Source organism: Pelmatolapia mariae, linkage group LG6, assembly GCF_036321145.2.
Source record: "Pelmatolapia mariae isolate MD_Pm_ZW linkage group LG6, Pm_UMD_F_2, whole genome shotgun sequence".
NCBI classification, from domain to species: domain Eukaryota; kingdom Metazoa; phylum Chordata; class Actinopteri; order Cichliformes; family Cichlidae; genus Pelmatolapia; species Pelmatolapia mariae.
The window spans coordinates 26,102,522-26,390,879 of record NC_086232.1 but is presented as its reverse complement, the minus strand read 5'-3'; the positions used below and the strand labels follow the sequence as shown (position 1 = coordinate 26,390,879).

The 288,358-nt window shown below is 40.3% G+C and overlaps 8 protein-coding genes across 34 annotated transcripts in view; 4 read left to right on the top strand and 4 right to left on the bottom strand.

Annotated features, from left to right (window-relative positions):
• Positions 1 to 4,348, bottom strand: part of fip1l1b (FIP1 like 1b (S. cerevisiae)) — a 19,789-nt gene extending 15,441 nt beyond the window's left edge. For all 6 annotated transcript variants that reach the window (XM_063476402.1, XM_063476406.1, XM_063476401.1 and 3 more), the window contains exons 1-4: positions 4,086 to 4,348; positions 3,655 to 3,709; positions 154 to 220; positions 1 to 45 (exon numbers count right to left, since the gene is read on the bottom strand). The exon at positions 1 to 45 is cut by the window's left edge and continues 68 nt beyond it. In XM_063476402.1, the coding sequence (XP_063332472.1) occupies positions 1 to 45; positions 154 to 220; positions 3,655 to 3,709; positions 4,086 to 4,164 (246 nt within the window). In that variant the 5' untranslated portion in view covers positions 4,165 to 4,348. The remainder of the gene's footprint in view (positions 46 to 153; positions 221 to 3,654; positions 3,710 to 4,085) is intronic.
• A 14,344-nt stretch (positions 4,349 to 18,692) lies between these two features.
• kitb (KIT proto-oncogene, receptor tyrosine kinase b) lies at positions 18,693 to 38,568 on the top strand. Of its 3 annotated transcripts, none has more exons than XM_063476395.1 (21): positions 18,693 to 18,869; positions 21,687 to 21,962; positions 22,050 to 22,334; positions 24,053 to 24,192; positions 25,321 to 25,489; positions 25,684 to 25,873; positions 25,967 to 26,082; positions 26,268 to 26,382; positions 27,227 to 27,414; positions 27,866 to 27,972; positions 28,688 to 28,814; positions 28,913 to 29,017; positions 30,088 to 30,198; positions 30,809 to 30,947; positions 31,042 to 31,106; positions 31,248 to 31,339; positions 33,589 to 33,711; positions 34,100 to 34,211; positions 34,430 to 34,529; positions 35,140 to 35,245; positions 35,403 to 38,568. In XM_063476395.1, exons 1-21 carry the CDS (start codon positions 18,815 to 18,817, stop codon positions 35,544 to 35,546), a joined length of 2,865 nt encoding a protein of 954 aa, XP_063332465.1. In that variant the 5' UTR covers positions 18,693 to 18,814; the 3' UTR covers positions 35,547 to 38,568. The 3 variants fall into 3 exon arrangements, with proteins under 3 accessions (XP_063332465.1, XP_063332464.1, XP_063332466.1); XM_063476394.1 differs by having other exon boundaries at positions 31,039 to 31,106; XM_063476396.1 differs by having other exon boundaries at positions 31,039 to 31,106; positions 35,386 to 35,512.
• Positions 38,569 to 38,692: 124 nt separating this feature from the next.
• On the bottom strand, positions 38,693 to 56,579 carry clockb (clock circadian regulator b). Of its 4 annotated transcripts, none has more exons than XM_063476397.1 (24): positions 56,442 to 56,579; positions 54,559 to 54,650; positions 54,084 to 54,228; positions 53,700 to 53,788; positions 53,087 to 53,146; positions 52,650 to 52,798; positions 51,911 to 52,002; positions 51,628 to 51,717; positions 51,320 to 51,440; positions 50,874 to 50,987; positions 50,487 to 50,605; positions 50,292 to 50,374; positions 48,417 to 48,523; positions 48,165 to 48,312; positions 47,900 to 47,975; positions 47,391 to 47,535; positions 47,122 to 47,225; positions 45,438 to 45,557; positions 45,062 to 45,220; positions 44,210 to 44,410; positions 43,327 to 43,538; positions 43,081 to 43,213; positions 42,358 to 42,492; positions 38,693 to 42,090 (listed from the first exon to the last, which is right to left on the bottom strand). In XM_063476397.1, exons 4-24 carry the CDS (start codon positions 53,714 to 53,716, stop codon positions 41,830 to 41,832), a joined length of 2,646 nt encoding a protein of 881 aa, XP_063332467.1. In that variant the 5' UTR covers positions 53,717 to 53,788; positions 54,084 to 54,228; positions 54,559 to 54,650; positions 56,442 to 56,579; the 3' UTR covers positions 38,693 to 41,829. The 4 variants fall into 4 exon arrangements, with proteins under 4 accessions (XP_063332467.1, XP_063332468.1, XP_063332470.1 ...); XM_063476398.1 differs by having other exon boundaries at positions 54,084 to 54,225; XM_063476400.1 differs by having other exon boundaries at positions 56,482 to 56,569.
• An 8,083-nt stretch (positions 56,580 to 64,662) lies between these two features.
• On the top strand, positions 64,663 to 66,585 carry exoc1l (exocyst complex component 1 like). Its single transcript, XM_063475319.1, has 3 exons — positions 64,663 to 64,806; positions 65,032 to 65,207; positions 66,306 to 66,585. Exons 1-3 carry the CDS (start codon positions 64,686 to 64,688, stop codon positions 66,573 to 66,575), a joined length of 567 nt encoding a protein of 188 aa, XP_063331389.1. The 5' UTR covers positions 64,663 to 64,685; the 3' UTR covers positions 66,576 to 66,585.
• Positions 66,586 to 69,032: 2,447 nt separating this feature from the next.
• Positions 69,033 to 80,660, top strand: smc2 (structural maintenance of chromosomes 2). Its single transcript, XM_063476393.1, has 25 exons — positions 69,033 to 69,288; positions 69,862 to 70,011; positions 70,099 to 70,221; positions 70,313 to 70,351; positions 70,439 to 70,549; positions 70,643 to 70,687; positions 70,807 to 71,040; positions 71,232 to 71,381; positions 71,481 to 71,714; positions 71,907 to 72,066; positions 72,187 to 72,304; positions 73,570 to 73,708; positions 73,808 to 73,927; positions 74,064 to 74,268; positions 74,437 to 74,572; positions 74,830 to 74,954; positions 75,049 to 75,242; positions 75,400 to 75,543; positions 76,063 to 76,137; positions 77,532 to 77,651; positions 77,787 to 77,987; positions 78,083 to 78,199; positions 78,889 to 79,049; positions 79,133 to 79,280; positions 79,418 to 80,660. Exons 1-25 carry the CDS (start codon positions 69,121 to 69,123, stop codon positions 79,592 to 79,594), a joined length of 3,594 nt encoding a protein of 1,197 aa, XP_063332463.1. The 5' UTR covers positions 69,033 to 69,120; the 3' UTR covers positions 79,595 to 80,660.
• Positions 80,661 to 80,686: 26 nt separating this feature from the next.
• ecpas (Ecm29 proteasome adaptor and scaffold) lies at positions 80,687 to 96,741 on the bottom strand. Its single transcript, XM_063476391.1, has 49 exons — positions 96,689 to 96,741; positions 95,830 to 95,960; positions 95,457 to 95,573; positions 95,031 to 95,149; positions 94,754 to 94,903; positions 94,459 to 94,636; positions 93,452 to 93,591; positions 93,147 to 93,225; positions 92,915 to 93,034; positions 92,666 to 92,751; positions 92,494 to 92,569; positions 92,344 to 92,393; positions 92,178 to 92,244; positions 91,907 to 92,029; positions 91,686 to 91,789; positions 91,374 to 91,497; positions 91,200 to 91,280; positions 90,848 to 91,064; positions 90,457 to 90,548; positions 90,146 to 90,280; positions 89,876 to 90,047; positions 89,482 to 89,654; positions 89,192 to 89,293; positions 88,780 to 88,903; positions 88,314 to 88,459; positions 88,008 to 88,062; positions 87,796 to 87,910; positions 87,014 to 87,082; positions 86,731 to 86,848; positions 86,482 to 86,649; positions 86,266 to 86,345; positions 86,007 to 86,112; positions 85,824 to 85,871; positions 85,606 to 85,724; positions 84,969 to 85,119; positions 84,818 to 84,883; positions 84,618 to 84,707; positions 84,402 to 84,468; positions 84,219 to 84,310; positions 84,066 to 84,132; positions 83,743 to 83,940; positions 83,302 to 83,513; positions 83,176 to 83,219; positions 82,899 to 83,091; positions 82,636 to 82,792; positions 82,211 to 82,316; positions 82,024 to 82,112; positions 81,867 to 81,938; positions 80,687 to 81,295 (listed from the first exon to the last, which is right to left on the bottom strand). Exons 1-49 carry the CDS (start codon positions 96,708 to 96,710, stop codon positions 81,156 to 81,158), a joined length of 5,550 nt encoding a protein of 1,849 aa, XP_063332461.1. The 5' UTR covers positions 96,711 to 96,741; the 3' UTR covers positions 80,687 to 81,155.
• A 1,983-nt stretch (positions 96,742 to 98,724) lies between these two features.
• Positions 98,725 to 129,643, top strand: kdm4c (lysine (K)-specific demethylase 4C). 4 transcript variants are annotated; one of them, XM_063476388.1, is made up of 22 exons: positions 98,725 to 98,841; positions 100,442 to 100,608; positions 100,854 to 101,029; positions 101,803 to 101,917; positions 103,096 to 103,289; positions 106,316 to 106,365; positions 108,013 to 108,116; positions 108,391 to 108,528; positions 108,781 to 108,974; positions 109,590 to 109,810; positions 109,991 to 112,017; positions 112,118 to 112,229; positions 113,384 to 113,565; positions 113,977 to 114,220; positions 115,620 to 115,696; positions 116,073 to 116,128; positions 116,261 to 116,369; positions 122,617 to 122,811; positions 125,410 to 125,580; positions 126,424 to 126,543; positions 128,326 to 128,418; positions 128,564 to 129,643. In XM_063476388.1, the coding sequence occupies exons 2-22, from the start codon at positions 100,465 to 100,467 to the stop codon at positions 128,729 to 128,731; spliced, it is 4,890 nt and encodes a 1,629-aa protein (XP_063332458.1). In that variant the 5' UTR covers positions 98,725 to 98,841; positions 100,442 to 100,464; the 3' UTR covers positions 128,732 to 129,643. The 4 variants fall into 4 exon arrangements, with proteins under 4 accessions (XP_063332458.1, XP_063332459.1, XP_063332457.1 ...); XM_063476389.1 differs by having other exon boundaries at positions 109,587 to 109,810; positions 128,326 to 128,403; XM_063476387.1 differs by having other exon boundaries at positions 109,587 to 109,810.
• A 7,060-nt stretch (positions 129,644 to 136,703) lies between these two features.
• ptprdb (protein tyrosine phosphatase receptor type Db) lies at positions 136,704 to 287,378 on the bottom strand. Of its 14 annotated transcripts, XM_063476372.1 has the most exons (45): positions 287,277 to 287,378; positions 287,009 to 287,121; positions 265,251 to 265,276; positions 245,987 to 246,062; positions 244,803 to 244,847; positions 207,595 to 207,741; positions 195,937 to 196,082; positions 192,928 to 193,069; positions 185,689 to 185,877; positions 184,364 to 184,372; positions 181,758 to 181,775; positions 179,938 to 180,048; positions 178,940 to 178,951; positions 178,210 to 178,479; positions 176,227 to 176,336; positions 174,431 to 174,628; positions 172,565 to 172,690; positions 172,262 to 172,409; positions 172,031 to 172,179; positions 170,663 to 170,807; positions 169,546 to 169,848; positions 168,230 to 168,423; positions 166,092 to 166,118; positions 165,288 to 165,405; positions 164,421 to 165,008; positions 163,938 to 164,032; positions 163,055 to 163,311; positions 161,125 to 161,218; positions 160,177 to 160,401; positions 159,915 to 160,075; positions 157,851 to 157,862; positions 157,430 to 157,542; positions 156,694 to 156,791; positions 154,514 to 154,637; positions 152,156 to 152,331; positions 150,351 to 150,374; positions 148,557 to 148,676; positions 147,972 to 148,126; positions 146,140 to 146,425; positions 143,578 to 143,756; positions 143,367 to 143,493; positions 141,104 to 141,229; positions 140,859 to 141,013; positions 139,747 to 139,882; positions 136,704 to 139,652 (listed from the first exon to the last, which is right to left on the bottom strand). In XM_063476372.1, exons 6-45 carry the CDS (start codon positions 207,674 to 207,676, stop codon positions 139,584 to 139,586), a joined length of 5,817 nt encoding a protein of 1,938 aa, XP_063332442.1. In that variant the 5' UTR covers positions 207,677 to 207,741; positions 244,803 to 244,847; positions 245,987 to 246,062; positions 265,251 to 265,276; positions 287,009 to 287,121; positions 287,277 to 287,378; the 3' UTR covers positions 136,704 to 139,583. The 14 variants fall into 14 exon arrangements, with proteins under 14 accessions (XP_063332442.1, XP_063332443.1, XP_063332455.1 ...); XM_063476373.1 differs by lacking the exon at positions 184,364 to 184,372; XM_063476385.1 differs by lacking the exons at positions 150,351 to 150,374; positions 184,364 to 184,372.
• Positions 287,379 to 288,358: the final 980 nt, after the last annotated feature.

Here is a 288,358-nt window from a genome sequence, read left to right as displayed (position 1 = left end):
GTCGCTGTCGCTCTCCACATCCTCGCCTGTAGCCTCACCTGTGGCCTGAAAATCCAGAAATAAAAACAACACAAGAAACATTCAATGAGTTGAAACTAGGTTCATAATAAAAACAAACAAAAATTATTGAAACTGTCCATGTAAGCTACACACCTCAGAGGCAACTCCATTTCCTGTAGCGTGCGCAGCAGCATCATCTGTTGAAGCATCAGCAGGGGCGCTGCAGATATGAAAAAAACATTAGACACAATAGGACAAATATAAAACTTCTTCTCAGTCCAAAATTTCTGGGTCCAAAATCTCCCAAAGTTTTTCACCTGGGTGGAGATCTGGTGACTGTGAAGGCCACAACATCTGATTTACATCATTTTCATACTCTTTAAACTATTCAGTCATCAGAGCACTGATATCCTAAAAGAGGCCATTCTAATAAGGAAGGAAAAATTAATCAAAGGATAAAGGGGATATTTTAGAAACACTATATTTACTTGCAGTGGCCCTTACCTTAAAGAGAACAAGTATTAAAAAAACAAAACATGCCACTAAAATGTCACTTGTGGGGCGATCGTGGCTCAAGGGTTGGCAGTTCGTCTTGTAATCGGAAGGTTGCCGGTTCGAGCCCCGGCTCGGACAGTCTCGGTCGTTGTGTCCTTGGGCAAGACACTTCACCTACCCTACCGCCTACTGATGATGGCCAGAGGGGCCGATGGTGCGATATGGCAGCCTCGCTTCTGTCAGTCTGCCCCAGGGCAGCTGTGGCAACAACTGTGGTTTGCCTCCACCAGTGTGTGAATGTGAGAGTGAATGAATAGTGGAATTGTAAAGCGCTTTGAGGGTCTCGAAAAGCGCTATATAAAATGCAATCCATTGTTGTTATTATTATTATTATTATTACTTAAAACATAAAGCTGCCACAGCATGACCTCACTGTAGAGTTCAAGGTGTTACATTTTTCCTTCTATCTGTATGTAAAAAACTAAGAGAAAATTATGTTTCAAAAGACTATTAGTTTGTTTTTAAGTCTCCTTTAGTAACTTTTAATTAAACTAGATATGTACACGTACTCATGTGACCTGCTGTCTTTTTTTAAATATGTTTAACCACTTTTGTTATTCAAATTTAAGCACATAATGTAACTGTAAGATGTCTGTATGTTAGGTGGAGCCCAAGTGATGATATATCAGTAAGCCAAAATTATTTTTGGCCTGTCACATATATGTTAGATGAATCTGTCTAAGGCTGGGGATAATTTAATAATGGTGTCATTATAAAGCATTCACTATGAGCCAGAGGTACCTTTACTAAACACGATTAGATTATATTACACTAATTTTATTCTTTGTGCTGCTGCTGTAACAGAGTTTCCCCCTGTAGGATCAATTAATCTATGACAGCAGCAATAGTGTCATCAGCATCTGCAGCACATGTAGCTGAGTATAAATGAAGAGATGAGGTGTAGAGTGAAAGACTGACAAACAACATCCTCATAATTTTCTCTTTTCAATAATATTCTAACATACTACATGTAAAGCAATCTAATCAGCCAATCACATAGCGTCTAGTAAATGCATCTAGCATGTGATTTTAGTTTGGGAGCATCACATGGCTGATTTCAGAAATCCACTGGGATTTTCCCATACAACCGTTTCTAGGGTTTACAGAGAATGGACTTGGGAAAATAAAGAAAGAAAAACTAACCAGTGAGCAGCAGTTCTGTCAATGCCAAAGGTCAAAGGTCAGGTTGATTCAAGCTGAGGACGGCAGCAGTAGATCATATAACCAAATAACCAACCAAAGAATTGATTTCTGCTGCAACATTCAGATGGTAGGCACGAATATCATGACAGCTTTGACAAATCCTGCCTTGTAGCTACCGCTTAGAGTTGTTAGTGATGTAATGGAGTGGGAGATATTTTCAGTTTGGCTCCCATAACACCAACTGAGCATTATTTAAACACCATATCCTACCTGAGTATTGGTAGGTTCTCAGGTAAGATACAGCCGACATAGATCTCATCAGATTCTCATGGATGTACAGCGATTCATCAGTAGCAATTTTGTGACGTCATGAAGTCAACATGGACCAAAATCTCAGATGAATGCATCCATCACTTTGCTGAATCTACGTCACAAAGAATTAAAGCAGTTCTGACAGCAAAAGGCGGTCCAACCCAGTTACTTGCAAGGTGCAGCTAATAAAGTGACCTCTGCGTGTGTATTAATAGTGCCTTTTATCCCTCCCCAGGGATACAGCATCAGCTGAAATCCACCTCATTAAATCTAAAAATTATTAGAAATTGAAATACTTCTAGAGTAGGGGTGGGTGCTGATTATCGATTTATCGATTAAAATCGATTCTAGCTTGGATAATGAGATATGGATTCATTAAAGTCCTGAATCAATTTTTTAAGATAAATTTATTTTGCCCGAAAAGCCTCAGGTTAATCCTCACAAAATTTCAACAACCACCAAACAACTAAAACAGTAAATGAGAGCAGGTACACAGATTCTGCACAAAGACGTAAACACAAAGCGCGGACGCGGCAACGCATCAGAATCAGTGAGATGTCGCCTTTCTCACCCGAGGGCACGGACACGGTCGGGGGTGAAAGACGACAGCTCACTGATTCTGATGTTTCGGCGGGTCTGCACTTTGTGTTTACATATTTTTTGCGCTAGATCCTGAGCTGCAGGTTTTATCTCTCTCCAACCAAAATTCACTGAACCAGCAGCAAAAGAAGCAGCAAACTACGCTTCACATTTGATAAACATCGTCATGGATTCCCTCTTACTTTTGCTGTTTTGCTTCCACCACGATAAAAAAAAAAAAAAAGAAAAGAAAAAAAAAATCAAACTTCATGCACAGCTCTCTCTCTCAGTATACTTCAAGAACAGTTTCCCTTCTAAAAATCTGTTTTCTTCATTATTCGCGTGCGCACAAGTCTACCGTTGTTTACAGGGCTGTCGGCCGCTGTTTTTTTCCTTTTACTTACTTCCGAAAAGAAAGCCTCATTTCTGTTGTTCAATAGGCTACTGAACAAATTTAAACTTTTTAAAATTATGCAAAATTGCAAAATGCTTAGCTGTGTCTCTAATAAAACCTCTGTAACTTTGCACTGCTTCACTTCAGCAGCATCAGGTACTGTTCATATGTTGATTAATGGTTTTCTTTCGTTTTTGATCTACTGCAGAATACTTTTATAAAATCCCAGGCCAGGAAAATCACCTTCATGTTTTTCTGTGTTTTGTCCTCAGCTACTTTGACACAAAGGCATCTGCTGTGATGCTTACACCTTTGATAAAGTCTCGCAAGTGTCAGCTTTCTTTTTATAGATATAAAAATATGGAAATGTACTGATGCATGATCTGAATTATAATATTTCTGACTGAGGCAAAATTCAAATCGAATCGAATCGTGGATCGAATCGATTCAGGACCTTGTAAATCAGAATCGAATCGATTCTAGAAATCAGTGACGATACCCAGCCCTATTCTAGAGTTTGTGAGAAGACTTTCTGATAGCTGTACTGAACTATATTACCTTTGCTAGTTACTCTGCCAACGCTCGTTGACCCTGAAATGTGTTACACACAGAGGGGTTTTTTTTTTGTTTGTTTGTTTTTTAAATCCAGGCTAGGACTGAATTATAGTTACCTGACAGCAGCGTTCAGCTTGGCTTCTTCATCCTCGTCTTTGCTCTCTGACTCATCTGGAACAGAAATTAAAAGCGACTGAGTTCATTTATCGTTATCTAATATATATTTAACTAAAGTTTTGTTTTAAAACTAACAAGGTGAGCTGCAGAAAATACATACGCCACTTCATAGTCCAGTTAAACGTTAGAACAAGCCAGAGTAACATTCAAATGATTTGACTCGAGCGGTGCAGACACAACAGGCCGACCAAAGCCGACCAAAAACCCGCTGCTAGCTTAGCTTCCAGGCTAACGCTCATGATTAACGGGATAGCGCACAGTGATATCTGTTGGTTAGCAGTTAATTAGGAACATAGCGAGAGACATCGTGTTCCACGCCTCTGTCGGTTCGAAGGAACCGTTTCTGCGGACGTCAGGTGGTTGTTTTTACCTCCATACAGCCATTCCTCCTCCTCGTCTCCGGCGCTGGCATCAGTGGTGGCTGTTTTGTCCGCTTCCTCCGCAGACATGTTCAACTTACACGGAGAGCTAAACCAGCAGCGGCTTCAACAACTACAAGCTTCAATAAAGCTCACAGGTGCAAAAATAACAGTACAACTTCTCCCTTTATCGGGGAAATGTGGTTATGTACATAAATTATGTCTTCATAGGTTCATTTCCAACCTTTGCGAGTCGGAGTGAACCCGGAAAAGATTGATGGCATCCCGCTAATGTCAAGAGTGATAGGAGAAAACACAGCGCCCCCAGCGGGCAAAATAACGGCTCCTTTTTTTATGTCGCGTTTTTTTAACACGACAGTGAAAAAAAATCTTAATCAAAATCTTTTCGAAGATTCAGTAACAGGAATGATGGCGGTTTAACTTTCAGGAGAATTAAATAAAACATTATTTGGTGCTGTGACAATTAGTTAGATTATTTTTCAAAGTAACCACCCAAATGCATGCCCAAAAGTGCTTCTTCAATCTCTTTTCCAGCTCTGCTTTTCTTTTAGGAGAAAGTGAAACTTTGCTATGATAAACTTTATTACTCAGTAAAACCTGAAGGGCATTTAAAGCTCTTCTGCAGATGTTGGCTGCCTTTTTATTCTGTTCTCTGTGAAGATGATCCCACACTGCTTCAATGATGTTGAGGTTTGGGTTCTGGGGAGGCCAATCCATGACTGATGATGATCCTACTGTGTTTTTGAATCCAGGCATACTGTTACTGCGTTGGCACTGTACTTGGGATCATCGTTATTATGAGAAATGAAGCCGATGCCAGTCAGACAGACAGAGCCTCCATCATGTTTTATAGTTGGCCCTAGAGACCAGAGATGGGCAGTAACGCGTTACAAGTAATGCGTTACTGTAATCCGATTACTTTTTTTGAGCAACGAGTGAAGTAAGGGATTACTATTGCAAAAAAGGTAATTAGATTACTGTTACTTTCTCGTAAGCACGCTGCGTTACTGCGTTACTAAAACCGTGATTTTTTTGCGAGAGTGTCTCATGACAATGACGTAAGCGAGTGCGACGTTCGTGGCAACAGCTGTGTGCAGATCAACAATGGATAATATAACAAGTGCAGGAGAGAGTATGACGTGCAGCGTTTAAAGCGTGGAAGTACTGACCTTACTTTGAGTTTGATTCCGTAAAAAGTGACAAAAACATTAGCATCCGCTGCTCACTGCGTGGGAAGAAAACTTCTTTTTACAGCGAAAAAACCCCTAAACCTCCGAGCAAGCACCGAGTACGCTGCCGCTGGAATGGGAAATTCACAGACAAACTGCCGTATCCTTCCACTGACCACTGCGGCACACCTGCACCAGGGCCAGTGTTGGGTAAGTTACTTTAAATTAGTAACTTAGTTACATTACTAGTTACTTCTATCAAAAGTAACTCAGTTACTTCAAGTTACTCGTTACTTTCAAAGTAACTAGTTACTAGGGAAAGTAACTTTGGTTTTACTCAGAATTCTCTTGTTAATGTGTTGCTTCCGTAACTGGATACCCAGCAAGATTGCCAGTCTTCTAGCCTGCTTACATGTTAGCACTATCCTGCCACAAGTGCACTGTGCCACCTACCAATAGAAAGGAAAAAATTATCTGCATATTTCCACGAGAGAAATCCCACGCCTGGACCATCGTTGACCGCCACCATGACTCTAGCCTACATTACAGCATCACGTGCACTTTTTACATCCAACACGAAAACTGCAGTTGTGGTGCTTTCGACTGTACTCAGAACTCGGAAATTCTGCCGTCCGAGTAGGAAGATGCAGGTAACTCCAGACTGCAGATAAGCTGCATACAGGGCTGGACTGGGACAAAAAATCGGCCCGGGCATTTTGACTATAGACCGGCCCGCCATTATAAGAAAAATCATAAAGCCTTTGAATGAAAACAAATGCTGTTGTGACAGTGATGTACACAGTTTTGATGGTATATGCATCAACCTATCAATCGTTTGTTGTAAGATTCAGATAATTATTTTTTAAAAGCGAGATATTTTAAATGAGAATAAGAAAGAAAAGTACTTCTTTGTGCCCCCCTCTCCCTGTTAATGCCCTACCTGCCCCCCCTGGCAAAACTTTGCTAGACCCGCCCCTGCACAGTAACCAGCTGTCAGCTGTAAAAAAAAAAAAAAACAAGGATCCTGGTGTTATCTGTCTCTCTGAAACAGTTCATAACTTTAACTCATTCATGTCACGTAAAGGTAAACCTGTTCCTCCATCACCTGTTCAGCTCTGATGATTCAGTAAGGACATCTCCTGGTTTCATCTTCATGTTTCCCTCTCACCACATATCCAAACCGATATCATGACCAGCAGCTTTTACAGCTGTGGCTCCAGCAAACCTCAGCTGATACTAGAAGGTAATATTAAATAAATTCTAACAACAGCTGATCAAATTTAACCGTGCTGCTGTTGTTTAACGAGACCTCTGCTGGTTTCTTCTTTCTGGCGCAATGAAAGAAGAAGTCCTATGATTGGTAGAAAGATGACTGGACTAAAGCAATGATGTCAGCAGTGAGTTTTACAGCGTGGGAAAATGGAAGTGATGTAAAGAATAGACTGACAGCCAAACACCTAGGAAAGCAGACAGATGAGTCAATACTAATCTTCCTTATTGAACTTACATACTTACGCTTCATAAATGGGAACAAATTTTGTGGTTTTTGACAGGCTTCAAGTCACCAAAGTGCCAAAGCATACGGCTTATTATGTGATCTTAGCTTCTCTGCTAAGATTTCGTTATGTGTTGACATAACACATTTACCTGAAAAAGGTCAGACACAAAGACTGGACTGAATTTTGGTGAAAAAGCAGCCAATGTCCACAGAAAACCCCCCGGAAAGCGCAGTGTTGAACAAAAGTATTGAACAGCACCACTTTAAAGAACAAGAAGAAAGTCTGGCACCTTGGAAGCAAAAATTTACAAAATTAGGGTTGGCATAAGACTTGTGAAATGTGCTTTACATTTTTCATCTTATTAAAGAAAGTATAAGTGTTGTTATTGATTGAAACCCTGGTAGTAAATTTTCCCATATTCCTATCTCCACAAGCATTGGGAAAAATGAAGCCCCTCAGGGCCTCACCACATGCGAAGCATAGCAGAGCAGGATAAGCACATGTCCAGATGATTAAAAAAAAACACTGTGTACTCCATTTAGCTGAGCGAGTTTCAATCTCCTTGTCCTGCACGGAGGCTCAGTGTCACGTCTTACCATGGTGCTTTCATCGTTCATTAAATTAGCTCCCCCCTGCACTTATGCTGTAAATGATCAAAGTGCCTGATCTGTTTAAGAAAGTTGTGTCTGAGTCTGAAGGCAGCACAGCCAGTGGCCTGGGGCACACACTGTACCTCATGTAAAAGGCCATGTAGACGCTTCAGCCTCCTATTTGTTTGAATTACCGCCTGGTAAATTGACATAAATAAATCTACTTTTGTTTTTAGTATACCATGGGATGCCACAGTTAATATAGTCTAATGTGTTTTCAGCTGAACTATTTAGTCCTTCGAAATGTTTTGATGTTTCTTATAATCTGTTGGCTTCTGTCTATCCACGGAAAAATGTGTACCCAGAGGTGAAGGTGGTCCTGGCTTCCACTGAAATATGTTTAAACCTTTATTATTTTGAAGATTTGAATATATAAGCCAACTAATGTATTACACAGTTTTATAAAGCCAGCAATGAAACAGCTGTGATTAACACCATCTCAGGCTCCAATATCAAAGTTATACACTTCTAAGGATACCTTTTACCTACAAATAGCCAGGGAAGCACCCCTGAATATATTTGACAAAAGTGTGTGGACATGTAGATATTCTTTGTGAAGACGAGCACTCTTCCATTTGTAGAACAGCCTCCACTCTTTTGAAAATGTTTCTGCAAGACTGTAGAATCTCACTGCAGAGGTTTGCTCCCATTCAGACATTCAAGGCAAGGCTGAATGTTCAGCTTATACTACTTTGATATGCTGCAAAAATGAATGAAGATAGCAGCTATATCAAAGTATTTCAAAGTCTATTCTGGACAGTAAGTTGTTCATGCATTTCTCTACCTCTAGCTGGTTTTGATAGAAGTGAAACTTCACTGGACAAGGTAATCATAAAAAACCAAAACACAAAGAAGTTGTGAGGGCAAAATTGCAGGTTTTCCAAGGACAATGCTAGTTTTACAGCTAAGCCATCTCTGGAACAGCAGTAGAAGCAACTAAGTACATTTCCTTATTCAGGCTACTTCAATAAAGCACAATTTTAAGGTTTTTATTTCTTAGTTTTCAACTATTTTATCTGTATTCTTTATTTTTTGGTTTATAGCAAGTAAGTTGTTACTAATGCAAATTATAAGCAATAAATAAATGATGTTAAACGATGTTATGTGTAAGCCAGAGGTTGTAAAAACACAAGAGCTCTTCACCAAAGCCAATATACTATATTGTAATTTTAAGAAAAGTAATCCAGATTCACAACAAAATTTATTGAGGTATTTCTCTGGTCGCTATCCACTTCTCCACCAGGTTTCATGAAGTTCAGCTGGGTGGTTTTTGTGTAATCCTGCCGACAAACAAACAAATGCCACTAGAAGCATACCTCCACATCAGCTCCTGCCTTAGAAAAGGAATAAATACTTAAACTTTGCCTCTCTCAAAGAGCTTTTATAAGTTTATAACCTCAAGAAGCAGCTGCAGACTCATCAGCAGCGAAATGACTTCTCATGATTGCTGTTGTGGTTGTTTGCACAAGAAGTTGCCTGCTAATGCAAAGAAAACTCTTAATGCATTTATGGCCTCTGACCAGTTAAGTGGAGCCACTTTAGCTTTGTCAGTAAAGGACAAGGAAATCTGTGGATTCTCTCACTCTCCCTCAGTTTTTACAGTGGAAATTACACAGAGGCGTGGCCTGAGTTCTGACACTCACTGGTTTATCTGAGGCTGAAATGAAATTAATTTTTATGTAGTGCGTGCTCTCTCTCACAGGGAGAGTGAAAAATGGGATGGTAACACTATAGTTGTGATTATATTGATTTTTTCCCCCCATACCGTATGTGAGAACCACACAGGGGTTCATATCACGGGAATCTACTGTATCACATCATATGTGTGAGCTTTTGTGTGGCTCCCCCAAGTTTACGGTGTATTCACACACACACCACACAAACACACACACACACACACACACACACACACACACACACACACACACACACACACACACACACACACACACAGGGACTAATGGTCTCAAACTTAAACTGATCATGGAAATTGCATTTATTTCATTCACTCTCTCTCCCTCTCACGCGTCTCTCTTCCAGTCTGTTACTCCTCTGTGTTTTCTGATCACATTCTCTCCTTTTGTTTCCTTTATACCCCCACCTGCTTTTCACGCTCTTTTCTCCCTTTTCTCTTTTCCCTTCCATTTACTCAAGAGCTATTTCAAGTCAAATTTACTTAACTGAGATGATCGTAATTAGATAAAGTCTTGCAAAGCATCTTTTGAGACAAAAAGACAACAAAGCAGCTTTTAAACTAGAAAAGCACATCTTTCCCGAGGTTCAGTGCCAGGGTCCTGTTTCTTGAGAGAAATGATACAGATCTAACAGTCTGTTCCTCTGCCATTCCCACCTGTCCATCTGTTCATTAACTTTAGCTTAGTGGTTTTTGTGTAATCTTGCTGATAGACAGTGTTGATCACTTACCACCAACTTAATTCTCACCTTGCCACTCTCAAGGTAAACCCTGCTTCAGCATTTACAGGTGCCATCAGACTTACAAACTTATTCTGGTAACCGGGCATGGATCTCTGTGTTTTTCTGCGTAAGTAGCTGCCCCTGTGACCCGATAAACTTACAAACTGGACTTTATTATGCAGCCAGAGGAGGAGGAGTCAGCACTTAGACACTTTGCATTTCAGCTTCTACCTACAGTCTGTGCATACAACAACCATGCACAGAGATCTGCAGAATATAATGAAAATTAAAGACAAAAAAACAAATTTTGCAAACAGAGCAGGAACGTGATTTAAAATAAAATGTGGTTGAACTCTCGGATGCAATGGCAAAGGTCAAAACCACAGTGGAAGGAGATAAAAGCGGTTTGGAGGGAGTTCAGTTTGCTGTGTTGTTGCCTGTGTTTTTCCTGCGGGCAGTGATCTGCTTTGACACACTGTGCAGCTTCTCTTCGCCTGTTTTTCCCTGACGATTCCTCTGCCTTCTCTCTCCTCTCTCTCTCTGTCTTGTTCCTGTCTGCTTTTCATCCTCTTGCACCTTGTTTATCTTTATTTCCCTTTCTCCCCTTCACCCTATGTGCCACCCTGTCTCTCTCTGAGTTTCCTCCCTCCCTGCATCCATCCCTCTCTCCTTACGGTGGATTAGAGAGGCTTACAGCCTAGTCGATCCTAATCGGGTTTATCCAAGCAGAGGGCGATCGTTGGGCTATCAGTAATTACACACGCTGATATTAGCTTCCCCTGATATGCACCCTGGCACATTTTCAATCCACATCATCTCTTTGGATCAAACAAATGGTTATATCAACAGTATGATGCAATGACAGCTTAACATGGCATTTTCTCCTTCTTTGTTTTGCAATACAAAGATCCATCTGTTCTTTAATTATGGACATTTCATTCAAGCTAAGGCCTTGCAAAATAAAAGATCTGAGATTGTTTTAAACTGTTTTAATGTGAAAATTCAGAATATAAAACTTGTGTTTTCTCTGCTGTTGTTTCAAACAAAAGTTCGACATTTTAGGGTTTTTCATCTATTGGAAAAAGATGAAAAGATCTCTGTCAGTTTCATGTGTGTCTGTTAAATATGAAGCTCCAGACAGCAGGCAGTTAGCTTAACTTAGCACAAACACTAGAAACAAGGAAACAGAAAGCTTGACTCAGTCCAAAGTGCTTGCTGATAGGGGGATGTGTGATCTTTCTATATTGTAGGTTTCAGCTTATTTACAAATCAATTAAAATGCAAATACTAGTATGGTAATATATAAAATAGTTATGAAATGGCACTTCCGAAAAGCTATCATCAGCTTATAAACAAGGACCCAAACACATCAAATACATATATAATTCTCGACATACGTAATCATACCAAAAATATTCTAAAATTAATCAAGCATCCTGACATAGAAATAACACTTATCCAATACATCCAGACTGTGGCACATAAATACAGTAGTATAAACCTTACAGGACCATTTTTACCTTACAACAGAGCTTCCCAAAGTGTGGGGCCCGCCCCCTAGGGGGGGCACAGAGCCATTGCAGGGGGAGCGCGGTATGAAAAGTAGTGATGGGATTTCCGGCTCTTTTTAGAGAACCGGCTCTTTCGGCTCGGCTCACTAAAAAGAGCAGGCTCTTTCGGCTCCCAACTGGCTCTTCAGGTTGTTTTGTTGCTTTAATTAATTAATTATCAACAACAATATAAAATTATGCACAAAAGGAATTAGTAATGTAAAAAAACGTGGTTTTCTTTATGTATGTTTATATATAAATATTTATGGGGCCCCTAGAGACGAAACACGTACAAACTCCAAAGCACTTAGAAATTCCAAAACACATTTCTAGCGTTAACTGAACTTCCAAAACAGAGCTACCTAGATCACTTAAATTATACAATCGAATTCATATGTCTATTGTTTTTGTATTAATACACAAACACTTTAAAAAAAAAAAACTTCATTTACCTGTTACTACCACACACCCAATCCGATTGTTGGTACTTCCTGGCTTGTGTAGCCACTAGGTAACAAAAGCTCAACACGGCCCCTAGCATCCTGGAGCACTTCCGTTGTGTTTTGGAGTTTGTACGTGCTTTGTCTCTAGGGGCCACTGTAAATATACTTTTATTTATTCATTCCACATAAAATGTAATAAATAAATTATAAAATACAAAAACCAACTATTTACATTTCATACATTTCAACTTTTAACTACTTAAATTTTCAGCTTTTTCATTTTAAACAAATTTAAAGTGAAACAACACAAAACACTGCAAACCACAACACAATAAAATATAAATTAAAATATGGGGAAAAAAGGGGGGGGGAAAGAACGCCCAGATCTTTAATTAAGGGAAAGGTTGGCATTTAGAAATATTACGCAAGGCTCTGTTTGCCGTCTCTGCTCAGCGCAAACACAAGGGTGACTTCCAGCGTGAAGCGAAAAAAAGTGAAAGAGAGGGCAGGAGAAAGAAAAAAAAAACCCACCTCAATAAGGAGCCGGCTCGCATCGTTCACTTCAAAGATCCGGCTCTAAGAGCCATTTCGTTCGCGACCGACCCATCACTAATGAAAAGGGAAGAAAAAAAAAAACGCTTGGACACTGCTAGCACACAAATGCAAAGCACGAGATGAAGCATAGCTGAATATGTTTCCAAACCAACTTCATTCTAAGTCAAAGACTAGAAAATATGGTGAAGCATACCTGCCCTTTGGTTTCACCTGCACAAGTGCCAAGGTAGGTCTCCCCTGCATAATTGCTTTTCCCTGCATCGGGAGCACGCGCTGGGCTCTTCAAATCACGGACAAACAGTATCCCACATTCTTGATTTTTAGTTCACAAACACTTGTTGTAATGACTAACTACTCCTGACATTTTGGAGATGTTAGCTCTTTATACAGTAAAGTTACAGCAGGATACAAATAACATCAGGCTGTTCCTGCCACAATTTGTTCCCCCGGTTCAAATCCCGGACAAACAGTATCCCACAGCTGTTTATGTTTTTGAACCCATTTTGCACAAAAAAATGTATTGATAGCAATGTTGAATATTATTACACAGGAAAAAAACAACTACACGTAAAATAATCACACCGTGACGCCTCTGACTTTCTAAATGGAGGGACAGTAACTGCGTGTGTGTATGTAAGGTGTAAAAACTGCAGATAGTCAGATTAACAGTATTTTGTCTCTATCTGCCATTCTGCAATTCATCTCATGTAAACAATAACGTGGCGCACAGCATGACGTGAAAAAAGGCACATACCTTTGACGTTGCTTGACGAACTCTGTATTCCTCGTCCACACGTAAACGCAAAAAAGGAGTTTTAAAAAATCTCCTTTTTCGGTGATTCGAAACGCCGTTTACGTGTGGACGAAACAGCTGCGTTTTCAAAAATACCCGTGTAGGTGTGGATGTAGCGTAAAAGAGTTAGTAGTTTACTTTCTTACTAGAACCACTGCCTTACAATATGAAGTGCCTCAAGGCAACTGTTGAATTTAATTTACATTTTTTTAAAGCTAAAAGTTTACATTATTAGGGCCACGACCAGGCCGGCACTAACACAGGTTACAGAACTGGACCTGTGCACCTAGATTGTGGTGTTTGTGTTTTACAGAAAGTTTTTAATACTTTAATTAAACAAAAAATATGGTTTGTAGTGTGATTAATAAACTAAGAAGTCTATGCTGCAGTTCTAGTGATTGTTCCAGTATTTATTTGGAAGATATTTGGCACTAATTGTTGTTTAAAATGTTGTCATTATCTATCTTTGAGACAGAGTACGGTTGTCCACCACTGCACTGTGCACTGATGGATTGATACAGAACTTTGCTACTCTAACTTAGCAGTCAAAGTGCTTTTTACTACAAGCCACATTCATAAGTGCTTTCTAACAAACAGAGCATAAAGTCGCACTGCAATGGATGCATTGTGGGCACTTTGGGGTTCACTATCTTGTCCAAGGCCAAGGAGGAACCAGGGATCAAACCACCAATTTTCTGATTGGTAGATGCCTACCTCTATCTCCTGAACCACAGCACCACAATGCATACAGCAAGATTGCTTTGATTTTAGTCACTATATAATGAACAAATGCACAGACTAAAAGTTCAAACATTAATTAAAGACACGATGTATGCGCAGAAAACTGGGAGTGACTGACTTCGTACATAGCCCAGACCAATACATAACCTCTCCTATTTTTCCAAGCAGTTTTTCTATAGATTGCAACAAAACACACACACACACACACACATACAGATACACAACAGCGTGTATCTTTGCGCAGAGATGCTCTCTGACAGCTGCACACACCAAGGACAAGTGGTTCTTCACATTACCCTAGCAGCATGTTTTCTGTCTCAGTGAGCACAAAGGGTCCACGAGTGTTTCAGTGCACATTTCTTTATGCAGCCACTTAACTACAAGGGCACCCACTGAGCATGCTTCCTCCAAGCTGTCTCCATGTGAACTAGAAAGCAGTAAAACAAAAACAAGTGAGTATAATCCTGGCCTTGTGCTACTTTCTGCTTGAAGAACTTGTGTGTAATTTTAGTGCAGTGGCTGTGCAGACAAATATATGGTGACCATAAATTTCAGGGTACACAAACATCCTCGTGAACATCCTCTGAAGACAAAACTTATTTAGATGGACAAAGTTTAACAAAGGCTTAATTCACCACCAAAATACTTTTTAAAAAACATGATGCTACTTATTCAAAGTTATAGTGTTCACTCAATGTCATAACCAAGGAAAATCATCATCTAAACTGTAAAATACATCAGTGTATCCAATCACTTATATGAAAATAAATATAAGACAGTGTTCTCTTCTTAAAGGTGTTTTTTAAATACTTATAAATGTGTCTTTTTGATTTTTTTTTTTTACTTAGCTTTTTGTCTGATCTGTTCAGTGGTCATAATTGATATACAAAACACCACAACTGAACCATGGATGGACACTTAACAACCACACAGAGGGGGTAAAAACAAAATGGACACAGATATCAGGTTTATAATGCCCAGTCAGCAGACAGAGAAGAGTGTTGGATTGCATTGGAAAAAAAGATTATACTGAGCTTTTAGTCCATCATCAGAAGGAGAAATGATGAGGTATTCTTTGGGTTTAAATGTCTGTGTGTGTCTGAGTGTGTGTGTGTGTGTGTGTGTGTGTTTGTATGTGTGTTTGTGTGTGTGTGTTTGTGCCAACAGGCAAAGGTGTACATAGACACCTGCCTGAGGGCGTGAAGATAGCTCCATTTGTAGGTGATTGAGTTTGGGCAAATAGATGTGTGTTTGTGTGTCTATCTGTATGTGTGTGTGTGCCATGTTTACATATCTTTGTGGGGACCAAAAATTGGAAGTTTACTATACTTGTGGGGACCAGCAGCCCTTATGGGGACAAAATGCCCATCCCCATGAGTTTGAAGGCATTTTTGAGCCTCAAAATGTGGTTTTAGTGTCAGGGTTACAATTAGGTTACGGTTAAGTCTAAGCACATTCATTTTTGATGGTTAGGGTTAGGATAAGCAGCTGGGGAAATCATTACGTCAGCTAGATGTCCCCACAAGAATATGAAAACACAACTGTGTGTGTGTGTGTGTGTGTGTGTTCCTGTCTAGCTATCTTTGTGAGGACCGAAATCTGCATTCTACTATACTTGTGAGAACCAGCAGTCACTTGTGAGGACACACAACCCGGTCCTCACAAATTTGAAGGCATTTAAAGGCATTTTTGAGGCTCAAAATGTGGTTTTAGTGTCAGGGTTACAATTAGGTTATGGTTAGGTTTAGGGTAAGGGTTAGGGTTAGGCATTCGTTTTTAATGGTTAGGGTAAGGGGCTAGGGAAAGCATTATGTCAAAGAAGGTCCTCACTAAGATAGCTGAACGGGGTTTTGTGTGTGTGTGTGTGTGTGTGTGTGTGTGTGTGTGTGTGTGTGTGTGTGTGTGTGCGCGCGCGCACGCACATCACTAAAAAGAAGAGCGAGAGAGAGGCAGGGGGAAAGGTGAAAGAGAAAGAAGGAGGAGAGAGAAGAATGTATCACGTAATCTAATCTAAGTGGCTATTTTTCTTGTATAAAACCTGGGCTGCCCTCAATGAGACCGCTGTCCTCATCTGTCTAAAAGCAGTGAGTGAGTCATGCTGTAGGGCTATACACACTCACAACACACACACACATACACGCCAAGTCACAGTGAGTCAGCCCAGATCTGCTATAGATGCTCACCTCAGTAATGAATAATGAAATAGGGAAAGGCATATAAACTGCTCAAATAACATGTGAACTCAGTGGATAGTAGACATATGGATGATCCTGATGGACGCACACACAGGCACACAGTGACATCTTCACAGAGCACATGAGCAGCTGGACTATGGGCAGGTGAACAGGTGGATTGTACACCGGCACCTTGAGGTTTGTGTTTGTCCACAGGTGGAGAACATTCAACCAAAGGTCGTCACTGCCAGCTGGATGGAGTCGTCTCGAAAACAAAGGTTTTGTCAGCATTTCAGGGGATTTCAGTTTCCAGTTTCTAGTCAATGAATCAAAAGTTCCAGCCAACAGTTGGATAGCTTAGCTTCTAACAGAGCCTAGAATTAGCAGGACTATAGATATAGATAACCAAATGCATCCATTTCCGACTGCTGCTGTTCTACTGCCCATTCCCATTCTCCCACTCCATCCCCACTCCCCACAGGCTGCAGGTCTCAGACTGATCAGTCATCGTTCCAGATTTGAACTACCCCCTAACCCCATCTGACACAACAAATGTATGACTGCTGCTGGTCTTCTGCTGTCTCCATGTCAGGAAAGGCTGCACAACCAAATGGATTTCCCCTGCAGTGATTTTTCTGCCTTAATGATATTCAACTGATACCACCATCACTAGTCGCATTTTCCAGAAACAAATAACACAAACAGATAAATCATTTCTTTAAAAAGTCTATAAAAAGCAATGTTATGCCTCTGTTCCAGTTTGTTTAGCCTCATCCCGCCATCATGTGCTATAAAAGGCACAAACAGCTGCAGGGAGATGCAGTGAGGTTAGAGATAATCATGTGTATAAGAATTTAACACAAACAATCCCAGTGTCTTCTCAAATATTACTCTTGAGCAACAGGAAACACGCACACGTACAGAAAAAACATAATAGTCAATAATTTCCCTTGTGGGATCAATAAAGTATCTATCTATTGATGTATCTAAAAGAGGCACGTGAAACCAACACATAACCACACACACTTAAACACGCAGAGCTAGCCAAAAGGCATAAAACAAATTAAACACCTATTTATGGGCTCTCAGCCACCAGGAGGCCCTAAAAACAAATTAGAAGGGCAAATTTCTTTTCAACATTCCCTGCTAAATGTTTTGTGATACCATCGAATAAAATGAGCCTCATTTAGCCTTTTAGGCTTTGTTCTCACAAAAAACTCACATTTATTTATGATGAGCTTAGATACACTTAATGTCCGGATGTGAGAGTATAAAAGGAGCAAGATTTCCAGGACTTTCAATGTTTTAGATGATGCTTTTTGGGTTTAGGAGGTTTGTGTTTACACATTGTTTTTTAAAATGAAACCCAAAATGAAGACCACACGATTCCAGGAAAAGCTCAAATTTCATTCCCCCCCGCCCCCCAAAAAAACGCACACAGAACAAACTGTTCAGGTGGAAGCAATAAAACCCAAAAATTGTGCGTGAAAGTGGGAGAAAAGACAAAGATAGGCAGCAAAACTACAAAAGGCACACAGAGAAATTAAGAGAGGAAGCGACTAGAAGCGAGGCTTAACGGGGAGTAAAAACATGAGCAGAAACTGCACCAAAATCCAAAACCACGACCATGACTTGAACATCTGTCAGTAAGACTTCTCTTGCACAAGAAAGGCATATTTGAAGGTGCATCGTGCAAATCTCAGATTATAACATAACGAAGTCAATACACTTGATGATGTCTACAAACTTAAAGAGATTTTTTAAGAATAAGTTCACATTTTATAAATCTGTGTTAGAATAGTCAGGAGACCACACGAGCCTTCAAGCAATTCATGCTTGCTGTAATCCTTCCTGCTGTTCTCGAGCATTAAAAGATCAGTTCCTATTTCTAATGATGTTGGTGGTAAACAGTGTGTATAATTACAGCGCCCATTAAGTCAGACCTGTGTCTGTGTTCGTACTGGCATCTAAAGATCTAATGTGGAAAAGTGACCACGTCAACTTCCACCATATTCTGGTTAAAAACGTTTGCCTGACCTTGCACATGGCCAAATTAAGAGCGTTTATTGGCTCTTTCTGGGCTACAGAGTTGATTAAATCTGGGAAAAGTGAAACCGCCATAATGCTGATTAGAGTTGGGAGATGTGACACTATGAAGTGCATCACAAACTGAAAGAGCTCCTGCGGGGAAACTCCTGCCAAGCGAGAGCTGTCATCATCACAACAGGACACGCTGGCCCTGTCGAAGTGTGAGGACAGGCTGCCGCCATAATAATACTTTATTACAATGTCTGTAATATAAAAAAGAATCATGTTATTTAACAGAACAGTTGATTCTTTGTATCCCTGCGCCACCAGGACTTTTATTGATGGAAAATTTACTTATTCTTCCAAACGACTGAGTGAAGATGATTTTTATGGGGGGTTTTTTTTCCAGTAATAACAGACTCATCACCTTGGCCAGACTCCAACCAATGCGGGACAGAAAGGAGTGGCAATGATCCAGAGCAGGAGGGAGGGAGAGAGGCGCTGCACTGTGTCTTTAAGCTCCAATGAAATCCATCAGGGGGAGCCAGGCTGCTGGATCATTGTGTCCGTGCGCTCATTACGTTGGAGGAACCTGTGCCGCGTTATCACGCTGGACGAGGTCTCGTTGTTTTAGACACAGGATGGTTTTGTCTGCGCTTGAAACGCATGGAGTAGAGTGAAAGACTTGAAAATCACCCGACAATGAGGTTCCGCTGGGCTCTTTGTGCCTCGTATTTTATTTTGCTGCCACTAACCGGTAAGAAAACCACTTGCGATGTTATTTCAGCGCAGCGTGTGGATATGTTTTTTTTTCTCAGTGTTGACTTTATTGCTTTGTTATGTTTTTTTCTCCCAACTCTTTGAGTGGGTAGTTTCAAATATTCTTACGTTTTATTGCTGTTATAGTGGTGGAATTTCTTTGACGGCATCCTTAATGCTTTTCACCTTATGGTAATAATTAAAATTATTTATTTCTGTACTTTTTTCGTGCATTATTTTAGAGTCAGTGCTTCTTCAGCTCTTATTACGTCTCCCACATGTGCGACATGTGCTGCTGTCACCATTAAAGAGTCTTTTTTTGCCTTTAGAGTATAGACGTAAACAGCCGAGGAAAAACAGCGTGTATCTTTGCGCATGTTTAGCGCAACCTCCTGTCCGTTTACTGTTTTTCCGGACTGTTTCAAGTCAGTCATTTAGTGCTAAAGGTAAATGTAAAGCTCTTGCCAACCCGCCAGCTTAAGTCTACAAATCATTTGTATGCATAACTGTTTAGTGGTGCGCTGGAAATACCTTTGGCGGGCAACAAGTGTGTGTGTGTGTGTGTGTGTGTGTGTGTGTGTGTGTGTGTGTGTGTGTGTGTGTGTGTGTGTGTGTGTGTGTGTGTCCCTGTATGTGCCTGAGTGTTTTGTTTGAAGAGAATTAATTATTTATTCTACCCAAACGAAGAGGATAAGGTTGAGCATCCTACCAGAACAGCAAAAGAAACAAAGAAGAAGAAAGAGAAGAAGAAGAAGGGAAAAAAAGATACGCATCTTCTACCACAAAGCACCCGAAGCATCTTGACATCTAACAGCTCTGGATGTTAGGATCAAAGCTTTGTGTTTAGTCACATAACTGCCTCGGGTTTTGTTTTTTGTTTTTTTGTTGTTTTTTTAATACTGAAACCGTTCGCTTGTTCAAATAGTTCAAATCACTGGTTGCCAAACTCATATTCTGAGAGATGCAGCATTAAAAACATGCCCTCACACCCCGCGCAAACACAGATGTGGATATTTTGGAAGGGAGGGGGGATTCACATCCTTCTCCTTTTTGCTTTCTGAGCTCTGCTTGAGCCTGGAGGCACAGCAGTCACATGAAAATCCTGTTTTTGAAATGGCTCTTATCATGTGCAAATCTAAGGGGGGAAAAAAGAGAGAAAGAAAGTGGGGGGAGATGGGGGAAAGGGAGAGTTGACTGGTGGAGCTTAAACTAAAATGTCAGCTGGGTTTACTCATCTTAAGGGAATAGGTTTAGGGACCTTGATGCATGATTACTCAGCGGCTGTATAACTCATAATTATTGATCCTCCAATTGAGCTGTCGTGGTTAGATAGCACTCTCTCTTCAGGGAGTCTCTGTCAATCATGCCATCCTGTTTAACCACCACACTGGGCACTCTGATCTTAAACGATCAATCAACAGAAAAATAACAGCAATTATTTTGATATTTTGAGTCCTAGTCAAGCCAGGATACTGTGCTGCTTTCTTACAGCATTTCAGCTATGAGGAATTGTTTGCTTTTTAGTCTCATGTGGTAGTATTTTTAGATCTCTGGAGTGGCAGTCTGCTAACACAACAAACAGAAAATGCTGTTTTTTGTTACAACATGTACTTCAGGATTTCTGATTCCTGGTGGCTATTTTCACAATTTTCTGACCCTTTAGAAACCAAGCTATTAATGGAATAATCAGAAACAAAATCTACATCAGCTTTAATCTGTACACCTGTTCACCTGCTTGTTAATGCAGATACCTAATTAAATAATCACTTGGCAGCAGCTCACTGCATTTTGGCGTGTAGCAGCGATCGAGACAATCTGCTTAATTTGAAACAGAGTATGAGAATGGGGAAGGACAGCGGTGTAAGTGATTTGGACCTGGCGTGGTTGTTGGTGCCAGACGGTCTGGTCTGAGTGTTTCAGAAACTGCTGATCTACTGGAATTTTCTCTGCGAATGCCTTGTTGATGCCAGAGGTCAGATGAGAATGGCCAGACTGCTTTGAGCTAAGGGAACAGTAAGTCACATAACTGTTTGTTAGAACTCTTGTATGCAGAAGATCATCTCCGATTGCATAAGATATTAAACCTTGAAGCAGAGGGACTACAGCAGAAGACCACGCCGGGTGCCATTGCTGTCAGCTAAGAACAGGAAACTGTGGCTACAATCCACAGGCTAATTAAACTTGACATTAGAAGATTGGTAAAATGTTGTTGGGTCCGATCAGAATAAATTTCTGCAGACTCAGATTTCAGGATCAGAATTTTACATAAAACAGCATGAATGCATACATCCATCCCACCTTGTATCAATAGTTATGACAGCAGTTCACCCGTCTTCTAATTGCTGCTCCTATAAAGCTAAAGCAATCTCAAACCGTTCACTGTACTTAAATGGCCTCCATAGTCACCAGATAGCAATCCAATAGAGCACCTTTGGGATTTGGTGGAACAGCAAATTTATACCATGCATGTGTAGCTGACAAATCTGCAGCAACCGTGTGATGCTATCATTTCAACATGGACCAGAATCTCTGAGGAACGCTTCCAGCACCTTGCTGAATCTGTACCAAAACCAATGAAAGCAGTTTTAAATGGGGCTATATGTTGAAAAATGGTTAGATTAAGAACAACATCTCCGCTATGTCTTCACTGTTTTTTTTTTCAGAGGTTGTATTTAATTATATAATGTATATTAATACACCTGAAAGCAGCAGCATTTCTTTTCCTTCTGGTGTGAATTTTTATCCAAGCTGAACCCATTCAAAATTAGCAACAGGTCCACCATCCATCATCCTTAATGTTCTTCCTCTCTACCAGTGTGGTCAGAGCCACTCATCTCCCCCAGTGGGCCTCACATCGTAGTTCCCAAGAAGGGGAAGCTAGAGCTGCGCTGCTATGACAATGCCACAACGTCTGGCGCCCCGCCCAGGTTAAGGTGGTACAGGGACAAGTCTCGCAAGCTGGATGGAGAGGTGCAGGAGGGCAACGTGGCTTTTGTCAGGCTATCAGCCGCCCAGCTTAACCACATGGGTCGCTATATATGTGTGAATAACATCACACTGGAACAGAGCTCTATCTACGTATACGTGAAAGGTGGGTGTTTAACAAGGGGGGGATGACATTTGGATGTTTGTCTTCACAACATTAATCCAAATCTTTACCTGTGTGTCATCTCCCTAGACCCCTACAATGCTTTCCTGCACATCATGATAAACATCAAACTGGTGCGAGAAGGCGATAGCTGCACAATTCCCTGCCTTGTTACTGACCCTGAGGTCACCCACCTGGGTTTGGAGACCTGTGATGGACGACCTCTGCCCTCTGGTATGAGATATAAGAGTGACCTCCAGGAAGGCATCACCATCAACAACATTCAGAAGGAATACGATGGCTGCTACGTATGTGTGGGACTTCTTCACAGAGTCAAAGTGATGTCAAGTAAATACAATCTGGAAGTACGACTCGGTAAGTAAAAGTCAAAAAGCGATATGTATTATTCGTGTTTCCTGAAATTACCATTCATGTTAATGAGAGATTAGTCACTTTTGTCCAGAGTAATTAATTACTGGTGATATATCCCCTTCAGTGTGCATATATAGAAAATATAAGGTCTTGTTACAGAACAGAGCAGGCATCAGTGACAACAGGCAGGAGCCTAATTAAGTCAGACACAGCTTGAAAAAGAGGACTGAGGAAGGAAGTGGGATTCAAAGCAGCTGGAAGATGTCCAGCAGCTGCCTGATGTATGGAAGAGTATCAGCTGAGCCATCAGCTGATGTGGGCTGGCACTCAGATGTTGTTGTTATCACCTAATCTATCCGGATTGTGATCGGAGCTTGACTTTTGCAGCGTGCCTAAATGAACAGCATGTTTAAGTTGTTTCATGGGTGTTAATGAAGCTAAATGTGGAGGAAGAAAACAATGGGTTTACTGCCACATTAATATTTCTCTTCATGCCTGAAATACAAAAACATCCATCTATGAGCAGCTGCTGAGAGCACAGAAGCATCTTTAGAGGAACTGTTTGAATTAGGAAAAGGGAAAACTGCAAAGTCACTAGCAGACGATGGTGAAGTGGAAAAACGTCCATACTTTACCCGTAATTAGTAATTGGAAGTTAAAACCACAGCATTTGCTTTCACTGATGCCTCTAAAAGCATAATGGCATGTCATTAGTTCTGCAAGAATTTGGTTTGATGCAAACTGAAGGATTTTAATTCATGAAATCATCAGTCAATAGCTGCCTAGACTTTGGCAGACTCAATATCACAAATAAGCGAAATTGTAGCATCGTAAAAAGCCAAAGCATGAGCAGATGCAATAAGCATTCATCCTATGGGAAATCCATCCAGTCTTGGTTAAGACTGGAACATGATAGCGGACCAACACTGGCAAATGCAGAGCAGCTAGCATGGCTAATAATAGACAGTCCAAAAGCCTTCTGTTCACTTTCTTTTTTAGCCACAAAGCGATATTACATTTTTACAAGCTACGTGCATCATAATAAAATAAAATCGACCATAGATACAATTTAAGTTTGTGCTTCTGTCCTCTGCATTACATCAGCACTCTTTATGCGGACAAGCTGAGGGGCAGTACGGCATGGTGTCCTTTTGAATGATGGGAAGAGGGAGAAAGAGAGAAGTACGTTGAGGAAGGGAGGAGCCGAGGGATTTGATTCCCCCAGTGAACAAAGCTCTGTAACAGAGCATGAAGGCTGTGTTTGGGTTAAATAGAATTAGTCCAGCGCAAACACAGCAACCGAAGCGGCGTCTGCAGGCATTTAATGCTGGAAATTAATCGTCCTGCCTACGTGGGGACAAGTGTCTGCATTTGGACATGCTGCTCACGTCAGTATAAAGCTGCACAGTACAAACCGCATTAGGGTATTTTATTATGGCGTTTAAATAAGCAATTTACTTATCTTTATTACATTTTAGCACAAAACCACCACATTTTTTGTTTCAGGTCTGATGAAAAGCCGCTGTTTGGGATTCATGATTTCAGATCATACCAGTCCAGAGTTATTGCAGTGCAGCAGAATGATTTCAGGCTCACATATATCGTGCAGTTAGAAGTGTCTGTGTGACAATGCACATGTTAAAAAATGATATGATGCTGGTTTAGATGAACTCACAAATACAGCAGTTTGATACAGTTGCTTTTTGAATCCCTTGATTCAGTGCCAGAGTTACGCCCAGTGATCACGCTGTCCCAGAAAGACAAAGTCATCTTGAGGACAGGAGAACAGTTCGAGCTTACCTGCAGCTCCTCCAATGTCAACGCAGACGTCATTCTCAAGTGGGACTTCCCGTCAACAGTGGTGAGAATGATTCAGGGATTTATTTGCAGTTCTTTGTCCGGGATGGTTGGCTGCCTACTTGTCAAACAGTTTGCAACGTCCTTTAGAAATGATTTCATTTTGCACAAAGCTAACGTGGAGAAAAGTGAACTCATATCCCAAGCAATGCTTTAGAGACTTTTTGTTCAAGAAACATGTTTCCAAAAGATTTGTGATGCTGTTTAACATGTAAACAAAAAGCAGAACTATATTTTCTGTGAAGAATTATACCCAATATTTTAATATAAGTTTGAATAAAGACAAAAAAAGGAGAGAAATTTGTATAAGTTTTGGAAACAGGTCGTAACTTCGCCTACTTTCAAGGTGCACGGTGAAGAGCAAACACGTGAAGAGGCTGATGGTCCAGCAACATTTGAAGCATGAAGAGCAACTTTCTGGTTCTGCCAGCACATTTCAGCAGCCTGTTCCCGTCATCACTGACAAAGGCTATAGGCTGAAGTAACAAAGTTGTTCTTCATACTGCAAGTGTTGCTGGAGGTTCAACCTTTGACATGCAGAGGAGTGTCCAGAGGGGGGGCTGGGGTGGCAGCTTGTGAATAGCAAATAGTTACATTGTGCTTTTTATTCATATTTGACACAAATTCCACACTTTGGATATGGTTGTTACTTACAATTTGTTAGTTACCAGTATAGACATTTTATATACTAGTACGTGCCACTGCTACAGTATTGTTTGATCTGTGATTTTAACCCATTGTTAGGTGGTTGCTAGGCAACATGATGGCATCATGATGTGCTAAATGCAAAATTGAGCCTTTGTGGATATAAATGAGATGCTACTGTCATTAAATTAAAATGATACTATTATTTGAAGTGTTGCAGGCACATAAATGTTACAAATGGGTCATTTTAGTTCCTTGGTAGGTGATGTCATAACATCTGATCTAGATAAGAAACTTAAGGAGGCTAAGACGTCACTGTGTACTGAGCTTGGTCGCTCAACGTTTGATCATAGGGAGGAGGTGCTGACAGCCAGACTTTGTGTGTTACAGTAAGACTACAGTTGCTGGATTATGTAGAAAACAACAGATCTGTGTCACGTTACACCTGTAAAGCATGCCTCTTTGCCTCCTCTTTGCCACTTTGCAGCATCCTTTTGAAACACAAACTTCACACATCCTGTCCGGGGGTTTGGGTTACGAGCGTTCAACCTCACTCTTGATCCCAGCTGTTAACCAATCAGACTCAGGGACTTACCGCTGCCATGCTCACAACGAAAGAGGCCGCAGTGACGAAGCGATGGAGCTCAAAGTTTACGGTAAGAATTGGGGGCTTTATATTTATACTCAAAAATATATTTTCAATCATTTAAAGTTGCCCCAGTAATGTTACATTTATTTCTGAGACCACACATACCTGGATGTGTGCAGAATAAGAGGTCTACATAGAGGTGTCATGTTATCAACCTTTTTTTCATAAAACATATTAAACTTACACATTTCTGCTCTTCAGATCAGGGGTTCATTAAAATGTTAGTAAGTCAAAGTCCAGTCCAGGAAGAGGTTAAAGAGGGAGAGAGCCTGAGCCTAAAAGTTGAATTCGATGCCTATCCTGCACCAAGCTTCATGTCCTGGTCTTACAATGGGAAGATTCTCCACAACACCACAGAGCACGTCATCACTCTCCACCGAAACAAATACAGGTACAGTTAGTTAAAAGTGAGTACTTCAAGTAACCAGTATGCTAGTATGTCACTGTGGGTTAAAGGATTTTACAAATACACTTGTTCTATCAGATACAGCAGCAAGCTGAGACTAGTGAGGGTTCTTGGCTCCGAGGGCGGGATCTACAACTTCTCAGCCAGTCACAAAGACGCATCTGTCGATCACTCGTTTCATGTGTACGTCAACAGTAAGTAGCTCTCACATTTGTTCCTTTGGGTTGTATATTTAGAACACAGTTAGTAGCTGAAAGCTGAAATAACAATCTGTACAGAAGAGAAGCTACCACAGGTAGCCAGTATACTGGGAGTCAACAGGAGATGCTTTGTACATGTGCTTTATGCTTCATATACGACTTTCTTTTTTCTCCGTAAGGTAAGCCTGTCATTACAGCTCAGGAAGGGCCTGTTGATGGACAAGTGCGGTGCATTGCTGCAGGATACCCCGTCCCTAAGATCAGCTGGTACTTCTGTGAGCTGCCGCGCACAAGGTATCCCGGAAACGCAGCTTATATCAAGATCTTACAGAAGAGGATTAGGCCCACTGAAATTAAAATCAGAATTCTGAAAAAATGATCATGAAACAGGAAATCAGTTTGCCTTTGAAATTTGATTTATTAGTAACATATTATTAACTAAATATCTAACCAAGCCTTCAACTACATTGTGTTTTTTTAGCTCTTAAACTTTATGCCTTTTAATAAAAGTTTTAAAGCTTTTCCTATCCTAACAAACCATATACACAATATATTTCACATATTTCCGTTCTCAGGTTAGCAACTAAGATATAAATAGTGATTTGGCCCCACTGACGAGAAGCAGCTGTATTAAAGGTCCACACGAAGATATGTATACGTAAAAAAACAACAACAATTGGCTACAAATATAAATGGCTAGGTTTTAGGATTATATGAACAGAAAGGGTCATTTTATTCTATTAAAACAGAAGTAATGGAGACGATTGCTAGAAGGAGCTGCAGAAACAGCACCAGGTTTCCACTGGGTGATCTACAGCAGCTACACCACCTCTGATGTGTTTGTTGGCTGGTTCAGCTGTAACTCAGATGCAGAACTGTGCTCTAGTTTCCCAGCTATTAGACTTAAAATTGCTTTAATTTTTCCATCTTTTAAAATTTGTTTTAGACAATTTAGCAATTGATGGAAAAGCTTTTAATGCACTTACAGTAAGGAGCTGTCATCAAGTTTAGTATGTCTTACTTTTCCTACCTCTCCTGCTAGAGTGGATCCAAAGGCACTGAATCAATAAATTGATTTGTAAAGGCTGAAACCTGCTCTTACAGAGAGTGATCTTAAGCAACCTTAATGTCTCAACAGGTGTTCACAACTGCCCAATGCCACCCAGTGGGAGACCTCAGAGGTCACTGTCCTTTCAGAGTCAACCTTTGGTAGGAGTCAAGTGGAAAGCCGACTGAATGTCAGCAAAGAGTTCACTCAGTACCACACCCTGGAGTGTGTCGCTTCTACAGAGGAGGCAGAGGCCTACACCCTGTTCTCCATCAGCGGTAAGACACTGTACGGACCACAAATAGAGCTGCAAGGAGAGTAACACAGGTGAAGCGTCAGTGTCTGCGTGATGGGGATTTATCTTATATAGCGCGCCACAAATACGTTGTGTAAGAATTCAAACGGACACACAAACCCATTGACCCTTTGTCTGCACAGGCCAGGTGTGTGGTTACTGGGCACAGATTGAATGAGATTAGTGTATGCTGACTATGCAAGCTGGGATTATATGGTGTAGACTCACTAATCCTTGTCACACAAACAAACACCACTGCTGCAGCTGTCTGTTTTAACGGTAGAGGATGTCACTCCGTGTGTGTGTGTGTGTGTGTGTGTGTGTGTGTGTGTGTGTGTGTGTGTGTGTGTGTGTGTGTGTGTAACTACCAAAACTTGGCTACTTCAAAGCTCCATGAGATTTCTCACTGTGGGTTTGTTGATGTTCATTCTCAGAGCGTGTGGTCCCCCATAAACTCTTCACGCCTCTTCTAACCGGCATGGTGGCTACTGGGGTCTTACTCAGCCTCGTGTTAGTGGTGCTGCTCTATAAGTACTTGCAGGTAAGGGAAAAGGAAATAAACTGTGCATGCCTTATGATTATTGTGATTTTAAGCCCGGGTTTAAGTAGGGTCACAGATTTGACGTAAATCACAAAACTCTTTGGCCATCAGCCCCTTTCAAACCCATGAATCAGTTTCAAAGAGTATAAACATCAATCTCAAATCAGGATCATCAAGCAGCATTGACATACACTTTGCATCCCAGGAAAGTAAATGGCTTCGGGAGTTTCTGGCAAAGGGCCCATTCTCATTTACTAATGACTCATGCCTCCATCGTGTTTAGAGTACGTTAAAGTTAGAAGCATCTTTCTTTTTGCATTTGGCAGTGATGTTTTGCACGCAAGAGTGACGGTAAGTTCTTTTAATCAACATGAATGTGTCCTAATGAATTTCAGTTGAATCAGTCAACCATTTAAAGTGCAGACATGCTGTAGTTAAAGGATTTTTGACACTGCGATCACGCCTCCAGCCATTAATTTGCCCCCCTGAGCATGCTGCGCTTATTGCTCTCAGATGAGTCAGACTCCTTGAGAAGTAGCTCACGCATCTGCAGTGGGATCGTCAGGGGGAAAGTCTAGACTCGGGCTGACAACTAAAGTGCATCTTTGTAAAAAAGCAACGTGAAAGGGAATATGAGCTATACAGTCGAACACAACAAACAGTCCCGGGAAGCTGATCTGACGTCACTTTTTCTCTCCCCTCCAAACTTTAACAGAAACCAAAGTTCCAGATTCAGTGGAAGGTCATCGAGACTGTCCATGGAAACAACCATATATATATTGACCCCACCCAGCTGCCATATGACTCCAAATGGGAGTTCCCGAGGCAGAAACTGCGGTTTGGTAGGACAGTGTGTGTGAGAGTGCAAATGTGCAGCGACTGTTATCATTTTTAGAGCACGTATGAAATGTTAAAGATTGTTATTTTTGTTTATTTAAAGGTAAGACCCTGGGCTCTGGGGCGTTTGGAAAGGTAGTGAGGGCCACGGCATACGGATTGTGTTCTGCAGACGCTGTGACAACCGTCGCTGTTAAGATGCTGAAACGTAAGTCTATGTTTTCCCCATCACTGTCTCTGTGTTGTAACAATATTATATAAAGTGGTACAAAGTACTCAGTACTGTGCTTAAAGAGTGAAAACACCAAAATTCAAAGAAGTGTTTGACTGCATTCCCATGTTTAAAATTGAATGAAAAATGATGAAAAATAAATCTAACCTGGAAGTGCCAGAGATTGCAGTTCCTTAAGTGGCTCCGAAAGCAAGTCAGTGCACACAGACTCTCTGTTAAAATCCTCTATATTGGTCTCCATGGATATCTTTAATGAATACAGTGGGGCTTTTTGTTTTTTATTTTTAATAACTCATTTTGATACTTGCAAGAAGTAAAGTTAGTTATATGGAAGCTGCCTGCTCGTCCTAACCTTTGCTAATTAAAGTCAGTAAACTAGATCTCTCATTTTTGGTCTTTTGGAGCATTTTAAATGGTAAATGGTAAATGGCCTGTATTTGTATAGCGCTTTACTAGTCCCTAAGGACCCCAAAGCGCTTTACATACCCAGTCATCCACCCATTCACACACACATTCACACACTGGTGATGGCAAGCTACGTTGTAGCCACAGCCGCCCTGGGGCGCACTGACAGAGTGCGCCCCATTTTAAAGGAATTACATGACAAATATTACGGCTTGCTGTTTGGTACAGCTTGTATAAGAAGACTGTGGTTCTGTTTTTACTCCACACTAATTAGGAGGCATGTGTGTCCGAGCTACTCACCCCTACAGTCTATGGGTCCTGCTTACTGACAGAACACTCAAACGACAACAACAACATAAACAAGTTTCAGAGTAGAGACGAATACGAAGTTGTTTTTTCTCTTTTTACAATTCTTTTAATCCCCCACATTTATGTTAGATTGGAAAACACTGGGCTGAAAACCAAATAACTGTTACACCGCCACTAGTGTCACTACTGGTACTGTTTCTTCAGTATTTCTGATTGCCATTAGGCTTTTAAATATGAGAACACGACAGTCACAAAGGAATGCTTTCACTTTACGGCCTTTGATTTTGTGCTTATACGTCTTCCACTTTAATGTTGTGATGATGTCATCTCAGCCAACGCTCACTCCACGGAGAAGGAGGCGCTGATGTCTGAGCTGAAGGTTCTCATTTACCTTGGAAACCACGTTAACATCGTTAACCTGCTGGGAGCCTGCACCGTCGGAGGTGAGAGGAGTCACTACGAGCACATTTAGTTCACTCAGAATCAGATTTGCATGTGTGTTGCATGTGTGTTTTTGGATTGGTATTGTCGTATTGGGCGCATTTGTCGGGGCCACATAAACCTTACACATCTGCACTCTTGTTTTATTGTTGACTGTCATGATTTATGATTATGAATATTGTCTGGGAGACACATTTGCCGTATCCTCATGTGGTGACTCACTGCTGTACCCGGCCATTATCAGTCACTGAACAGCCCGCATCTGCCTTCGATATGAAGACGTGATTCATTTTACCTTGCCACAAATCTGCTGTGTGTGTGTTCAATATTATTTAGCTGTCTAGACCTCAGTATTGATTATAATTTAGTTAGGTTGTTTTTTTTCCACAGATGTATGTAAGCACTTATTGTGAGAGAAACAGGGAATAGTGACATTGTTTCCTCTGTTTAAACACGATCAGCTTTTAAACACCCTTGTTGTCAAGCCTCATCACTGTGTCAGAACTGCCTGTCTTTCTTTCTGGTTTTCATTGTGCTGTCATGGTTTAAAAATCAGTGACTGATGGTTGTTGTCTTTGTATTGTTTTGGTTTTTGTCCCTGTTTTCTGCCAGGACCAATTTTGGTAATCACAGAGTACTGTTGCTATGGGGACCTCCTCAACTTCCTCAGAAGGAAAAGAGAGTCCTTCCTAAACTCCAGAGCTGGGGATGGTTACTACCACAATGTCTCGAACCCAACAGAGTCCACAAGGTGCGTATGTGCAGGAATCCTTCATGGCGATGACAGCTGAAACTGGCTAGTTTCTCTACTTAGGTGTGTGTATCTGTGTGTATTTCTTTAGCAGTGAGGCTACTGGTGCAGGATATATGCCCATGCGTCCCTCTGAGAAAGAAAGGTCCTCTGAGTCAGGTACAACGTCGCTCTCTCTTTACATTTCTAATTACAATACACTGCATAACCAATAGCATACCTCCACAAAGGATGAAAATTCCCTACAAATGAATCAAAACTGGAATTCTCGCATATAACTGAAGTGCATTGTGTGCCTAGATGACATAGATGAGCTGTCCTTGGATGCTGAAGATCTCCTCAGCTTTTCCTACCAGGTGGCCAAAGGAATGGAGTACATTACTTCCAGGAATGTAAGGCTTTTACAGACTGTTAATAAACAGTATATAGACTCGTCATGGGAGAGATTTAAAAGTGCTGTTCCTAGTTCATAAATCATGGCATGGCTCAGGGCCAATATTCGTGCAGAACTTTTGCTTTCAGCTAATGGCATCATTATAGTAGGAAACCAAGGCTTTGCTGCATTTCAAACGTATACTGCACACAAGCAGATTAAACGATTAGGCGTCTCTATTTAATGCTGTCAATTCAGCAATGAAAAAAATGCCAAATGTAATGATGAAGTTACAGAGAATTTGTTCAGTTATCACATAACTGTGCATCTTCCCCCAGGCTGTGTGGAGCATTTTAGCCATTAAGGCACTGCTTTGTTTTATGCCATATTTAGATTCAAAGCACAAAGTCGACTAGGCGTATAAATCAAGTCGAGATAATGTCATATATCTGGATTGCATCTCAGGGCCAGTGTTGTCTTTGCAAACTTCTGTATTTGCTGACACACCCATACAACCATAAAACACTCAAGCTGCAAGCTGCACAATCCAAACATTGATGTTTTGCACACTGCATTAGTGCTTGCTGATTTACAGCATTTCTCACAGCGACATTCAAATAATCAGGTAGAAGCAGAACTCTTACATGCGCTACCTTGTCAATGCTAGTTACCAAAAACAGGGAAGTGCACTTGGTAGTTGTAGGACTACACAAACGTAGACGGAGCAGAAATTAAATCCTACAAGAGTGATCCGATGGACAGGAACATGACTCCAAATGATGACACGATCTGGAATTAAATGAATTAAAGTTTGAAGAAGCTCCACCTTAGTTACACACAAACTGTCAGCCTTAGACCGCTTCAATTGCTCAGACTGTACTTTTATTTATTTCTTTAATTTATGCATAGTTTATTGGCTTATTTCTACTAATTTATCCATTTGGATTGCATTCCCTACCATATTTTTTCATGATTTCAGTAGAAACATGGCTTCTGTGCCCAGGTTACCTGAACAGTTAAAAGAAAATATGACATGAATTACAAAAAAGTCCCAAAAAGTTGGGCACCATTTTGCCCCCAGTATCATCATAGGCTTTTGAATTGAGTGCTAGTGATAAGAAACTGGATGATCCCTCTCCTCTTTAGTCCACAGGACTTGGCGTCCAAGTTTTCCAAAGAGAATTTCAAATTTCGATTCATCTGCCCTCAGATCAGTTTTCCCCTTTGCCTCAGTCCACTTTAAACGAGCTTTGGCCCAGAGAAGACAGCAGGGTCTCTGTATCATGTGCATGATAGAGCTTTAACCTGTATTTGTGGAGTGCACGGTGAACTGTGTTCACAGTGCTCACGAGCCCATGGAGGGATTTCCATGACAGGATCATGCCTGTTTTAAATGTAGTGCTGCCTGAGGGCCCAAAGATCACAGGCATCCAGTTTCATATGATTTTCAGCATTGTCCATTGTGCATACAGATTTCTCCACATTCTTTGGAATTGAAGACCATTACTCTGAAATTGTTCCACAGTTTGCAGATTCATTTTTTTGCCGATTGGTGAACCTCTCCCCATCTTCATTTCATGTTACTGATCTGTTGCCATCAAATTCGAAATGAGCTAGATTTGTCTTAAATGCATTTTCTTTGTTTAAACGTTTAATATTTTTCCTATATTGTGTTGTCATTCAAATATGGACTCAAGTGATTTGCAAATGCATGCATTCTCTTTTTACATAGCAGCCCAGCTTTTTTAAAATTATGATCGTAATAACACAATTCCCCTTTTGTTGTGTAAAGAAACTGTACTCAAACACAGCTTTAACGGTGTCTTTCACCACAGCTGATTCGTTTCTCACAGACACAAACTGGTGGCAGGCCAACAGAGAGCCCAAGCTGGTGACACTTTCTCTTTGTAACATAAAGATGAAAAAAAGTGTTTTACTTCCCTCTACGATGCAATCTTAAAACCATTTTATTAACCAGTTAAACTCTTAAATAAGACAAAAGTAACTGTTTAGAATGATCCTGTAAAACGTGGCACCCGTTTACCCACACATGCTTTCTTGAATTTTGTTTGGTCATATTGAGTCATTGTTTCTCCTTCTTCTACTTCTTCTTCTTTTGTAAACACGTCAGTTCGCCTTTTGTGTTTGCCACAAGCTTTACCGGCCTCGCCTCCTTTGTAAGCGTGCCCTGTCATTCACTGCAGAAACCGGTTGCTGTGTCAATACTCATCGCTGTGTTTGTTTCTGCTGCCGCGTTTGTGTGCGCAGTGCATCCACAGGGATCTTGCAGCTAGAAACATTCTGCTGACTCACGGCAGGGTGGCGAAGATCTGCGACTTTGGCTTGGCACGAGACATTACCACCGATGCCAGCTATGTGCTCCGTGGAAACGTGAGTCTGTCTTTCCGTCTGTCAGTCTTTCGCTCCCTCCTCCTTTGTTCTTTGTTCCCGCTCCGTCTCCGCAAATCAAGACAGGAAAACTCCCACGCTCGCTTCTCTTTACTGAGTCTGAACTGCTCTATGAAACAATACATGTAGAATTTTTGTGAAGAAAGTTGGACAGCAAGCTAAAAAGGAAAAGATGAAAAGTTTGCAGTTACATTGGCCAAACAAGAAGAAAGTTCTGTTCATTTTGTACACGAAGCCATTATTTATTGAATTGTATTTTATAAAACTTTTATATAACTTTTTTCACACTGAAAATTTAGATGCTTTTTGATGGGCTATATTATATTCTTATAAATGAGGACAAGAGTTCATGGCTCTCTCCCTCCTTCAGGCTCGTCTGCCGGTCAAGTGGATGTCACCTGAGAGTATTTTTGACTGCGTCTACACGATTGAGAGTGACGTGTGGTCCTACGGCATCCTGCTCTGGGAAATATTCTCCCTCGGTAACATTTCCATTTTATGCTTTACTTTCCTTTTACTCTTTCAAATCATCATTGTCATCCATTTGACGGGGGGCTTTAGTAGAGGCTTATTAATGCTCACAAGCAGCAACATAGCTTAGGGCAGTGAATCACGCAAAGTGGTATTGATTGAGAAGCCAACAGTACCGTGCAAATCAATATTTTTTTCCTTTAAAAATAATGTAAAGTTGTTGTTGCAGGTAACAGCCCGTACCCTGGGATGCAGGTGGGATCTGCATTTTATAGGATGATTCAGGAAGGCCACAGGATGAGCAGGCCTGAGTATGCCCCCACTGAGATGTAAGTGCATGTTTGTGAGAGTGAGACTGTTTAATATACTGCCATCACAAAGGTTGCAGGAAGTCATGTTTTTTTTTACTATCAGGCGATAAACAGATTATTTTTTTCAATTAATAAAAAATGTATTTTAGGCCTTGGTCAAGCACTTACTTCATCCAAACCTTTTTCCTTGATGAAATAATCAAGGCAGAACCAACAACACCAACACTGTAGAAGCTAAAAGCAGAGAACTGTTTTATTCAAAACAAATTATCAATTCTTTGTTTTTATTTGTAACCTGGACTTCTTTTATTATAATTTTGCATGATCAATAAATAAATTATTTGGATCTAATTTATATGTTGTTTTCCATCAGTGGGTACTTGAACTAAATCAGCAGCAGTTAAGGTGTAAAAGCCAAATATGTTAAGTTTTCTCCTTCTTGGACGGTTTGGGGAGTAAAAAGTCATTTTATACAACGTGACTGATGTAATATGAGCTGTTACAGGCTATGAGCGTGTCAGCCTATAGCTTAGATGTATAATTATTAGCTAGATTGTTTTTTTGTTCTGCTGGCTGTTTCTCTGTATCCCAGACATATAAACTAATGCCAGTGTGACCTGCGGTGTAGGTATGACATGATGCTGTCCTGCTGGAACCACGATCCTCTGAAAAGGCCTTCCTTCAAAAAGCTGGTGGAGAAAACCGAGCTGCTGCTGTCAGAAAATACCAAGAATGTAAGTGCAAGAACGACTCTTAGTCTTACTTTTGTAATCTGTCTTTTTTGTTTTTCACTCATTTCCCTACATTTTGTCTCCAAAGCACAAAAATTATGTTATATGTCTTTTTTTTCTTTCTTTCTTTCGTAAAACACAAGTCTGTGTTACTCCTCAGGTGTACCTGACCCTGAGTAATGCTTCAGGTCCTCCAGAGCAGCAGAGGGCGCCGTCACGGAGACTGAGCTCAGTCTGCAGCACAACAGCCCCCAACCAACCTTTACTGCAGAACACAGCTGACGTCTTCCTGGACTATGTCTGACACACCGATTGGACACATACATAAATCCCCACCTTCCTGACCTTCCTCACCTCATACCACACAAACTACACTCCACTCTACTACAACTAACAGCTGATCATTTTAAACAAACTCTCAAATGCTGGCCTTCCTGCATCTTCCATACACACACACTCACACATACAGAAACACACACACATATAGATATTGTACATATTGAGGGCTGCACTTGGCTCTCAGCCTCTATCTACTCTTGCCCTTGCAATATTGATCTCCATGGTAGGTATTTCAGGTGCACGTCTAAATAAAGCAGACCTCAGCACTAACCGGCCATCAGATACATCACCCATCAGCAGTGGGAAGAGTCTTGGCTCACATTCAGCCTTAGATTACATCTTAAGATGCTTTGGGGAAAACAAAAGGCTGCCAGTACATGTACATACCTGCACAGGGGAGATGATAGTGAACTGATAAATAAATAAACAGAGTTGATGCTGTGACTAGAGGACCTCTTTGTATCAGACTTGTCTGCCATTTCATAGAAATATTTTTGACATTTTGGGACTTTCTTGTTGAGAGATAGATGAGAAGAATTATACCATCCTCGTGTCGCTGCATGCAAATGAGGAAATAAAGCTTAAAGACTGTAGTTTCTAGTTTAGGAGACACAATACACAGGTAATCAGCTTGTCTGGCTTGGTCCAATGGTAACAAAATCTGCACACCAGCATTTCTAAAGCTTGGACACTTGTGCAGTTGCTAAACATTGAGTAAAAGATATGTAAGATAGTAGAATAGCCCCTGAGCTGCATGCCTGTGGTAGTTTTGCCTTTTTAGAGTGTACAGCTTTGAGATGTGCTTACGTAACTGTCACCATGCTGCTGTTGTAGGTGTTGAATGGTGTGGTTCATAGAAATTATCAGTCTGTGCAGTCTTTAACTCGTCTCCGTATGTTCTTTATGGCTGTCTATCAGTATTTACCAGTGAAAGCCGATAAAACCAATCAGTTGAACTACAAGTTTGTCTTAAAGACGTTAAGGCCTATAAGAATTTGGCCCAAGAAACAAGGCATCTAACCAGATACTTGCTTTGGATGGCATCACTTACTTTGGCCTTCAGTATTAATGTGATCTAAGATAGATATTTTAACACAGACATTGAAGAAATGTTTAGGAGTGCCTTCTCTAATCTGCACAAGATTGTCAAAGTTAGGAGACCCTGCCTTAGAGGGATGCTGAAAAACTAGTCCACACATTTGCTAATTCTAGTCTGGACTAATATATAATTGCAATATATGCCTAAAAAAAGCATCCACTTGATCAGAATTCCTGGAGGAAGGAACTTAAAACAAGATCCGTGGAACCAACTCCTACTATGTGTTTGGTTGGCTGACGCCATCTCTGCCATTAAGATTAGACTAAAATGATACAGCTTATATTAAAGGCTACCATTAGAAGTGCCTTCTCATTCTCTGTGACTCCAATGCAATGTGAGCAAAGATGATGGCACTGCAGCACTCATTACAAGTTGCCATGGTAGTTAATGAAGTCTCAGTAATGGATTTTTGCACATTAGAGGTACCAGATTGTACAGAAGCTATTTGGTGGCTTCTAGCTGGTATTCAGTGGTGACTTGGGGCAGATCCTTCTTATGAGACATGGTAGCTGCACTGTGATGGCGCTTGAAGAGCTTAATCTTGTGGAGGAATGTTGGGATTGAAGAAGATTTTTGACAAATTCCTGCTGGACATCGGTGAGGGAAAGATTCTTGTTTTTCTAGAGGTTGATTCTGCTGTTGAACTCACTGGGGAGAGATGAGGTCATTCAGAGCAACACTGCCAACCCAGAGTGGCTCGGTGCCTGAAGAACTCTGACAAAGATCCCTCCAGGAGTTTTTGCTGCTTGTGTGGACACTGGAGCGTGAGCATCATTTGTATCCTTCCTGAAGTTTCTACATACCCTCTGCCTATCCGGAAATACCTCTGCATTACAGAGTAATGTAGGAATCATATGATTTAGAAACCAGGACACTGCCATTGTTTAAGGTATTCCATCAATCACATGCTGCCCCATCCGCTGGCTACACACATGCCGAGCCCGTCTGACCCATTTCCTTTCCTTCTTTCACAAAACCAAGAATAGGTCTCAGGGTTCTTCCATGGTCGCCCGTGGTGGCGCTGGAGGGTTGAAATGGAGAACATGTCATGAAAGGGAGTAAAGGAGAAGCGTGAGGAGCACACAGCCTCGTGTTGCTGCTGTGTTTAGGAGGCATAGCCTTTCAATCCAGACATCTTGCTTAAAAAGTTCTGCTTATGAGGGCAGACTGGATGTTGGAAAGGTTAATTGTTCTTATGTCACTCAGCAAAAATATTTTCCCAAAATGTCAAATCCTAACACCTTAAAACTTGTTTTCAGCAGGCCTTTAAATGAACATGTTTCTCTAAGGTAGTACAAAGTGTCTTTGAAGAGGAAACAAAAAAAAGAAGAGAAGCCATAGCAGAGTGGCATGCAAGCGATAATTCCTAATGAAAAAGATAAAGCCATAAAAGTTACATAAACACGAATTTCCACCTGTGCGTTGTAGCTTTGAAAACTGTGACTTATAAACAACAATTGCTGTATGTTTTTATGGATAACTTTAGTCTCTTTAGCAAAGCCACTGTGGCCAAGGATTTAGGACTGATTGTGTGCTTTTTACTGTATGTCAAACCTGTATGCAATGTAAATATCTTAGAGATGTGCCTTTAGACTTTTTTTTTTAAGTGAATGCATTTGTTTGTGACAGTTATTGGTGAGAGAGCAGAAAAATGTTTCTGCACTCTGGCTTTCGGGTTCTTGCAGTTTTGATACAGTTGGTTGACTTGTAATAATAAAGAATGTACCTGTGATGGTCAAACTAACTGCAATAATTCTTTTATTGTTTTCTGTGAAACAACATGGAGTCGTAAAAGAAACTCATGGTTTGCCTCAATGTTGCCTCAGGTTGCCAACATGGTCCAACCATCAGGTGTCGCACGATGCTTCTTGATGAAAGGTTGGCACCCCTGTTCCATGAAAGACGTGCATGCCTGTATGCATTTTAATGTCAACCGACAATAAGTGTACTTTACTGTGGGTCAAAAGGAATGCCATTGCTGGCTAAAAACAGAGTACAACACACATGTCACATTTAATATTTGCAACTGTTTTTATTTTCAAATTGACCAAGAGGGGAGAAGAGGGGATTATAATAATAATGTTAGCAAACATTTTGCTTCAAAATATTGATTACATCTGACTTTGGGGTAGATAAAGGAGCACAGTTCAAGAGCAGAAGAAGGGATAGAAATACATACAGTACAGGTTAGCATAGCACCGTTTTTACACTGAATACTGGTGTTTTTAACTTTGTGTATGTGTACAGTATTATACTAGATCTAGAACTGTTTAGAACCAAACGGTGTAGTGGAAAGGTGACCTGTGTATCTGTGTGGAAGGGGGAGCTCGCCGTCTTGTCAATGGCGTCCCGTATCAAATATCCTAGACCTCAACTTTGAAGAGATTTTGAACCCTTTTCCCAACCAAGATGTTGTCAGAAACATATTGCTGCAAACCAATAAAGTCTGTAATGGTGAAACATTCAGAGGTTCTTTTACAATAGACTGAATTTCAGATTGTAAGTTCTGGATTCTTGCAGTGAATCGTGAGTTTCGTTCACACCCCTCCATTTCCTTCATCATAAAGCCTGTCAAACAGGCGCACAGTTACAACATCCATTAGTCTCTTTAAAACACCATTACATTCTTTGGGCTGGGTATCAGTGACACAAACTATAAACATTTCATTACCCTTTAGAGATGCCTTAAAACACACACACGCACAAACAAACTAATCTATACAGGACAAACAATTAATGTGAGACGAGTGGAAGACCTGATTCAAATATTAAAGCCCTCACTGTGTAATCTCGCCACTATTCCTTATTTGCAAGGGGGAAAACAAGAAATGAGGTTTTATCCCCGCTAACAGCAATTTAGTCTAAGTTAAGCTTATCTCCAAGGGTTAACATTTGAGACTTGTCAGATAGTACTATAGTCACTGTGAGCAGTCTGTTATTGCAGAACAATAACAGTAACCATCTTCTTTAGCCTGGCAGGTGACCAGTGCTCTGCAATGCCTAATAACCACTTTCCAGTCACACTTCTGTGCATGAAAATATACTGGGTTAAAGCGACAGCTAACATGCACACAGACTCAATCACACAAACATATTCAAGTTGAGCTGTCCCACACACGGGCTCGCACAATACTGCACCCAACGAGAGCAGACGTTCCTTGAAAATTACAATTCCTTTATACTGCAACGCAAGAACTGATTGGCTATCGCCAGGGGAAACAAATACTGACCCCCAAGTGATATAAGAAGTAGGATCAAGGACAGGAGATGTTATATTCACACAAACCCACATGCACACTTTTACTACACTCTGAGACAAAACACATTCTAAATGCTCCTTTGCCAACATTTCACTTCCTCCAAACCAAGGCTTTTCTGTATGATATGGCTTAATCACTGAAGTACACAGGCTGAGCCCAAACCCATTTAAAGTGGAGCGGGACCCTGTCCTGGTTTTTGACTGCTATTTGAGAACCGAGAGTCAAGTGAACTGGACTGCATGAGGTTTTCTGAGGCCTAGGAAGATAAAGAAGGACGAAACACTGATGATACAGGAGACCTTAAGATAGTCAGCTGAAATTCAGATGCTTGGGTAGAGTGAAGTTAGCCTATTCCAATAAGAGTGACAACAGAAGGATTTCTCTGTAATTCTGCTCTACTGCGTCTCAACATCCACCCCCACAAAAACAACAACAAAAAAACCCACCAGCATATTTTTACATCTCTTTGGAGACCCCCCCCATTTCTGCTTTGATAAATAAACAACGAAGGCTCTAAAGAAATCTGGGGCAAATTTGATTCAGTCACCACTTCCTTTATGAATCTTCTTCCTATGGTCTTTGCAGCATCACTGTCTAATCCTTCTGGTCTGGTTCCAGACTGAGGCAGAAGCAAAAACTTTCCACATTCCTGAGAATACAAGTACCATCCAACAACTTCAAACCCTTTACTAAGTCAATTATTGTAAGACACGAGGGGCAACACACACACACACACACACCAGCCACAGACACTCTTGTTCACTCATTCACACAAAGATTGTTTTCTCAGAAACACTCATTAGCTCAAAGAATCACACCACAGATTACAAACAACAGGGTCGACAGTGATTTATCGTACACAACCACGTTAAGTGCTAAAGTTGAGGAGCTTGAGGATATACTGTTTTGTTACATATAGGGCTCTTTTACTTTTAAAAAATAATCCCTACTATATACACACGCATGAATTTTAATAGGGGTAATATCTTGTTGGAAAATATATGCCTTTGAATAGTCTGCTTGAAATTTAAAGTAAAAAAAAATTTCGACTATGTTATTGGCACTTGGAATCACTAAACCCGTCATATGTACAGTAATTATCCTGTAAATAATACAGTTAAACTGCAATCTAGTTTCTTGCCAAACATGATCTGTAATTAGAAAGAGAGCCTTTTTTTGTCTCAGAGACACAGTGTTCAAAAAACAACTTCCACAAAAAACACCCAAGCCCAACCATTTTTTAAAACACTCAGAACTTTAAAACCTTGTTCTGGACTTAATTTTTTTTTTCCTGGGAGGGGTGGTGGTGGTGGTGGTGGTAGGGCGGGGAGGTCTAAGAGGAGCCAGTGCTCCATCTTTGACCACACTTGACCAAAGTAAAAAGTTATGTTGGGTTTTTTTTTGTTTTTTTAAAGCAACTAATAAAAGCTTACACAGTTATTTTTTCCATGCAATCATATAAAATACTACATTTCTGTTTTCTGTTAGGCTATGGTGGATATTTACAAGTTTTTGTTTGTATCATACAGTAAATCTGTACAAGGCCAGTTCGCTTTGACACGCTTCTCAGAAAAAAAACAAAAAAAAAAAAACAAAAAAGTGACCATAAAGTAATTAATTCAGGTTTTCACGGAAACTGAAGCTTCCCTCACAACACCGCTTCTCATGAGAAGAAATGGGGATTTGAATCCATCCTGTTGCCATGGTGACAGTCTTTTGGTGAGTTCCTTGTGGACTCATTTTCCTCTTTCCTATGATTTGTTTCTTTCAGATGGAGGAACGATTTCGAGGGGAAAAAAAAAAACAAACAAAAAAACAAACGTATGCAGCAATCCCTTAAGAGTTTCGATTCCCCACATGTTCTCGCTGTACACACTCCCCTCCTCGCTTCACTGCTGTTGGCTGCTGACAGCATCAGTCCTGTGCGATGACGGGGCTTTCTGCTGTTTCTGGGGCTGTGGTTTAAGCTGCTGCTGGTGCCTCTGGTGGTGAGATTGTTGTTGCTGCTGCTGCGGTTGTTGTTGTTGTTGCTGCAGTTGTTGTTGCTGCTGTGGATGTGTTGCCTGGGTGAAGGTTCCCTGCTGTTGGAGTGGGAAAGCTGCCTGCAGGATCAGCTGCGTAGACTGGTTGTTGTGGAGCAGACGAGGGCCCTGGCAGCAAGACAATGCAATGATATTAGACAATGAAGGAAATTCTTCTCCCTCTGCTCATTCTCTAGTGTCACTGAAAGTCTCAAACATTTACAAGTGTAAATAACACTGCGTACACTTAAGACACATTTCATATAATTTCATAATTATTCGCAATATCATAAAAATGAAAAATCTGTACAGTAAAATTAAACATGAATGCTATCCTATCATACCATGCCTCTACAATATTTTAAATCAATGACATCTTCTGCCCTCTAGTGATACCTGTAGGAATTGCTGTTGTTGCTGCTGCCCCTGCTGGTTGCTTTGTGCCACTACAGCTGTCTGGTTTTGGCCGTCTGGTTGTCCTTGAGGTGCTTGGGCCGGCTGCAGAGTCAGCGTTTGGGTCTGCCCCCCTTGCTGAGGTGGTACAGAGGGTTAACAAAAGGAAAAAGGTTGAGGTAAAGGAATAAAAATGAATTAAAAAGTTCACTCACTCACTGCTTTCAGGGTGAATGAGCAGCTACTCTTAGTTTTATCGTTATTAATAATTAAGATGTGTGTCCCATTTTTTCACTATTTAAGTAATTACCCAACAACCTGCAAGTCTTTGGTTTTTCAAGCGTGCTTTTGGCTTTCAATTAATTATTAAAACGGTTAAGCTATTTTTTTTAAACCCAAAATACTTTTTCTATCATCCTGAATCTCTCCGTTAACTACTTCCAGATCCACACTGTTGTGTTAACTAGTCTTTTTTTCCCCTCCCCTTTTCATTCCAGTTACAAACACCTAGAAAATTATGGCTAATGTGCATTTGCAAGGCTATTGTGCCAGAATCATTACACCAAACAGTAAAATGTGTGTTCTTTAACATGCTCTCCCAGGAGCAGTTTGTCAGCCCTGAGTGGCTCAGATATAATCATTTAAATGGGCTCCACTCCAAATAGTTTTGATCTTAGACAGAGAAAGGCAAACAAAAAAAACAGACTTAATTCAAACTGTGTTTACCTGCTGGCTCCCAAAGGGGTTGTATGCGGTAACCACCTGCCCCATAAACATAGAAGTGGGAACCATGACTGCACCACATGCATGCATTGGAGCTGTCACGAGCTTGGTCACAAGCTGCTGCCCTGCTGGGAAGCTGGAGAAAGAAATAGATATATTTATCCATCATATTAAATATCAGCTTTTCAAATGTACAAACTGTCAGATTGTCATTATAATGGGAATCAGGTTCGATTGTTCTGCACTAACCGGATCTGTCGGTCCTGGGTGAAAGTGGCCACAGCTGTGCCTTGCTGGGTGTTATTCTGCGGCAGGCTGGTGCTGATCTGCAGCACATTTGGCTGTCCTGGCTGGGAAATCATCATTGTGTTGTATAAAGGAGCAGATACAGAGCCCTGGGTCTGGGGCTGGGGTTGAGGTTGGGGCTGAGGCTGAGAAGCTTGCTGAGTCTGACGCTGGGGCTACAGAGGAGCAACAGCAAAGGCCATGACATTATGTCTTTTAAGTTAAAGAAGCATTAACAAGATTATTTGAAGATTTTCTGTGGATTCGTTCTCCAGTTTCACTTTCCCCACTTTTACACTGTCATGTGTGAAATTTACACATAACACAAAATAAATCAGCGTGTAAGTCAAAGTGGTTTTTCGTAAGTTTTCTGTCTTCTAACTTTCAGACCCAAAAATTTAATCAGTGAAATGTCTTGATGCTGTCAGACTCACCATTTTGAGCTGACTTCAAAATTGCATGAGATAATCAATAATTCACAACATGGAAATTTAAACTGTGTCTATTCAGAGGAAAGGCGGGGTTTAATGAGTGACCCCTAAAGTATCACATTATTAAAAATGCAAACAGCATGAGATTTTAACATTTTATCCTCACAGCATAGCACTGTAATATCTGCATAAAAGTGACTAATACTGTCCCAAATTTAGGTAAGATTATTGTTCACAGAGAACACTGAAAGAAGACTACATGCACACACAGGCAACTTCTGAGATTAAAAGGAAATGACAAAATCATGGACATGCAAAGGAAACAGACAAACATTTTCATCTGATCTGAACTTTCAAAACCATTTTCATAGTATTTCCATAGCCTGTCTGCTTGCGTGTGTCTGCAGGTATCGCACCTGCGTAAGGGTGTTGGTCTGCTGTTGTAAGCTCTGTTGAGTGGGAGGAGCCTGCTGCTGGATGGTGAGCTGCTGAGTTCCCGAATGGACGGGGTTAATTGTTGTTTGCTGGACCTGATTGGTCAACGTAGTTGTCTGCTGGACTGATCCTACTTGAGGAAGCTGTACATTCATGGGTCCACCCTGCTGCTGCAGCAACATCTGTTAGAATGGACACATGAAACATCAGGCCACATTCAGCTAGTAAGGAGATTTACAATGTGTGTGTGTTACTTTTACCAGATCTGTGCGTGACAACAGAATAATCAACAGAAATAAATTATCTTTACACAATCAGGAGATGGCAGTTTACTGTTTTCTATGAATAGAAGAAATATATAATGCATGCAGGATTCCAGTCCTGATCTAGGTCAAGCAAAACCAGGTACAGCACAATTCACCTATTGTCTGAACAGACGTCACATTTCTTGTTCGATTAAGTGATTTTTTTTTTCCACATTTGGAAAATATTACATCAATACTACTTCTTGGCTCTATCTGTATCCTGTGAACAGAGTCCACCCTGTTGGTTTATTGTTATAATTAATTTTATTTTGCTGTAAACACTAGGTGCAGTCCTACACACCATTTTCTCAATATACAGATGTTAACTTCGACATGAAGACAGAGAAAGAGTTATGAATAGAGAGAAATAAAGCAAAGTAATAGAGGATGACACAAGGTAAGTTACACTAGAGATATAAATAGACACTGAGTAAAGTGGACTTAAACACACCTACTGTAAGAAAAGGCTTTTATGTCATAAAGCAGTGCTGACCTAAAAGTAATCTTGCATATGCATCTACAGCCTACCTGTATACCCTGCCCCTGGACTCTCTGCAGCTGCTCCTGGATGTGTCTGAGCTCCTCCTGCTGCCGCTGAATGTTAGCCTGGATCATTCTGGTCCTCTGCTCCAGCTGCTCCTTTAAGTGCTGCATGGCATTCACCTGCGCTGAGAACTCCATCACCGGCTGCAGACGGAGAGAAAAAGAACAAGCTGTGCAATGTGTATGCAATTAGGATAGACTGGCTAATCGAACTCCATAGTTGGGTTGCACAGTTAATTAAATGCCACAAGGTCCAAGACCTCAGAGTCCACATTATACAAGCATTTGAAAAAACGTTTGTCACCAATTAACCTGTTGTCAACAAACCATTTGAGCTCTTCTCCACATTATTATGTCTCACCTGCACATTTGTCTGGAGCTGCTGTTGTTGTTGTTGCTGCTGCTGCTGCTGCTGTTGTTGTTGTTGCTGATTGATCATACCAGGAGCTACACTCTGCCCTGTAGTCTGAGAGCTCATAGACTGCAAATATAATGAAAATAAAAACTATGATTACAGGCATGAATTTTCCATTGCATTACACCATTTTATATGCACATGTCCAAGACTTAAAACTGAAATACACTTGCATTTATATAGTGTTTTTCTAATTTTACAGATACATACATCTACACAGGAAAATGTGAAATAACAGTTAACCTAGTATTCATGTTTTTGGACTGTGAGAGGAAGCCAGAGTACCCGGAGGAAACCCACACAGGAACAGAGAAAATATGCACACTCCACACAGAAAGTCCCTAGCTGAGGTTTAAACCAGGAACTTTCTTGCTGTGAGGCAACAGTGCGAAGCACGTCTCTGGGTTTTGACGCCGCTTAACGCCCATTCAAAGCACACCAACTTTAGTAAGTTGAAAAACACAGATTTTGTGGTAATTATGTATTTTTGATTGAAAGATTGTTTTGCATCTTCACTTCAACAATGAACCTCTCACCATCCCAGCTAACACTGCAGCACTGTCTTGATGCTAACCGCTGGCCTACTGAAACCTCATCAGCATATTAACCTTGCCTGTTGCTCTCCATTGAAGTTTGAAATCAAAACTGTAGCTGAGAAATTTGATTACCATGTAGTGAAAATTATGGTGGAAAAATCAAGTCACATTCAACATAATGTGATATAATGGAAATTTAAACTCGAATACAGGTTTTATGTACAGCCCAGACTTTAAGCAGCTGAAAAGATGCTTTATAATTTCCCCAGTGATGCTCTTTCAGGCCTTCACTGTAACTCTGGTTTAGCTCTCTGTCTTTAACAAGTGTTTTTGTGACAGCAATTTTTTGAATTTTTGCCTGAAGAGTCATTTAGTTTTAGTTATAATTTAGGGATCTAAGTTTTAGTCAACTACATATCACAAGATTATGAAAGCCTAAATCTGAAGTTGATTTATTTGCCTAAAATATAAAGTGTAAAAGTTTGTGTTTTTACTCCACAAGGTTTACAAAGCATCTTATTTTCCCAGACTTAAAAAGCGAAATGTGTCCATATGTCTCTAAATTTTGTCGTGTTTTCATGAGAAACAGAGAGGCGCTTCCTCCACACCCTGTTTGTTGAGGGCAGATCAAATTCTGTGCATCCAACCTTGATGTACAAAGAGAATACTTCTGACAGGATCACTTCCAAAACTCGCCCTGCCTCTCAGAACATTTTCATCTCGTTTTTATTCGTTGGTAAAAGTGTCTGTAGATTTCATCACAGTTTTTATCCTCATGCATTCGTTTTTATTTTAGCGATTTTGTTTTCGTCAGGGAGAAACAGGTTGTTGACAAAAACTATGATGAAAATTATTAGTCAGCAAAATTAACACTGTTCTTAAAGTCGGATGCGTTTGTCTGCGCTTAGTGCTCAGATTATGTAAGAAAGCTTCAGGAAATAGTCAAGCACAAAAGTTCCACCAGGAACCAGATATGCCAGTCCATAAAACAAAAAAGAAAACAGTGTTTTCTTGACCGATTTCTGTGTTAGTTATGGCCAGAGGTAGTTTTTGTAAGGATTTTCTATGCATTAGCCAGGTGTGTCTTGTCTCACCTGGCTGCTGATAGATGACCGGCGCTGTGATGTCATCTCCATGGTGGATGCCAACGACTGCCGAGGGGGCGTGGCCGTGTCCATGTGCAACTTGGGAGCCGTCGCTGCAGAGAAAGTAATTGGTGGTCAATGGTTATTTTTAGATGATATCACTTTACTACAGGAGTTAGCCACTGAATTTTAATACAGAGAGGATATGTCACCACCTCCCCTTAACAGTATGTCAGTGTATAATGTCACATTATTTGTGCAACTGTGGGTGTCCTTACAAGTGCAGGTGTTGTCAGACACATGCGATGAGGACTTGCGGGAACTCCGCGAGGAAGTCGAAGGTGTTCTACTGTGGTCAAATCGCTCCAGTGCCTCCTTCAGGCTGGACGTATTGAGCTGTGACTCTGAGCCAGAGTCTTGACTCTGGAAAAATAAGAAAATACCAAAGATTTTAAAAAACAAGAAACCCCACAAAACAACAACAAAGCCTATCCATTGTATCTAATGGAGTGCATACAAGTGGAAATTACAGGCCTAAAAGGTAATTGAGGTACCAGCAGAAAATCTGAAGCATAAATTTCATAATCTAACATTATAACAGCTCCTAATGAAGCTGAATATTGTACTTCAACATGTAATATATTTACGATATTTTTGCTTTCATCTGTTTCAGTTAGTCTTACACAACAACTTCTACCACAACGTTGTTTTTAGACTCAATTTTACTCCTGTGCTTGACATGTTTGCAATTATAAGGACCGTGCTACATGTTTTATTTATTTCTCACCTTATCTGCAGTGACTTCTGGATTTGCCTCCTCGATGCCCAGCTCTCTGCGCTGTTCTGCCCTCACCTCTGCATAGCTGCATTTTAGACCAAAAAAGGGGGTTTGAGAAGATGGTTGACCAATAAAAACATTATAAAAATAGATACATAAAGAGTCTTTTGTTAACACAAACTCAACATCGTTCCTGAAAAAGTCCAGTGATCAGCAATCTTCAGTAACATTTTCATGGAAAAGGGGAATAAAATAAACATACAATTACTTGTACCTGACTACTGTGTGCGTGCAGACAATAAACTCAGGTCGAGAGTTCCATTGATGGTAGGTGATGTAGTAGTGTGTCTGCAGCCAGATCCACTGTTGACCTTTCGTCAGGAAACGGTAGTAGCATGACTTCCCTTTACCATATTGCATTACTGAATAGAAGGGAGGCAGAAACAGCCAAAGATGTTACCAATAACACTCAGAGAAAGGCTTTTACAAAAGATTTTTGCTAGTTTGACTTAAAGTAAATGCTCACAGTGTTCGTGACATTTCGCTAGCGTCTCCAGGTCGTCCACATGGTAATAGTCGTACCCTGATGTCCCCAAAACCTCAAAAGGCAGGTAGCCTATAATTGGTGGCGCTCTGTAAAAGGTAAAATGATTTTCTTACTCTGATGTAACAATGCTGAACGGATACTTTTTCTAGAGAAATGCTTTATTTTCATGTACATTTATTTATTTTATTTATGATTTGTTTATTTATTTTCTATGATTTCTTAACTTCTGGTATCCTGAAAAGTGAAACTAGAAGTGTGGAGGAAGATCTCAATGGAGAAATAAATTGAAGAACAAGAACACAGTTTGTGAAGAACTGAAATGCAACGGGGCTTTATATATATATATATATATATATATATATATATATATATATATATATATATATATATATATATATATATATATATATATATATATATATATATATATTAGGGGTGCAACGATACTCGTATCGATATTGAACCGTTCGATACAGTGCTTTCGGTTCGGTACGCATGTGTATCGAACAATACAAAATTTTTAATTTATTTTATCAACTTTTCTTCTGACGATGCTGTCTGTGTTGAGCGCTCAGTGGATCTGCGTTCGACTACTCCGCCTAGGCTGCACTGTCGAGTGCAGATCCACTGAGCGCAGCGCAAGCTAGCAAGACAAAAGCTAAGCTCATTGCAACAAAGCAAATTGAACCTCCCCCACCCTCATTCAGATCTGGCCTTTGGAACTATTTTGGTCTTCATGTGAAGTATGACCCTGAAGGTAAGCGCGTCATGGACAAAAGTAAAACAGTATGTCGGATGTGCCACGCAATGCTCAATTACATGGGTGGGAACTACTGCGTTAGCGCAGTTTGCTCGTTAACGTGTTGACGCTGTCCAGCCCCATGCACAGGGCGATCCGCGGTAGCTCGTTAACGGAGATTTGCCGTGTTGTGGCGTTAACATCATTTTAACGAGATTAATGCTGACAGCACTAGTGGGAACACAATGAATATGACTGCACATTTACTCCAACGTCATCCTAGTGCAAAGACAAGTGGAAGCAGACAAAAGCAACAAGCACGCATGCAACAGACTTTACCCGAGTCATTTAGACAGCCGTTAGCACATGATTCTCCTTATGGGGACCTGATATGTTTAATATGCTGCTGAGAGTATACCCCAGAAGAAGCGTATAGTATAGCTTTTATTTTGGAAAGAGCCATTTCTCTGTAATAAACTCTCTTTTCCAAAGATGAGGGATTTCTCCATGAGATATTTATTTTTTTTATTACTTTGTCGTTTCAGCAACATTAAATTTAAAAACTGTACTTTTGAGTTAAAATATATATTTATAATTTTAATAAATGACAAATTAAAAAAAGCATGAACATTTTTTGTATCGAAAAAATATCGAACCGTGACACCAAAGTATCGAACCGAACCGTGAATTTTGTGTATCGTTGCACCCCTAATATATATATATATATATATATATATATATATATGAAGCACCACTAAAAATAACACAATTTTCACAATAATATAGTACTAGATGCATACACTAAGCATGATGAACATGTCACTATATCTGAAAATGTAGTAAAACAACATATTTTTGGAAAAAAGTGAAACGTGACCTGGAAAAAGACCGTACTATACTGTAGTTCACATTTAAATTTGTCAATAATGAATGAAGACAGAACTTAAGAGGTTAGATCCATGAATAAATTCTCACATTTGCTAAACTGACCAATCATAAAGTGTGTGAATGTGTGTTTCAGCCATCTATATATGACAGCAGCCATGAGGGTGCAACTCAACCACCCAACAACCCGTTGTGATTGAGTATACAGGAGAAGAACTAGATCTGCCTACCGATGGTCTAAAAAGAGGAATTTCCATTCTAGACTGTGTCTCGACGTGAACTCTTCATTGGGCTCCTCCACCGTACACATTTCCTATGAAAATAAAATTGTGAAAATCTGATGTTTTGAGAGATAATTAATAGCTAATTGACAAATAAATACATGACAATCTAATGAGTAAAGTATGTTCATGTCTGAATAATACCTTGATAAACTGAGGCTTAGCTAGCCGGACCGTGGCTACAAAGCACACCTGGTCATCAAAGGCAGGTTGTAGCGACCGCTGTAACACCCCTGCCAGACCGTTCCTAGTCACATTGGGAACTGCACAACAGAGTTACTTACTCAGCATGTCAAAGAATATAAAATGTGGTTCACAGAGCAGTACACAGAATAATATCTTTCTAGGCTAGTAAATGATTGATATCTTAAAAATATGCTTATTTTCCACTTTTTGACTTTAACATTTAATGGGTTTAACACACAAGTTTAATGCTAGTTTGTATCTATACATGCAAGCTTGTTTGGAAAATAGTATTGAAAAAAAAAAACATCTTCTGAAATTCCTCACATGCAGTGCGTGGGGACATACCGTTATTGAGAGACTTGAAGTTGCCGATGAACTTAACATATTCATAAACAGGGGATTCTTTGGGGTCAATGGCCCCTCGCAGCATATGACAGCAGAACTCCATGTGATTCTTAGCTGGAGACAAAAAAGAAAGAGAGATTATAATAACCTAGGAAAAAAAAATATAACTGCTTGTAAAAACATGCTGTTTATGTGCTCCACAAAGTTCATGTCCAGTCCAGCTGCTTCACTCTGACAAGCCGTGTCTTCACACTATGGTGACCTTTTTGAAATTTGAATCATTTTTAACATTATTTATCTATTTATTTGAGAAATACTTTTACTTGTGAGCATTTTTAATCTGATAATAATAAATAATCCTGTTTAATCATCAGACATACAATAAAATTGTAAACCATATCATTTCAAGCAGATTTTATGGTACAAGATGACGGTGTGTTACTCACACTTTAGGTAATCAGTGCTAAGGTTCTCTAGCTCAGAGGGGTGTGTGGACAGAGCCTTGTACACTTCGGAGTGTTCCCCAACCGGCAGGAAGTTTAACAGGTTCTGGTCCACCAAATCCGCCTGATAAAACACCCACACACAGGCACACACACATTCAAGAAGAACACAAATGAAGACAAGCCCTTTTCAATACACACTGGTCAGCCTGGCATGGTTAATCTGAACCACACAAAAGATCATATGAAAGCTTTTGTTATAATAAAGTGTATGACTAATACAGACACGGTTGCAGGGGGAGGTGATTTACCGGGAGGTGTTCTAGTAGTGAAGTGACACTCTCGGACACGTAGAGGATGTTGCCATCAGTCATTATTGCTATAAAGAACCCATCAAGAGCCTGTTAAAAATAAAAAAAAAAATAAAAAAACAGTGTGAAATCCCATAGGGACAAACTTAAAATTTAACTTCAGATATAACTATACTGTACAAAATGAGGTGAGACTGACCACTGTATTAATACAACTGTGGTTAAAGTCCCTGTGTTTTTACACAACAGGCAGGATTACAGAACGAAACCTAAGATTTCTGACCTCCAGCATGAGCTGGGTGAATTCCTCATTGCTAAGAAATGGAGGCTTCCAGTCTTGTCTGATCTCACTCGACTCAGACTGAGCTGCAATCTCTGATGAAGGAAAGAGAATTCAGTCAGAACTTAAAGAAATACAGGCATAGTGGAAAATGTCAAGGAGGAATTAGAGCACATGAGGTGAGGGCACGTAAAAAGACAACAAAAATAGCATAAAGTTAACAGTAAACAACTGGGTGGAAAAATGTTTTGAGACTGCTATGTCCACAATGAAAACAAGACAGTTAAAAACATACTAGGTAAGAGTGCACGTGAAGCGGAAGCTGGTATTTTATTATCTTGCAAGTCAATGACACTAGATAAAAACAAAAGGATCATTGACCTTTATACAGTGATGAAATAATTTAACATAAACACAATATCAGTATTCATAAAAAGTTAAAACTGCTTAAACCCTTATAATTATTAAAAGACATAAAGGTAGATTTACTTTAAGAATAACTTGTTAGGTCAAAAATACACAACCGGTTCAAATAGTTACCATTTTGTACTGTAAAATTACAGTACCAATGTCTCATAAAAAGGCAATAAAAACATGCTTTCACTTTCTAGTGATGAAGGTAAACAAACCCTGATAAGTGTGGCTAAATCTGAATGATCAAGCTAAATATACAAAAAACATCCACCCTGTGAGGTGTTCAGCAAAAACAGGAAGTGAGAGGAGCATGGCAGAAAGCTCTGACCTTTGTGTTTACACAGGAAGTCGATGCTTTTCTGCAGGATGGTGGACTTGTCCATCTTTCTAGTGTTGCCAGGCAACATTGTGCCGAGTTCCTTGATGAGGACATTGAACTGGTCTCGCCGTCTCTTCTCAGACTTGTTACGGGACACGCTGCAAGCCAAAATAGTTTTGAAATAGAAGGTTTAAGACATTTTATTTGGTTCTGTTTTCATCCAATGTTTTGACTGGGTTTTAAAAAACAACCTTTAAAAAACAGTAATGTAACTTTATCATAAGTGACCCTGGTTATGTGAAAGTCAAGGCAGAATGACTGTTGTGTGAATTGCATTAGGACAAAGTCAGCTCTGACACTGTGTATTCTGCAGAGGAGCCAAAAACGTACTAACTCATGTTTAATCAATATACTATGACTTTTTTTCTCCAGTATGTTTATCTTACCGTTTCGCTTTGTCCTTTTCATCTTCTTCCATCAACCCATCAAAGATGCTACAATCATCCCTAAAGAAGGAAGAAAGGAAACATATTTACAGCCATTCACAGCTTTCAAGACTTACTTGTTTACGTTTTCCTGCATGTGCGGTGGCCTTGAAGGCAGGTATGCATTGTTAATAATAACCAATGATTGATGTTGGCTAATGAGAGAATTCCTATTGTACATGCCAGCAGCAGGTTTATTTTTGGGTCACACAGAAAACGGGTGAGACACAGAGAGACAGAGAGAGAGAGAGAGAGAGCGGTAGAAGGAATGTGTTTTGTTTGCCAAGAAGATTAAGCGCATTTGTGTAATAGGGTGTGTTTCTTGACTACGTTTCAATTAATACGGGTCAAAAAAATAATTTGATGGGGACTCATAGATGCTATCCATAACTTTTTTCTTTAAATGGAAAAATATTCTTTCAAAAGTAAAGAAATATAAAGAGTTACAATAATGAGTTTTAATTTTTGAGCCAAATGTTACATAGATATATTTTGTGATTTTGTACATTTGACTATGAACATATTCTGTATACAGTAGACACAACATTTTGAGGTATTGTGTGCAGCATTATACCCTATGCTTGATGTCATGGTGGCTGCTAATCAGGGCTGTGGCTGCAGTGATTTGTTCTTTAGGCGTGAGGTAGGCATTTGGAAGACCACCTGTTGAGACAAAAAGAGCAGGTAGTTTAATAGTTTAACTCCTAGTTATATTTCATATTGTATATGAAGGCACTAAAAAGGGCTTTGAAGTGAAAGCCTGAAAGGGTAGTCCCTTTTCTAACCATAACATTTGCAGATCATATCTTTTCTCTTAACTAGTTCCTTTCTTTTTAAAAACAGTTACATCTCCATACATGCATGCACACACACACTAAATAATAATAATTTCTCACATTTAATAAACACTTTTCCATGCACCAGATTAAATCTGTGTGTCTGTGCATTAACTTCTCACCTCACTGCAGCCTATGCACGTGCTCAGTTAACGTATTTTCTCGGGGGGTTGTAGAAGGGGTTTGGGGTCAAAAGTGGAGCTGAGGTCATTGGGGTCATGAGAGGGTACCAGGCCACAGGAAGGACATGGTGGTCAAGCAAACCTGCTGGAGAAATCAGAGCAGAAACTAAGGGTCATGAGGAGACCAACCAGAGAGTTTGGAAACATAATAACCATCTGTCTGCCATTTCTTAAACCAAGATTTTTTTTTTTTTTTATTTATTCTTTTTTCCCCTTTAACATCAGTTTCTTCCTTTTAATTTTGGTACAATATACATTATGGACATAAATGTATTTTATGAATTAAGATTATTAAATTACAGTATAACACGCGACAGCATCCTCAAAGTGTGAATAACATAAACCAATCCAGAAAAAATACCCTGAAATGAAATTTACTTCTGCACTTACAATATTTTTACATCATGTAACTTACCTTCTGGAATGTCACTTGTTGGTATAATTAGCTGTTTGAGATCGCAGCCTTTGAGTTGCTGACAAATCTTGTGTGTGCAAACCACACCTCACCTGCAACACAAACATACACCCACTGTTTACCATGCACAGAAATTCTAGAAGTCACCCGAAAAATGCAGATGTTAGTTGCTGCAAAGTACAAAACAGGAAACTTCAGCTGCAAGTAATCAGTTTTTACACATAGATTTGTCATACCACTAAAATGCCAAAAACAAGTCTGCTCTGTCTAAGAAACAGTTAAACGTAAAAGGGGTTTAATACTACTTTCATATAAAAATTAACAACAAATATCCCATTATCTCAGCAACAGTCCAATCATTTTACAGAGATATATGATCACAATTGAGGTGCTGTACCCAATATAACCTTGGCATTTTGCCATGAAAAATGACTGGTGAAGACTTATCAGAGTAGTTGCTGATTGTTTTCCTGTTAATCAACAATTCTGTTGTTTTGATTCTCAAACTGTTATGGCCAATGTAGTCTTCGTATTAATGCTCAGTGTGTGTTTTCTTTTTTATAAAAACAACAGTCTAAAGATTTACTCTTTACATTAACACCAACCAGCACCACAACTGAACAGCAATAACTTGTGAGTGTTTTCACTTTTTTCTACAAGCAAACTCATGCACAAGAGTCGAATAATCAATTTCAGCATTTGTTAAAGTCTTAAAAGATTAGTCTATAGGAGTCGCTCCCAAACTCGTCAAGTAGTCCCACCGTCACAGGGACAACAGACCACCACTTAATCAACGCCTTCTAAGAGGATTTTGCTGTATATAAGTGTGGGCAGAGAGGTCACGAAGACTACACTAACATCTATGGACAGCATACTGGGAGAGATGCTCTCTCATATCTCCCTCATGTGTATAAAACCATCATAAGGAGATCACACTGGTGGTCCCGAGGCTATATTTCGGGATGCTGACCTGCAGTTGGTGTTCTCCTCATGGCCAATAAGTGAAGCCTCGTTAAACTGAGCTTCTTCATTGGACGAAGACGTTGTAAACCATTCCTAATGAATTAACTTTCATATGAGCAACATGGCCGAATGTTTTTCCGTCACCCAAAACAGCAACGAGCCATAAGATAAGGCAAGCTGGCGTTTAACATATACAATTTAATGCCACAGGTGTTAGTTATACAACCAAAAGAGAGCAACCCATATAGCTAGCTAGCAGGCTAACTAAGCTTGCTACCGAAAACTGCCAATTTAACTCAGAGATTTAATGCTCTTACTGCCCCAGTTTCCTCCTGCTCACACTCGGAAAACACTGAATGACACTCACGGGTAAAGCATTTCACGTTTGTCACAAATAAACAAGAGGAAAAATATGTCTCTATCATAGCAAGCTGGCGCCGAGCCCAAAGCTGTCACGCAACAACTGACACTGAAGACGAAATAATCTAAAATATTACCGTCGGGTCCTCGAACGCCGCGCATGAACATCCGCGCGGGGCAAGGTCCTCGCGTAAGCCGACAAAAACATGAATATCCACCGCGGAGACACATCTATAAAACCAACGACGGTGGAAACATTTTCGCGGCAGATGTACGTACACACATACATACACTGTGCCCGGGCACACGCGCGCGGGCTCACACACACACTGGCAAGGATACGCGCACGCGCTCGCCCACTCGTACACATAGACACTGGCTGCTCCAAATGTGGGTCACTGGGCCTTGCTCTCCCTCAAGCGTGCGGAAACAGTCCCGAAGCCTGCTCTGCAGTCCGACCGCTTCCGCACGCCGAAAACACCGTCTACAAACCACGGCTGCCGTGCTGTTTCACGATCGGTAACCGCCACCAGCTTCGCGTATGCATTAAAAACCCTTACCTTGACGAATAATCGAGAGCAGCCTCCGTGTTTTGCTTACTTGTGAGCGTTGCAGCGAGGTGGTGGGGGCCAGGAGGACTTCGGGTTGGGGAGAAAAACAGGAGGCCTACTTCATATTACGACGTACAGTCATGCGCAATAGAGACAGCAGGGCGCACTATTTTGCAAGTACAGTAGCCGAGGGAAAACTGAGGGAATCGCTGAGTGATCTTGGAAAGGGGAAATGACTCCGCGTTTTTTTTGTTTTTTTTTTGTGGCTTTTCCACACAAACTACTCCACTGTCCGAGCGACCGAGGTAGCGATTAAAAATTAAGGCATTTAAAATGTTTAAAAATGGCTGACGCCAGTCTGGATAATAGTGATATATAAATATAGATACACCGTTTACTCGCGTTTTAAAAGCACCTCGATAGCAATATTTAAATAATATATTTAGATAAACTAACAATATCTCTACTGGCTGGAATTTGGGTTGCAGGGTATTAACTGTGAATGTGACATTGGACGGTCGACACAGGGGTGCAGAAGCAGGTTAAAGACAGCCCTCCTGATGACAAGGGGTTTCCCCTTTTATCGACATTCAATCGCAGGCATTCAAGGCCATGACGTTGTCCGTATTTTGTGTCGAGGTTCCCCCTAACTTTTTCTAAAGGTGCTTTTAGGCGTTAGAAATTCTTTTTATGAGGTATAATCTGGAATTCTACATCAATTTCATGTGTTTGCAGTGATAGATATCTACACTATACTGGTTACTGTCTTTATGGACAAGATGCTATCAAGACAGTACAAATCATATAAAAGTGTTACATCATAAATTGAACAATATCACCAAACTGGGAGACATTTTATTTCACTAGTCTACTTCCTTCTCTGTTCCTCTGATGGATGTGAGCTGTAAATATTGCTCATACGTGGGGGAAGGATTTAGGCACAGAATAAATAGAGGATGACTGGCAGGAAGCTATAACCCTGATCAAATCTACCTTCATATGCAAGAGACTCAGTATAATAGTGTTCACAGATTGCATATCACCGCTGTTGTTTTGCACAAGATAACTCCTCTCTCTCTCTCTCTCTCTCTCTCTCTCCTCTGTGCATTAAGTGCTTTTCTGATAGGGGAACATATTTTCACTGGATCTGGGAGTCTAAATTGATTTCCAGGTTCTGGAAAGTTATGTCTAAGGAAATTAGTGGAATGTTTAAAATAAGCTTCTTTATTTTATTTTATTTTTTAAGATCCTGGTGTTTTCCTCTTATTCCTACCCTCTAGGGAGTTGCATCTACTGGTAGCACACTACAGATTTCTGGAGAAGCTTCTTCTAATTGCCAGAAAGTGTATTTCACTCAACTGGATTAAAGGTTCTAGTGTTACCATTGGGAACCGGGAAATCTTTAATGCTCTTCCACACGAAAGACTACATGCGACTATAAAGGGTCATGACAAATTGTTTTTGAGGGTCTGGTCACTCTGTCTACACTATCCACCTTCTGGCTTTAAATACTTGCTTCTGGAGTACTCGGTGATATCCCAGAATCTCTGATTGTTAGCTTGATGGCTGTTGATGACAAGTTAACTTATTTATTTATGTTTGTGAATTTGCTAACTATATAATAGGACTGCAGTGGGATGTTGGGTGGGCTGGTCATTCTTTTGCATGTGTGTCAGACTCTTTGTTACTTGCTAAAACTTAATAAAGTTTTTTTTTTTTAATCCAACAGTACCATAAGCTCATTCACTCATATATAACTTTAATACAGTGCTATGTTCTGTGCATTTATTCTGCTGTTTCTTTGTTTCTTATTCAGCTGCTCCCTTTAGGGTTCACCACAGCAGATCATCTGCCTCCCTATCTATAGCAGTCTTCTCTGTCACACCAGCCCTCTGCATGTCCTCCTTCATTACATCCATGAACTTTCTCTGTGGTCTTCCTCCTTTACTCTCGCCTCGCAGCTCCACATTTTACATCCACTATCCCTCCTCTGCACATGTGGAAACAATCTGAGCCTTTTCTCTAGCTGTGTCTCCAACCCACTCAAACTGAGCTGTCCCTCTGATCAATTCTGCCATGTCTGCTCACCCTCCTGATTTTCTTTCTGTGCCACAGTCTACAAACCATATACCATAGAAGTAAGTAAGTAAGTAAGTAAAATTTATTTATATAGCACATTTCACAGATAAAAATCACAAAGTGCTTCACAATAAGATCAGACACACAAGTTAAAATTAATTAAAAGCCCGTTTGTATAAAAATGTCTTCAGCTGCTTTTTAAAGGAGTCAGTAGAGTCTAGACAGCGTACAGACAACGGCAGGGAGTTCCACAGCCTAGGTGCCAGTGCCTGAAAAGCCCGATCCCCACGTGTTTTAAACCTAGTACGTGGGACCACCAGTAGCCTCTGACCTGAAGACCTAAGTGCTCGGGATGAAGCATGAGGTTTCAACAGGTCAGAGATATACTGGGGAGCTTCACCGTGCAGAGCTCTAAAAGTTACAACTAAAATTTTAAAATGAACCCTAAAATTTACTGGCAACCAATGAAGATAAGCCAAAACTGGAGTAATGTGAGACCTCTTGTTTATACCAGTTAAAAGTCTTGCCGCTGCATTCTGTACAGACTGAAGGCGATCCAGAGCAGATTTGTTGAGACACGTAAAAAGACCGTTACAATAATCCAAACGAGAAGAAATAAAAGCATGAATAATCATCTCAAGTTCTGTCTTTGACACTAGTAGTCTGAGTTTAGAAATGTTTCTTAAATGATAAAAACAGTTCCGGACAAGTTGTTTTGAGTGTTTCTCAAGAGACATTGAACTGTCAAATATAACACCTAAGTTTCTGAGACTCGACTGAAATGAAGGGTCTAAAAAACTGATATGCTGCTGAATTTCTGAGAGCATGTGATCAGGTGCAATAATCAAGGTTTCTGTTTTATCTGCATTTAACTGAAGGAAATTGTCATTTAACCATTGTTTGATTTCTGACAGACAATTATTTAAACAAGACAATTTGTAAAACTCAGAAGCTTTGAAAGAACAGTATAACTGAATATCATCAGCATAGAGATGATAAGAAATATTACTGTAACGTTTGATAATTTGGCCTAGAGGGAGTATATACAGCAAAAAGAGAATAGGACCTAAAACAGATCCTTGAGGTACCCCAGAAGGCAGAACTGACGTTTCAGACAACACATGATTGATACAGACAGTAAAGGATCTCTCAGACAGATACGACATAAACCATTTTAAAACAACACCAGTGATCCCAAACAAGTCCTTCAGCCTATTTATCATGGTGCTGTGATCAACAGTATCAAAAGCAGAGCTGATGACGGATGACGTCATCAGCTCAAATCATCAAATGGATGACGGACACAGAGTGAGCAAACTGTTTTCGAGCCGTGGGGCTCGGGTCCCAGGCGGCGGCGGCGTAACATCCCCAGCAAACGACAGGAGAGGAACTGGTCGCAGGCACCGAGAGTCACCCCACAGCCAAGCAGCTAGCCTCCGGTACCTTCTCCGTTTCACCTGAACGCCGGCCCTCGTTCCCCTTTTTCGCCTCTTGAGGGTTGAAATGTTGCGGGTTGTGCACAGTAGCACGCACTCAGGTGAGGAACACACCAGAGGAGGAGGAGGAAAAGTTTTTCTGTAGCTGTCCCAGCTGTCACAGTAGCTCTCCATTGAGTCTTTGATGTTTAAAAGTGTATCCCGATCATAAATTAAAGCAGCAGAAGCAAAGTCAGAATACAAAAGAGCAAAAATTATATTGTAAACGACAAGTGACGACAGTGAAAAACTATACTGTCGCCTCCAACGAGCTGTAGCAGCGGCAAAGCCAAACACAGGCGCCATTGCTCACGTGATTGGTGAGCATTTTTAGCATTATCATTTTCTCACTATCACCTTGTAAACCTTCCCTTTCACTTGTGCTGCTCTTGGTTTGTTACAAATCACCCATACAATCACAATCTCCATCCTGCCTGCACTTTCTTCTTCACCTCTGTTATACACTGTCCATTGCTTTGAATCGTTTATCCCAGGTATTTAAACCCATCCCCGTTCACTTCCTCTACAAGCACATTATCATCCACGCCGACACAGGGAGAGCTTGCAAACCCCACACAATTTCATGAAAGCCATTATTTAGGTTTCCAACCTGGCTGAGGAGACAGTGCTAACCACTCCATCATTGTGTCACCCATAATATACATACATCCAACATTTTTTTAAAACTAAAAAAGAAAATCAAAAAGAAATTATGAAATAAACCTGTGAAAACCTTTCCATGAGCAACTCTATGACAGGAGTAAAGATTTCAATTCTGAGACATGAAAAAAACAGAGGAACATTTTTTTTTTATCACTTTAATAATTTTACAACCAAAAGTACCTTTAAATTAAACAATTATCATGTTCCCTTCCTGCAAATCTCTGCTAGTCCACCTGCCCTTTTCTTCCGTATGAGCATGTCACCAGTTTGATGGTCTCTTGATCACGCTGACTTCATTCAGCGTAACTGTCTGTGGCCATTACTCATTCCTCACTAATGCCTCCGGGTGAAAACGACATGCTATAATAAGACATAACATGAAAACAATCATCCATTAATGGTTTTCACAGTGCAAACAATCATAAAATCAATCAATCTGAGGCCATGGTCCTGAGCTGGAAAAGGCTGGAGTGCCCACCCCAGGTCAGGGATGAGCTCCTGCCCCTAGTGGAGGAGTTTAAGTATCTCGGGATCTTGTTCACAAGTGACAGAAGAAGGGAGTGGGAGATCGCCAGACGGACTGATGCTGCGGCTGCCGTGATGCAGACACTGTACCGGTCCGTTGTGGTGAAGAGGGAGCTGAGTGTAAAAGCAAAGCTCTCAATTTACCGGTCGATCTACGTCCCTACCCTCGCCTATGGTCACGAGCTGTGGGTACTGACTGAAATAATGAGATCACGGATACAAGCGGCAGAAATGAGCTTCCTCCGAAGGGTGGTTGGCCTCTTCCTTAGAGATAGATCAAGCAATTCAGCCCATCCAGGAGGGGCTCAGAGTAGAGCTGCTGCTCCTCCACATTGAAAGGAGCCAGTTGAGGTAGTTCGGGCATCTGATAAGGATGCCTCCTGGGCGCCTCCTTGGTGAGGTGTTCCGGGCATGTGCCACCGGGAGGACGCCCCGGGGGAGACCCAGGACACGCTGGAAAGATTATATCTCTCCCCCGCAACTCGGCTACGGATAAGCAAAAGATGATGATGGATGGATGGATGGATGGATGGAATTTTACATTTGACAATGATGATATTAAACTGAACTGATGAAAAAGCCAAATGACAAAAAATAATGAGCTAAACTGAGTTACCTTCTATTTATGCAAAATAAATCTTTATTAATCCCAAATTTGAGAATTTTTTTTGTTACAACTGTTGAAATAATAATACTTATTCTCCCCTCGAAGGCAGGGAGTATGTAATTGTATGTTTGCAGCGTAGCATCCACAGTTTTCAAGATATCATTTTCAAATTTTTTGCAGTGGTAGATACCAGTAACAGCTCAAGCTGATATCATTTTGGTGAAAATTCTGTAAAGGTCAGAGCAAAGGAGGAAATAAGTAATAACATTTTTATGGGTCAAACCTCACAACAATATATGAAGCCTTTCGGAGACATGAGTACTTGGGTTGACCTTCATTAGCATTTTAGGTCAAAGTTGACCTTGTAAAACAAATTTGAAGAATCCATATTGAGTAATGTGTCATATGAAAGGGCATGGGGAGAGCTGTGCAACACACCTTTTATTTGATCAATGCGACGCCCTGGGACGTCACAATGAAGCCATAATCGGCCGTTGTCATCGTACTGTAATCAAAACATCATAAAACGAAAGACATCATAAAAGAGTTTTAATATAGCCCTTGCTATTCCGGGGGTGTTGTTTTCTCTGAGTGCTCTTGTTATTATTATAATTATAATTCATAGAATGTGGTATGTATATTGGACTATTTCTTGAGCTCTCTTATATCTCATTAATTCATTCCTCCTGCCTGGGCTCATTTTTCTCAGTCTCTCAGCTTCTTATTCCCGTTGTCAAGCTCCTTCCTCTGAACTCCAGCTGCTCCTCCACTTTCCTCTCTGTCATCACTTTCACTTTCCTCACTGTACGTTGAGATTAGTCCTTATCTGCTTTTTAAAGGATTATCCACGTTTTCCTATCTATTATTTTCTCTCCTTTCTGCTTTTTCCCTCACACAGCACCCCTGCATATTATGCACGATTCAGTCATTCTGTAATTGATCTCTTCTTGTCGCGTTCACATTCTGGGTTTCCTTTACTCAACGTGTTCTGTTCCTTCTTTCTTGCTTGCTTTTGTCTTCCTTCTTGCTTCCTGCTTTCTCCAGCGTTCCACTTTAACACTTTTTCTGCACCCTTCGTGTCACTCACCTTGTGGGTTTCTCAGTAACTTTATTGCATCTCATTCCTTGCTTCTTCAGCTGCTTCCTTCTTCTTTTCATTTTCCCCCCAGCCTTGATTATTTAGGCTTCCAGCATCACTGATTTCCTCATCCTTGCTGCTATATGTTCCATTCTATTCATTATCTCTTTGTCCTGTTCAATTAAGCATACCTGCATTTCCAAACTCCCCCCATGTTACTTTCTAACAGTAATATAGCTGTTTTATCCCAATGATTTCCATTTCTTACGTGCACTTGTGTATTCCAGCACATGCTGCAAAAAAACCCCCAAAACTCTAAACCTTGGATTACCCCAGCAAATGTGCAAATATGAATCTTTTCAATGTATGTGTCATATATACTGGGATAAATCAATGATAAGTAAGTACAATAAAACCTCATGTGTTATTCATAAGGTTCAACACTTGTATGTATTTGCTTTCCTCCCTATACTTCCTGCCTCTCCGCTCATTTTTCCATCTCAGAGGCAAAAAGCCTTTCAAGTGAACACCCACAAAAACCATCAACAACAACAACAACAATAAAGCACTTAGCAGAGGAGCGACCCATTTTTGTTTTCATAAATGTGACAAATCCAATGGAGCCACACTTTTTAGTGCTAACAAATTGAATCAGAGCTCCAGTCTGGTTCATTCTGGGGTGGTTTTGGCCTGTAGAGAAGTCCTCCCACGATGTTTTGACAAATCTGTCAACAGCTGGGATTCGTTCATAGGTGCAAAATGATGTCCTCTACAGCCACCGGCATGTCTAGCAAATTACCTTGTGGAGCCATGATCACTAGAGCAGCTTCCTTTATATGCTTATAAAAATCACAACCCCCACCCCCACCCCTCATCTCCCCATATAAGTGCTTCACTGTACTTGTACATATTGTCAGAGATTGAATTACTACACGGTAATGGAAACCATGCAGAGTGCTGTGGGACATCCGTTTCCCACACAACAACCGTTTAATCACGGACAAACACTGGGCTGTTTGCCACAATATGTATCAGTGTCTATATGTGAGTGAGTGGAGAAGAGGCCAAAAGACCACAAAAAGAAAAAAAAAAAGTGAGACCGTCTTTTACATGTGCGCTGTAATGGAGCCATGCAACCACATGGAACCGCAGTTAATTTAGTTTTAAGTTTAATATTCCATCTGCCAGGGAACATGCACAAAAAAACATTGATCTTATATGAGAAGAGCTGCGTCCCCCCCCCCCATAGTTACTGATCATATATAGTTAATGCTAAATATAAATTTCAAATGCTTATCCAACCATGATATACAAACAGTATCTAAGATATTTTTGTCAGCTACAAATGCAAGAGTGAAATCCATATTTGCAGGAAACCGTCATAACATAATGGATCTTAATTGAAGCAATAAAAACGCAAATGATGAAGAGCTTGGCCTTTTATTGCCCCCTTTCTACTCACTCCCTCCTGGGCAAGTTGGTATGAATGCAGCACTTCAATCAAAGATTAACATACATCATCAAACCATGCCGATCCAGAGTGGACTGTGTGTGTGTGTGTGTGTGTGCGCGCATTTGTCGGTAGAGTAAGAGCTTATTTCACACAGAACCAACCCACAAACCCTGCATGCTTTCAGAAGGTCTGAGCACGGGGAGCATCACCACTTCCCTCCCGCCACTGCTGGATTCTAGGGTTCTCCAGTGTCACAGTATTTTTGGGGGGATATCTCATTCCTTTCTTTTGAGTTTCTCTCGCTCTCTTTGGTCCCCCTTCTTGCCGTTGCTGTTTTTGGGACGCTCTGATTCTTCTCTCCCTCTCTCCAGCGATGTCGTCTCTTCTGAGGGAGGAGATGCAGAGAGTTTTGTTCCGACCTGCAAAACAGAGACTGGTGGAGTTCATTGAAATTGAAGAGCCATCGCACGGAAGACATTTTCTCTGTGCCTCAGGTAAACAGCTTGATTGTTGACTCAGAAATATGCATTTGATTTTTACACAGGAGTAAATATCTTCCTCCTTAAAATGTACATTTTAATGCGTTTAATAACTTACTTCCTTAAAAGCTGTGTATACCTGCACCTCACAGGGTGTGTTAAATCTATAAAGCTGGCTTGCTGATGAAAAGCCCGGTGCTGCAGTGCACCTGTTTGTGATGTTTTTCCATTTTTCCGCAGTTGCAAAAAACAAAGAAGTCCAGCTATGTATAGTGCACTGTCAGATGTCTGTACCCCTAAAGTCTGCATCCAAGAGATCCTTCACCAAACGCTCCTGCATACAAGAGTGCTACCGGAGGACAGAGATCTGGTCCTTGAAAGACCTTACCCTGATTGATGGAAGAAATCCTGACGTGGTAATTAGCCAAATTCTTCAGTAACTTCCATTGTTCTTAACTGGCTAAAATAGAGACAAACTGTCTTTTGGCTAACTGTATGTGGATGGCATTCTTGATGACCACATAGAACGCATAATAATAATTTTGTGGACATTTTTGCTTTATCAGTACCTATTAACTAAGTAATTAAAATGTATTCGTAAAGCGCATTTAAACACAGTTTTCACCAACCAAGTCACAGCACTTTGACCACCACCATAATGTTCTGTTTATGCCACAGCCGCACTAAATTAACAGTATTTGTAATTATCCATGTCATTTTTTATGTTTCTGTAATGTTTAATCTACCAGTAAGTAACAAGCTCCTTAATGAAAATGATATTTTTAATTCTAAAATTGCTGTTGTTATTATTATTTTCATCCGTGATTTATATTAAAGCACACTCATTTTTTATTTTATTTTATTAAGATGGCAAATTACAGTGATTGCATTCCTAAACATAAAAGGTTTAGTGTTTGAATGTTATGCAGAAGTCCAGTGTACTGGCATTTTTCGAATATAAAAATGTGAACACAAATTTTGTGTTTGCTTAATAAATAATAATATAACTTTTAGTTTTAAACACGTTTTTGACAGATTTCTAAAATATTGGTGCTTTCTTGCTTTTATGACAAGTGGTCTAATAAATTTGTTAAGCACTGTATGTATCCCATATACACACACAGGGATGTAAATACATTAAGATAAAATAATAAATGAATTTAAGATAATACCAAAGTTTTATCAGAAGCTACTTAGCTATTAAATCTTAGATGAGTTATGTTATTAAAATCTTTACTCCTGCTCTGGCACCCTCCCGTGACTCATCAGCAATAAATTTGACAGTGTTGTTTATCTATTTTTTCACATTTTAATTAATCGGTTGGAAAATTTCTACTGTTGCTTAAACACATAATGTTTGTGGGCTAACAAGGGACAAGGTAAAGAAGAATGGTCTGTGGTCATTTGGCTTTAGTTGCCCTATATTAATGTAAGCTTTCTACAGAACAAACACAATAAAAAAAATGCAGTGATTCTTAAAGGTGCTCCATAAATATAATTTTCTTTGGTTTCAGGATGACCCTTGTTTCCTGCTGCACTTCGACGAGGTGCGTACAGTGACGGCCATCAGCTGCTCAGCCAAATACGCTATCGTGCGTGCCCTGGTTGCCCTCAGTGACCGGTACTGTCAAAGGTCACTGAACCTGAGGAACTTTGACTGGCCTTACATCAAGCCCACCTCCTTCTACTCAAACAAAGGGGACTGCGCTGTTCTGTCACAGATATGCTTCTATGCAATCAATTTGGTTTGTCTCTCCATGTGTCATGTGCCTCTGGATGGATAATAAAAGTATGCAGTTGTTGTGAGAGTGCCAGTTAAGGTGGGTGTTTATATTACAAAGTTGTAGCAAATGCTGTACGTGTATATTGCTTATATCAGTTAGTGTGAAGCAAATGTAGGCTCGTAGCTTCAGTTAGCTGGGCTTTGAGGAACTCGTATTTACAATGAAATATGTTTTGCATTAATGCTCTGCTAAATGTATCTTCATGGCAAATGCTAGCTATGTGCCATATTTACCATCTAATTTTGTGAACTTTTAATTATATAACCCTGGAAGTATTATATTCCATGTGCTGAATTTCAAAATAAATGTAGCACAAAAGAAATAAAGCAACTGCAAATTCCTTGCGCTTTTTTCTCCCTTTACCTTCTTAAACATAGGGTACGAATCATGTACCCTGTCCTCTTTATGCAGTGCACAGTACTGTTAACAGTACATGTCACAGGGAGCTGCGCTGCAAAAATCTCATTTATTTAATGAACCTTAAAATGTATTTGGTGGATATTTCAGTGTCTGATTCTGATTCCAGTATACTCTATGCCATTTCTAGATAAATAAATGATTAGGTATTTCCTCACTAGATGTATTACTCCAATGATGAGAGGCTTTCAAGCAACATTGGTGTACATGCACTGCTGTGCAAAAGTCTCAAGCCACCTCTCATTTCTTTACATTTTGCTGGGAAAATAGATGCAACAATTTTTTAAAGATCTGCAAACACACACAGAAATACAATAAACAGTGTAAAAAAAACGAGTTTGTACAATTCCAGTGAGCCTGAGTTAAGTTAGTTAATACTAAATACTAAGTTAGTATTCTGTATGACCAGCTTTTTTCTTTAACATAGCCTGAATTCTCTTAGGAAAACTTGTAATTTCTGTAAGCAGTCTTTAGGAATAGTTCTCTGGACTTCTTGAAGGACATCCAAAACTCTTCTTTGTATGTTGGCAGCCTTTTCTTCCATTCTCTGTCAAGATGATTCCACACTGCTTCAATAATGTTGAGGGGCAGACTCTAGGGAGGTCGCTCCATAGCTGATAGTGTTCCACTGTATGTTTTTCTATCCAGATATGCTTTTAATGCATTGGCAGTGTGTTTGAAATGACTGTCATGCTGAAGCCCCTACAAATCAAATACTTTCAAGATGCCTGCGTGGTGGATCAAACTCTTATGGTACTTTTCTGTGTTAATAATTCCATTCATTTTGACATGATCCCAACACCACTGGCTAAATTGCAGTCCCAAACCATGACAGAGTCTCTACGGTGTTTTACAGATGGCTGTACACACTGTTGTACCTTTTTCCTGACTTCTTCTATTAACAATGATTTTAAAAACATTTGGTTTCATCACTTCATAAGACCTCTTACCACTGATTTTCAGTCCAGTTCTTATGTAATTTAGCATACCTCAGCATTTTCTCCCTGTTTTCCTTCCTTAAGAATTGCTTTTTGAAATTCACCCCTCCACTGAGACCATTTCTAATGAGGGCTCAGCCAGATATCTCTCAGGTCTCGGTCAGGCCTTCTTCTTCGAACAGTATACCAGTATTTCTTTAGGACATTATTTTCAGATGTGCTGCACACACACACACACACACACACACACACACACACACACACACACACACACATGCCAAGACTTGCAAAGTTTTCAGTTAATAGGTGAATCAGAAAATATTACTTCATGCCTGTTCAACTGTGTTATCTTTGGCATTTTATTACAATTACAAGAAGTTCTGGCTGCTTGGAAGCAAAAGATAAAGAAATTAGGGGTGGATCAAGACTTTTGCACAATAGGTTACATAGGTTAAATAACTCTGGGTGTAATTAGTATTTGAATTCAAGTTTGAATTCTAGCCAATGCTTTTAGCAAGAGGAGGTACTTTTCGTTATTTAACAGTCATACCACCGATTTCTCTAAATCCCAAGCGGGAGAACGGCCTTATAGCACTTCTAAGTGACAGGTTTTTCAATTTCATTTAATATTTCAGATTTTATATAAAGAAACATTTAATATCTAGCATCATTAAATTATCTTTATTAACTAAAACTATTTTTAATATAATGCAGTATGTTCTCGACCGGCCAGGTTGACTCGGGACGATTTTGCACTTGTATTTCATATTCATATCTACAGATGGCGCCAACACACACGTCTAAGAGTTTTAGTTGCCTTAAAAGTTGCCTGACGAAAATAAATATATGTCGCAATAAATATTTAAGAATAGTCGTTTCTTTGATTTTACATTGACGTTTATTTATTTTAAAATGTCATCATTATAATATACTTGTTGTGTGTCTGCATATTTTTAATGTAGTAAGTTTTCTTTGTTTTGTTTCCGGCACACAACGGACGCACGCACTCGCGGCTCAGGGTCTGCACGCCTGCCGCCAAAATTCAAGTTAGAGGAGAGAAGAAGCAGTTTCCCAGTTGTCGGTTGTAAACACGGGGCTAATATTTGGTGCTTTCCGTTTAAGGTGGTGGATTGTCACCTGGCTGTAACAAATCTTGCCTCCGGAATCAGCGGAGAGAGGAAACCCGAAAGATGTACATCAAGTCTATTATTATCGAAGGATTCAAGTCCTACGCGCAAAGGACGGAGATCAACGGCTTTGACCCACTCTTCAACGCCATCACAGGACTGAACGGCAGCGGCAAGTCCAATATTTTGGACTCGATATGTTTCCTTTTGGGTATTTCAAATCTCACCCATGTAAGTCTGCTGTTGTCCGTAAGCTAGCTTAAAAGCTATCAAATCCAGTGTTACAGTTGTTTATATTTGATTACTTAGAGATTTTGTAGAGTTTGATAATGGCAGTGGTTGTATTCCTGTCAGTAACAAGCGAAAGTCACAAATTGTTATAGTGCTTAAAACTACTCTTTTTTGTGTAACAAATTTAAAATAAAATGAAGTATGAATACAAGAAATACATCTAGTTTTAGTTTCGTAGAAGCTGTCAATAGAGTAAGCATAAGGAGGCATCGACACTTTGAGACTGCGGTCGCTTCATGACTGGAAGTAAATAGCCGTCACGATTTGTTTATAACAATATGGTTCTCTCATAGCAAGTGACAAAAAATAATAAAATAAAATAAACGTATCCTTTATGAAAACTGACTCAGGTCAAACTGAACTGCCACAAAAGTGAGAAACAAAATATGAAGAACAACTGTTGAATAATACAAAAGTGCAGTGACCCTGAACTGAGGTTAACTAAGTAAGAAGCATGTGTAGTTGTTTCTCATTCAAAACTTGCATCCCTTTTTGTTTCATCTCACCTGACAGGTGCGAGCCTCCAACCTCCAGGACTTGGTGTACAAGAACGGACAGGGTGGCATCACAAAGGCCACTGTGTCCATTACCTTTGACAACTCCAACAAAAGCCAGAGTCCTCTGGGGTTTGAAACACATGATGAGATCACTGTTACGAGACAGGTGGGGAAAGAAATAAAGGGGGAAACTCTCTGGCTTTAGGGTTATTATGCAGTCCTTGTATTAACACGCATATACTTTTTTTTTTAGGTGGTAATTGGTGGCAGGAACAAATATCTCATCAATGGAGTCAATGCCAACAACACCCGAGTGCAGGACTTATTCTGCTCTGTTGGTCTTAATGTCAACAACCCACATTTCCTCATCATGCAGGTCAGTCTTGTGTCAGCGGTGTAGTTGTGGTTGTAAATGGATATGATCTGTCACCCCATTCATAGATTTTCCTTTTGTTTTAATACATTAGGGGAGAATCACCAAAGTTCTGAATATGAAACCACCAGAGGTAAGACAAACACTTTGCCCATTAGGAGGACTCTTATTTCCCTCCCTTCTTTAGGACTTATAATATTGAATACTTCTCTTCTTTCAGATCCTTGCCATGATCGAGGAAGCAGCAGGTACCAGGATGTATGAATGTAAAAAGATTAGTGCTCAGAAGACCATTGAGAAGAAAGAGGCCAAGCTGAAGGAGATTCAGACTGTATGTTAATTCACTCTGACTATATCACTATCTATACTTGTTTGTCAGCAAACTGCTGTTGAAGCAAACCATTTATTTTGTTTGCTCTTTCAGATTTTGGATGAGGAAATCACTCCAACCATGCAGAAACTGCAGGAGGTAGTTTGGCATTAAGATTTGAACCGACTAACTCTCTCCACAGGTTCAACCTGTGAAGCCTGTGTTCTTTTTGTTTTTACTGTTGTAATATCCACTTCTGAACCTTCCTCTGTCCGCAGGAACGATCATCATACCTGGAATACCAGAAGCTGATGCGTGAGATCCAGCACTTGTCGCGGCTGTATGTGGCCTGGCTGTTTGTGTGTGCAGAGGAGACCAAACTGAAGTCAGCAGAGAATCTAAAAGTGATGCAGGACAACATTGCCAAGATGCAAGCCAGCATGGCAGAGAACGAGAGCAAAGTCCAGGGGCTCACAGCCCAGATTCAGGAGCTGCAAAAGAAAAAAGACCAGGTACTTTACACTGGGGAAGAAAGGGAGCGATAAGAGTAATTTTAAAACTTTTTTTCACAATTTGATTTTTTATATAATAGTGGGCAGATTTTGCAGTACCTTTGTTGAAGTCTTTAAAATAATTTGTATGCTATAGGTTTGTTTTAATCAAACTGCAGCAAAGTAATCCGTATCAATCTGCTTGTCTGTAGGAAGTAAATGGAGTATTAAAGTCCCTTGAGGAGGCTCTAGCTGATGTTCAGCGTGTGGACGCCAAAGCTCAGAGTGCACTTGACTTAAAAAAATCAAATCTCAAAGATGAAACCAAGAAGAGGAAGGACCTTGTAAAGAACATGGAGGAGGTAACAGACTGATAAATCTTGCTATTCTATGACTTGCAAACAAGGGTAATCTGTACATCTGAATCATTTATTCAAACTGTTGTTTTCCTTCATCTGCAGGACAAGAAAATGCTTGTGGTGAAGGAAAAAGAGGTTTCTGTGTTGACCAAGCAGCTTCAGGCTCTGCAGGAGGAGGGAAAGAATGACAGCGCTGCCCTCGAGGCAGCTGAGCAGCATTTCAAAGCTGTGTCTGCAGGTCTTTCTACCAATGAGGATGGAGAGGAAGCCACACTCGCAGGCCAGATGATGGCCTGCAAGAATGACATGAGCAAAGCAGATACAGAGGCCAAGCAGGTGACGAAAGTAGATGGGTGGATGTCTTTAGATTCAGAGTCTTGCTTTTAGAATAAATATTTATGCAGAAGGCTGATTACACGTATATCCTTCTGTGACTGGAAAACATTTTTTTCACTGACCTTATTCCCTGGGTTCTTATTTTATCATGAATTTCCAACAATCTATTTTTTCTTCCTTATTTATGCTCAGGCCCAAATGACGCTTAAGCATGCCCAGGCTGAGCTGAAAACCAAACAAGCAGAGGTGAAAAAGATGGACAGTGGCTACAAAAAAGACCAGGACACTCTGAAAGCTGTCAAAAACAGCAGGGAGAAACTAGAGGCTGAGCTAGCCAAGCTCAACTACGAAGGTACTAATTCATGATTATTTATGTATTTGTTTAAACAGGAGTCACCTGCACTCACGTATGAGGTGCCTTTTCTGTATAAACCTGTGTACTAACAGGAGTTTTTTTTATGTCCTTCTGCAGATGGGAAGGAAGAAAGTCTGCTGGAAAAAAGAAGGCAGCTGTCCAGAGAGATAACTAAACTTAAAGAGACGCATGAGCGTCTTATGTCACGTTTCCCCAACCTGCGCTTTGATTACAAGTAAGAACTCAGATCTCATCAAATTATACCACATCTAACATTTAATGATTTTCTGATTAGGGAAGTATTAAAAAAGAAAAATTCAAAAGGAGCACTGAGAAACTGTTTCATGTTAAAAATGTAGAGGTGTGTAAATTTATTTATTTATTTATTTTTATAAACTTGTATTCCTTTGCACACTTGGCTGACAGTTCCCTCACCTTTTAGCTTTGTTTGTTGTATTAAACCTGTGAAGGGGAGTCTTAGCCATTTGTTAATATATTGATATGATGGCAGATATCTATGGGTTTTTATGTGGTGCCAGAGGACACAAGCTAATAAAATACTAGGACATTTCTTTTCCCTCCTGGGTCCCCACTCTCTGTGGTCAGTTGTTGTTGGTGTGTGCGTGCACACGTGCGTGTGTGTGCCCACAGTACCGAACAGTCCAATGATAATAGTTCTGAAGTGTGTCAACACAACATGTAGTTACATTTCTGGGTCGTAGGGTTTCAAAGCGGTTTGCAGTTATGATATTGGGATAAATCCCCAATAAAGCCCAAAATTTAATTTATAAGAATAAACGAACAAATGAATCACATCCTCTCTTTTGAAAGGCAGGAAAGAGACACTGTGTGGAAAATTAAAAAAAAAATACATAAGAAATATGTATTTCAATAATCTCTTAGCTACCTCAGAATATCTTCGGTAATTATAATTTTCAATTATTCCAAGTCACCTCTGTTAATTGATAACGTCATCAAATTTCTTCAGTATACTTATCTTAAAGACTTTGATTTTTTCATATTTTGTTTGGCCAATGCTCGAAAACGGGATTAAAAAAAATCATTAGAGATTAAATCATTCCTTGAAAAACAGGGTTTATGTGTTTTTTCAGAGGGAGTGAACGCTACTTAATGAACTCGGGTGTGTTAACCTCCTAAGACCTGAACTCTTCCATGGCATGCATTTTTAATTTCTCATTGATATTTGGGCATATTGGGACCCAATGAATGTAAAAACAAAGAATTACCTGATTTTTTTTTATTTTTATTTATTTATTTATTTTTACCTGATTTTTGTTTCTAAGAAAAATGAGAACCACATATGAGGACATTCGTTTTAAATTTTGATAGAGCAGTGGCAGTATAATGTCCTCGTAAGTGGATATCAGGCCCTTTAGAGCAAAATTTAGTATTTTGGTCTAGACAACCCAAAATGTGATGTCCACATATGTGGACGCCAGGTCCTAGGAGGTTAATGTTGTTTTTAATGTCCCTCTTTAGGGACCCTGAGCGAGGGTGGGACCGCAGCAAAGTGAAGGGGCTTCTAGCTAACCTGATCACAGTCAGCGACATCTCCTATTCAACAGCGCTGGAGGTCGTGGCAGGAGGACGGCTTTATAACATTGTTGTTGACACAGAGGTAGGTGTGTGTGACCAGTCTGTGTGTTGTTTATTTATTTTCATTCACAGATCAGTGGGACGGCATAACTGAAGTTATTGATTTTTGTTTTTTTTGTAGGTGACAGGCAAAAAGTTGCTAGAGAAGGGAGAGCTGCAGCGAAGGTACACCATCATTCCCCTGAACAAGATCTCTGCAAAGACACTTAATGACAGAGTGATCAACGCTGCCAAGAGCCTGGTGAGAGAATCTTCTGAGTGTTTGGGTTTGAAAATGTTTGGAGAAGTTGTAAAAGTGCACTGATTATTTTTTTTCCCTGTTTACTGAAACTTACCATTGACTCTTATTGCATTCTTTCTGTCTTATCTTCATCCAGGTTGGAGTGGACAATGTTCACACAGCTTTGTCCTTAGTTGGTTATGAGTCTGACCTACGTAAAGCCATGGAGTATGTGTTCGGCGCCACACTGGTGTGCGACACTCTGGACAATGCCAAAAAAGTGGCTTTCGATAAGCAGGTGATGACCAAGACAGTCACACTCGGTGGAGACATCTTTGACCCACAGGGAACTCTGAGTGGAGGTGAGAGCAAGGAGGACGCATGTGCTCTGTCATGTGTTACTTGTTGGATTTTGTTGCCACTGTTTTATTTATGTTTTATGATGATTTTGAACATTATACCTGCAGCGATGGTTTTATTTTACTCACTCAAGCACTCAAAAAGTAAACTGGCTTTTTTCCCCCTCTCAGGTGCTCGCTCCCAGTCTGCATCAGTTCTGTCCAGCCTGAAGGAGGTGAAGGAGGTTCAGGACAACTTGAATGAAAAGGAGGCCCAACTTCAGGATACTGAACGGCAACTGGCCAGCCTGAAGGGAACCGCTGAGAAGTATGTACATGCAAACACACAAAATATGCCCATGTTTTAACTGTTTACAGCAAAACTCTTAAAAACCTCGTTTTTAAGACTTAATGCACCACAACGCCATTTAGTATTTAAAAGCAGTGGAAAAAAACACAAAAGAAACACACTGTGATGTAGCTGCCAGCATGTTTTCTCACCTACCCCGGTACATTTCCTTGTTCTTTTCACCACACTCACACTCTCTCTCTCTCTCTCTCTCTCTCTCTCTCTCTCTCTCGCAGGTACCGTCAGCTGAAGCAGCAGTATGAACTGAAGGTGGAGGAAGAACAGATTCTGCAGGCCAAGGTGCAGCAGAGCTCCTTCCACCAGCAGCAAGAGGAGCTGGAGAGGCTGCGCAAAGCAATTGGTCAGAGAAATCAAAATACGTGGGGCAACAAAAACCCGTCCAGTCTGCATTTTGTGTTTTCTAACTTGATCAAATGTGCTGTTTGTTAATCCAGAGGAGAGTGAGGAGACGTTGCGTGTTACTAAGGAGGTGCAAAAGCGGGCTGAAGAGAAATACAAGGTGCTGGAGAACAAGATGAAGAATGCTGAAGCTGAGAGGGAGAAGGAGCTGAAAGCTGCCCAGCAGAAACTCAATACAGCCAAGGCCAAAGCCGATGCCTTCAACAAGAAGCTGAAGCAGAAGCAGCAGGTTAAATGAACTTTTGACTGCTTTGAATAATTGCTATAATATACAATAATGTATTTTTGATTTTAGCCATAATTTTAGTCAGCCGGTGTGTGTCTGTCTGTTTTGTTTTGTGTTTTATTTATTATTTATTTAACTCTTTCTTTGCTCATGGTTGCAGGAGGCTGATGCTGTGGGCCTGGAGCTGGAGGAGCTGCAGAGGGAGCAGGCTGGCTACGAGCAGCAGATTCAGGCTGTAGACGAGGCAATGAAGGCCATCCAGGAGCAGATTGACAGCATGGCTTGCACTGTATCCCAAAACAAGGTATTTGGGCCATTTTGAACGTGCAAAGTAGCTCCCAGAAGTCTTTTGGCAAATAGACTTAGATGAGTTTATTACTGCTCCACTCCAGGGGTGGAACTCGTTCACGTGAACTTAAAAAGTGTTATGATTTATCACAATCAATTTGTCTGTGTGGGTTCTCAGTCATCCATGTCATGACAGTCTTAAGAGCTTGAAAAAAAGAGGGCGACTGGACTCTCCTTCTTTTGTTAAGCTCTTACGAATCCCAGTCGATTATTAACTCAGATCTTTTAAGTAAAAGTCTGGCAACTTTAATTAGGCTGTTATAGGGTTTCCACGTGGTTGTTTTGGTTCTCATTATGAATTATATTGTTTTTCTCTTCTTGTGGATTATTTGGCTGAGCATGTGCCATCTTTCTATGTAAAAAAAACAAACAAAACAAAACTAAAAACGACATCTAATGTGATGTTTATGAATTTAAGTATCCAAATGCTTTCCTAATTTATTTTTTATTTTCTATTTTTTCTGTTGTAATGTAGGAGGCAGTGCGTAAAGCCCAGGAAGAGCTGGCCAAACAGAAGGAAGTGATTGTGGCACAAGACAAAGCGCTCAAGGTAAACACTGCTATATATATATATATATATATATATATATATATTTATTTATTTATTTATTTTAGAGCTGGGCGATATAAGATTTTTTCATATCACGATATGTTTTTTTTTTTTCATTTCAGGCGATAACGATATATATCACGATATAAGCCAAATAACTATATTTGTAAGATTTAAATGTGCCGTTGCTCACAAGTAAAATGTGAAATAATTAGCAGCTTGTTTTAATTTAAATATTTATTTCCCATAATAAGTTTAACAGGGTAGATGTACTTAAGGAACATGAGACTTCAGGTTCAGATAAATAAAGGCAAATATTGCAAACTACACAAAACGCAGCCGCTAAAGCGTTTAAGTTTCAAAATAAAACAAACAAAACAGACTACTAAATTGTCAATTCCACTTAGAAACAAAATTTTAATTCTAAAAATAAATCTTAGTTTGTTTTACAGAAGAACAGACAAAATTGACTAACTTTTGTCAATATCAAATAAACTGAGAACTAAAAGGAAATTCTCAATCTCTCCTTGTTGTATAGCTTAGCTTTTCAAACAGTTTTAACGGTGACTTTAGTCTGACAAAAGCCGAATGACGAATTAGCGCTTTCAGTCAGAGATTGAGCATGCACCGGTTTATTGTATTTCCAGACTTGCTTTCGGCACAATTTACAGTGCGCGCTACTCTGTTTTTTGTCAGACTTGAAATAACCGAAATACCTTCACACTACGGAACTTCTATGGCCCTTCCGTTCGACAATTTCTCCGGAATTGGAACCATCATCGTTTTTTTCTTCGGTAACCTTCGCTCACGCTCTCGGTTGATTTTTCTCTAGTCAGCAAACTCATTTCCTTCATTACCTGGGCAGCCTGGCTGGATGCTTCCCAAACAAATACACGTGCGGCTTGGCACTTGTGCTGCACGTAACAAGTCACGTGACGTGACGCTGCGGCTGTGATTGGTTCGACTCTGCGCTACTTAATTTGGATTGGCTGTTCTTTCTTTCTTTTTCTTTTTTTTAAGAGGACAAGAGAGATGAGGCCTATCACAATAGTTTAATTTTTCTATCGAGAAAAAGTTATTTCGCAATACATATCGTTATCGTTCTATCGCCCAGCTCTTTTAGTTATATATATAGATAGATAGATAGATCTATAGGTGTGTGTGTGTGTGTGTGTGTGTGTGTGTGTGTGTGTGTGTATCTATAGGTGTGTGTGTCTATTAAATAATGTTACAAGCCTTCCACATGAGGATTGTTGTTGTAACTGCAACAGTTTCAGTTTCTGACTCAAACATTTTAAACATTTCACACTCCTCAGCACTGAGAGCTTCACAACTGGTTAGAACTTTCAGATATGACTGATTAACTGAATTGTCTATCCATCTCAACCCTCCAGACAAAGTCCACTGAGGCCAATAAGCTCAGAGAACAAAACAATGAGGTCCAGCTGAAGATCAAGGAGCTGGAACATAACATCAGCAAACACCGCAAAGACAGCCAGGATGCTGCTGACAAGGTACACGCAAACTCTCATTAGCCCACTGTCCTCCCACTGCAGCAACACTTAATGTTGTCTTGATCCAGAAGATTGGAGTGAGTTTCATCTCTTCTCGTATGACTTGAGCATCATAAACACGTTTCCATCTCTCAGGTGACTCGGATGCTGGAGGAGCATGACTGGATCAATTCAGAGCGCCACTTTTTCGGTCAGCCGAACACTTCTTATGATTTCAAGACCAACAACCCGCGTGAAGCAGGCCAGCGGCTCAAGAAGCTGGAGGAGACCACCAGCAAGCTAGAGAGGAACGTTAACAAGAGGGCCATGAACATGCTGAACGAGGCAGAGGAAAGGGTGAGGAGGGAGAGGGAGGGACGAAAAAGTATATTTGTAACTCAAAGGCCTCAGCAACTATCTGTTCCTCCATGTAACGTCATTCCCTTCTGCAGTATAATGATCTGATGAAGAAGAAGAGGATTGTGGAGAATGACAAGGCAAAGATTTTGCAGACCATTGAGGAGCTGGACCAAAAGAAAAACGAGGCTCTTAACTTGGCGTGGCAGAAGGTATACTTCTGAGCACCTGTATTTATTCTTTCTCCTTTACTTTTACTTATTGTCACCTTGCTTTGTTTTAAACTTACCATTGCAGGATTTTCAATAAATCTAATATCTGTGGATGGTATAAATCAGTAATGTCAGTGAACAGGACTTATTTTGTGCAGCAGCCACTTCTGCGTCTTTCTTTAACAGGTTTCAGTCACTATGAACATAAAAAGGCTGTATGAAGAGTATCACCACCCCCGTCTTTAAAATTAGGTCAGACAGTGAAACTGTACATATGTTAGGTAATCCTCCTTTCTTACACTCAGGTCATTTTTGTATATTTAGTCATCCTAACATTTTATTCAGTCTGATCCAAAACGGGTGACTGAGCCAAGAATCACATCAGGAAACGTCTAGGCTTCTATAGGTTTTGCCCCCTGGTGGCCATTAAGAAGAAAGCAGGTTGGCTGCCTTTTTTACAGGAGTCATATGCACTTCTTAGTTTCTTTTTCTGCCTCCATATGACACATAGATCATTACCTCCTTCCTGTCTTGTTGGTGTAGTTTTCTTTGTTTGTTTTAATTATTATTATCCTCAGTATCCTGTAGTTGTGGCATGTCAGATGCTGGCTTTTGGTTGTGTTCCTTTTTTGTTTAACTTTAGAATAATTAATTTAAATTTATTTATTGCCCATTATCTCTCACTGTAGGTAAACAAGGACTTTGGCTCCATCTTCTCCACCCTGTTGCCAGGAGCCACAGCAAAGCTGGCTCCTCCGCAGGGCTGCGGTGTCCTGGAGGGCCTCGAGTTCAAAGTGGCCTTGGGTAACACCTGGAAGGAGAACCTCACAGAGCTCAGTGGTGGGCAAAGGTGAGTAACATCAATCAGTACTTTTAGTGTCACTTCGATTGCACCTAAACAATACTGTAAATAAGTTGTGTGTCTGTTTTCAGATCACTGGTGGCCCTGTCTCTCATCCTGGCCATGCTGCTGTTCAAACCCGCTCCCATCTACATCTTAGATGAGGTGGACGCTGCTCTGGATCTGTCTCACACACAAAATATTGGGCAGATGCTGCGGACGCATTTTAGACACTCTCAGGTAAGTTAAAGCAGGTTTTCACTTTATTGCGCAGAATACACTTCCTGCCGTGAAGTACCGTAAACCATTATTCCTCTTTTAAACCAAGTTAATGGGTAAAGTTTTTCCAAACCTTGTAATTTTTATTGTCTTTGCAGTTTGTGGTCGTGTCACTAAAGGACGGCATGTTCACAAACGCCAACGTCCTATTCAAGACGAAGTTTGTCGACGGCATGTCCACAGTGACGCGGACCGCGCTCAGCCAGAGCGACCCCAAGAAAATCCAAGAAAAGCCATCGCAGAAAGAGAAGAGGAGCAAGCAGCTCATCAGCTAATCATTGCACTGAAATTTCATCACACATTATGTCATCTAAAAACCTTGTAACATAACCTAAGGAGGTATCGGTTAATAAGAGTTTTGTCTTTATGCCATGTGTTCTTCTTTCTTTGTTTACATCTTTGCATTTCAAACAATAACGAGCTTTATTTTGTCTGAACTGTCCTTATTTATCCTGTCTCTTTTGTGGTTCACATTCCCCTGCTTCCTGTCATCTGATTTATGTGCAGTTTATATTTTAGTAAATAAAGGAATAAATGCATTTTTGTCTGGTCTAGTTAGTTCTCCCATTGAAAGGGAGGGAGTACATAATTCAATTTGTTACTCAACCATATTGAGTAATATGTGATATAAAAGGGCACGGAGAAAACTGTACGACACACTTTAATCTTTTTCGATACAAAACCCTACGACAGGGGTCAGGAACTCCAGGCCTCAAGGGCCGGTGACCTGCACGTGTTAGATATCACCCTGGGTCAACACAACTGAAGCAAACGATTAGTTCATTACCAGGCCTCTTCAGGACATGTTAAGGGGCAAATTTAGCCATTTAAATCAGCTGTTTTGGATCAATGACACATCTACAACCTGCAGGACACCGGCCCTTGAGACCTGGAGTTCCCCTGCCCTAGACATTAGTGACACCATAGCAGGCTGATATCAGCATAATAAAAGCAAATCGTAAGGTGTTTTGCCTTTCGAGGAGAGTTGCACTCATTGCGTTTGTCCCTAGTGCCTTCCACTGAAGCTGAAAGCACTTAGACATGTGGTTTTAATACAGAACATATTTGGAATTAAGTGAAAATAAAAGTAATTGGTGCAAATTATTAAGGGGATTTTATTTATTATGGGACAAATTCAAACAACTATAGCATCTCTTTGAAGTTGACAGCAGGTTTGTTTGGTTTTTTTTGTTTGTTTTTAAAAGACTTCACAAAATAGCCTTACATCTTGCTCATTCATCAGGCAAATAAAACCTTAATTTTCTTTTTAAGATCCCAAGAGTTCTCCAGTAGCCCCCGTCCTTTCACCACTACTCAGCAGTGATGGTGTTCACAACCCCTGAAAAGCCCAGCCCCCCCCACCCACCCTTGTCCACTAAGGTGCGCAACCTTCTGTAGTTTCCAATGTTAGGCAAACCCACGACAGCAGTAAAGCTCCCAAAATTGGGGCTACAGGAATACAGTGTCCACAAACCTAACACAATGGTTTATATATCATTTATCATCAGCTAACTGTCCATTTAAACAAACCAAATAAATCTCAACACGTTACGATAACAGCCTCGCCTTTCAACATGTCACTGAGTGCAGATGTAGAGCAAGGTTTGTTAGTCTCTTCAAGCTTTGCCAGCCATAAACATGAAACAGTCTGCATAAACTGGTGGGAGTCTCTTGGGCAAGCCAGCATCGCAGCTCATGGGAATTATTATTATTATAGAGTGGGATATTTGTGAATCTCAGAGTATCAAAGAGGTCGGGGAAGTGTGCTAATGTATGGTCACTGATGAAGAAGGAAAAAAAGAGACGCCGATGCTGTATGTTCTTGCCGCTGTGCGCTCAAGGTTGGCTTTGGATATGTCTGCGCAGCTCCTGGGCCTTATCCCGCAAATCAGGTCTGCTGTCGGACTGCAGCGTCGACAGGGAGCGTTGCAGCTGCTCCCGGCTCTTCACAGACACACAATCCCACTGTTCACTCTCTGTTCATATCAGAGAAAGCACAAAGATATCATCAGTCAATCGATCAAATCTTTATTTCAACATATAAGTAATAAATGTAATCACACATTAAAAAAATCAAAACATGAAATCACTCAAACACGCACACACGATCTATAATTATTTAACTACAGCAATCCAAAAGCGTTCCTTTTTATAACATGTAATTATATTGAATTATCAATTTTTAATGTATAATACAACCACATCCATTTTTAATACTCTACTTCATCCATATAGTGCTTTTAAGACTACACATGCTCCTCATTGCTGTCTATACATTTTTTTTTTTTACATTTAGGTCTTTCCTCACCACATAATCTTTCTTTTGCTTAAATTTAGTGACTATTTGTTCATATCAAAGAACATTTGAACTTATTCTTTTCTGTTATGATTCCCTCTAAAAGCTGCTGTAAACTCTGACCTGAACAAAACATGTTGATATCATCTGCAAACACACTGAAAAAAGTTTCAGTGTGTTTGAGACACATGTGACATTTCCGCTCTTGGCTGTGGAGCGCAAAGAGTCAGTAAGCAGGAATCGATATTTACCTCCAGTTCTCTTGACGATCAGATCCACGACTGACAGGGCCTCGGTCCTCACAGAGGAGTAACTCTTGTTTTCTGGATAGAAAAGCAGCACAGTTGGGCATGAAACGCATGCGTATAAACTATAAAACAAAGTATCAGGAAGTAGTGAAGGACTTACCTAAAGGATATGTGAGAGCAGCACAGGTCTCTGTGAGAATCTCTGACAATGAATTCAAGTCTTCATTACCCTTCTCTAGCAGCAGTAACCTGCAACGAAAAAACAGCTCAATACCTTTTAATCTTTTTTGTTTTGTTTTGTTTTTTTTACAGCCAGTCGAACACCTTTTCTTTGTTTCGCTGCTTACCCCTGGAAGTATGCCTTCATAGACTGAAGAACAGCCAGCTGCACTTTCCAGGTGCTCAGCTTAAGCTTCTCGCACATCAGATTGCACACCTCTGCCTGGAAACGTGCTACACACACACACACACACACACACACACACACACACACCGTTGAGAACATTACTTGATGATCTTTCAATCAGCTCAAACACATTTCTTGCCCATTCTGTGGTAAGAAATTTGTGGAAGTTCTGCCAGATAACTTAAAAATCCAAGAAACATTAAGTGGCTTAAAATACGTCTAAAAATTAGACAAAGGGAAAGAATGGTGTCCATTAAAGGACACCATTTTTGAGCTGGTCCTACATTCCCATTTCTTTAAATGCCATATACAATATGTCAAAACAAATTTGGGGTTCAGTTTTGTCTCTTGTGAGAATAAACTTACTCTGAGTCTCGGGCTTTCTTGGCCAACTTTTTCCAAGAGTCTCAAAAGCACAAATAATAGCTTCGGTCTGCAGCTCTTTCTCCTTCACATCTTTATCATCATCATCATCATCGTCTTCCAGTGATCTTGGGGATCCAGCACCACTCTCTGGACTGCTCTGTTGTAAAATTATTAAGACAGGTTGAGTTCATTAAAGGACTTTTTCAAAATATGGCATCAATATTTTAATATTCATATTCAAGAGGCAGTAGGGAGGTTTCAACCTTCTTGATTAGAGGGAAAAGGATCTCTGCCATGTCGGCGAAACGGTCCTCCTGGCTGCTGTGGAGCACGTCCCCAGCACAGCGCAGAGAAGCAATTTTGTACACGAGACTCTCCTTACGACATTCCTTCAGCACAACCTCCAACACCTCAGAGATGGTGGGCTGGCCGCTGCAAGGCTTCTGTAGCTCCGTGCTGAAAAGGAAGAAGTGTGACAAGAAATGTTGTGATGTACTTGGAAGAAAACATACAAAGAAAAGGCTGTGAGAGACTTTTTACCTGCATTTGGACACTACAGATCCAATGGCTTTCAAAAGCTCCTCCTGGAACAAAAAGAAATAGTTTAAAATAGAAAAATAAAATGAACACTTTTTTGTTTTCTTCAGGTATATTACATATCATTACCTTGCCAGCCCACGTGCGTCCAGATAGACCCTGCATTAAAGCTGTCAGCACCAAGCCGAGGTGTGGCGCCACCAGTGAGCCTGTCTGTTCCTTGGCAACAGTTGCCATGGCAGCTGCACCCTGAGCCTTCATCTTCCAGGACTGGGACTGCAGTGCTTTCTGTGTGATGGCAATCAGCTCAGTCATGTACAGTCTGATGCCTCCAAAGCTTCCTGATTAGAAAAAAGTTTAAAGAAGTGGAAACAGAATTAAATCTTTATGTCATCACAAAAAGACACCATCACAAATATACAGTACTTCTGAAGCTGAAAGGATTAGTTGGTAAAACAGAAACCTTGTAAAACAGGAAGATTTGCTTTGTTTCCTTTATATGTTCAGTGTATTGCAGCAGATTAATCAGTAATGCATCATTTTCATTAATGCTGTCTGGATTTTCCTCACCTGGAACGTTCTCCTGCCACACCTCAGACCACAGCGTGGCATCATGGCTCTCTCCTTTCTCCTCATCGGGACCCGGTGCCTGATGCATGCCCAGGAAAGCCAGTGGCAGGGCCACTCCTGCGTGCCCTTTCAGCACATCTGGACTGTAGTGGCTGATTGCATGTACTGTCAGTGCACAGGATGACTTGTACACATTCTCTGGGAGCAAGAAAACACAAAGAGAAGAGTCTGAAAGCTAGCACTGAATTTAGTAGACCAACTTCTTGTGTTTTTCAAATATAGAGCAGCTGGGAGAAATATAGGCATATTTGACACTTTCTCACCTTCTTTCTCCAAGTACCAGGTGTTGAGTTTCAGCAGTAGTTTTTCTACACTGCTGTCTTTTGCTGTCTGATGGGAGAAAACAGATGTCCTTATGACTTTAACAAATCATTTCTAAATCATCAACAAGATTACTTATCACAATTGCTGCTCACCCTGACCAGGTGTCCCAAAGCAAAGGCATAAGCTTTCTGTACTACAGTGCTTCTGTCATGGATGCCATTCAGCAGGGAGCTCATAAGTTTACCTGAGGAAACGAAAACAGTTATCACGGTTATCGCCACACTTCCATCATCCAATACACAAACTAGATGAACAGATTCAAACTTGTCCTGTACCTGAGTGTGGGGTCAGATCCTGTGGACACTGCACTGTGAGGGAAACAATTACACTAGCACAGCCACCCTGTGAGGAGAGACAAAGAGTAGCAGGTAAACTTGGAACACCTTGGTAGACAAAAATAGAAAGGAAAGAGCCACTGTGTGGAAAAATAGGCAAATGTAAGAAAGATTGGTATGATGATGCAAAGAAAGCTAAATAAGTGTGTTTTTTACCTTGGTGCCCAAGCCTACTCCACTCTTAAGCAGCTCACAGAGTCTGGGAACCAGTTCTCCCAGAACAGCAACATCCAGGTGCTGCAGACACTGAACACAAAGACAGCAAAATATATGTCACATGCTTTTGTAACACTTTAAATAAGGCACCCTTTTTGTAACACATCTACTTAATTAATTAGCAAGTTGTTTTTTTTTACCATGTTAACAGTCTCCATCATTGGAGAGGATTTGGCAGCACTTAGTCTGGCAGCATCCATGGCACTCTAGAAGTAGAGTAATAATAACTCATGACAACTTTTAATAAACTTATAGGCTTCAATTTTTTATGGAGGCGAGTGCTGAGGTTACCTTTTCCTGCTCTGTGGCTCGAAGACTCAGGTAGTTGAGGACCTGAGGCTCCAGAGTGCTGAGGGACTCCAACAGAGCTGGGATTAACCGGGAAGCATGGGGTCTTAGTCTGGCACCGGCAGTCTTACTGATCTTCACCAGGGTCTGGATACTGATTTGGAAAAAAAGAGATTGTTGAGAGAACAGAACACACAATTATACAGCAAAAAATTACGACCTGGTAACGCGATGACCGAATGATGAATTAAAGTTAGCATCGTGCCATGTTGGAAAAGCGGAAAGGTAAATTTCCCGTTGCCTTAGTTAATTTTTTTTAAAAAGAGTTTAACAAGTGAACGAAAAGAAAAACAACCTAAGAGTCAACTGCAAATACTTACACAAATTACACATTACCTAACATAATTTTCACAGGATCATATATTGGTATACAGCAAGCTGCTAAATTTTTGGTTTAATTATGCTTGAAAAACAAAAAACAAACCAAAACAAAAAACCACCCAAACCAATTTTGCTGTTAATCTCTTACTACTAAAATATTTTACTAGAATTAAAACTAGAATTAAAGCACAAGTTTACATTAAAAGCAACGACTGCCACAGAAGAAAAACCAAACCAAAGTTATAGAAGAAGATATTACCTGAGTGAGCGAACCTCTGCGACGTTGCTAACAATGCCTTTTTCCAGTAGGGTGGGTAAAATCACAGCCACAGTTCTCTGGGCTCCAGAGCCTGTAGACTCACACATACGAGTGCACACCTGGAGAGAGAAAAAGTCTGCTTTAGAAAAGGTACTCAGACAAGCACACATGTACACACAAACACATACACAGGCCAAAGTTGTGGGAAACATCTTTACCTTACTGAGTGTTTTCAGTGTTAGGTCTGCAGCCTTCCTCACAGACTCCTAAACAGAAAAAAATGTACTTTGTAATAATGTACATTTTATTTTTTTTGTTATGCATCAGAAACAGTGAACGTATTCAAACCTTTGTGCCACATCAATGAAAGAAACACTGATCTCTGATCACTTCCTTCCTACCTTGATGTCATCAAGAACTCTAAACAGGGTCTCCCATATTTCTGCCAGGTGATCAATAAGGTCATCAGCCTGACGGCCTCGAATCAGGTCATTTAAGGCCAGGCAGCTGAAAGAAAAATTCACATAAGCGTTTAGCCTTTAAATCTTATTCTAAACAAACTGCAAACATTATTAACAAAGCATCCATTCTAATGCAAGTTAACAAAGTCAAAAGTCAAGGCTGATGATCTTATTTTTTTTAATATAAGTGTACATGCACCTGGACTCTCGCACTCTCCAGGCGTTGTTGGTCAAATTAGAAATCACATCCTGAAGGATCTCTTTGAGATACTTATCCACCTGTAATAAATCAGAACAAGCAAGCAGGCACATGTAACTAAACAACTATGTCTACAACCGTTTTTTTCTATAGACAAATAATGTTTTGTAGTTTGTTTTTTTTAATGGATGCAAATGTACAACAATCAGCTCTTACTAGGGTCTTATCAGTGACCAAAGCATCCCAGATGCTTGTCATGGCCTGGCGAATGCTAAGGTTGGGATCAAACTGGTAGCGGTACAGACGAGGAATTATCTGAGGCAGGAATGGAGCCAGCTGTTCCCCGGCTTTAGCTGCGATCATGTGGAAACCAAAAGCTGCTCCCTGAAAGAAGGATAGGCATAATCAGGTTGGAAGGGGCATGGATGTCACGGATGTAAAAACTGGTGAATACAAACATGATACCTTGCGAGAGTTCCACATGGCATGATGATTGGCTAGGTTCATAAATTTGTACACAAGATCTGGTTGGTTCAGGTCGCTGGCCAATGAACACAGCTCCTTGTATGTGGACAAACCGTGACTGCCAGAAACCATGAATATAGATTATGTACAGAAGTAGGCCAAGAAGGGTGAATGTGTGCAAACTGAACACAAAGATTAAATACATTTTAAAAAGCCTGAATATATTTATTACACTTTCACTGAAAGAGGAGCTAAAAAGGCCAGTAGAGGTGATATGCCTTACCCATCAGGTGTTTTCCCCAAACCTTCTCCTTGGAACACCTCTGTATCCCCTGAGACTGCATGTTTCACTCTGTTTACAAAAAAAAAATAATGATTTAACAATTAGTCCAATGCAAGACACGATTGTGAGCTTGTTACAATCTACATCCTTCTTCAGTTTAACACTGGTTTCAATCACAGTTTCAGGTTTCCCTGACAAACCACTGGAGACCAACAAACCTGCCTGGATCGAACACAACTTTAGGTGGAAACTGAAGGACACATACAACAATATACTGCTTTTATTCCATTTTTAAAAGCGCAAAATTTGACAACAGCTCGATGCATGTGTTAATCCTGCCCATGGTGCACGTTAGCTAATCATTAGTCCTCCCACGGTGCTTAATGGACCATTTAAATTGTTTATTTTTCAACCTCTTTTTTAAAAAATTTGTGAATCCACTGCTTTATGATCCAAGTCGAGTCAGTCAGCTCTGTGAAACAGATACATTCAGAGGTCTTAACCCAGGAAACTGAGCAGCATCTTTGTGAGTCCATAATATTCCATTCCCATTTCTTCTCATTTTTTATTCTGTTCACAAACTTATCAACACTTACAGTTAATTTTTTTACTGCATCTTTAGACCATTTTAGCTTTCAGCTGGGTATGTGGAGGACCTCATTCAACATGCACTACGGTCTAACAGTTTGTTTCAAAATAATAAACCTGTTTCTAGATTTTTCCCTCCTTCATGCACAAGCTTGAAGCTGTTGAATGTGTACTCAACCCAACCATCCACTCACCTTTTACCAGTCATGAGCGTTTCAACAAGAGTGGACACCAGTTCCTGCTGGTCACCCTCTCCCCCCATCTCATAGACCAGACCAAGGCCTTTAGATGCCACATCCTGACTCAACTCTGAATGAGAGAGGAAGAGTGAAGCGTGAGGAAGTGCACAAAGCTAGCAAGTAATGAGCTGATCAAACAGTTCACTTAGACTTGACTCTTATCTTACCGTCAGGGTCTGAGAGAACAGAGATAAAGGCCCCCTGAATCTCTTTCAAATGTGACTGTAAGAGTAAAAGAAGAGAAACAAAATTACAGGTATTTGACATACGTGCATAAAGAAATTTGCACACTAAAGACTCTGGCACATGAATATTTTTCCCAGAAAGGTACAATTTCACAGTTCAAACATCTGATATGTTTTCTATGGTCTATTGTGAACAAAATATTAGCTCACAAGATCTGCAAATCATTGCATTCTGTTTTTAATTTACATTTCACCCTGAGTCTCAATTTTGGGGTTAAAAATACACACCGTAATCTCCTTGTGCTGGCTGAGTTTCTTGACAAGGGAAAGCAGCCAGATGCAGGCTGCCTGCCGGACGTGGGGGTTCTGGCTGGTTATATACTTGATCAGGATGGCGTTAAGGACCCAGGGAACAACATCATTGTTTTTTACATCTGTCAGCAGAGAAAGAAAGTGGAAATTAAAACTTTTGTGGATAAAACAATCAGCTTTTAGATAAAAATGGACTGCTGCAGGTGAATATATGCTCAGAAAATTCAAAATAATGTTCAGACAGAAAAGATAACCATGCATTTCATTAGGACAACTGCTGGTATAAAGCTGAATATGGTCATGCAGAGTGGACAGTAAGCGTGCCACTATACTGGAGAACCAAATCAGAGTAGTGTGAACTTCAGAAATGGCATAATTCATTAACAGCTAAAAAAAACGTTAAAAGCACAGTATAAGCTAGGACTACATTTTAGAAACGTACTCTGTGGTGGAGTGTAATGGTCCTCGGTGCAGGTCCATGGATCTCTGGCAGCTCCAGAACTGGTCCCTACTGCACCACTTGTTATGGCCTCTCCTACTGTGAATTGTAGCTCCACCTGCTTGGCCTTGGAAAGATTGAGAATGCAAAAAAAACCAAACCAAAACAAAACAAAACGTGAGTACTGCTGCCAGCAACAAGTTGTTAAGCCAAATGACAGCTCAAGTAGAAATGTTTAGAGATAATACCAGCATATCTGTGCTTGCAAAAATAACCACCTCAATACAGTCCGATTCATTACCCTGACCTCAAAAAGTAAAATGTTAAAAAACAAACAAACCTTAAGCTACCAATTACACCTGTTCATTTGAACCTAGTCTTTTAAAAATGTACTATCCATCAGTATGTTTCATACCTCTACAGAGTCCATAAGTCCCTGCAGCAGTTTCTTCTGATGAGGGAAATCTTCATCTCCCACTGGCAGATAACCCAAGGTCATGATGGCTCGTTCCTTCATCTGGAACAAATACACAAAAAAGACACAAACATGATGATCAAGATAAAAAAGTAGGCAAGAAAATCTAAGGACCCGACATATCATTAATTTATACAGTGCAAATAAACCACTGATATAATGTGTGCCAGTAACGATCACTGGAAAGTGCCTCTCAGCAGCCATTTTTTTCGATTAGATTTCTAGAATACCTTTGTACTCTCCTTGCCAGAGGGAATGCGGGCCAGCAGGTTTTCTACAACAGAGAGTTTAGTCAAGCCCTCTCCCTCTGCAGGGATCAGCAGGGGGCCATTACGCCCAATTTCCCCCAGAGCTGTACAGGCTGCTATAGCCAGCATTGCACTGCTGTTGTCCAGGAAGGAACCTTGACGAACATGAACAAAAAAGGGGCAAACAGCATACACAGAAGCAAATCATTATTTATGATATAAACTTTAAAACTGTCAACTAAAAACTAAGGAATTATAAAAAATACTGTATAACCATTACAGTCTAGGCAAAATAAAATTTAGCATCAGTTTTTGGTACTCCCCAACAGTTACCAGGTCAGTAAATGAATGAAGCTGATGTGAAATAATTACATACCAATTGTCTTTGTTGCCATGGCAGCAAGTTCATCATCTTCCTGGGAAGAGATGTTCATCTGCTGCCCCATGTTTTCTGTCGAATCAATGGATGTGGCAGCTTTTTTCCTGCTCATGTTCCTTCCGACCATATAGCCAAGAGCCAAGATGGCACCATGCTGAGTTTCAGGGCTCTGTGATTTGACAAAGCAAGTAAACATTAATGCAAGGTAAATTTTCCACAGCTATAAAATAAGCTACGAACGGCTGTGAAGCAACAAAGTGGCATTACGTGGTTGTCTTTGGTGATTTTGACGAGGTTCTGCACGGCCTTCTGCAACTCGTTGCCAGTCATAGTCGAAACCACAACAGCATACAGCTGGGCTGCCAGCTCCCTCATGTCCTCTTTGTTTGTGTTCATCAGACTCTGGGGGAAAAAAACATCTGCTATTACAGCGATGAGATCTGTAAAATGTGCACTAGGCTGATGGTTTTACAATATCACAACACAGCTGAGCAGCTGGATTATCTGGTATCTGTCTCATTTGTGAAATAGTAAATACCAATATTGGCACTAACATCCCACATGTTTATGATACTCACTTTAATCCAGTCGATTTTATCAGCAAATCTGGGAGCCAGTTTCTCCGGGCACACAGACACAACCTCCAGTAAACAGTACATGACAGGGATTCCTGTTAAGAGATTATTACATTAAGTGCAATTTCCTGACAAACATAAATACCTGGAAATGCACATGGATTCTTAAAGGAACACTTCTTCTAGCAAAACTTATTTACATGAAGCACAAATTGAATTTTGCAGTCTTTTATCAAAGAGACAGTCTTCTTGAACAGAAGATACTTGCAATTTTTAAGAGTCAAGAGATTTTTTTGTTACTTAAATATTCACTGCACTGCATTGCTGCAGAGCAAAAAAAAAAAACCTGCTTGATTGTTTAAGAAACACATAATAACTGTAAGTGCTTCCTCACCTCCTACAGCAGAGAGCAGCTGCTGCAGAAGATCCATGTAGACATGTATGGGATTTGCTTCAGAGCCCTTTGACCCTGAGGGCTGAGAGTCAGAAAACAGCAGCGTGTGGACATAGCGGCCAATGGCAGGGGCATCATCCTGCATGTCTGACAAGCGTGTGGACATGGGCATGGCCCCGGCACTGTGGGCTAAACACATCCTCAGGTAGAGCATGATCTGGGACAACAGGAAACGGAAATGAGACGGATTAGAAGACAAGCATCTAGCACAGGTATAAGAGGTATAGGAGTATAAGATGGTCCAGTGTCACGATTAATAGATGCCATGAGGTCATAACAAATTCATATTTACCTCGCCAAATGCAGAGGGGTTGAAAGGAATTGTGGAAGTTCCCACAATGTACTTAGCCGGAGTCTTGATTCGCTGAGCGGCCTAATAAAGACAAAAGTGCAGAGATTTAAGATTTAAAACATCTTAGTAAAAACACCATCATGAGAAACTTGGAGAACATGCTCAGAGCCTCACTTTCTCCTGGACATAAGCCACCATATCAGGAAAGGAGGGCATAGGTTTTGGTCCCTCCTTCTCTGAGCTCTTGGTATGGAAAGCCCTCAGCACCCTCTGGGCCTCCCCAGACACTTCTTCTCTTCTACAACACAGAAAAATAAGACACTTCAAGCTTTTCTGCAGGTAAGTACACCTAGGATACATTTTAGTTTAAGCTCAAAGCTTCTTCTTTGTAGTATCAATAATTTTATGACCCAGTAAAATGTTTACTGTGTGTTCTTGTCATTTATTTACCACCACACGAAAGATTGCTGTGTTTTTCAAACTTACGGGTCTCCAGCAGCCAGCAGCAGTAGGTATCTTGATGGCACATGATCAAGAGCAAAGACCGTGCTGGCAAACTTCATGGCCACCTGGCGAACCTGCACCTCCGGCTGTTACAAAAGAAAAAAAAAGAAAGAAAAAAAAGAACTATGAGTGCTTGATTTGCCTCATTTCTACTTATTAAACCCACCAAGATTAATGTTTATTCTACCAGTTCTGCCTCTCACCTTTCCAATATATGCAGCCACCAGGGCCTCCATTAGGTTGAGCAGTGCTCCTTGGAGGTTAGCGTAAGCTCCAACCATCATAGACAAAGCCTCCTGAATGGCTAGACGGACATCAGCTTCCTCCTGAAGAGGAATTTTAGAAATTTCAATACCAGATGCACAAGAATACAGTTTAAGGCAATAATTTTATATCGACTGTGAGTGCCAATATCTTGTAATGCATTCGTTGCTCGGTACTCAGTTTTCACTGCAAGCAACGTCTTTCCCCTACCTTACACATGGACTCAAAGAACTGCTGCACAAGTGCAATGTCCTTTGTGAAGAGCTGTGGCATACGACTAGAACAGAGGACCGAGATATTTTGCATTACATCATTTGAAATACAATGCAAAACTGGAAATGTTTAAATTAAAAAAATGTTCATTATTTCCTTGTACCTTGACAGCTTTCCAACAGCAGAGTAAGCAACACATAGTAACTTAGGATCCTGCAAAGACAAGTGTTTCCCAGTAAGTATATTTCAAATTAAAGTGCGCAAACCTGTATGAATTTCACATTATTTATGTCTGACGCCATTTGCACTTTACCTCCTTGTATTCATTGATGAGCTTGGTAAGACCATTAAGCAACATTAGCCCTAAAGGCTTATTAGTGTCAGGGCATCTAATGAAAAATCAGAGAGACAGAATGAGCTTTTAATTACTTGAAACACACTGATGAAGACAGATGTATCTGTAGGAAGATGAAGAAAAGACTTACACCATGCAGATATGATGGACAAACTGTAAGGTGAGAGACAGCAGTTTGTTGTTTGTGTTGGCCCCAAACAGACCGTCATAAACAACCTACAGAGGACAGAAAGCAAACTAGTGAGAAAAACTGGAAATTTTACTGTTTTGCATGGCAGTACCTGAAAAATGCCCATATATCAGAGTTATCTGGATACACTAAAACAAACTTCATACTGAATAAAAAAGAAAACATGGCCAGAAGCATCACAGATCGTACCTGGATATTAGCTGGAAAGCACTCTGCAGCCAGACGTGAGCGTAGAAGATGTGGCAGGATCTTCAGCTTAACTCTTGTGCTTACTGGCTCATGTTTCAGCTCTTGCTTCATGCCGCCCCCCTACAGTATACATATAAAGGTATTTTACATTTCTACGTGTCAAGAAAATACTTATGTTCACAGGTTATGCTAAAAAAAAGAAAGTTTAAATGTTGAGTTTGAGTTGACAAACCTTTGTTTTAAGAGGGACATCCCCCAGATACACTTTGAACATCTTGTTGATAATTAAAGGATTGTTCCAGTCGATGATGCTGAAACATTACAAAACAAGTGCATTACTAATGATAGGAATGACAGTTTGACAGTTTATTCAGCTCCTCAGAAAGACTTGAAAAAGTCTGACTTTTTAAAAATTCTTTTTACAAAATCTAGGAAACTGTTAAGTTGTTTAAACTACCAGACAAAAGGAGCACTTAAAAGTGGAGGACTTGGTGATGCAAATACAAACTCAGACATAAATCAAGTTTCATGGCCTACCTTTGTTTGCTCTTCAGCTCCAGATCAGCTGCAGTGGCCACACTGTGTCTGGTGTCGCTTGACGCCACCACCAGGTGGACCACCGTCTCCACTTCTGGGACTTGCTTTGCCTCAATGAACTTCACTATGCCCAGTTTACACTGTTGGAACCAAGTACACAACAAGGAACTATTTAGTCATAGTAAACCTGCCACATGGTGCTTCACCGTCCACATTTATATTAAAAAATATACATTACAGAAGAAATTGCTCTGAAGAAATTATACCAAACAGTCAAATTAGGGATGAAGGTGGAAAATCTATAGACATAACTGATTCTAAACTGAATGTTTAGAAGCTATTCAAAGATTTGCCTTACAAAAAAAAAACCCTTCCATATCAGTGTTTCCCGCAGATTTGAATATTTTTGTGCCGATAACCTGTATGTATCCACAAGCGGAGGCACAAGCACTGCATGTGTATAGCAATAATCATCTCCAGTTATTCTTTACGCCTGCAGATGGACTTCAAATGCACAGTGCTAAACTGCAGCTGGTCGTTTTTGTCATTCTCTGCATCATCTGTGATCTCAGTATAGTTATCCACCTGCTGCATATTTTGATGAACATGAAACTCAGTTACAATGAAACCCAGTTTGCATCGGCTCCCCAGAGGAGAACAGGTCTTTATTAACTGCAGTGCACAATGGTAGAGTTGGACACTATTCCAATGAATGACAGTGAATGAAATTCAGGATTGTCATTAAAGTCACCTGACTAGCAAAAGACTGGGATGACCTAGATTAGTTGGTAAACAACTGAACTTTCAAAACATTGGCAAGGGGGACCACATCTACCAAATCAACAGGGCATTGAGCTATCCACGCAGACAGACAAAAACAAGTCACCGAACATACTCGGATGGGCATAAATATACTTGGCTGGCCTGCCCAAACACTGAGCATATTATCTTTCCAAACAGATAAACATATAAAGTCAGTACTCATCCTCCCAGTTCAGTTTGTATACCTGCTCCAGCTGTTCAGCATTCCACTGGGCTTCTCCAATCACCCTCTTGGCAGCATAAACACTCATCCCCGGAGGAGGCTGAGGGAGACCCTGACTACTCGCAGCCACTGTCCCATCTCCAGAAGTACCCTGGGAGGAGGAGGGAGCGGGGCGAGTTGGAGATTCATTCAGCACAAACCTAGGAGGAGAAGGACACTACAGGTCAACAATTTGTGGTAAAAATACTTCTCACAAGCAATTAATTTCACCAGAGGTAGGTCTGCAACCTTTATTCGCTTATGAATCATCAACTCACCCATAAGGCATCAGTAAAACATCTAACATGAACTCCAACAGCAGGTGCATTGTCTTTGGCCGCTCAGTTAGGTTAAACAGAGAAGCACTCTTGGAGGCGTCAGTAGGATACTTTATGTGGTAAAGAGTAGGGATCAGCAGGTGCATCAGACTAAGAGAGAAAATAGAGTATGGACAAGTCATTTTAAATTAAGAATAATAAGCTCATATCTCAAGATTGCTTAACACACATGTCACACAACCATATCCAAAATGCGTGTTTGGATGCATCCCCTCACCTGTCCTGCTGTGGCTGTGGTTTTCCTTCCATGGCAGTGATGAGGGTCGGGGCTAGCTCACACTGTTTTACCACCTCCAGACGAGGGTAGCCCATTTTAATGTAGATGATGGTGAAATTCTGCGTATAAATGTGACCATCAAAACTCTGCTCTCAATAATAGGCCAATTTTTAAAAACCCAAGTCAATCTAGGATCACTAACTAGATTAAGAAAAAACACATAAACGTCAATTCAATCATGTGTATTAAATGGTGTTTTGTTTTGTTTTAAAACAAAGGGACAAAAACACTGATCTGATTAAATCCCATGTGGTAACTGTGAGATACCTTACCAACGATGTTCATTGGCCCATAAGGCAATCACGCCCACAAGGCAAACACAACATCCTCCACTATATGGCAAACATCCCAATATGAGATTCTTACCGTAACGAAAGAGGCAGCTGCAGGGTCTTGGTACTGCACAAGCAAAGTTTCTACTGGAAGTTGAATCTTAGGCCGGCTTTTTATCCTCTTATTCAGGTGGACCAACAACTCCATTACCTAGCGGGGAATACGCAGTTTCCACATTTCATTATGTAGTTAAATACGACAGATGCATAAACAAAGTGGGAGGGAACTAAGCTCCTTGAAGAACCTTTGCATCTAGAGAACTGAGTCTATATCTCTGCTACACCTTCAAATAATTTTTTCCTGGGCTGAACTTTAAAGTAACATACTGCAATTTATAAACACATCTCCCTTGTAATGCAGTCATTATAATCTCTTCAGTAACAGAGACAGGCTACACCCTTCTTACTTTCTTCCGCACCCCCTCTTGAACGCTGGAGAGCTTGAGGAGAACAGGGGGTAGGAACTTGGAGATAATGTCCTGCAGCTGTTCATCTGTCTCTGCATGGCCCAGGCGAAGGAACACACGTTCCAGTTGATCTGTCAAAAACACATATAACACCCTTGTTAACTCATTTTCCAGGCGGTATTTGTCACACGCTAATTATTGGCACCATCATGGCTAATTTCGCAATATCTTTCCATTCAAGTATCTCACTAATACACCCCCAATAAGGTGTCTGCAACACAAAGACTACGACCTTCAGTTTAATATAGAGCAACATGCACGCTTAAAACGGTCTCACGGGCATGTTGCTGCAGTTCTCCTGATAAGTTCGTCCTGTCAGCTGCTGTGCTGGTGCGACCATCACCCAGCCCTGCCTTCTTTCTCCTGGCATGGCTCACCAAGCACCCAGCTAGCTACAACAACTGGCAAGACTATTCACGCATTTGATCGTTTCTGTATTATTCAACTAGCTTTTCACTTAAGGTCACATCCTGCAGGTCAAATCCCCAATACCCCGAATATCCTAGCAGTTACTGCGCACTTTCAAAGTTTCATAAATGGATATATATTAATAGCCTACGTGATAGTTTCATTTTGACCATGACTGGGCAAACGGCCTCCTGACGATAGCATTCTGGTTAGCTTAGTAGCTAGCTATCGCACCTACCCCTGGTTTTTAACTAAAAGAAGCTTTAGCGTTACACCAAAAAACACCCCAACTGTCAGGGCGGATCAGGCATTTTCCTGGATACGTTTTTAGAAACCACGAGTGCGACATTTGACAAAATATGAATCGCCAATAACCCAAAAAGAAACTTACTGAGTTCATCCTGGGCAGCCATGTTTGCAGAAAGTCAATCAGCGACCCCCCAGTTTAGAGAGTGTTACTGCATCCACCGGCGCCACTCCTAAGCTACTGCTTCATCACCCCAGACACCAAAAATGATTAAATGACACACAAGAAATCACAAGGAAGTTTTGTATATTTAAATTGTGCAGCACAGAGCCTACATGCTCTTATTCTACAGGCTCTCACGACAAATACAACAAGATAGATAGATAGATAGATAGATAGATAGATAGATAGATAGATAGATAGATAGATAGATAGATAGATAGATAGTATTAGCATTAATTTCCCAGATTTTATTGATTAGATTCATAATGCATATGGGGACAGGTAGTACTTCAATCTTCTTCCCTTCTTCTGCTCCTCCCATCAGCTGCTCATTTGACTCCATATCACCCTATCACTGGCATCCTTTTCTGTCACGCCAACGGTCTGCATGTCCCCTTCATTACATCCATGAATCTTCTCTGTGGTCTTCCTTTTTTCCTCCTACCTGGCACCTTGTTATTCGGCATCCTTTGTCAAATATATCCCTCCTCTGCACATGTCCTCTCTGACTTTGTCTCCAAACTGCTCAACTTGAGTTGTCCTTCTGATTTACTCACTTCCATTGAAATTCTTAACCTCTTTAGCTCCACCCATTTTTTTTTGTCAGCGCCATCATCTCCATACCATACATCATAGCATGTCTCACATTTCCCATTTATTCTTGCTGCTATTGTTCTTTCACAACTCACCCCTGACACAAATACACTCTCTCTTGTACACTACCCATGGTTTTGGCTGGTTGATCCCGGGTATTTAAACTGGAGTCCACGGAGACTCCATGGAGACATGCCTGACCTCATTAGTCAACCTATCCATTGCCACTACAAACCACTACAACCCAGAAGAAGCTTGTAGGACCCTATTCCCGATTTAATCCCAGCCCCACCATGAACCTATCTGTCACTGCTACTGCACACCTCACCACTCTCTCACTTTTCTCATACATGTCCAACACACTACTTCATTTCACTTCACTACAAATACACTGGGCTTCTTTAAGTTTCCAGTCCAGTCGCTTTTCTTTACAAGCTCCTTACATTACCATGACCTGGATGACTGAGAACCTTCACAGACACCTTCTTTTCATAGCTGTCCTCACTTCCTCCTTACTAATCCTCTGCACTTAATGATTCACCAACTTTCCTCCATCTTTCCTCCTCTCTCTCTTGTTTTCTTCATCCATCAGCTCCTCAAAGTACTCCTTCCATCGTCCTATCACACTCATTAGCAGCTCTGTCCTTAATCACTCTAACCAGCTGCACATCCTTTCCAGGTCAAAATCTTTGCCAGTCAACCAGTACAAGTTCTCTATTCTTTAGTGTCCAGCCTTGCATACAACTCACTATAAGCTGTGTCCTTTGCTTTTATTCCAGTACTGCTTCCACCCTTTTTCTTTGTCATCCTCTTCCTTCAAATGCGTTCTTGTACCTTTTCCTTCCACCACCAAAGTCTCATTGTCTACTCTCCTCAGTCCAGGGGATACACGAAATAACTTTTTTGTACAATTATTCACAAATTACTAATTCCGTACTAATTCTGGAGCATTAAATCCCAACCTAACAAACCTCTCACAACCAGGCAACCCAAAAGTTATTTTCATCAGATGCCTAAAAGAGCCTCGGCTAAGTTAAGCTACTATTTTAAAAAAATCCTTTGGGATTTAACTTAAGCTTAATTGTTTTAGCCCTTGATATTACAAATTGCACAATTAACTCCAGATTTTTTTAAATTTATTTATAGCTTTAAAAACAAAAATAACTTTCACCTCTGGGTCTCAAGGTGCAGCTATAGAAATGACAAAATACTAGACCAGCACATTTTGACTTTTTAGCGCTGGGGATGCACGTGCACTTACTACCTACGTCTCTGGCTGCGTTCCAGTTCACGGGCTCGCCTCCCGATCCGCAGATCTCACAGCGCCTGGATAGGTTACTGCACCACGGCCGTGCCTGTGGAGGCGGTGTGGGACACCGCCGTGCTGCACGGCACGAATCAGCAGCAGCTGTCATGTGAATCAGCTGTACGAACAAGGAAGGGGATAAACAACAACACGACCCGAGTCTTTCTAAATCAAGGTAAAACAAAACAAAATAAAACCTTGTACACTTTAATTCGGACATGATGTGAAATACCGGCGAAAATTGTGCAGAGGAAGCTAGCTTTGCGCCAGTTTGTGTGAAAGCAGGGTGCATTTCGTGACTCCTGTGCAGAATTAGCCGAGCTATCAACAGCTAAGCGTTAGCACTGCCACAAACATAAGTTGGCACGCTCTCATGCCACTGGACTTCTCGCGGTGTATGTTTTGGCTTTGTTTGTTGGTCTGTTGCTAAACTTGCATAAGAAATAACAGTAGAGAAGTGCTAGATGAAATGTTCTGCACTACATAAAGTGGCGAAGGGGGTAGCTACAGGCCTGTGTGCAGCCTTCTTGTGAGGGGCATTTAAATCCCATTGACTCGTGCAGTAAGAAGTTAGCTAACGCGATAGGTGGCTTAACTTAACACTTAGTAATGCTTTGCCCTCTCTAACTGTTAGCACCAAATACTGTTGAGCCGCAATGCCCCACGAACACACATTAAGTTAAAGCCGGTAAAGCCGGTGGGTATCATTTAAATATAAGCGAGCTAGTCAGCCGAGCTAGCAAGCTGCGCTGTTTGTTCAGCCATTATTTGGCATCCTAACAAAACGTAGGCTAGTTGGCTAGTTAGCTTGTTGGCAGACAACAAAGATCAGCAAAGCCAGAGGCGTTCATGCAGTGTTATTAATACGTAAGTACAGTTCTGCTGTGATTTAATGGAGATATTTATTTATTTATTTATCCCAATATATATATATTATGCCAGACGGAGGTTATGCAGGGTTTTAAAACGATTGTTTTAACACCCTGACAAAGAGTAAGGATGTAAACATTGTGCTTAAGCTTTTTTTAACTCCCCTCCCAGAAAACTTGTTCCAGCCTGTGATTGCCTATTACATAATTGGGTCGCATGCCACTAATTGGGTCGCATGTAATGTAGATTGCAGTGAAGTAGCCTTATAAAGAAATATAAGGCCAAACAAACACAACAGCTTCACCCGTTGATCCTTTGTCTGGATACACAGGAACCTCAGAGTTGGGAGTGGGATGGGTGGATGGGACAAAAATCTGAAAAGGGTTGTTGGCATGAGCAAGGATCAATAGATCACATCCACAGTTGTCGAATCTCTATCTCCATCTAGTGGCGAACCTGTCAGTTACACGCAAGTCAGTTACCCTGCTAATGAGCACAAGATCTTCTAGTAATGCGATTTGTATTTTTTGCAATCGTCAGAAAAACTAAAGAATTTCTAACATTATAACTATAGTGAAGCTGTTTGAAATTATATATCATTGTGATGAGTGTGGAAAAAGTGAAATGGGAGGTGAACAATTGTTAAATGGCATTTTGCATTGTATTTTGCATTTGTAACAAGACTTGGTGCTGGGGGTGCAAAACCATCTGTCCCCTTGTTGCACCACTCTTGAAATTCACTCTAAATAACTAACTAATACCCTGCATTTTCACTAACCATAGACAGTATAGGGGTAAAGTATTTTGACAGATACAGATACTTTTTATGTGAATTTTAAAATTCATACAAAATTCACATTAATGTTGGAAAATCATCAATATTTTCTGTTTTTCTTTCTCCTCAGGTTTTACCTGGTAAGGTGGCGGGATGGCGGGAGCAGAGGTGCATACCGCTGCAAACCCCACCTGCAAGATTATGACCTTCAGGCCCACTATGGAAGAGTTCAAGGACTTCAACAAGTATCTGGTTTATATGGAGTCTCAGGGTGCACATCGGGCAGGCCTGGCTAAGGTAAGTAGTGAGTTGAATCAGATCTTGGACAGTTATTTTTTTTAAACTTATCATATAGTTACCTTATCTTAGTGAGTGGGTTTACATTTTATACGTAGTTTGAACCGAAGATGGATTTAGTCAATCAAAAGAAGGAAAGGAAGAATGATGTATAGTGTGACATATGTAAATGCACAAGGAACTGACTTTTTCTTTTGAATAAATTTCCTACATCGTTGTTTTTGATTCCTCTGTTTATCCTTCAGGTAATTCCTCCTAAAGGCTGGAAGCCCCGTCGCACCTATGATGACATAGATGATTTGGTCATCGATGCTCCAATTCAGCAGATGGTGGCTGGCCAATCAGGGCTCTTCATTCAATACAACATCCAGAAAAAACCTCTGACGGTGCAGGAGTTCAGACGATTGGCCAACAGTGACATGTGAGTTTTAGCTAGCTGGTTTACATGCTTCGTTAACTCTAATAATCAGGAGGAAGAGTTCTTAATTTCACACGAATGTTTCATTTTGATGTTGTCACAGCCAAAACCCAATTTCTTCAGAGTTTATGAGTATTTACAAACCTTTGTAAAAGGCCTGTAAGGTTTTGTCTTATACTAATAAAGAGAAATTGACCACAAGCTGGCAAAAACAGTATTAAACATGATCATTAACAAAATAGAATAAAGGAGAATAGCTCAAATATGATAGAATAGATTGAAATGAAATTAATGAAAGCTTAATAAGGTTAAAATTACATAAAAAGGAGGTCAAATAAACAGAAAGAGCAGTAAAAAAACATGAATCAAACAAAGAAGCTCAATATGTTAAAAATTACGCACATACCATAGAAAACAATGTAAAAAGCTTAATATACAAAAAGCCATAAATCAAAATCAAAAATACAATAAAAGTGAATTTTTAAAAAAGGTAAATGTTTAAATTAAATACTATGTAAAAACTGAATAGAGAAGTAAGCATGATGTAAAGGAGCTCACAATCAGTAAAGTAAAATAAAAATAGGATACTAAATCTAGCAAAAAACACAAGCATAGCAAATATTATTAAAACAAAGTTAAGAGTAGAAATAAGTTGCTTTGGTGTTGGTGTCAGTAGCTCTGATTCTGCGTCTCCGGTTTAGACCACAGCAAAGTACTTGTACAACTTCAAGGATCGCTGTCTAATGTCAAATGAAATTTCTTTCTTTTTCTCACAGGTATTGTACGCCTCGCTACCTGAATTATGAAGACCTTGAGAGGAAGTATTGGAAGAACCTCACTTTTGTTTCACCCATATATGGTGCTGATGTCAGTGGCAGCCTCTACGATGAGGTAGATGGATCTTTCTTCTCTCTGTTTTTGTTTAGCTTTCTCTTATTACATTCCCTGCTCAGTTTTTACAATTTGTTTTACCATAAGCAAAATAATAGCAAAATTAAATTGACTGACGATCAGGTTCATGGCCTGTTCCTTTGTTATTTCATGACGAATGAAGCAGATAATATTTGAACTTGATGAGTGTGGAACATGTATTTAGTGACTTGTGAAACAAGTGTCAAAGTCTACCTTCATGAATGGAAATACAGAGAGTTAAAACAAGGTACAAATCACTGGTTACACTCAAAAACAAGAAGTCTGGATTAAACTTTGACAGAAAACATCTAAAATAGCCAGAACAGTCCTGGAAAAATCATTTGGACACATGAAATGAAAATTAACTTTTACCACAATGATGGATAGAGAAGAGTATTGAGAAAGGAAGAAACAGATTTGGGCAAATACTGCAAAGCTGATTAGACAACACTTCACAGTCCACATGGATAATGACAAAGCATACTTGGAAAGAAATGGGACATCATTCAATGCCCAAGAAAGTCACTTAACCCCAGCACAATAGAGCAGCTTTTCACTTATTAAACACACAACTGAATGCAGAAATACCCAGAAACAGGTAGTAAAGGCTCAGCAGAGCACCTCAGTGGAGGAAGCGCAGTAGTTTTGTTAAATAAAAGCTGAAAGTCTGCACTTTGATCGTATCTCGATTGCTTGATTTAAAATCCACTGTGGTGGAGTACAAAGGAAAAATTGTCATTTTAAACGTGTCACTGTCCAACAACGTACAGACTTTACTGTATATCAATATTGGAACTGTTTGACATTTCTACATGCACACAAATACACCAGAATAATGAAAGTAATCAGAAGGATTTTCTACACAGGGACTTCAATAGTCATTACAAATCCTCCAGTTTTGCACTGCATTGTTGACCCCCAGTAAAATCGGTGAATAGTGCGGTTTCTATTAATATAGAGTGATTGGAAGCCTGGGTAGCATTTCTTCATTGCTGGCTTGAACAACTGAAGGTCAAAACATGTCGAGCAGCACTTTAGCGGCACAGCGCACTTGTCTCTTTGTGTAGCTGAGCTGATAGTGATTGGATTTAAAATGCCATCATCAACTGCAGTACCAATCTGTAACCCAGGTCTAAAGCCTGTTTCTCATTTTCTAGGATGTGGATGAGTGGAACATTGCCCACCTGAACTCTATCCTGGATGTTATAGAGGAGGACTGCGGTGTTTCCATTCAGGGTGTCAACACTCCATATCTATACTTTGGTATGTGGAAGACTACCTTCTCCTGGCACACCGAGGATATGGACCTTTACAGCATCAACTACCTTCACTTTGGAGAGCCCAAATCTTGGTGAGTAAGGAACAGTGATTAGTAGGAGATGGAATCATTTTTGTGTTTTCTATTAGTCACTGAGTTATAATCTGACTCCTACAGCAAGAAGGTCTAATCTAACAATGTTTCACACATTGTATCAGTCATTTTTCTCTTTTGTACTAACCAGGCAGACAACTTAGACAAAAATGAGAAATTTGAAGCTAAAGATGACTACATCCCTTTAAAAGCATTATATTGAAGTCCTTAAATAATAAATGCAATCAAGGTTCAGAGCACAGAAGGCGTTGATCATTAAAGAATAGTCAAAGTGGGGTTTTTTTCCAGTCGATCTTTGTTCCTACCTCCACTTATGGCCACAGGCTGTGTCTTGTGAGACGAAAGGATGACCTCATGGTTACACTGAGCTTCCTTTGAGTGGTGGCTGGGTTGCTTTCGAGACAGGGCGAGGACACTTGGTCATTCAGGAGGAACTTGGAGTCTTTACTCTTCCACACTGGAAAGGAGCCAGTTGAGGTGGTTTAAGCATCTAATTAGGATACCTCCCAAATGCTTTCCAGGCGAGGTGTTTCAGGCACTTCCTACCTGGAGGAGGCCCTGGGGCAGACCCACGACTGGTTGGAGAGATGATATCTCTCAACTGTCTTGGAAGCATCTCAGCATCCCTCTAGATGAGCTGGAGGCTGTGTCCAGATAGATCGGGGTCTTGGCTTCTCTGCTTAGACTGCTTGCCCCATGAACCCAAACCCAGATAAGTGGTTGAAGGTGGATGGCTTGATGGTTTGGAAAGCCGTCTCTCCTTTAAGCTAGAGGACACTATTATAAATACTATTCACAAAAAAAGAGGAAAGTTTTCCTCTTAGCTTCAAATCATGTTAAAGGAGTTTGGTCCCACTGAAATGTGGCTGTGTTTGCTGATAATTGTCTATACTTTTTTTTGCAAGGTAAAGAGTTAACTCAAGTTTTGTGGATTTGTGAATAATCAAAGAAATAATTTTATGTGACATGTTTAAACAAATACAGGGCATAGTAGGGACTATTTTAAGGCTGAGAAAGTATAGAGGAGATGCATATCCTTTACATTTCTATCAGCGCTGGAAAATAGCTTTTATCATGTCCAAAGTGGATTTAAATAGCAAGTATTTACAGTGTTACAGGTGTAATTTGATTTACATGCCAATTCAAGTGCATAGAGACCCCAGAGGATTCTTCCTGTGGTTGTTTTTGGCACACAAAGAAATAAATGAGTGTTAGGAGTCTCTAAGTAGTGGTGAGAGCTGTAAAGGAACAACAGATAAAGCAATTAGGCTACATGTGCAGGCAGGGAATGTGCGGCAGCTGTGCTATTCTCCACGGGTGCAAGCATTTAAATTGACTTCTCAGAAGCTGTCTTTCCTGTATGTACAACAGACCAAGGAGAAATTTGGCATTTTAGCAAGTCAATCAATACGGTACACAGTTAGCACAAATGCTTAACACAGATCAAAACCATAAACTCTTAGTAGTAGTAGTAGTTTGTTAAGCCTGAGATTTCTCTTTGTCTTTGAATTGAATGGAACTGCATTAGTACGGACAATTAGAGCTCCAAATCGTCCGTGCTGATCATGTGGTGGTGTTGGAGGGTTTTGTTTCTTACTTTGAAAGTGTGGCATCCCAGCAAACATCATTGATTTTTTTTTTCTTACAGATTAATTGGGGTCTGGGGATATAATTACTGGAATTTTCTCTGTTGTTACTCTTTCATTGAGCCAGCTTAATGAACAGATTTTTTTTTTTTTTTTCAATTCGTCAAACTATCTTCTTCGCATTTTAGAGAACGTACTTTATTGACCACAGTGAAAGGTATCATGATCCATCACAGAGTGCCTGTTGTACAGGTCTGATTGGTATTTGTGAAAGGAATTATCAGAGCTTAGTCATTAGGAGGTTAGGACTAGAGTAATAAAGGTAAAGAAGAAGTGGAAATGCAGGTAGATCAGAATGAAGTTTGCTTTTTATTTCTTTGTCAGCTTGGTTGTTCCATTTCTCTCTCTTGCCCTGGAGGGAGTTTTGCTCATTAGAGCAGTGAGCCCTGCAACCCCACAGGGATCAGTGTCACAGCCAGACAGCCAGACACACAGAAACAGTCATACACACTCACAAAGAGCAGCCTGGTGTACCAAATACCCACACACATGCATACCCTTATCATCTAGTACTCTCTCATACACACACACACACTCACTGACGTAGACTCTTTCATCTCACTGATGTGTTGACATCTTGTCCCTGGAGGGGAGCAGCTTAAAAGATGCACTTCTCTCACCTCTTCTCAATCCTGTATACCCTCCCCCTCCTCTCCCAAACTCCCCGTGTCACCTCTACCTGAGGTTTGCTTCCTTTTCTCACCCTGTCTCTCACTGCCGTGTTAAACTGACAGGTGGTATGATGATAGAAATTCCACACACCTGAGGGCGGATGGTACTAGTCAAATGGAATGCCTAGTCAAACCTAGAGGGAATCTTGTCACGCTTCATGGATTTCTTGCTGGGAAGTTTGGGAAGATTATATATTCAGGTTGCATCAGCAGCATGAACGAGAAGGCACAGAATAAGGTCATCTTGAAATTCTGCAAACTCATAACTCAGCAGCAATCACCGATGGTTACTGTGTCCTTATCGGACACATAACTGGGCTTGAATTTTGAAATATTATAGTGGCCAAGATTTAATATAATATGAAGACCAAACCTTAAATGGTCACACATGCTGGAAAAATATGGGTAATTGTAAAGGAGTGTGAGCACAGCTGGGGGATTAATGATAGGATCATGCTGTATGTTGTTAAGATTACATATAAAATAACAGTGCAGTGTATTAAAAGCTTGATCCACCTTTCTGAAGTTTTTCACTTGTCCACCACTTGATGGCAGTCTTGAAACTGCAAATGCTCATTGAAAGTTTGTTTGCAACTGTCAGCACATGGTGCCCCGTAGACATAATTAACAGAGCATGTTCATACACAGTCAAAAATAACTCTCTGCTCCATATCTCTGTCTTTAACAGGTATGCCATCCCCCCCGAGCATGGGAAGAGACTGGAGCGCCTGGCTACAGGTAAAAGATTAAAAGGAGTTGGGTTGGGTAATTTAACAAATATTGAATCGTGATCGCAGCATACAGAGGCAGGTCTGCATTAAACAACAACATCCACTTCATAATTAATATAAGTGCGCTCGAGAGAACAACCTAGATGTAGCATGCTAATGAACTCTGGCTGCAAAGAGATGTAACCTGACAAATCCATAAACACATAAGCCCATGTAAAATAGATGTAAAATGCAGTTGAAATGCCGATTGGCTCGCTCAGTAAGTTGAAAAACAACTAATTTGAGAAGAAAGACAAATGCATATAGTTCAGGGTTCTCCAGCCTCCTTTAAACTGAAAGCCGTATTACAAAATGAAAGCTGCTGATAGATACTCATGTCCTACATTTTTTTTTGTGTTTATTCATGTGTCACATCAAGACATTCAAACAAATCTCTGAACCAATCCAACCAATCAAATGCACTTTTTTGTATCAGCACCTAGTTTTAATGAAAAACCACACAATATTTGGTTTAGCCGTATGTCCATGTCTATACATTTCAGTTTCAGTATGGCATTTAAATGACTTAATATTAGTTTCCAATTAATTATTACTGATGGTTTTTGTTATGTTTTTCTTTGTCTGCATATCTCACTTTATCTATTTCATAAATCGTTGAGAGTACTGCATTGTATTGTATGTATTAAGGTCACCCTTACAAACCAGATGAGCTCAATTTTAATCTGTTAGTCTTTTTTTTTTTTCTGCTGAAATGGTGTCTGAATAATTAAACTTGAAGTCATTGTCTAGTTTACCATCTTTGCTTTGTCAGAATATATAGACCACTGTAAACAATGCACTGGTTGTTGCAATGATCTTCTTTTTTGACTGAACAGAGAATGAACAGAGACAGAGATCTTTTTGTCTTATTGTTCCGTTAAAGCCTGCTATCCCCAAGACACCTCCATACAGCATTTTCATGGACGTTAGTAAAACTAAACAAAACTGTGTCTTTTAGTAGAATGTATTGCATGTGTTTGTTTTGCAGCTGGAGCAGCTTTACTAAGAGAAACTGTGTCATTTAGTATTTGCACATTACAGCCATGGTTTGCACATGAAACTGCAAATCCAAAAGTGGTTTATGACCCAAAATAATTTTGTTACTGACAGCCATTTCCAATTTCTTATATATGAGAGTCCAGTCCACTATGCTAAATTGTAAAAAAAAACCACATAAATAATTGCAGTTCTTTCTGTAGGATAGATGGTACTGCAGTGATTGCACAATGCATCAACGAATTGACAGATATAAAATTAACTGCTGACTGTTGTTTAAGTTGTTTAAGTGCAATGTTTTAGGGTTTTTTTCTGGCTGTAGTTGCATTCATTCTAAACAGAATACTGCTGTATTTCTTTCACCATTTATCAGGGAAAGTAATTATGTTTAAGATAAGCTAATAATTGAAATAATCTTTGGTTTCCATAATGGAAAAAAATGTCACTCTACTCGATAAATATTAAAAATGTAGCAGTCGGTAATAGGCCACTTCTCACACAGCTTTTCGGTTTGGCTTTTTTATTCACCTGTTTTTGTTTTTGTTTTTTTTCTCTCTGATACATTAAGTCTCTCTAATGGGGGTTTTTGTGTCTTTGTGTATGTGTGTGTTTCTGCCAGGTTTTTTTCCCAGTAGCATCAAGGGGTGTGAAGCTTTCCTTCGTCATAAAATGACTCTAATCTCCCCTTCTGTACTGAAGAAGTATGGTATTCCCTTTGATAAGGTAGGTTCGCTGTCCCTTTGAAGAATTACTCTCAGTCTTAGTTCCTTTATTTACCACCTGTGTGAAAACAGCTTTTCCTGTTTCTAAAATAGGCAGTGTTAATATTTATTGGTTGCAGAAATCCTCAGTGGTTTATTTTAAACTTATCATTTGTTTTCTGTGTTATTATTTTTTTGAAAACCACAAGGACATTTAAAGGTCGATCACTCGCATACACACCTATAAACCAGTCTTTTGCTCCTCTTTCTTTCCTTCTTATATGACAAATTGCCAGATTACTCAGGAAGCCGGAGAGTTTATGATCACCTTCCCTTACGGTTACCATGCTGGGTTCAATCATGGATTCAACTGCGCAGAGTCGACCAACTTTGCCACTTTACGTTGGATAGACTATGGAAAGGTTGCTACACAGGTAAGATTGCACTTAATTCAGTCTAATCATAATTTAGATCTCAAATATATGGATTTAAGATCTAAATTATTTACATTTTGAATAGCATCCCAACTTTTTTGGCAATGTTGTTGTAAAATTTTGGCCAAAGATCATCACAAAAAATGAATATCTTGCCGTTTAGCCTTGAGTCTATTGTGGAGTCTTATGCTGAAAGAAATCTCTTTAATATAAATCTAAACTAGAGATCTCATCTTTTTTTTCCTCCTGTAGTGCACGTGTAGCAAAGACATGGTAAAGATATCAATGGAGCCTTTTGTGAAGCGTTTTCAGCCTGACAGATATGCTAACTGGATGCTGGGTAAAGATTCAACGTCAATTGACCACACACTTGCCACTCCCAGTACAACACCAGAGCTGCAGAGCTGGTTGCAGAGGCGCCGCAAGACCAATTCTGGAAACAAAGGGTACTTTGTTTATATTCATGCAATGTTTCTTCTCTTTTCTTTAGTTATTTTCACACCTTCACTGAAAACCTGAACTTTTCTAGATATTAACAACAGGAGGTACACGTGAGTTTCTAACATTCCAGCTCAGTAGTAAAAAGTCCGTGTAATGTCTGATTGTACATATGTCAGATAGCATTCACAGCGAGTAAGTCGGTGGCGTGTGTCCTGCCTGCTGCAAATACTATCCATGCTACACCCTTGTCTTAGCCAAATGGGCTATTTTCAGTAGTGATAATGTGGCTGACAATTTCAGACAATGTCCCAACATTCTTCGCCCAATATTGTCCTCTTGAATTCATGCGTAAACAGCTTGTGGCACATTATTACATCGAGTAGGGTTAATGGTGATAGTGGGCATTTCATTTGGAGTAGGAAAGAGAAAGTGCATATATGCATTGGATTGTGATAATTTAACGACTGGTTGCTTTGGTGCAGTCATTGGTGATCTAGTATTTGCCCTTATCTCAAAAGGCACATCTTTCTACATTTGCTTTTAATGCTTTCATTGCTTTTCGGTTTCATTCAGGGTTTTGAGTTTTAATCTTCTTTGATCTCTTTACTTTCTGACAGCAGCCACTCTCGTATGCGCTCCAAGCGCCTCAGGACCACAGAAGAGCCCGTTGACCTGGATGGCACCTCAGCGCTGAAAAGCAAGAGGAAAAGTTCGGCTGGTCCCCCCGGCCCGAAGGTGCGAAGGTCTGTGGCTGGGACAACCGGCAAAAGAGAGCAGAAAGAGAAGAAAAAGGAAGCCGAGTCAAAGCACAACCAGAGTCAAAACTCTGTTCAGCTCTCTGGTAAGAAACTGACAGATGATAAAGAAGATATTTAAAATATTACTTAATTTTTTTTTATGTACATAGCTGTCTGTGTTCCTGGTTTCTTATATTTGTAAACTCCTTAATGTGAGGTCTGTAAAAACTTTTGGCAGTGACTTTTTTTCATATTTTAGCCAGCCATTCTTTTATTCTCAACAGGTCCTTGCAGACAGATGTGTGTGGTCAAGGTAAATCGTGTAGAGAGTAAAGGTTTGGGGGTTTCTAAAGAGCACTCTCATGACTCTCACGACAGCCCCCCTACCTCACCTTTGAAGGATGACCTTAAGGCAGAAACAGACACTCATATTGACCCACAATACCTCTCAGGGCCACGTCTCACAAGCAGAACTGCTGAAAGTCTCAGACAAAGGCCTGAGGCTACTCAGGCGGATCCAGGAATTAACGAGCCAAGGTGTCCCTCTTCTGAACAAAGAGACCTCTCATCTCGTAAAGACTGCTCAATCAGGATGCCTCCTGTGGAAGCCAGTGAACACAACTCAACTTCCCACACAAGCACTTCTGATGAGACTGTGGTGAACTTGTGTTCCCCTGTTTCTAAAGCTCACACATCTGCTCCAGTATGTAGAGAAGACACTTTAAGTGAAATATTCAACACTGATTGCAGCATGGACACAGGTACAGAGAGTTACTCTAACAACAGCTTTAAAGCAGAGAGAACGGACGCAGTTGTTGATTCGAAGCCTATCAATCCACACTCCACTACAGAAGCACTTTATGATCTAAAAAGTGAGCCAGTAGAGGGGGGTAGCTGCACATCATGTAGCTCCCCTTCTACACACAATCGCATTTTAAAAAGCAACACTGAGGAAAATCTCCCCCCCCCTCTCCTGCAGAGGAATGCAGTGGATATGCCACAACTCACTCCGGAGCCTGCAGATAAGGTTGGAATTTGCCCTTTGCCACCTGTACTGACCCAAGAGATGCCCTCGCTTACGCCTGCTGATGATGGCCTGACTGATTTTTCAAAATCTCGATCGTGTAGTCACCAGATTGCACCTGTGCTTCAAAGGGAGATGCCAACTGGCTCTTCATCCTCACATGGAGCCAGACAAGAAGAGAAAGAGGCTGATTTAGTGATGTCAGCAGAACTTCATACAGGAGAACATGCCAACAACTGGCATTTAAATTCCCCATATAATTGCGAAGGGGCAGCGGTGTCTGGTTCAGAAGGAAAAACGGCTCATTTAACTGCCAGTGGTATGCACAAAATAACATCTGGTGGTGTCCATGAAATGATGATAATGCCTGCAGTTGCTGCTGACAAGGATCACGCAAAGCTGGAAAATCTTACTGGACCAAACAATGCCTCCCTTGGGCAGCTTGTTCAGAGCACTGCACCTCAAAGAGAGCAGAAACCCAGCTTACAAGAGTTTGCAAATAAAGATAACTCCAAAGATCCATTTCAAAGAGAAGGCGGATTCAGTACCTTGAGCAAAAACCTCCCAGCCCCTGCCCCTCCATTATGCACTCAAAGTGACAGCCACTCAGCATTACAACTACAGCATCACACTACATACTCCTCTTCCTTTTGTACACCCCAGCACCCATACACAGAGCCTAAAACATTTTCCAGTAGCATCTGGAAAAACTTTAATTCCCAAAATCCTGCAGTCCTCATCCAAAGTCTGCACCCAGAGCTCCCTTCTGACTTTACCCATGACCCTCTACCTTACACCATGTGGACTGAACCTCAGTGCAAAGAGGTCACTGACCTGGAAAACCCTGAGCAAGAACTACGTGAGTCAGAAAACCAGGAAGGAGAAAGTGGGCCTCTCACCTGGGCTCAACTCGAGCCCACTTCTCTAGTTTCAGTTGGTGCTATGGAGCCTTTGGGGCTTTGTGGAGAGTACGAGTTGCAAAGAGATGATGCAGATGGTGCTGACGCGCTGTCCCTGTGCAGGGAGCTGGGGAGACAAAGGGAAGCTGAGGAGAGACTCCATTCAGATACTGCTGTTTCACCTCTCGGAACGGGAGATGGAGAACGGGATAGGGTGTCTGATATGGAAGAAGGAGGATCTGATGACGATGAGGCAGAGCAGCACAGTGGGAAGAGAGAGAGCAGTAGTGACTCCTCTGACGATGATGATGATGAAGAAGAAGAAATAAATGATACAAATAATTATGAGTGCAATGAATCAGGCCTGGAACCTGGGGAGGTTTGTGCTGTGAGTGTCTTTTTTTTTTTTTTTAATAGTCAAATAGTTTACACATTACAGAAATTAAAAAAAATGTTTAACACCTTCAATCAATCCCTGTCTATGCCAGTATCCTGCCCTGTCAATGAAGAGGACCACTAAGAGCTGGCGTCACCCACTCAGGAAACCCACTGCAAGGGCCGTACCAACTGCTGTCAAACAACAGGTCGCCAGTGACGATGGTGGGCACACTGAAAAAACACACACATATATACAGTTAACACAGTTCAAAGAAAGGTATTGCTATGGTTGAGCCTTAAAAAAGACATTTAGACAGCGACACATGCACACAGTATAAGCCAAGAGTCAAGCTTATTTCAATAAAAAACGCAGGGACATTTCCTGTTGTGGTTAGTACTGCATGGAGGGTGGCACCGGGCCAGAACCCATGATCGTTAGACTTCCTTTTGGTTGCACTGGAGCGAACAAGAATGCAATCATCACAACATTTAGATGTTAATCCGTTTTGTAGTCCAAAAACAATAACGCATACTTTGTAAAAGTTTGTATTTCTAACACAATATACTCAGAAGTAATAGAACTGACTCTGTTAGCAGCATGACAAATATAAAGTACACTCAGGTAAAATTTGTGTTTTCCCACAGTGAGCCATTCCACCCTGTGGTCCATACTTCCCCTCCTCATTTTTCAAATTTTATGTCCCCCCGAAATGATTCTTTTGACGTCAATGCACACATAAACCAAACACATTTAATTCTCGGGCCTACCACAGTAAAATGATCTAGTGATAGATATTCTATTTGTTTTCATGGTTTTAATGGGGTGGGGTTTTGGGTGGGGGGAGGGGGGCCTCCATTAACAACCACTAATGTGCATATACACACACAGTCACATTTATCATCTCTGTAGTTGTGAGAAAGGATGAATAATTCAGCAGCCGTTGTAGTTGTTTATCCGCGAGTAAGAAATGACCATGGCTGTGAGAAGCCTGTTTTATGATCATGACAGTGCTTAATTATTTTTGGGCAATTTTGGAAACTGACAGGCGTCTATTCTGTGAAAATGTTTTTCAAGTCACTGGAGGAAATTGTCATCACAGCGGCACTGGATTAGCACTGACTTCTGCAGCGATTCTGTGCATAAAATGCTGCAGAATTCACTTTGTGAGAGCAATTTTGTGTTTTGTGTTGTGTTTTTTGATATTCTGGCCAGATGATTATTTCACATTCAGAAAAGGCTTAATTAACAAACTACCAGGCAAGAGATTCGTGGTTGGAATTGCATGAATCATTGTCCGCGCCCAGGTAAAAGAAACCACCGTTTGAATAGATGAGTGATTACAGTGTAAGTAAGGCTTTATTTTGTCTCCATTTAGAGCCACCTGAAGCAAGCTTGGCAGAAGAAGAGGGGCAGGAAATGGAAGCGTGGGCAAAGCCGCTTGTCTACCTGTGGCAGAACAAAAAGAGCTGCTTCTCAACAGAGAGAGAGTACAATGCTCATGCAGCCACCATGCAGCCGTACTGTGCAGTGTGCACACTCTTCATGCCCTACTATCAGGTAAAGGGGAGGTCAGCACAAATTGGGAGATGATTTTCTTTAAAAAATGCACAGTTCCACTGGTGTAAATTGAGTGCACATTGCAACTTTCCTCTCTTGAGAATGTTGAAAGATCATATTTCATTCTGTGTTTACATCATTTGCCTCATTTGGCTAGCAGTTTTGCTACTCTAAGTAGAGGTTGTTTCAATATTGCACTGGTCAGTGATTCTTATCCTGTGTTGAGCTCATATGTCTGTGATTATTTTTTTATTTTTTAATCCAACCGCTTTACTGATAATTACAGCTTACAGCTTTTCAGCACATTTCCAGCTCTAAATGTAATTAAAGTTTAGTCTGGAGAGAAAATTTTGAGTTTTTAGTCTGTCAGAGGTTTTTATACATGAAAATTACAGTCTCTTCCTCCCCTAGGCGGAAGACAAAGCAGAGGACAATAAGCCTATGGTGGCTAAAGACACCTTCCAATCTTCATCTCCAATGGAGGGTCCCTCACCTCATGGTGGAGGGTTTAGGAGAAGCAAGCCCCTGATCCCAGAGATCTGCTTTTCTTTTCGGGAGGAGAATTGCCCCCCTACTCCCACTAACCCACTGCTGCAGGAAGACGGCACCTCCCCTCTGCTCTACTGCCAGAGCTGTTGCTTGCAAGTCCATGCAAGTATGTATGCACAAGGCAACAGTAGCACATATATTTGAGTTTTTGTGTGTGAGAGGAGGGGGGGTAGAAGATACAAACTGATGTGTATAGTTTTTAAACTTCATGCCATCTGTTTACCACTTACCACCAGGCGACATTCTTCGTTTTCACATGTTGTGTTTGTGTTACTGATGTCATTGTTAGAGGGTCAGTGGGTTTAAATCCTGACTCATTTCTTCTGTATGTTCCACCCTCTCTCTGTTTCCCTTTCTCCCCCCTTTCTTTGTGGTTTGGAGTATTTTATTTCCCTCGTCAGACTGGGGGTGAATCCTCTGTTTCCGCCACACACAGTTCCTGTTCAAAATCCCCAAGCCAGTAACAAGCTCTCACACATTCTCTTAAAAAAGGGAAAAAAATCCCTAGAGCTTTTCTTTTCCAGGCTACTCAGACACGATACATTGTGCATTGTCGTAATCCCTCATTCACACGGATCTCTGTCCCAATCATGCACATTTCGATATCTTAAGCCTCCAACCGGCCTTACGCACGCGCGTACACACATGCACACGCACGTGCGCGCGCATGTGCAGCTACTTTTAAAAGACTTAGACAGCAGTATGCCCAGCTTTCAGTCAGTTTGAGTCACTCTTACTAATGTTCACTTTGACATATTTTTAGTCTGCTTGGTCTAGGATGTTATGCATTTATTGTGTGTGTGTCTGTAAGTCTGGTGGGGTGGGAGTTAGAGATGAAGTGTATGTCATTTGACACTGATGAAAAAGCCACAAGTTCGGTTTTGAGCCCCAACAATAAGTACACGTTGATGTAGCTTTCTGCCCGTTCTGTTATTTGAACTCTGGAAAGGAAACAGAGGTGGGCTTAGATTTTATTTTTGGTTTTCTGATGGATAATGCAGGAAAAGAATAGTGACATTCACACATATACAGACTTCAAGTGTGTTTTTTCAAATAAAAATTCCCAACCTACGTGTCTAAAGCCTCTAGCTCATGGATTGTAATCAGCTGCCAGCTTTGAATAAGATCACGTTTGTTTTACTAAATGAAATTCCAGTGTTTTTCTGTTCAAGGCCATTTTTTATTTTGGAAAAATTTTGACGCGAGGACTCAGACCAAAAAGCAAAGTTGCTGCTGTGAAGTGTCTAAAATGACAGCGAGCTATGACACACGTTAATATGAGATAAACCCACACAGACGGACGCCTTCGTAAACAACGATGAATTGTACACTAACTCTCTGTTTTGTTGTGACATTTTTTTTCCTTAATAACATAAAATTATCTTGCCATTTACTGTCAAGTCTGCTGTTTCTCTCCCAGCCCATTGACAGAACAGTTTAATAGCATTTGAGGAGTCAGTGAGTATTTTTGCTACAGATTTTTGATCCATCCCTTCTTACTTTAGGTTGTTACGGTGTTGCTGCAGACGACATCAGTGAACAATGGTCATGTGATCGCTGTACAGAGGGAAACTTTACAGCAGTAAGACAATTTTATACCTTTGATTCAAGTATGACTGTGGTGTATCAGGAGAATAGCAGTGCTATCCTGAAATTTTAATGTGAACTAATGTTAAAATGATTATACGTTATAACTGATGATGATGGCTCATCCAAAGATCCGACCCAAGTCAGAACAGTCAGTAATATCTTAAAAATATAGGTGACCATATTCATATGTGGTAGTTGACACACGGCAGTGTGATCACTGTATACAATAAAGACATAACTAATTTTTTCTTCTTTCTGACTATTTAATAAGCAGAAATATCTTCCTCTGTGGCACGTGTATAGATTTTGGTGACTAGAAGAAAAATATCTGCGTTTCGTCTTTCTCACTCATTTTTCTCTTTTCCCAGGAATGCTGTCTCTGCAACCTCAGAGGTGGCGCTCTAAAGAAAACCCAAAACGACAAGTGAGACAAGCTTTTGTTCTGCGATTAGCTCTGCACACTTATCCCTCATCTCCAGAGCTCAGCCAAATGAATTGTCTGGGTATCTTAATCATCACAATGTATTAATTTGTTTGTGTGTATATGTGTGTATAGATGGGCTCACGTGATGTGTGCAGTAGCACTGCCAGAGGCGAGGTTCAGCAATGAATCCAAGAGGAGTCCCATCGACACCAGCAGGATCCCCATGCAGCGATATAAACTGGTGAGAACACACAGACACACACCCGCACACCACACACACTCCTTGAGGACTGTCCTGGTCTAATTAATGAAGTGTTCACAGTTCTAATTAACAATGTGAGACGAACATGCCCGCAATCAAAGCTAGATAATTAACCACTGGTGGGTGGGAGTGGGGGATTTGTGTGTGTGTGTGTGTGTGTGTGTAAGACTCTCTGTGTGCTGATGTTTGTCTATATGTGTGCAGGTGTATGTCTGCCTCCCTGAGTGCATGTCCATGTGTTTGTGCATTTATTAAGTGTGTATGTGTTTGTTTAATGAGGGAGCTGCAGTGTGTCTCAGCAGACCTGACATGTTGCCACTATACTTAGCTTTCTGCTGCAGGCACTGTGATAACTCAGCAGAAAGCAAAGTGTTGGAGAAGCACATCCTCACATAAGATGGATCACAGAGATGTGATAAGTTCCATTCTTCTTTGAAGCATATGTAATAAATCACAGTTTAGGACTCCTTAAAACCGCTCATGACAAAAGATACATTAATAAATCAGTTTATTGTTCAAAATGGGTTGCGTGAGCTGAAAGTAACAATGATGTGAATACATCATTAATATATATGAGCTGAGATTACAAAGTTATACAACAAAAATTAAAAGCCATGCCCAATTTAACACTGGCCGTTGTCCCTTCCAAAGTTGTCTTTGAATGCAGTGATGCGCCACTTCCAGCCCTGCTGCTGTTTTTAGAAGTCTTGTTTTGAGCTTTCGTTACAGCACAGCACAGCTGCGATGGCCTGAGGATGTTACAGTAAAAGTCCATGCCTACACAATCACAAAGAAGGAAGAATATACAACACCATGAATGGTATTTAAAAGAAAAAAAGGAAGATGAATCAGGTCTCAGGGGTTTCTAGCTCATAGCCAGAGAACTAGATCTCATTTGTCCCCCGACATAAAATGAAGTTAATTTTTGTCCATAGTGAAACTGCAAATGCACAGATGAACTGGACAGATCTGGGCTTCTAAGAAGGGTTGTGAAAAAGGTAGTATAGGCCTCGGATACAAAGGCCTAGAGACCTGTCGGCAACCATCTGGCAACCTCCGGTCATGAGGGAAAAAGAGGTATTCCCTGATAACGTTGCACGTGGTTGCTGGAGGTTGCTGGCAGCTACATTGAAATTAATTCCTGAAGTCTCGGCCATGCAGGCCTAGAAACGGGTCGGTGACCCCCTGCTAACCACCAGGGAAAGGTGTGTTTTCTACACCTGGCTGGTGAGTGGTTGCTGGAGGTTGCAGTCAGGGCAAATGCTAGTGATCAAAGCAAGCCCAAGGAAGTTTTGGTGCAGCATACTCTTTACAACCAGTTTCACCTTGCGACAGCCAGCAATCACTTGCTAACCAATTGTAGAATGCACCCTTTTCCCCCGTGACCAGAGGTTGAGAGAGGGTCACTGACCAGTCTTATGTGACTGAGGCTTTACTTTCACTGTTAAGAAAAAACCTGTTGGCCCAATGATCTAGCCTCAAAATATAACTTTGGCAGTTACATTCCAGATAAAGTCCTTTGGCTCTTATCATCTGCCCTTTCTTTCCAAATTAAAGAAATGGTAAGAAGACTTTTCAGTGTAACATAATGATATCCAGTTTGAGTTTAGTTATCAGTCCCTCAGAAAACGACATCTGAGTGAATAGACTTCAGTTATAACTAAAATGTCATACTTCACCACAGGGAACCAGCCAATTTAGGTTTATACATGACTGCTTACCCAAAAATAGTTCAAGGAATATTGCTGCACTGACACTGAATGGGATGCTAACTCTGTGGACACAGTGACATTACCCATAGGGTATTTACAGGGATATGGTTCATATCTTCTCACACCACATTGAAATTAAGCTCATTTGGATATGAAAGCACAAACCACAAAGTCAGTTTCCATATCCACGGGCTGAAATCTGAACAAAATGAAAATTATAGTCCAGACGGGAAGAGGCGGGGTGCTCATAAAAGCCTCTGACATGACCTGTGTGATGGCCAAAATGTAAGTATAGGAAGGACCTAAATTCCTTTTAGAGGAAGTGGTACTTCCTTGCTTTAGATGTGAAATGCTTTCTTTATCACAGTGCCAATCAATGCTGGATACCTCCCATGGGTCTTTGTAGCTATAAGTCTTAAAGTGGATTATTTGAGAATTTGTTATATGTTAAAGCGTTTCCTACTTAACACAGTGACACAAAATCTTTAGATTTAGTTTTCAAGTTTTCATTAATTAGCGCAGTCACAGAAGTACCCATACTTCATTAGGTGGTAAAACATGAAAAACTGCACAGTATGCATGAATAACCAATATGTTCTTCACATGTACACCAGTAGAAAGTGTGCGCCTGTGATGCAGACTTTCTCTCAAAGTTTCGAGGATGGCGTACAGACTACCTTTCTGTTTTGTCGGCGTTGTCATTTGTAGATTCACTCCCCGAGCCACGTGTTCTGAAGTTCGCATTGGACCCGTTGCCCCTGCAGCAGCTCAGTACATTCATAATTTACTATCATACAACACACGCACACCGATGTGCACACATACACATTTATAATTTACTGTGGGAATGTTCTTAACGCATGGCTCAACACAGGCACCCGAATACACCCTGCAGAAGTCACAGGGGAAAAATTGACGAAGTTCACACACGCATTAGAACATACAATTATTCTTACATGTTTATATTACTTTGTGATCTAATTGGCATTATTTTATTTTGTTCCCCCCCCCCCTTCCCTGCCAATATATGTACATAAGTGCTCATTTGCAGAAATACAAACGCAGATTTTGCACACAGTGCATGCCAGCTAGAATCTTGTTATGCTGGCCTCAATAAGTGGACTAGACAGTCGGGCCAGTTCATCTGTGCAGTGCTGTCCATAATGTAGGAGGTATGGGAAAAGGCTTTACGAAATGTAGGCCAAGTTAGTCACCGAGAAAAGCACTGACTGCTTCTCCCTCAGCTCAGGAACAGAAAGGACAAGAAACTTCATTATTAGGGGGGAAAAAAAAAGGATAAACTTAGGATTTTCATCCCGTTTTAAAATCAGCATTTATATTGCCTTTTGGTTTTCTTCACAAGAGGAAAAGAGGGTAGTCTCTCACTATACACAATACCTACTGATCCCCAACTGATATCTGCATTAAGAGGGCTAAGCTGATAATTGTAAAGACGAAGCCGGCCCTGCTGTAGAGGTTAAATTTAATTAATGCTGAGCCAACTAATTAGATCAGTTATTGATTTGTTCAAATAAATGAACAAAGGGCAGTGGCTTAGCTGATAAGGACAGAGACTTTAAGAAAGGTTCGTACTTGCGCAGCGTCACCTTCTTATTCACCTCTCAGATGCCTTGCTCTTGTTTCTGGGCATCATCACATCCTATTATATAGAAATATACACGGGGGAATTGAACTGTCATAAGGTGCTTTTGATATTGTATTTTCTTAATATTTCAACACATGCTGTTTAAACAATATGTAAACAACAATATTATGCACAAGATATAGCAGTGATATGGTAATTTAGAACCGTTTATAGAAATAGATATTAAAAAACCAGCTAATTCCCACTTAAACTCACTGAGGCACTGGAACGTGTCTGCATATAGATGTATTACATGTCGATATTATAGCATGGATTTCCAGGGAATTAGATTAATGAATAAATTACTTTCAGTAAGATGTGAAACCAAGCTGCAAAGACAGAAGCCAGGGCAGGGAAGTGAAGCGAAGAAGAGAGTGTAGATGGGTGTTTTATTAAGAGCAGACTAGAGAAAATGGAGTGAGATGGAAGGCATGCAAAGGGGGTGAAAGAGGAAGAGGGAGCGAGTGGGGTTATAATGGGAGGCATGTCGTCATATTTTCCCTTTAGTTGGAGAGGACAGACAAGAGAGATGCCACAGTAGAGGGAACTGACTTGATGGGCTGTTTAGTGCAGAAACCCGAGAGATAGTCTTTTACAAAATTTCGCTTCAAGTGTGTTTGTGCATGGATGCATGGCAGTGTTTGTGTGTAGGATGTGTATGTGTATTATGCTCGCCAGTGTGCAGTTGTGTACTCTTCACAGAGCTTAAACGAGGAAAGAAAATACCACAACATACGGATTGAAGCACTTTTTATTTGTGGAAAGCGTAAATGATGTCATCTGATTGGCTTAACTTGAGGGTTTCTTTGTATTGCAGCAGTCCTATAACATGTTTCTGTTGACTATTAAACTGGGGTCTCTCATTTTATTTTCTGCTATCAATGACTTGTTTACACTACCGTATCCAATAACAGCAGATTTCACAGATATAATTTTTTTGGAGCACATATTGGCTTTATATTATGTTAGAGGTTCACGGCACAGCTGAGCGGTGATTCACTTAGCGGTCTATTGTTACTAATTTGCTGTTTTTCTTAGCCAACCTTTAAAGTCTGGAGTGGAAATGCAAATGTTAAATTACTTTATTTTTTTATTTATTTTACGCCAGACATGGGTGCTTTAGTGAATAAGGTCAGGTTTCCTCCACAGCAATAAAGGCAGTCACTGGGAGTAGGTGTATTGTGCAGTAGTTTGCATCTGAAATTTAAAAAGGAGAACATCCGGCTGAAGGTCTTCCATTTACAGTGTGAATTTTTATTTATTTATTACCCTTGGGGTAAAATGATTTACCCTTTGTGTAAATCATATCCTCAGTCTGCCCTTTTTGTATATACAGAGCAAATCAGCCACTCTAAGTGTGTGTAGGATGTTGCTGTCCATCACAACTTCCTCCTTTCATCTCTGGAAGCACAGTATTTCATGTTTTCTATCAGTGTCTTTTGATTTTCTATATAAAAAACAACAACAACAAATGTATTAATTAACCAAAAAGTTTGATCAGTGTTCATCGTTCATCAAACTGATGTCAGCAGTGCCAAGATCCAAAAGTGGTGTCGTGGAGATATCCCATATGACGGTCCAGTATCAGTCAGCAGCTGCTGTTGGAAACTACTGTTATATAGATAACATGTTACTTGTCCTGGGTACTGATCAAGAAATCTTTGTTAATATAAAGCAACACAGAGCTGTTTTGGTCTTTTCATTCATTTCTTCAAAGTAACTTCGGTCAGGATGGTGATAAAGCAACAGGAAGATGGAGTAAGTCTGGTGCCAGACTGCAACTGACTGGCTGTTACATCCAGTCTGTCATGGATAATACAGCATTTTACTGATACACTGGTGAAAATCGCAAATCTATTGCTGTCTGTTGCAAATCTGTCGCTGTCTACATATACAGAAATGAACTATTTAAATTAAGAGTCCAGCTAAAACATCAGTTTTGACACTGTTTCATTAATTCTTTCACAAATAGTGACATCAATTTAATTGCAAAATGATATAAAGATACTCAGTGACATTGCTTTTATATAAGAATATAACTAGAAAATAAATCAGCTGGCAACCAATTGAGTTGAGTCCCCATCTGCAATTATAAATTAGATGGTAGTTTTTTGGAATTCTTTGCTAACCTGTCTGAGAGTGATTGCAGTCAGTCTGAGCTGTACTGTGATTGTTGCCTCCCACAATGCGACCTGTGCAATTATCTTGTGTTGTCCACAAGTTGAGGGTGTTGCATCCTTGACCTCTGGGCAACAAGTTTTTCACAACATGTACTTGCAATCAGTTTCCAACAGCAAAAAAATTCAATGCAATCACTGCTCAACCACCAAGTTTTCTTGGCCATCCTATTCATACTTTAGTGTTATTAAACTGTTAGCAACATGCTTTTAAAAAGACCATATATTCTAAAAGCCAAGAGTGGCGGCCCAGCTGTTGTTTTTATGTGATATCGAGGACAAATACTCCTGTTGTAACGACAAGGCTAGAGATTTTATTTATTCGTTGTGTATATGTGACATCGTTTTGGATCATTTCCAGTAAGGCTTGAAAACATTTTGGTAAAGACGTAGTTAAAGAACATGCTTATGGTTTAGATAAAAATGTTTTTTGAAGAACACATTGACAGCATTTTAAATCTAGTTAATAAATAAAAAATTAAAAAACAAGCTGGATACAGTCTAAAAACACCTTTGGTTTGTCTAAAAGCAGCTGCTGATCGTTCTAGACCATTGGCCATTTTTTGGTTCTTGGCGTCTCTCAATTGTTTTTATAATTCCTTTGCAGTATTAACATTTTCCCAGCTTTTCGTGTGCAACCTAAGTTAATTCAGGCCTATTGACAGTCTGGTCTGGTCCTTATGTGTTTACAGAAGTGCATCTATTGTCGTAAACGCTGTGCGGGAAAGCGGCACTCAGGGGCTTGTATCCAGTGCTCATGTGGCCGGTGTCCCACCTCCTTTCATGTGACCTGTGCCCATGCTGCCGGTGTTATCATGGAGCCCGATGATTGGCCGTATGTTGTGTCAATCACCTGCCATAGACACCAGTCGCGGAGTTCGTCAGCTGTAAGTTATAGGACAGGTGTTTGCTACAGCTGATCTGAACAAGTGCCCGGAATAAATAGACATATTATTGTTTTTGACACGCTTGAAATAACTGACTCAATTATAATCACTTAATAATTTGTGTTAATGTAATTAAGGAAGTGGCACAAATGACTACTCGCCAGATAATTGAAAACAGCTTGTTAAAGGGGCCCCTTTATGTTATGCCTTTGTCTCTGTTTTACCTGTTGCATATACTACAGCTGAACTGCCTGAATCACCTTGTTTGTAGTCGAGTCTTTCTTCCATGACTTATACAGGGCACTGTGTAACAACACATTGGCGTGATGCGTGCACAGTGGCTTGTTTGCACTCAAACAAAGAATGAACAACTACTATTTCCTTGCTAGAGCCTTTTTCTGCCAACTCTAACTCTATATTCTATTAATGAAGCACACCAAATGTTCTGTTGTTGGCTGCAAGAATGAACATAAGCATGTTCATTTACTCTTGGCATAAAAGAAGATGAAGATCCAATGGATTACTTTTATTTCTGATGTGAATGTCTCTGCAACACCAGGAATCCTTACATTTTATACTGTGTTAGCGTGGGACCGGCGTCAGTCTCCTCCTTCTCTAATGTACATGTTCTGTATTTTAATACAAACAAGCTCATAATAAAGTCATTCAACATTTTGTTTCAGTTGAAACAAATAAAGCGTAAGATAGTGACACAAATGCGACCCATTAGGACTAATGTCCCCACTTTACAAACTGCTGCTCTGCACTGCTCAACTTGTGATGTCTGATTAAAATCTCTATTAACACGTTAAAGATGAAAGCTGTGATGCAACTTTTGGCCATATTTACCTGTATAATTGTCACTCAAAAATGTGTAACGCGTGTTAGAACATCTAAGGACATAAACATATTCTCATTTGACCCCAAATAAAATTGAACTTGTGGAATTCCCCCAAAATTGGGCTGCTGTGTAAAATGTAAATAAAAACAGAATGCAGTGATTAAAAAAAACTGATAAGTTTATATTTCATTCACAATAGAATAAAGAAAACATATGAAATGTTAAAACTTAAGACATGGTAATGTTTCATGAAAAATAGCAGCTCATTTTGAATTTGAGGGCAGGAGAACTCTAAACAACAAAAGGCTAGAAAAGTAAAAGGTGCTGAAAAGAAAGAGCTGGATGAACAATTTGCAACTAATTATGTTAAATGGCAACTGGTCAGCCGCATGATGGGGAATAAAAAGAGCATTGCAAAAAAACGATGTCTATAATTTGTGGAACAATTTCAGAATAATCCTCTATAGTTCATAATACCAAAATATTTAGAGAATCTGGAGAAATCTCTGTGGACAATGGACAGGGCTGAAAAATCAGATTATACTGGATGCCGCTGATGTTTGGTCCCTCAGATGACACTTCATTTAAAACAGAAATGTTTCTGTCATGGAAACACTGCTGTCAGAAATCATTGTCTGTGAACACAGTCATTGTGCCATCTATAAATGCACGCTAAAGCTCTATCATGCAAGAAGAAGCCGTATGTGAACGTGAGCCATATGACATTTGGTAAATCATTGCATTCTGGTTATAGTCACATTTTAAACAGTGTTCCAGAAGCGTTTTTTGTTTTTTGGGGGGAATTGTGGTAGTAAATGTAGTTTGATGTTAAGTCATTACTGCAGTCACTTGTAGGTTCAAGTTCAGCTCGTTGCTTTGTTCACTTGCATCATCTATAATAATGCTGGTTAACTGAATTAAACGTATAAACTGAAACATTGTCCATGACAGTGCGGTTAGTAGTGCAACATTATGCTAGAAAAGGAGGAGAAAAGTGTGCAGTAAGTCTGTGTTTTTGGTTGGTTTTTTTTTTTTTTGGTTTTTTTTGGCGGGGGCGGGGGTTGTTTTATTTTTTTAAAGTTTTGGGGATTTTTTTTTTTATGGCTAAACCAGCTCAAGACACAACAGATCATTATTATTATTGATTTCAGTTATTTAACAGTTATTCTATTGGAACAGCTGTACAGAATTAACTGCTAGTTTAGAAGACTAATTGCTGTTTTAGAAAGTTCCCGCTTTAAGTGAGCGCAGCATACATTTGCACTGTGCCACAGTGGTGTGAGTGAATGCCAGTATCTAAAATGTCAAGGATGTAATTTCACAAATGAGTTCTTTGTGCTGGTACTGAAGAAAAGTTTTCTTTGGGGTCTTGTTAGAGCTGATGCCCAACTTACACTTAAACTCACACTAATTTAAGGTTTGTCTTCACTATGCTGCAACTAACTTGCATGGTGCAATTTCTTCCCTTCTAAATGCAAAGATAACAACCATACTCTGTTCGTACTGAGCTTAATTAAAAGTAAAAGTTGTACCTCGGTACAAGAAGCTGTCAAGATGACTTCAGAGACAGATCTATAAACCTGATCGTATTAAAAGCAGAGATTTGGGTATCAGAGCCTTTTATAATGCAAATAAACCTAACAGAACATTTCAGTTGTCACTAATTGTATAACATTGCTGTACCCCAGTGGAATTTAGTTTGACTTTACTCTGTATTGCCATACATTAGTCTAATTGCTACTCTCTGTCTACACTAGAAGCAGCAAGCAAACCAAGCTTCTATCTCACTTGGCCAGACGGTGATCTCCAAACACAAGAACCTGCGCTACTACAGCTCCAAGGTCACGCAGATCACCTCCCAGACGTTCTACGAGGTCATGTTTGATGATGGCTCTTTCTCTAATGACACGTACCCCGAGGACATAGTGGTGAGGATATGTTTAATTAGACGCACACTCAAGAGGTCACTGCGTAGTTGTATGAGGTCAAACCAGTTGTTTAAATCCCCCTCATTAGAAAGGAACTTCTTTTTCTCCTTTGAAAATATGCTCTAGTGTTTCTGATTGTAAATATTTTTTTATTTATTTTTTTAATAAACAAAGCAGGTTTCTGAAAGGGCCTTTCAGAGAAAAATACAATATCACACACCAGGAGTTTCCATGGGAGTATGGAAACTGACAGCTAAACGTGTGTTTCTATATTTAAGAGCACATTAAAGTTAAGTGCATTCAGTCCTGAGCCTCAGCTAGCTACCTAAGATATTGTATATTACACCAAAATAACTAAAATTCTATTTGAATGTGTATGTTTTGAAGCCTTGTGCTTGTTTTGTTAAAAAGCTATGTTCACCTTAAAGCTTGTTGATTGTCTAGTGTTAAAGCCCCTTACATAGAAGACAAGAAAACAAGCTTCACGGGGATATTCAGTGTGTCACGGTAGCACAAAGCATTCACGAGGTCCTGCTGTCTGAACAGTGAAACAAAACCATGTGCCCTTTACATTACCATAACGTCTCAACCATTTTGGGCTGAGAAGTTTTGTATGCAGCTTTGAGTTTAGATCTCAACAGCACTCGACTGTCAAATTCTCGACTATAGCAAAAGCTGTTGTCAGTCCACTTGAGTTTTTTTTAGCAGGTAAATATATCAAAGGGAATTACTCTCTTTAGCAGTTATCCTGACACCCACTTTGAATGACTTCTTCTGTCTTTTTGAAATCGTTTTGAAACACTCAGGCACTTACAGACCAGCTACTACTTTCTTGTATTTCAGAGCAGAGATTGTGTGAACCTGGGTGCTCCTGAAGTGGGGGAAGCTGTTCAAGTAAAATGGCCTGATGGGCTGTTCTACAGTGCCAAATACATGGGATCCAACGTCTCCTACATGTACCAGGTACCCAAACATGCGATCCATCTGTAAACTACTCAGTCACGACAGCAGTGAGTGAGCATGGGAGAGAAAAACAAATGGCTACGTTGTGCTGAATAGACTTTCAGGCATAGTTGTAGGTCAAAGTGGCATAGCAGTAAATTTGTTGAACTCCCTCAACGCTGACGTTGTCAATGTCCCCTGGTCTACGTGTGGACAGAAAAGACAGGGGGATTGAGGGAAGCGCTGAAGTCACGATGACTCAAGAGGAGATTGAAGATGATGGGAGGGTAAAAGACAGACGTAGGAAGCAAAAGCTGTTTGGACATAGAGTGATAGAAAATGGGTAGAGGGGGAAAAAAGATGGGGAGTGAGAAAGCGAAAAGTGGAGGAGGAAGAGAAGGAGGTGACAATCTGCATTATTCAAACTCACTGAAATATTAACTAAGCTAAGACTCATGCAGCTTCCATTTAAGCTTTATTTAGGCGAGCTGGGCGTTAACCATTACTTATGCACAAATGCACCTGTGACGCAAAGACGGTTTAATATAGGTCAGATTAAGAAGGAAAAAAAATGGCTGAACAAGAACTTTCCATTGTCAAGGTGTGTTTTAGAGATGAAGCCCCTGCTTTTTTCCAAGAACTCCAGCGTTAATATTTAAAGAGCAGAGGTAACATGAAGATGGTCTTTATTTGATCTTTTTTTATTAGAGCTAAGGGTTAGAACGGCACACTTGTGCATTCTGGCAAAAATGTTGTTAAAGTGAGGGGAAAGAAATTCTTTGTGGCCTCTTATAGTCTGTAATAATGGTAGCCTGAAAAACAAACAGAAAAAAGCCAGTGTTATATAAATGCCTGTGTAGGTTCTCAGCTATCCAGGTCATGGTACTCTAAGGAGCTTGGAAAGAAAGCGACTGGACTCCCACTGTGAACGGCCATCATTGAGCAGAGGGGGTGGCTTATGACACCAAATTCAATTTTTAATTCAATTTCATTTATATAGCACCAGTTGCCTGAGGGTGCTTTTTATTGTAAGGTAAAGACCTACAATAATACAAAGAAAAGAGAAAATCTCAAAAATCATGACTCCCTTTGAGCTAGCGCTTTGTTGACAGTGGGAAGGAAAAACTCCTTTTAACAGGAAGAAAACTCCAGCAGAAACAGCCTCTCTGAGATGCGGCCATCTGCCGCAACCAAAAGCCACTAGCACCTGCTCTCTTTTGGATTTCTATTAGGTGTTTTTAGTACCTGCTTGGCCAGGGTTCCAACTGAGCTGAGTTGAAATCCAAACTCTGACTCCTTCACAAGAATCAAAACCGCCATTTTTGAAGCTCGGCAATGAGGGAAATAGCTATTTTGACACCTGGGCTCATGTGACAAGGCGTATGATAAATAGAGTAGGGTTTAAATACCGGGGAGACTCCAGCATTTGGTTTTAGATCTGAAGAAGCCTCTTGGATGAGAGGTGTAATGTCTTCAAGAAACTTAAAGAAGCCCAGTTGCCTTCTTTCCCAGCTCCTTAGACTGTTATATAAGCTTATGTATTATTAATGCAACAAACCTACAGATACCACCATATGTAACTGCTGTATCAAAGATGATTAAGTAAAAAATATTTAGAAGACAGTTAAATGTAAATAGGAGGGGTTTTTTTTTTGCTTTTTTTATTTTAAGCAAAAATGTGCAGTAAATTTGGTGGTAAGATTTTGAGTGTGCATGTGCATGGATAGTATCTAAGCTGTATAAATGCAAAACATTTATTTAAAACCTCTCGGATAGCTGCTGATTGGTTTCACCTCATCTCAGGTGGAGTTTGAAGACGGCTCTCAGGTGTTGGCCAAAAGAGAAGATGTCTACACCTTAGACGAAGACCTCCCCAAAAAGGTGAAGCGCAGACTTGTAAGTATTAGATTTACAAGATTTACACATAAACTTTAAAAGCATAAGTTTCAAACTTCATTGGCATAAAGAAACAGAATATTCTCATGCCATGTGGAACATTTTGCTATTACTCATTGGTGCTTTCTCATGTCTTGTTTTCTAGTCAACGGCCTCGAGCATGCGTTTCCAGGATGCTTTCTTCACCACACAGGGGGAGAGGAAACGACAGAGAACGCCAAATTCACGCTTCCAGAAAGACTATGTGGCCCTGCCAGGCCTCCGTACAACTGCCAAAAGCACATGGGAGCAACGCAGCCACAAAGGGAAATGAAGTCATGGAGAAGCATCAATGACAAATGAATGCACTGAGTTAACAGTTGATGTAGAGGGGAGCTTGTTTGTGTATGTGTGTGTGTGTGTGTGTGAGTGAGTAAGCTTGTAAGTTTTGGGGATTTGGGGATTGCTATTTACATCTTAACTCTTGCCCACACAAGTTTCCTGTGAAAAGTTCTGAGGAAATGATGTAAAGGGGGGTTGAATGAGGTGATGTGGATTAGGTGGATGATGACTTGCGTGTGCTTCTACATTTTACATCAGTGACTGAATGGTGTAACAGGCAGGGGAGGAATTTTGATTGGACTCTTACAGAATGGGTTAACAGAGGGCATTGTTGCCTCAGTTGCCTAATGCTCTCACAACCGTCAGGGAAATTAATTGTGACTTATAATGGTCACATCACCCTTTTTTGGAATAACATTTTTTGCTTTGTACATGAAAACTTCAAAAAGCGATTTTTCTAATTAGCCCGCATACGGTAGCCTTTTGGGTGATCTTTTAAGTTTTGATTTTCAATGTTTATGTTCTTTGCCTGTAGTATTTTCCTCATGTCTTACTGCATGTTCAGCATCGTCTCTTAACTGCTTCTGCCGGGCCGAATCCAATTACGCAAGAATGGCTTCCTCTCTGCCCAATTTGTTAAAATTCCCTTGCAGATAAAAAAATAAATAAATGAATATGTGAATTGTGTAATTTCAAGTTTAAAAGCATTAAGAAAAATGACCACGTGCTCATAACTTCCTGTGGGGGAAAACAGACAGGAAGCCATAGCTTTGTGTTGGACTTTGTGTCCAATTAACGTGAAATGCTACTGTTGCCCTCTTGAATGAAACACATTGTTGAAATTATTTAAAATTTGTATTTATTTTTGGCTTGCTATAGTTAAGCTATTGCTAACTGCTGTAAGGAAAACAATAAAACATTACATATGTTTTTCTATTCAGTTTTCAGTTATTTTAACTCCAAAAGAAATGATAATTTAGAAGCCACTTTAAAGCTTTTCAAAGCTATTATGAACACAAATACTGAAACAATACCTGGGTGTTTAATAGTATATGCATTAGAGTATACAATGTAAGGTTTTAAAACTAGTGATAGATTACGGGTTTGTGGGCACTGCCACTAGGTACTGACATTAAATCATCTACAGTTGGGGAAAAATAAAAAGCCCACCCCATGATTCATATGTGTGTAGAAGCACCTTTAGCAACAATAGCCTGCAGCAGTTGTTTCCTGTATCACTTTATCAGTCTCTCACATTGTTGTTGAGGAATTCTGGTCCACTCTTCTTTACAGTGTTGCTTCACTTCATTGAGGTTTGTGTGCATTTGTCTATGACAGCTCTGTTAAGGTTCCACCACAGCATTTCAGTTGGGCTGAGCTCTGGACTTTGACTGCGTCAATGCAACACCTTGATTCTTTTCTTTCAACTCTGTTGTAGATTTGCCGCTGTGCTTGGCATCCTCTCCTATTGCATGACCCACTTCTAGCCAGACTATCAGACAGCTGGCCTCACATTTGATTCTAGAATACTTTGGTATACAGAGGAGTTTATGGTTAATTCGGAGACTGCAGGGTGCCCAGGTCGTGTGACTGCAAAACAAGCCAGATGCAACTTTGCAAACCTGAGCTGTGCTTCCGTGTTCTTCTTAAAGAGAAGAAGCTTTGTCCTGGCATCCCTTCCAAACAAGCCATACTTCTTTAATCTTTTTATAATTGTACTGCTAACTGAGGGCTGTACACTCTGAGATGTACTTTTGGTGTTTTTTGCATTTTTTCTGAGCATTGCACAGTCTGACCTTGGGATTTATTCCCAGGAAGACTGGCGAGTGCCTCGAATGTTTTCCATTTGGAAATAATCTTTTTCCTAGTAGAATGATAGTCTTGAAATTGTTTGGAAATGGCATTATAACCTGTCCCAGATTGATCCGCAAACTTCTGCTTTGCAGAGGTGCTCACACTTGCTGACAGTCAATTAAGTGCTGCTACTTACCCTTTTAATTCCAGCACATGACTGCAAAGAACCATGTGAAACTTTCTTTTTCACATGACTGCAGAGTAGATGAAAAGAGGCTGATGTCAGGCAGTCGTCACATGATCAATTATTGTCTTCAGTAATATCACTGAATTTATTTCAAACCATTATTTTTGTCATGCTCTCACCTCTTGGCACAGTGGTTTAAATTTGTTATGCTTTCAAAGATATAACAGTAAATTATGTTTAAATATTAAACTTTTCTGATGTGTTCAGGTTTTCATAAATGCTTTTAGAAACCAAAGCTTCAAGTGCAAGTCAGAAGTACCGGCTATATATTTTTAATCTGGGATACTCTGAACTATGGGGTCAGCCCTTGCAGGTACATACTGTATAAGGGCGCCTCACGCTGAACGATAAGGAGCAGAGTGTTCCCAGCAGCTTGGCAGAACAAACGAGAAGTGAAATCCAGGCGGTATCTTAACTGGCTTCAAAAAGCTTTGTACTCCCATGGAAACCACGTCACAGCCAGCTTCAGATGGCTCTTTGTGATACTGAAGCCAAAGCAAGAAGACAAGTCAGCTTTGATGAAAAATGCCAAAAAAGAGAGAGCTAAACATCCTTTTAACACCGTTCTTTTGTGCGGCCATAATACCCAATCACGCTACCCCTGCTGTTCTTTCAAGTCCTGTAGGACTTTTTTTCTAAACCTTTGACAAAAACGAGCAGGCCTTTTAGCTGCTGGTAAATATTCAAAGTTATGCACTGGGTGCTGTGCTATTGAAAAGGTTTACTCCTTTTACCAGGGTAGACTTTGTTAGGAGTCTAATGTTTTGGCCAACTATATTAGAATTTTTGGATCCTTCTTGAGAATAAAGAGGAAAAGTTAAACTGAAGGTTTGAACAGACAATTCAAATCTAATTGAAGATACATTTCTTATTTGCATAGTTTGAGTTGTAAGCCAGTTATCGTTGTCTTGTCACCGTAAAGCTTTAAAAAAATTAGTGCATCATATGTCAATCTATCACACGTTATGAGTCGATTATTTATTATTCTAACTAACCTGTCAGAACTCACAGGTCAGCTCAAACTTTAAGCTATAACCACAGCTGGACTGGTCATTGGGCATACCGGGCATTTGCCCGGTGGGCCGATGGTGATTTTTCATTTTTATGTTTGTTTGTTTTTGTAACGGTATAAACATTGAAAGGTGGTGGATTAGCCAATAATAAAAGACACAAAGCTGGAGTTATTCTGTGTCTTTGCTGCACAGCTGCCTCTTCTTCTCTCATTCTCTCCCCCTCCCTCTCCTGTTGCTACTTCAATCATGAAACTGATCAATGATCAGCTGATCGGCTTTTCTGTTGCAAGTCCCGTCTCTCTTGTCTGTTTATCTCCCACTTTGCGCCAGAAAGGGGAAACCAGCGGATGTCGCGCTAAACAACAGCAGCACGTTTAAGCTTGATAAGCTGTTGTTAGAATTTATTTCATATCAATTTCTAGTATCAGCTGATGTTTGCTGGAGCCACAGCTGTAAAAGCTGCTGGTCATGATATTGGTTTGGATATCTGGTGAGAGGGACGCATGAAGATGATACACTGTATACAAATCATACATATATACCAACAAGACAGTATACATCACTGTCACAACAGCGTTTGTTTTCATTCAAAGGCATTATGGTTTTTTCTATAATACCTGGTGGTCTACTCAATACCCGGGCCGATTTTTTGTCCCAGTCCAACCCTGGCTATAACTTATTTAGCAATTTCAGTAACATACATTAATAAAATTTATGCACTCAGTGCTTTCTCTTTACAATACGTTTCACAGTCAGTCAGAAAGTGTTGAATTACTTTTCCTCTATTATCACACTATCAAGTGTGACAGGATAATGGGCAGGGTTATTTAGGTAAGCCAGACCTCTATTTGCACTTGCTTAACCTCTCACAAAGATGGAAGTTTATTTTAGCTAGACAGCTTGGTTTGAGTATTTCATAAATTGCTGGGATTTTCCCACACAACCGTCTCCAGGGTTTACAGAGAATGGTCAGAGGAAGATAAAAGACAGAATAAATGGCTGTTCTCTTGGTGAAAAATGCCTTGTTGGTGTTAGAGGCCAGAGGAGAATGACCTTTGAGATCATAGGAAGGCAACAATAACTTAAAATAAATGCCCAAAGTAGGCAGAAGCGCATCTGCAAATGCACAGCATGTTTTGGTTACAGCAGCAAAGACCACATGTGGTGCCACTCCTGTCAGCCAAGAACAGGAAACTGACCTACAACTCACACCAGCTCATCAAAGTTGGACAATAGATGATAGAAAAAATATTCCCAGGTCTACAGAGTTTGTGTCTTGAAATTGGTGTCCGAATTTGCTTGGTGCAACAAACAACATGAAAGTATGGATCCTTTCTTGTATCAACAGTTCAGGCTGTTAGTTGGGGTGTAATGGGATGGGGCATATTTTCTTGGCACACTTGGGGCTTTTGCGTATCAGTTGAACAATGTTTAAACAACACAGAAAAAATTAAGACAGTTCTGAAGGCAAAACCCAGTAAAAGAGGCAAAACAGAGAACACAGGAAGAAGTGTAATGATGTAAAAGGCCAAATGAGGGGAAGTGAGATGATAGTTCACAGCAAATGCAAACATTAAAACATTGGTGATTTAGCAAAAGACAGCTCTCAAATGTTCCCTCAGAAAAAAGGCTCATTTATTTTCTGTGCCTATACTGTAGTATCATGAGCCAGATATGAATAAGCATCAGCTTCAGCTCTTTCCACTTATTGCCTGAATCTGTTTTCTAATATGACTTTAACAAGACTAAAAGAATAGCACAAAGTTCCGTGAGGCGGCAATGCTCATTGCACATCCAAACACATTATTGCTGATAAACTGCTGGATCTAAAGCACGAAGATTAATAAAAAAAGAGAAAAAAGGAGAAATAATGTTGCTATTCTGAACATTTTTCCATTAGCCAGGGAGTAAAATGTTTTTGGTATGACCAGAGGGTGGCATGAAAGGCTGTCTGTCTGTACAATGACCATATTAGTACACCAGACTCAGCTCTGCAGTCAGAATAAGTTAAGCTGCTGTAAAATATTGTGATTTAATTACTATATTATTATTATCTTGGTTTTAGAAACGCCTCAACAGTGGCTTATGGCTGATAAGGGCTCCGTGCCATTCATATAATAAGAAACACATTAGTTTAAAGAGGAAATAAGAAAGGAATCATTTCAAAGAAGCAGTTAATTAACCAGCAGTAAATGAAGCTTTCACAACAACCACAATAACTACCACACCACAGTTGGCCTAGCAAAATATAATATCTCAAAAGGAATCAAATAAATCAAACTTAGAGAAAGAGAATCGTTACAAGAGCTGAGCAAATTACAACACTAGAAGAGATGATCGCCCATGTTTTCATCTTGGATCAGTATTTTTCATCAGTCACAGCTAGCATAACTCACAGGGAAATCCCCCCCTACACACAGACACAGGAATGGGTCTGAATCCAGAGGTGGAATATTGGAGTGAGGGGGTGCTGTCCAGTGGTTATTTCAGTTACTGCTGCCTTCCTCTCACTTTTGGCATCAACGAGGCATTTTGGCTCAGAGGACTGCTGCTTGCCAGATATTTTGCCTTTTTCGGCTTTTTTCTTTATGAACCCCAGAGAGATGCTTGTCCGGGAAAATCGTGGGTGGGTAGATCAGCAATTTCTGCAATACTCAGGCCAGGCCATCTGGCACCACTTAAATCACCTTTCTTCCCCATTCTGATGCATGGGTTGAACTTCAACAGGTGGTCTAAACCATGTCTTCATGCCTAAATGAACAGATGTATTGCCATGTGATTGGCTGATTGTAGATTTTTGTTGGCAAACAGTAGAGCAAGTGTACCTAATAAAGTGGTGTATTAACATGAAATGTAATTGTCTCCACGTAGGATGATATTATTGTTTTGGCTGCTGCCAGTGTAAAGATGTTTTGAAGGGAAAAACTATGGAAAATCACATTTGTTATGAGCTGTAAACGCACCTTTGTTTGTCCTTTTGTGGAGATTGAGTTGCTATTAGCGTGGCAGTTTTGTTGAAAATGTGTACAAGAAAATACTCACCTGCATCTATTTCCTGCCTGCTTTTGCTGGAGCCCATTTGAAGGTGCTCACATTTATAAAAAATAATAATAGTTTTACTGTTTGTTAATTTAGTTTTTATGGCCAGTTTTGAGTAACCGAGTTAGCTGCTTTTAGCTAGCTAAATTGAAGGACTCCATTAGCTTGCTAAGTCTTGTCGGTGGAATTTGTCTGAATTTGGTTTTCTGTTGCTCCTGGAATAACAGCCTGTAAGCAATATTTTATTTTCTTGTAGCCCATAGACAGTACTGAAAACAGTTCTCAACAGTTACACAGTGTATTATTATTTTTTTATACAGACATCTCATAAAATCCACACATTATGCATAAATGAATGAAAAGAATGGGACTTAACACTGCATATTCACATTGCTCAAAATAATTAAAGGAACACTTTCAAAACACATCAGCCTTCAATGGGGGAAAAATCATGCTGGATATCTACACTGATATAGGCTGGGTACATCGTTAGATGGAAATGAAAATGGAGGATCTCCTACCTGACTGAGCTCCTGGGCAGTCTGAGGTCCAACCTGGCTGGTGGTGGAACCGAAACATAACAACCCACAGCCACAGGTTTTCTATTGGATTTATGACAGGCGAGAGTGGGGGCTGGTCAGTGGTACCAAGGCACTGACTGTCAGCACCACCATGGGCTCTGTTAATGTGTCTGAGGATTTCATCCCAATACCTAATGCCTAGCTATAGAGGTCTGTGTGTCCCATCATGAATATGCCTCCCCCTCCCATCACATTAATCGATCGTGGTGAACATTATTCACGGTCATGTGTCACATGTGCTCAGGGTGAACTTGCTGTAAACAGCACAGGACAACATTCAGGGTGCCAGGCACAGGCGCTCATGAACTTCCTATTGCACTGTTGTGTCTGTTCTTTCTTGTGTCCGTATTGTTTTGTTCGGTCTGCTGTTGCACTGTTTTTTGCAATTTTTGCACACTTGCACTTTATGTAGTCCTGGTCTTGGAGGAACACTATCAGGTTTCACTGTGTGAGGTACCACTGATTGAAATGACAATAAAACCACTTGACTTGACTTGACGTCTGATTGTTTGGTCAAACACATTCCCACTTGTGGCCTGCTGGAGGTCTTCGTGTCATTTTTCAATAAAATCACCATCCTGCAGTAGCTATGTAAATCTATAAATAATATCAATCCCTGTTTCAGGTCTCGGCAGTTCTGACTAGATTCTGTATGTAAGTGGTTAATTAAAATTTCCGTGTATATAGACACCAACAGATTTGCTGTTTTTGCTGATTTATCACAGATAACCTTCATTTGTAGCCCAAATTTTGAATTCAAAGGTTGACTCAACATTTAAAAATGACAGCGGTAACAGTCATTTTCACTTGAGTTTATTTGTAACAAATGAAACTTGTGTCGATAAAGAACAGAAATCCATACAGACCTGTTTTTCAGTTTTCACGCGCTCCGAGAACCAATGTAAGAAAATAAAAAGCACTTGTTGACTCGGAGCAGAAAACGGAAACAAAAAGGTTTACATGTACAGACCAATTGGAGGTAACTGATCCCAATAACACATCATATTTTCATTTTTTATACAATTTATAAACTCCAGTTTAATCCATCTACATGATACATCAGGGTAAAATAGAACACTTCGTTTTGTGAAACTTCTCTTTTGTGGTACAACAAATCCACAATGTGATGTATTGCACATACTGCTGTGCCATAAAAACTGTGACTTGTGGTGCATCCTTTTATTATATCGCTCTGTATATCTGATAAATCTCTATTTATTCTTTGCCTTTATCATCAGTTAATTCATTTACTTTTACGTAGTCATCTATTTATGCATGTCAATTACTCTCTGTGTTTTGTGTTATTTACATATACACAACCGTGTGAGCATTGCAGGGTCCATCTTTGCTGAGTTCAAGTAAGACTCCTTTTTTTGAGGGGGGGGGGAGGCCGGGGCTATCGGAGTTAACAGGATACTAAATATTAGTGCATAGTACAAAGAGAGAAAGTGCAAGTCTTCCCGTAACAGGTGCGACCAAAGGGGCATCTCGAAAGTGGTACCATGCATACAAACAACAACAAGGTTACTTTAAGATGGTGGAAAACTGTCAACAATCCCTCATATGGCCGAGAGTTAATGGACTTACAAAAAAATGAGTATATACTGTAGGTTCTGTGTCAGCGGAGACATAGCACCTGAACTTCTCTCAGCCTTCGTTTTTGAAAGAAAAGGAAAAATGCGGAACAGCAGAATGAGGAACACAGATGACCTACTCTGACTGATTTTAGGTAAATGGCTTCAGGTGGGATACTTAAGCATACTCTTGCGGGCTGATGCTCCTCCTTTCGAACAGACTGACAAAGAGCCATTCAGCTTTTACAGATTTCTATACAGCCGAGCAAGTATGACTTGTTCGAGCCAGCTCAAAGTCTGCACCAAAATTTCATGGCGGGTAAAAGAAAAGTGTCCATAATGACAGTATATCCACAAAGCCTGTGTAAGTGTCCTGTGAGGAAAAGATGGAAAGCTTGACGTAGAACCTTAAAAAATGATCAGTCTGTCTTGCTAATAACCTACTTTAAAACCACATTTTTTCTGCAGTCGAGTCTCTTGTAACATATGCTTATTTTCTTTTGAATGAAAAGAGATATGATGATGCAGTTGCTGGGTTTAAAATGTGAGTACAACTGTCCAGCCTACACAAACCCTTCCATTCAAAATTTCACAGCCAAAAAGAACAAAAAAGAACAAAAAAAGAACAAAACAAACCAAAAAAAAAATCCCACAAAATACTTTTTCACATACTGTAACATAACAAAAACACACACACACATTCGGTTCACACACGCAGACAAGCATACATAAAATACACAAAAACCCTTTAAAGTAACTTTATCAAAATAGGCGTGTAATATAAGGCACTAGAAATCTAAAATTAAAATACTTATTAGATGCAGTTTGTAATATGACTTCGATCATTCGTTGCTCGCCGTGACACAAAGAAGGATGACATCATCTACTGGACATGTGACTTGATTAAAAAAAAATCGACTTCCTAAGAGGTCAGAGGTTATTTCTCTAACACTTTTAAATGGTGGAGGGAACATCAAGTGTAACATCCTTGTGTCTGGAAAATGATGCACCATCATCAGTATTATCGTCGTCATCATCACCGTCATCATCATCATGGCATATAACTGCAGTTAGTGACTTGACACAAAAATATATAATACATCTACTTATTGCACACTGAATCAGACACAGAGAAAAGTCGACGGTGAGCATTCCAGTAAGAAAATTGTTTTCCTTTTCCCACCCCTTTCCTGCTCGCTCGTCTCGCTCTCTGCTTAGGAAATCTTAATGAAGCTTATTTGGACACCTAATATTTCGTCTGCTCTCCGCGCTTACTAGCTTCACTCGTGGTCCGCCCAGCTTTCTTTCGGGCTACGCGCAGAACAACGTGGCGGGATTATTCTCGGGACTTTCTGGTAGCAGGAGTGTTAATACTGTACCACGGCGGGCCCTCGGGAATTGAGAAATTACCGTCTTCGCGTCTTTAAACGTCGCAAGTGAGACAGTAATGAGGCTGAGAGTCCTGTGTGCATGCGAAACGTGTGGGTGGAGAATACAGGAGAGTGACACTCGATTTTTTTTCATAGAACTGCGAACATTTTCCACACTGGATTTGATTGTACACTTTAAAACAGTACCGTATCACTTTAACAAAAGAAAAAGAAAATGGCTACAGCTCATTGGATTACACAGAAAAAAAAATGCAACTTTGCCCGTGTATGGTCAACGGTGACAAAATCATAAACCTATAAGAATGGAAAAACAGAACGTGCCATATGGAATATCCAGTTTTTAAAAAACAATATAGTCACATATTTTTCTAGAAAACTAAATTAATGTTTTACTTTGCAGTATGCATTTTTAGACCTCAGTAAACCTTCCCTTATCTTAAATCGTGAAGCATAAGGTTGAACTGGTGGTGTTTATTACTGTATGGTAGAAATGTCTTCTTTTTCATTCACAGGAAACAAGAGTCTGTTTCCAAAATAAGACAGAAAAAAAACCAACCCACACTTCTTGTGTCTTTTTTTTTTAAGTTGCGTGTTCTTGGTCTTTTTAATACTGTGTGCTCTGTGTTTTCAGGCTCCTGTTGGCAATTCTCTGGTGCTTGATATCCCAGTTCTTTCTTGTCCACGAGGTTTCCATAAGATGGATTTGTAGTCTCCTTCTGAACTGTCCTCGAGATAGGAAAATCGAAATTTCCTGTGACAGAAAAAAATGCTGTAGCTGGGTCCTGTATTTAGGTTGGTGATGCTACACTGGTGGTGGACGAGGTGAGAGTTCCACACCCAAACAACAAAAAACGCAATCTGGGTGCTCGGAAAAGCACTGAAACGAATAAAAAAAAAAAGAAGAAAAAATCTATATTTGATCAAGTATTCTGATTGGAACAGTGGTTGAAGTTGCTGCTTCAGACTGACCAATGGGTGTGTTTGGGCTGAGGGTGGCAGGAAAACACCCTTGTCAAGCAGGTTGCTATGGCTCAGTTAGAGGTGCTGTTTCTGGGTACGGATAAGCCGATGGTCCCCCTTCACTCTGCATGCAGTGGCAAAGTCTTCATACCTGCACATCGCAACCTAGTGCATTTATTCTGGCTGTGCATAACATGAGAAAAATGCACTCGGTTGAACGTGCGCATGATCGACAGCCACTGGGTTTATGTTGCATAGTGATCAAAGCTTCCCAGGTACTCCAGACTGGCGCGGTAGCAGAACTGGTACTGGTCCTAGAGGGAAGCAGAAGAATTGTGAAGAAGAGAAGAAAGACTAAACGAACATGCAAGTGTTCTTTGAAGATGTGAAGTGGTTTAGAAAGCTCACCTCTGTCTGAACGGTGGCTGGTCTCTGGGTGCGCAGCATCTTGACAGTCTGGAAGATATCCACCACTCCCTCGTACCTCATCCTCTCTAGCACGATGCTGAGGGTGATGAACACACCGGTCCTTCCTACACCAGCACTGTTGGAGCACAGGTGGAAATGTATTCAGAGCTGGAAACACATCTCCTTATGTATGCATCATGCACTAGCTCAGTTTGCTACTAGTCATGCCAAACCGTTATTCTAATTATTTGCTCACACGTGGTGCAGCAAGCGGTGGTGGTGCTTTATTAGCGTATCAGCAAGAAAAAAAGTCCAGTGCTGTGAGAAACTATTTCCCTCGTCCTGATTTCATATTTTTTCCAATATCGGTCACAGCTAGGTGTTTCAACCATCAAAGAAGTTTTAATATTAGACAAAGAAAACCAAGTAAATACAAAATGGACTTTTTAAATGATGGTTTTTGCCCAGTCTCTTTCTTATTTTTGAATCATGAACTCTGACCTTAACTAAGGCAAATGAGACTTACAGTTGTTTAGATGTTTTTCTGGGTTCTTTTGTGACCTCTAGGTCATCAGCATGGTAATTCTGGTAGCCCTGTCATTCCTAGGATGGTTCACTACTGCTCTGAGTTTTCTCCATTTATGGCCTTCACTGTGGTTCCCTGGAGTCCCAAAGCCTTCGAAATGGCTTTGTAATCCTTTTCAGACTGATAGATGTTAGTGACTTTATATCTCAGCTGTTTCTTTAGATCGTGGCATTATCTGTTGGTTTTTTTTTTTGGAGATCTTTTAGCAACATCACTTTGTCCAAAAGGCTCTATTTAAGTGATTTCTTGATTTAACTGGTCTGGGAGTAATCAGGCCAGAGTGTGGTATTGAAATTTAATCATTTATCTTTGTCTGATATTAAAGCACTGTATATATTTAACAGAGAAGTGGAATAAATTTAACGTAAAAGATTCTCCAAGTCTTTACTCAAGTAGAAACAAAATGTTCCAAAAATCTCTCACAGGTCATCTGGTGAAGGTGTAGGTATTCTTTTTTATCTAGTCTGCACAACTTAATGAACAATATGTGAAATGTTGAGGTATTTGTAGGCAGCCTAGACCTTACCTGCAGTGCACAGTAATTGGCCCGTCCTGGCCAAACTGTTCTTTAGTTTTATGCACTTGGCCAATAAAATCAATAAATCCTTCTCCTGACTTTGGCACTCCTTGCTCGGGCCAGTCTGTGAACTGGAACTGACGAACTGTCCGTGACTGGCCATCCTGGGTGAAAGAAAATATGGTAATTGAAACTCAGAAAATTCTGTAGGCCAGTACAAATTAGTCTGTCTTGCTCACAGGCTGACGACTCACCCTGGCATCAGTGACTTTGAACTCTCTCAAGATGTACTGGGGCATGTTGTACTCAGCCATGGGATCCACCACAAAGTACTGGTACCTGGCTGAGCGCTCTGCAGGCCAGTACTGGTGACACTTCTCCTGTAGAGTAAAAAGGCTTCTCTTCAGAGCGCTGCATCATATTTAAAGTACTCAGTGTGTGAGGAGAACCATTTCTAGGCAATTTATAACGAAATTGTCACCATAACTTGTGATATTCATTATTCATTTTAAGACCATCTCAATGCAGATGAGATATTATGTTCACTGAATTAATACTGAAAGTCATATCACTCTCACTGTGCCATGCATAATGCTTCATAATGCCCAAACATTTATTATATTTAATTCATTATATTAAATTTTTTAAAGATTTTTTCCCCCCCAAAATTGCAAATTATTAATCACGAAACATTCGCTTTTTTTCCCTGTTGCAGGCATCAAAAGCTATTCTGCTGCCCATTTTAAGAGGACATTGTTATTCACAGTTCATTCCTCTCCTGATGTAAACTTCTGCAACAACAAAACATGGAGCTGCTGATTATGCTGCTATTCAGTCAGCCCTTCAATATATTCTTTTACTGAAAATAATTAGCTCAAATTACAATATATTGTGTGATACTGCATGTTATAGTAAACGCTTAGGCAAAAACGATCACTTAATCAAGGGAAAAATGTGGGTCTATTGTTTAAAAGCTGCAGCTAGCCCAAACACATTTAATTAATGTGAGTTTCAAAGAATTTGTAAATTCTTTGTCTAGTTTTTAGTTAAGAGCTTGTACCCCTACACACATCTCCATACTGGTAATTGTGTGGGCTCTGAATAGCTAAACAGGATGGTCTGCTTTCCTTCTGTGAAGTGACATGGTTTTTTGTTGTTAACTGAAGTTATTTGTAACCTCTTCAGGTTCCTTTGGTCTAAAATAAGAGACTTTTTAGAGCCTAACAATGGGAGTGGAAATCAGTCTATAAGGAAAAACAGAGTTGTTGTTTTTTTTAACCATTCTATCGCGTGTGAAAATCAATATTTGTAATTACCAACTTTATTCTTCAACACAGCCAGAAGACTCTTAGGCAAGCTTTGTTGTTATTTCTTTAACCCTAGAACACTAACACATTTACATGATTTCTCTCTCCTGCAGCTGTTAGTGTGTCGAGGAGATTGTGCCTTCACCAAGGAAGTCTCAAATGTCCCAGGAATGGGTGTATCAAAGACCAGCTTTCCAGCGTCATTTTTTTTTTTTTTTTAGGAATTTTTTGTTCTTGAAATCCAGATTTTTCTGTAATTTTGGAGCATTATTTTAGCATCCCCCATGACACTTTTTTTCATTTTGTTAGACATGGCACAGTTGAAAGTAAAAGCTGACCACTCTGATTTGTCATGTGTTTGATATATTTTGATGACAAGTACTTTTTGTTGGTCATATTATATCGGGTAAAAATCACCTGGCGTTAGTGATTGTGTTACTATTTATAGCGATAGTGTTCTAGGGTTAAGTAGTCTTCAGGAATGGATCTCTGGGACTCTTTGGCATATCTCAGTCTTTTCTTTCTCTTTTCCTTCCTTATGAGGAACTTCTTGACAGCAACCCTTTCACTGAGACCATCCTGATGAAGCTGCAGGTAACAGTGGGTGGATCGACTGAAGGGCCAGATGCGTCTCTCAGGCCCTGTGTCAGGTCTTTGCTGCATTTTTTTCCTATTTCTCCAGGACATGACTGTCAGGTGCTAACAGGTTTTCAGTTAATAGCCCTTTGAAAGTCGCCTTGTTAGTGCAAAAAAGCTATTTTATGATAACTGGCTGTGTAATTTTTTTTGGCATTTTCTGTAATTTCAACAAAAGAAATTGGAACAAATTTTGTCTGTTTTTGTGATGGGTTGTTAGTAACAAAGTGCCTAAAGCTACAATTTAAAATTGCTTCTTTGCTAAGTGGTCTGCTTTGTGTAGACCCAACACTGGTTCATCTCTTGAGTTCAGTTCCTTTTTATCCTTGAACGGTTCATAGGTCAGTGTTAACTAGCTCAACATTCCTCTGAAATGGTCAAGCACTGGACTGAAAATGAGTAGAAAAGCTGCCAATGTCCAAAGGAAAAACCCCCAACATGTAGCTTAAGACTTCTGCACAGTACTGTGATACGCTAATTAAAAAGACATTCAAACAGTACAGCTATATGTTTTTATCCTGTAGGACCAATGCATGTATTACATTTGAGTGTGTTTGAGTGCATTTATCCGTACCCGTCCCATTTCTCTCAGTTTGGTTAGCATGACAACAATGGTGGAGTTATGTTCCCACAGCATCCTCCAGTAGTCCTCTGTGGTCTCAGCCAGTGGGCCCTGGGTTGCTATATAGGCCTTCTGCTGTCTATAAACACATGGATAAGTATAAATGAAAATAAATTTCTCCCCATGCGTGAGAACATTATAAAGTGACTGATGTTAAACTGACCTGTATCCATCAATGAAGCTGGCATTGATGTAGTCGGATCCTTCCACTCCTCTGATTGGCTGCAGACACACACGCGTGGTCTCGTAGGGCATGATGTTCACCAGCCGGTTTTTGAACTTGTTGCACGGCAGATTGGCACTCACAAACCGTGATGTGTGGGCCTTGGCACTGGCCAGACGCTGAAATATAAGAAATAAAAGAAATAAAGGAAATATGCTGTAATATTGTGCAGACGAAAATTACAGAAAAAAATTACAAGCAGCACTGATGAGAGCACTAAAACGATGGCGAAATAAAAAAAAGACGGATAAGCAAGGAAGTAAAAGAAAAAAAAAGTACTCTTTTAAAAAGCACAAGGCTTGGTTTTTTATTGGACAAGTGGAATTAGAAAATCATCTTTAATCTGCAGGCCTCAGGATATTTAGTCAGATATCTTCAACTGAATCAACAAAGCAGGGCCGATATAGGGGATGAGGGCAGTGGTAGGGAATGGAAGAGGGAAGAATAAAGATGAATAAGGAGAGGAAGGAGAAAATCAAAAGTCAGGGGGCAGGAAACCACAAGGCCCCACACTGTCTCAACACACACATGTGAACCACAGTTGATCCAGTCAAAAAAAAAAGAAAAACTGGAACACACACATTCATATGTTGATATGTGCAGACAGGCAGCCGTAAGTACATCCCGTACACTCGCTCACACTCGACCATTGGATGACACGGTTTAAAAAGAAACACAGAGAAACAGAGAATAGGCAGAGGGAAACCGCAGACTCAGGGGGAAACAATGGGGTCTCATGAACCCAACGTCTACCATCAGCGGCTACCGGAGCGCTGTGGGAGAAACAGCAGTACCTTATTTTCTTACAGACAGACTGAGCTGGAAAATCCCCACTAACCACAAGTTCACCAGTTCATTCTGGGTACTCTGAACCCAGTTTCCAGCATCAACAATAGTAATTCTTCATGTCATTTGGTTTGAATTTGACGCGGTCTTATCAATAAAGCCTGGCAAAAACAAAGCTTTTCACCGCTTCGATACATGCCAATATTTTTCACCAAGGAGAAAATCATGCCCTCCTGGCAAGCTCCGAGAACTCCACCAATAAACTCTCTGTGAAAGGAAACAAAAACACGGCGTATTAAGGTGTTGGATTACCAAAAGCAGCCAGAAAACATTCACCTCTCCCTTTTCCTCACACGCTTGCTTCAACTTTGTGATTTTATTTGAGGGACATGACGCCTCTCTTACACGAGAAGTTCCAACCTTTTGGTGTTTTGTTGACGGAGGTGGAAAGTAATCTTTCAGACGGTGGGCTGTGATATACCACGCGAGTTCAAGTGAGATGAAATATGGTGAGTGGGACAACCCCGCCATGTGTTTCACATCAATCTAAGGCTGTGAAAACAATACAGCGAGCGCTCACTTCATTGTCATTCTGAGGGGAGCGCTCCTATTAGAGGGAGGGAGGAAAGCTGGGGCATAGGATGAGGGAGATTGCTCAGAGTCACTTTGTGTTTACCTTGCCCTCTGATTGTCTGAGCAGACACAAGCCATTCCTGGGAAAAATTAAGCCACCTGCTTTCAATGTATACCTGTAAAGCTACAACCGATTCTCTCTTTTTCACCCAGCCAGGCCAGTCTGCAGAGAACTCATCTGGCATGAGGTAAACAACACAGTAAACAAAATAACAACTAGAATATAATGAAAATAACACTTGCCCAGCAACACTTTGAATCCCTTATGTTCTCACTGTGATTGTTTATGATGCCTACATTTGCTGTTCTCACTTTATATTCTAATCAGCTCCCTAAAGTTTTGAAAAAGCTGCTATAACTTCCAACCCCCTAAGATTTTATTACAAACTTCAACTTTCTGGCCTACATTATTTGGTCTTTACGTGCATGCCTATCAAACTTCCCAAACTGTGATGCTTTCAGAAACCCTCAGAAGAGCTAACTCTCTTACCTTAGATTCAAAAGGTGCAATCCCATAATCCCCTTCAAATCCAACCATCTATATGAATCTCTCAGAGGGGGATTGAAACTGTAAGAACCACTAACAGCCCTGGGAAAGATGCTCAGGGGCTATCAAAGTCAAAGCTTCCTGAATTAAACATTCTGTATGTCATTTTAGACAACGTTCTTCCCAAGCTTTGGTGGTAAGAACCATCTTCCTATGAAAACCCTCAGCATGGGACCTGAAGTGCAACTTCGTTTTTTGGTCAATTATGGCTTTCAAGGTCAAGAATTAAATATGAAATATGAACGTTTGCTCTATTCTTTATATGGACAGAATGGCCAGTAGATCAAGTCTTCAGACAGTGATTTATCCCGCTGGATATCTCTGAGCAGGCCCTGAAGATCTGCAGTGCTTCAAAGATGCTTTCACTGGCTCTTACTGTTAACCTTTTAGGTGGCGAAGGGCAAGAAAAAGACAACTCGGCCTTACAGAAACCAGTGAAGTGTTACATTATTATCATGAATCGGTTTTATGAACCACCATAAATCTGTAGGGCTTAATTTTATAGCCTTCGGGGGAACAAAGTGAATCCTCCTCACCTTGAACTCCAGCTCCATGCCGGTGACATTTTCTCCTGGTTCAATCTGCGTCAGCCTCTGGATGTAGGAGTACAGGTTCCTCGCAGGGACTTCGGTGTTCCCGCAGGTCACCGCCTCCAGCAGTGCATCGTGAATGAAGATGTACTGGTCTTCCGTCTGCACCATGTAGTTCCTCTCGGAGCGCATCAGCGTGACATGACCGTAGATGTCGATGGTCTTCTCATGCTTGATTCGCTCTGTCATGGCATCGATCACGATGAAACAGCCAGTGCGGCCCACTCCAGCACTGGAAATAGGAAAAGAGAACCAGATAGTGAGGTTATTTTCTCACATAAACTGCAGTGTGTGCGCTGTGTCCTAATACCTGGTGCAAATCTGGCCCCGCGGAGCTCAAACATAACATGCTTTGCCTAAATCAGCTAACTATCATCGAGATCCCAGCCAGCAATATTTCCGACAAAGCAGGTAAAAATTGACATCAGCGATGAGTCAGCAACACTGTCTCGCTGGCATTAAGAAGATATCCTCCCTATCGACACACAATCCGGAAATATAATACCGTTAGCTGCCCACCCAAACACTTCACATTTTTGTTGTGCTAGTAAACGGTGAGACAACCTGACCAAGCAAGTTTGTGCAAGTGAATAGAAAATTCTTTATGTGGTTAAATGAATATCGGTGTGCATGCGCGGGAGCGTTGTCGAGGTGGAATGAGATTTGGTCCGTTGTTTGATACAGAGGTTGGTTGAAATGTAAAAGCACATTATGATGGAGTCTTGCCAGGATAATTAAATTTGACTGATAATCCTGTTAGATACTCCATCTGACTGCTACGGAAGATTAGGAAGAGCTGCTCTCCTGCCAACCTTTTCCGCTGTGTCCCGCCCCCGTCGCTCTGCCTCTTTTTCTTCTCGATAAGTACCCTCTCACGCCAGCCCCGACACTTTTTCACACTCACATTTGTCCTTTTCTTCTTCTTGGAAACCATTTTCTCTCCATCTTTCCTTTTCTTTAATTCATCATTTTCATTCACTGTGTCCTGGATTTGACCTCACCTTCTTTTTTCTCACTCTGCACACATCTCCTCCTCTAACTCCCAGTCCCTCGCTACCTTTCCCTCTCCATCATTGTCTCAGCCTCACCCCCTTCCCCTCCTTCATTCTCCTCCACATCTACACCTCACTAATTCTTCCTCCCGAGAGTTTCTGCTCCATATTCCCACTGCCCTGCTCTATCTTCTTTTCTCTGCGATTGCCGGTAAGAGCAAACAGAAGCTTCATTCGAGCTCTGGAGCTAAACGCTGTGCCAAGCCCGTAATGACAAGCTCCCAGAGTCTCTTCTCCATACAACACATTGGCCTCCTGCTGCTCAGACAGCAGCTCATTTGAATATAAACTTGTGAACCCAGATGTACCCCCAGCCTAAATGGTATATTGTCAACTGTGAAAGCTAATTATGGAAAATAGGGTCAGCATGGTAGCTGATGATGGAGACGACGGAGGTTGTTGTGGGAGGAATGTGGGTGTCTAAGCCAGCCAGGATGTTTGGGGTTTGCATAATCGCAGGTCAATCTTATTTTACTTCAGCGCCTCTAAACTATTTTATACAAGCGCCCTTGGACTCTTGTTGATTTTCACCGACTGCCAGGGTTTTGAAAATGTTGTTAACTCATAAATGCCAAAATAACGCATAAGTGTTTCATGCAGACTCACAAACACACAGTCGCGGAGCAGACCTGTTTCCTTTATGGTCGTGGATGGATATCATAAATAATTCTGGTTCAGTGAATAATAAGAATGGATGAGCCGAACAGAAAATACACAGACACATACCTGCAATGGACAACCATGGGTCCCGCATCTGGAGGATTGCAGGCCTTGACCCGGCGAAGGAAGGCCAGGAAGGGGGTGGGATGTTCAGGCACCCCGTGGTCTGGCCAGGCTGTAAACTGGAAGTGACGGACTTCACGCTTCTCATTGGAGCCGCTCTGGTTGAGCAGATTAGACGTGGGGTTAAATATAAAGACTTAGTTATTCTGTAATTTTTGTAAATTTCCACAAATCCCATTAAAAAATGTAAACAAACATGTCATGAGCTGCCCAGGCTATCAGGTTTAGTCTAGTTTATTTAAAAAAAAATCTGCAGGGCACTATGGTTTTTGGCAAACACTGCTCAAATATAAAGAAAGTGTATTAGTTGGCACTCTCTTCAGCCACTGATTAATACGCTGATGTGGTTTGTTCACTCCTTACAGCAGCAGGATGGCTTACAGTGTGAGCTCTCAGAACTAGCTCTAAAAACATGCTATCCAACCATGCTGGGAATGAAATTTTGTTTATAGACCTGCAACGAAGTATGTATAAATATTTGAACAGATCAATTACGCACACTCCATTATACATGCCATGTTTCAGTACCTTGTAAAGAGCGAAGGTCCTGACAGAGTAGGTGGCCAGCTCCACCGTGTCAAGCAGAGTGACCTGGATCAGGCCGTAGGTCTCTGTGCCACGTGTTGGCCAGTACTGATCGCACTTTACCTAAAATGGAAGAGGGGAGAAGCTGTGAGAGACGAAGAGCAGGTTGTATATTTCTTTGCAAAGATTTTGGTGAAAGAAAAGAGAAAAAAAAGAGCTGACGTGACTTCGAGTGCATGTGTAGAGGGAACAAAAAAAAAAAAAAAAAAAGAAAAGAAGGGGGAGAGGAGTGCTAAAGCAGATCAGTGAGAGAATTTGAGAGTATCAGACAGTAATGTACATACAGAGACAACCCAGCATGTGAAAAGGGGTTTTAGTAAGTGTGTGTCTGTGTCGGGTGGGGTGGGCGTTTGATCCTGCTAGTTAACTGCTATAGGTTGGTGGGCTCTCTCAAAGATCCACACCAGTGCTCAGAAAAGCCAAGAGATACCTAAAACTCATCCTTCACATATTCGATGCTGTACATTGCTAATACATCGCAGCCTCACAAATCCCTACATAACCAATCGTAGCACACACAAAATCCCAGCATCCCTATCCCAAGCAAAACACTTTGATTTCCCCTGCACCCGGCAGTCATATTTGTAGTTCTTCGAATCGGCTTCGGAGACCACAGAGGAGGGAGGAAAAAAAATCCCAGAGGAGATGAGGGGGGGCTTGGCAGAATCAGGCCAAACCAAACGTTATGTGCTGATCCCTCCAGTCCTCACATCAAAGACTGCAGGGAGCTCAGCTCAGCTTGCTCTGCATTCCACTGCTCCAGACTGGGGATTATGCGTTTTGGCCCGTGATGTTCAGGCTGTAATTACAGCTTTTCAACTGTTGTTTTCCCACCAGACCTTGAGACACTGTGGGGACAGGAACAGTTGCCTGTGTAAGGAGGAGAGGGGGGGGGGGGGGGGGGGGGGCTCACACTGACAGAGCATAAACAGGATCGCAAAAAAAATAAAATCCCTGGTGTGAAGACTATATTATCCATTGATTTATGAGGCTAGCAGCATAACTGTGCCCTGTTCTAGCGTGGTTTGATTGGTGCTAAAAGGAAGGATGCTGGCATCGTTCCCACAGTGGGACCATCTGTGATCATCTGTGCGCTTAATGCGTAAACACATAATGGTATAATGTTGAGAGGTGTTAAATGAGATTAAATAATTTTCTCCAACAAGCAGCCCACTCCTCACTCAAACAGTACGTGCAGAGCTAGTGGGCTGATAATAAACAGCTAAATATCTTCAAATTGAATGTTTTCATTTCATAACGCTGTTTATTGAATTTTGACAATTTACAGCTTCACAAGCTCAACACAAACTTGCTCTGCAGTGGAAAAAAACACAAAAAACCCAACCGAAAAACAACCAAAAAATAAACCTTATGACAATGTAGCCAGAAAATAAGGACTACATAATATACTACACAGTCACAAGACAGGAAGTGGAGGAAAATGCCCATTGTGGGTGCGATCATGCAGACCATAAACACTTATGTAAACTCTTTATGAACTGTATTAAAAGCAAAAAATAACATTTTTAACTAGTTAACTATGTGGTCAGTTTACAATACAATTTTTGCATTATCATCCAATGCATTATTTGCTATTGCTTGGAGAAAAAAAAGAGGAGGTGGGGAGGGAGCAGAAAAACTATAACAAAACGGTGGATAAAGGTAAGGAGAAAACCATGAGAAGTGAGTTTGCACTTATAAAGGGATTTTAGCAAAGGAGAGAAAGAGAGATCTTGCCTTAGAGAAGAAATAAGAGGGCATCTGAGGGTCAAACAGACACAACAGAGACAGTTGGAAAAAGTTGAAAAGGAAACAGCGTTTTAACACAAGGCACAGGTTAATAGGAAAAGAAGCACAAATGGGAAGAAAGGATAATTTTCTGAAAAGGTCTTTGGACATAATTGGTTAGCACTTCAGTCATGATTCATACCTCAAGCCATTCATGTTCATTTTACTCTGACATGACATTCTCATTACACTGAATTTTTACTCAAGTGCACATTCTGTTAACAATAGCAAATGCCTCGAAGGCAGATTATTTTCTAATTCATTACTTACCCCAATTTAGCTGTACTTGTAATTCCTCCAGGTCTGGTTCATCAATCCACACTATTTTTTTTGCCTTCTATTCTGATACACTACATGCCCATTCTGACTTCCCAAGAACATTCATGCACTAAATGTTGTATTCCAGCGATTCCTCGCGTGTCCTCTTCTAGCCTATTCTGTTCACTCCACCTACAATCTATTGTCCTCGTGCATCCAAATAAAAGAAAATGAAATAAAATAAAACTCATGTCTTTTTCTAGTCTCTCTGTATCTCCTCACAACATGCCACAACACCTTAGCTGTAATTTAGCTGTTTTGCATTTCTCACTCATTATGTCACTCTAACCTTCAGTTATATATACGCCTCCATCATGACAGCTTATGCATTAGTCGCACGTTGCACATAACTTGCTTTCTAATGTAAAGCAAAAATACTGACGATACAGGATGAAAAATGTTTAGGAGCTCACTAACAATATTTCAGTACTTGCCTAACAACTAAATAATACCAGTAACTACCAACAAAACGGCTCTTTTCCCCACAAACTTTAAAAGTTAATTCAGCCACAGAACATTAGCTTCCAGTTCGGAGTGACTGGACAGCATTGCATATGGTATAAAACAGCAGCCTGCACATTCTCACTAATAAAAAGACAAAATCTATGAGGTGGCCTTTTGATGTTATTTAGTATTTTTAAATTATATGATTAATTTAAGTTTCAATGATTATGATTTTGTGGATACCAATTTAGATACAATTTTCATGGGAATTCGAAGGATGGAAGCCAGCCAGTGAAAACACCAGCCAATATTACCGTATTATTATCAGCTTATTACCACAATAATGTAATAATAGTACAAGTTTATAAGCCAAAACATTTTCTTGTTACCACCTTAACACACGGTGACCAAAATATTTCTATAACGTTACCAAATAGTTCTACCTCACTGGCATCCTTGGTTAATAAATGTAAATATTAAGTTTACAGAGATATACAAATTGTTAATACCTTTGTATTACTTGGTTAATATCTTGGTTATTACATTATTGTCTGATTATGTTGTTATTATGAACCTATTACCCAACTATAAGAAAATTACTGAGCTGTAATGGACGCTGCTATAATATATTTATTGTTGCAGATGAACTCTATATATCATATTCTTTTCAGCTTGTGAAAAAGTAGATGCTTCATAATCAAAGGCAAATAGATAACCTCATTAATTTTACCCAAACGTGTAACTTTTCTCCTATTTTATGCAGTGGACCTCACAATAGAGCTTACCCAGTTCTTATACTACATTTGATACATTTAATCCAATAGTAAAAACCACAATTTTTCTCATCTAGCCTTACCTAGCCTTATGCTTCATCATGTCCTGCTCTAGTCTTTGGCTTCGTCTGTAATATTGTATTTGTACTCATTCTCTGTGATGCTCTCTGTATTCAGTTCTGAGGTCGTGCACACTCCCACCTTATTCCATTTTCTTACCCGTGATTTCTCTTCCAGCTTGGTCATCATGATGATGTTGGCTGTGTGCTGCTCCCAGACCATCCTCCAGAAGTCCCCGAAGGTCTCGGGAAGGGCGCCCTGAGTGGCAATATAGGCATTCTGACGGCGGTAGCCATCAATATAGTTAGCGTTGATGTAGTCACTGCCCGGGACACCTGAGTAATAAGAGAAAAAGTGGATGTTATTTAAGGTGGAGAAAAGAATAGAAACACATGTGTGCAAGTTGAATTGGAGAATGGATTAGATGGAAAAAGCAAATAAGGGAAAAGACAGAAAAACAGATGGGAGCAAAAGATACAGGCGGTGATGAAACACTCAATTCTAAGTCTGTATGCTGAGAGTATGGGAATGATGCATGGCACTGATTGCATCAAATTACTGCCTGCAGATGAACCTGATTCTTATTCTGTTCCATGTTGAAATAATCTTTAAGGATTATTTAAAGTCTACTACTATAAAGGCAGGTTTATGTGCAAGTAATAAAGGGTGAGGATCATCTGAGGTCATGGCAGGGAGATTAATGTTTTCACAGGGCCCAGAGGCCTTTGGTGTTGGATTGTTCAGCCGTCTTGTTTTATAATACATGCTAAGACGATCATGGGCCTAATCTGAGTATACTCTGGATGTGTCGCTTTGAATGGCAATATGACTGTAAGGCCGTCTCTGTGTAAGACTCGGCTGACACTGCTTGTCCTGGAAGGGATTGTGTGTGTGTGTGTGTGTGTGTGAGAGATGTGAAAGACTGTCTGTGTGTGTTTGATTTAGGATCAGGCCTGCTCATCTAGGGCCTAATACCATAATCCCAAAAATCACTGAGTCACAGCTCAAACATGCACACATACGCCAAAAACACCAAAGTACACACACACACATACACTCAGGCACACATGCGTACGTTCAGCTGTGACCCGATTCTGCCGAAATGGGACCTAAAACTCCTTTTGAGCCTTCAGATGGCAGTTTACGTTTAAACAGATCGAAATCAATGAACAAACAGCGGGATGCTGACAGGAAGAAACTCCTGCAGCCGAGTCTCCTCCCGCAGCTTATTTTACGAGCACGAATCAGTCCCATACAGTTGTAAAATCCCACGCCAACATCGCAAACACACACACACACAGCAGACACACACACTCAAATGACAGAGGAGCAAGGGGGATGCTTATACAACTTACTTTAAATGGGATGTGGACAGACGGTAAGAAGAGCTTCTAACATATGTTTATCAACCCCAGTCTTTAAAAGACAGCTTGCCTAAATTCTTTGATGCGCTACAACTTTACTGCAATGGACTACAACAGAAGCAATCTGCAGATAAAACACACACTCGCACTTTTCAGTCACTTGGTGGGAATGCTGGCTTGGCAGAAGGTCTGCGTTCAGCGACGTGTGGAAGCGGCTGCGAGGAGAGTATATGTTTGTGCTCGTCCACATCTGGGCATATATGTTTTTTTTTGTGTGTGTTTATGCGTGCATGAAAGCGCTCGTGTGTGTGTTTGGACATGCTCAACAGTATTTGCATTTTCTTAGCTGGAAGAAAGACAGACAGCCAGGGCTCCAGGACAGGCGGGGGCGGAGGGGCTGCTCACACATGCTCTGCCCAGATAAGGCTCATCTGTTTGGGCTTGGCCTCCCACTGCCTCCCTCTCTCCACATTGGAGCTGCCAGTTTCTCTGCCTCGGGTCTTTCCCAGCTGAGGTGGGTGAGTGCGCTTCAAAATGCACACTGAGTACAGAACTATTTGTTTCTTCTTCTTCTCATTTTAAACCATTCAGAAAGCCCAAATCCAGGAAAATGGGCACACCATGAATAAATCGGTAAACAGTCTAAATAAAGCACGATCGCACGCTATCTCCTCAGATATTAAATTGGTCAGGCCGGGTCCAAACCAGTCATATGATGTGGTAACACAGTGGGGTAAGACACAGCAGTTGGTTAGATGGGAAAAAATGATTTTTTTCATTGTGTTTACGTAGGCACAGCACTTGGTTTGTGATGCATGGGAACAGCCAGTGCAGCACAGCTTCGAACTATTAACATCCCATCTTTCACGGATAGAAGCTCTCACGCACAAGTTCACACAGTCATACACACATGCACAGTATGACATAACGCACTACTACTCCACACCCAAACTCAAGAATCACAACTTCATGCCCAATTTAAAGCCTAGCCCAAACCATAACTCTGCAACCAAATCGTAAACCTTAAATGGCCCTGAGAAAGTGACCAGAGTGGCCTCATTTCCTGAAACCATTACCATAGCCATACAAAGACAGAGGTAACAGGTCATGCACACCCACACACGCACACAAACACAGCGGAAGCGTGTCCTACCCTCGATGCTGGAGAGTATAACTCTGGAGTGATCGTAGGCAATGACGTTCGCGTAGCGGTTCTTTGGTTTGTTGACCTCCAAGTTTGAGTTCTCCCACGTGAACTGTTGACCAGGATCGACTGACTGCAAGACACGCAAGCGAAGGTCAGCGCAAAGAACAAACATCAACGAGAAGCTGTTGCAGTTATATCGTTTCATGTGGCTTACCACAGTTGTTCTGTGCTCAATCATGTTTTTGTTACCAGAAATATTTTGGCATTATTAAAGCAAGTGGGTTTCAGACAGTGAGACTAGCATGCAGTCTGTCAAAAACATTAGATTAAGATAAATGGCCGTGGCACGAATGATTTACAGGACTTGCAATGAGGAAAAAACAATCTTGCTACATACCACTTTTAATCCCCGTATGATTGTAAGGTACGATATGCTGCTTATGCGTGCACAGCATTGGCTGATTCTCTAAAATCACACATAAGCACCAAGCATTAGCACTTAAAATTTACTGCTGGCATCGATATCGCTATCTCTTAAACTGAACCTCAATGTGCAAGAAATTGGCATCCAGAACAGGAAGATTTTAAGAGTTCCAAGAATCTGAGCTCACAGGCACCGGGGCAGGATCGTTACAGCAAAACCCAATGTTAAAACCAACAACAAACTGAAAATTAAGAAGGTATTATTGATACTGTATAGGAACGTGGGCACCCATGATATCCCTTTTCAAGAAAGACTTTCCACTTTCAAAACTAGCTAAAAGAGAAAGATGATAAAAGCGCAACCAATAACCCTGGGAGAGAGGGGATGGTTGTGTTAGACCAACACATTAAGTTCCTAGAGGGTAATTACAGTGCAACCATTGCTGTTAGCTGGGAGAGGCAGACATGAGGTCATTATAGGGCTGTCAATGGAGAGGGACGAAGAGGAGAGAGCCAGAGCAATTTAGCAATTCTGAATATTTTACGACACATAATTATGGTTTGGTTGAGGAAAAAGTGGACAGGAGCGGTACTGGATACGTGCACGTATCTGTGTGTGTGTGTGTGTGTGTGTGTGTGTGTGTGTGTGTGTGTGTTTAAGACTGCTTTCCATGAGCTGCCGACATCATGTGTGCCTGATTATTACACCGCAATCATTTCTGGCCTCTCTCTCGCTCTCTCTCTCTCAGTCCCTCTTCCATCCATCTCTCTTGTTCCTTCGTTAAAGCTTCAGTACCGAACAAAGCACACAGTCATGCAGAGAGAATGTGAGGCTCAACAGAGTGGTTCCAGCTCACACCACAATTGCATACAGCTTCTCCCTCAATGTCTCCTCCATCCTCCTTTATCCTCTCTCCCAACACTCTCCGCCCCCAAAAAACATTCTTGCTCTGTTTTTCTACTTTTTGCATAATGTGTCCTTGTCTTTCTCTATATACGTACTATATATCTGTCACACACAATTTGTCTCTCTTTTGCGGCAACCAATTAGGGCCTTATGCCGTCTCCTCCACCCAGAAGCCCTTGGCCTAAACACATTTTTTTATGCAGGGAAAAGAAAACATTTTTACTCTTTTAACAGCTCTCCGCGGAGCTCATTGTAGCGCTATTTGCGACACAGCCATAATATTTCTGCTAATGTCTTTTTTTTGAAGGCTACAGTTCAGCACGACAAGTTCAGCCACACTGTTATCTCCAAGTAGATGGCTTTTCTGTTGTTGTTCCACATTAACTCTTCTGTAAGTTGAAGGAAACTAATCAAGAAGCGTCTATTTTACAGAGAACATTTGCCTCTTGCATCTCTTGGCGAGTCTGCTCTCTGTGGCTGCCGCTTTATTTCTAGCTCCCCTTTTCTCCACCAGAGCGTAGAAATGGGGGCTTGATAACCATCTGGCTGTAAGCAAACTCTCTTTGAGCTTGCAATTTCAATTTTCCTCTTATATTTGTATAGATAACAACAAGACAGCAGAGAGAGGGAGATGCGCTCGATTTTGTATCATTCGACGGAGACGAATCCAAACGTAACTTAACTGTATAGTCAATGTGAGGCTTTAGATCTACTCGCGCTCGCTATCAGAACTGGAACTGAGCAAGAAACGGCAGGTCAACGATAAATATGCGAGTGTGTGTGTGCTTATGTGCATCAAGCCCGCATGAATTTCCCAAGTTAGTGATTTTCAGGGACAGATAATCAGCATTCGTACCTCGTACTCTTGAGAGAACTTGAGATTGTCATTTGCCTTGAGGCGCTCAATGTGATCTGCCAGCTCAGAGATGGGGACGGGCGGGTGACTTGCCATGCCTGCCGAGCACAGAAACAGAAAAAGAGGCGGTTTTGATACACACACAATTGAACTCCTTTGGAGGAAAATGTTAAGAGTTAGGATTCTCAAAGGAGGTGTTGTTTAGTGCTCGGTCCATGGACAGTGGAGGAAGCAAATGGAAGTGTTGTCTTTTTTTTTTTTTTTTGGTTAAGTGACCGTTTTCTCTCCAGGCAGACAGAAGGAACAATGTGCATGTTCAGAAAGTTACTGAGGCACAATAACACATCTTCAGAGGATACGCACACTGCTGGTGAAGATTAAAAAAAGGCTATGACACAGGCAATAAAAAATTTAGCATGATTTTAATTTTGGTTTTTTTTCAGTAGAAGTATTCCGGAGGCGTTTGATGAAATGTCAAGCAGCTTCATCCTATACGGGATGGATGGTTAGTTAGCATGGATATGGAGAAGGAAAAAGAGTAGAAAAAAATAGAAAGACAGAAAAAGAAAGAGAAAGAAAGAAAGAGGGGGACAAGGACCAACTAACTTGACAGACGCCGATAACCGCGGTACACTGATACACGGTAGGCTGAAAAGGGAAACAACACCACAGTTAATCTCATCAACACTGGCCACATATAGCATATTTTGCGTGTGGATATTTCTCCCCAATCTACCTGGAGTCTGGAAGTTGATTCTGCGTAGCTCCACAGGATCAGTGGGATGGTGGGAGGACATCGCTTTGCTGCAGGGAAAACTGCCCTTTCTTCCTTCAGCCTCGGCTCTTTTCCTGGAAGAACAAACATAATTTACCTCAACCTGATCTACTTAAAATACACTTAAAATGATGGACATAAACCAGCCGATGCAGTGCAGCTGTCACTCTTCCCATACATATCTTTATCCAACACACTGAATAAAGTGAGCTTGGGGGATTACAAATGTACAATTCAGCCAGTATACTTCTAGTTAATATATTGTCAATAAAGGCACACGGCAATAATCCTGACTCTTCTGGGTTCAATTTTCTAAATGATTCTTTGCAAGGAAATTGTTCCCGTAGGACAGAGGAAATGGTAATAAGCAGTGTTTGTTTACCTGTCAGGTTTGCTGGATCCACGTAGGAAGACGTGTAGATAAAAGCAGAGACAAGGATGAATAACATTAGTGTCCAATCAACAAACATCAGGGACTAAAGCATTGCTGAACTCATCATTCTCTTCCTCTCATTTAAATGGATAGCAATAGTAATATGATCTTAAATATGCAAAACAGCACCTCCTGTAGCTATAAAGATCATCAGCAGATGTAAATCTAAACACAAAAGCTTTTTCACACAAGGACACTGCATACATATCAACACCTAGCAACTCTGCCCTGCAATGGTACAGCTTAAGAACAAGTGTGAAATGAATAGCTAGAAATCACCAGGAGTTACACTCTAGGGCTGTACTGAGTATTAGATTATTACCATCAAGGTTAATAATTTTGCTGAGCTGCATCAGTCACACTAATTATTCACGTGCATTAACTAACCTCTAGCTAGAAGATTGGCTGGCGAGCTTATCGTGAATAGTGCTAATGGGTGATAATGTTATCTTTCACTTTTCTCTCATGCTAGCTAACACTGCTCCCCATATTTGGCTTTAAATGGGCGTTACTGTGCAAAAATCTTAAGCCACTGTTCATTTATTTGCAGTTTTCTTCAGAAATGGGAAATTGGTGCAACAATTTATTGAAAGTATATAAACTCAGTATGTAAGACAAAAGCAGACTTTGCTTCTAGTGAGCTTGGTGTTGCCATCTTTATTCTTCAACACAGCGGGAAATCTCTTAGGCAGCTTTCTTGTAGTTTCATTAAGTAGTCGTCAGGAATAGTTCTCCAGGCTTCTTGAAGGGCTTTCAAGTCTCTTCTTTGGATGTTGGCTTCATTTTTAATCCATTCTCTGTCAAGAGGATCCCGCGCTGCTTCAACATTGTCAATAATGTTGACGTTCGGGCTCTGGGGAGGCCAATCCATGACTCATAGTGCTCTGTTGTCTGTTTTTCTCTCCAGGTTTGTTTTTGTTGCACTGGCAGTGTGTTTGGGCGTCATTGTCAAGCTGAAAAATGATGCTGTTGGCATTTAGATGCCTGTTGGATCAAAATCTGATGGTAGTTTTCATGATTCCATCAATTTTGACATCACCAGCGGAAATGAAGCTCCGAACCATGACAGAGGCTGTTTATAACAAAAGATGGCTGAAAACAGTCATTCCTGTCACTCCAGAAGACCTGTTGCCACTGACTTTAGGTCCAGTTCTTTTCTCCACTTTTCCTTCCTTACGAGTGGCTTCTTGACAGCCACTCTTTAACTGAAGCCATTTCTCATAAGGCTTCTGCAAACAGTAGATGGATCGCCTGAAGGACCAGATGCATCTCTGAGGTCCTGGAAATGTTCTTATTTCTTAAAGACATCATTTCAGATGTTTTTTAAACCTGTACACTTGTCCAGTTTTCTCAGTTTTTTTAAGGGCAGATCGTACGCCATTATGAGATATGCAAAATGTTCAGCTAATAGCTCTTTGGGAATCACCTTAGAGGTGAATGACCTTCAGAAAGCCTGAAGTAGCATTGCTTATGACTTTTGCACAGTACTGATGATGACAGAAAAAAATACATATCTATGATAACCTCAAATTTAAGCTTAGCTATTATTAGTGTAAATAATTAGAAATATTTCACCATACATTTAAGCCACTGGTTGAACCTTTAAAGCAACAGGGAAATGCTGAGTTTTTATTCATTTAGAAATATAAATTATGTTCACACAAAATGATAGATCTGACAACTGATGTAAACGATAATAATCTGTATGCACATCTCTGAAAGAAAACTGACACTGTCTGCTGATTAGGATCTTTTTCTGTCACACACTGCTTGATAACTTGTAGGAAATATTCATGAAATGAACAAAAAAGATATATTAAGTGATGGAAATGGATAAACCCCTGCAGAATAACTGTTGTCCCTACTATAAAGACTAATGTGACGCTTTAACTTCTTTTCTCCATATTCAGCAAAACTCAAAATCTCTTTTGTTTACAGCTTTCTTTGTCTCAGCATTCAAATGTATTACTGAACAGCGTTTATTTCTGTTTTCCTCCATCGTGCTGATCTTACCTCTTGAAGAGGAGAATGGCAATGACGATGCAGACAATGAAGATCACAGCCAGCACAGGCCCCACCACCCACAAAAGACCCTCCTCCTCATCAACAATTGGTTGAGGATCGACATATGATGATGTCACAGGATCAGAGTAAGGGCTGGTTGAATACATAGTCTGCAAGAGGCCAAGGGTTTAAGCAGTTACACGTAAACACACGTAAACACCAGTGTACTTAGACAGTAGATTTGTTCAGGCGTGTTTGCGTCTGCACTCACATTCTCGGAGAGGTCGAGCAGCGCCAGCACAAAGAAAACATAGTCTTGTCCGTTCTGCAGTGGACGGTTGCGAAAGTCGCCGTAGTTTCGGCCGTCCCCTAATGTGAATTCAAGGGGCAGAGTCTTGAAGTGAGCTGTGACATAAGCCCTGGGATCTGACTGGCTAGCCTGTCTGCGGATGCGAAGGGCTCGGCTGACGCTGGTTCTGTTGATCTCTCTGAGGAGCTATGAGGAAAAACAAAACAGAGAAAATGAGCAGGCAGGTTCAGAGTTTAGAGGAGATGGGGAAAATTGACAGAAAGGAAACAAAGAAACAAAAAAGCGTCTGACACAAATACGTGACAAAAAAATAGGACAACAACCTGCAAATGCTGGTTGCACCAAGTTCAAACAAAGGGCATGACCAGATCATCAGTGTGCTTCAAACTCCCCCGTCCCATCCCAACCCACATACAAAAAAACCTTCAGAAAAAAAGGTCAGTTTTGACAATTTTGCCCCACACAAAACCCTCATTATTGTAGAAACAATGGACTGTACAGTGCAATATCACCTTAGCCCAAATGTGTTCATCAACTGAATTGCTGCCACATTTATCCACTGAGACAGTAGGCGCCATAAAACTCTATTGACTCAATTGCTTTCAGAGCAGAATAATGAGGTGGTGAAGTCTTTAGAAAAAAGGCAGGAAGTGGAATTAGATGGGAAATGGCATGTGAAAGTATTGTTTAGAGTGAGCAAGCAATGGATGGTTAGGCCGTTTGCCTTCACGTAATAAGGCACAGTCTGATAAGTCTGATACAACAGACAAAAAATCTGCATCGCATTTAACAGTTATTACCCCCATCACCCTGATTAACATAATCATTCCCCCCCAGCATCGGTATTACCTTATAACAAGCGTGACCATTATTTAGCTTTTTATTTTTCCTGCCTGCTGCACGTCTCACCTCATCCAGGTTCATTTGGTCAGGGTCCTCCCAAGGATTCAAGAATTTCCCCCCTCTCTGTTTCTTCAGTGGCACCACTACCACAAAATAACCCCTGAAACACAGCATGCAACTGGGATCAGGCCTGAGGAAGCACACTCCAAACTGCACAGTTTTTCAACATTTCAGTTTCTGGAAAACCGTCAGTGTTGTGAAATTTAACAGAATACTTTAAAAGGATTTCAGACACAAAAGTATGGAGGCACTTGATGTTACACTATATTTATTCTTGATGTGTATGGAACATGATGGACACACCTGTCTATATAAAGAGCCACAATTCACAATCACAAGCCATTAAGTTAAGAAACTCTCTAAAGCCAGCAATTATAATATTGTTTTAAAGCACAGAAAAGGATAGGGGCATAAAACCTTCTAACACTATCAGTGGTACCACGGGCACGAAGGCCATGTACAATTTTGGAATAAAAGACTGAAATCATAAGGATGGTTGTCAGGTCAAGTGGAATAACTGAGCAGGAATAGTCTTGGTCTGGAAAGTGACTTAAAACCACAAGATCATTAAACGGAACTTCAAAAGTCCTCTTCAAAGATGAAGGAAACTCCCTGGAAGTAGAACTCCATTAAGCTGGCCTTCATGGTAGAGAAGCAAGACAGAAGTCAGTTCTGAAAAATGCGTATCAGAGCCTACTTGGAGTTTGCCAAATGGTGCACTGTGAAGTCAGATCTCCAAGCATCTGGCAAACACAATGCACTGACTCATATCATCTCTATAGTAAAGCATAGTGGAGGCAACATTATGACATTGCTTCTCTGTAGAAGGAAAAAGGAGAGAGGACAGAACTATAGGGAAGATGAATGCAGCCAAATTCAAAAGTACAAATGTGTTGTTCACAAGAGCAGTCGTAACTTTAATTGCATAAAAGGGCTGAATAAATGGCCTGGACCTAAATTGTAGCGATTTAAATTTTTTCATAGATTTTTTTATTCATTTAATTCTTTTAAAATTAATTTTATGAAAAGCTAATAAAATTTGTAGTTACTTTCTGAGCATAAGAAAAAGTGGTTGGCAATTTCTATTACAGACAGACTCAGGCTGTTTCAAGTGCTTAGCTAAGCTAAGTGGCTGCTGGTGACAGAAAAGTGCTATTGATCCTCTCATCTAACTCTGGGTGTTATCTCTACTTTAAAAGAGTATGCAGTATCTGACCATCAATATGATATACATTATACTAATATACATTAGTATGTTGCTGTAGTTGTAGCTGCTGTGAAACAGTATAGTACGTTGAAACTGTGTGGCATCTGCTGGGAGAAAACTGGTCGCATCTTAAACAGGATGTGGAATGCAATATTACAGGATTGAGCAACTATGTAATGAGGGAAAAGACAAACCTCCATGTGTCCTTAGTAGATGACTTATTTCAGAAATCAGTGCTTGCACTTTCTACAGCATACAGTATGCAGCCTCATGTTGAATCTGACAATAAGAATTTGTAAAGAAGGAATAGTATCCAAATTGATACGTATTTAAATCCAGCTTGTGTTTTTGGATTATTTTGACATTTTGAGTGACCATCTTGTATACAATAAAAGTGTGAAAAAACCCCACCCCAAAACACTACTGAAGTGACAGAGAAAGACTGGAAAATAGCTGTGAGAAGCAGTATATCATATTTAAACATGTATGGCTATTTGGACTTTGTATCTATATTTATTATTGGTGCCAAAAAGCAGATAAAATGTTCAGTAGTGGGGATTCGTTTGGCCTGTTGAAGGAGTTCTCAGACTTGCTGTCAGCTCCGAGACATAGTAAAATGACCTCACAGGGTCCGTAGATAAATTGATACAAAGTAATAATTTAAAGCCTTCACAGTTGGTATTTAGGATAACAAATCCACTCTATCTACATGCTTTAAGTCTTTCCTACCTGACTTTAGCTGTGGTCTGTACAGTCGGTAGCTGCACAGTCACCATGCCATCTGCATTAGTCTTTCCCACTACAATAGGTTTGGTTTTCAGGATGTCTGGAGCGGTGGTAGTAGTGACACGGTGCTGCAGGCCCCCAGCGCTGTTGGCTCGGTTGGTTAGCAGAAAAGAGTACTGAGTGTCTGGCTCCAAACCAGTGATCAGCTTCTGAGTTTGTTTGCCATCCACTTCCACAGACTGGCCCTTCCCATACAGGATCTGAAAACACCACAAATGCACATAGAGGTCTAAATAGGAAGCCTAGTTTTGCCTTACACTTAGCTGATTAGAATAAAATTATGCTTATATTGTGCAGTTTCTCCAATGGAAGTAGAAACAACAAAGGTTTGATTGCACTGACAATGAAGAAAAACAAGTTGTGATGCTATTTTGTAATGAAAAAATACCAGTTCATGAATATTTGTTTACCACAGACGTGAGAGGTTTTGATGTCCTATGAATTTTCTCTTCATATTTAATCTGTAAATATGTATCAATGTCTGTGTATTTACATTTAACTACGTTATGACTCCAAGATGGAGTGAAAAGATTTTGACATAAATTGTAGCAATTGTGAGATAAAAGTAACAGTATCTTCCTTTGTCTGTTAGGGAGCCAGACTTCATTATCTTTTCTTGACAGGAAGAGTGAAGTTTCATAGATAATGAGTGGTTGGAAATATGATACCTCACAATTAATCTGCCATATACAACTGCAAAACATGCAATTCTGAATTTAATCCCAGGCTTTTATCAAGGTCCTGCTTTTTCACCTTATAAAAGTTAAACTGCATGAGGCACGGCTACTTTTTATATTTACCAACAAACAAATATACATCTCCTTACAGTGAACGGCTGGGCAGGGTTCTTATCACGGATCTCCCAGGACAGCAGGACAGAGTTCTTCATGGAGGCTTTTACTCTGAAGTTGGTGGCAAAAACTACGGGACAGAAAAAGAAAAATGGAAAAAAAAGGAGTATTAATGTGGCTCAGCATTCGCAGTTACGGTCTCTACTGTCCAATCCTACTGGTCTTACCTGCGTCTCATTCTCTAGTACCAGCCTCATGCTAGCTATTTGCTCTTATTAACACACAGGACTGTGATTCCTGCCCAAGACCCAAAACTCTTACCTTGCTTTAGGAAAAGGATGTTGGGTCTAAGGCTACAGTGACAAGACAACGAAAAAGGACACTTAGGATGCAGCCACAAGATGTCTCGTGTTCATGTGGGACTTTGCTTGATTTACTCTCAAATGTGTTGTTTGGAAGTGTGTCTAGCATCCTGAGCCTGGTGAAGATGGGTTGTTAGAATGTGAGTGTGAGCCTACCTTGGTCTAGCCGTTGGGTCCTAAATTGGACACTGGGGCTGTAAGGCCCAGGACCGACAGCTGTGAACGCACACACCCTGACATCATACACAGTATCGGCACTCAGACCCTCCAACAAAACACTCGACCTTTGAGTGGGCACCACAACCTCTGTAGCGTTTCCCCGACTGTTTATATCCTTGTATAGCACTGAGTATTTCAAAATTTTCCCATTTTGCTCAATCAGCGGGACTGTTTTCCACGCCAGCTGAAGCGAGGTGGCAGACGCCTCTTCTGAGATAATATTTTCTGGATATCCACTCGGGACGTCTTCTGGAGTAGTCACCTCTTTTACAGCCTCTTCTCCATAGCCCATTTTGTTGCGGGCTGACAGTCTGAACACATAGTTAGCACCCTTGTGGATATCCTGGGCAGTGTAGCGGTTTTCCTTGGGGGGAAACTCAACCACTGTAAAAGGTAGAACGTCAACGCGGCCGAAGGTGAGGCGGTACCCCAGGAGCGGGGTGGGTGGACTGGGAGGGGGGTACCACTGAAGCAGGGCCGTACCTGAGTCAGTGGCACTCACTAGCAATTTGGGCTTCTCGGGCACTACGAGGGAAAGGAAAGAAACAGGAGAGAGGGAGAGAATAATGAAAAGATAATTAGACGGTAATTACAAAGCACATTATTCATTACCTCGAGCAAAACTGCACAATACGATTAATACAGCACCCGTGGCTTCTTGTGGCACAGCAAGGTGTGAGACCATTTCAATGGGCAATAATTATCATTAGTGATGCCAAACTCTCAAAGACAATCAACTACGTGTGTCGTTTATTTCAACCTCTGTGTCTTTGTGTATGGTTGGGTCTGTGCAGACACACTTACATGGCGGGGCGGTGCACACAGTAACAGGTTTGCTGCGAGCGCCATCGCCCTTGGCAGTGTAAGCCCCTACTGATACAGAGTAGGCAGTATCTGCCTTCAGGTCCCCAAGCACCACTTCCTGCAGAACAACAAAAAGCATTGTCAGCGACAAAAGGCCACTAATTTTTGTGTGTCCTCGGGATAATGAGCAGTCACTGCTCAACAAAAAGAGACTCAAGGAGGGTGCGGTTAAAGCAATACAAAGAGGTACAGCAAAAGCGTACAGTCTTTTTGCCTGACAGTGTGACTGTGCAGTTACTCAGCTCACTTCTGCACAAACAATATCAAGACATATACGGATACTCTCATACACTGTATTTGACTTTTAGTAGTCATAGTGTTTGTGATAATCAAAACAAAACCCAAAGTCCTGGAAAACTACCAAATGATACGAGTTTAAATTATTTTTTTTAACTCAAAATATCGTTTACCTACAGAGACATTAAAAACTGATTTGTCTCCATATAAATACATATATTTTGTTAATTTCTTAGTATGTGTGTAAATTGTATATATAACAAGAATATTTTGGTGATACAAAAAATGACTCATATTATCAGTCATCTGTGGGGTTTTTTTAGGTCCCTTTATTAAATATATTCTCTTTTCTGTGTTCCTGGTGAACACGCAATACAGAAATAGAAATGTGTTCTTGCACGATGTTTAAAGACTTAATTTTAAAGCTCCAGTCTCATAAATATGACTCATCTACTTTTTTTTCTTTTTCTAACATCAAATAATATGCACAAATAAATGTTTACTCACATATACTGTTGAGTCATCGTATTCCCACTGAATGATGAAGCAGCAGGAGGAAAAAAAAGAAGAAGAGAGAAACACATTATGAGTAATAGTCAAAAGGACTTTTTTTAATCTGCATTTAACAAAATCTCCAGTTTAATTTAAATAAAACGTAATAACCCACATTAAGGCTGTTTAACCTTATCAGATTGAAAATCTTATTTGAGGAATTCTGTGAGTCAGGCTGTGTTCACATTATTTGGGAGTTACGATGGGAAAAATTCTCACATTTACCAGAAAACAAAAGAAGAAGAAACAAATGCTAGCTCCATTTACTTGAAAGAGTAAGAATCAGAAAATAGTTTACCCTTACTGAAAAAAAGCGCATTTTTAATGTTGAGTTTAGATGTTAAAGATGCAAAGTACGATACTTAACACTGTGGTATTTTCTTTACCGACGGACTTTGGCTGACATGAGATTTGCTTGCTTTTGCTGGCACATAACATGAGTTACTAGCTGTTATTACTACTTGGACATTAGTGGACTTACATAACATGTGATGAGAATAATGATTTTGTTCTCACGTCTGTTCGCTAAGTGTTTAGCTACGGGCTGCGGACTGTTGACTTAGCACAATCAGGAGAAAACACTGCTTCTCAAATAGGAGTAAGCCCACAGTTGGGTGAAGAGATTTAGACAGACAACATAGAGGGTGCATTTGAGCAAAATTTAATTTGGATCCTTTTTAGTTGATGTCTCTATAACTGCTGATTCTTTAAAATTGTGGTGAGGGTTTGAAGGTTTTTTTGGTTTCTAAAGGGTAGAAAAAGTCTGACATTCGCCAACCTGCACAAAGATGGACTAGCTTGTTTCCCGTATTTATGCAAAGCTAAGCGTACTGGTTGCAGGTATGAGATATTATACAGACAGATATGAGAGTTAGCTTCTTATTTAGCAAATGTATAGTCACTAATTCATCCAATAGAAAGTTGACACAGACTGCTGCATTATGTGTTACTGTTGTGGTCCTTTGAGTTTGACTTTCTGTTTAGATTTTTCTGTTGTCATAGTGTTGTTTCCTGCTATTCTAGTAATATTGGATCCCTGTTTTGTTTTTATTGTTCCAGTAAAGCTGAGCTTTAGTTTCACTATATTATTTAAGTTCTAGCTCTCGTGTAGTTTTCTGAATACCTGTGAAGTTGCTATTCTAGTGTTAGTTTTTTTTGTGCTTGGTTCATACTTAATTTGAGTAAATTTTTTAATTTGTTTTTCTTTCTAACATGTTCAGTTTCTTCAGTGTTTTCAGTTCTATATTAATGTCGTGGCTCACCAGTGCTACCTAGTCTGATGTCTTAGGTTTTAATTGTCTTGGTAAATGGTAAATGGCCTGCATTTTTATGGCGCTTTACTTAGTCCCTAATGACCCCAAAGCACTTTACACTACATTCAGTCATTCACCCATTCACACACATTCACACACTGGTGATGGCAAGCTACATTGTAGCCACAGCTGCCCTGGGGCGCACTGACAGAGTCTTCTAGTCATTTCCTGCTTTGCTGGGTTAATGTTACTTCCTTGGCCTCTGTCTTGTTGTCCTTCTTTGCTCTAATCATTCAAACTGACTTTTCTTTTTTCATGTTTCAGTGGCTGCTTTTTTTTTTTTTTAAACTAACAGTTGTTACACATTTCCTGTTTTACTTTAAAAAGTTGGTCCTCTCTTGTGTTCTTTTTCCTCCCTACTTGATTGTCCTCACCTGTGCTGATTATACACATCTGAGTCTAGTCCCTAGTTAGTCCTCACTGTCCTCTCTTCTGTTCGCTCTTTGGTGTTTCTTATGGTTCTCTTTGTGTTTCTGAACTTGTGTTAATTTATTTTGGACTTGAATAAAAAGCCTATATTGTCCTATATCTGGGTCCTAACTCCAGCACAACACCTTCTATGACAGATAGTGTGTGCACAATTGAAATAAGATACTTTAATGTCTTAATGGCCACATCTGGTTTTTGACATCTGTATAATATGTCCAGGTAAACTGAGCTGAGCTGACTATGCTAACAATCAGCATTACCATGTAATATAATTTATCTCATAATGTTTTATATTGCATTTATAGATTACTTATTTACAGATTACCCATTAAGGTAATATTCTCAGGTTACCTGTGAGTCATCTATGAGGATGTCCTTGATGAAGGGCTGACCCTGAGGTTCTCCGTAGTTCATCCTCACATAATGGACTTGGTAGCCTCGGATCAGACCGTGCTGTCTTTCAGGTGCAGGGGCTCGCCATTTCACTCTAACAGCCGAGGCGTTCACAGTTTCTGCCTCCACCCCTCGCGGAGGACCACTTGGAACTAAAAATGCATTTTTGGATAGAAGTCAAGGGTCACAGATGATGGGCATTTAAACCTCTCAGTTAAAGGCCTTCACTTTAGTGAACTTTCTTTCTAGTAAAAAAAAAATGCTTTCAGGGGCAGATAAAAAAAAAAGAGCCAAAAACTAAAAAAAGGTGAAAAACTACAACCCTACAAAAAGTCTAAAACAGCTCTGATGTCAGGGAAAAAAAGTCAAAATAGTAAAAAAATGACAGCGCTTGAGGAAAAACATGGAGGAAAAAAGCAGTGGAGGATAAGAAGCAAATGTAGAAAAGATAAGAATGGCAGATAGAAAAGGATTTGTTGCCAGGGGCAGATAAATAGTGGCAGGCAGTCAAAGAGAAAATACTGTTATCAAGAAAAACCTCTCCCGTACTGCCAAGAACTACACTTCTTTCCCCAAAAAGCAAAAATATACAAAAAGAAGGAAAAAACTCCAGCCACCTTTATCTATTTGACAGACCCACCCACAAGCACAAAGAGTACTGGAATCAAAAATATAACAAATTACTCTAGATACAATAAGACACACTGCACTGGTTTACATTAGATGTATCAAAAATAATTGTAAAGGTACTGGAAATGATTTGGTAGGACAGATTACTGGTGAGAAAAGCCAAGGTGAGGAAAGATTGAGGTACACCGACAGCCTTGTTATTGTTAGCTTTGGACAGGAAAATCTCAGCATTCCTTTCAGTAAAAAGAGGGGCTTTTAGAAGAAAGGGAAAGGTGAGGAAAAAAGATGCCGGTTCAAAAAAATAAAAGAGGATAATGCCAGCTGCTGGAGGAAAAAAGGGGACTGCTGCTGACAAGAGAAAGCAGTGGTGAGGGGGGGTTGCAGGAGGAGATTCTGTATGTTGGCAGATTCTGGTGGTTACAAAGGAAAAATAAAGAGGAGGTTTTCACTGGAGGGTCTGACAGTGGTTCACAAATGCATTGTCCGTTTAAATTGCAGCTCAAGAACAGAATAAATGAGTTTACTGGCCAGTAGAACAAGCTTGCTGTTAGTTTAGGGTGCTGCTTGGTTAGTAAGTTAGAGGTAGCGACTATTAGTAGGGAGGACCATCCTATTTTTATTTGTATCTTTTGTTGGGAACATACCATCTTCCTCAGTGCGGATAAGAAGCTGTAAACTTTCTGGTCCATCCCCAGCTTCCGTCTGTGCCCTCACGGTTATGCCGTACTCAGTCCATTTCTCTAGGTTTTCCAGGAGATACGGAGAACTTTCCGGAGAAATTCCATCAATTCTTTTTGATGTTTTGTTGCCCTCTGTAGTGGCATACTGGATGGAGTATCCTGTAATGATGCCGTTCTGAAACTCCACAGGTGGTGGTGCCCAACTTACCAGGACGCTGGTAGAACTGGGACTGGTGCATTTGATGTCCTGGGGAGGTGCTGAAGGAACTGATTGGCCAGTTTTGTGGAAGGCACAGTAGGGGTTGTTTGGGTAAATGTTATTTGGTTGTGTGTACAAGTTGTTATTGGTGGGTGGAGAGGTGAATGGAGAAGTGAGGTTTGCCATGGGGGTGAAATTGAGCAGATGAGAGACAGAGAGCAAAAGACAAAGAAACACAAAATGAAAACAAAACTCTGGAGAACTGAAGCTCTTTTGAAAAATGACCATAGAAATTAAAAGATGGTTGAACAGAGATACTGAAATGATGGGTGTCAACTTCTGTTTGGTAGCAATGTTTGATTAATGAAAACGAGTGAATGACAAAAACACTGACTAGAGCTTGAAACACACATACCTTCCCATAATTTGTCCTTACAGCCTACAAGCCTCTGTGATCCATGTTGGACTTCTCATGTCTATCTGCAAACCTCGTCTTACCTTGTTTTACTGAGTCTCTTACGGACCTCAGATTGGTAGCCAACAAATGAAGTTTTTCTGGCAATCTTAAAAGAATTGCTTAGTACTATATGCAAAATACATCAACTAAAGCTAAGTTCTTGAAATAATTATTGGTCTTTTATATATTTGTTGAAATATCAATTCTGAGGTCAGCTCCAGCTAAGGTCTTTATTCATGATGGCCCCTTTTTGACAATGCAACAATGCCACATATGTGTGTAATTAAAATTGCAGCAGAGAAACCTACGTGATTTAGCATTACATGTATTTGCATTTGCATTGTCAAAATTGGATCTTGTTTCTCTTTCGCTCTCACAAACGCCTTCACACTTTCACACGCTGCAGTCTGTGCAGGTAGACCTACGTGTCTGTGGTGTGTCAATGGACACTTCATTGGTATATGCCCCAATTCCATTTTTGCTTTTGGCAGCTAGCTGGAAGGTGTAGGTGGAAAAGGGCTTCAAGTTCTTGAGCAGGTAGGATGTGGCGGGCTCAAAGCTCACTTTTTTCTGAAGGGACAAAAAGACAAGAGTTAACTTTTTATAACTAGATCAATAATGATATCAAATTATGATCACTTTACACAATCGTATTTGAATTTGTTATTGTCTATCCACCTACCAATGTGATCAGAATTTTAGGGACACTCATTAAGGGCATGGATGTCATGGTATCTTGGAGCTTTTAATGATTTCTTTCAACTTTTCATTTTTTCAGGTGCACTGATTTTACAGCATACATCTTTAGTGACTGTTTGCTGAACTGGCAGAATTAGCAGAGTTTGTTTGAAATGGTTGGTTTCCTGAGACAGAACTGGCTGATCCACAAATTTTCAAAAGAGTTGAGGTTGGGGCTTTGGGAAGCCCTTCCAAAAATGTAACATCAAACATTTCAAAAACAGTTTTGATGTGTGTTTGGGATCATTGTCCTGTTCAAATACACAATTGTGTCCAAGTTTCAATCATCTAGCTGTTGATTTGAGGTGAAGTTAAAGAATTTGGAGGTCCTCCTTCTTCATCATTCAATTCTTGCAGTGTACCAGTACCACTGGCAGCAAAACAGCCCCAGAGCATGATGCTACCACCGCTATACTTGACAGCTGGTAATGTGTTCTTGATTTGAAAGCCTTCCCTTTAATCAAACCAAACATACCTCTTATGATAGTGGCCAAACAGCTCAATCTTTGTCTCGCCTGACCATAAAACTTTTCTCTACAAAGCATGTGGCTTGTCCATTTGGGTGACAGTTTGGGTCTCCTTCCTGAATTTGGCAGTGACAACACATCCGAAGCTCTTTACTTGATTTTCCCATTGTTTTAAAAAATTGGTCAATCCAACAAATGCTGTGAAACTAATCCTTGTTATGCGGGCAAAGAGAAACTACCAGTTGTAATCAGTCATGATCACCAACGATTAAAAGAATCAAGATTCAAATTGAGCCTGTTTGCATACCCTGTTGAGCCTGTGTGGACTCGAGAAATAAATAAATCATTAAATTCAAACTTGTGCACTCAATTCATGTTTTTTAAAGTCATTAAAGTTTTATTTTCTGTACAATCATACCACCCTGAAAACTGAACAGTTCACAGAAATCATTAAAAGCGCAAATATATCATGACATTCATGCCAATGATGGGTTTATGTAAACATCTGACCACAACTATACGTATAAAATTATAAATCTACGAAAACAGCCCATTTAGTGACAAATTTTTCTGTCTCTCCCTCTTTACCTCTTCTATGTCGTCAGCTCGTCTGTAAACAAGTTCATATCCTGTAATCTGGTTATCTGGGCCACCCTGGGTTGTTGGAGCCACCCAGGACAACAGGATACTGGTCTCAGACTTTGCCTCACCCTTAAAATCTAATGGTTGAGAAGGAACTAAAGGGGAAGAGGATTGTTAAAAGAACACAAAGACTACATAATCTTAACCATTATATGCCATTTGCTTCTCTTATTTTACCTCCAGTTTTGGCTATAATCTGCAGGTCCTGGGACAAGGGGCCATCTCCTACAGAGGTAAAGGCCAGTACTCGGATGTAATAAGTCTTGTTAGGAGTCAAATCCTGGATGGTGATGAAGCTGGATCCACGCACCATCTGTTTCTCCCACTGCACAACACCGGTGCACAACACAATGCATGAATGCAAGCAGGTACACAGATACACTCTCATGCCTTATACATCTTGGCAACACAAGTTATCATCTGTTATGCATAAATAGTAACAATAACATTAAGCCAAACCACGCACACAGGAATACACACCTGGTTGACTGGCAGCGAATTGTCAGAGGTGTAGTACACTCTGTAACCGACCACCTGTCCATTAGGTTCCTCAGGCTCATCCCAGTGGATCATTGCTGTTGTGGCGCTCAGCATCCGACCTATGACCTACAAATAAAAAGAGTAAAATTAACCAACAAGTGCAAAAGTGACACAAATGTGGAGAAAGTTTAAACCTGCATTCTGCTAACAGGCAACAGGGGACAGTTTATGTGGTTGCCAAACGGAGAGTAATTGCACTATAGAAGGCGTACGTTTTGGTTGACATGTTACTATTGCGTGAGTGTGAAAGTGCCATCGCACTACCACCACCATGTTTGACTGTTGGTAAGTTCTTTTTATTGAAATGCTGTGTTAGTTTTACATCAGCTGTAAAAGGACTCAGGCCTTCAAAAACCAACTTTTGTCTCATCAGTCCACAGAATACTTTTCCAACAGTCTTGGAGATCATCAAGATGTTTTTTGGCAACTGGGAAACGTTTGTGTTCTTTTTGGCCAGCAGTGTTTTTTCCTTGGAACTCCTCCATAGATGCTTTCCCCCCCCCCTATCTCTTTCCTATTGTTGAATCTTGAAGACTGACCTTAACTGAGAAAATTGAGCTGGCAGTTCTTTAGATGTTATTCTGGGTTCTTTTGTGACCTCCTGGATAAGACATCGATGTACTCTTGGAGTAATTTCGGTAGGCTGTGCAATCCTGGGAAGGTTCACCACTGTTCCAGGTTTTCTCCATTTGTAAATAATGGTTTACATCATGGTTCACTGGGGTCCTAAAGCCTTAAAAATGGCTTTGTAACATCTTCCAGACTGATAGATGTCAGTGTCTTTGTTTGTCAGCTATTATTGAGTTGTTTGTAGATTGTGGCACGATGTGTTACTTAAAAAATCTTTTAGCCTACTTCATTTTGTCAGACATGTGTCAGATATGTAGGGGGTTTCTTGATTCAGCAGTCCTAGAAGTAATCAGGTCTGGATGTCGCTAGTTCAACTAAACTCTTTGCAAAAACATGATTAATCACAGTTAATTAATAATTGAAAAAGGAGGACTGATTACTTTTTGATACAGAACCTGGGAAGTTTGGTATGTTTTTCCATTAAGAAATGAAATCATTGTGTAAAAACTTTATTTTGTATTTACTTATCTTTGTGTAATATTAAAAGTTGTTTGATGATTGGAGACATGTAAATATGACAAATATGCAAAAAATAAAACAAAAATAAAACTAATCAAATCAAACTTTTTCCACAGCACCGGAAAACAGCAGACTCTGAAATGCATTAAAATAGAGGTTAAATAATGCATCCACATATTGAACCAGAAATAAAAAAAATTATTTATATGCCTAACTAGTCAAATTGCATATTACATCCATATCTCTCTAGATGTAATATGCAATGATATATGTGAAATGTATAATATGTCAGGTGAAGCCTTAGAAAATTAGGTGATCACCAATTTGGTCTCTGACCAAATGTAAATGATTTAAAGCCCTATATAAATATAAGAAACATGTATTTTATAGAAAATTATGATGATTTTTTTTTGGCTAAAATGTCATCACTGTGATGTTTTATCCAATTCCACATTTTTGTATTCCATAGTTTGCAATAATTAGTGAAATAAATCCTGGTATATGGCCCTTTGAACAAATTCTAATCATTGCAGTATGTATGCTTGTACTAAATTTGAAATTCCCTCAAAGCTTTTATGAGAATGGAACAGGATGGACAGACAGCTCCAGCAACGGCTGTCTCAGAGTCAAAAATAGCCTCGATCCATATTTGGAAAGAACATTTTTATCACTGTAAAAACTGCTTTCCACTTTGTCAAATAAAGGCATCATCCTGACCTGGCGAGGAGGCGAGGAGGGGGCCTGCTCAGCTGTGCGAGCCTCCACCACCTCGCTGGAGGGGCCCTGACCAATGGTGTTGACAGCTGCCACCCGAAAGTCATAGTGAGAGTAAGGACTCAGGCCGCCCACACTATAGCGTGTTGTAGCAATGCCATCAATCTCTTTATAGGGGTCCTCTGAGCCTTTGGCGCGATGCTAGATGAAACAAGAGATGAAAAGGGGAAGAAGAAGAAATACAGACTGAATTCAAGCTGCAATAAACAACTTTGTATTGAGGAACAGCTACAGCGCTGTCTGTATACATAAATACATTGAAACTATGTAAAATGTAGTAGATAAGTAAACTGCATTTACTTATCTAGATTTACACTGAAATGTACAGAGTGAAATTTGAGGCAATTCATGTTTCATGCAGGAGTCCTGCATTTTAGAAATTGAGTATTTCAATACTACTGTTAACCATAGTACTGTTAATTCATTCTCTTTTATGAATTTACCACTGTCAGTAGGGAGTATTCACAGGACACCAGATTTACTTTGAACACTTCGAGGGAGGTTATTAGTATTGGGAGAAACAGGGATTCCTCCCTTTTTCAGCCATACTAAGTAGGGCTGTTCGATATAACGATATATATCGGATGACGATAGAAAAACGTCTATCGTTTCATTTTACGCTATCGTTTGTTTCGTGGTGTCGCAAAATAAACTGTTTATGGCAATATTTTTTCATCATTTTGATGGTCACTGTAGTGGCTATATTAATTTCTTAAAGTTCTCTCTTTCTCTTATATTTAATATAACCACACTACGGACGGACAAGCGCTTGTTTTTTATGCGTTTTCGTTAGCAACAACGACGGTAAAACCACGGCGTGTCCGTTTGTTTATTTTCCACATAAACCTTTCACAATAAAGCTCAAGATCCTGTTGAGGCTTTTCAAAATAAAACGAGTCACGTGAAAGATGCAGAGTATTTACGGATGAGAAGCAAAAAAGAGCCGCCAGGTGCTAAAAAATAAACCTTAGACTCAAACGTTAGAACAGACTTTTCTCCGCAGCATGCTGTGTAATAAATACTTACAAAGAAAACAGTGGCCGTTACAACTTATGTCTAAAAATGTATAGTTCCATGCATCAGCTAAAACACTCGACTCCAGGTACACGACGCCCAGCTGGAAACACTTCACGCAAGTCGAGATGCCCGAGATTCACAGAATTTACAGGAAATGTTACATTTTTGCAATTTATATCGTTATATCGACGATAGATTTCTTAATATCGGGATATGAGATTTTTGTCATATCGCACAGCCCTAATACTAAGTAGGCTTGAGACTAACATAATAACAGTTTATATTGATAAATCCTAGTGCTCTAAGACTCTGGGTATGAAGAGAATGCAATAATTCATAAATAGCATTTTTTATTTACAACAGAACATAGAAAACTTGACATTTTCTAAATCCTTTAACAATATTATTTATTCTAGATAACGAGATATTCAAAGTCTTTACGCTTTTACATTGAGGAACATTATTGCGAAATTGTTCCACAATTTGTATTTTTAATAAAATGATAAAATGCCTCAATTCAAACATTTGATATGCTTTCTGTGCATTGTTCTGAAAGTATTGGGTTATGAGATCTGGAATTCACTGGATACTGTTTTTATGTACACTTTATGCAACATCCCAGGTTTCTTGGAATTGGGGTTGGATTATGCGTGTCTCAGCAATTTGTGTACATATAGCGCTGTGAGGTAGGTAATGTTTACGTGCTTACAAGTCTGTCATACCTGTATGATATAGTAAGAGACGGGTTCAGGGTTTCCAGAATCCCAGGTGAGAGTGATGCTTGTTGCAGTTCTCTCTGTCACCACAGGGGTGCCAGGAGCCTTTGGCAAAGCTGAAGTGTGGAAAAAAGATGAGACATATTTTATTGTTTATTGTAATAGACAGCTGGGCAGAGACATGTTTAGCACTCTAGTGCATCACCTCTTTTTTAAGCGCCCCAAGCAACGTTTTCTCAGTGTTTCTTGATAGGATTTAAGCTGCTCAGCAGATCAGGGCCTTCTTTGTAATTTATATATTTTTTAAAATTAATTCTCTAAATATTTTCTCTTGAAGAGAAACACGCAATGAATTTAAGACCACTTAACAGCATTTTACTGCAAAGCTGTGCTAGTTTAATGTATAGACATGGCTTGGTATTGTCTTGCTGACAGAAGTAAGACATGACAAGTTGTCTGGTAGCCCACAGGATGCAGTTCTTGATTTTCAAATTTTTGACTGAGTCTTACAATCTTACATGAGTTCAGGCCCAGAACTCATACAGTGTAACTCGTGCAGCTCTTTCTGGATCTTCTTTACATTTTGTATATGTTTATTTATTCATTGCATGGTGAAGTCTTACAGTAGAAACCATGACAAACATTGGTTATTGAGCTCAAAGAGAGATTTTCACAAAACCATTAGGTCTGTTTTTAATGTAGTGCCACTTGAGGCCATGAAGATCATAGTAATTCAATATTGTTCTAGGTCTTGTCCCTTGAGTACATAGATTTACCACAAGCTCTTTAAATTGCAACATTTTTTTTTTTTTTTGTGATGACAATCCCCATTTTTCCTTCTGAAAGACTTTAAAAGTCTCTATGGATGCTCTTTTCATACAGTATATAATTACGTTAGCTACCTGTTACCCATTTGCCTAAATAGCTGAAAGATACTCCAACAGGCGTTATTCCTAAGAACTTTCTTAAAACACAAATTTTCTTTCTTACCCCTGTTCCAACTTTTCTGAGAGTTACAGGTACTCAATTCAAAATCAGCACATTCTTCACAAAGTAACTACAACAGTAAAATCTCAGCTTCAGTATTTAACACGTTTTTCATTCAATACTGAGTTTAGATTTGCACATCACTACACTGTCTTTTGATTTACATTTGCTTAAAGCAGCTCCCCAAGGAATAGAGTTGTATTTGAAACCAAATTAACCCTCTTGAAATAATTAAGTATTCACACTGATACAGCTGTTACAGCAATAAGAAGAGCCTTTTCCAATCTAAACCATAACAAAACAAATCTAACTAAATCTATGCTTTGTCATAAGTCCATGTTACGGCCCTAGCAGGGCCTCCTCCTGAAGTTGCCTGTGTGGGCGTGTCCTACCATCTCTCCTGCCTTAGGCGCCACCTTTTTCTATCGTACAGCTGACTCACATCAGCAATTAAAGGTATTTAAGGGCAGAGAAAGGTGAGCTCTGGCGCCAGAGTGCCATGTGAGTGGTTGCAGCTAGTGAGCTGTGTGAGTGTTTGGAGGTTGCAGCTAGTGACATTGTTTTTTTTGTGATTGTTTGCTCCTGCTTGGTGGAGAGGAGTGTTTGGTTACTAACCTTTTTTCTGGCTTCAAAGATAATAGTTTCTTCTTAATTTTAATTAACTGTAAAACATGTAGTTGTCTTTATATCTGCTTCAAATGTATTCAGTGACTATTTGTCTGCTTCCATATAGTACATAACTGCATCTTTAGTGTGTTCATTAGATGCACTCAATTACTTTCCTCTTCAATACATATTTTTAACATCTGTATATAAAGGAGCTCTCATAGAAATAAGTTTCTTTACTGTCTTACTTTTTAATTCTTTTGTAATAAAAATACATGTTAAACAGAGAGAAAGAGAGAGCACTGCAGTTCTGCCTTATTACAAAGTCATAAGCAAAATCACCCTCGATTAAGGTTGGTGTATAACTCTTTTGTTCCTATCCTTTCCACTACTCACCTTTAACTATAATCTGTGCCACTGCCTCAATCACACCTAGCGTTGACATGGCAACGCACGTGTAATTGTTGGACTGGCGTACGTCAGTCAGTTCTAGTACATTGCGGCCAATGGGCATGTCATCCTCTGGCGTCAGGTCTTCTGCTCCCAGCATCCATTTCACATATGGCATGGGTGAGCCTACCGCCACGCAGGTGATGTTGACGTTCCCTCCTGGCATGATTTCGCTATCCGCCGGAGGAATGGAAAAGCGAGGGGGGACACGGCGCACTGGACCAAACGGCAAAGAAGGCAAGAGAAGAGAAACAATTACGATTTAATGATTGTGCAGAGTGGTGGAGAACAATCAGGAGGTTTGAGCTCTGAGATAAAGTTTTATGACATTCAAGTTAGAGTACAAGCATTTGAACAGTCTGGTACACTACCATTAGGGTGCATGTGATATCAAGATGTTTTATTAATGTGAATTTTAAAATTTTATGAACACAAAAGACAGAAAAAAGGAGAAAAAAATCACAACACACACACACACATGCATTCACATGGAAAAACAGCACATGGTATATTACTCTGGAGTAAAATGTACAGGCGGGTTTAGACTTTCAGTATTGCACACAGCCCACAGCTGAGCCACACAAAACAGAAAGTGTCAGTTTAATGGAAGAAAAAAGGCAAAAAACAACAACTCAGGAAAGACTCGAGAGAACCACTCGGTCGTTACAGTACCAACCTTCTCGCAGCTCTGCAGTGGGAGATATGACATGGCGGGAGGAGCAGAGAAAAGACAGGAAAATGCAAAATATCAGAAAGAGAATACAAGACAAAGAGGGATATGTTAGACAAAAAGAGCTTTGCAAGGTGGCAAAAGACAGAAAGGACAAGAGAACGAGCAAGGAAGGGCAAGAACGTGTGAGGGGAGGACAGGAAAGAAAAGGAGGCCATACATGGCCAACGTTGGTGAAAGCATTCCTGTTTAAGGCAGGCTCCTCTGCCAGCTGTCTCCATAGACTGCCTGTCAAACACTCACTGAGCAGCTCTGCAAGATTTCCCTGGCCCTGCAAGCACTGTTAGACACACATCACTGACTGTATGCTGTTTGTGTTTATGTGTATGTGCATGTGGATTTTATATATGACATAGGTGTGTATCCTAATGTGTTTGAATTCAGTGTTTGCTTTGTATCCCCATGAGCCATGTTGGAGTCAGAAAAAAAAAAGAAAAAAAACATGCTCCACTGTTTAAGACCTTTATTTAAGGGGTGGGTTGAAGGCAGACAACAGAGCAAAAGGCCCCAGGAATAAAAATGTCTCCGAGATTCAAACATTTCGTGGGTATGCGTGTGAACGTGCGTGTGCTGAAGGAGCAGAGGGGAAGACAGCGCCTGAGGAGGTGAGATGCCTGTCAGATTTGGAGAGAAATACAAGTTTTAACCAGACAATGATTTGGTTTTTCTCTGAGGTCTAAAGGCTAAGAAGGCAGGGCAAAGAGATAAATGACTCGAGTGAAACATTTAGGCCAGCCGCAAGAGCGCTCATTCTTAAACCATCCAGTTTCATTGCTCGATAGCTAAAAACTATAAAATATAGTCTACTTAAAAGCATTGTATCATGTTAATAAATTAGAAATATTCCTAATATAGGTCTATCTACTGATACGTGTGTGTAAATTTCATCTCATCCACATATTAGAATCGTTGCATCATCATAAAAAAAGTGTTCAAACTCTTACCTCTTACATAAAGGTTAGCTGGGGTGGAATAACGTGTCCCATCCCTGTTGGTAGCAACACACTCATACTTCCCCTGGTCTGACTCCTCACTCATCTCTATCTGGAGGGCACCTGGATGCATGGAGGGATGGAGAGGAAGAGCAAAAGATAAAGAGAGGACAGAGAGTCACACAGACAGACAGACAGAAGAAAGAGCAATCACACAGAAGTGGAAGACATTAGGAAATTTGATACAGTAAGTATATACATTAACATATAAATGGTAAAAAAAAAACTGCAGAAAGAATAAGAATAAATGAGTCTGTGGACATTTTCAGAAAACAAACAGGCTGAACTCATTCTGAGGAAAGTAGGGGTACAAACAGAGCCAAATCTATAGAGCGACTTTAACAAGTTTCTACCACTTTCAGCAAGAATCTGCCCAAAACAAGGGTCAGCTTCCTGATTTGAAAATATGAAAAAAAGAAAAAAGAAAAAAAGAGAAAACAACCCAAAAGACCAAAACAAAACCTACAAAAACGGAGAATGCGGTCTTCATGCAAAGCAAATGAAACAAACAGCTAGAATGCGCAGAAATCCGTCACTGTATTTTGAGAAGAAAAAAAAAATGCTGAAAATTGAGATGCAGTTACATTAAGCAACAAATCATGTTTCATTTTCCAAGGATAATGTCTGACAAAAGATATTGCCATGGCAATAAGATTTCCCCAACCCTTTCGGATCCACCAATGGGATCAGGAGTGTGATGTCAATTTAAAACACACCCAATAAGGAGGTAAAGACATCAACCGACCTCCGTCAAGGCCAACAGATGGGAAAAAAAAGAACGACATACGCAAAGCCTTGGGAAGGGACCGATGTTTTCTCGCTCCCTGAAAATAGAAAAACTGTCAAAAAAGAGTCAACCAGAGGTTCTTTAAAGATGGTGTGGTAAGGCAAAAAAGCGCCCATAAAAACTTTATCAAAAAAGTGGTTGTTTGGGGCTTTTTATCGGTAATGAGAGAGAAAAGAGAAAGTAATGGGTAAAAACCATGAAAGTATGTGTGTTTCTGTCTGTTTTGCGTGGAGATTTGAGAATTTATGTGTGCGTGTGAGCGCACTCATGTTTGCAAGTGTGTGTCTGAGTCTTTGCCATCTGGACTTTTCAGCCTGAGCGAACAACAGCTGGGAGGAAAAACAAAACTGGGACGTTTGATTGGGCAAATAGAGACAAGGTAGAAGGAGAGGCCAGGCCAAGCTTAGGTCAAGACCTCCGAGAAAAAAAAAAGAAAAAGAAAAAAAAGAAAAGAAATTCAGGTCACAAAAATTTAAAAAGCAACAAACAAACAAACAAACAGAGGTAGAAGTGAGTACGCTTTTTCACCTCAAACTAAGCAACAAAGAAAGAAAACCAAGTTGTAAACATATCATGCGTTTGATTGGAAACACGGTCGATGTGAACGGTTAAACTGATGGGTACAAAAGAGAGATCACAACATGACGAGGAAGGAAGCAATGGACTTCTTTGTTACAGAGTGAACGCTGAGGCTGAGATGGAAAAATTAAAGTGTGAAGAGGGGATGAAGGATGAGAAGAGGGGAGGTGACAGTCATAGTATAATGAGTTGCTTGCTCAACTCCAATTCCTCCTCTTGCACCTACTGCAGATCTGAAGCAGTTGGATGAGTTTTACCAATGTCACAGAGTCTTGAGTCTTTTGGACTAAACCCCATATTGATTAACCCACCCGGGGCTGCTTTTCAGATCTGTGAGACAAGTAGGAACCAGGGGTTGAAAAGGAATCAGGCCACTGTGTCATGTTGGTCCTCCCAGCAGTCTTACCTCGTATGGGCGTGCCACCTGAGTGGGCAATGAATGCACGAGATTAGAGAAGGAGAAGAAGAAGAAAATGTTAGTACCACAGAAGGAGAAGGGGATAAGGGAGGGAGGGACTGGGGGAAGGGGGTGGGGGTGGGGGGAGTAACTTGGCAAGGAGAAGAATCAAATTAGAGAGAAAGACTCAAAATATAGATCCTTACAGAGCGAGAGGAAGAAGAGGCATAAAGGAAATAGACAGAATAAACTAAGACAGAATAAGCCTGAGAAGAGGAAAAACTGACCTGAGATAGAGCGATAGACAGTGACAGAGCTATAAGGAGATGGGTTATTGATTGGACTTTATTGACTTGTAGCAGGGGTGGATGTGGCTATAGGAGAAGGGTGTCTGCACTACACTCATCTGGGTGTCTAAAAAGTGTACTGGCGAACTCTAAGTCCATTAACTACTATGAGCTTTTAACTGCTCTTGTCCTCTAAATGGCTCGAAACCAGGTTTAATCCTGCTAGTTGCAAAGTGTGTTAAAAACTCTATTAGATAATGCGATATTTGCCCCATGCAAGGCAAGCACCCGCTATTTTAGTTCGTGGCTTCTGAGTTCATCTGAGCAGTGACTTACTAGTAAATTCACTCTTAGCTAGTCACATCACAGGTCTCTATTCTATGAAACAGCTGTGCCAATTACAGTGATGCATGATGACAACAGCACCGAAAACAGCAAGAGGCTGATTAAAAAATGTTATTATTGTCTGGGTGGTGCCGAAAGGCACATCCTAAACACACAACACATCAAATTTGCAGCCAAAGGCAGATGGTGTGGGTTTTTATTCAAGTTGTGGAATAATACCAGAAACAAACAATAAAAACGTGGCAGAAGCCTTTGATGTGCCCTAATCTCTCAGAACTACCTTAAATGATAAATGCTGACATGCGGCTTTGCACAAAATAAACATTTTTTATGGTGATTTAAAAGACTCAACTGTCTGGAGAGCGATTAATTAAGGTGATGTATTTGCATAAATCATAAATACATATTTTCATACTCTGTCATGGTGCTACGTATTTAATTTGCTCTCGCTGATGAAATCACAACAGCGTGGTTCTCAAATAACTTTTCCAAGCGCGTCTATACATATTTTCCACCAAAAATGCAGACACCCCACTCGGCGCTGACTTATTTGAATGAACTCACACCTGTTTGTGTGACGTGCGCACAGTGTGGTCGCACGGCGAAGTAAAGTCATTTAAAGGTCAGGAAATTACCAAACCGATGAAGCGCAAGCTTTTGTGCCACCACAAAAATAGGGCTTATCACATCAGAGCGCTTTCAGCAGGGCATCAACTGTCAGCCGAGAAATGCTCAACTGAAATCAGACGCATGTGTCGTGTTGATGTCTCTTAGGCTCATCTTAAGGTATCTAAATTGAAAATGTATTTAAAAAAAAGTATAGTAAAGTATTTTAAGGTAATACTACCTAAGAGAAATGAAAGCTAAAGCCAGCCTCTACCCTATTTCCCCCCCTCAGTCTTATAATGAAATTTTAAAATTTATAAACTAACATTACAAAAAACATCAGTTTTAATCAGATTAAACTATATGTCAGAAAGTAGATTTGCAATTTAACAGATACAACTCTGCCTTTAAAGGTGTAACATGAGGAAAAACTAAGGTCTGAGTCCTCACATTACAGGAAAATTTAAGCTGTAGTAATTGCATATTTGGCCCACTGTGCATTTATATGCCAAAGAAGGTTTTCTAAATAAAGTAAATGATTCAAATGTCTAAAACAGTTCACATGATTATTGGAAAATTAGTGGAAATTACAGCATTTAATCACTAAATTTTCAACTATCCATAAACTGAACAGACAAAAGATTGTTTCTTCTTCTTTTTAAAACAGTTAATCCTTACTAAGCTCTTTTTTTACACTAATGCAGTGTAACGTCTGACCACTACTTTTACACCACAGCAGCTAGACTTATATGTTTTCATATATGCCTATCACAATGCACAGCTAATGTCTAGAAGGCTGAAACGTGGTCTCGATTGATTTCTTTATCCTGGCTCCACCAGTGGCCATCTAGAGCTCATAGCTATTGACTGGTAACTTTATACAGCAGACTGGAGATAGTAAGTGGATGAGTGAAAGGCAGGGTGAGTGAGTGAGTGAGGGAAAGAATATTTGAATTAGCGAAGGAGTGGAAAAGTAAATAGGTGAGTGTGAGGAGAAAAATTATTATTCTCTGGGCGTGGAAGGGCTGCAGGTGCACAGATGAGGGTGAGGTCAGCTACATCTAGGTTGACAGAGAGTGTGTGTGTCTTTCTATGTGCATGTCTGTGTGTGTGTGTTTGTACGTCCTCTTTGAGGCATCTACCTTTAGCCAGTACGATGTACAGGTGCTTTGAGAGACAACTGCGTGTATTACAGTGGGTGTGTGCACATCTATGCTTCGTGCTGTGTAAAAACTGTTAGTAAAATGCATGCCATGCATTTTAATAACACTGCAATAGTTGTAAAAGTGAGCAGCAGCAAAATCAGTAGCAACATTAGTGAACAGTATATAGAAAAGTGGACAGTGAGGGTGTGGGCCTTGGAACAGAAGCACTTACCAAAGGACTCTGTGGTTAAAAAGATACAAAGAGAAAAGAAACAGCATAGACATTGCATTACAATCGGACCATTAGTTACACAGAGGAGTTGACTTAGTAGAAACACCTTGAAAACTCCACAAAAAAAAAGTAATGGATATGGAAATGTATACTTTAAACAATCATACAAGTCACGCTATTTTTCATCATAATAATAACAACCACTTAAAAAAGCTAACATGGCTAACTATCAAGTATTTTACATTTTAAGTTGTAACAATTTTTCTACATCCTTTAAATGTTTTTTTTTTGTTTTAATTTCTTTATAAATTAAGATAAGAAAGAATCCAGTGCAGGGTCTTAGGGGTTGAGCCAGATAATAATAATAATAATAATAATAAAAAAGCAGGGACACAAACAAATAGGTTGGTATATCCACACAGAAGCCAGAGACTTGGGTGTCCAATCACAAGAAAGGGGGTTTTAGGTCCAGAGTCGGTCCCTGAAAGCAGAAGGAGGACTGAGGAGGGAGCGGACTTACACACTACTGTGGCTCGAGAAAAAAAGAAAAATATAAAAAAAAATCTCGATTGAAATGGATTAATGATTTGACTGGAACAGAATAAACTGTCCTCGTATTATTCAATTTTGGTTTTTGAAATTCTGTTATCAGATTTCCTCAGATAACACGAATACATGTTCTTGGGCTCAGTGTCACATCCACCCAGGACGCTCTTTCCAACAAATCAGGAAAAACAAAATGTTATTCAAGTAAGTCACAGCAGTGAGCTCTATGTTAGAGAGGCCATTCAGTCAGTACATGCCACCGCCACTTGGTTTTGCTAAATCTTGTCTGTAGATACAGTTTTTGAGTTTTTACTAGAGATGTAGCCCACTGATGCTTCTCAGGGGCATTTTTAGTATTCTTTTACAGAAACTTTAACTGTCTGTGATGGTGACTTGCACAGGAAGACCTCAGAGTTAGGAGAAAAGTCGGGAGTCCACTTTTAAAAAGGCTTAGAAGAGTTTAGAAGGGTTGGCAACCGTATACAGTCAACTCATAACATAGCAGCAGCAACAGCAGCAGCAACAGGAGCAGCAGAAAGAGAGGCAGCTGAGAAATACAGCCAGTATCCATAGCAGGAGGAGTGTGGAGTAAGAAAAAGGGTTAACAAGGGCAAGAAAAACAGAAACTTTGTAGGAACGGGAAATAAATAATGGGTTTAAGGGGCAGATATTAAGAAGGGGATATAAAACGAAATGGTGGAGGAAAAACCCTTAAGGTGGAAATAAAATCTGGGATTGAAGAGAAGGCAAAAGAATGGAGGGATAAAAGCACTGGTTACCTGAGCGGAGCTGCTTGATTCTTCCATTGTTATTGGACGTGTTGACCGGGAGGAAATCCTTGAACCAGGTAATTTCTGGGTCAGGGTTGCCGCTAGCGGCGCATAGCATAGTGGCAGTCCGAGAACGCTCCACCACTTTCAGCTGGGGGCCCATGTCAATGGTGGGAAACCCTGAGGGCAGCTGATCCTCTGGAAGGATTAGGTACACAAGTAAAATATTTAACCTGGTAAGACAGAGTAGCAGTTTTCTTCTAACATCTTCCTGCAGTCTTTTCACCCTCACTTACACCATTTGTCATGTTTTGATTGTACTGAATAGATTTGAGTCCATCGTTCCATGAGACAGGTTGTCTCTGATTTTTGTCCAGTTCTTCTGTAATTTGGAATACCTTGGGTATTTCTCCCTGTTTCCTCAACTCCTTAAAAACCACCCTCCCACTGAGAGCATTCTGATAAGGATTAAGCAAACAGTAGTTGGATCGATTGAAGGGCCAGATGCATCTCTCAGGTCCTTGCTGGATTTTGTTCCTGTTTCTTAAGGACATGACTTTCAGATATTGTTCAACGATGGTAGATAGTTACTTACGCCTACCACTTTGTTTGTCCTCAGCTGTCCAGTTTGCTCAATTTTTTCAGCCCACACTGCAGACCACACAGAGATATGCCTAGTTTGTACTAATAACTCTGTGGGAATGACCTTGTTGGTGCAAAAATACAATTTTATGCCTGTAAAATTGTGTTGTCTTTGGCATTTTTTGTGGATTCAGCTAAAGAAATTGGAACAAATGATGTGTTTTTGTTACAGGCTGTTAGGCAAAAAGCCTAAAGATACTTAAAACTGTTTCTTTCCTAAGTTGTCTGTTATGTGTAGACACAACACTGATTCATCCCTTGAGTTAGGCATCGTTTTATGCTTAAATGAGATCAGTGTTAAGTGGCTCAAGAAACAGACAAACAAACAATCCTCTTAAAATGGTCAGGTACAAGGACGTGAAGTGAAAAAGCAGCCAATCACCCCCCCCTTACTTAAGTCTTTGGGAGTAGATCTCTCCAAGATTTCAGCATGAAGACAAATAACTGTTTCCCCAAACGTCAAACTAATACTTGAGATTGTCCCGCCTGTGTGCGAGCAGTGCAATTTAGGCTATTGAGAAAGCTCTCACACAGTGATCAGTCTGTGCTCAATATAAGAAATTCCTGAGGCCTGAAGACACACATCTTAAGCACCAAAATGACATCGGGGAGGTTCAAATGCTAGTCCAGTCTCAGAGGAACTTTCAGGGGAAAACTTGCGAGCTAAATGGTAAAAGACTCTAATTTGGATTCAGTTTAAGTCAAAATATGTTTCATCAGCCTTGAGTCCAGAGGCAAGACTTTTGAAGAATCCAATAGTGAGGTCAAATAGCATAAGTAACATTTCATCCTACCTGACAAATTCACTAATGCTTTAGGCAACAGCTTTTTGAACAGGAATCAGATGAGCTACAGTTTCTGTAGCGCCGCGTTTTGTACAGCATGAGCAGGTTGCATAAAGTCAAATGGGTGAGCCCTATAAAGACTTATCTACTGGGACTTGCACTCTTTTGGGATGGGGAATCAAATGTAATTTCATTAAATCAATTAAATCAAACATAGAGAGTCATTTCACTGTGAGAGAGGAAATCAAAGGCAGCGAACCAACTTCATTCAACTGAAGTAGGAGATTTAAGAGAAGGGGGGGACAATGGCTTCAAGGAAGTAGGGGATCAAAGACGAGTGAACCCAGCTCACTAAAAACTGAAAGGATACGGTATCCCCCCCTTTGAATCAAAAAGCTACAGAGCAAACCAGGTTTTTAAAACTTTGTTCAAGGCTACACAATGAATGCCACATTTGTGAGTCATCTATAATACAGGGAATAAAATTGTTAAATAAAGTCAGACGAACAAGGAATATTTATATAGAAGACAAGTTTATTTTAAGCCCTCACCCCTCCACAATCCCACCCACAAACACTCGCACACATATATTTTTTGTTTTACCCAGAATCCCTTGTGACTTTATCCCTCTACGCCAAACAGAACCTCATTAACGGGAAATCCTAGCGCTGAACCTCGCCAAGGAGATGCTAATTCTGGTACCAGCCCATCGAACCATGGCTGATAGGTCGTGAGACGCCGGTTTCATGAGTGCGTGTGTGGCCTTTTAACAGCTCCGGTTTCAATCAATCACCACGCCCGACAAATGGAAACACGGACATAATAAACCAAGAGAACAAGATGAGAAGGTGTTTGTGTGTACGAGCGTGCCAGTGAGCATGGGTGGCGAAGAGGGCGAAAGTGCGAAGAAAAAGAGAGAGAAGGAGAATAGACCAGAATAGATTCAAACAGACTGAGACAAAGAAAGAGTGACAGAAAGGAAAACACAGCGAGAGAGAAAGAGAGAACGAGAGAGAGAAATAGAGAGGGAGAGAGAGCACAAGGGACCTATACAGCATAACAATCATGATTCTCTCTGCTTTCATTATGCAAACGCTTACTTCAAAGCCAGCCCCTTGTAGGCAGGAATAATGCATTCTATTTCATCTACCTGGGGTGGGACACTGCACTGAACACTGAGGATGCACAGTCAGAATGCTACTCCCTGCCCCTTTCCTACAACCACTTAGCATGTGCGCAAAGAAAAAAAAAGTTGGAAATGTACCACTGCTGGTAGAAGCGTTTAAAGCCTTGCAAAACACACAAATATGCTCATGTAATAGCTGAAAATATTTGCACACACATAGAAGTATGTGTACAAAAAACACCAAGACAAACACATACACACAAATTTAAAGTTGACAAGGTGGAAAGTGATGTAAATGAAAGGTTGAGAGAGGTTTCAATTGGCTAAAGCACACACACAAGTTAACGTGCGCACACAATCAGCATTCCGCCATCCATGATGGCGACAGGTGTAAGCAACACCGCAGTGTGTTTGGGTCAAAGCCGCTGCAGCATGTGTATTTGAGACTGGGCTGCTGAATGGTAACAGCTAAGAACCCCCTGAGGTCAGGGTAGATTAGTAACCCTACACTCCCTTGTTGACGTGGCCTTGCACACATCACATTGTTTCATTTGGATGTGCTCCCTACTTCACCATTTCCACTGAGAGCCACCCAGATAATTTCACAGCTCATAGAAAAAGCCCCGCTCTCGCAATCATGGGAACCACTGCGCGAACACTGTCCCCTTTATATAAGACCTCCAAAATGGATTCTGCACACATTGCTTTCTGGGTTTGTCATCTGTAAATTTGGAAGTCAAGCCTGGTTTTATAATCATGGGAAGAGTGAGCTGGCTGCTGTATCAGAACCCAGAGTGCACCTGCAAACAAACCTGTTTCTGCCATTCACGACTGCTGCATAGCATGAACAGTGAATGCTTATAAAACAGTTGACTTTAGATTTTCTAATAAAATGTTGTGTTTCTGACGTGTTAACCTCTTCCTTCTGTCTGTGATGGGTTTGTGAGGTGTGCCTGCAACACTCTAGCACTGTTACAAGTCATTTATTGTTGCAAAAAGCACCACATGACAACAAGAAGTTGTCACTGAACACAAACAGAAGAAAGTAAATAAGTTGGAACTACAAAACTCCATCATTAACTTTATTTTTTTGGGCTCAAGAACCTAAAATAACGCGCTTTGTCTTCAACCACTAGTTATACAATACCTGATTGTGCCACGGATACTAAAGCACATAATTGCTCTCAGCTTCATTATTATTTCAACCACTGCCAATCACAGCCATTTACTGGAAGCCCAGATTTCAATTAGCCTGGTTCTAATCCTCAGTAATTAAGCCAGCTGACCTTAACACCGGATCCCTCCTGTCAGAGAGTCAGTCAGTCAGTCAGTCACCGGAGCTGTGTCTTTAGAGAGCCAGAGGGGAGGCATGGAGACATGACTGACAAGACTGCATGTGTGTTTGAGTGCTTTTGTTTAAGTGTGTGTGTGTGTGTATTTGTGTGGGTACATTTGGACTGACAGTCTATCGGGGACTATTAGCTGCTCCCAGGTGGCCTTTTATTCATCCACAACACAATGAGTCCTCAGAGGAACAGAAAGAGGCTAATCACTACATAAAGGCTGACTGTTTTAGATTGAGGATACGTTTGTATGTTTCTATGTGAGTGTGTGTGTGCTTGAGTGGTTATGGTCTTGATAAGGAAAGAAAACCTGGAAATGAGTGTATTCATCCATCAAGAGTAAAACAAAAATCAAAAATAGACACACACAAAAGTAAGCATGCCTGCTTGCACTCAGATGGACAAGTGCACAAACACGCACAAAGACGACCATGTGAGACAGGAAAAATTCTGGATGGATGGAGCGGAACAGCACAGAAGATGCAAAGAGTGGTCTGATGTGAATAATTTAGAGGCTGCTGTGTAGTAGACCTAAGAGCAAGAGGAGAGACAGAATGAGCGAGAGTTTGGGAAAAGGAGGAATGTTTGAAAAGATAAAGAGAGGAAAGGGAAAGAGTAAAAGTAGGAGGGATGGACTTGGAAACAAACAAAAACAAGTATAAGAGAAACAGGAAGAACTGCAAACTATGCTATCACCCATCAGACAGACAAGAGGGACACAGAGAGAAAGAGAAAGACAGAAGGGGAGAGAAAGCATGAGAAGACAGAACAATAGGCTGCATGTCCGTTCCCCATGAGCATGTACTGTAAAGGCAGGCAATGTGATTATCCACACTTGAGCAACTTCACTCACTAAGACACTCTTGAGCTTCAAACAACTGGTACATAATGTTCTCCTAATGGACTCCACTAACACTAACATCACTATCTGCATTAATGGACTCTTGCGAACACTAAACCGTCTACTGCAGCGGATCCAGGCTCACACTTGAATATATAGCCGCATGCGAAGAATCCCCCAAGCCTCCAATTTCCATCCATTCAGTCAGCCATCCATTAGTTACACCCACTTTATCCTGTTATTCTGGGTTACAAACAGGAATAGTCATTTGCAAATCATTGTCACTAAATTATCAGAGGAGCAGTTAACCATTGCAACTATTTGTTTTTAAATAGTGCTTTAGTTAGTTATTTAAGAAAACCTGCAAAAAACATTGATTGTTTAAAACATAAATAAATAAATATATATATATATATATATATATATATATATATATATATATATATATATATATATATATATATATATATATATATATATATATATATATATATATATATATACATACATATATATATATATATATATATATATATATATATATATATATATATATATATATATATATATATATATATATATATATATATATATGTATGTCCAGGTGCTCTGGTTTCCTCCCACAGTCCAAACACATGCATGTTAGGTTAGTCTAAAAGTCAAAAAAATGTTCTTCCCCGAGTTTGGTTCTGCTGGAGGTTTCTTCCTGTTAAAAGAGTTTTTCTTTCCCACTGTTGCCAAAGCGCTTGCTCATATGGGGGTTTTCTGTTTTGTTCTGTATTATTGGAGGGTCTTTACCTTACAATATAGAGTGCATTGAGGCAACTCATCTTTATTTTTAAAGGTGAGGTGATGTATATACTGTATACGTATATACAAATATACTATATGGACAAAACAGGCGCACTACTTAATCTTTGCATGTACATATTTTGAGCCTTATTGCCACAGGTGTATAAAATCAAGCACATGGGCATCGAGCCTGCCTTTACAAAGATTTGCAAAAGAATATATATCGTTGTTTTAAAGAGGTCACTGGATTCATTGGTACTGTAATAAGATACCACTATTGCAAAAAGTCAGTCTCCTAGATATTCCAAAATCAACTGTAAGTGGTGTTATTGGGTAGTGGAATGCTTAGAAACCACTGCAACTCAGTTTTGAAGGGACAGGTCATTTAACACTTTCCTAACTTAATAATTTAAGAGCTCCAAACCTCCTCTGGGATTAACATCAGTACAAAAACTGTGAATCAGGAGCTTTATGGCGTGGGTTTCCATGCTGAGCAGCTCCTGTAGGGACAATGTGCAGATGGTCCAGCACTTTTGTCCTTATAGTTATTAAGATAGGGAAGAATGTTCTTGCAGGGCACCATGGTGGTGCGATGGTTAACACTGTTGTCTTACAGCAAGAAGTTTCCTAGGTTTAAATTTCACCATCTGGCCTTTTTCTGTGGAGTTTGCATAGATTAATTGGTGATACTAAATTGCCCATAGTTGTGAATGTGAGTGGAAACTGTTGTCTGTCTGTGTTAGCCATGCAACAGACTGGCGACCTGTCCAGTGTGTACCCCGCATCTCGCTCTCTGGCAGCTGGGGGGACTGGAGCCTCTCCCAGTTACCAGGTTGGATGAATGGATGGAGAATTTTTTGGCATAGAAGTATTACTAGGAACAAAAGGATGGGGTTTTAAACAGGGCCAATCCATCCAGTAAAAAGCCACTGAAAAGCTGTTGAAAAGATGACTTTTGCAGAAGTCTAAATGACACTGACATTTAGTTAAAAAATGAAACCCTTGTTTCTTTAGGTTATTGAAGAGATTTGGTTGAAAAGTGAAAAGAGCATTTCCTTTCATCTTTTGAAAGATGAGGAGCAGGAGATTCAGACCCACACACCTCTCACTGTGAGGCAAACTTCTTAACCACTGAAGTCTCGCTCTCTCTCTCTCTCTCTCTCTCTCTCTCTCTCTCTCTCTCTCTCTCTCTCTCACACACACACACACACACACACACACACACACACACACACACACACACACACACACACACACACACACACACACACACACACACACACACACGTATATAAATTGCATAATATACTTCAGCATTTCCCTTCCCGCAACCCTGAAATGGATAAGCAGAAGAGAATAGATGGATGGATGAACTACTAGTCTGCATACCTAGAATGGACGGCGTGTTGCTGCCTGATCAATTCACAATCAAATGAAATGGCACAGCTAGGCGTGATGCAGATGCTTACTAGACTACTACCAAATTCGGTCGTTTTTAGATGTCTTTCTAAACTCCTGAAAAGACAAATGCTTTTGTTTTTCTTCAACAGAAATTCTCATGTTGCCCTCAAAGGTTCACTCTGAGCCAGGAAAACCCCATTTGTTATAAAATGAAGTGTGTCATAAACAATTTATTAGCTGTTTATGTACAGATTATAAACGCCACCTAAGATGTGAGACAGCTGGATGGAAAAACTGTGTGGGGGTGTTCACACTGACCTCGTAACACAGTGAGTCTGGCAGTGGCAGTAATCTCTCCTGCAGAGCTGGAGGCGTGACATTCATAAACTGCCTCGTCTCTGGGGGTCCTCAGCGGCTGGATCCTCAGGACTGAGCCGGATCCATCATCAAACTCTATAACCTGTTAGTGGGGAAATATGTTAAAATAGCTAAAATTTCTATTTCTATTATAGATTGGAGAATGCGCAAGGTCAAAGACTTCTTTAATGAAGGAGTGCATGACGTGCAGTTCCCAAAATTCAGTGGCAGCATATTTGTTTGGATCATTTGTATTCGCAAAGGAAAAGGCTTTAAGGCTTTGCCCCCATTTCTTTTTACTATGGAAAGCTGAATCCAAAGTATGACATCATTGAAAACACAGCTTAAAACTGATCTCAGGTTTGGAGAAAAGCAAAGACCTTACACTTGAATATCTCTCATGTTCTTTTTCACATGTAATGGCTGGATTTTTCAGATCTGCTGGACTGCATATTATAACTGCTGTTGCATAAGTCTAATACATGCATGTAATTGATCTGGATTCTGAATTCTGGGAATGTTTCCACTGACTGAAATCCAATAAAAATAAATCCCACAACAAGTCCTGACCTACAGGACATCAATGGGAAATATACAGCAGGTAGCCCAAATGTTATATAGTCTGGATTAAAAATAAAATATCTCCTCAAGTGATTTAATCATGAACAGGAAGATACTGAGGTGAACTTAAACCTGGAAGGAAACTCCACTTATTAAAGTGGAAAAGCACCCTGAGCTGAGGGTGACACTGGCTGAGCAGGACCAAGGCTGATTCAACATCTCCATCTAAGAGTGACTTGTGGGGTGGGGAAATAAAGCAAAGGTTAGAGCCCACGGGAAACTAATAAGGCTGATCATATAAGAATCTCATATAGTGTAGCCCCAGGCATCAACTGACATATGAAAAAGTTGAAGCATTCCAGACATCTGTATGACAGTATAAAAAACAGTTCAAATTGACAGTTTTTGTTGTTGTATGCAAACAGATGTATGCATTGGATTATATATTATATATATATAATCCAATGTGTGTGTGTGTGTGTGTATACACACACACACACACACACACACACACACACACACACACATGTCTGGTTTGCTATCCTCGTGGGGACATCCCATTGACATAATGCTTTCCCTAGCCCCTTACCCTAACCCTAACCATTAAAAATGAATGCCTAACCCTAACCCTTACCCTAAACCTAACCATAACCTAATTGTAACCCTGACAGTAAAACCACATTTTGAGTGTGAAAATTGCTTTCAACCCCGAGGGGACCTGGATTTTGGTCCCCACGGTGCAGAAAGTCCCCACCAGGATAGTAAAAGTCAGATTTTGGTCCCCACCAGGATAGTACGAACCCGTACACACACACACACACACACACACACACACACACACTTCCAATTTATTTTTCATTTATTTATTTTTAATAGGGACAGACGACAACAACAGTTGCCTCAAGGTACTTTATGCTGCAAGACCCTACATTATTAGAGAGAAAACCCCACCAATCAGATGATCCCATAATAATAGTGATGGGCACTCATTATACAGCTACATGTCAATTTTTGTACAAACAGCACACCTTTCTCCCAGTAGGGAATCTAATGTGTCATGAACTAGTCCTGTTATGTTTAGACAATGAGTGAGTCAGTAGCTTTTACAATAGAAGTGCTCTGACGCTCTGGAATTATACTTGTTCATGAATACATTTCATGAATACGTTCATGAATACGTTTCTTAAATAATTGATCGTTTGCTCTGTTAAAATGTCAGGAAATTTAAAGAATGTTTAGACAGTTTTCAGGAGGCCGGTTTGACTTCATCAGCTATTATTTCTTGTTCTCATCAAACAGTCCAACATCAAAGGGTTTTGTTACATAAGACAAAAAAAGAACATCCTCGCTGTCAGCCGGCTGGGACTATAATGTTTGGCATCTGTTCTTAAAAAGTTTTTTTAGACGAATAGTTTTGGGAATATCCTTTTTCACTTTCATGCTACGTTGTATGACAGCATAAACAGCTAATCTGGCATTATCCAAAGATTATAAACTGAACCTATTAATATTTGACATCTCAGTATAAACAATAAACTATAAAAATTACACATTATCTTCTGGTTCCTCTTCTGTTTTCCACAATTCTCATTAGTACTTTGAACAATTAAGTGATTACGATAACAGCCAATTATATCATTTCTTTTTACAGCTATATTTAAGGAGCAGAAGTAGCGATGGTAGATTAGTTTAAATACCTGGCGTCAGGGAGGTGAAGGGGTGAGTGCAGGGAGAGCGGGTGGAGACGAGTGTTGAGGATGATTTGTGACAGAAGGATAACAGCATGAGTGAATCGGAAGGATTACAACATGGTAGTGAGACCTGCTGTGATGCATGTTTGACAAAAAGACAGGAGGTCAAGCCGGAGGTGGCAGAGTTGAAGATGCAAAGATTTTCGATGGGAGTGACTAGAATGGACAAGGTTAGAAATGATTAATATATCAGAGGGACAGCTATGTAGAGGAAGGATGGTGGTGAATATTAGACACACGGTGTTGAAGATGGAGCTCTCAGGCAGGAGGAAAAGAGGTAAACCACAGAGAAGCTTCATGGATGTAGTGAAGGAGGATGCTAGGGATGGGGTGAGATGGAGGCAGATGGTCTGCCATGGTGAACATCCCAAAGTAGTCTTTTTACTAAAAAAAAAAAAAAAATCGTGGGCTGTGGGAAAAATTATAAAGAAAACAAGACAGGAAAATGGTAACAAGAACTGACAGCAGCAGCAGTCATCTTGCCTCAGTGCTCTGTGTGGCCACTCACTGCAAACACAGCTGCTTCCACGCAGCCAATAAATCTCTGTTGTTGGACACTAATCTATGTTCTTTCACAGCACTTCACCACGGGAAAAAGTTAGTTAATGTTACAGGAGACACAAAGTTTCAAATCCCATTAGTATCTCAACTTATTTACCTCAAATCGCTGGTTGCTGACTTTTTTGCCTTTCTTGTTCCAGACAATCTTGGGCTGTGGATCTCCTGTGGCCTGGCACACAAAGGAAGCGACTCCCCCCTGGACTCCTGTCTGGTCCTCTGGGGTTCGTGTGAATCTAGGGGGTGCTGTATGAAAAAAAAAATATCAAACATCAGGTTCACACTGACCGTGTTACTCTGTGTGGATGCACATCCACATGCCGGAAAGCAAAACGATAAGTTGTGACATACAGTTACAATCTTGATAGAATTTCCACCACTACTATTTACAGGCACTCCTATAAATATTCTCTAACAGATTATTATGTTTTTCCTGTTCTCTGCTTTGTTGTTTAGCACCCAAATAGCACTTCATATAAAACCACAAACTTCTGCTTACACATCAGTAACAGTTAAAGTGTGATTGTGATCTGTGCTGCACTTAAACAGAGTGGGAAAGAGGGACACCAGCTGTGTATGTGTTATGCCGTTTAAGTAGGAAAAATTAAGGACAATGATGCAGCCTGGAAACGATTTTAACAATCCAAATGTGTGTGTGAGAGTGTGTGTGTGTGTGTGTGTGTGTGTGGTATAATGTCAGCTACTTCTTGAAGTAGCTCTACACCTTCAGCACATCTTTCTGTTGGATGTTCACGAGGTTGGCTTTGTCTGTGTGTGTGCGCGTGTGTCCTTTTTTCTCTGTACATGTGTGTGTGTATGTTCCGCCATGTTTTTCCCTCTGTCCCTGTACCACCAAAGAAGCTTAATATTTCTATGCCATAAAGGATTTATGAAGACTTACTCCTGACATGACCACTAAAGCCCCTCGTTCCAGGGACGCCAACAATATCATAACCGCAGCCTCCGCTGGATTGTGACATCATGACATCAAATAGATTCGGCACGTCAGTCACGGCACGTCACCACCAGCTTGCCTAATGGCATTCCAGCCAAACCAGAAAATCCCTACTTAAGGGCTTACCGCCAACCGCCCTGACAAAGGGAGAGAAATTGCTTTTTGCTGTTTAAAAGGAGGGAGGGAGTAAGGGAGAAAAGCTAAGCTCTTCAGAAAAGGGAAGGAAACAGAGAGAGAGAGAGAGAGAGAGAGAGAGAGAGAGAGAGAGAGTGTGAGTGTGTGTGTGAAAGAGTGGGGAGAAATGAACAGAGGAGTGAATGAGATAAAAGGAACGAGTAAGAGAGACAGATGGAGAGCAGTAGAGGGAGCGAGCAAGACACCGAGGGGTGAGACGGAGCGCGAGCGAGCCAGATGTACTGGCAAACATAGCCGGAGAGCCCCAAGCTGCCCAATCACCTCTACACCTCACTGGCTCGCAGCCAAATCTACCTCAATGACTGACTAAAACAGTGTGTGTGTGTGTGCGCGTCTGTGTCAGAGAGCCAGAAAAAGGTAACGTGTGCATGTTTCCGGGTTCTTCTTCATCCTCCGTGCCACATTACATGCAAACCGCATGTTTCGGGTTACGATTAGGCTACTAAATGCTTATTGACAGGCTCGCGGTGACTGACAAAAAAAATTGACAACCTATTAGTCGTGTATTTATTTCAGTCAGCTGCGAGGCAAGAAATACCTTCATCAGGCCAAGCTTTTAAAATAAGAAAACTTGCAGATCCTCCTGGTAAACATGTATGTAAAACAAAAATATAAGCAAAAAAAAAGGAAAAAAAATTAAAACATTTTTTTTTTAGTATCTTAGTTGACAAATCAGTCAAGCAGAAAACCAGTCTGCAGATTAACAGAGAACAGAAATAATGACCTGCCTGCAGCTATAACATGTAAAGTATGTGCAACATTTTTTGCGTGTGTCATTATAATGCATGTGTGTGTGTGTGATGCATGAGCGAGTAGATGGGTGTGTCCCTCTGAGAGAGAGAGAGAGAGAGAGCGCATGAGAGAAAGAGAAAGAATGAAGAGCAGGAGAAACTCTCTCTTAATCCTCTTGCTAATCTCTCCCCCACAAAACAAATGAAAAGTGTAAAGCCAGCAGGGCCATACTAAAAGGCACGGTAGATCTTTCCAATTGCTTTTTTTTTTTATCTATCCCCCTCTTCTTTTTTACCCACCCTAACCCTGATCATTCTCTTCATATATCTCGTGTTTAATTGTCTTACGTTATGCTTTGCCTCTCTATCTCTCTACCCCATCCCAGTTTTTTTAACCACTGAATCCCTTCTTTCTCCCGCTTCACAGCTGCTCTCCTTCCTCCATCTTTCATCCTCCTCCTTGTTACTCTTTCCCCATCTCCTCCCTCCATCTCTGGGGTGTTACATAAGTCTTCCTGTCACATTGACTGACTTTATGAAGGGAGGTGGGGTTCCAACCGTATGCTCCACACTTCTCCCAACTCTCTCCTCGCAATTCCCCATCTCTTCTCTCCTCCCCTCTCTTTATTGGCTCTCATCCTTATTCTCTTTTCTTTGATTTCCCTTTCAGTTACTTCACTGTCTTTTCTCTGAATTCATCTTCTCTGTTCTCCTCCTCTGGTTTCCTCCCTCTGGGTGTCCTAACTGGTCTGTCTTTTGCCTTGATCATCAGGGTTTTTTTTTGTGACTGTGCCACTTGGTGGGATTAAGCATTGACATCTGGGCCAAAGGACAGAAGCTGAAACTCAAAAGGAAACTTAAATATTTGTACGTGTTTTCAGGAGGGACAGAATATGTACAGGTTCATTGTTTTGCTGATGTAAAATGAAGAACAATTACAGTGAGAAGGTGCTCATGAATGTTACCATATGTTACCACATTTCCTCACACCATCCTTCAATGTGATCCAAGATGGAAGTGAAGGAAAACTACTAAGTGGTCCACAGAGAGAGATTTAGAGGGAATTAGACGGTGCCAATCTTTCCACTCTGGGGGGGGGGGGGGGGGGGGGGGGTGGAAGAAGGGTGGCCTACATAGCAATCCATATAGTGGGACCTAATCTACACAACAGATTGCAGAAATTACTCGGTCAGCTCCTGTCCCTGCACCACTTCTGAGTCATGGCTAAAGATCTACGGTAAACAAAAAGATAATCTTCAGATCTTCCCTGTAATTAAAAATAAAAGAAACATAAGAATTTGGGTACCACCAAGTAGCACTAAAGATCTATAACCTGAATAATTTTGACTTCTTCACACATGCTTTCACATTTAGACATTGTCTTTTCCGTCCAATTTTTAGTTTTAATTTTGTAAATGGTGACAAATATTATGCCGTTTTGGAATTAACTGCAATGGGGTGATGGGAGATCAGTGAAGAAGCACTTTGAAAAGACAAATAGCCAGACTAAAGGAAGCTAATGGCACCATGTAGGAGACTACGGGGGCATATTATAGCTGGCAGATGCTGTCTTAACCTAGAGGGAGGGAGAGAGAGAGAGAGAGAGAGAGAGATCGGGTTTGTAAGAACAGATGCTAGCACAAACCTTTAGGGAGCATGATTTACGGATATAGTGTACTAGGATTGGGAATGTGATTAGATATAAGAATGGAGAGCTGATGTTTGGCAGGGAAAACAGATGGAAAGTAGTGGAACTTTAAAGGTTTGATAAATAAAAGTCTACTTTTATTGCACAGAGAAATTCATGAATATGTGCCGAGTAATGAACAACGACTGAAATGTATATTTTATTCTCAAGACTCATGCATTTGATTACAGAAACCTAGGATGACTTTTTCATTCATTTGATTACATTTTCTACTAAAAGTAACCCTTAAATAGCAATATATTTTGGACAGGCTAAGGGCTCTGAACTCATTCCTACACATCTTTTAAAATGCTGCAAATTATGTGCCCTCATGTCTCATCTTGTGTGCCCGCAATCACTTAGCTGATCCGATACGAAAAAGCCATAAAGCAGACAGGCGGATCCGAACAAATCAAATCAACAAAAAGCAATGGATTGAGCAACACGAAATGGGACTATTCTGCCTGATACTGCAGATATCAATTTGGAAAAGAAAAACTAATATAAACAATATAAAAATACAGCGGGAGTAAGCTCAGTTTTCATTAGCGAAAGACTAAGGTTTCAGCTAAAAGGAGCAGACACTGAGGTCAGCTTTTCCTATGTGCTGGCTAATGTTTGGAAATGAGGATCAAATTGTTTTTAACCTTTATGATCACATCAAAATCAGGGGCATCTTCATCTACGTACTCATAGATAATCCTGGGTGTGGACGTGTAATCATGCGTATGAACAGGTTATGTGAGTACTTGTGTTGGAAGTTTTGATCATGTCTAAAAACGCTGACTAGATCTTACCAAGCATCTGTGCTGCACCTCAGATTCATCAGTATGTTAGGGATAGAGAGAAAAGATCTAAATATGGCTGGCTGATCAGTACCCAAAAGAGGACTGAATCAGGCTTGTCAGACAAATTGAGGAACGAGGCCAATATAGAAGACTCGGCCAGGGCCATGATAGTCAGGCGAGAATGGGTGGGCAGCTGGCCAGAACCATAACTTAAAACACATTAACATCAAACGGACACATTAAGAGCAAATTATCAGCTGCTCGCTTTCGTCCTGGTAATGAAATTGGATTGCTTGAGCCAATAAACACAGAAACACAGAGCTATCATCCTTCTGCAGAACACAGAAACATTAATTGGAAATTATTTGGCAAAATGGGCAATTTCAACTTAGCAAAATTAAATTTTACACAATAAAGTGCCGTAACATTTGGAACAATTTCACATTAAAATATGATGTTATTCAGGTTGCACAAAGTTTAAGTGTCTATTTGAACCAAGCCAAAACAAAGTATTACATCTTTCTTTAAACTCAAAACCCTGCAGTTTTTTGGGTGAATTTATTATTTGACTTATTTGACATAGATTAGGAGTTTCTGAGCAACTGCCAGCTGATGTTAACAAGCATTAATGAAACACTGTGATTTTTACACTAATGCAGGAAAAGACAAAATGCACTTTTATTGCTGATAGTTAACGCACATCCAATTAGCATGACACTTACCCACCCAAGCTGCTGCAGGGTTTGGCTAGTGCCGAGTTAATCAGGGTTAATTTGTTAGAAACACAAGGGGAGGAATTAATCAAACAGGATCTCTTTTTATACACAGGTCATTAGAAGCACATGGGCTTCCCACTGGGTATACTACTTTACTGGGTCAGAGCTGGCTTCCCATAAAGAGGAACAGAGGGTTTTTTCAGTGCTGGTCGCACTGCATTAGTTACAGACCACTGGTCAGTTACGTTACAGCAAAGCTAACATTATCCAGGCCTCAACACAGATGAGTGCACCTGCTAAGCTAATGCTAAGACAAGGTAGTCAGATTCTGTTACTCACAGATGAGCGCACAGCTATGCTAGCTGCTAATAGCTACAGTGCCTGTGATAGCACAAAACTGAGAAGCTTCATATTTCTTCAGATTCACATGCACTGCCCTGCTCTCAGCCTATCACCTTACTCATGGTTGGACATTAATAACAATAAAGAACAAATTGATGGATCACAAATAGTCAATTTAACAATAATTTAACAGGCTAATTTCCCAGAAAGTTAATAGTAAAGCCCTTAATCCTAGCGTGAGCTAGTTAAAATAAAGTAACACAACTTTGATTGGCATTTTAGTTTCGTGTGTTAATGACTTTGGAAATTGTTTGTGATGTGGCCCATTTCTGTCACCTTCTGCTGCACAGATCAAAGATTTAAAATGAGCAGATGAGCATGAGGTGACACATCATCACTGAAAATGAATTTTAATACAATATAATGAATTATTTCAGAAAACATACCATGAATTATTTGGATAATGACTAAAATTACTTAAGTTGATGGATGGCATTTTCATTTAATAATGAGCTGCACACATTTCTTATAACCAATCCTTTTCTCCACTGTCAGAGCAGATTTCTGAAAACTGTTAACCCTTCTACTCTCCATGTGTCCATAAATTCCTAAATCCTTTACTTGCCTAAAAAAATTGTTTATATTGCCTTTTTCATTTTTAAGATACAGGAGCAGAGGACCTAATGTAAATAGATCGCCTATTGGTCTATACTAATTTTCATTTTAAAAAAAATGTATCATATATAAATGTAGGTATTAGTAAAGAATTGAAGTCAGTTCTAAAGCAAAGACTTTATCCATTAAATAACCTGTTCTACACTTTGCCTCCTTTGATAGCTCTGAAGTAGAGCGGAGGACTGGAGGGGTATGTACTTTTTTGATTTCATGTGGAGACCAACAGTGTCGACTCAAAAGCAATGAAAGATCTTTTTTAAAATTTTACAAAAGCTCAAATGTAAGAGAAGGGTTACTCACAACAAAGATAAAATTAAAAAGATATATTATGTGTTAGATCTGCCTGTTCAGTTTATACAAAACAACTGCTGGATCTTGCTTAATACTGAATAGGGAGCTGTTATATTTATTTCTACATAAATCTTTGTATACAGTACAAAAAAGTGTCATTGATGGCAATGAATTCACACAAAAACTGTATGTTAATAACAAACTACAGAGAGTTTCACAAGCGTGATCATACCAACTTAATTTCTTGGACTTCACCCAATAATGAATGACATCACTCATTCATATGTCAGCTACATACCTAAATAGGTACAAAGTTTAAATACATACCTAAAGTTTGGGGCTATAATTTGAACAGTTGGACACTGTTATTGATCACTAGTGCGCCAGTCATTTGAAAATCTGAGCCTACAGAGGAATTCAGCAACTGTCTGCATCATGGCCCAAACTGCCATGGGTAGGTGCTGACACTGTGACATTTTGAATGGACGTTATAACCAGTCATGTCAACCAGGTTTGGGGCTTTACTCTCCTCTTTCAGTGAGCAAAGCGATACAAATCACAAAAGAAACAAGATCCTTTAAAGTAAATTGCTTGTATATCTTTCACGCACTTAACAAATTCTTTGGGCTCAACCCGCTGACCCTAACCTTTAGGCTAACCTGACCTCTGTGACCCTGTTTCTTCACCCTGATCCAATGAATCCTGACTATGGCAGCATCCACACGTATTGGAATTTTCCACTTTAGTTTTCTAAAATATCTCTGACCATTTCCATGAAAATGAAAAAAACGATGTCAATTGTTATCAAGTGCATGCCAAAGCAACAGGTGGCAAAATAACCTCAACTGTGTCGAAATGTCAGCGATCCAGGAGCCTGAAAAAATACTGAACACGCAGTCTGCCAATAAAAAAGGAGCTAAAGGCACAAACATTTGATGTTGGAAAACAAAATCTTCACTCTGGTTTTTCAAAATCTCCTTTCATAGTGACCTAAAATAAAATTTATGTGGATGAAATGTCAAAACGGATAGGAAAAGCTACGTTTACTTATTTTCTGTGTGTGTGTGTGTGTGTGTGTGTGTGTGTGTGTGTGTGTGTGTGTGTGTGTGTGTGTGTGTGTGTTTTACAAATAATAAAACTATTTAACACTATTTAATGTGTAGCTTAGTGTACAGGTGTGGGGACTGTACACTCGCTGTTCTTGCAGTTGACGAAAGTGTGTGAAGAAAGTAAGAAAAGCTAGCTCCACCGTCACTGTAGCATTCTGAGCCAACCATCTCTCACATTAAGCTCATCCGAAAGGCCAAGTAAATGCTGGCAATGGCAATGTGTTCAGAGGGTGACGGGTCAATCAGTCACCACATGAGCAAGTTCTTTGTTTCTAGTGTTGTGCGCTTGTCTAATATGAATGAAAAGATTATTTTTTCTAGTAAAAAACAACAAGAACAAAAAGACTTAGGAGTTTATTGAATCTCCTGTGTGTTTTTTTCCCTTTATACAAAAACCTTTCAGAATAGATAAATCGGAGCTGCCCAGTTTTAAAACCCATTAATGAAGTGACGAAGCTGAGGGAGAGTTTCACATTACTGAAATCTTCCTCAGGCAAAATGTTAAAAAACTCTTGCTTGGTTTCAAAATGTACAGTCCTCTTACGAAAGCACATGGCTGCGACTCGATAATGCCATCCCTACTGTAAGCCTCTGAAACATGAGCTGTTTCTTTGTGTTGTGTTTCACATACTGCGGGCTGGAGTTTTCACTGATACATCCAAGCCACACGGGGAAGCATGGCAACTCGGTGGTTTTTGGGGGCAAATGCAGGCCAGCAGAAAGAAACCCTGTTGTTGTTTTGTTCCCGCTCACCCTGAATGATACGCAGAGAGATGGAGTTTCTTGTATCTCGATGCGTACGTGTGGCAGTGGCCTAGATTGTGACAGGATCAGGGCATTACTCCTAATCCACCAGATAGATGTCATATACATGCACGCGCACAGAAACACTGAGAAAGAAAAGTGTGTGTGGGGGGAGAGGTGGAGAGTAAAAGAGGGTGAATTAAAAAAATAAAAACGTGAAATCACATATGCAAGTTCAGTGCACTGCTTGCACAGTCGTACCAGCGCTTGTGTGCAGAATGCACATATGGCGAAGTCATGCAAGGTTTCCAGCTATGCACATGGGATACTGTTCCATTTGATTGCGTCATAATACTCTAGTGTAACTATACGAGTAACTTGGGTGTTGAGCAAGGGCGTCGATGTCGTCGGGATTTCTAGAATTTCGTAACATTTTATGCCACATATACTTAAAAAAAATCAAATGTGGCCTCTTTTTCTAGAAAACCCTATTATCCTTCAAATGTATTTCATTCCTTCTGCATTAAGTTTAAGGAGAGATAAGCACAACTGAAAGCAATTTTTAGAGGGGATTTAACATTTCAAAACATGTCGCCACATTATGAAGACCAAAGATGTCAGTGTGTCCCAGCACCCCCTGTTTGAATCCTCAGTATTCAAATCTCAGAGTCCCTACTGTTGATATTAAAAGAAGCTCTGAATGTCATACACAATGAGATAAAAAGAGGAAGAAACATCCCACCGCCCCCTTTCAAGCCCTCTGTCCCTTCTTTCTCACCAGATTACATGGATGTGCTGAGAGGAGGCAGAGAGCGAGCGCGAAAAGAGCAATGGAGAAAGTCACAACGAATGAGATGAGGGCAGGAGAAAAGAAAAACATAGACAGAGAAGGCAAAGTATGAATCCTTTCCCCCCTTGTCGCATCTGTGCTGCTCCCCGTACTCTCATAGAGGAACTGTGGGAGCATCATTGTTTTGATGGATGACTGGGCCTTAACTGGCCGACCCTGGAACTTACACGTGGGACAAGAGGGCAGGAGGCTGAAAGGAAAACAAGAGTGGTTTGCGGATATGTGTGCGTGTGTGTGCTATAACTGTGCTCTGGGTGACTGTGTACTTTTAAAACATTGCAGGATGGAAATGGCTGACTGAAGCCTGCACTTGTGTGTCATTACAGCAGCTTTGTGCATATGTATGCCTGCTTTAGAAGGTGATGATGAAAAATGTGCTCTATTCTATAACCACAAGCTTGCTTGGAAACACACTCCATTCTCCTTCCAACAAACAGCTATGCATGCTTCATGTATTATATACTTATGCAACAAGCATTTCAAAACAAATACACGCAATGAAATTTCCACTAGATACCATTTTGACGGAAAAAGTATAACTCCTGGATGTTTAAAAGACTCATAAAGCTTGACTAGCAGCCTTTTTCTCTTACATTATTCCCTTTCTGAGTATCAAGTCTTTTAGTACTCCCACATTCCTCTTATGCCTTAATGTCTTTTATGCTTAGTCTCAACTCAGACCGGCGCATTTCATCATCTCTGCTATAAGATCCTCATTGCTAATTGTCAACCTGAATAGTCAGACCTGGCCATGTCTCTCTCTCAAAAAGTCTGGCTATGTTTCCAAGCACATCAACTTAACACGACGTTTTTGGATTCCAAAACCTCCAGAGCCACGTTTGTCCCCCTCAACAGCTCCCAGCGGTCTGTCAATCTATACAGTCGCCAGTTATTTAAAAAACCAATAAATGAAAACAGAGAAAACAAAAATTAGTCACCTAAAAATTGTGTCATAACCTAATCTATTACCTTGTGTGTTTGCCACTTAATTTGGTAGAACCTCATAGCTGTGTTTAACGTCGATGTATACATATTAACGGCTCTTTTAGTTTCCAAATCCAAAAAAAAGAGGAGAAAAATGGAGAATTCAACCGTGTGTGGATATGCAACTGGATTGTACTCCAAATTTAACTGAAACTGGCCTTTTTAAGCTTTTGCTATTAGCCTGCAATATTTTTTATTTATTATCAGAGAAGGCTGCTTTAAATTTCTTTCATTGGCACAAATAGATAGAACTGACCTTCCTCCATATCACAAATATTCCGTTTTGTTGATAATGAAAAAATTTACAACACTGAAATGTAGCTTTTTTGTTTCCACAGTTTCATAAATGCAGATGAAAATGCTAATTAAAAGTACCCAAAATTTTGTGAACAATTACTGGAGACAAGAAACACCTGGTAAAGATTTTAACTCTTTACACTTATCAATAATGTAGATAGGCTATTTTACACTTTACATGCATTGACATGTTCTTCATAAGATCAAAAATGTGTCTCAATACAGATTTTTGTACAGATTTGATCTCGTAAATTCATTCAGTTATACAAGCTAAGCTTAAACTATTGGTAAATTAGCTCATGCTTAAGAAAATGAATCACCAACTATCTTGTAATCATTAGAGCACAAATTTAAAAAAATCTAAATTTTAAAATTCCAAAATGGACTATTAATAAACTAATTGTCTTTCAGTTTTAATTTAGCCTGTGGTTACACATAATAAGCATTTTGATGACATCACCTTAGGCTGTGGGAAAATCCATCCTTTTATAAACCAGATGATTAAACAAACAAACAAAAAATAAATAAATAAATGAATAATTTTTTTTTGTTCAGTAACAATGAAAGTAACAATTTGCAGTAATTGCAGCTATAGTTTCAGCCAGGATGTGACTATACCCAGTATGCTAATGTGCATGTAAACTTCCTTGATAAATATATCGGATGAGGATTGGATGATGTGATGAGCCACAGGGATCACACATGGATACACACAAACACACACACACATGCATACACACACATGCACATGGTATAATCACAATTACACAAGCAGTAGGGAAATTATCTGATTTGCCATATGTGGTCTGTCTATCCATGCCAAGTAATACTGGGATGGACAAAAACATCTGGCCTTGTATCAAACCTGCTACCAAACATACACTCATGCACAGATGTACAAACTCACACAAACACACACACATATAGTAGGGATGTGATATCTAGAATAGTGGTCTATGAAACACAAACAGCTATATATAACATATATAATATATACAATTAGCTTTAGCAATGAAGCAATGAATCACAAGGTACAATAAATGACAGCAACAGTTTATAAAAAAGCATTTTATTATATTTTTTACACTCTACATACTTTGGAGGTTTGTTGTCACGTGCATCTTGAGGAACCTCAAGTAATCTCACTGTAGCTAAATGTTAATGAGGTCATGGCTCTGTTGAGTCCATGGCATCTACTGCAGATCTGTTTGTTCTGCTTTCATGACTCTGGCTGTTTGTTTGGTTTGATTTCATCAGAATAAACCAAATGAAATTCAAACTCCTCAATGTACACAAATCCAAACATATAATGGTCATAAACCTCTGCACAATATTATATACGCATGTGTGTGTGTGGCTGTGTCTGCAGTAGTGCAGAGTGTGAAAGCACTCACTGTCAGCATCAGCGAGGAAGAGGAAGCTGAGGAGGAGCAGGCCTGGACAGGAGTGCATCATGGGATATGTCGACACATGCATGCTGTATCAGCCGTGAGCTCACTGCCTCACTGTACAACAGGACAATAGAAACAGGCTCTCACAACCTGGGGAGGGAAGCAGGGAGTCAGAGAAAGAAAGAAAAGGAAACACAGTTATTACAGAAAGTCCAATTTTTAGAGAATTTCAGACATTATATCAACTGTGGCTACACACACACACACACACACACACACACACACACACACACACACACACACACACAGACTTGAAGTGTGTGAGTTCCCTCTGGGCCTCACACTCCAGTTATGCAGCTGCCTCTCCCCTTCTCGCTTCATTAAGACCATACTCTCATTGCCAGAGGTGTGTTTTGATGTGTGTGCACTTGTGTGTGTGTTTGAGAGAGAGAGAGAGAGAGAGAGAGAGAGAGAGAGAGAGAGAGAGAGAGAGAGAGAGAGAGAGAGAGAGAGAGAGAGAGAGTTGACTAAGTAGCTGATGAATTTCAACTTATGGCAAACATTTGGCATTAAAAAAATCAGCGACTATTGAAGTTCAGTTATGTTTTTTTTAAATCTCCCAAGCAAGCAATGGTCTGAGTTTTTCTGCTTTATTTTTTTGCCCATTATATAATCTACAAAGCTTTAAAGTACTACAAAGTACTTCAGTAATGGATTTCTTCCAAATGTGCGTCATATCGTCATGATTTCAAATTGATAAAAAAGGAATGACTGGCTTTAAGATGGAGGGGTGGAACGCTAGAGCAAGGGATTGATGGATGATGGGCAGATTAAAGTGGGAGGAGACTGACTAGTGTTATCTGCTGGCTATGTTGCACACAGTGTTGGATCAGCATACAGCTCAATGTCTCTATCCCTTCATCTTAAGCCTCCTTCCTTCCTTACACTCTGTCAGGTCCTTTCCTGCTTTTAAAGTCTTTACTCTCCAAAACGTTCCCTCGTCACTTCCTCATATCCTTTCTCTTTAACTTACGTTCCTTCCCTTTTCCTGTCATTTGTTGTTACTCTCTCCATTGCATCATTCTTTCTGCTTTCCATCAGTCGATTTTTTTTGTATTATTCCTAACTCTCTGTCTCTCTAACTGTCTGTCTGTCTGTCTTTGTGCCATCTGTAGTGCCTGGTGTGAGTGTTTGGCATTAGAAGAGACAGGCGTCAGTCTGTGTGTCAGAAATCTCACAGCTCAAATCACATGACACAATGAGAGATGGCAGATCACTGCTGCTGTCCAGAAGCTGACGGTGTTGAATGAGAGACACTGAAAGTGAGCAGAGGCAGGAGAGGGATGCGTCTAGGCCTGCGCTGTAGTGTACATGCAAGCATATGTGCGGGTTCATGCTCATGCTGCTTTACGTGAATTCCTGTGTTCGCTAACTCTGACTGCAGGTACCTGTAACTGAACTGTTTCTGTGTGTGCATCTACATATGCATCTGTGCGTGCCTGCAGCTGTGTGACTGAGAGGGTATGTGCATGTGTTTGTGTGCCTTCCAAAACTGGACAGATTCATCAGCAACGGCAGCAGCAGTCTTAATCCCCTCCACTCGTGAACAAGCCATCTGATTAAAAAAAGACAAGGGGGGTGGGGTGGAAGAACACTGGAACCCAGAGCTCTTTGCATCCCTGCAGCTAAGGCAGCAAACAACTAAAACCCTCACTGGATTTTCCACTTGGTTTGGTTTGGAACAATTGCTTTGGGATAACCTAGATCTCTCCCTGCACAAATTAAGTCCTGCACTGATTTACACTACTCTAGTACAGTACAGCCAGGCACAATACTTATTGTGTTTCTTGAGGATCTACCCAAAAGAAAAACAAGTTTTTTTGTGTGTGTTCTTACTAATTAATTCACAAGTTATTTTGTTATTAGCTGTAAAAACTGCTCTCAATTACACAAACTCTACTTATTGTACTAACTACAGGGTGACTGCTATTGTCATTCTAAATGCATACTCATAACAGACAGAGCATTCTTCACAGAGCATTCATATGCACATTTGTGTAATTAAGTCTAATTTGCAGAAAATTCAATATTGGTAAGGATGGATCTTTTTTTTTTTATGCGTGTGTGTGTGTGTGTGTGTGCTGTGTATGCCCACTAATCACTGCAGCTTATTCACTGTCACTGGAAAAGCCTGCATTATTTAGTAACTCACTTCACAGCGTGTCACGTTAATTAAAGAGCTAACTCGGGGTGGTTTAGGGGGTGGCAGTGATGGAGGTAGTGATAAATAAAAAGATATGAGAAAAGGTGTGTGGAGAGAGGAGAAATAAAAGAGGAGCGGTAAACCTGTAATGGAAAAAAGACAAAAAGAAGATAACCTGAGCCCAAAATACAAACTTACACACACACACAAACGGACAATCATACACACACAGCCAGGTAGTCACCAGATTGTCATCTGGTGGCTGTTGTTGCTAGTATTACTGACGGCCTAACAGAAAGCCTCCCTCTATGCCCGAGCTTCTGCTGCTGCTGTAGATCACAGTCGGCCCTAAGCCATTCACTTACATTAGTCCCTATCACTCAATTATACACTGTCTGTCTGCCTGGGCCTGCAGCTATCTGTTACACTTATCGCTGGAATAGCTTCTGACAGAACAAAGACTAACTGAAGAGTGGCAGACCGGCTTATGCTTCTACGTCCGGGACAGACAGACGGACGTAGAAAGGTGAACAGGATTAGAAAATATGTCCACAGCCTTGTTTCAGTAATAATAATAATCAAGAAAACATAGAAAAAACAAGGTTAAATTCATTTAAGTGCTATTTATAGCATTTATTTTAATCTATTGCATTCTTCCAGTTGTTACAGAGTCAATTTATAACGGAAACAATTCATTAAGAGATCAAAAGTTGAGAACTGAGGAAGTGCAAGTCAAAAGGAAAAAAAAAAAACAAATTAAAAGAAAGTGAAAATCTGATCCAAAAACGGAAAGAAAAGGAAAAGAAAGTGTGGGCGGATGATGAGAGAGAGGAGGGGAGACTACAAAGCGAGAGCCTAGTACAGCTGGAAGGGATGTTGAGAAAGATAGAGACAAAGACAAAAGACAGATCCTAAAAAGCATAGCTTAAGGCAAACCGTGTGCCACGGAAGAGAACACTGAGAATCCTAATTTGATTTGATATTCCAAAAGCTGAGCCACCAAATGCAATTAGACATACTAATTAACTTATTCTATTTGCCCTGTTGAAATGGTGGCAGACTGACAGAAATGTCAATGAAGAGACAATTTGTGTTTGTTGCATCATAGCGCCGCACGAGAAAAAACAAGATAAGCTAAGTGGCAACAACAAGGTTTTTGTTGCACTCCTCAGCAGCGAGTTCAAGTTTTCTCAAAGACCATATTTTGATTATTTCGGGCTGCTTTCACACATGCAGTAAGTTTTATGGATCAGCTCATACAAACTCAGGAGTGAAAGCTGTCAGCTCATCTCTGGTGCTGTTATTTTATCAAGAAAGTCATCTTACAAATGACCTGTATGAGATCATTTGGTAACCACGGTAACACCTGGTGGTTCCTTGAAAGCACTCGTGTGGCAAAAGTGGCTTTTTTTCTTCTTCTCAAGATGACTAACTTAATTCCTAAAGGACTTCAATTCTCAGCTTTTCCTCCATCTCAGTGTAGGTGGTTTTGACGGCAACATGTCGTTTGATTATTTAACAGCTCCTTAAACTAATACCACGGCTTAACGGCAAAGTTGAAGATGCTGCCTTGTCACTAACACAGGATCTGAAAGCACTCACTGACATAACGGATAGATAACAAGCAGTATAAAATAAGAAAAAGGGGAAAAAAGAGCAAATTGTCAAACTGTCTCCTAGCACAACAAAGAAAACACAGCTGGATATGGCTTGAAGGGAGAGTGTTTGTTTGATGTATATGACTACTGAGCATGTGCGTGCACATAAACTCATACACATGCTGATTACCAGTTATCCGTCATCTTCCCAAGTGTACACAAACAAACTCAAACAGACTCCAGAAGTAAGCCCTGAGCATTTTTTTTAAGAGAAATTATGATCTTTAAAGGCACAAAACTTGCGTTGCGCTGGCACATTTTAATTGCCTCTGCAGAGGATAACTCACCCACCTTTGAGCGTTCAAGAGCAGCCGCTGTATGCAGGTAGATACATCATATGCCCGTGTGTTATTATTTGTCAGTGTGAGAAAAACACAAGACAAGAGACACAGAGAAAGTGCTCTGCCGAGCCACCTCGCTGGCCTTTTCAAAAGTGACTCAGACGGTGGTATCGTGTGGGCGCTGAGACGCACGTAAACTGTATACATCAGCTGCATATCCCGAAGATTCAAATGCTTATATTCAATTATTGTTTTTCATTACTGATGACATTTTCTCAAAAAATTAAGGCCATCTGTGCCTCAACTTTTTTCAATGTTTTCCACATTAGCCATGCATGACAGATCAAAAACCACATAAATTTGTGAACTTGGCCGCAGTTTTTACCAAAAAACTTTAAGATGCTGCACCTTTTGCACCAACGTTTTAAGCCTGTAAATCCAAATTGGAACAATACACTTGAAACTTGACTGCTGCGTGACTTATTGACCTCACCAAGTATAATGACGGAGAAGTGAAGAGCAATAGATTTTAGATGATGAATTGAAATCACATGTATTTGTGATATTAATCTCCACATTTTCAAAATAAGCAAGCTTTACATCTCCATTTGTTTAAGAGGACATATGATTTACTTGCTCTTAAAGATAAAAAGAGATGCCCCAATTTCCTCAGTTCACACCATAACACACGTCAAGCACTTTAATGTGAGTACAATGTGGAACAGTGAGCTGCTGCACATATAGCTATATATAGCTATGAGAACAAATGACCAAATACCAGTTTTCACTGGGAAATGGAGCCCCCCAAAACTCTGAAAAGTCATTTGAGCTGGCTTTCAGGACACTGGCAGCAACAAGAAATCAATAAGACAAACTGAGAGGGGAGGAAGAGAAAATGTGATTGATTGAGATGAGGATTTAGGCTATCTGGCTGTACTCAACTTATCACTTCCCCCGGTTCACCAAACACTCTGTCCTCCTCGCCTCACGACATGCCTCTTATCCTTTCTTTCTCCCTCCCTTTATATCGTTCTTCAGCCTGGCTGCTTCTCTCTCTGCCTCCCCTTTTCGTCTTTTCTCTCTCCTTTCGCTACCCCGAACTTTCATCCAATCCCAAACTCTCAAGCAAACTATCTTTTTTTTTTTGCCTTTGTAAGACGGTCTCACCATCATCTTACCTTTCTTAAGGAGCACTGCAATGTCAATCAAGTGTCTTATCAGGTGGGCGAGAGGGGATTTTGGATTTTCTTGAATAAAAATAAGAGCAAATTTCATACTCAAAGAGGCAAAGAGTACCTATTTCAGATTGCGAGACGGGCTTCTATTTCATTTCAGAACACATTTTTATTTTAATTTGCAGACATTACCCTTTTTTCCTTCCTCCTCAGTTCTGTTTCCTTGATGTTAGAATAAAAGCTTTTGAGTTGGTTCTCCCAAAAGGAAGCTTGGCCCTTTTCAGCAGCTCCTTGAGTGAAAGCAGTCTGTTCTTAACACATGAAAGATGAAAATCCATACTGCTGCGACATTGCTGAATAATGTGGAGACCTCGAGAACGGCAAACTTCACAAGCCTGACTGGCTCAATACCGTTTAATAGCCATTTATGTATTATGGTAAACACTGTTATCACTGATGTAACAGATGACAACTCAAAGACAACATGGTTGCAATTATTTATTTCAGTCGCTCTGAAGCTGATGAATAGTTTGTTTCTATTTTTTTTTTTTTTTTTTGGGCCTCGGCACAATAATACATCCCACTAGCTTCACCGACTGCCTGTGGACTGTTGCCTTCAGGCAGGCGATTTGATTGCTTTAATAGCCGTTAGAGTGCTGAGCCAAAGCGAGTGCTTTTCTGATTGTCAGTCTCACAAAAAGTGCAACTATTGCTCTCCACCGCTGACCATTTATGTCACCTCTTTCTGACAGACCAAAATACCCCGGACTGCATACAGTCTATTAGCAGGCAAGATATTGACATCATTTAGCCAGTGGGTGGTTCCAGTTTTCCCATTATGATTATACATTTCACCAAATAACAGGGAGGAAAAAAAGGGGGGAAACTGCACTAAGCAGACTGCTGAATATGGCCAGTTCACGGGTTAAGCCAGCTGTGACTAACAGACCCACTCTTGAATTTCTATTGGACCATCTCTGGCAGCCACCCATGATATCGAGAGAGCAAGAGGGAAAGAGAAGTAGACAGAGAGGAGTGGAGTGAAGTTGAGTGGATTAGCAAGAGGTGGGGGGATGACAACATGTAATTACCTATTTATCCAGCCTTTAGTGGAAGCCTCATCGAAGGCTAATTGAGCGGTGCATTAGTAAGAGGGCTGTAAAGATAGCAGCAGGGAGGGATGGAGGGAGGAACTGGGAAGAAGATGAGAGATGAGCACCAGCTGAGGGCCATGAAGGTTAAAGAGAGGGATTTCAGTGGCACACAAACCAAGAGCTGGAAAGAGACAGCGAAAGTACAGCAATGCGGTTACTTCGGTGTGGTAATTTTATGTCTGTGCCCGTGTAACTGGAGCTCAGATGCCTTATTTTAAGTAGCAGCAACACAGTGGAAACATTTTCAGCCATGTTTTACACGTATCCTGTTTTCATTAAATGTCTTTTTTTTAAAAAAGCGCAGCAGGAGCTGTAAAAAAGAAAAAATCTTGTGATTTAAAATTCACATTAGAGCAGAAACTATAAGCCAACTAACTCATTAGTCAACTGAAAGAACTGGCAACGTCCCAGCAATGTAGTTTAGCAACTTACCAGGATACTGCACCACTGTCACCTCGGTTATAGTGTACACTCTGCACACCACCTCTGAATTACACCACTTCTCATTTTCTCAATCAAGTCTTGTAAACAACAGCAAAATCGTGCCGCAGTGTACTGGACACTGATAAATCTGCAATGAGCCTCAGAAACAGTAAAAACAGCACTCGTGTACAGTACTTCAAAATCTAGTTATGTCATATTTTTCGTATTCTCGTGCTTCCAAGTGTGCTCATTTTGGCAACGATACCTTCCTCCGGCGGCATTCACTGTACAGCGGAAAGCCTTTATCGCTGGAGGTAAAGTGTCACATCAGAGGCAGTCATCTCTGTAATGTGTTTTAGTATATGGATGGATGGAGAGAGGATAGATCTATGGATCGATGGGCCCGCAGTATGGTTATGGTGTGACTGCTGCTGCAGCCCTGTGACATGCTACACATGTCTAGCAGAACTGGATACACATCAGGGGGAACATGAGTGCTAACACAGGCACACATCCACATCCACAAGCACACATACAAATATCTATCTAGCTGCCAGGGTGACCTCTAAAAGCAGGAATATGGCAGTAATAATTTACAGCCCTTTGAACAGCTCTCACATCAAATAAAATATGGATTTCCTCCAGAAGCGGGCTAACCCTTCTGTAACTGGACCTTTTATCTACAGCTATAACCTATCTCCCAAATCCTCTTCTTTTATATACTATCTAACCTGGGTGCTCAATAGGTTCATCAGCCTGAGAGCTCACTCAGCGCAGTCCTTTACATTCTGCTCACTTCCCCTGAGAGTCCACTGAATGCACTTACAGTACCTGTGGTCTCAAAACATGCAACCATTCACAGAAACAGCCACTCACATGGCCAGTGGTGCTCAACAACTGAGCGAACCTCCTGTTTTCTTTTGACACTGAGGAGGACGAGGAGGAGGAGGCGGCGGCGGCAGTGGAACCACGCAGCAGCTCATAAACTCTACTTCACACATTCACTGAATTCCACGGTGCACCACAAGTCAAGAGATGGCCTTCCTATTGTGAGAGAAAACCACTTTCTTCGTCAATGAGAGGAGTGACTGCTGACTAGATAAAAGCGAGCTCCATTTGAATGTAAAAAGTCATGCTTTTTCCACGGTTCCCTCCGGCTGATTTCATGCAAAGTGGACAAATTAAATCAAATCCTAATCTCTCCTTTTCAACTATTCATCTGTACAAGCTCAGGGAAACTTTGAAGAAGGCTGAAACCTACTGATTACTGGAAAAACACACACACACAAATATTCCTAGCAACAACGAAACGGAGACAAAGGGGATTTTAAAAGTCGTAAAGAGTAACTACCCTCAAGGTCAAAGGGAGTCCAAAAATACATTTCTAGATCAATCTTCTCCAATGTCATGTTACAATGTCTGAACGAGAAGGATGGGGTTACCAAAGCTTTTTTCCTCAGATTGATTTTGGCCAGCAGAGTAGTGGGAGTACATGGGTACGACTCAAAATAACATGCAGGGAAAAGCAACGATGTGAACACCATGCGTGGATTTTTAAATGTGTTTTTTAGCATGTGGCAGCATCTTGAAGGATTCTTTCCAACTATATAATCAACCATAACTATTATAATTAGGAAGGAAACATGTGCCAGAATCTTGATTATGTCTTGCATATGCTGCTGCCAATTTAAAGAAGGTAAAGAAGAGCAGAAAGACCAAGTTGTACACATGCAAAATTGCTTAATGAGGTGTATGTATAAACTGAGAAATAAGAAATAGCTTTGCTTCGAGCTGTGACACATGCAACATCACACACTTGTCACATGTGCCAGTTCCATTGGTTTTCTGCAGGAAAATTCAAACATGCTGGGTAACTTTCCACAACACAAGCTGCTGAGACTACAGTTTACACAAAACCTCATATTTTCCATTGGTGGTTACTTTATATGGATATGAAGTTACATAGTTTGAAAGGACAGAGGTCTGACAAATGGAGAGATGGGAGAGCAAAAAAAGACAGGAGAAAGAAGATCTGATCGCTACGAGTTAAAAAGAAAGACAGGAGAGCGAGACAGAGAGAGAGAGAGAGCCTGGCTATATATCCTTTGGCTCAATAATTAAGAGTGGGGACAATAAATATGTAATGGGGGCTTTTTCCACCAAGTGCGGCTGCCTCTCCTTCTTGGAGATGGGACCACGGGGAGACAGGCCCGGGAAGAGCAACTAAGCACATTGGCCATTAAAAATGGATGCAAGGAACCCTGACTGGCCCTGTCGACCAACCACCCTGAATGTTGTGATGGGAGTTGCCGTGGTTACAGGGTTCCCAAATGGTCCTTGGTTGTCAGGGTGAATCAAATCAGACATCACAGCACCTCCGCCCTTCGTTGGGTTGCTGCCGCTGGGGGCACCGCAACACAATGATGTCACCAAGAAAGGAAGTTTGGACCCGCAGTGTGTGTGTGTGTGGTTTGAAGAGCAAGAAATCCAAGAGGCAGAGAGATTAACATGATTTCCCAACCAGCCCTTAAAAAGTTCTGCTTGTTAGTATCAGTGCTCCATTTGTCTCAACTGGATCCAGGGTTTTATATAACAGCAGGCTTGCTTGTTTGAGTTCCTAGAGTAAGATGAATACAGTGGAGTGTTAAACAGATAAGGATCTTATTGCGCCGTGACTTCAAAATATGACTTGCACCCCAGATCTATCAGTGATGCATGTTTATCCAAACTCATTGAGACTTTTCAGAGAAAGAAAAGAATATTTTGTTTTAGAGAGAGCGACAGGAGAGAGGGAGCAGTGGTGGAACTCGGAGACTTTCCTAAAAGAACTAGGATATTTGCTTATTTGCTTTCTGGTGGACATTTGGGTGAGAAGATTGAAACCGCCCTCATATCTGACCATTAAATATGAAGCAACACCCAGCGGCCAGTTAGCTTAGCAATACGACTGGATGGAGGGGAAGAAGAAGGAGGGGCTTTAAGGGCGCTGTTAGCTAGATTTTGTTATCTTTCTTCAGAGACAGGTGAACTGTTTACTGTTGTTTTCACCTTTAGTGATAAACTAGCTTATCATGGGAGTCATAGAGAGCAGTAATAAAGTGCTTGAGTGTATTAATTAACATCACCTTTTAGATACAGACTGACTGTGTTGTTCCACAAAGCAGGAAATCTGCACCCATGATGCACCCATAAAACGAGCAGCATCACAAAAAAAAAATTCAGTATGATGTAGCATAAGCAAAAATACTCAAGTAAAGGTCCTCAAAACTGTGCACACATCTATACAACACTAGAAAAAGTGTACTTAGATACTTTTAATAATTGTTTTGGAGGCAAAATTAGAAAAGGACATGCAGAGGGTTGGTGTGACAGAAGAGGATGCTGGGGATAAGGATACAGGGAGGAAGATGAGCTGCTGTAGTGACTTGTATGTGAGAGTGGATAAAAACTGCAAGATGTGAGCTCAAACAAGAGCAGGAATCTATGATGTGTGTGATGCTGTGCATGTATAAAATATGGAGAATATATGCATGTGCTTCCTTCTGTGTGTTTATATGTGTGAGCATTGGCTTGTGAGGAGAAAAGACCTGTATGGTGGTGTACACTTTATAATGGCTAGTGACAGCAGTGCAGAGGTTGTCTTACAGCAGAGGAGACTAGGCACCATGAAGAGAATACTGCAGGTGCACAGATATGTGACCTGTAGTGCTTTCTCACAGGCATTAACACAGCAATAATCTTAGTTGTTTGGTGATAACGATGAAGGCAGTGATGGAAAATCTTGCATGTTGCAATCTTGCAGCTTCAGGCTTGTTAAATGGACCCTAACACCTCCACATGCTAGGGAAAGATAAATGTGAAAAGCCTGCTGTCTGTCAAGGCATGTCCTAGTTTCTATGAGCCATTGATGCTCAGAATGACATACAACTGGAGAGGATTCAGAAGTCAGGGGTCAGGGAGAAAGCACTTGGCTGAATGAAACGAAAACTCACAGAGTAAACATGTACAGTACATACTCTTTACTATATAAACTGTAAAACAAGACCTCTCTTTGCTTGTGATTGCTGGAGACACGCATCACTCGATGAATTAATTGCAGGGTTGGTTTACGTAAAACAGGGCTCATGGGGTATGCTGTTCAAGTGCTGAATCTGAGAGCACAATAATCTGACACTGGGTGCTTTTTTTTTTATTGCTAGCACTAGTTTTTCAGGGCTAGAGCTGAAAAGACCCCCATATATGTATAATATTTTATGCTGCTGAATGTTGTACCATAAGTTAAGGGAGCAAGCTGTCTGATGTGATGGTTATATAAAGTTGTAGTCAGAAGATGTTGTAGAACCTTCAGCACCACTTATTAAAAGATTTAAATGTATATATTTGAGTGTGTATGTATACTTTTGACCCTGTGTGGATTTTATAACAAACTCCACAAAAATTCAAACTTGTACCTTTAATTCCTGTTTGTTTGTTTTTTAAAGTAATTAAAGAGGGATGCTGCACAATCATTTCAACCTGGAATGATAGTTTATGTTTATATAGAAATATAAAACATAAAGTATACTTTCCCAATCTTCATTTTTTCCAATATTAGATGCATGTACACTTTAAATGAGCAGTAAGCAGTATATGGTATATATGACAAAATAATGCTAGACTGTTTGTACACTTTGGTTCCATATGAGCACAAAGCAGGTAGAAGTAAATAAATATTTGAGCACATATTGCTCCTTTCACAATGTGGTTATAAACTACACACATCCAATGCATTCAGTGTCAACTAACTATTCTTATTCAAATGTGAACTACAAATCACAAATTGAGGGTACAGAAGTTTTCCAAATATAGACAATTTGGCATTGGACCGACAGCATAATCAAGGTTTATTACAGAATGATTTTATATGGAAACAAAACAATGTTGTCCTTAAGATTCAAAGAGGAAGAGCTTCCCTCTAGAACAACCAGCATTCTGCACTGATTTCTGCCTAATGCACTGGAGGGAACTCACTTTGAAATAGTCACCGATACCAAATTTCTCTACTGCTTAGATTGGTTGTGAAATTTTGAGTCCACACACAGAGCATCGACTTCAAGACTTTAAGGTGTTTTCCTTGAAAGGCTTTTCTTTAGAAGAAATCCTGTTTCATGTGCATTGGCTTCTTCCACTACAGTCCACCTTCATAAACACCCAGCTCATCATTCTTTTCACCCTCCTTGAAAACGCTACGGTGAAAAAATGAATCTCATATAACACAACGCAAACTTGCACTGGATAAACACCAACGTATAGGAAAAAAAACAACAACGCTCATATAATCATAAAGAGGCATAATGATCTAATCTGTCATTTCCTCAAAGGCTGATAGGCTCATACATCAGCACGTGAAAAGCAATTTATCACGGGGCAGCGGCAGATTATGGCAGTGTGCTGATGGATAGGAGCTGTGGATGGAGAGGATGGCTGAGTTGCCCTTGTCGAAGTTATGAAAAGGAGAGGTGCGGGCGGAGGGGGGATAGGATGCAACGAGACCTAAATGTGTTCTGAACAGACTCGTTTGTCACGCGTTGCCATCGAGGGACATCACGGCAGTCAACAGCTTCTGCACCTATACAGTAGTAACTGTGTGTGAGAGGGTCACCTAGTGCTCTGCTACATATGTGACACTGTGCAGGTGCACTTAATTACTACACTGACTGATCACTGGGGAATAAATTTTGCCCTTAACAAAGAAAAACGCAACGCTTTATGTGATCTGCGAAATGTGTGCACGTATGTGCATAAGCATCCATTCAGCGATATGTGTTGTGGAATCCAAAGCATTTGACCCCAATCTCTGTCTCTGCATTATTTATAGTCTGAAGCCAGCTTCCCTTTGTTTGTTTTTCAAAGCTTGTATAAGGAGCTGAAGTGGTGGAAGAAAGTGAGGAAAAGGGAGGTGAGATGACAGTGAAATATTGCAGAAAGCAGCACTTTTCGGGTAAATCTGTTCTCTGAGTAAACACAAGAAATCACATCAAAAATATTCCAGCTAATTGATCACTTTGGACTTTCCTATAGTTTCCCAAAGGGGTTTAAACAGTTCAGAGCATATAGTTACTGCAGCCTTGCTGCAGAATAGGATTTAGGAGAGTTGTCGTCACAAACTGCACCAATGTACACTTGAAAATCCCTTCTCCCTTTATATCTGACACACACACACGTACAAACACTACAGTTCCCTTCCCTGGGCCTAGCCGGCAGGGCAACAGTGTGTATCCACAGAGACCTGCTGGGCCAAATCAATAGCAGCCAGCAGCCTTCCACAATGAGCGCCACCATTTTACTGGCTGCCACCCAGGGCAGCAGAGAGGCAGCTAAATTGTCTGTGAGGAGAGTAGAACGGCATAGCTAGGCTGCTTAAAATGAGCACACGTCACAACAGGAAAACAAAACAAAAAAGAAAAGAAAATATCTCTGTGATGCAGTATGTGTGTGTCTGTGCTGGGCAGCCAATTTGAGCAAGCTTAATGTATGCTGCTTGTGCAGATGGAGTTGTGTGCGCATGGGCGGGGAAGCCCATTTGGGGTAAGCAAGCTTATCATAACTCGCTCGCTTGTATGTGAGCATGTGTGAGAATGACAGAGTGCGTTTTGCCCGAGTGAGTTGATGACAATACAGAGGTTTCTAGTTCTAATCAAAGAGGGATGTAGTTTTACAATTGTCTTTTGGATGATCGCTCTCTTTCATATCATCTAGCCAAAAAAGCTTGCCTACAAACACCGCATACCCATGCACACACTTTATCTGTTATTATGTCTCCGTTTTTACACACAAACACACACACTCACCCCTGGCATGGCAGACTGGTTTCTAATCGGTGAATCAGCATATCAGCCAAGAAATGTCAGATTATGTTATAATCCCACGTTTTAGTGCCTTTAACTCCATACACATATATATTTGCGTGTGTGTTTGTGCCATAGTTTTTACACTGGCCTATTATGTCTGCCTTTCTGTGAAAAGGGAGAAAACACAGATGCCGACACAGAGACTCGCACACACTTGGACATGCACACACCCACTGGGGAGCACAGACAGTCTCAGGCTCAGGCGGTGACAGAGCTGTGCAGGAGGAAGGGGATCAATCTGTGACGTGACTGATTTCTGAACCCGACTCAAGTGTCCCTGTGTTGCTTTAAAAAAACCACACTGCTGAAACAACTGAAGACCAGTTGTGCAATTAACTTATGTGATGATCAGCAGCTGCTTGTAGATATATATAAATTATCTTATCCAATGCTTTGAGAGTTTGAGTATCAACACAAATAGATGGTATTTATGTAGAGAGGCATGTTTCATAGCTTCTTATACACAAATGATTAAGAAAAACTCTGAATAAAACTGCCTTCCCATTCAACTTTGCGCTTTGTTCTATGGTTTGTTTCATGCCCTTTTATGAACAATCTCAGGACGCTCACATTTCTCAGCATTAGGCTGGATACCTTGGTAAGCAGTCGAAACGCGCCTAAAAAAAAAAAAAAAAAAAAAACCCCAAAAAAACCACTCCATTGAAAAAAACCCCCTCCACAGTTTATTGATGTTCGAGCCGAGACAGCGGCAGAGCCCCGTCTGTAACTCTAGAAGACAACCTTGTTATTTTCAATAAACCTATTACAGGAGCTTTTTATGAAAGGCCGCAGTAGGTTAGGTGTCTCTTTGCTTTGGCCGAGAGATTCAGAGTATGCACAGGGAAAATGATGCCAATCTGTACACCAAGGGATGTATTAAATGACCAGTCTAATTTAATATCGAGATATTGAGAAACCTGCTAAGGCACTTCCTGTGTCTAAAGGGCATCCAGGAATGGAGTAGTTGGGGATTGCTGAGTAGGTGGTTTGGGATACATTAGAGAGGAAAGGCAATGATTTCATAACACATGTTTATAAGAAGAATGATGAGCACAGTATGCAAAGCTTTTCTGTTGGTTCAGTGTTGATCTAGAATCTATTTAGAGATAGCATCTCCTAATGTTGATATTGATATTAGTGTTATAGCTACTATATATATTTAAGCTATCACACGGCTAACTTTATGTCATCCAGTAGACACTACATTTTGAAGAAGATTTGTACATATGCTGTGTCATTCAGATAATCCAAGCCGTAACCCCTGAGCCTGAGAACTGACTTGGAAGTGCAAAAAACTGCAGTTCCTCAGGTCTCCACTAGAGGCAGGCTCATAAAGCGAGTCGATCGGCATAGAGTCCCATATTAAAACACATATGACTACTTCTTGGTTTCTTTCATCCAAATATAAAAAATGGGTGATGTCACTGTTTATAATATGCATAATAAAAAAATGCATTCTGAAATAAATGAAACACTTATTGTGAACTAAGTCCATCTGATATGGCAAAATCTTAGGTCATGCCTGCAACATTTGCACCCTGGTGTCTAAGGTCTTCTAAGGACAAAAAACGCCACGTAATTTCAAATGTTTGGTGCATGTAAAGAGATTATTCATGCCCATCCCCATGCACACACACACACACACACACACACACACACACACACACACACACACACACACACACGCCCAGACTTACACGTGCTCCCACACACTCAACAAATCCACAGTCTACAAACCCCGAATCTTTTAGAACACCAAAGGTGAGTCTAACTGTGGCTGTTACACACAGAAAACCCTTATACAATCAAAACTAACAGTAAAGGCTGACAAAAACTGCATATGCACACACACACACATACAAGCACGCGCACAAACACACACATCACATATCACGCATCATTTAATCCCAGGTGCCTTAGGGAGTCTGAGGGAAATAGCACGGCTGAACGTAATTCCTGAACATGAACAACAAGAAATAGGATTTGTGTTGGACTTTCAGCCCCCCCAGAGAGAAGCCGAGAGAAAATGAAAGACAACAGGATGAAGAATGATCATGAGAACAAAAGAAAAAGCTCAACTCAAAAGACCTCTTCTGATTCAATTGGCAAAAACAAACAACGAAGACAATCAAAGTTATTAATTATAAATCAACAGACAAGCAGCGATGAAGGCTAATCCTGGACAGGCAGAAGAATTAGGAGCTAAGAGAGACTAATAGAATTAATGAGCTGTGGGTGATTGGTGGAAACCAATTTTAGGTTTCTAGTTGTGGTTTGGACTTTTGTTTGAGAATGGAGAGGTTGTGAAAGTAGGTAAAGTACTGAAACCCTGCCATTGTGGCTAGAACAACAGACTCCAGAGGACAGAGCAAAGACTACGCCTTCATATATGTAATGACCTGGATAATTACTCACTGTAGAATGGAATAGTCATCTGTGAGATGTTCGTGTCCAGTGTGGACTTTGCTGCTCTATTTCTGATTTATATAAAACAGCAGTAACGTGTATTGGGTTGACATTAAAAACATATGATGGGAAACATCTGCTTGCAAGGGGAAAAAATGAGAAAAAAGTGTGTGACTTATAGAAAATGTAAAATGGACATAGCCACTGTCACCTCACAAATTGTTTTGTGCCATCCTGAAATCTTGACTTAAGCATTTTTTTTAAACATGACATGACACTGTAGCCTCATGTGCTGGTAATTTGTCAGTACCAATGATAGTCACACCCGAGTTTACCCTACTTTAGTTTTTAGTTTGCTCCAGCCAGATGTGGCGCCTCCTGCTGGCCATTAGAAAGAATGTATGTTTAAGGCAATCCATCACTGACTTCACTTTTCAGACTCAGGGCCGTGCCCATCTTTTATTTACAATCAGTGGATAAATTCCAAGACAGAGAGGTGCCAACACTGTCTGACTGACAAGTAATCTCTGGGAAAATACCACAGCAGTAATGGATGACTGCCAAAGAAAAATAAAGGAAGAAAGAACAAATGTTTAGATGACAATCAGTCGTCAAAGTTATATATTCAAAAGTGGATCAAGCAGTGATTGGAAGCCCTGTCTTTGCAGCTATATGTGGTGCAAAAACTCAGTGACTCAGCAGTGATTTCACAGACATCACCTGAGTTTTACCGCTGTGTCAACTGAATAGTGGCTAAAGATAGAATAATATTTTAATGCAAACGTGTGTCACTCAGGCGCTGCTGTGAAGACAATTTCTGAGGAAATCTAAAAATGAATAAATGATTAAATAAATTCATAGCTTTAGAGGACCTAAGGCAAAGAGGGCAATAGGGAAAAAACAGAAGCAGATTCTCTGGCAACAAAAAAAGAAGTGATGTGGAAGTCCTGCAGCCGTGCCACTAAGCCCCCACTGCAGATTAAACTGTACAGTAGTAAGCAGGGGAGGGAAGGAAAGGAGGGGAGAGACAGATAAAGAGAGAGCCAAAAAAGAGAAAGAACTGTAAAGAGAAAATAAAGCTTTGTGGTCTGGCACCAGTTTGCTATGTTAAACCATCATGCGCACCACAGGGATAGAAGATGAGGAAGAAAGAGCACAACACACACACACATACACACGGAGGAGACAATAAGTGAAGTAGAGGGCAGGGAAAAGAAGACAGAAAAAATAAATGTGAACCTGAAAAGAGTGCGTAAGGAACACGTAAGTCTTGACTGTGGCCATTTGGCTCGGATTGTGCGCTCATGTGATTTTATGTGTGCAAGTGTGGTTGGAAAACAGAATTGTTGTGGTTGTGCCTGGCTCCTTCAGGGTGTCTCCCTGCCTCCCTGTGATTGGTACATGAAGGGGACCTGTAAAGGGATAACCCCAAACACAATCTCTTTCGCTCTCTTTCACACACTCTCTGAATCTCTCCTTTATTTTTCTTTATTCTGCTTTATTCCATACACTCCATATCTCATACCCCTTTCCTCCTGGAAAATCCAACACAGACACACAGCCTCCCTCTCTCTCGCTCACAGACACACACACATAGGGAATACACAATCCATGTAATAAATATGGAAATCTGATGCCAGTGCTTCTCTATTATGGAATAATAAGCAGAGCACTGCTAAAAATGTCCATGAGCAGAAAAAAAAATGTTTGCTTGCTTTGATTTAAAAAAAAAATCCAAGTAAAAACAGGATACAACCAAACAGTTTTGTTTTTCAGTAATACAGAAGCAGGAAAAGAAGAGACATGAAGAACACGCCCACCTGAGTGGAGAACAGATGAAGCTAGGAAAGTCTTAAGTTAAATTTTTAATATCTTGCCATATGCTCGTCTCCACAGGTGAAGACATCTTCGCTATTAATTAACAATTCACAGCCTGTATGTGGGTGTGATTGCGTGATGGACGGATAAACACAAAAATAACGAGGTAAAGTGAAGGATGAGTGAGCATGGAAAAGAAAAGGGGCGATGAAAAGACAAAAATTAGGTGTAACATGAACAAGCAGATCAAGCAGAGAACAAACCAATTAAACAGAGACATGACATGTATAGTATCGATTAGCCTCAGATGCTGGGAGGAGTGTGGGAAAGTGAAAGCAGGGGGCAATCTAGATATCAGACATAGAAAAAGAGGGGAAGGCTGAGACAGGGGGGTGAACCGATGGACAGATGATAGGGAAAGCCGATATAGATTGGAAGCTGTCCCCTCCAACTGCAAAGTAAATCAATAGCATCGCTGTGCCTCTTCCACTTGTTTCAGCTGCTCGTCCACCTATTCCACTCCTCTCGGCTCGTCATCTTATCACTGTTGCAAGCAGCGGCACAGCTGGATGCTGGCTAACTGTAGCTGAAGCAAGTGCCTCCTGCTCATCCCTTTAGACTTACGGCTTCCTTTCACCACAAGCGTGTCTCTCAAAATAGCCTCTTCTAAAACATTTACAGATCATGAGTGAAGGGAAATATAATTGTAGGCACGCTTACTTTTTCACTCTTCCACCACACCAGGCAATAAATATAAGAAATATCTAGCTAGATATTTTTAACAAGAACCTTTTTTTCCTTATAATAAGGCCAGCCTGTCGTCTTCTTCCTCTGTATAACTTTTTTTTCTTGACTCTGTCTTTTGTTATCAGCAGAACAGCTTGACTCGGGCAGCAATCTGGCACTGTTGACCCGCTCATGTTTTTCTGGTTTAGACTCTGTAGGCTGGGGTGTGGGGACCAATAGCACAGCCACTATAATTACCAGCCCAACTCATGACATCCCTGACCTTAACGTCACCCAACCTGGCCCAACATTTACTGCATGTATAGGCAATCATGTCACAGCTTAGTGCATATGTGTACACAGAAAAGTGCTGACAAGCAAGCAAGATACACACACAAACACATGCACACACACAGCTGGCTCTGCAGACACTGGCATCCATCACATCTTGTGAAACTTAATCTCTCCGCAAGGTGGAACAGCTGCAGAGCCACGCATGTACACGTGCACACGCGCCCACATGTGTGCACAATCACACACAGCTCAGGAAAACAGCAGAAGATCAGCTGGAGTAAACTTGTTCATCTGCAGACTGGCATGTCACAGGGCACCTCTGACCCGACAGTAGCAGCCTGTGGTCGTAAAAGCGGTAGCAGTCACTACTTAATGTGCCCGAAAAGTATCTGCAGAGAGCAGCGAAAGCAGGTCTTGTGATGCATGTATGCGTGTATTCCTTTTCTTTTTAACAGTTCACATCAAACAGGCAGCTAATCATAGCTGCCATCACAGTGTTCATCAGTGTTTCGGGAAGGGAATTATTTGGTTTCAGCTTTCCGTTTTAAGATACACATTAGGAAGTGCTTACACTTATGTGTTAAAAAACCTTTCACAAGTTCTTTGCATAGCATATTAATGCGATGAACACCTGGTCATTAAATTAAATATAACTTGGACGCATCATTAAAAAAAAAAAAGTAAGTGTAGTTTTTTTTTCCATAGCATGCTAAATGTAGATTAAAGCATAGTGGGGTTAGAGAAACAACTGCATATGTGATATCAGTCAAGCACATGCAGGCACCTCTCTTACTTACCTTCTCTATCTACATCTCTCTCTCACATCCTCAAACCTAATTGCTGTAAAAGTACTTGCATGATTGATTTGTAAGCTAGTGAGGTCTGTAATGCTGCCATAGACAGTGTTTGAGCAAGACTGCTGACTGCTGTCAAACACACATACACAAAAACACACACACACAGCCATCAGCACATTACAGCACATTAGAGTCTTTGAGTTATGGCATAAATACAGGAATATAGCAGCAAAACTGTATGCGGTCATTACATCTCTCACAGGTGAGAGCATATTGCAGACTTGATAACCTGGACATGCTTCACGAAGATCAGCTGTGTTTCGAATTACCTCTTATATGTGTCCAATGGACTGGATGCAGGCTGGCAGTGAAATCCACAGGCAGAAATTCGCCCTCTATAATCCACTGTAGCCTGCTAGAGTCTAAAATGTTCACGCAATTTTGCATAAATTCGCAAGGAGCCAACTCAATACAGGTTGAGGTGACTGACAGCCATTAACAAGTCCTGTTGCTTTGAGTCTACACCATTAGCAGTCCATCCAGTCTCCTCTGTGCCGGTGGCATCGGTCCAGTCATGGGAAAATACCTCTGAGCATGTTTAGAGGGGGAGCACCAAACCCCAGGCAGGCATCAACCCCGGTGGAAACCAAGCGGTTTACAGCCTCCTTAATCTCTAATCAGCATTAAAAACCTCATTTCATGGGCCGCCCTAAAGCGAAAAGAACTGTGGTCATCTCGCAGCAAAACAGACAGAAATGCAATTCTGATTAACAATCTATTAAGTGTATATTTATATGGCTGTGACATAAAATAAAGAGCACAAAGATCAATGGGCAACAGTCATCTTGTCCTGTAAAGCCCCTATAGGAATAACACAACGAGAGAATAGCCTCCCACAGAAAAGGACAGGCTCTAATAAACCGATCACAATTATGAAAATTGATCAGGACAAATTAAGATGAGCACGAACTCTCCATTGACTCTCCACGACAAGCTCCAAGTCCTAAATATAACAGAAATATCACAATGATTTCCCAAATGGTGCGAATTCAAAGCCAGGGCTTGCACCTGAAACACCCATAAAACAAGTACCTGCTCATGCTGGACAGGACGGATCCGCCAAAATAGTCTGATTATATAGCCGGTCTACGTGTTTAACGCCGGAGGACGGACGCGCACGCATGCACCCACACGCGCACACACCACGAGCGGAAAGATGCGAATGGACGCTTTGCAAAGGGAACGCTTAATGACAAGAAGTTAAGGCTCGGCTGTGCACAACAAAAACAACAACAAGAAAAAGCAACTACGGGCAAAATGACGAGAGGCGCGCTCACCATATCAGCGTCCTGCCAGGCGCCGTCGTTGGGAAAAACTCACAGTCTGAATAGATTGAAGCTCTCCGTCACTCGTCTCCCCGTGTAACATCCACCGTGGCTGCAGCCGCTTTGCCCAAATAATCCAGCGCCGTGCGTCTGCTCTCTCTCTCTCTTTCTCTCTCTCTCTCTCTCGCTCCAATAATTTCCTACCCGGTGTGTGTGACTCGGTAAGGTAGCTGCTTAAGTCCCCCGGTGTGGTGGCTGGAGTGAAGTTGGGGCAGATTTAAAGCCGCAGGCGCCGCTCATAATGTTTGCGACGCTATTTCTGGGGAGTCCGTTGCATAGTTCCATACAGCGATTTGGAATCGCCAAAAGGCTTCAACTCCCGTTATCGTCACTCCCTCCCCCGGCAAGAGATGAGATCGTCCAGGCAAACGAGTGGCGAGAAAGGGCTGGTGGATAAGGAGCTCGGCAGTAGTCACATATTCAGTTTCGGTGTCTTATCAAATTGACAGGAGTGAAATAAGCAGTGAGCTGACTTTTAATGCAGTTTGTGCGTTACGTGTTATATCACAACAGAATGAAGAGATATGGCATCCATCATCTCCTCTGCCTGGGGGGGAGTGATTATGTCAAACACTGGCAATGTCAGTGTTGTCAATTATTTTGGGAAAATTAAAACTTCATGTTTAGATTTTATATATTTTTTTCTTCTTTTGTCAAAAGGCTCTCTGGGATAAAATGCAGAATTTTAGAGGGAGGGGTGCAATCACAGGAGCAATTTATCTGTGGACAAGTGGTGTTGATCTTATCTGCAGCTAGGAGCAGTTCCCAGATAAACTCGGGCTATTGCCTGAACATTTCATGGTATTAGGCCAACAGTCGTCAAATTGTGCTATTATACAGAAAAAGGAGTCCAACGGGGTGATTTCAAGGCATAGCAGAAACAAAATAATTTTCACCTTAATTTTGCCAAACAGATGAACTGCTCTGACTACAGCTTAGTTAACTGTATGATGAGTGCAAGATCAAATCCAAAATCTTACCAGATGGAACTGCTTACAGCGATTACATGCTTCTAACAAGATTATGCCAGTATGGATGTTAGTGATTTAGTTTGGTGTTAATTTAATGCATTGCTGTGTATTCATATGCCAGAATGGTCATAAAAGAAGTCCTCCTCGCAGGCAACAACGTGTTCTGAGCAGCTTCAACAATTCACTCTAATAAGGAGATCAAATCAATAATTATGTATAGGCCTATAACAGCGTGTGAGGCTAAACACAGTGTGGCTTACAGTGTTTCTACATTTCATTTTTATGATGAGCTGCAGAGCAAGTTTTGTGTGAAAATAATTATTGATGGCGTGTAAAAAGCTAACAGCGTCAGGGCTGACAAAGATACAGAAAGTCAGCAAAGTCAGCCGGCGAGACGGGCCTTAAGACACGCGTGCGCCACTCACACACATAGGGAAACACTTAGATGTACACAGACTTATCTGTGTGTGCTGACCTAGAACACCAAACACAATCAGTCGTTCAGCAGATTCCCATCAGCACAATGTAAATGAGATGGAGAGCCGTAAACGTGCTTTTGTTGCAGAAACTCCTCAGCTCACTGGGTGAAAGAAAACACAACCTCAGGCAGGGCTGGGGCATACACGGACACACACCCACACAGATGCAAAGCTCTGTTTCTCTCGCAGACGCACACGGGAGAACGATGTGAATGCCCATACGTGCATGATGATGCACAGGCACATGCAAGGACACTCAAAAGATAACAACTCAGCACATAGGAGATAAGGGGTTTGCCATCAAGATAGCGTCACTGGCTAAAATAGAATTCAGAGCTCTGTTTTGATAAGCTTCAAGACACAGCACCACGTTTGCACAATACACATGTGCTAATGTTTCAGTTTGTTTCCTATACTATTCTTTGCAACTATTGTTGCTATTGTTTTGCTTCATTTCACCCCGCGCTCTCTATCAAGTCCATAGTACAAACAGCTCTTGATAAAATAGTCAGCTGATCCTCTAATAAATATGTATGGATTTGTGTGCTCAACGTTCAGTGTGTGTTTATGCATGGATGCTTTCTGTATGTGAAAACGCAAGATTGTCTACACACACACACACACATACACACACACACACACATGCACTATGGTTCACATGCTCCCCGCAGGCACTGTGCACACTTTGAGCCAATTTATTTATCAGCTTTAAAGCCATGCATGAACCGTGCCTTTTACTGAGTACTGTTTAAATGCACTTATTAACCCCTATGAACATATCAGTGCTCCACTGTGGCACAAACTGGAACAATAATATTCTCTGCGAAACTGTTAACAAGCAGATAGAACAAATTAAAATCCCATTTTCCAAAAATTGGGGACTGTGAAATGTAAATAAGAACAAAATTCAAAGTGAGGATAAGAACAATAATAGTGTAGTTTTTGACATTTCATATCTTGTCTCTGTACCATTTCCAATTAAATATGGGGCTTAAATGATGTGCAAATTGTTCCAATATGTTTTCATTTTCATTTTACGAAAAGTCCCGACAGCTCTGGGAAAGCTGGTTGTACTCCAGGCTTTTTTAAATAAGTGAAAAGAATGTGATTGTAATACAAAGTGTCCTGCTCACTTATGGATTTACTCCTGTGGTGTAGAGATAGTAGCGAGGTCCATAAATATCGGGATGGTAGCACAATTTTTGTACGTTTCACTCTGTGTGACACCATGGAATTTAAAACAAAGTAATTAAAAAGAAGTGTGAGACTTTCAGCTTTAATTCAAGATGTTTAACAGAAATATTTCTTTTGCCATTCAAGAATTAAAGCCATGTTTTCCTTTTAACATCATCCCTCCATTTTCACAAGCTTATTAATAATAAGTTCACTGACAAAAAGTCTCATGGTCAGGTGCAGCCTGCTGCCTCATTACTTCATGACAAATTAAGGCGATAAAGGTCTCGAGTTCATTATTATTGTGTAATTTGCATTTGGTAGCAGCTTAATGAGAAATCTCAATAAGCTGTACAAAGAATAGCAAGTGCAAGAGGGCGTAATTAGGCTGTAAAAATAACAACAACAAATAAAAACCTATCAGAAAGATAACAGGAGCTTTAGGACTGGTCCAAACAACAATGTGGTCCACACTTTAATAATTCCTTGACTACTTCGTTTCAAGTCCAAGCTAAAGAGGCAAAATGAGAAAAAGTATCAATCTAAAGAAGCCGATTGCATCACGCCACCTGCGGCATGTGGTGCTTTCATCTTCTAAAAGATAACATAAATGGGATTGTTTCATTAATTATATTTAGAAAGCAGTCATCATTAATTCTGTTGCTGACATGCACGCTTGACGGGTTGAAAAGGTTTGCCACAAGACAGCCTGCGAGAGAAAGAAAACCACATAAATGAAGGTAAAAGGAGGCTACAAAGGAAAGATCCAGTACGCTAAACAAAAAAGCATTTAATAAACACACAGCGTCGCAGCATACGGGCTCTTGTTTCATCACTTTAAAAGTTCAAGTCATGACTTATGAGAGGGGAACAGAGCAGAAGCCCATTAAAGCCATGACATTTCAATAATTGCCTCCAATCTCAGCATCACAGAGAGTCACAGTACCACCCACTTGCACTACTCGCACAGACACACACTCACACATTCTTTAACCTTAATGATCTTAATGATTAATGTCCCCCTCCTAACACACTCGACTCCCACATACATACACACACATGCTGTACAGCGTGTACATGCTATGCAAACTGTATGACTCTAGATACTGAGAAGAATAGTTTTCACCGTATTTATCCATTATCCCTTGTGTATCATGTTTGATAGACACGTTTTTGTGAGATTTTGACACTTCTACATCATCAGGTTGACTTTTTCAATTTTTTAAAATTGCATGATACATTTTAAAGGAGTGATCTGCAAGAAAATGCCTGATGATATATGCAAATTTATATTTAATTGATTATTTTTTTAATTTCATGGAGGTTCACTAAACACAGGAAAATGTTACACGGTTCAGGCTTGAACTTGCTCAAGGAAAGCCTTCCACTTGTGTAGTGGATTCTTGGTCGCTCCTGTCTCTTTCTGTACTCCCAGATTCACTCTGTGATGTTGAGATCAGAGCTCTGTGCTCAGGATATTTATTATCTGTTGCAGGAATCCCAGTCCTTGTAGCTTAAGATTGTGTTTTTATGACTCCAGCTGCGTGTTTTAGGTCATTTTTAGTACGGTGGGATTGCCAGATGGATCAGAAGCTAAACACTGACAAGTCAATGACACGCACGGGCATCTTTCTCTTAGTGTATGTGAAAAATTAGTTTTGTATAATTTGCACATCTCTGACTGCATAACACATCATTATCTCTTCCTTCCTTTAGGCACCAACTTGGCATTTGCTAGTGCTCCCGTCATTTGTTTTCTACACAGACATTAGAGGCTGCAGTGGACTGCTAACCGTTAGCGACTTTGGCTGGTATTGGAGATGGCACCTTCTCTAGTTGCACCTGGACAATTACGACTATAATTTCATAGCGGGAGACACTAATGCAACTAATAAGGCGGGCATAAACAGTCAGGGGGATGTCAGGGGAAATGCTGTTGACTTGTTTATTGTAGTGTATGAAAGCTATATTCTTTTCTGCAGTCATATATTGGAATCACGCTAAAAGGATAAACAAGGATAACAACACATTTGTATTGTCCAATTCACTCTATACCTACCATTTTCTTTTATGAATTCTTTGCTATCAGTCTTAAAGGGACTGAGCATTTTTTCTTTTTTACTAGTGTAAACATGTTGATTTAGCTCTGACGATGTCAATCCCCTCTGAAATAGCTGCTGGAAAAGGTATTTCAGAGCTTTCGCAACGGGAAATGATCGATTTCTGAAATGTGTTTTCATTTATATATAACTGTTAAAACCTCCATAACTAGAATCGATTTTTGCAAACACAATGCAGATGAGCTTAGGTGGTCTCAATGACATGTTACAGGCTCAGGATGTTGAGCAGAATTACAAAGAAGTATTCAGGCAACATGCTATGATACACATTGTAACCGTGCACCTGAGACAGATCTGTTTAACAAAGGCCACAAAGGTATGACACTTCAAAGTGTGCGTGCGTGCACGTGTGCTTGACTGTGCACGGTCAGAAAGACTGAAAATGAAGGCGTGACAAAATAGGAAGAGCCACAGAGCGAGCAGCCTGGCAGTTCTAAAGAAGCTTTTATTGAACACTAAGAAGGGAGTATAGAATGATGAACACCCAGCCTGAGCTTTTCACATTGAGGAAATTGCATTTGGGAATATTGAACTGGCTGGCATGATGAAGTACACAACTCCTCCTCCACACGCGCACACAAATGCTCACATTTTTATGGTACAGTGTATTAGCAATACAGAAACAATCATGCTCACAGAGCTACATGCACACGTTGCACGCGCACACGCACACAGGATCTCATTTAGTCTGTGTGCATGGGTTGGATCAGCACTTCCCACTATTGAATGAGCGGAAATGAGAATCGGTGCAAACAGGGAGAGAGATAAAAGAGTGAAGAGACAGCAAGAGAAGAGGAAGTGGTAGAGAAAGAGAGACAGAAAGCAGGATTGAGGAATAAATGAGCGAATCACGAAAAAAGGAAAAAGAGCAAGATATCCTTCATTAGCACCACTGTAGGAGCTAAAGGTGGTGCTGATGTGGTGACAATTCATTCCAGCGTGAAACACATCAGAATTGTTTTTCACCTCCCCAAAAAAAAGAAAAAGAAAAAAGAAAATCATTATTCTACTGTTAGGAACAGCTGGATTCAACAGGTTCTATACAAATGTCAAGCAGACAGACCATTACCCATGGATGCTGACTCAAAATGAGTGGCAAATGATCACAGTACTGATGGTTGTTGGCAAGGCTGCACTGTGTTAGGCTGTAGATTCTCAAGTTGGGTGTATAAACCCTGAAAATGTAAAACGAGGAGCAAAAGAAATTTGTGCTATATAAGGAGGCTGTACCTGCATATTCACACTCACACAATCGCGCTCCCGCACACACACACGCACACTGTCACACAAACTGCTGCCGCCGAACAGCTTATTTATGTTTACATAAATGCATTACTGTGAACTATAAAGAGAGCTGTCAGTTACTTGCTGTACACACTCGACAAGCAATTACTTCTATGCACCGAGCAACAAAAGCAGACAGCAAAATAAAATACTATCAGCACTTCACACACACAGAGACTCATACTTGCATGAACGCACACGCTCACGCGCGCATGCACGGGTCACAGAGAAGTGGCTGTCACTGTGATTGGTTCCTGCTGCCGAGGGCAAACCCACAATAGCCAATTATCTGTCATTATACACCACAGAAGCTCTTGCGGTCTGGATAACTCTGCATGTGTCTGTGTGTGCATGAGCGTCTGCGCGAGCGTGCATGTGTGTCATAGGGGGAGAGATTGGCAAATTGCTAGTTATATATTTCAGCATGCTGAAAGAAGAGAGGAGAAATGTGGAGGAGGAGAAAGAGGAGGAGGGTAAGAGGGGAGAGTTTGAGTAGACCAGGCAGAAATATGCAGAGTGAATATAAAAGGAAGCAAAGAAGAGATTGATTATTATATTTGACAGTAGTAGAGAAGATGGGATCACGGAGGAGCCACAGACCTCCGCTGAGCTGCATGCTGATGACAGATGTCTGGTGACCGACATGCCTGATGCGGCAGGGCTAAAGTTTAGATGGCCGCAGATTGAGGCTCTCAGTCAGCATATGACTGGTGCTTCATCATATATGAAGTGTGTGACTGAGCTCTGACTAGTGTGGACAGATTTTAAAAGGTACCATCGCAATATTTAGGATGAGTACAGACCTGCCTAACTGGAAGGTCTATGGTTCAGTCGCCATATCAAAGTGCCCTTGGGCAAGATCCTGAACCCCAAAACTGCCCTGGATATGTCACTGTGTGTTATAAAGATTTGTATGTATTCAATAAAGCGCTGTATGAAAGTGTGTGGTATTTGTTGAATGTGGCTTCAAGTGAAAAGCACTTTCAGTAGTCGATAAGACTAGAAAAGATAAATGCATCCATTTACCATTTACTTTGAAATTCATCAGAAACAGCACAAAGTATAAAGCTCATATGCACTCTGATTCACAGCAGTGCACAGAATCAGAGACTGTTATAAACTAACAAGGTGAGTGGTTGAGAGCTCTCATTTTCTGATTATGTGAGTTTGTGTCTATGTCTTCCACGCTCAGCATGACAACTTAGGTCAAGATTGGTTACAAAGTCCACCAGCCACCATTAAAGATGCACCGATCAGCCTGCTGAAGACCAGAACTGAACACATTTTCAGTGAGCTAAGCTCAGACCGTGGTCGCTCTCACCTATATCCAATAACGTGCCAGTCTGTTTTATGCATATGCAACACACGCACAGTGGCGCAGGCAAACAGTCCCAATATGCTATCAGGTGGTTTGAATGCAGCCATTGGCTATTAGCAAAGTTTTCACTGTTAGTGAGCAAGCCACAAATTTAGCTTTAGTAAACCGTAGGTGAATATCACCATCACCCAGCTCAACATGCCTTGTTTGAAGATGCTAAAGCTAAAGTCAACAGCTTTATTATGAGCCTGGGTATCAGCAGTGAAAGGACCAAAGCAGGTATAAGCAAAATTATGGAGACGAGAGAAAAAGGTTGATGTCCTGTTATCTGGTGAAGCATAAAACGTATTCTAAAATTATGTAAGTAACTGAGGCTTGTTTTGTTGCATAAATCGGCTGCACCTGCTTTTGTTTAGTAAGGTAAAATCATCAGATAAAAGTACAGCAGTTCATTTTCAGTTAATTATCTGTACCTCTTTCGAGAAGCAGAGAACTTTGTTTTCTGTTATTTTAGTAAGAGAAGAAAAGTTCATTTTTGTTTGTACATGATGGCAGTTATAGTTCTTTGAAAGAAAAGCAGGTCACGCTTTCAGAAAAATCAAAATCAACCATGAAAATTACAATTATTGTATGTCTAGCCCTTATAGATGTTAATCAGACCACAGTGACACAGAAAGAATTTATGTCTTTAGATATAGGGAAAATATTTTTTTCTACTAAGAATTAACAAAGTGACTAATTAGGTGACAATCGTAATAGCCTGTACAGCTATAAAGGTAATGATTAGGGACTTGAAGAAGACATATCTTGTTTTGACATTCCAGTTTAAAAGTAACCTTGATCACAATCCTTTCTACCCAGAGGGTCAAATATTATCTGCTTGGCATTCATTGACTTTTTGTCAGACTCTAGCTGGATCACAGCTCATCATCTGAGGTTTTTTCTTTTTCTTTTTATGGATGTAATAGAAACATATAAAGCTCTCAAATGTGTGCTTCACTGTAACTTTTCACTTTGGTCATTCAGTAGAAAGTAAAAACACACATTGTAAAATGCTTCAAGACCCAGACAGGAAATATCTGCAGCTTTATGTTCCCTCCATACGAGCTCTATAGCTCCATAATTGATTGCTAAAGCTTCTCTACTGTTAAACCGAACTGTCCTCCTATTTAAGCTTGAATGGTGCTCAGTCATGATGCGTGAACCAAAGTCATCATACCATCCACCTCAAAATAAATCCATCTTACTGTACACTCTTAATACACACTCAATGTGTGTGTGCGAGTGCTTATGAAGTATGACACTGATCTGTCTCTGCCTGTTTTACAGCTATGCTTTGATAATCCCCATCCTAATCCACTGCCTGTGTGTCTGCCTGTGTGTGTGTCTGTGCTGTCCTTTTATGTTTGTGCGTGTTATGCATGGTATTTAAGCTCGTGGCTTTCAGAGGGTCTCTCTTTCCCATGACTTCAACACTATATGTAATATCACAGATAGATAGCCCTCCAGTCATCCACTCCACTCAATCGAACCACTCAGCACAATGGCCTAGACACAATCGCTCTGCAGTCAATATCTCCATTACCATTTCTGTCAACAGAATAAACACAGTGAAAATTGAATGGTTATGGGTTATATTACTTTTAAATGAGCTGATGAAATGGGTGCAGTGGCGATGGGAGAGAGGGCCGAGAGTGGCTCAGATGAGGAGAGGTTAATATGTCATTTTAACTAAAAGATACATGAACAGACCAACAAATCAGTATTACTTTTCCTCACAGTCTTTTCTCTTCTGTTTTGGTTTCATATTCTTATTCAAATGTAAGGATTTTTTTCATGCATCACTTTGAGTAGGAAAACCTGTTCAAGTGCCTGTGCACTTTTGCACAGACTATATTATGCAAGCTTACTCTAAGTTTAATTAATTTCATTATGACACACATGACTATAAACCAGTAATTCCTAGTCTGGTGTTCAGACTGTCCAGGTGGTTGCAAGACAACATGTGGGTTTATGGCAATAAAGCATAAAACTATTTCTTGCACAAAACATTTTCCTCTTCCCATGTTTTCTGGTTAAATACTGGATTGTTTCAATTCTCAGTGCCTCTAAACAGATTCAGATGCACAGAAAAAACAAACAAAACAGTCTGGTTTAAGTGGTCAGAACTGCATATGCAATCTGAGATAACTCTTTGTTTGCATGGAGTCACTGACCAAAACGCTTGGAAAATACTACTATATAGTCATAGATAGAAACTAATTTAGATCTTATTTTGGTGTTTTAGATATTTTGTTTAAACCCAACAGCAGAAACAGACAGGGAATGATGAGAAAAATAATGGAAAAAAACAGAATTCAATCATTGAGAACCACATTTCTTTAAAAAATGTAAGGTCATTTTAATCTGATCCCAGGAACACTTTTCAAAAAGCAGAGATGGGGTAAAAAAAGACTGAAAAAGTTGTGTAACTCTAACAATAAATAAATAAATAAACAAAAAAACCTACTTGATCACAATTCAGTAACGGTGCATCAGCTTAAAAGAGCATCTCAGAGAAGCTCAGCCTTTCAAAATAAGAATTAAAGATGGGTGCATGGAAAAGCAGTTCAAAAATTTAAAATAAAACTATTACGACTTGGAGACTTCAGTATATGCTGTACATAAAACAGTAACACAGACAATCAGCTAATGCAGGCTGTAAAAGCGCTTCTATTTCTCTCTCAAACACTCACTCTCTTCTGGTGGACCAAAAAAAGCTCTTGCATGGACTCCCTGCTTGTCAGTTTGTTAGTACAAGTTTTAGATAAATGGGGGTTTGTCTGGGACAATCAAACCTATCTGGTTATGTTAAAGCTTCCTGTTATGAGTGATTTATAGTGACTACCAATGAGCCACGTGGCATTTGCAAAAAATGAGTCTAATAAAGTGCCTAGTAGGAAGTCAATGCAATAGATTTGGTTAAGTCAATAGGAATTAATCTCAGAAGAAGTCAGTAACATCAGTGATACAAGCATCGATTGCGTGTCATACTTCCTGCAAACCTGTTGATGGTACAAACAAAAAATAAAAAGGTGAAATTTAGGTGGATGGAAGCCAGAGGGAATTTGAACATGCACACACTGTTTGTGATTCATGTCAGCCAGCTGCCCTTCAAAGTAGGCCAAGGCTGCCAAAGACACTGGGAATGATGTCACAATATTATTGAGTGATTATGAGCTGGATAAATCTTGGACATGGCTGAAAAACAATATTTAGGTGGCTGTGATTTTTAAAATTTCAACTAAAACCAGATGAAATTCTGTTGTGGAAATCAGAGAACGGGGTCAATAGCTTTAGAAAATCCTTATGAACAAAAACTGTCCCTGCAATAACAAATACAAGTTAAAACTGCTATTCAAAGAAAATCCATGCATAAACATGAAAAGGGCATGGTCTGGGCTCAAGTTCATTTAAGATGGAGACCAGAGTGAAGTAGAAAATGATTTTGTTCCCTGACAAATCACGACTTGAGATTCTTTTTGGAAATTATGAAGGCTGCGTCCTTCAGGCTAAAGAGGAGAGGGACCATAAATTTTTTTCCAGTGCGCAATTGAAAAGCCAGTATTTGTGATGCTGTGGATGTGCATTAGTGCTCTTGGCATGAGTAGCGTGCACATCTGTGAAGGCCCCTGTGCTGCCATCCATCCACAGAATCCATTGAATGAACTTTCATTAAAATGTCCTTAAAGGTAATGAAGAAAGAAACACGAAAAAGAGAAAGAATTACATTGCATAGAAAGCAATGAGTCTTCTCATTGTTTGAGAATTCTGCTTGATGATGAGTAGAGAGAGGAGTGAGAGCTTGATGAGTGGAACCCTTAGCAATGATAATCCCATTAGTACTGTACTGCATGTTAAGCTCTCCACTAATAACTCACACGTATGAGCATGAAGGGTGTGTATGTGCATGTATGGCTGAGTCCTGCTTGGACCATCCTAATTATCAGACGAGGCTCACGTGAGGGTAATTACCGCATCTGAGACAGTGGGAACAAGGCTATGACTGACCCAGAAATCCACAGGCTAATGAAGCGATAACACACACACACACACACACACACACACACACACTGTTTCTCTCTATGTGTTGGTATTACCTCACATAGAGACACAAGGACAGAGCAAAAGAAAGAGAGAAAGCCAAAAGACAGAAAGGGGAACAATGTTTCCCTCAGCCTGCATTAGAGAGAGCAGAGAGATTTGGGAGGAGCTGTCAAGAGACGCTCTGTCAGGCAGCTTCAAGCTCAGCCCTTTTCCTAGTATGAACTAATCTGGCTGCTCTCTGTTCTTTGTCATATCTGGCCATGGCTCCACAGCACTGTGGTCTGCTTCCACAGCCGCGGATTAAGCTCGGCTACCCGAGACTAAATTCTCTATTGAAGAATCATCTAGGTGTAATCCCTGTGTGAAGCCAGCCCTGTATGGTACAGCACATTATATCTCTCACAATGACTATTATTCACATCAGGCTGTGCAATCTGGAGATTCTGGAGACAAGCACAAGGGCGGTTTGCTGTGCATAGGCAAGGGACCTTAAGGGTTTGTTATGTGAAGTGCGATTGGCTTACTTAAGGTGGGCCCTCCTGGGAAGAGATCAGCTAATTCTGGCAAGTTGTTTTTCCACACCTAGGTGATTAAAATATTAACATTTTAATACACTCTGTCACATATTTCTTTAGTAATCCTGTCTCCCATTTTCTACATTTGCATGAACATTTAACATTTGCATTTTTCCATTTCCCTTTCTGTTGAATGTGCAGGGAGAAAAAAATCAAGAAAGAAATAAAGTAATAATGGCAAATAAACCAAATGTGCCTATAAATCAAAAACAAACAGTTGAATAACAAAAATAATGACAAACTTTACAGACAAGCAGATATTTATAGAAGGAAAAAACTAATGTGTATAAGCCAAAACGCATCTATATGTGTATATGTGAATTAAATTGCATTAAGTAGTTAGTTAAATATAATGATAGCCTATCCCAGGTGTCCTAGGGTGAGGGTTGGGGAACAACATGGTCACCCTTCCATCATAAGGGGTTATCACCAACCAAAGGAAGTCTATTGAGGTAAGAGGAGAATGTGCAAACTCATAAAAGAAACAAGACAGAACCTTCTTTCTGTGAGGAGATAGTGGTAACCATCAAAAATCTGCTCTGACAGTGGAGGGTATGTGAATTCTCCTGGGTAATGTCAGACTGGAGTACAGGTGAGAAAATGCTTTATGATGTGACAATGACCTTTGACCTTGAAGGTAAACATCAGCAGTTTATTATATTAGACAATGGTGTGGAATTGTCTTGAGTTATCCCCAAACTCAGTTCTGTAAAGTCACAGTGACCTTGATCTTTGACTACAAATTTCTAATCCGTTCATCCTTTGATTAAAGTCATGAAGAATGCTACAAAGTATGGAAGTAGTGATGTACAGATAAAAACATTTTGTATTCATCTACTGCTCGAGTAGTGAGAAGCTGAGTCAGTTTTTATTACCAGAGAAATCCCTCATGTCATGACACCTTACATAAAGGAATACAGATTTTAAGATATTTTAACATGCTTCCCTATTCATATTCTAGACAAATCTCCTATATGGGAGTACGTCTGGTTTTGAATATCATATCTTTAATTATTCACTTACTCTTTATTTATTTTCAAAATCAAGAAATCTGGGATCAGAGATTGTGCACCCCATAAACCTACAGTGCATTTTAAAAAGGGCAAACATTTAGTGGTTTATCCCAAACCAGAACTGTATTTGTATTGATAAGTGCACTGCAGCTGACATAAATACCACTAATTTCTTTTGGTTGCTCCCTTATTTCCCAAGTGGTCGCCACAGCGGATGGATCCACATGTTTGATTTGGCACAGATTTTATGCCGGATGCCCTTCCTAACACAACCCTCTCAACTGTCTTGGGACTGGCACTAATAGTACACTAGCTGAGGCTGAGTTTGTGTGTCCTTCTGGAATCAAACGGGGGAACTTTCATATGTACGGTAAACATGTTAACCACCACAACAGTTTATTTATAAAGCGCTTTCACAGACAAGCAATCACAAAGCGCTGTACAACAAGACAGAGTAAAATAAACAAGAAAATCAAGAGCTGTAATAGCAATTCAAAATGGGAGACTTGGTGCCACAGGCTGTCTATTGCCCTAGTTTTTAATCTTATACCAGAAACAACTAACAAATTCTGAGCCTGTGATCGAATACTGCAAGGACCGGTTTGTTTAGTAAAAAGTTTATATAAATACTATGGATCCTGGCCATATAGTGCTCCGTATCTAAGTACAAGAATTTTAAAACAGATCTTAAAATCTACTGGTAAAGAAATAAAATAAAATAATAAATAAATATTAAATAATAATTGACAAATAAAATAGCGATAATGTGCAGAGCTCCCTTACTAGAATGGATTAATAGTCTGGCTGCAGCGTTTTGTGCCTGTTTGAGGCCCCCAAAAAGATGATTTATCTGAGTCAGTAAACAGGGCATTACAATAATCTAAGCATGATAACACAAACGCATGAACAATTATCTGTGGTTTGGCCAAAGAGACCATATGTTGCATTTTAAAATGTTCCTGATATGAAAGAAACAGGAACAATAAATAGAGAGGAATCAAATATTATGCCAATATGCCGGACCTAGCAGATGAACAAATAGAAGCATGAGCCTGACTGATTTTCGTATATAATAGAGGAGAAGCTATAATCATAGCCTCAGTCTTGCGGTGTTTAGAACAAAATAATAGCTTGAGAGCCAGTCACTAATGTGGGTTAAAGAGGAGACTAAAGCGAACAGCCAATTCAGCTGGTGAGGTTTTAAAGACATATACAGCTGAACGTCATCTGCATAGAAATGTTAAGAAACATCAGAAAAATACTTAATGGTGCCAGGTAGGAGAAGAATGTAGAAAGAAAAATAATAATGGACCCATTACTGAACCTTGTGGAACCCCCACAGGTTAGGGAGGCATAATCAGAGAAGAACTTGTTCACCCTAACAGAGAAAGTCTTGTCAGAGGAATATATAAATAGGAAGAAAACCAATGAAACACAGAGCCAGAGAGACCAGCCAGAAACTTAAGCCTATTAAGTAAAATTTTATGATCAACAGTATCAAAGGCTGAACTGAGGTCAAGTAGAATGAGTACAGAACAAATCCCTGCATTAGAAGCCATCAAAAGACTGTTATAGAATTTCAAAAGCACAGTCTCAGTGCAGTGCTGCTTTTGAAAGCTAGACTGTAATAGATTGGGAAAAAAATGTAATTTGCGTAATAAGGATCTGAATAGACTTTCTACAGCTTTTTCTAAGAATTCCCTAACAAATGGCAATTTCAAAATAAGTCGAAAAATTACCAATGCAGAAAAAAGGAGAAACTAATCATGAATTATTTCTTCATATGTTGTAATTGAAGATAAGATAACATTACTCAACCTTTAAATATACTCTCTAAATTATTGCTTCTCCACCAGATCAGTAAACATGAGCACAACAAAACCGTGAACCTCAAACAAGGGTTAGGAATGCACAGGTTGTGGGTCAGTACTCATAATCAACATCAAACACAGAGAGAGCTCAAGTACTTGAAAGTGTATCAAGTGTATCAAGTAATAAAAAGTTGATCTCGCTATTGTTATCCCTACAGATAACAATAGAAACACAAAAATGATAAAAGAGTTCACAATCATCTCTATGTCTATAGGTGGCTTTTGACCTCCTCTTAAAACAAACCTGTAAATCATGTCTGAGTTTTATGCAGTTCAACCAACAAGATATGTTTCAGAACTCCCAAACTGTCTCTTACTTCACAAAAGGAAAAGAAAAGGTTACAAAACATCTAAAAGTCAATCTCAGGGATCCCCACTTTGGTCTGACAAAGCCTCATGGAAGATGGTACCCTCAGGGTAATACTGTTGATACTGTCCTACTCTGGAGCCTTACATTTAAGTGCTTCAGACTAGTGTTGTACAATCTCTGTGCTCACAGAGGCAGAGGGCATTTCTTTTGCTTGTACCAGTTTGCTAAACAGCTCCATTGACGTGGCGGTTTAAGTGATAAGTATGACCCACTCATAGTGTTGGTCTGTGAGGCAGAACAGGTTACCCCAAGCCCACGCTCCAGCCATCACAGGATCCCTGTCTCTGTCGCTCCTACGCAGAAAGAAAATGTGTGTGCGCACATGATTGACTGTGTATTCGAGTGAGTTATCTTGATCAAATTCCCAATTACACAGACGAGTGTCTCTTCAATGCTGTGCTCTTTATACAGATACACAAACAAACAGACATAAACATCACACAAACACACCCACTCTCACATACAAAACAAGAAAAAGAAACACACGCAGGCCGGAGGCAACAAGCACTTCATTTCCTATTCCGCCCCCTCTTCTCATCCTCAGCACCCCTTCTATTCCACTCTGGTCTCCCCAACACTCAACCCACAGTCACTATAGCAACCTCACACACAGAGGACTAATCATGCCATAGCAACATCTGTCAGACAACAGAGACACACACCCTTAAAATGTGCATGCCGCTGCATACACTAATGAAGCACACAAGCACAGAAACAGTTAAAGAAAGCAAACTTTATTACCTTTGCTCATGGTTCATCCTGTCACATGAAGTTTGAAAGTGGGAGCTGCAAGAGAAGATTATTGAAGAATATTGGTTTTCTAGGACCGGAAGAATGATCTGCTTGAAAACTTGCAATGATGCCACAGAGGTTTATGAAGGCCCTACTGTACAAAAGCCCTAGCTGCTTAAAATGAGCCAATAAAGTCTGCTCCAGAAACATTTCTGCTGGGTATGCTGCTCTGCTGCCACCTGTAGATTACACCTGGTACTCCACAATATAAACATATAAGTCTCAGGACTTGCAACATCCACGGAAATTCACCATATTAAATATTAGAAAAAAAGGAACTAAGAAAAATGAGGTGTCTTAGATTTGCCGTATTCCACCTGCTGTTGAGCAGCAAAATCAATCCCCTTCCTTCAGCAAACAGTACATACGAGTCCCAGTGAAGCACTCATCGTGCTTCAGTATACTCTATGCACCATCTAGCCAGCTTTCAAGGAGTTTGATGATATCTATTTTGGTTTTTGTAAAGTTTGCTGAGGCTTGGTACCAAAATGAGTCACACACAAACTCAACTCAAACTCCAGCTATAGCCTCAGAAAAGGAAAGTGGCTCTCAGAGCAACACACAGCCTACGTGCAGCCTCTGCATCTTTTAGCAAAAAATAAAAGGGGGTGAGCGAATGCTTTATATTTAGAATGGTGACGCTATGCAAACTTGAGCACTAACATGAGAGGAAAGCTCAGCGATGCGTTAGAGAGCCGCATATTCAATAATGTATCAGAGGCAGCATTTTAAAAACAGCTAAGGGATCGCCGCTCTGTCTTGTCCTGTCTGTCAGTCTGTCTCTTTGCATGTCTTTCTCCCGGTCCGTCCACTGCGACGGCAGCAGATTTGCTACTCCTGTGGGGAGCTGATGTTTGGTTAAACTTTCATCCTATCAACGTCTTCACTTGATTTTTCTCTGGGCCTTATGATGAATCTCCCTCTGAGTTTTCTTCACTCTATCAGAAGAAAGGTTCCATTCCTTTCTTTATCTTTGTGTGCTCCCTTGCTGTTTCTTCCTTAGTGGTCATGGTGCAGCCTTTTAGCAAAATAGATCATACACAAAACACCTGGGGAAAAGGGGGCTTCTGACAGTAAATGTTCATGTGTGTGCATGTGTCTGTTTGACGTTCACTGTGGTAATCATTGCCTACCTGTTTCAGTGCACAGACACACTGCGCTGCTTCATCCTTGAGGAATGAAAGAGTAAGAAATCTCCCCAGAATTCTCCTGCAAGAGAGAAGAGAGGATACAGTGAGAAAGCAAAGGGGTTGGGGAAGGAAAGAGAAGAGAAAGAAGGAGAAGGAAAGGAATTAAGAGCAGAGCTTTAGCTTTAAAGAAGTCACTGATCTTAAAGACAACTCTGACTTTCAGCTAAGTTCTCCATGTTCTTCTTGCACTCATTTTTGCATTGATACGTGTGTGTGTGTGTTTATATCATTGCATTCAGATCAAAGCTTCCAATCTGAAACCCGAGTTCAGCTAGTGCAGCTCAGTTGTTCCAAAAGCAGTCTGGGTCAAATGGACAGCCGCGGCTCAACTTCTACACTGGGAGCTTTTAAGGCTTTTAAGGCTTCCATGCCAGCAAGACGTACAGGCTTGTGAGTGGAACAGGGGCTGAAATGCCCAAGTGGGAAAAGCATGCAGCACCTCAGTATGAAAAGTACACACTCGCAGATCAAAGGTCCATGTGGGAATACTAGCAAGGAGTCATGTTTAATGTAACAGACCATACATGCATATGCACACACAGACCTGCACACAGATATACAGATGTCACTCTTCAGTGTTTTTCCATGTTTTGTGACTCCAGTGACATCAAGAAGCAGCAATCACTGGTGGAGGGAAATCAGTGTGGATCTGAAAGGATTACAGGGTTGTTTCCACAACTGCTTGCGTTGATGATGATATTTGTCTTTTATTGAAGTTAAATACTTTGACCAAAAGTCCTCCACACACATGCTGTGAATCAGCCACTTAAGAAAAAGAGCATTTTGAACATTTTCAACTTAAATCTATAATTCTTCTTCTTATTATTATTTTCTACTACTTCTGGTGCATCTGATGGGATGGCTACTGTAAGCACTGTAAGTTAGGCTAGCCTATAAATATCCCCAAATAAATAATATAATGAGCAATAAATATATTAAAATCAAATTAAAAGAATGCTATAGAAAAGCCTATTAATAATATCTAGATGATTAGAATAAATCAGTCCCTGGCAAAAGGCAAAAGATGCCATAACAAAGAGTCACCACTGGTCTGTGCTATTACACCACTCCTGTGTTTGTGCTGCTGACCGACTTACCAAACAAGGGCAAAGACGGTGATGGCAGCATACATTAACTGCAGAATCTGGTGATGTAAATATCAAGATTGATTTGTTTGCAAATCATAACCAGGTCATGCTGTGCGTTCCTTGGCCTGTAATCACCTGTTGTTTTTAGGTCATAAAGGTGAGATCTTCAATGATGCAAAATTTGAAGAATGTGTTTCTTTGTCTGACTTTGACGATCTAAGTGTGTGATCTGAGTTCAGGCTTGTGTTCGCTTACATATATGTGCACTATTGCAAACGAACGTGCATCACGTGTGGAGGCAAGCTAGCATTTTATTTTCAGTCGATGACACATTCCTCCCTCGATTCCCATCCACTCGCAACATGTTTCCTCTGTAATGATCTTACAGTGCTGGTGAAATGAGTTGTGCAGAGGATTATTATAAGCATCGGTTACCCTCTATTGCGGGAACTGGTTTCCCCCTCAATCATGTTGTTTTCCTGTTGGGTTTCAGTACTCCCTGGTTGGAAACCACCTTGTTAGTGAGAATGTGCTTCACCTGTGCTGGCCCAGCAGAAGTAATTAAAGCCTCAGCAGCTTTGTGCAGGAAAGGGAGAGTCTGAAAACTAGATCAGTGAGAAAGCTCGTGTTGGTGCAAGCAATTCAGTTTACAGATCTTGCACAGCGACATAGGACAAGTTATGTTTGTCCTGCATTGGTGGACACGGTGTTACTTTAGATTCTTCTGTGACTTTTATGCAATGAAGTGGCACCCACTGGTGAAAGCCTGTCTGCAAACCTTTTTTGCTGCTTTGAAACTCTGAGAGGACTCCCATGGGAACCCTTCAGAGCAGCCTTTGAAGCCCTTTTATGTTAATGGCTGAAAGTGATTATTCAGAGAGAGTCAAAATGTTGATAGTAATTTGAAGGGAATTCATCTCTAGGTGCTACGTCTGGACGTCACCTTAAAGGTTTCTGCTGGTGGTGGAAATGGTTCTGGGCATGGTAGCATATTATTTAGGTCACTGAAGTGCTTTCACATGGCCCTTTCACACCATGAACCAAACTATTTCTGCACTGATCTGCACAGCAATGGCCCAGATAATTTTTTGATGTCTAACCCTAACCAGGGCAGCTCAGTGGAACTCCGCTTACTTTGGTTTGGCTTCACTCAGCATGTATGAAACACTCTTCATAGGCTTCTGTCACTCAGACTCAAAATCAAGGCAAGTGGGGAAGCGGGGCAGCTGAGTGGGCATCAGATGTCTCTTAAGCCTATTTTAAATGCAGTGTCACAGTTAAGCCACGGACAACACTGACATGATTACCTACAAACTTTATCTGCAGACGCAACCGTCCTCAAGCTGCGCCATCTCTTTTTACAGTGTCAGTAAAGTGTGAAATGTTTCAAGATCATATGTTCACCAGAAGTGTCATTCCCTTTTAGAGAAATATATTTCAGCAGCATATTTCAGTTTGTAAACATGTTTACTCTTTCGAAGTGTATGTGCGGCACTGATCAAAATTGGCCCAGAACGTTAAGGAGGTTGTTGCAGGTCAAGCTGGCAACAGGGACTCTCAGAGTGGAATGGCACAGTCTTGCTTAAACAACTTCTCCAACTTGTTTACAACTTGCATACTTGTGTGTGCGTGTGTGTGTGCACCTCTAGCGTTTAAGAGTTTACACAAAGGGAATAAAGTGGGAGAGGATTTTATCTGACCCCACAAGGATGATCAAACATCTTGAGAGGATTCAAGATGAATGCATAATTCAAATGAAACTTCAAAACTGACCTGCTGCTCTTGAACTTTTTAAGCTGAAAAGGTATACAGTAAAATAATAATGAGTCAGCTACATTCAAAACCCAGTTGTTCCTCCACCCATTGAACAACCTGTATAAGAAGAAGCAAGATGACAGGTAGGCAGTTCAGACACACACTCACTTTAATCCTAAACTACATAAAATTACCACTTCTGAAAAATCAAAAGTAAGTACAGCTGTCTGGCGTTTCAAGTTGGGTCGGATTACAAAGCTCCGGCGTTCCTTCACGTCTCGGTTTATTATAGCAAATGCAGCTGGGTCTCTTGGGATTTGATTCAAAACAGTGAGTTAAAATTTGATTCCTCTATTGGCATTCTCAGACATTTATCCCCACCGTACATCCAGAACAATGAGGAAGATCTTTAAGCATTTGCTTTAAAGTGAGGATATTTTTAGTAAGAGCTGATCATTTTTATTATTCAATAAAAATGCAGAAAAGGAAAAACATAATCTCTATCAACTGCAATCAGTTCTTTTGTGACCATGGTTTTAAAAAAACCAAAAAACATGAATTTTCCCCAGGTCCACCAGGGTACAGTTTTTTAGCATCCCTGTGAACCTGCTACAGTTTTTACGTCTGTTTAGGGACTCTAAGTCACTTCTTCCTCTTTGTGAATCCCCAGACTGACTCACTGATGTTGACTGAAGGGTTCTGTGTTGGGCAAACAATCTGTTACACGACTCGGCTCTTTTTCATGCCACTAAAATAATTCTTTATGACTCATTTTTAAGGTTGGGGACAAACAGATGCCTCTCTGGTGGTATTGGACGACAAATGAGATTTTGTCTATGTTTCTTATTAATGAGAAGGTCACTAATTCTGACCAAGCCCCTCGCTCCATTTGCAGCAATGCAGTCCTAAAGCAGCAGAGAACCTCTACTGTTTCCCGGTTAAAGCATGATTCTTCAGCACTGCCAACGAAATTGCCTTCAGTTAGACCCAGTTTTTATATTTTCAAGCGTCACTTTGCTTTGTTTCCACATTTATAAAGACTTCCATAAATACAACTTTAATAAGCACTGATTCAGTAAAGTCTACTTATGACCAGACTGTACACATTAGATGGATGTACCAACTTGTTTCTGCCAGTTCTTTGCTGATGGTGCTGCCGGGCATCTTTTAGATTCAGAGAACAGTAAGTCAGCTTTTTGTATTTTTCATCTGCCATACTCACTTGCATTGAACAACGCTTTCTGCCTGTCAGAGACCTTGCTGATGCAAGAAGCCCAGCTTAAGTTTTCTTCTTATATAAACTCTTTCCATACGCTTTAGATGAAACTGTCATTGGCTGTCATTCACCCAGTTTATATCTCATATCTGTATGACTATTTCTATTTCAGCAAATGATCTGGTTCAAGCATTACATTGTTGGTTATAAGCACCCCTTCGCTATACTTGTTTAATTTTCCACTCGGCTCAATGCATACAAATGATTTCCTTTTCTTCTATAAAGTGCTCTGTTACTTCATTCTCTTCAACAGGATGCAGATATTGTAGTTTAGTATTTCACTCAAAAAATGCCTTGGAATTTAAAGTCCATTTCAAACTGTCACTCTAATAGAGACGATACAGAATAACCTTGGACAAATGACAAGTTATTGTGAAGCACACAGAGAGACAAAAAAAATGATAGACAGCTGCCTTTATGTTAGATCACAGTAAAGGGGTTCCACATATAAAGCTTTTCATTATATGGTGAAAGGTTTTTTTGTCCATTTTAACTGGATTTTCTGTGCTAATATTTATTTTTAATTAACAGAAGTGGTAGTGCCTGTGTACTTAAGCAGCAACCAACTTTTCTCAGTTCTATAGCATATTTTATTATCTTTTTCTGCTTTTTAGATGTTCAGTTTTAGATTAATCATGTGACTTTTATAAACAGCCTGTGTAAAATTTTGTGACTAAAGCGTTCCATCAAAAGACCAGCAAGAGCTCAATCTACATTTCACGTGTCAGGCTGCACAGCCTGTGTAGACACTTTTATTGACTGAAACAGGAGCACGTCTTTCAATCAAACGCACCTGACAACCAAAAAAAACCCCAACAACAACAAAAAAAGCAGACAAACTAGGCTTTGTTTGTGGTTCCGTCTCACAGCGTTCATCAACCTTCTTTCAGATCATCAGGGTTAGTATAAATTAGTGTCCAGTCCAAGCCTTCACACATAAGCCTAAGTTTGTCATCCAGACAACTTCAAAAGCGATCTGATCTTAGGTGAACTCAACCAGAGACTGACGTGCCCAAAAAACCACTTAACGAAAAGCTGTAGGTTCAAAACAGTAGCTTTCATTAATAATGTAATTAATAGCTATGTACTGCCACGCAAACTAAAATAATTAGTACATATGCTTCAAGAGGAATACATATACAAAAAGTTAAATCTTACTTCCACCTCCTACAACAACAACAACAACAATACAGGAAATTAATAAAGAAGATTATACTGCACAGACTTTGGCCCAGTTGTATTACAACGTGGGTATGAACAGACTGAAAAAAACAAAAAACAAAACAAAAAACATACCTGACCTGGGGCCTGTACTACTGTGAAGTGAACTGAACATATGCTGGGTACCTTTCCCTTATCTGAATTCAGTTACACCAACACTGGCAATCAGAATAAGCAGGCACATGAAGTTGATTATCAGTTCCCTAAATTAACCCGGGGTTTCCTCTGCGCATTCACACAAAAGAGGTGACGCTGGAAGCATCAGCCCAATCACATATATGAATAAGTGCACTGGCAGCCTACACTATGGAAAACTAGTAAGACGTTAAACACATAATACAGACTGAAAGTAGCACTGCTGCTGCAGACAAAGTCTGTAAAGTCTGAGAGCACAAACACTGAACAGTATGATAAAAAAAAAACTGTAGCGATGTGTGTGTGGTTGAAAAGTTTTTGATTAGTGAGACTGGAAAAGACCTCAGATCAATAAAATCTAGCCTATTTGAAACCTTGAAAGAAATCTGGCAAAAGTGCAAACTTTGTACTGCAAGTAAAAAAAACAACAACTTTATCTTAAAGACACAAGAGAATCTGACAGTAAATTAATGTTTAAAACACAGTTTTAGTTTTTAGTTTTTCAATTCAAGCATAGACTGTTTCCAATTTGATGTAAGGTCAGAAAGTACATCATATATTAATGCATACAAAAAGTAAAATAGTTTAAAAGTAATTGTTTGCAGCCACCAGGGAAAAAATAAAGAAATAAAGCCACGTCTACGAATCTATATTTATTACTGAAGCTCATCATGGAAACACAAAAACTTTAGACAGTCCTACTATCCACGAGCAAAAGTTCAGTCTTTCATGAATTTTGATCATATTTTGATTGAACTGACTGGCAAATAGGTGTTAAATTCACACATGTTGACCTCTAATGTGCTTCAGAGCAGTAACCAGGGTGATACAAGCAAGTTGAAACCTGGTGATCTTAAAAAAGACGTGAAAAAGAGATAAAATCTTGCTTCACAGTGCAGGCCTTTGATTGTTTAACACACCACATTATGTGTGATCTTCCTAGAAAGCAGTATAGACAAGGGATCAAGAATAGCTTGACTAGAAGTGAACACAGTGGAGTGTTTAGCCATTAAAGATGAAGATATGTCCATTTAGGGAGAAGAGCTGGTACGGAACAAAGCACATCATAAATAGTGCTGGGTGTGATGGCGTGTTACTATAATCACACACTTTCCAGTTACTGTACTACAGTAAATGCATTTCATTTCATATGACGGAATAAGCAGAAATAATGTAACGAGTAGCATAGTACCATATAAATTACTTTATATGGGGAGTAATAAATATTATATAACAGACTGTATTACCTTTAGGAAATGTGCAATACATGACTTTCTTTGGGTAATAATGGATTGACAGTGTCAACTTTTGTTGAGCGAGAACATGCCAGCCTTCTGTTGACAGCCTGTTGTGCTGCATCTTGGAAAAAACATATTTAAATCTAAATGTATGAATGTGAGCTTAAGTGCAATCCTGTGTTTCAGAAGCTGTAACAGTAGGAACACTCCATTTATAGACTTCCATAAGACTAAGACGGCAGACTGAAAAGCTTTTACTTTTACAACGGCTACTATGGGTCAAGGCGACCACAAATGCTATTGACCTGCATCTGTATTTGACTTGTAAATGGCTTTTTCACCCCCTTTAAACTGTACACTAACAAAGAACCACCAGAACCATAAAACTGACAGTTAAATAATATAAGCAACATTATTGCTTACATATTGTTGATACTAATACTAATGTTGGCATTCAGTCTCTTGAGAGGCCAAACCTTGTGAAACTGCTTTCACTAAGCCTTTAACATTAAAGCATAAAAGCTTAAAATTAAGGCAGATATATTTTCACGCTTACTGCCAGGAAGAGCAGCTACAACAGAAGGTGGCTGTAAGCAATCTAGAACACAGCAAATTCCATGTAATGGCAGTGAAATGACGCAGCTTACACAAAGGGTACAAACATCCCTGCTGTGAAATGGTGTCATGCGTTTGTGAAATAATCCTATATTTTCAAATTCAATTCAGTAATACAATGACGGAAAAAAAAGCACAATGGCTGTTCTTCTGAGAAGCAGATGCTATTGTGTGCTTGGGGTGGCCCTGTAGTCATGGATATATGGTGACAATTGTGAATTATCATTTGCTAGGTGCAACAAATTACTCAGTGGTGTCCTACTTTTAAAGACATATTAGAGTCTACTGCGCTCGGGGCCAAGAGAGCGCTGACTGAGGGAGTGAAACAAGTGAAAGGAAGCGTCTACAACACAGAGGGGAACAGAGAAAAATGAACGGGCGTTATCGGGTGAAGAAGAGAGAGGGTGATACGGAGAATTATAGCTAATGAGAAAGGGTAAATGGTATGTGAGAGGGAGGAGGAACTTCTGAAGTGCAGAAACTTTGACAGAGCTTTGCCCTATTCCATCTGCTCAGCTATCATATTTGAAAGGCACAATTACATGGTACATCTAATTCCCCTGCACAGTTAACATCAAATTGTCTCAGCGCTAAGATCCTAATTCTTTCACTGACAAAGACAAAGGCTGCATTTTTTTTCATTTCACCGAGAACCTGCAAAGTTTTGGATTAGAAACAACCTGACATTTTTCTTTCCAAGGCGAGCGAGATGAAGTGCTAATTTAGGCAGAATAAATAGAAAGCGGTGGCAGGATGTCACAACTGTGGTGGCGGGTGAGACCGGCGTGACCTGACTCCTGGTTATTTCTTGTTTTTGACGAGGTCACAAATGTTAGGCAGATATTGGATTCCCACGAGCGCTGAATGGGAATGCTGAGGCAGAATTAGAATGACCACAGAATGACTGCAACGGGTATCCTAATGAAGCCTCTCAGTCCCTCTGTTTAGGTGACCCATTTTCTCTTCCTCTCTCTTTTTCTTCCTTCTCTCGCTAATACAGATGCCCCAAATTCTTCAGAGGGAAGAATATGCATAAATTTAATTAAAATAACCAAAATTATTGGGTGAGATTCGTATATCCTCCCTCTAAACCATTAGTTCTTGGGCTTGCTTGGACTATTGCAGGTGAGGAGTCTGATGGGGTCAGTCCTCGTTCTTGGGAGAAAATGTCACAGTGAAAATGGTAAATTACAATAACACAAATGAACTTTCACTTTAAAGGACAAGATGGGATTGAAAATGTGTGTTTTTTATGTATGTATGGATGAATTGATTTTTCCTGATGGATTTCTGCAAAACTTTTAGAAATAAGAAACGGATTTTGGAGGGTTTATGAAGTAAAAGTGTGAGGACTAGTCCAAATTGCAAACCATTGCAAGATAGATGGGGATTTTGTTAAATATCTTGCAATTACAAAATTCCCGTGGGCAACTGATTATACAGTACTCAGACACCCAGTGTAAGTGAACAAGGTTGTTAGTTCAATAAGAGATGCTCTATTTCCATGCTTGAGATAGACTGTGCTCTACCAAGGGGCTTGGACAGCATGAAGAGGATGGTGTTTTTAACTAGTTTTATAATTTCCCCACCTTCTCAGATAAGAAATGATTCATAAACACTTTACAACTGCCTTTTTTAAAATACATACACATACAAACAGGGGGAAATGAACAGGGAAAGAAAATCACATATTTAAAACATAAACAAACCAAAGGGAAAACACAGCTCGATTCACATAGTTTACCTTTTCTTCTATAAGTACTTTTAGCAATGAAGTCCAGTAATAAGACTACTTTTTCAGTTATGAGTACTGAAGGCACTGTATTTTAAAATTCAATAATTAAGCCACAGTTTGCTAGTACCTATTTTCTTATGATAACTTCTTCAGCACTTGTACTCATTTGTCTTATCCAGGAGCATACTATATTTTTGTCACACTTTCGATTACAGCCCACAGTGTATTGCACAGTGCATTAATGCTGTAAGTAGGAGTGACTGAGGTTTAGACTTCACGGAAACATGTTATACATACAGTAAGGTTTAGTACCAAATTACTGATAACTACCTAAATCATTTTCATGTTTCTGAAATGGTTAGTTTTTTTTTTTCATAAGATTTATTTTCATTTTTAAATTGAAAAACAAACAAAAAAACAAAACGAAATAACAAATAACAATAATAATAACATAATAACATTGGTAATTACAGAAAGAATTAGGACAAAAAACAAAAAAAACCCCAAAAACCAAAAACAAGAACTCAAAAAAGTCAGCAAAACAAAAAGCACAGAACACGTCATACGAACCCCCTTCAGTCAATGAGCAACCTAATTAAGTTTTGTATTACACTAGGCAGAGTAATACAAAATGCTACAAATCATAAATAATCATAAGTAATGCCACTCTGCACAGTTGTTGTTGTTGTTTTTTTGTTTTTTTTAAAAACCCAAACTTTCTCATCCCTGTCACTCGTCCATGATGTAACTATAATGATGGATGATGATGGTTCATGTCAATAAAGTTGTGCTTTAGGAGCTAGTTACCACTACAGTGAGCCTAAACAATTGTGAGAACAAAACCATTTAAAAAAAATGTATTTATTTTTTAAGAAGTAGGGTTTTTTTTTTCAAATGCAACCTTTCAAACAGCTCACCAAATAGCACCAAACTGTTTCTGTGCAGCTTGATAGTAATTCTGTCTGGTAGCTTAGACTGTATGTTACAGGAAGAAAAACAATGTTAAGGTGTGTTAACTCCACTCTCAGATTTGGAGCAAGATAAGAGAAAGAAAGGACACGAGAGAACGCAAGTTTAAGAACTGCTCAGCAAGTGACATTTGTGGCAGTCTGTCTGGCAGCTGGCGTTGTAGACACTGCAGAGGAGGTGTGGCTTTTTCCCAAACAGCAACACTGGCAATACCTGGGCCCAATGTGTCACTGCTCTAAAAAAGTCCTGGGAGCTCAGCTGCTGTGCACCTCTCCTTTATGAGGCACCCAATTAGACTGCATTTGCTGCTTCAGTTTTCAATTTCTTGCATTATACAACACATTTAACACTTCTCCACTCATACGTTCACTTACCCTGCTAACGTCACCCACCCTTGAGTGGAATGATTATGCAATGGTTAGTATTGTCACCTCACAGGAAGAAGGTTACAGATTTGAATCTCCTGGTTGGCTGGGGCGTTTCTATGTGGACCCGTGCCCAGATGGGTCACCTAGATTTCTCTGGCTTCCAGAGAAGCACAGTATGAATGTAGGATTAAATGCAACTTACAGTCTAAAGCACTTCGAGGGATCAATTAGACTAGAAAAGCACTATATAAATACAACTAATAAAATATTTCTTAATTGCCATTTGTATCTCCCTTATTGTCATGCCTGCAGTGTTAGCTTTTTAAATTAAACACTGGATTTGATCATGTCATGTTTCTGAAGTTCTCTGGTATTTTCATGCAAAGAAAATCAATCATGTTGTATTGTTTAAATTGTCTATTTTATGGCAGTACTAGGTAGTGCAGTCCAGCGTAGTGCAGGCTAAATTTGTTAGCTTGCAGTGTTACCTTGCAGGTCTTTAAAGATGCCTATAAATAAAATAAATGGATTAGTATTATTATTACTGTTGTTTCTGTTATCTAAGGTAATTTCCCCCCACCCACCGGTATAAGCTGTTTTTTCTCTGCACTGATGGCCTTCATCAGTAAGGAGGAGCAGATTTCACGTGTCACTGCTCCTGTAGCTGCACAATTCTGCTTGTGTGTATGTGCTTACATGTGTTTTTTTTTCTTCTTCTCAAGCATCTGCTGTCAACCAGTTGGTGAAAAACGAGGTGAATATAAGTCATCTGGTGAGAAGTAGTCACTAATAGGATCGAGCCTGCTCCTTCTTCGCAACGTAAGCACACAGACACATAACTTCAGCACACATAGACTGTTGGAGACATTCACACTCGCAGACACCTCCACAGGAATGAGCTATGGCCTTATTACCCACCTCACTTCCTAGCAGCCGGTGTCCTCCCGTAAAAGCACAACAGTGTTCCTATCCTCTCTCCTACACATCATCCATCCATCCATCCATGCTCCCTCCTCTTTTCAACATTGCCCTAATGTTTTCCTGGGACTTTTTTGCCTTCACATTCTGCTTTCTTTCTACTATTCTCCCTTCCTCCGCACTTATTTTCTCTTTACCTCATTTACTCTTTTGCTCCACATCTCCCCTCCTACCTCTTTTCTTTGGCATCCCACCTCAAGCACCTGATTTCTACCCTGAATTAAAATAGCCTCTTCCGCACCTCTTTCTTCAGCATGGCACCTACCTGATTTAGTCAAAGCTCTTCTTTCCCTTTACACCTCCACTCTTGCCTTACTGCTCCAATCCTATCTTAACCCTTTCCTTTCCATCATATGCCTCTGTGGCTGATCTACTTATGTCTCTGTTCTCGATCACTCTTCCCTATCCCCTTGACTCCTCTCCTGCCTTCTCCTACCCTCCTTCCTTCCCTGCCTCCCTCTTTTCTCACCCTACTTTTTTTCCTCCCAGCCCTAACACCTGCTGCTGAAGATGTCTAGACCGGCAATGAAATGAGGATGGAGAGAGGGGGGAGGAGGTGGTGCATATGTGCACAAATAGGAGGATAAAAGACAAGAAAAGCACGGAGAGAGAGGATAAGGGGCGAAAATGTTTGAGTAAAAACAGAAAATGGTTTGAAGAATGAGTGGATGTCATGAGGAATGCAGATATGTTGTAAATAGGTTCGCAATTTAAACCGAACTGATTGTTGTCCATTTATAGAAGAAAAAAGATTTACTACTTCTCGGTGGTTTCTTTTCAGCTGTCACTTTCAGATTTTTTTTTTCATTCTAAATTGTTTGGCTTCTTCCAGACAACACAGCAGCAATCATTTTTTATGGTTCACTGCTTCACACCCACTGAACACCTCTGTCTACCCATCTGTAATTTCATTTTTGATCTGAGAAACCTACCCAAGTCACACATTGTATCAAAGCGAAAGAGCGTGATCTAAGAGGACTTTTCTCCGTTTCTTCCTTATGAACAACATGAATGAAATTTGTGCCATCAGTCCAGGCATATCACCACGCATAGAGTCCGTGTGGTGGGATTAGAAGAAAGGATGAGTGAAGAAAAATACAAAAAAAAAAGGGCCTCGACTAAATGATGAAGGAAATGAGGACAAACAGATGCTGGATTACATCTTTATATGGCAGTTACACACTGAGAGAGAGTTTTGTTTGATGGCTCGCTTGTTTGTGTGGTTCAGAGTGTTATGTGTGTGCGCTTGACAGGAGGAGGTGTCCTGTCTGTAGCAGGATGTGATAATTAACCTTTCTCCTGCTGAGCGCTGCTATTAAAGCTAGGGCTGTAAATGAATCTTATCACGAAAACAACATATTACACAACTTCAGTTGTTTAGAGCTGTTGTACATTCAGAGTGAAATTGTAAATTGGACTGGTTCATGCAGAGGCCATTCTGTCTGCTCATGTCTATCTGTGTTTATCTTTATGTGAGCTTACTTACCTGTCACTTCAAATTCATGGCCAGACCCACTGGAGAAACCTTTTACATTAAAATCAAATAGAATTATTCAAATTTCTGTATTATCTGTTGACATCCAAATTTATGATTTGGCTTTTCTTTCTTTTTTAACCTTTTTTTCCCTGTTACCTGCTGCTTGGAGGGATGAAAACTACTAGATTTACTGGCAGCAATTTCACAACATAACACAATCATGTGCTTAGATTTAAATTGCTGTGGTCAAAGTTAATATAGAAATGTTTTGATTAGTTTCAAAATTACTTTTTTCTGTAGAAAATAATTATTTTTATCAATGAGTACAACTTTAGTTAGGGGAATATGTCTGTGTAGGTTCTCAGTCATCCAGGTCATGGTATTGTAAGCAGCTTGGGAAGAAAGCGACTAGACTTCTTTGAGTTTCGTGAAGACCTCTCGGATGAGAGGTCAAACATCTTCAAGAAACCAGTTGCTTTCTTTCCAAGCTCCTTCGACTTCTGTTAGGGGAGTTGAACAGTCCTTCTGGTCACAACACAAGAAAACTAAATACGAGGGAATTTTGGAAATAACAGGGTCACTACTCTTCCTCCCTTAGCAGGTTTAATGGCAGCAGACAGCAGTGGGTTTAAGTTAAAATGCTAGCTTGCATTTTGCCCTCTCTGATATTTCTGGTTTGCTAGCCTAGCTGGGAAGTGGATCTCTTTGCCTCCCTGAATCTGACTTAAACTTCCAGAGCTTTAAGTGACAGTATAAGTGACAGTGAAATATAACATGGGTTTTATAGATTGGTGCTCAGGAAACTACATAAATATGCATACAACTGAAACAAATCAAAGTCGCAAAGTGGCAAACCACGTAAAGTTGCAGAGTTTCAGAATTAAAGTACATTGTGGAGACTCTGGAGAGTCTCCAATGCTCTACAGAGCTCCTAATGCTCTGCCGAGTTTTTAACCCCCTCTAGCATTAACATCAGCATAAAACTGTGAACCAGGAGCTTGATGGCACGGGTTTCCATGGCAGCACAGCTCCTGCAGGTGTAATGTTTAGGTGGCGCTGTACATTTGTCCATATTGTGTATGTTCTCAAACACATGCATAATATTAACAACCTGTGCGTGGACTAATTTAATCAATATACCAACATGATTGTGCTCCTCAAAGACAGATCATTTTGAAACAAAATATTGATTGCCCACTGTCTCTGCCAACGTTTAGCTACAACTCTATGCAACTAAATGCAGGTGGAAATTAATGGATTGATTTTATTGATTCTGGGTATACTAGGCAATCCAGAGATGCATCTGGATTGCCCAGTATACCCAGAACTGTATATACGCATAACTGTCAGGTTCTTAGATGTAGTCTATTTTATATTTAATGCTAATAGTAAATGATTTCAGTGTGCTAGAGAAAACATTATGCCTCCATAAATTCTACATTAATATGATGATTTTACAGTTAAATATTGCTGGGTACAAGTTTCTGTCTGAAGAATAAAAACACAAATGAGATTATGAAGAGATGAATTACTGATGACAGAGAAAAAAAAACAGGCGAAAACTTGATATGACAGCAGAGATACAAATCGAGAAATATGGAGAAAATAAATGAGGAAGGAGGAAAGAGACAAAAACACACTTCAAAAGTGTTGGTTAGGCATGACACATAAAACTTAGAGGTTAAGGTCTAAGCACTGGTTTTGACCCAGGACTGTGACCTTCCAAAATCATTGATTTGGCTCAAATATCTGGATCGCCTAACCCAACGTCACTGTAAATTAATTTTTTTATTGGTTGTATCATTTAACACCAAGGCAAACACTCATTTGGATCAAATTGATTGTAGCCCTCGGAGAATTTTTTTTCCTTAAAAAAAACAAAAGCTGTAAATAAAATATTTGACAGGTGTTGTGTGTAAGTACATGAATGATCACAAATTCAAAAATGACTTAATGCACGAAAAGTCATTCATTATTTCATGAAAACCTCATTAACTGCCAGGAGTCTTGTTCTCTCAAGGACCACTTAAATTCTAATATACTGAAAGGTTAATATAGATATTTTTTTAGCCAATGAGGCAAAACATGTTGTCTACTTCACCTTTAATTATTTTTTTAATGCATGAAGTCATGGATAAATTCATTATGATTCAACTTCCCTTATCGTACAGTGTAACCTTTTGTCTTTATGCTGTCACTAAGATCAATAGACAAATTGCTTCCATTCAGTTCTGATCAACTGAGAAAAACTAAATAATGGTTTTCCATTAGTATTACAGATCATTTAACCTTTTAAATGTATTTTAAACAACACAATTTACATCATTAACAATGATTCTGTTTTTCTGAGGTTCACAGAGACTAGCTGGCGAGTGCTTGGAGACAAGTCACCATCTTCCACAAATTATGTAACTAATTTGCTAGTGACCAAAGACCAAACCTTCTCTATTTCACAGAAAAGTCAAAATCCTGTTTCAGCATAATACTGAAAACTATTCCATGGATTTGTTACTTCTAGGCTGGACTATTGTAATTCCTTTTTCTAGGTTTTTCTAAGATGAAAAAAACTTGAGTTAATCCAAAATACTGCAGCAAGTGTACTATCAGAGAGTAGAAAGAGAGATTATATTTGACTCATATTAACTTATTTTCATAGGTTCCCTGCAGACCATGTCATTTTCAGACTGCAAGCTTACTTATGGTTCCTAGAGTTTCCTCATGTAGAATGAGAGGCTCCTCTCTTGTGAAACCAGCTTCCATTTTGGGTTCAGGACACAAACACCCTTTGTTTTTAAGATTAGGTAAAAATGTTCCTTTTTGGATCAGATGACCTTAGCATAAACCTTAGTTATGCTGCTGTGGGCTCAGGCTGGGGGGGACTTCTCATGATACACTGAGCACTTCTCTTTTCACTCAACATGCCATTATTGAATGTCACTAACTTTAGTCTACTCTCTCCTTTAGCTTGATGTTGATGGTCTAGCTAAGCTCCTCTTTTTCTCTTGTCTTGGTAAATGGTTGATGCTTACTAGGCCCGATTTTGCTGTGGGTCATCCTTATGAATATAGTGCAATACCTTTCCTATTACATCATGATTAGGGAGGACAGGGTATTCAGCTGACCCAAAGCCGTTGATTTTGAACATAAAAGCAATGTTAAATAGAAATACTGTAAAAAAAAAAAAAAACCTTTATGAAAAATGCAAACAAATATCTATATAATTATGTCTACAATTAAAAGAAAAAATCATTTGCATGATGTCTATTAGTCTATCATCAAAGTAATCCTATCATAATTATTTACACTTCAGTGCATGTATGGCATATAATAGTTAATAGTTTAATTTTAAAGGTGCTGGGTTACTGAAAATACCGAAAACAAACACTGACTTAAGAAATACCGCTTGAGTTGAAGACTACTTACTAAATCCATACCAGTGTTATAATATGCTTACTAGCAGGACAATGAATTATTAACACAGATGTTTATTATCTTACTTTTGAAACTAGAAGGGCTGACATAGCAGAGGGGTACATGGTTGTTCCAGTTTTGTTTTAGGAAACCCAGTATGTTCAAAACATTTGTTCCATAATAATCATATTTTATTACATTTTTTACATTTAATAGTGCGTAAGGAGCACTTTTTCCTTTTGAACTGTATTTTTTTTTTAATACATGTAAAGCACCAATACCTCATAACTGTACTTAAGTACAGTGCCTGGTGAATTTTTGCTTACAAAGATTTACGTGCACAAAAAAATTAAACAAACCTCAAGAGTATCATGTGAGGGCCAATGTGGCAGATGGGCCAGCAGTAGAGTAACATATGACTTTGTGCCCCGAGTATCTTCAGTAGCAGCACGCCAGCCAAACCTTAGCCACTAATGAGGCTCCACACAAAGTCCCAGCAGAGCCCACTCAAAACATTGAACCAGACACAAACACAAGGAAGACACAGAGACTAAGATGTAGGCATATGCCCTCCCAAGCGCACATGCACACACACACACATGCTTTTTCACACAACCTCGGGTAACAATAAAACGCAAGCACACACACACACACACACACACACACACACATACACACACACAAATAATTGAGGTTTGTACCAAAGATTAACATTGCACCTTTGGTAAAAAACCTTCTTAAATTCTTTGTTGGCCTGGCTTCCCTCTCAGCTTGTCCTTCTGAAGTAGATGTGACATAGCCTGCCATGATTATTGGTATTTTATTCCACTGTTACTGACACGTTCCAGTGTTAAGCATTCAAAATCAAAGTATAAACCTTTAACAGCCTTTTGTTCTTTTCACTGTTAAATCTAAAAATTCTTTCAACATCTTTCAAATGATGCTTTTTTTTTGGTAAAATGCTGCTTTGTCCATTTTCCGTAACTATGAATAACTTTCCAAAAATGATTTCTGCTTTATCACAGAGAAAAAATACCTTTGAACTGTAGTTTACCCAACACACACTGCTTACATTAGCTGAATATGAATGTACATGTGCACTCTGTACAGAACTATGCACTGATGCATCGTGACTTTATTTCAGTTAACCTATTATTACTCATTTTTACCATGTTGTTCAACAGAGTGAAAAAAGGAGAAATTGCACGATGTATGATTTACTTACTCCTCATGTTTCAGATCTGTACAGATGCTCTAATTGCAATTTTCTTGGCTGATTCAGATTCTTTTTTTTGTAAGTGTGACCTGCCAATACTGAAATTTGTCAATTAATGTTTTCTTTTAAAGAAACATAATTGACAGGATATACAAGCAAAAATAAACTTTTCTTCAATGCAAAAGTTTATTTTGATAATAAAATAACTAAACTTTTACCCTGAACTCAGTGAGTCACTAGATCTTCTCTCACTTAAACAGCTGAAAAAAAAGTTTTCTGCTCTTAGAAAAGGGGTAGAAATATTTGAGTTGTTGTACAATCATCTTTACCTGTATTTTATCTTACCAAACAGGAGCATCATTTACTTGCATCATTTTTCGGTATGGTTATGAGTTAGAGTTATGAGTATGGTTATAAGTTCAAAAGATAACAGAATATTAACCATTTTGTCTTTTCACCTGTCCCATCATCTCTGCTTTCATCCTTTCACTGTTCAGACTGAGGCTGCTGGCTGAGCTCTGGATAGCTTTAGCTTTAGCAACTTTGCCTTTGTTAGCATCTTTAAAATGTTCATATTCAGCTGGATGATAGTCATTTCAGTGTCTTATTAAGTTTGTTATTACAAACATTTTCATGGTAGTCCCCCTATGGTTTATTTGGCAAACATTCCATACTGTCTCCACTCAAAGTGAGGGGCTTCTACAGTAACAACATGTTAGCATGTAGCTGTGGCACTGCTGTTCCCGTGTTGCACATACATGAAAAGGTAATGTGACCTTCCAGGCCAAGAACACTGGAAACTGTCTGATTCCAGTTGCATCCCAGTTGAGCGTTGCATCTCTAGTCTTCTGATTACTTTGCCATTTGTCTTTTTTATCAACGTCGTCTGGCCTTTACAGCTTCTGTTGCTTTTGCTAGTTAGTTTATTAAAGTTACTTTTCCTATTCATGCTGCCTGAGTGCCTGTGCTTGGTGTCCTCTTACCAGAACTCCACATAACAGTGACATTGCAGATATTACAGAGACATCTTTTATGCCCAAACACAAGGTCAAACCCAGCTGTATGGCATTGAAGCACATTTAATTTTCTTTTGAAAGTATTGTGAGTCTGCTGATATTATTACAGAACATTGCAGCCTGAAAGTAATAAGTTTGAGATTTACTAAAGCTGAAACCTGTAGTCTACAAATAAACAACAATATTGGCATTGCCTTTTAAAAACTGTAAGGTATTTTTATTTTTTTATTTTTTTTTTGCTCTTGTTGATTTGCAGACGGGTTCAGATTCAGCCGTAAGATGCCTCAGAAGAGGACTTACTGTGTTTTATTATAGTTTGTGTACGGAATTGCCAAACAGCTTCTCATTATATGTTCATTTAAAAATAGTTATTGCCTAATACAAGGATGAAAATATATCACACGTGCTATAAAAACCCAATGGAAAGTGTAATACTGGCTGCTGATTCTGCTCTGTACATTTCAGACCATGGCTATACCAGCTGAGTGCAGTGGGAGTGCTACCCAGAGTGTCTCTTTGTTATCTTAACACAATTTCATTGTGTTTCAGTGAGCAGAATACTGAGCCAAATAAATTTTGAGGACGCAGACTGTTCCGTGAAACACACACTGTGCCAAGTGCTGATGGCATGCTGTGTTTTATGGGTAGAAAATCAGACGAAGAAAAGTACTGAACAAGAAAAGGAAAACATGAAATGAGACACTCTTACCTTAAGAAGCACTTCAGCACTTCAAACTGCAAAGAAAAGGGGCGAAACAGGGGAGAGGCAGAAGGAAAGAGGGAGGGACAAGAGGGGAGACGAGAGGGGGGAAAAAAAGAGAGACTGAAATTAGATTACCATAGGGTGCAACAACTTTCCACTTTACAAGAGAACATCTGAGATAAAACTACAGACATTTTTTGAAGAAGTGATTTAATTTCACAAGCAGTGCTGTTGTGCATTTCTCTGCAATTTCATTCCCTTGCCTTCGGCAACACATACAGTACTGAGTATTTATAGTTGACTGGCTTGCATGCATGTTGAAAAATAATTCTTCATGAGGATGTAAAGAGTCATTTCAACAATTTCCAAGAAGTTCAGTGAAATTCATTTGGACGTAGTTATCAAAAGCACAATTACCTCTTGAGTTCAGTTTTGAGTATTTTTTTAATGACATCACTTAATCAGTGTTTTACACTGATAGATTACATGAAATTAAAAATACGATAAAATGACTGTGATTTTATTTAAAGTTTTAAATGTCGAGCAGGTGTGCTTTGACAGGTTTGACTAAGAATATGGAGAAGATTTACAAGAGGAAACAAAGTGAAACCATTTCTGCTGCTCCAAATGTCACTTGACAGTTGTTTTCTTCAAAAAATAAAAAATAAAAGAAGCTGCTCTTAAGTTTACTTTTGATGGGGCTGCTCAAATTTAAACAGAATTTAAACAAAGAAAAAAATTGTAAGGCATTATAAATTAAAAAAAATCTGGGTACAGTATGTATTCTTCTTCCCTTTCTTCAAACCTGAGTTTAAAGCAGAAAATACTACTTTGCTAGGTATTGTTCTTCTCTCTTATCCGTTGCCAACTACTGACTTTCTCTAATTCACACTGTCACATTCTCCTGGCTGCAATTCATGAAGCTTTGGAGAGAGATAGCACACACATTCACACTGCTAAAACACACTGACATGCCTAAAAAAAAAGAAGAAAAAAACCCAAACAAAATAAACAAAGACTGACCAAGAAAACTGCTTCCTAATTAAAAAACTGTAACAAGCAGATGCTAAAGTAAGAAATGCTGACATAGATATTATAAAGGTTGACCGAACTTTAAAAATCATGTTTGTGCCTTCTAGCTGAGTTCGCAACATTAAAATAGATTACTAAAATAGAACCCAGGTTTCATTTTATTCACTTAATATGAAGAGAAGTTGTGTAATGAATCGTTAGCCCAACTGTACAAAAGAGTACAACTCCAAGAAAGATTGAACATAAAGCTGAAAATAAAGTTTCCTATAACTGCATTGCCAAAGGTGATCTATATATATCTATATATATCTATATATAGATATATATATTTACAGTCACTTTATTACAGTAGGTGCTGGTGTTTAGCTGCTCATTAACACAAATATCTAATCACATGATGCTAAAGTTCAAAGGAGGAAGAAAGATGAAGTAATTTTGAACGTGGCATGGCTTTTGCTGTGAGACCAGCTGATCTGAATATTTCAGAAACTGCTTTTCTACTGGGATTTTCCCACAATAACATCTCTGGGGTTTACAGGAAAAACAGAAAATATCCAGTGAGCAGGAGTTCTTTGGGTGAAAATGCCTTGTAGATGCCAGAGGTCAGAGGAGAATGGCCAGACTGCTTTGAGCTCATAGGAAGACCACACTAATTCAAATAACCACAACAAAAGTATGCAGAAGATCATCTCTGCATCAAACATTGAAGCAGATAAGCTAAGCATGAGAAGACCACACTGGGGGTCTGTCAGCTAAGAGCAAGAAGCTGAGCCTACAATTCACATGAATTCACCAAAATTGGGCAGTAGAAACCTGGAAAAATGTTACCTGGACTGATTTCTGTAGCAAAATTAAGATGTTAGGGTCAAAAATTGGCATCAACAACATGAAAGCATGCATTCATCCAGCCCTGTACCAAAGATTCAGGGTTGTGGCAGTGGTGTAACCGTGTCAGGGATATTTTCTTTGCACACGTTGTGCCTTTTAGTACCAAATGAACAGCCATTGTTGCTGACCATGTATGACTATGTGCATTATCCTGCTGGTAGTAACAATCAAGACGGGGTACACTTCTTGAATAGGACACAGTTCACCATACTCAAATGGCCTCCAAAGACACCAGATCTCAATTCAGCAGGAGACTTGTATCATGGATGTGCAGCCAACAAATCAACAGCAACTGTGTGATGCTATCATGTCAGCATGGACCAACTGTTTCCAGCACATTGCTGAATCTATGTCACAGAGAATTAAGGACGTCTGAAGGCAAAAGGGAGTCTAACCAGGTAGCAGCATGACATATTTAAAACATGGCCACTGAGTGAAGAGTAACAAAAAAAAGAAGTGTGGCTGGAATGTAAACCATAAGAAATAGTTCTTATATTTGCATATTAGTTTTCAAAACCCGGTTTTATATTGAGTGCTTACCAGTGAAACAGAGTTAGCAAATCAAAGGCAATTTTACGTTGGTACTGGTACTAATGCTGTTTTCCTTAAATTAAATTAAATATTCATAAGAACGTTGACAACATACACACATATACATGATGGTGCACTCTGTAATTAACCTAAGACTAAGCTACATGACTCCATATCCATATAATTTAAAATCAATCTTACCAATGAGTGCATGCAGACATTCAAACCCACACACACACACTCACGATCAGAGTGTTTCATTAGTGAGGAGCAGATAGATAACCCTCCCTAAGGAGACATTGACCAAGGGGCCATTGATCTACTGAGCTAAGCCATTCTGTGTGTCTGTGTGTGTGTGTGTGTGTGTGTGTGTGTGTGTGTGTGTGTGTGTGTGTGTGTGTGTGTGTGTGTGTGTGTGTGTGCGTGCGGAAAGTGGCCTACTGATGGAGTCTTTAAGCTGTTAGAGTAAGCACAGTAAATCTAATCCAGTTGTGTTTAATGGAAAGAGAAAGAAACAGTCTGTTGACATGTTCATTAGGACCAATTACTCTGTCCAATCACTGCCATATCACTCACTCACCAGAGAGGGTAGAGACACAAAGAGAGAGAGAGAGACCATCAGCAATATTTATGTCTTGGCAGACCACCATGAGAAAAGATTGATAGTACTTGAATGATAAATAAAAAACATATTTATTCCACTTACTGAGTGACAACATGGTGCATTTTGAGGCATCTAATTTCATTTGATCCCATTCAAGCCTGGCAGGGTACTGAAGTGTAAATCAATCTGGCTAAAACTGGAATCACTAAATTATACAGTCTTATTGATGATTCAATAAAGCTAGTTGGGCTCAGAGGTTGTATCATGACTTATGCTAATGATCCAATGTCACAAACATATTTCCCATAACAAGCTCATTGTAAACGCTAACAACCACAGACGAAAACAAGAAAATGCTATTGCTGGTCACATATCACGGGCCTAAGTGTGTGTGTCTGTGTGTGTGTAAGAGAGAGCTTGAGCGGTTTCCATCTACATGTGGGGGACTTATAATTAGCTTTCCAGCTTGTTCTCTTACATTGGATGTGAAGGTAATTGGCGCTTTTGGACACTCACTCTCAATCTCTGTCAATGCAAGTGTGCGTGTGTGTTTGTGTGTGTCTGAGTGTATGTGTGCGCTGTAGTGTCTAAATTCTGGAGGATGGCCAAACCATTACTGTGTGCTCAGCCTGCTCTAAAGCAGCTTGTGATTCATTAGTAATGAGTCCATTTGCAAACTAAATGAGTGTCTGAGTGTCCGAACGGCGACGTGTGCAATGATTGTGTCCACTTCATCTAGTCAACACTGCGCTACTATTTTGTAGTAAAACACACATTCTCTCACACTACTGTACATTCAGAAGCATGTTGTAATGTTTCTGTATTTGTGCGTGCACGCGCGTGTGTGTTGAGCCAGGATGAGAAGCTCATGTGGAGATAATGAAGTCAGTCAGTTGTGCCATTAATTACTGTTTTACACCTGCATGTCTCAGCTAATTAGACATGCTGACACACACACATGCTGTATACACATACATTCTCTTGTTTTCTCAACTTGCACACACACACACGCAAACGCACACACACACTTAATAGAATTACACATGTCTGAGTGCACAGAAAACACATATTTTGTAACACTCACTCCCAAGCACAAACTTCTAGACTTTTTTTTTTTTTTTCCACCGACGAGTCAAAAATACATTCTCATTTTCACTTTCTGGAAGGTGAGATGGCACTGCTAAACACAGCGTGGTTCGGGGATCTCTCTCCCCCCTTTCCCTCTTTTAGTCTCACTTACGAACACTTCTCTGTACACCTCCATCTCCCTTTCTCACTGTCATTCTCTCGTCCTCACACTCTTCCTTCCTGCAAGCGTTCAGCTCCCACTGTCTCTCAGTACAGTGTATAGTCTATTCACTTCTTCGCTTACGCGACACGCACAATCTTCCAGTCTTTAAACTTCGCCTCGGTGTGTGTGTATGTAAGACAGAGACAGAGAGTGTGTCTCTCTCCTCCTAGCCCATTTCCTCAACAAAGGCCACAGCTGCTGCCGGTTTGCTGAATAAAAGATGACAGAGCCATAATATCAGGAGATTACCAGCTAACGAAACAATGATTTTGTCCAATTTAAATAGTGACATCAGTTGCATCACAACCACTTTGCGTGTCAACTGTGATATGATAATGTTTGCTACCAAATGAAAACAGCTTCATCTGCACACACGGAGACTCCCTGATTTCATCTCCTCCTTTTGTTCTCTCACTCCCGATCTCACTCTCTCTCTCCCCACACATTTGCTCTGGCTCTCTGGCACACACACACACACACACACACACACACACACACACACACACACACACACACACACACACACACACACACACACGCAGCAACGCGAAGAGCATATGGCTATTTCTCTCCTCTTTGAAGGGTTGCTTTGAAGCTATGGCACCCGTATCGATTGGCGCTCAGATGAGCTCGCTTCACCAGAGCCCTGCGATTATCTGTCGCTTTATTTCAAACAGAGCGCAAGAGAGGGAGGCTTACACACCCATCACTCACTCACACTCTCACAGTCAGTTATACACTCATACATGAAGCGCGCACACACACACACACACACACACACACACACACACACACACACACACACACACACACACACACACACACACACACACACACACACACACACACACACACAAACACATACACACACACACAAACGGGGATAATGAGATGAGCTTACATGCTGAACCCCAATACTTAAGGCAAGCTGTGCTTCAGAACTGACAAGTGAGTGGTGAATGTTAAGAAAGTGAGGACATAGTGAGAGAAAAAAAGACTATAAAGTCTGGCAAAGTGATGAAACTTAAGAGAAAAAAATTCTTCCTACGGCTCTACGCTGATTAAAAAAAAAACACCTCTTTTTCCATAGGCATTATGCAAATCAGTTTGTCAAAATGAGCATTTATTGGAGTGCAGTCCGTGTAAAAAAGATTGTGCTTGGGGTCAATGCTTAACACTGATTGTCATCTTTTTCATTAAAAAAAAAAACTGGAAAAAACACAGCTGAGGTCCGATAATAAAAGTGTGGTCACCGTGGTCTGCTTTTAAAGTCTGTAGGGATTATACAAAGAGGGAATTTCTGCTACATGCCCATGGGAGCAACACAGGGAGTGAGCCAGGGTGATATGAAATGTTAATGGTCTGCTCAGGGCAGCAGAACTTCATAAAAGTCTTGATTTAGAAACTACAGAGGCTTTCAGGAACAACGAAAATTGCCGTAGCACACAGAGAGAGGCACACATGTGGCCATGGCTCGGGAGATGGAGGGAGTTGTCTACCAGTTGGAAGGCCGGTGGTTCAATCCCCGACTCCTCTAGTCTGCATACTGAATTATCCTTGGGCAAGTACTGACTTCTTAGTTTCTTCTGGAGTGTGAGTTGGGTTAAAAGTGCTCAGGCATAGAGGAATAGGTGAATGAACCCTATAAGTGCTCAAACATTTATGTTTATATGCTCCTAAAACAAATTAAGGGAACAATTGAAACTTTATTTTTGGTGCGATTTTAACTCTGCTCTCGACTCCACTGACTACTCTTACATCATTTTGTTCTCAAAAGGTTACACAATGCATGCCGGTAAAGATTTTCAGGTTGAATATTTCATTCAAGATCCAATGTATGATGTAAGTGTTCCCTTAATGTTTTTGAGCAGTATATTTGAGGGTGAGGTTTGAGTCAAGATTATCACTCTTGGATTGACACCAATACTCAAGCATTTAGCAGAGTCTTTTCACAACATCTCACTTCATTTTCTTTAAGAATATCATTGAATTCTATTACATTCAAAGGGGGCATCCAAAATCTCATATTTCATGCATGATATTGCAAACAGTTACCAAACCACAAAACTTAAAGATATCCTCTAACCACACCGCTGAACTCTACACAACAAGTGCTCCCATTTGATTTTGTTCACATTCTTCATAGTAATGATTTTTTCTTTCTTTCTTTTTTTTCTGCACCGCTCCAATTCTCTGAGATTAAATTTTTCATCTCAAATCTTTCACCCATTACCTGCACACAGTTAACTGTCACAGCATATCTGTCAGGGCACACTTAACAGAGTGGACATTACACGCAGCTGTTTGGTAACAAACACAGTTTTCTTTCGGCTACACTGTATGTTAGAGTATGCACAGAATGGGGCTGAGTATGGATATTGCACTTGGAAAACTAGGAAAAATAATGAAGTGACTGATTAGTGCACAAAACACTTGCTGCCTGTCTGGTTATGCAGAGCGTGATGTGCATGTCTAAATGTGTAAGCATGCAAATATTTGTATGCGTGTGTGTGTGTGTGTGTGTGCGCATGTGTGTGTGCAAGAACAAAGGGGGTCTCGAGAGGTTGCGAGGGGGATGTCTGGGTGAGTAAGTTTATTAGCTGAGGTGGAAGGTTTATGTGCATAAGTGCACCTCCGAGAACCTGAAAAAATGAAAATGTGGGTGTGTGTTTGTGTGTGTTCGTATGTGAGCGAGAGACAGAGGGAGGGAACTGTGTGTGTGTGTGCATTTATGTGTGTATTTGTATACTCGTTAGGTCGGTATCCAACCATTGCTATCAGCAGTAATCTTGACTCAGCATCAATAATGACCCCATTAGTCACAAACCCCTACTGGTACACACTCATACACACAAACTTAAACGCACACATACACAGACTGCCAGATGGACACCTCCTCTTATTACTGTTTGTGTGTATGTGCATGTAAATCACATGTGACATTTTCTAAAGGGACACGAAAGCTATACAGACACAAAATTCAACGTATAACACTTGGTTCGTCTCATTTTTACCCATGAACCAAATGACGCTTGGAGAAATCAGTCGTTTTCACACCATCGACAATGCAGCCACACAGATTTTTAAAAAACGTGTCATGTCATTTCAGCAGAGTTATGTCACTGAATTTCAGCAAGGTCGGAGTCTGTGGTAAAACTTATCCACCATTAGGTTTTAAGTCCTCAGTTCTTATTCAAATCTGACCTTGAACCTTTTTTTCAATATGATTGTGGGTTTCTTTTAATCTATAGCAGTGTGCATCTCATTAAATATGTATAAATGTGTCTTTTGTTTTGATAATATCTTTTATGTATGCACTTAATTGTATGCATGCACAAAAGAAAGTTTCCATTTGACTTTCACGCTGTAAGAAAGGACTTAGAAGAAAAAAAACACAGGACAAAAAAGAAAACACCCTGAGTGCACTTGGAAGGACGTGCAGAATCATATTCAAATGTACAGCAATTTCACCCAGTTTGACACCTTGTTATCTTCTTCGTACTACGGTGCAAGTAGTTAAAGTACAGTTTCATGCACGTTAATAGAATCGTCGTTTGCTGGCACGAAAGAGAGAGAGAGAAGGATAATGTGAGAGAAAGTAAGGCAGAAGGAAAACACAAGGGCAGGAAGCTGAATAATAAATAACATAATGGCTGTATAATGATCTTAAATATAAAAACACAAATAGAGCCTGGCTAAACGCACACAGACAATCTGGTGAAAAGAGAGAGATCTGGAGAAAAGCTGCGTTGCTGACAGTGTAAAGGTCAGAGGTCATGTGTCAAGAGTTAAGACCCAGTCAGCAAGACCAAACCTCACAGGAGACCTCACCTCTACCAGCCCTCCGCCTGCAAGCGTATGTGTGTGTGTGTGTATGCTGGAAGTGCATGCGTGTCACAGTCATACATATGCACATTTACATCACATTTTAGTTACGGATGTGTGTGTGTGTGTGCCAATCACAAAGCTCACAGTAGGTATGTGATCCTTCCTTTATATGTCGCATGTGTGCGCGTGACCCCATGCCCTACATCCTGACAGGAAGAGCCAGCAGGCTACGTGGGGAATGTTGGACCCCGAGGTGTCAATCACAGATTTAGATTGACAGACGAGTTAGCTAGCGCTGCTCTCACATTCACCCACACACTCTCCCTCTCAGGACTGCACTCTGTCACTCTCTCAGGCTGACTGTCTTTCACTCCCTCTTCCTGTCTCTGTCTCCTCTCCATCTCTTCATTTCTCCTTGTCTCTCTTTTTTTGTCTGTCTCACAGTCCACGTCTGTACACTCACATGCTGTTTTTCAGTTTGTGAACCCCCCTCCCTGCCCTACCATCACCACCACCACCACCACCATTCGCAGTCACTGCCTGTCTCTCAGCTTGCCTCTCCTCTTTTTCTATGACAGATGGGTGCCTCAAAGCATTTCTGTTTCTGTTTTCTCTCTATTGCAGTGCATGTCCTTTCTTTGGTTTTCTAGTTTTCTTCAAAGCACACGATGGTGGTCATTCATGCATGCACACATTTGTGATGAATGTGTGTCAAACATCTGTCTGTTTAAATGTGGCTTCATGACTGTTATTGTTTTGCTGTCTCTAAAAAAAATGCAAAAAAAAAGGTATTTTAGACTTCTGACTGTGAAATACGTGCATGCTGTTAATGGTTTTAAACGTTAAAATTAGTTTTAAGATGTTAAAAAGAAACCTAAAATAGAATTACTGCTTAACAAGTAATGCTATTTGTTCAGTTATTCAAATTGGTGCTGGATTAAACCTCCTCGTATGTGGATACCAAGCTTGGGTTGAGGTTTTTTTTAGGTAACGTGTTTATAAGTGGAGTCAAATATAACATATTTGATTGAAACTAAGCAGACAGTAAGTGTATCTCTAACTATTATTCCACAGTTTTAAAGAAAGTGATCTGGATCTACACCAAAATGTCAGAGGTTTCCTTTTTTGCCTATCCTCCACGTCTCTAAACCATTTTCATGAAATACAGAGTGATAGTTTTTGAATCATCTTGCTAACAGACAAACGCAAATGGTATCAGTTGTACCAATGCCTCTGCACAGGAATTAAAGTAACAACAACGGCACTCAGAGAGTGATCCAAGGACAATGTCCTGCTTCCTAATGTTCACATAAAGGATTTGGAGGTGTACCAAAAGTTAATGAGTACTTTAGTGCCCGAGTTCCATCTTTTCACCAAGATTTTTTGAAATTTGGCCGTGTAGTTTATTCTTATCCTGCTGACAAGCAGGCAAACAGCACTGGACACTTTATTATCTTGGAGAAGGAATAAAAGAGCAAGCAGGTCATAATCTTAAGGAATTGTGCTTTCAACTACTTTTAAGAAAGCAGTGCTGGGCTAATGCAGCTCCAGTCTTGAGATGACATCACAGAAGAGAAAAAGTCCTTGAGCTCCAAGGACCATTAGATAACTATATTATCCAAGCTAGAAATATGGATAATTATATAATATTGTATAACTCAATCCTGTCTGGTTCTGTATATACAGACGAGATCTGAACACTTGGTACACATTTTTTTACTAAATCAAGTAATTCCATAATAAGTGAATTATTATTATTACTCCTTGGAAAATAGTTCTCAGTGTAAGCAGAGTGTGACAGGTCTAAATAGTGCAAACATCACTCCAAGTCAGTGAACACACTTTACAATAAATGCGTCCAGGTGTGATCGCAGATTAAGTCACCTGAAAACACAACTATTACCACTGGTGCACAAATAATCATGTGTTTCCAATGTACTGAAGACTCAGTCCTACAGAGTGCTGTATGATCTGCAAATCTGTTGCACTGAGCTTATAGCTGTATAATAATCCTACTGCTTATCTCTACAAACATCCAGAAGGAGCAAATATCTTCTGATGTTTTACCTTTGCAGAGATGTAAAATCTGTCCTCAAAACAGGATAAATTGCCTGCCTTGTTGTATAATCAGGTGTCAGTGGTGACTTCCTTGTTTGCATCTCATTTTCTCACTAGTACCTGTAGCTGCTCGCCCATTCCAATGCAGCCCGTTGTGCTGTTATGATGTAGTTATTTTTGGATTTGCAGGATATATACTAGAAATTTCTTCGTGGCACACTTGTTATATATTTATATATCTGAAAAATAATTACTGTATGTTTAACTGAACTGATGTAATATCCCGCATGCTTCAGTTTAGGTGAGTAAAATGTTAGTATTTATGTTACTTAGCACTAATTAGCAGGTGTCCGTGTGATACACCTGCACAGTCTATGGATGAAGTGTAACCTTATAACTAAGCACTGTAGCTTTTCATTCACATATGATCACCGCTTGAGAGCTCACAAGGTGATGGTAGGTGACGTCATCTTTAAAATAAAATGTATCTGTGAATATATGTTCTGTTTTTCATTATGGCACTCAGCCAGATCTTTAAAGATGTATCCGTGTTTCCTCTTTGGGGTCAGTATAGTGTGTAACTAGTCTATTAGTGAGTGAAAAACAATCACAGTGACCATTTAGCCTCAACTTTTGCCCCTCACAAGGCCCTCGGGGCTTGACTGTTGAGAGAGTTGGTTTTAAATAAAAATGAGACATGGGGAAATCTTTATGCTTATCAAAGAACACAAATTGGTTTCTGGTCAGCGTGCGAATGCACGTTTCACCTGAAACTGACAGAATGAATTCCTTTGTGCCCGGGTGTCTGCGATGTGTTAATGTTTAGGCGGCAAAAGTGAGAAAAGGAGGGAAAGTAAGGGAGAAACTGCGTTCAGTTACATCTGAGCACAGGGCTGATCTGTCAAACTATATTCAGAGACTCTTTTAAAAAACATAGTGTAGCCTCTCCTTCTATTCTATACTCTGTTCACATTTTTCTTATTCTATCTCATTCTATGCTCCCCTGCATAATCTTCTCTGTCTCATCCTTTTCTTTGCCGTCATCCTCTGATTCCATTTCCCTCCCTTCTCGGCCTTCTTCATCTCCCTGTGTACTGCTCTATCTTCCATCTGCTCCCCCCACCAACCCACCCGGCCCCCTCAGCCCCCCCCTCGTCATCGCTTTCCTTTCGTCTCGACACCTGACAGAGAGAGGATCCAGCAGTAAATCTCCTAAAGCACAGTCATCCACCATTGTTCACACCACAAAGCTGGAGAGGTAGAGAGAGAGTGAAGAAAGACAGTGAGATGGGCGAGGGAGACATTGAACGGTAGTTTGTTGAGAAGGAGAACAAAAGATACAAGATAACAAAAAGACAAACAGACACAAAATGGCCTGAGACGCAGGCGGTGGTGAGGGGGAAACAGACACTGATGGAAGTGCTAAAAGAGTGATGGAAGGGAAGAGACAGTGCGGGAGGGAGATAAAGACACAAGCTTTCACTTACTGTAACTCACACAGAGCAGACAGTAGTCCATCCTTACACACACAGACACGCAGAGTGTGGCACTTAGCAAAATGATTAAAATTCCCTTTGGGTCAGAAGACATCCTTCCTGCCCAAGCAGAGAGGAATGTCTTGGACTAAGCTCCTTGGGCAAAAAGCTCAAACTTATGGAGGCCCACCACTCAGCTCTCGATGATTCACTTAAAGCTGCGAGTATGCGCATGTATGTGTCAGCATGTACAGATTTGCGTACATGCATCTCTCGTCTGTGTGCTTTCATTTCTGTTTACGCACACAGATCTGTCCTTGTGCATGAGTCTACACTTGCATTCGTTTCTGTGTACTTGAGATTGTGTTTCTATGCGTGTGAGTATGTGTGACAGCGGGCTGGGCAGAGTGTCCATAGCCGGTGGTTTATGGCTGCTGAGGTCTGATTACATTGGTGTGACTGGAGGGGTGAGCAGACTGGTAGTTCTATCTGTCTTCTGTGTGGCTGACTGAACAGACATACAGCGAATGGAGGCGACTCAGCCAGAGACACTTGGCCTGCCTCCCAGAGATCTCGCAGAGTTACAGCCACATAATGGATTCACACAAGAAAACACATCTGATTCATACTTGATTTGCAGGTTCTGTGTCTGTCTATGAATTTGATAATTATTTAAGTTGAAAGTGTTGACCCATAGTGACTGGGGAGTTCGACGCTTGTGTTTCACACATGCAAATCCATGCGTAACCACATTAAAATAACTGCCTTTTCTTCAATGCTTCACACTTGAGTGGGTCCAGTGATCTCTCACAATCAAGTTGGGGTCAAGTTAGAGAAAATATTTTTATACAATAATAATAATTCATCATTCTGCTCTTACCTGACTGTGTTAGCAGGCAGCCAGCACTACCGGAAGCAGATAACCCCTGATTTATGACACTGAATCTTATGAACAAGATCTGAATATATTTACTGGTGAATAAAATTTCATAAGTCAGTTCTTTGGGCAAGCACACAATATAATTCAAACAAGCAAATGAAAGAAACACTTGATTATCTTTGCTCTTCTGCACAGTATAAAGCATGCAGAACATCTCTATTCTATTCTAGATGATACTGGCTTGTCATAGATATATGGTTATAAATGTTTAGTCGAATGATCATCTTACCTAATAATCTCTCATTTACTGAAACAGTTGTATAAAATGTATAAAAGCAGCAAATAAGTGCTTTATTGAAGATGGAGATAGGAAATGCATGCAAATGTACACTAACTTTTAACTAACTTATTAAAAGTCAAAACAAACGCGCCTAATATTTTGTTCTCACAGATTTTTTTTAACTTTTCAGAATTGCTCTCGCTACATTCAGTATATCATTTTTAATTAACAGCCAAATTTTTGTGCCAGCAACTGCTTAAGTAAGCTCTTCTGTAGCAACTTGTATTACTGACTCAACGATGTGAGCCTCCACTCTCCTTTTAAGTCTTATGTTAGATTTCGGACCAGGGAGTTTGGTTCACTTTCACTTTAGAGCAGCCTGAATGTTAAATTCAGTGCAGTTAAATTTTAGTTAGGAAAAAAAAAAGACTGAAACATTCTCAGGATTGCAGCGAGCCAAGCTAAGCTGTATTAATGACTGCTAAAGCAAAATGTTGGCAAGGTTGTACAGGTACCTGGAACATTCCGACTATGTTTTTTAATTACGTTTCAGAATACTGATGTGAGGGTCGGTCTGTTTTAACTTTGCTTAAAATAAAGGCAAGAAGTTGAAATTCCCTGCAGCTGTTAGTTTCTTTTACATTTTTAGCGTATTAGCTGGAGCATCACTGGATCCCAGCGGTCCTACATGAACCTTAAGTGTTAGTTGTTGCTACTGCAATAAACCTATTACTACTTGTTAAGTAAACGTGATCTAAAAATATATATGTTTTTGTGTTATTCTTAAAAAAAAGTTCTATTCTATTCTATTCTATTCTGTTCTAATTAAGCCAATTCAAGTCAATTTAGTCCAAAGAGTCTGAGCTTTATATGGAATGAGGTACTGTTTGGAGGTGGCCTTGCTTAATGATACCCATGGTGGATTTATGTAATACACAGAGGGATAAGGCAGAGGTAGCATGTTTTATCTTGCGACTATAAGTGTGCACTAGCAGACTGCTGAGAGAGGTAGAAGTGACAGAAAGAGGAGAGAGGGGCTGGTAGAGATTGTGAAAAGGGGGCAGGGGGGTGGAGGGTTGGGGGAGTGTTGAACAGAACAGAAGGCTAGATGTTGTTACATTTACTGAAAAACAGCTAAAAACCCTCTGTGCTCCGGAACTTTGAAGAAGAGAGAGGAGAAGGGACAAAGATTGGGCCAATAGATATGCGTGCATGAGAGAGCGAAGGTGAGAAATGAGAAGAGAAGAGAAGGAAAATAAATAGATACGAAACCAAGAGCAATTGAGATGGAGGGAGGGGGTGAAAGGTGGAAAGATGGACAGTGATGTATAGGTGTGCCGAGCGGTTGAACGGAGCGCAGGTTTACTCCCAAGTGTGTGCAATGTATGGAATTAGAAAGAACAATGTGACGTAAAGTGATGAGGGAGACTCGGATGCCTGATGTTGTTTCTGTTCGCTTCCACTGCATCGGAAGGGAACACCTTCCACTAGTGTGTTTGTGTTTGACAGAGCGAGAGAGGAAAAAAAAGACAAGTAGGCAGCAAGAGAGGGTAATAAAAGGAAGATAATGAGAAGGGAAACTTGTGTGTGCATGCGTTTTGCGCGTGTTAATGTGCAATTGCATGTGCACGTGTGTATAAGTGAGCGCACGTGAGTGTGTATATTCGATTTCATGTGAATCCTAAATGTGGATGAAAACCAAGGCTTTAGGATTTTAATCAGCCCCATCTGAACGCTTTATGGCGAGTCTGAAAAGCTTTCATGTAGAGTTTCTCTCACGCTCACACACATACACACGTAGGCACACACAAACACACATAGCATTCCCTCATGCCTTCTGTTCTAAATTTACACCTAACACGAGCAGGAGAATGGGGGAAGAGGAGAAGCAAGGTAAGAGAGCGAAGAAAGAGAGTGGAGGAAGAGTGGTGGACGAAAGAAGTATGGGGGAGGGAAAAGGACACGAGCGAAGAGAAAGTGCACAGGGGAGGTAAAAGAAGTGTAGACAGAAATAAGGGGGAAGCAAATCTAAAAGGAGAGCAGAGGGGGGAAAAGAGAAAAGGAGAAGAGCCAAATTTGATTTAGACAGCGGCCAGGAGACATGGAGAAAGGGAGGGATGGAGAAGTTCGATAGACTCGGGGAGAGAGGAAGGGAGAAGGACAGCGGTATATTAGTCAAGGTGTCCAGTCTATGTATTGCCTGCTGTGCAATACCACCCCTCTGATTTACTCTGCCGGGTGACTGATGAGAGGGAGGAAGAGAAGGAGGGATACAGAGATGAAGGGATGAGAGTGGAGGGAGGTCTCGCAACGAGCGTTTAGGCCAAATTAACGGCACCTCATAAATTAGACTAACAGCCAAATCGGAGGGGCTGGATGGGAGGGGCTGTGTTTGCGTATGTGTGTGTGTGTGTGTGCGTGTGCAAGCGTGTTTTTGTATACACAACTAAGTACGCTTTGTGCATGTATAGTATGTGAATGATGACATGTCAAGAGGGAACAATTTGAACCAGTGCAAACAGATTACTCTGATAAAGCAGTGATATCCAGCCGCTTACTCATGCAAACACAATCTTCCCTTGATTACTGCACACACTGAAGCCTTTTCTCCTGCACGGTGCGCTCGTAAACTGAAACACTGTTACACATCGAGGATGCTGAATTTAAGTTGCCCGCCTTTTTCACTAATAGTACGTTTTACCCTAAAGCAGAATTAATGTCAGATGCGTTAGACTAAAAAAAAACAAATTAACTGAATTACATGAATTACGTTTCATTAATAAAATAGCAAGGACATATTAAATGTAAACTAAACTCACTGCCTGTGCAAAATGTTCAGAGACAATTCAGTTCGGTTTTATTTATATGGCGCCATATTGTAAGGTAAAGATAATAATGTACAATAAAACAGAGAAACAGAGAAAACCCAACAATCAAGCGACCTCATTTGAGCAAACACTTGGCAACAGTAGGAAGGAAAAACTCCCTTTTAACAGGAAGAAACCTCTGACAGAACCAGGCTCAGGGAGGGGGTGGCCATCTGTCGCGACCGGTTGGGGGTGATGGGAGGAAGACATGATGAAAAACACTCTGAGGAAGATAGCCAGAGATTAATAATAACTAATGATTGAACGCAGAGTGGTGTGTAAGCACATAGTGAATACGTAAAGATGAATACATCAGTTAGATGTTCACCTTTTCATTTCATATAACACCTTTGCTCCTAGCAGCTAAAGAATAAAAAATGCTTTCACAGGCTTCTTAAGGTACTCGATCAGGGGGAAGTCGAGTTCTGGGTTGAATGTTGAAAATTACGATGATTTCTCGAGAAATCAACATTAAAATCAACGTTAACCATTAACCCAGACTGTGCTCTCAGGTTTCTTCTGTGTCTAGCTATCTCCCCCCTGCCTACTTTTTCTTATATAGTAGTACAACATCACACTCCAACACTGTTATGACTCCAGTGAATCAAATAAAGACAATAGATACATTTAGTCCTTTTCAGAGCTGTTAGAAGTATATTTTATGGGTGATGGGGGTTACAGTTGGGGATGTTCACCTCATATAAGGCTTGGTGCAATTTTTACCCCCCGTTATATAATATATGTTTTATCCTACCTTTCAAGCTACACACAGCATAAATCCCACCTCGTATACGTTATTTATGTCACTCCCTTTACATTCTAAAGAAATGTTAACTCTGTCAGAAGTGCAAGCACTTGCCGATCGTTGTGTGATTACAGTACTGCTGGACAGAGTGAGATACTAATACAAAAACACACACACACACACTTATGCACGCACACTAACCCACCCACACACCAATCTTGGCAGCGTAGAGTTGATGTTCAGAGTGATTAAAGTGGCATGCTTCTGAGTGTGTCACCTGGGTGCTGCTGTATCTTAAATCAGGACAGTGGGGCTCAGATTGGGTATTGACTGGCCTGCAGAAGTCTCCATCCATCACGCTGAGAAACGATAGCAGCGAGGCCGCCCTGATGTAGCCATATACCACTGATGTTGCTCGCTGGCTGGCTAAGGTGACGTAAGGTTAGGGTTATGGCACAGACCCTTATTTATACTGCGTGGTGCACAGGCAGAGAAGTGAAGCACACGGCCAGATGTGGACTGACAGGCAACGCGTCTGCCGTCAAGATACGGATAAGCACATGTTCACAAGCTAACGTGAAGGCAAACGTACCTGTGACAAGCACAGGCTGACAAACACATGCTCAGACATGCAGCAGTTATAAGAGATAAGGCTTCCTGTTCTGTCTCCATCCTGTTGTCTCTCACTCTCAGTGACATAAACATACACGCACAGACGAGCACGCGCACACACACATGCACAGACGTACCTCTCTGTCTTGAGGGTCTGAGCAGCATCTTTTGACTGTGTGCCTAATGATAATAAATGAGCCATCATGGGTGGGGAGGGAGGCACTAAGTCATCCCCTTCATCGACAGGAGGAAGACTGGGAGCCCCAAGGTCACCCCACTGTCAGCATCACTCTCCCTAATGACTTCTCTTGCTCCAGCACATACACACATGCATGTGCACATACATCGGCACACACAAAGTGCACCCCACCATGTTTACAGTCATATACCTCTCACCTACACGTGTGCATATAAACAGAGATGTGCACACACCAGAGGCCACTGGGAAAAGCCTGGTTCTCGATTCTCTTTAGCCTAAGATGGGATATGCTTTTTTCAAAGCACCTCTGTCATTCACATTTTCAGTAAAAGACATTATCTCTTAGCTAGATAACAGTCTTAGATGGTGTTTTAAAGAGTGTTATAGTAGCAGGAGTTGTATAGCAGAGCTGAATATTGCAAGGAAGGGTATTAAGCATGCAAGTCCGACATGAGGCTTTTATTTTGAAAATGTTATTTTTCTTTCATTACTTTCATTTGGGATTAAAAATATCATTTAACTTAAACAAAGTTAATGTTTTGATACTAGACGTACCTGGGACATAGTGTCAGGCAGGGCAATCATTTCAGCCAGGGAGTATATGTTAAAGGAGAGTCTGAAGAGTTTTAAAGATGTGAAAAGTTCATATGGTCACAAAACAGGTTAGATTAGAACATTTCTGAGAAGTCAGAAAAGGTCAGCTGAATTTGCAATATCAAAATGTGTGTTACTAATCTTGTAATCTTGTTAATTACCTTACACTAAGCCCCCCTACCCCTGATATTTATCTTCTGACCTTTTGGATTGTGAATCCCCAGGCTGCAAAACACTCCTCTAATTTTCTATAATTTCCTTAAAATGCACAAATTTCCTTCTTTTTCTACTCAAAAACATTTTTAACAGTCTATCAGTCCACTACCGTGTTAAGTGAGGCACACTCTACCACTGCCCTCATGGTGCAATGTGTACAGAATATCACCAAGCAGCTTTCCCCTTTAGCAAAACAGCGCTCGATCAGATCAGGAAAGAGGAAGACAAGCAGTGGATAACTGAAACATGTCTCTATAACCTTCCTGACCCTCCTGACTTCCATCCCTCTCCCTAATGAGCTGCCATGCACTGTCATCTCTCAGAGGCACAGATCAGAATTCAAATCCATAGAGGGTGGCCAAGTGAATTCTTCCAGCCAAAAGAGACAAACTAAAGCATTCCAAACCAGCGAACGTTATTAGCGCTGTACTAAAAATGTAAATTTGTGGGAGAGATGAGGCATCAGTAGACACAATGGAGAAATGAATAGGAAGGTATAACGCCTTCACTTTTAACCGTGGGAATTTTTTCACACACACGCACGCGCACATGCACATGCATGCATACATGCACGGGCACACGCTTACATACGTTGCAAGTTTAGGCTGGAGCTGTAGAAAGCTAATTTGCACCACATTGAAATGCATCTCAATTAAAGAGAAACACATCGAGGTGCCAGGGGAGGAGAGAGATGTGAGAGAACGGGAGGGAGGAACGGGGTGTGAAACAGATAGTGTGTGAGAGTATGAGAGTAATAGAAGGCTGGGTGGATTGGGGGGGGGGGGGGGGGGGGTGGATGAGCTCAACTGGCAAGGGAAGAAGAGAGGGAGAGGAAAAACAGAGGAAGAGAGAGTATTTTCATCTCCTTCTCTTGGAAAAACATCTCATTTTGGGATGAATCAGATTTAGAAAGGGTGTTAGGAGGTTCAGGCGCAGCTAAAATCCTAACTAACTTCAGCCTCGTTATCACCACCTCTTTGGTTTGGTGCCAGCACGCCAGGGCTGTCCCTGCAAAAACTGTGTGTGTCCGTGTGAGTATGACTGTGTTTGTACTCAGATATTTTTAAGCCCAAGGCCATGTTCTGTTTGACAGAATGGGTGGAGGATAAGCAAAAGACACAATGAGGTTTTACCTAAGTATGTAGCCAAATGTGACTGTGGGCCTGCATCAATGAGTTTTTGGTGTTAAATTCTTCATTCCTCATTGTCATATTTGTCCACGCTGAAAATTAGATAATGCGCATAAGTACATTTGAGTGTGCGTGCGCTGTTATGTGTGATTTAGTAAGTGTGCATCTGAGAGAACAAACAACATCCGGAGGAAAGGAAAAAAAGAAAAACATACCCAATCTGTCACATGGAAAAAATCAGGATTTGCTTTGTATGCCTCTACCATTTTGCATGGGTTGTCATGTTCTAAAAAACTGTGGTGATGCTCTCAGCCCACCATCGTAATAACGCCACCAAATACAAGCAGGGACATTTGTCCTGCTGTCAAGATACTTAACTTCTTCCTTTAACCTGGTGTTTGCCTCTGCTCAAAAACACTAGAACTTGCACATATCTCAAAATGAAAAGCACTGTGGGAAATGAAGTGCTTTTAATCTTCTTCTGTTTTAAGATGTAGTGCATTACCATCACAGCATCATAACTGTGATGTAATATACCTACCTCCTCCAGCGTTAGCGATAATCAACTGGTCAGCATTATAGCTATCATTAAGAAGAACCACAATAGGACTGCCATCATCATCATCATCTTGACTGCCATCAGCGGCAGCATATCAGCACATCATCTGAGACTACATCTCATTTTCACCTGACGAAAAAAAAACTGATGGGGGTTATAAAGGCTAAATGTTTGGCTCGTTGCATGATTGCCTGTCCACATCTACAATGAGGTTCAAAATCTCCACTGAAACATCTGTGTGAATCCCAGAACTGAAACTCATCTAAACAGAGTGCAGGAGGCAAATTGAGGAGGTACGACAGAGGACACTTTCCCACTGAAATGAATTTTCTTTGATACATTATTACTGTTACGGTAAATGTAGCTAGACAACACAAAATAAATTCTGATTATTGAATATCCTGAGCCCGCCGACCGGCGGCAAGACGGTGGCCTTCGTGCGTTTTCACCTCGGCTTTTCGGCCAGTGCAGCGTAAGTGCAAGTGAACCCCGGCACTTTCCACTCATGTCACCTAAGTTACAAGCTGCCTTCATATGTGTTTAAATCTATGCTCTTCTTAGCCTCTTCTTGTTTATCCTTGCAGGTTGTATAGCTAAAATAAGCAGTGGCCTTCTTTCATATACACCTCAAGCTGGTGACAAGCATGTCAAAGCCAAAGGAACCAAGTGTGTTTCAGTGAAGACCCTGACAGCTAAATATATAAATATATAGGCTAAAAAGAAAAACTGCTTACATGGGTTTTCCTTTTTCCTTCAATACTTTGAGTTAGCATAATCTCTCCCCCTCTCTCTCCTTCTCTCTGTCCCTCTTTTCTTTATGCTCACTTATTCTTTCCTTGCACACACATGACTGAGCAGATCCGGCTCACACAAACAGCCACTAAGACGCACACACATCGGGGCACACACATTCTGGGGTGCATGCTTCACAATGACAGCCCCATACTGTACTCGGACAATAAACCACATCAGAAAACTACTCAGACAACCTCTGAAGGCACTTTGTCTTGTCTTCTGTGTCTTTATGGCCTCTCAATCTGGCCTTGATGACACCGCTTATGAGCCTTTAAGCAGCCCTCTGTTGTGCATGGCCTGACAGATAGAGTTGTCATTACATTAAGTAGGGACTCTCTATTAGTGCAAATGGTGGCACATAACCAGATAATCGGCTGTGGACAGCAAGTGTGGCTATGTGGGAGGTGAGATGCTAACGGATGGTGTGTGGGAGAGTAATGTTTTATGTTGGAGGAAGTGTGATATTTCCATTATAGACAAGCTTAATTGATAAACAGGACAATAAAAGCAGAAAATGGCCTCATAGATTTGTGCCTACAGCACAGGCAGTTGTACTGTAGGATGTCACTATATATATAATGAGTAGTAATGGCACTGACAATAATAGCATATTAAGTAGAGGCTTTAGAACACTATCAGATAATGTCATCATTGTAGGGAATAAAAAGACTAATAAAATCCCCCTCATAAAAAGGAGGGAAGCAGCGCTTTCCCTGAGGGATCCCTGCGTTCCTTTCTTCTCACACTCCTCACTCATCTCACCTAATCTCTCCCCCCCACCCCCCAACTCCCTCACCCGGCCGGCTGTATTTTACTCTCACCGCCGTCCGTGAGTGGAATACTGACACCACTTCTAATTGTCACAAATAGCCACGTTTAAGTCCCATGCATAATAAGCGAGAAGTTAAAATGTAGAGGGAGCAGCGGAGGAGCTGCGCTGCACACGCTCGTTTTCCGCTTTTGGCACAAAAAGACAATTCATAAAACACTTCTTGAAGTATCTGATGGTGATTATTAAAAGAATAAACGAAAAAGAAAAAGAAAAAAAGTACTCGGTGTTTAAACACACTGCCGATATGGACCATTACAGCGAACCAGAAGGGGCACTTTGGGATGTTTTCCGCAAAAAAATGAGGAAGATAAAAAAATCAAACAACAATTCCGGCCAAAGTGTACTCACCACAATATCCAGATCAGCGCACGGTGTATGGAGAATCCCGAGGAGTTTCCCGTGTCTTTCTTCGCCCCAAGTTGAAGACAGCGATCAGATGCGGTCCCACAGTCCCGACTGAACTGCAAAGAGAAAAGGTAAGACCACATTGACAAAAAAGCACGTCAGCCAGATTCCCACATCCCGGGCGGCAATCGAGGTCAATCTCCCCCCACCTACCCACCCGAAAAGTAGATCAATAATTACACACGTATAGCTTTGTAATCCGGGGCTGTACCTCTTAAATGAGGCGGGATGACCACCAGAGAGTAAAAGAGACCGTTAAAGGACCGGGAAAGGCAGCGGCTGTCAGATTTGACTTCAAACTGATGCTGACGATGCGCACAGAGATAAGCTCCGGAGGGGAGAGAGAGAGAGAAAGAGAGAGCGAGAGAGGGAGAGAGAGAGAACGAGAGAGAGAGAGAGAGACGAGCCCACGGAAGTGAATTATAAAAATTCACCACTTGAAAGTTTCTCTAGTAGGTCGAAATATGAGCACAGAACATCTTTGCTCCAGAAATGATATCACAGGAGCCGATGGAAGGTCTTAAAACATTATTTCCAATTCGACTCGGGCATGTTTAGGGTTGCACTAAAAATGCTACAAGAATAATAATAGTAATAATAATAATAGTAATAGTCAATATGCACGCTCTAACCACAAGGGGCTGATGGTCTTGCCAAACACACACACACACAGACACACACACAGATTAGCAATAATTATACAGCCTGCCAATTATTTCCCTTACACAGAAAGTCTGACTTGGATAACACAAAAAGGGAGAACGACAGAGAGATAAAGAGTAGTAATAACTATATTTTATCCACAATTCATGTTCTACAAGGTACAAATGTTGCTTTAGAGAAATCTGGGATCTTTCAGTAAACCTTTTGTACCTCAGTTGATGAAAGTTCTGGTGTCAAAAAAAGTTTTAAAAAAGTAAAACACAAATCACAAATGCACTGTTTCAAATATTTACATATACAGTATGTAATCATGTGAAACAGACAGTACACCCTCTTTCTGTTCTAAGACTTTATCTGTCAGGACACAAAAGGGAAAAAATTATCTGAGTCTTATCAGGTTATCACACGTTACGTTTATTTAATCAACAAAAACTAAGCCAAAATTCAGAAGCAGTGTGGGGGGAAAAACAGAGTGCATCCTATGGTTTGTAGAACCACCTTTAGCAGCAATAACTTGAAATAATGGGTTTCTGTATGACTTTATCAATCTCTCACATTGCTGTGGAGAAATTTTGGCCCACACGTCTTGACAACATTGCTTCAGTTTATTGAGGCTTGTGGGCATTCATC

What these genes read in the sequence shown, in the direction of transcription:
- exoc1l (XM_063475319.1), top strand. Translation starts at nt 64,686, where the DNA reads ATGTCGTCTCTTCTGAGGGAGGAGATGCAGAGAGTTTTGTTCCGACCT. An exon ending in ACATTTTCTCTGTGCCTCAG is followed by an intron (nt 64,807 to 65,031) that starts GTAAACAGCTTG and finishes ATTTTTCCGCAG; the next exon opens with TTGCAAAAAACAAAGAAGTC. An exon ending in ATGGAAGAAATCCTGACGTG is followed by an intron (nt 65,208 to 66,305) that starts GTAATTAGCCAA and finishes CTTTGGTTTCAG; the next exon opens with GATGACCCTTGTTTCCTGCT.
- kdm4c (XM_063476387.1), top strand. Translation starts at nt 100,465, where the DNA reads ATGGCGGGAGCAGAGGTGCATACCGCTGCAAACCCCACCTGCAAGATT. An exon ending in ATCGGGCAGGCCTGGCTAAG is followed by an intron (nt 100,609 to 100,853) that starts GTAAGTAGTGAG and finishes TTTATCCTTCAG; the next exon opens with GTAATTCCTCCTAAAGGCTG. An exon ending in ACCAATTCTGGAAACAAAGG is followed by an intron (nt 108,975 to 109,586) that starts GTACTTTGTTTA and finishes ACTTTCTGACAG; the next exon opens with CAGCCACTCTCGTATGCGCT.
- clockb (XM_063476397.1), bottom strand. An exon ending in CTAAGCCTCAGTTTATCAAG is followed by an intron (nt 50,375 to 50,486) that starts GTATTATTCAGA and finishes TTATTTTCATAG; the next exon opens with GAAATGTGTACGGTGGAGGA. An exon ending in ACCCAGGACCGACAGATCCG is followed by an intron (nt 43,214 to 43,326) that starts GTTAGTGCAGAA and finishes TTCTTTCTCCAG; the next exon opens with CTTCCCAGCAGGGCAGCAGC.
- ecpas (XM_063476391.1), bottom strand. Translation starts at nt 96,710, where the DNA reads ATGGCTGCCCAGGATGAACTCA. An exon ending in CATGGCAACAAAGACAATTG is followed by an intron (nt 89,655 to 89,875) that starts GTATGTAATTAT and finishes ATGTTCGTCAAG; the next exon opens with GTTCCTTCCTGGACAACAGC. An exon ending in GGATCTGACCCCACACTCAG is followed by an intron (nt 84,311 to 84,401) that starts GTACAGGACAAG and finishes TCGTTTCCTCAG; the next exon opens with GTAAACTTATGAGCTCCCTG.
- kitb (XM_063476394.1), top strand. Translation starts at nt 18,815, where the DNA reads ATGAGGTTCCGCTGGGCTCTTTGTGCCTCGTATTTTATTTTGCTGCCA. An exon ending in CAATCTGGAAGTACGACTCG is followed by an intron (nt 22,335 to 24,052) that starts GTAAGTAAAAGT and finishes CCCTTGATTCAG; the next exon opens with TGCCAGAGTTACGCCCAGTG. An exon ending in GATGGAGCTCAAAGTTTACG is followed by an intron (nt 25,490 to 25,683) that starts GTAAGAATTGGG and finishes TCTGCTCTTCAG; the next exon opens with ATCAGGGGTTCATTAAAATG.
- ptprdb (XM_063476372.1), bottom strand. Translation starts at nt 207,676, where the DNA reads ATGCATGTGTCGACATATCCCATGATGCACTCCTGTCCAGGCCTGCTC. An exon ending in TATACTCTCCAGCATCGAGG is followed by an intron (nt 152,332 to 154,513) that starts GTAGGACACGCT and finishes CTTATTACTCAG; the next exon opens with GTGTCCCGGGCAGTGACTAC. An exon ending in CCTCTTATTTCTTCTCTAAG is followed by an intron (nt 148,677 to 150,350) that starts GCAAGATCTCTC and finishes CTTCCATTTTAG; the next exon opens with GTAAAGTGCGATCAGTACTG.
- smc2 (XM_063476393.1), top strand. Translation starts at nt 69,121, where the DNA reads ATGTACATCAAGTCTATTATTATCGAAGGATTCAAGTCCTACGCGCAA. An exon ending in AGCTGAAGCAGAAGCAGCAG is followed by an intron (nt 75,243 to 75,399) that starts GTTAAATGAACT and finishes TCATGGTTGCAG; the next exon opens with GAGGCTGATGCTGTGGGCCT. An exon ending in TGAACGAGGCAGAGGAAAGG is followed by an intron (nt 77,988 to 78,082) that starts GTGAGGAGGGAG and finishes TCCCTTCTGCAG; the next exon opens with TATAATGATCTGATGAAGAA.